This window comes from Cnephaeus nilssonii (genome assembly GCF_951640355.1).
Source record: "Cnephaeus nilssonii genome assembly, chromosome: 21".
Taxonomy (NCBI): Eukaryota; Metazoa; Chordata; class Mammalia; order Chiroptera; family Vespertilionidae; genus Cnephaeus; species Cnephaeus nilssonii.
Window position 1 is genome coordinate 8,759,672 of NC_137092.1, and position 288,358 is coordinate 9,048,029.

A 288,358-nucleotide genomic window follows, 5' to 3' on the forward strand; every position below is an offset into this window, starting at 1 on the left:
TGCAGTGCGGTGCTAATTTGAAACGTAGTTGCAAGTAACGCTCCGAACACCGGAGGCTTGAAATCCCAGAGCAGGGAAGCCTTTGATACGCCCAGAGCCCGAGGTCGGCCCCACGCCCGGTGGTGACACATGCAGAAGCACTACGCCTGCAACACGCTCCCGCTCAGGTATGTGCAGGGCGCTGCGCCTACCGCGGGCAGCACCCAGTTTCACTAAAGCTGCGGGGCGAGGATGCGTTGAGCCTGTTTCCCAGGCGCTCGCTAACAGCCCCACCCGCCGCGCCCCTCCCCATCCCGCCCACTCCACCGGAGCCTCTTGGGTCTGGTGCCCAAACTCTTCCCACATCTGTTCACAGAGAGGTACCAAAATAGAAGCCTGCCAGAAAGAGAGGTGTTTGGTTACACGTCGCCGATGACTGTCACAAGCCAATTTAGCCACAGCAGTAAAAGCTGAATGTCCCAAACCATCCTGAAACCCTGAGTTGTGGACAAGTGATACAGGAGTTGCCTTCTATGATGGGGAAAAAAAGTCTTGACAAGACATTGTAAAAATCTGACTCAATGAGGAAATAAATGTATTGTTTGTAGTAAATTTTGAACAGTGATCTTTATGGGCAACTCTTCTCCCCTCCCCCCCCCCCCAAGTTCTTACATATTTAGAAAACTTCCCAAAAGTCGTCTAAGATGAAATGTTGGTCTAGAAGAGTGTGGATTTGAATTTTATTTCAACATTCAGATTTATTTCAGAGTTCAGACTTTGCACTCAAGAAGATTATTTGGCAAAAATGAGGCAGATTGATTACACATATCAATTATGAAGCCAAATCTGAGTGGGTTTCTATGGGTTTAATAAATGAATTACCATGTATGTATTCTACTGCCCTCTCATGGGTAAGACGGAGATATACCTAGTGGTAGTGTCTTTTTAAGTCTGAGAATAGAATGTTAAATGTAGCGGTTTGTATTATTTTGATAAGGTAAAATAAAATCAGGTTCTCTAAGGGACTCACACAAACTCCGCTAACAGAACTTCAACTTCAGAAAACAGGGAGGAGACTTAACACTAGGGCTAGTACAAACATGCTGTTGGGATCACGCCTATGCTTACGGCAACCTGTACAGAATGTGGAAACAGACAGGAATTTGCTATTTTTAATTTTTTTCCATTTGAAACGAACGTCATTTCTTTCTGAAATGTTTCACCAAATTCTCTTTTTCACGTTTGTATCCACTGATCCTATAACTTTGCATTGTGAACTACTTGAGAGTAGGGATGAAGCCTTATTTATACCTTTGCTTTTCTAGAATACTACCTGATACTTGGGGTATTTGATCAGTAATTGTTTACTAAATAATATGAATGAGGTATCAGCCCAACCACTAGATGGCAACACAGTTGTATGTGCATAAGTAGAGTCTGGCTAATTGGAATATGACTTCAGCCTGAGTAATAGGCAATTTCTAGTAAGTTATATCTTATTTTGGTAAGTGAAATCATTTAAAATGTATCACTACAAGTGACTATAACTTTATTGTCAGTGAAATCCTTAAAGCTAAGAATCCTTTTGTAAGATAAATTCTCACTAGATAGAATAACTCATAAGTACAGATTTTCTATATTTACACCCGTTGGACTTTTGTCTAAGAAAGCCACTCTTCAGTTATATCTGGTCAGAAGGACCTTTCAGTGATCAAAGTGCCTAAGCAAGTTTTATTCTATAAACCAAAAGTTCTCCCAATATCAAGTCATTGCTTGTATCCCCCCCACCCCCACCCCACCTTAACAACTGTTTTGCCTGAAGGTCATAGAAATTCTGGGATCAGACAAACCTAGGTCCCCACTGCTACTGCTCACTTAGGTGTATCCTTGTGCATGTTATTAACTTCACTAACTTCAGTTTATTCATCTTCCCCGCTATAGAGATAATAACACCTGCTTTATAAAGTTGTGAAAAGAGTTAAACGAAATGATGTCAATGGAATAATATCTAATATAATCCTTGGCTTATAGTAAGGATTCAAGAACTGGCAACTATTATTATTCACATGAAAATCTCACCCATACATTATTTGGTTTATTTATTTTAGTCTCCTGACTTAAGGCCTTCAGCAATTAAATTAAGTTCATAACACCAGGTTTCATAGCGATAGGCCATGCGGATCTGGGCGACATTTGTCCTCCGGATATCATTTCCCATAGGGCCTTCCTCTAGGTAATTGTTGCCCAGGAACTTTGCTTTCTCCTGTCAGAGGAAAGGAAGCAGAATGGTTGTTATCTCTTTGTACCCTGATATGGACAATCATTACACCCTCCACAAGGATTCCTTCCTTATGTTAGCCATTGGCAAAAGGAAAAAAAGAAAACCATTCAAAGCACTCACCCAGTGCCTCAGTGTGCACGGTCAGCTGAGACACAAGTGCATTTTGTTTCCCTTGCCCAAAAGGCCAAAAGGCATGGTCAGAGAAATAGAAGAATTCTTTCTAGTCCCTGTCCATAGCAACCGCATGTGATTTGGGGGATAATTTTTTTTCCACGTGTATTTCCAACTCAGTTTTCAAAATTCAGGTGGCCAGATCTGAAACCAGAAGGGCAGCCAGGGAAAGACAGGTCTACCTCGTGAGAAATTCCACATTGCAGAACACTGTTCCTTGCCACCTCACACATGTCACAGGTACTCAGCTTGAAGACTTGTGCGGCAATGGCGTACTCTTCCATTAGGGGCTCCTTCGGTGATGTATTTAAATGAGGCAAAAAGAAAGCAGGGAAGAAAGGAAAAGAATGCATTAAAAGAACGGCACCTTGCACAAGAAGAATGGTGAAATAAATCCACTTAACTTTAAAATTCTGGGTGGGAAACAACAGCCCAACAAAAGATGCTTGTATTGCTCAAGATTCCATAGGAGTACCTTGGTGAAGTGGAATTGCATTGGGTCATCTGTAGACAGTGAGATCATTAGCCCTTTCTGGAGGAAATCTAAGAAGGGATTTTTGGCATATTCTAGAAATAAGCTGTTGTTACTTAACGGCGACATAGCGATGGGAATCTGAGCTAAGAAAAACAGATACTGTAATACAGGAGTCTGAAAAGGAAAAGGAAAATAAAATTATTTAAGGATGTTGACAAAGGGATGCAAATGAGAAATGTTAAAACCCCATGGTCTACCTCAAGTTTTAGCTTTCAATTAATTATCAGCTGTTCTTTAAATCCCCTAGTGAAGAAGAGGAATAGTTTTTAAATATGAATACTATGGAGAATAAAGTGATTTGGGGTCATCCGTTCTCAGAAGCATTGAGCTGGATGGCTGTCTCTGGCAAAAGACCTCACCTAGAAACCTTTCTTTCTTTTTTTTTTTTTTCTCTACAAGGAAGTTCTGACTCTCACGAGAGACATTTTAAGACGTGCTATAACAAGGAATCTGGCAAACAGTAGCTTAAGGTGAGCCAAGCTGCCTCTGAATTATCCTTTGTCAGAGTTCTAAAATGGAAGCCAGGCGATCTGTTAACCCATCTCGGCCATCCATGGCTGGGTAAACTTGAGCACGTTCCCTCACCTCTCTGGGCCTCTGTAAAATGAACGGCACTCCATAACCTCAAAACCGTTTTTGTTCTACTTTAACTTGATGTCAGTCTTGATAATGACTTGTGACTAGCTCCAATAAGAAGTTATTATTCTTTTCAATTTTATTTTTCAGTAACAGTTGACTACATTCAATATTATTTTGCATTAGCTTCAGGTATAATTGGACATTGTGATTTGACCTTCATATACCTTACAAAGTATTCTGCCCAGTATTTCCTGAACCTACCTGGCACCATCCATAGTTATTACAATATTATTGACTGTATTCCCTATATTGTACTTTACAAATAGGTAGTCACAGAATAGTCCTAATCCCTTCACCTTTTCACCCATTCAGCCAACCCATCTCCCCTCTGGCAATCACCAATCTGTTCTCTGTGTCTATGAGTCTTACAATTTTGGTTGTTTAAAAAGCGTACTATTATTCAGAGAGCCTCCTCCTCACCTTTTTTAAATTCAGGCCGTGAGAAATGTTGTCTGCTGTCATGAATGCTGTCAGGAGATGGGTGAGCGCTCCAGCTTCCCCACAGTGAGGTCGGAACAGAAACGTGTTCATGCCTCGTTCCCTAGGGAAATGGAACGGCTATAGGAGTCACAGGTGACTGACTAGGACCTGGCAACAATTCTGGGCATAGAGCAATTTATGAGAAAATTTGATAGAAAAATGAACTTTCTGGAAGGGTATTCAAAGGACTTGGCAAAACCAGCAATTCCAAATCACAATTGTAAGTCTTCCTAAACACAGACTTTTGAAAAACGGGCAGCAGAGGACATGAGGGTACAGAGGAAAGTCAGGATTTGATTACCTGAACAGAAACATCTTCAGTTTCCACAGGAAACTCACCAGCATCCCCATATCATCATTTCTCCTACTCACCCTTCAAGGGGAAACTGTTTCCAAAAAGCCCCAGAATAATATTCCTCTATTTATTCTTACTTAGATCTATCAAGAGGGGGAAAGTGTATGGAGTTTTATAATAAACTAGAGGCCGGGTGCACGGATTCGTGCACTGGTGGGGTCCCTCAGCCTGGCCTGAGCCCTCTTGCAATCCGGGATCCCTTGGGGGATGTAGCAGTGCGTGAAACAGCAGGCTTCCGGGGAGGAGCCTGAGCAGGGGCCGGGCACCGCTCACGCTCATTCCCGCCCCGCTGAGCCTGCCACTCAGTAGCGCTGCTGTGGAGGTGGGAGAGGCTCGTGGTGCCAGCAGCTGCGATCACCAGCTGTGAGCCGGCTTCTGGCTGAACAGCGCTCCCACTGTGGGAGCGCACTGACCACCAGGGGGCAGCTCCTGCGTTGAGCGTCTGCCCCCCTGGCGGTCAGTATGCATCATAGCGACCGGTCACCCGGTCCTTCAGTCGTAATGGTCATTTAGGCTTTTATATATATAGATTGCATAGTTACTACTGTAAGTTACTGTAAACATCCAAAGAAAACTAACTGTGAATGTTACTGGAGGCTCCAAAATATCCATTCCTGACCCTAAATAAATATAAGTAAAGAAACTGGAGAAAAAGTCAAGGGAAAGAAATTTCTGATTTGAGCCAGCTGGAAGCATCCCACTGGTGCAGTTCAGGCCCTTGACCGGCAAGGGTGCCCATGCACGAGGGAGGAGAGAAGTGTACGAAATCGATTCTCCTAGCTCCAGTTCTCATCTACTTACTTTCTCAGGCTGTTGAGCACCATGATGTTCGCATACATGTAGTAGGCATAGTAAGTGTAAGATGGATTACTTCCCATTGTCCACTCCTGGGGCTTGGGGCTCTTGGAGGAAAACATGTGGCCACTGTGTTTGGACTCATCATCCACACTGTCAAAGCCAGTAATCTGTCAGGAAAAGCAAACCGTGCAATGGGTTCAGTCTGACTTCAGGGTCCCAGCCCTCAGACAAACTTTCAGCTCCCAAAGGCAAGGACCAGACATCAGAGATAAGCACCCAGGATTAGTCACGGCCAGGTAGGTGGGCTTGTTTGTGTGCAGCAAGATGAAGGCCGACAGGTCACGCTTACATGCTTAAGGAAGACACTGAGCTCTGGGTGAGCCTGGGGGTTGATGGTGGCCTCAAATATCGGCATGAAAATATTCTCCAGCATCTTCCCAAAGTGCGGAAGGAAATTCTTAGATCGAAACACATCACTAAGAGGCAAAAATGAAGAGAATTTAGGAGGACAGGAAGATTTTTAGGACTGATAGCCCCAATTCGAGGGAACCAGAGGACCAAATGCCCTGTTCAGGAAAAGACCTAGTATGTGCATCCTAGGTCCACTCTGGTCCACTCTTCTTGGTTACCCATAAAGAGGGATTCAGTTGTGGTTGGGCATAGAAAGCATCAATTTCTTGCCTGATGGCCCCATCTCTTCTACAAATCCTCAGGTGGTAAGAAAAGTGAACCTTCACAGCTAAATCTAGGTAGAGAATGAGGAGTATAGGGACTATAACATAAAAGGTTCAATTATTTATGTGTGTGGCGTACAAGATGGTGCACATGGAACAGTTATCAAGAACAATCCTGATGTGTTGCAGCCAGGGGCAGTCTAACAAATTCTTATTATAGCACTCAGCATATGCCAGCCACTCTAGTAACTGGCCAGAAATATTAGCTAATTTAATCCTCATAACAACTCAATAAAAAGTTAAGTACTGGTATTACCCCATTTTAAAGATGATAAAACCAAGGCACACAGCTTAGTAAGTGGTAGGGTCAGGATTCAAGCACAGCCAGTCTGGGTCCATGCTCCTAACCACCACACCTACTGCCTCTCTGGCGTAATGATACTAGATGGAAAGTACTAATTCCAGTCAAAAAGTTACTTTTTTTTTTTGGCTAAAGAGATAGGATAAAATTCTTGTATTGCTCCAGGGCACACAGGACATGAAGTTGGTGGTCAGAAAATATATAAACACTTAAGTTAGATAAATACTCAATGACACTGAACATCTCTGGGGGCAATGAGTAATTAACAGGTGGTAACACCATTGATAAAGACTCATTGATAATGGAGAACTTGAGCACTTGCTGATGAGACGATCAGCAGACAGTAGACGTGGTTCTGATACAAGGAAGCTACATCCCAGTAGAGATGAGAATGGGAAAGAATGAACTGGACACAGAGAGGAAGAGCAGGAGAAAGAAAGTGTGTAGTAAAATGCATATAGTTCTTAGCTAAGTTTTAATCATTCTCAATAAGTTACTTTGCGATCTATATGAAGTCCTGTGTTTAAAAAACAACAAAAACAAAAAGCCTTCTGGTTAGAAAGTGAACTGATATGATCTTCCTAACTTCTGTCTGTGGCCAGGCATGCTGAACCCAGAGTAAACAAAGTCAGGCACCCAGGACGCAGGACCCAGTACTGAGAGCGTATTCCTGTCTTGATACGCTGCACATTTCTTGTTTGTGTAGAGGAGGTGAGGCTGTAGGGATTCCAATGGGCAAGTACATACTAGATCCTGGGGACCTGGATCATCCATGTCATGTTGGGGCAGTGGATGCGGTTGCGGACGAACCAGATGGAGAGTTTGTTCCACTCCTCAGGACTTCGGCCGTAGATTGACAGGCGGGGCTCGGCGTGCTGGTACTTGGCCTCCACTAGGTCTGCACCTACCTCCTGCAAAGCCAAGAGAGGGGTCCAAAGCCAGGAATTCCCACAAGTAAATCAGGGGTCTAAGCCATGGGGTTCAGGAACAAGAGATGGGTACGAAGAAGAATGGAGGAAACATGAGAAGTCAATGGGGAAACTGTCAAGGTTAAGATCTAAGGGAACAGAGTTGAGGGGAATCCCATGGGGAGGAAAAGACAGATAGGACATTATGGAGTCTAGAGAGTGAAAAAGTCAGACTAGGCATGATGAGATATCCCAGGCTCCTGCAAAAGAAATCCAGCTTCTCATAGGCCCCTACCTCCCAAAACACACGTCTCCCAACTCCACATGTCATTCCTGCTCCCTCATGCTCAGGCATGATAACGAGGGCGGTTCCAATCCCAACTCTTCCTGAATTTACAACTCTCAAAGCCAGAGAGAGCCAGGCCCTTAATCCAAAATCTAATCCTAGGAATAGAGGTCTTTAAAAATCATCACAGTGGACATTTCAGTAGTAATTTTTACATTCATTTATGTAGTGCTTGATTCCAAGGATAGCCCGCTTTTTCCCTTCCTCCTGCCCTCCCTCCCTCCCTCCCTCCCTCCCTTCCTTCCTTCCTTCCTTCCTTCCTTCCTTCCTTCCTTCCTTCCTTCCTTCCTTCTTTCCCTACTTCCTTCTTTCCTTCCTCTCTCCTCTCTCCTTTCTTTCCTCCCTCTCTTTCTCCCCCTCCTCAAGAGCTAGGCCAGGTACCAGAGATCTGGTGGTTCCTCCTCACCTTGATGATAGTGGCAAAATATTCCCCATCAATGTAATTGTCTGTCTTAAGGTAGAGGTCCCGCAGCTCACTGGCTCCTACAGGATTGTATTTGTCATTGAATTTATCAAAACGCTGGAAAGTCTGGCGTCCCTGAATCAGGAAACAGGAGCACACGTGTATCGTTACCAGAGTTGCCTGCACACAGAGAGCTGGGGAATGGCCATGAGGAACAGGGGCCTGGCGGCAAGGGCAGGGGCTGGGCTCCAAGAATGGAACCTGGGATAGCTGATGAACGAATGAACCTTAAACTTGTCTGTGGTGCTTTCGGTCAGTATGGTAAGCCAGCATGGCTCTGAGAGGGAGAGTCTGTAGGAGAAAGGCGTGTGGGGTTCTTGATCGTTGGAGTGGAACTGACATTATCTTTTCAACCTACAGCATGAACATCCAGAGAATCAACAGTCAGGTCGTAGGGATGCATTTTTAATTTAGCAAAAAGCTCCTTTAGGGTCAGCTTTTTCTCCTTGGTGCTATAGACCACTCTGTCAGCGTCAGTGTGGTAAGATTTCTTGATAAAGCGCAGAAGGTGTTTCTGGTTCATGCAAGCAGCTGCATGGATATGGGTGTCCACCTGTGTGTGCATTCAGAGAAAGAAAACCAACAGTCAGCTTTAGTTATGCTGCTCTGTTAGAGGCTGTGGTGCCTGCAAATCCCACTGTGGTGGGAGGAAGGAATTAACAACAAGGCTGTGACTTGACAGCTGGTGGAAAAGGCCCAGCAAAAAAAAAAACACAACCAACCAAACAAACAACCAACCAAACTAACTAAAAACCCAACCAAACAAAACACCCATGGCTCCTTTCTGTGTCCTTGCAAGGAAGTGAAAGTTTAGGCTGGATGCAATAACAATGCCTGCTTCTGTTGTATAACTTTACATCCAATTTACTTCCAATTTACATCTGATCCACACAAAATTCTTGGGGACCATTCTCTACCCCTGAGACACATCCGGAAGTGAAGTAGATACCATAGTTTTCAGCCCCAAAGAGAGAAAGGATTGAAAATATGAAGCCATGGCACAACGACAGCATGTATGAGCTATTTGGATAATTACAGTTTTATAAGCTGAAGTATTGATAGGTTATACCGTTGGCTGAGCCAGAATTTGGTCCCGAATCTCTGCCCATGTATTTCCTATTCCCACTTCCTTGCACCCACTTAAATGGTCAGAACACATCTTGGAGGTGTTTCCAGTTGATGACTTTTCACAATCATTAGTTCATTGAGTGTCCATAATCCTTTTGTGAGCTAGACTGAGCAGATATACTTCTCAATGAGGAATATGAAACTCAAAAATATTTAATTCCTTCCCCAATGTCTTCAATCAGGAAGTAAAAGAAAAAGGACTAGAATGAAGATCTTTTAGATCCTGAATAGTGGGTTTTGAGGTTTTATTTGCTTTTGTTATTTCTGTGATTTAGGATTATAACTTTTTATGACAAGAATGTGGTAAACCTTTCTATGTGGAACCCATGCAAATGGCTTTTAACATTTTGGACATAATCTGTCTGCTTTTAGTAAATTCCACTTACTCTACAGAAATCTTACATTAATCAGAAAGACAGTGTCTTTCTTGTCCTGCTCAAGAAATACTAATTGGGTTAATGTTTTTGCCTAGGGATGACCACCGAGCAGCGAAATGCTTACCTTCCTGCAGTTGTAGAAATCCCGGTGGGGGTTGTTCTTCAGCTCCTTTAACTCATCCATCTCGTTGAGCATCTCATGGACCTGGAACTTGGAGGAGAGGAACTTCAGGCGCCGGTGGGTGTAGGTCTTTCTGTGAAAAATTAAATCCCATGATTCTAAAAAATTCCAGACATTTAAGGAAGTCACAATTTCAAAACCATCAGGACCCTCAACAACTACAGGAAACAATTATTAGAACAAACATTTCAGTTTACTCTGGGCCCCAAGGGCTTAATCTTTTCATCAGAATTGGACATAATAATGAGGGAGGACTTAGGAAGGCATTGCAAGGCAGGGGAGACCGTGTGGCTCAAGGTGAAGACCCTGGCTTTGGAGTTGGCTCGAATCCTTTCTCAGTCAGCTGTGTGACTGGGCAAATGACTTAACTCATCGAAATCTCAGCCTGTAGAAGTGAAATTATAAATAAGTACCTCATAGAACAATTGTGAGGAGTATAAGAAATCATGTACATGGAGGGTTTAACAGCTTTTAAACATATAAGCACTTAGTAAATACTTATGTTTACTACCGATAGTTGGAGTAGTAGGTTAGATCTCACTAAACGCTTACACAGGTCCTTGGGCAATCAAAGCAAGTAAAAAATTCATATCGTCTACGAAGGAGTCCAGGTTGGGGTAAGGAAGGGGCTTGGGCTCATCCTTGCTGGCTGCCTCTTCACTGGGGTAGACGTAGACCACGCCGTCCTTCATTGTGAGGTGATAACCCAGGTTTTCCGGGAGGTTGTCTGTTCGGAAAGGGTCTTCTCCCTTCTTCACAGGAGGGGTGAAGACTTTTTCAATGAAACACAGAGGGATGTATCAGCACACGGGATGAATGACCACATAAAAATAACCAAAATATGAAATACTGTAAAATCTCATTCGTTTGGAATCCTGTACATTGTAGATTGTCGTTATCCAGAGCTGATAAAGTTTATTTTTTACATTGTTGCTCAAAGGTGACTAAATTAGTAGTATAAAGTAACTATCATAGTTTATCTGGTGTAAGAATAATTTTCAAGTTCTTTAGAAGTACTGTTTACATAAATGATATGTTATTTACAAATAATTTTAATTATTTACTAAAGTTGATTATCAAAGGCTTCCTGTTTAGAGCGTTTTATTAGCTTATGAGATAATTGCATAGAAATAAAAATAAAATGACAGAAAGTAGAGTTTGGACCTTTTCCTTATTTAAACCAACCTCCTCTATCAGCCTTAATATAGAGACGATATTTTTAAATAGGCTTAATTATCAGAGCAGTTTTAGGTTCACAGCAAAATTGAGCAACCGGTGCAGCATTCCCATGTACTCCTAACTTCCCCACCTCACACACACACAGAGCCTCACTATCAATCCCCCACCACAGAGGTACATTCGTTACAATCAATGAGCCTACACCACTACCTTGTTATCACCCAAAGTCTATAATTTACATCAGGGTTCACTCTTGGTGCTGTACATTCTGTGGGTTTTAACAAATGTATAATGACATGTATCCAACCTTACAGTATCACAGAATAGTCTCACTGCCCTAAGAATCCTTTGTGCTCCATCTTGAGTAGTTTTAATGTACATGGAAATATAAAATAAATTTTTGTTGTAAGAATGACAATTCTTATTGTAATTACATTTCCCACATTTTAGAGCACATACGATTTCTGCTCAAGGAGTTAAGAAGGGCTTATATGGATGAATGACCCCTTCTTTCCACTGCTCCAGTTTCAACCTAGGAAAGCCAAGAACAAAGTCCACACTGTCGCAGCCTTGAAAGCAAGGGGCCCGACAGGGGCTGGGCTGGAACCTGCAACCCAGGTACGTGCCCTTGACCGGGGATCGAACCGAGGACCCTTTGGTGTGTGGGCTGACGCTCCCATCACTGAGCCACACCAGCCAGGGCATGACTTTGATATTTTTAGACTGGCTTATTTTTAATCTAGGGCATATTTAATAGTTAGTAGTTGAACCTAAAGATATATTCCATCCATTGAAGAAGAGAATTACTTACCTGGATAGAAGTTCTCATTTGCTACCCAAGGCTCCCCATCAATGTTCCGCAAGTACTTGGAGGGGGTTTTAGGGAACCTCTGAAAGGACTTCTGCATGTATTTCTCCCGAATACAAAGTGCCCGATACAGACCCTTACAGACTATTTCAAAATCTTCAACTGTAACCTGCCAAAAACATTTCAGGGCATCAGAATCGTTCCTGTGAAAATCCGAGACGTGGGAAAGCTTGTCGTTGGCACCTCCCAACTGACCTGAGTACTGCTGAGCCCCACCTGCCCACGTGGTTGCCTCCTAACTGACTTGGGCCCTGGGTCTCCCTCCAGGGGCAGGTCCTGAAGTTTTTCCTCACTCTTCCATTTCTACCAAAACTTATCTGTCGGATGAGTCTTTCCTTACTGTCCTGTGTTTGTTTTTGTTATTTGTTAGATAGCAGTGATTATCTAGAAAATGTGATGAAAAGAACCCATTCTAACATGAAAAATCCTCCTTCTCACCCTTCCTTTCTTCCTTCCTTCTTCCCTCCCTTCCTTCCTTCCTTCCCTTCCTGGTAACATAAAAATTTTAAATTTGGGCATATGGAGAAAATATCTCAACTGAAAGACAGTGTGACTCTCATTGGAGAATTCCAACCACTTGCTGGTCAGTGAGGGCAATATTTTGGGATGAGTAGAGTGTCATGCATCCCTCAAATCCTAACATGCCTTCTGTAGCTTTAAATGGATCAGAACATTATCCTGTGAGAGCTCATTCTTTTGGATGATTTTAAAGAGAACTTTATCTGTGGCTAAAAGTGGAGAGATTCTGGAGTAAAATTGTCTTGGAATTGCTGGAAATTTCCTAGACCAGTCTATGTACAGTAAGCTTGTTCCCAGTGGTTCCCAGATATTGATTCTAATCAGTTGAACTCTTTTTAAAGACCTGCTGACCTTGGCCAAGAGAGTCTGGTGTCGGTGCCAGGTCTGAGAGTCTGCTTTCACTGGCGTGCTTGTCTTACCACCTAATGGGTCACCAGTTTATCAGCTCCTCAAGGATAAGATGGAGATCTTATTCACCTTCATGTCCTCAGCACTTAGCATGCCATACCTACCACCGAGTAGGTGCTCAGTAAGGACTGATGGAACTGAATCAGTTGTTACCAGGGACCAGTGACCTTGAGAACTTAGCCCTGGTTTCCCTTTACCTCTCCGTTCAGTTAACAGGGTGAAGACTGATCTGGGTACAGAAAATGAATAAACAACAATAGTGGTCATTGAACTGCTCTGTGACCTTTCCGAACCTCAGGACTATCCCTAAGTGGGTCATTTGCAGAGAAAGGGGCTGAGGACTGGTCATGAAAACTATATTTGGAGCATAGACTGATGCCTAAACAGCAGTTTCATCAATAGGATGCTGATTCTGCATGTCCATGTGGCAGAGATTTATTAACTGACCAACTGTTCTGGGTAGAACAGGCAGGTCAAGTTGTTTGTGATACGAACTTAACTGTCCCTGTGGCATCCTAGAGTCTGTTCCAAGCAACCCTCTATTATGTAAGCGTCTGCAGTGAAACCAGAGAGGACAGTTGGTCAAAGGGTAACAGCCCCATTAGAATTTTCTCACCTGTCTCTCATCTTCCTGCTTCTTTCTAGTCTCTCCACTCCTCTCGCTTTTCCTTTCTTTTTCTTGGATTGATTCATGCTGCCTGTAGCCCTTCTCTCTATTCTACATCTGCCCTGGCTCCATCTTTTCCCAGGAGCCCCCTGTGCCTCCTGGAGGCTCCCTTTCCTGCTTTGTGATGCCCTCGGTGAGAACAGTCCACCAGCTGGTTCCTTTGGTTCTTTTGCTCAAATCTGCCCACCATATTGTGTCACACACACATTGCATTGTACTGCATATTCCCCATGTGCAGAAATGAGATAAAGGAGAAGTTACGGGGGAAAAGCTTAACAAAAATATGAAAGCAAGACAGAAATATAAGTCCTGGCATATTGTTTTTGAAATGCAGTCATGTATAACACAGGGCAGGTGAGCTAACATCTTTCTCAAAAGGAAGGGGAGGAAAGTAAGAAGCTGAAACAATCAAGCTGAGTGTCTTCCCAGCAGTTAGGGACCAGGAGCAACTCACCCCAGAGGCGTAATCGCCGGTGATCTGCACTCTCTGGAAATCGGGCACCTCCTGGTAGGTTGGAGATGAAGAGATGTATTCGTCAATTTGGGACATTTTGGTGGATGATATTTCACTTTGTGGAATAGACAGATTAATAGTCTTCCGTCCGAAGAAACGCTTTTTTCTGAGTTTAAAAAGAAGAAAAAAAAGGATTTATCTTTGTCTTCACTGGAAGTTTCATTGTGATAAATTGATGTTTCACTATACAATTTCATTTTGAGAACAAAAAGTGAAAACTAAAATGTGGGTTGGGTGTCAGAAACAGGATCCGACCATATGGAAGGAGATATCACATGACTGTGGACTTGAGGGAACATACTAGAAGGCTTTCAGCATGAGGTTGTTCCCAGGTGCCCACCCCTAGAAACAGGTAATCTGGGGACTGCAATAAACACAGGCTGTATCAGGTACTACCTGTGCATATTCTTTAAATCTGTGAGCTTCTGTCTCCCCATCTGCAAAAAACTGTAATAATGTCAACCTGATATAATTTCTGTAAGATTTCATGTACCTAAAATGCCTAGCACAATACTTGGAACTTACATGTTGCATAATCAATATTACTTCTTCAAATCAACAAGTACTTATTGATCCAATCCTGATGTTGGGTCCTATGGGGGATGGCAAAGAAGAGTGGATTGTTGTTCTCTTCTTATAGTCATAAAGCCAAGAGGAAGACAGCAGAATGATCTTTCCCCCGTGAAGAAGGGAGTGAAAGGTTGGGGAAGTGCTATGAGGAGGAGGTTCCGGTAAGTGGTTGATATAGGTCTGAGGACTAAATCATGGTAGATACTGAGTAGTAGAGTAGCTCTAGTAAGGGAAAATAAACACATATGAAGGTTGTTGGGAGGCAGTAATTCTGCATTGTATGCATAGGATGGGTAGGCAGGGGGGCAGAAATGGAAGGCTGTGCTCCTGGGCCTGGAGGAGGTCCGACTGGCTGGAGGGCAGGAATCATATCAGGTAGCAGAACACTAAGGCTGGCTAAGGTCGGAGTCTCAAGATGAGGCTCCCGAGTTCCAGTTCCTGAACCCATCAGGCGTAAGTTGAGTGTGTGCACAGCGGCCATCAGCCCACTTTGGTTTGGAACAAATGCATAGTAGCTCATGTCTTCTTGCTCAGGTGGCTATGGCGTCTTCAACTAACGGGAGTTGTGACTGAGGGTAGGAGGGTCACTGTTTTCTTCCGTTTTAGTTACTGTTACCCTGCCCTGGCGTATATAAAGGGGGCTGGAGGAGAAATTTTAATTTTCTGGCAGAATTCTTCCTTTGAGTTGGACCATCATTCCGACACACTGAACCACCTGTCCTGACATTTCCTCTAATTTGTGTCCCAATGTACTAAGCACCCCCCTTACACCACTCACCTCTTGCCTGCTGTGGAGGTGGCCAGAGACTCCATGTGGAATATGTGTGCTTGCATCTCGAGATGGGAAATTGGACAGATATCATCCACATCAAAGGGGGAAAGCTCTTGACGGCCTCCCTCATCTTTGACTTCAGAGGCAAACACTTTTTCAGCAAAGCTACGCATTGCATCATCCATTTCTGAAAGAGATGTCTGCGTGTTAGTATTCACGCACTTTCACAGAAGTCATCGAGGGTTTCTGCTATGTGTGAGGCACAGTGCTAAGGACTGCCCTGGGTGCAGGCTCCCCTGCTCTCTGACCAGTGTCCCCGAAATGTGGTGGGAGTTGATGCTGCTCTCTCTTGAGTGGCTTAGTGTGGGTAGCTTGGAAGTCCATGATCAGAAACACAGGTCAGATTCTTACAACACATTTCAGGAGGGCCTAAAGATGGGTTTGGGCTCTTGTAGGACTAGCATTTCACGTAAGATCGCCCTAACTGGCAGGGCTCAGTTTGATACCATAGTTAACCATGCAGCAGAGTCCTTCAATTAGGTTGGTGGAGTGCTTTTTTTTTTTTTTTTTTTTGAGGGTGGTGGTTTTAAAGATGTACATAGGGTTGTTGGTCCTTGGAGTTTTTCTTCCTAAAGAGAACCAAGATCTAAGTACTTCTGAAAAAAAAAAAAAAGACTTAGGGTCTTTCTTCCTCATAGGATAGATATTGTGTTTTTCTCATATATCACAACCTCGCTTGTTTTCCCCCCAAATCCTGACAACTTAGGAATATGCTGGTATAGGGGGGAAGGCGACCACTAAAATTTACTACCTAGTGTTGGGAGTCCCATTTCTGAGTGAGCCTTGGAAAGCCACTATAACATGCTTTAATTTTTCCATTCTTAAAATGGGTGGAAGGGTGACCTTTAGCTCGGCAATGAACAACCCCGAGACTCTCAGGATATAAGGGGTGGTGATGGGCGATCAGCATTCCACCGTATTTTCCAGATACCCAGTTGTTTCCACCTAAAGAGCCATTACCTCTAATACTTCTCAATGTCTCTTGTTTTTTTTTTTTTTTCCAGCAAAGCGTAGGTAGCAAATAATGAAAATAGCAACCAGCTATTTGGAGCGACAGTAGGAGACAGAAACATTCTTCACAGGATGACAAAGCAAAGTGCATGCAAAGAGAAAGATCCCCCCACTCCTGCCCCATCAACGTCTATACAGGTCTCCAAAATGCCCCACTTTCAATTCTATCTTAAGTAAGTGTACGTAACGTGTTCAAGTCTCTGTTCTGCACGTACCAACTCCTTCACCTTCCTCTGTTTCCGTTTCCTTCTCTGTACCGTGCGAATACTAATGCCTACCAAACCTCGCTCACCAGGCTGTCGTGACACAAGGTGCGATAATGTACATGGAAATGCTTTAAGGGAAATAAAACACCACAATAGCTGAATGGTATAATTTGTAGCCTTGGTCAGACAGATATTTGGCGTTCTGGGTGAGCTTTGGGCTATTAAGGGAATGATGAATGACATGACTTAGTACAGGCTGAAGCACACATTAGAAATGACAGTAATTGATTCATAACTTCACCAACACTGACAGTCAGCCACTGTTCAAAGCCTGGCCTGTCGCAGCTGAGTAACAACAGAGAAGACCACTCTGTTGGCTGAACTTCACACATCAATTTGTTCCATTAAACTCAAGCACTTTCTCAAACGGAAAAGCATCTTAAAGTGCTCTGAGTAGTTCTTTGGCAAGCACCACAACCCATGAAGGGACAAATAAAACATTAAATAGGTACACTTGATGGTTTGAGAATGCCCCTCCCCCCCACCCCACTGCCAACTGATCCCTAGAAGGTGTATCGTTTCTCCCTGAGCATCACAAACAGGCACATGCACCTCAGGGGTGAATGGCAAGCAGACGTTAGAAGAAGCTCCATGCATCATGAAGGGCCAATGGTAGCAGGCCAGTTGGTTATGATGATGAAGAAGAAGATGAGGATGAGGATGCTGGGTCTGTGGCAGTGCTGCCGGAGGCCTCAGCAAGGACAGGATGAAATAGAGGCCCAGGAGCCAAATCCTAGGTGCTGGAGATCTGGCTCTTCCAGATAAGCATTCATTATCTGGGACTGCACACATCTATCTGTTTCATATTTTAAAATATTATTGTTTTTACTAAGGTTGTCTCTTCCTAAGCCACTATAGACAGTTGAAAAGCAGAAAATTCTACTCTCAAGAAGTAGTTTATGCATAACCCCCGGACACAGACAATAGAGGTCAATGGGGGAGAAGAAGGAGGCATCTGTAATACCTTTCAACCATAAAGATAACATTTTTAAAAACCAACAGCAAAACTTTAGTATCTAAGTGAAATATGAATAAGTTATTTCATAAAATCAATAAAATTGAATCAACTAAAAAAAAAAGTAGTTTACAAAAATTATATGGTTGATATTTCCTTCCCCTGAATCAACCAGTTGTTTTGATTTCATGTAACCACAGCTGAAATTTGACTCGCAATTCAAGAGCTCTGCCTTTCAAAAATACTTCAGGGAGTGGTGGTTATGGAAACGAAAGGGTGAGCCTGGTATTTCAGAAGGGGAGCAGATAAGATTTGGTGACAACCTGGATTCATGGCCTGAAGGGCAGATGATGCCCACGGATTTGTACAGCTCATCGCTGAGCTCTTTTCTGAGCATGATGTGTGGGAGAGGATGGAGCGTCTGAGTTGAACTGCCTTGAGGTCAGGACATCTATGTTCAGAGAGAGAATAGACAAGAGAACAGAAACAAGTAGTAGAGGGCGAAGCGGAAAGAACAGTGGCCTCAGGAGTGAGAAAAAGTGTCTGTGACCATGGTTGGCCCGGGGCAAACCACACCATCAGTAGGAGTCTCAGTGTTCATCATCATAAAAGGCAAGCATTAATAATAATAATGTCAACTTCAGAGAATTGTCATAAAGAGTAAACAAGAACAGAGTAATATTGAATGTAAACTGTAATTGAAAAAAAGATTTAAAAAAAGGAATAGTTTAAAAACGACACAGTCCTAGCCAGAAGTTGGGGATTATTATTATTAACATCGGAAGTGCAAGACTCAAGAAAAGGAATACCATGCTTGCTCTTCACCCAGCAGACCCAGAAAAGCGTGCTTATTTCTCAGCAGTGCTTTATCAATGTGTAGGAAGGACAGCTTGTAGGCCTTTCGTCGCCCACATCTCATCTCATAGAGGAACTCAGAGGCAGACCTACCAACAGTAAGCTAAAGGACAAGTCTCATTTGAGCTGGAGGGGAACATACATGTAAAGTTTTATCTAAAACGGGCTTTTATTTTACCAGGCCACAGAAATCCACCATGTTATTTTTTGCTTTGGAGTTGAGAGTTTACTAAAGCAAGACTCAATAGATCCCCTTGGCTAATCTGTGTCTAAAGGAGAAAATTATTTTATTTCAAATTTTCAAATGAATGTCCCCTGAGATTCACTTTTTTTAAAAAAGGAAATTTTTTTTTGGGGGGGGGGGGGTCCGGAAAACCCGTGAGCTCACTTGCTATGCTATGGGTTATCTCTGGTCATTATTTAGCTTTGCTGGGCCTCAGTGGTGTCATTTAATAAACACTGCTGAAAAACACCCACGTTTCTGGGATAGTATCTTTTAAAAATTGATACTTTGGCAAATGCTGGGGAAAATAGTCCCATATACTCACGTTTTTCTTCAGCTGTATGAAGTAAAGTAAAACAAGACAATATATATATATGAACAACTTTCAGAAATCATAGTGGCTATTCATTAGAGCTTTGGAATAGGAATATGTAGATTGGTACAAAAAGGGGTGTGGTGGAATGTGTTGCTACAGCTCACTCTTCCATTGACCTACAATTTGCTGCCATCAAAAAAAACCTGGAAATACAGTCGTTATACAACTCTACATTTTATTTTCTAATGTCTCTTTAAATTTTTGTTTATAATCATAAAGAGGTACTCTTTATAAAAATGTTACTTTGAAGAAAACCTGTTCAAAAGGAATGGAAACTCTTATGTGATGCTGGTAGCAGGTAAACTGAAACAGCTCATTTGGTAAACAATTGAGTAACACCTACCAACCATTTCTGAGAGTCTATCCTACTAAAATCATTCTTAAACATGAAAAAGATTTAGTGCAAATAGCATTCTCAGAGCATATTTATCCTTACAAAAAAGTGTAAAGAACCTAAGAGATTATACAGCTTAGAATTATACAGCTATTTAAAATTATATTTAGGCCCTGCCGGGTAGCTCAGTTGGTTGAAGCGTCGTCCCTATATACCAGGGTTTCAAGTTTGATCCCCGGTCAGGGCACATACAAGGAACCAGTGAACAATAAATCGTGTGTGTGTGTGTGTGTGTGTGTGTGTGTGTGTGTGAGTGTGTGTAATCAATTTTTAAAAATGATGTTTAGAAAGGATCTGGAGGACTATGGCAAATGATTAAGTTACAATGTTAAGCAAAAAAGAAAATAGTCACCATATAAAATGACATGCAATATAATCACAATTGTGTGTGTATGTGTGTGTGTTTAATCTTTACATTTACAAAGAAAATAGATTGAGAAGAAAAACACTAATGTGTTAAAAGTGATATCTTTGGATGATGGGACTGTGGTTGTTGCTTTTTTCTTGTTACTACTTTCCCAAACTTCCCAATTTCTCTAAATGAGTGTTTATTACCTTTATTTTTTTTTGGTATAATCCTCTCTTTTTATTTCATGTGAAACATGTATTACCTTAGTAATGACGAAGACATAGCTTATTTTAAAAATTACTCTGTGTACAAACCTGGATTGAACCATCAGAATACAGAGATTGGGTTAATATTTCCACGATGGTCCTGATTCCCAGCTAATACGGTAGCTGGAGACATGGTGTGGCAGCACTGGCTTTGCCTAGTAGCAGAGTAGATATTAAATATCTTACACAGTTTTCTATGGGGATCATCAAAGTTGCTACCACATGATAGTTTTAGAAAATTACCTCCCTCCCAAAACTAAGGAGAAAAAAAAAAAATCCCAAACTTGAAAACCTTGTCTTGCCTCTTCCTGAAATGTATTATTAAGGCTACTATAAATCCTAAATAAAGGATCACCAGAGCTGATGTGATAGTTAAAGGAATGGTTGCCTATTAAAAGAATTGTGCTCTCCAAACACTGCTGCACACCTACCTGTAAGTTTCAACAGAGGCATTGTTGCTGGGATCCTTGATTCTAGGATAGCACAGTAGGAAGGAAGAGAGAGGAGAATGTGGGGAGGACTGCCCTACAGTAAAAAGTGCCCTGACTTTTATTTTATTTTTTTGCTTTGCTCCTGTAATCTGACCCTTCTCGCTAAAAGGAGCGAGATGAGCTTCAGACCTATTTATAGCTTTAGGCAATCGACAGTGAAAACCACGTGAAGCTTCCGATCTTTACTGTGGGATTTTAGAAGAGGTCTCGGTGGTAGGCCAGGAATTGCATTCCAGTACTCTCCAAATCTTCCTGCGGATTCAATTCTCTTCAAGTGTCATTTTCTTGTATGAGTTGACCCTGAAGATTATTTCCCACCCTAGTGAAATACAGGGAAGTCTTCCAGGCATCTGGAAACTCGAGGTCCTCAAAATTTCAGGGATGAAAACAGCTTTCTGAGGTTGGTGAATACACTGGTATATTCATCAAGCCCTCAAGACACACACACACTCTCTCTCCCTCTCCCTCTCCCTCTCCCTCTCCCTCTCCCTCTCCCTCTCCCTCTCCCTCTCCCTCTCCCTCTCCCTCTCCCTCTCCCTCTCCCTCTCCCTCTCCCTCTCCCTCTCCCTCTCTCTCTCTCTCTCTCAAATATCCCTGACTTAGCAGACATTCACCTGGTATAATTTATTTAATTAATTAGCTAGTAATTTACTTCAAATCTTATTGAAACTCAACTGCCATCTACAGTGCTCAATTACCCCTAATGTATATATTGTTATGAAAGGAATATACCTTTCTTTTGTATAACATTTAATAGAATGCTAGAGGCCCAGTGCACAAAATTCATGCACAGGCAGGGTCCCTAGCGGCTGCCAGCTGCTGACTACCAGCCAGGGTCTCCCTTCATTCTGTGTAGCCCCCTGGTGGTCAGCACACATCATAGCAAGTGATCGAACTCCCAGTGGGTAGAACTCCCTCAGGGGACACTTTGCATATTAGGCTTTTATATATATAGATAAATTTGCAAACATTATTTTGATCCTAAGTATGATCTTATAAGGGAAATAGTACCTTAGTCCTGCTTCCCAAATAAGAAAACCAGAGCTCTGAGTAGTGAAGTGTCTTGCCCAAAGTCATTCTGCTCATAAATGGCAAAGCCAATGGTCTCTGGAGTGAAATATCATGTATTTCCCACAATAACACAGAGTCTTAGTTATGGCTAAATAGATGATAGTTACTGTTAGGTAAAGAAAGACTCAGCAGAAATTATGAATTATTAATATCTTATGTTCAAGACAGTAGCAATAGGTGGGAACTTCAGATTTGGAAGAGAATTATGGGCATAGGCTGACTGATCTTTTTTTTTTATTAACTATTTTCTATTGGAAATTGGGGCAAGCCTTTTTGTTGGCAACCACTGAATATTTTACTGCTTAGCTTTTTGATCATCATATTTCAGTCAGCAATATTGTAACACATTATAAAGTGTTACTAAACCAAAATAAATGTATCATTCCTTTCCAATTCCTTTTTGTGACATTTCCACCTGGATTGCCCAATGGTATCTACAAATTGATATATCCAAACCAAACGTTTTCCTCTCCAAACCTGCTCCTCTCTCATTGTGCCTTATCTTTATATGTTACCCTTAAATTTTCCCATTCCATCTGTGGCAAGTACCCTAGTTATCTACTCAAAACTTGTTTTTCCAACATTATAGAGGTTCCTCAGAAAATTAAGATTAAGACTACCATATGATCCAGCAATATCTCTTTCTGGGTGTTTACCTGTAAATATGAAAACATTTATTTGTAAAGATAAAAATGCAAATATCTAAGGAGACTGTTGTTTTCTTGGGAATTCCAGCTGATATAGGTTAGAAAAATGATTTATTATCCTATGAAGAGTTCCTAAGACTGCATATAGTCTATTATTTTGTTTTTAAAAAATAGTTCAGTTTGTTTTCCCATAAAATTTGAAGTGTATTTGATTCTAAAAAAAAAAAAAGAAGAAGAAGCAGTTTCTTGATAATACTCAATGTTTAGTATATGGGGAAATAGACACTCATATGTGGTTGGTAGAAGTTTAAAATTTTAGCTTTTCTGGAAGGAAATTTGGCAATACATTTATCAAAAACCTTTAAAATATGCATATCTGTTGATACAACTTCATTTTCATGACTTTATCTTAAGGAAATTATTATACAGGTACTCAAAGATGTATTTCAAGAATTTTAATTGTAGCCTGGCTGGCATGGCTCAGTGGTTGAGCATTGACCTATGAACCAGGAGGTCACGGTTAGATTCCTGGTCAGGGCACATACCCAGGTTGCAAGCTCGATCTCCAGTGGGGTGTCGGGGGGGGACATGCAGGAGGCAGCTGATCAATGATTCTCTCTCATCACTGGTGTTTCTCTCTCTTTCCCTTTCCCTTCCTCTTTGAAATAAATTAAAATCTATAATAATAAAAGCATAATATGCTAATTAGACTGGACAGCCTTCCAGACTACCTTCCTGATGAAGCCTGGGCTGCAAGGGCCGAGGCAAGCCGCTGTGACTGCGAGGGCTGAGCCCCTTGCACACATTTTGTGCATCAGGCCTCTAGTATATAGATATTAAAAAATTGTAGCCCAACCATTATAACAGCCAAAAGATAGGAAGAACTGACATGTCTATAATAGAAGATTGATTAAAGTATAATGCAACCATAATAGGATGTAGGCAAAAGTTTATTAATATGGAAAGGGTTGAAAAATTTTATATTGCAAAGCTGTATACACAATATAATCTTGTTTTTGTAAAAAAAACCCAAACATTTAATTTATACATCATGATAGACAATGAAACAGCCTAGGCAATTTATACCAGTGTTCTGTCTGGGTATGGGATGATGGCGATTTTTTTCTTTTGGTTTATTTGATCTTCTACCCCGAATAAGTATGTCTATCGTAAGAAAAAAAAAAAAATCAAACCTGAATTTAAAGCATAACAAAATAAATTCTAGTCCGGCCAGCATCTGCAGCCCTTAAGGGAAAACACCCTGAAATTTCCTTCAATGGGACAAGTCTCTATCTACTTATCCTTTAATTAAGCTTGCTTTTCTTCAAGCATCAGTATATAATACAAACTACTATCACTTAATTCTATTTTTTTTTTTTGCTTTAGTGTTTAGCAAAAGAAAAGTATTATTTTCTGTGTCTTTAAAACATTGTTAATGTGACTATTTCAGCTGTATGACAGACGACATTGGTTGGAGCTAACTTGGAGGCCTACCCACTATTTAGAACATGATGCCAATGGGACACATTCAGAGTCCCGAGTAACAAATTTACAAATATGTTTTTAAAAAATGTTATTGACTTTATTGGGGAGACATTAGTTAATAAGATGACAAAGTTTTCAAGTGACAAACATGGTTTTTAAAGGGGAGATTTCTTGTATTTCATCCAGTTAGAGGTTCCTGTAACCTGAAGCTCCCTGGGAAGAGGACACTTCACAGCACTGAGCTGCACGCGGGGCAGGGGCACTGCTGCCCGCCTGCCTTTGTTCAGAAAGCCCTTCGGTGGGGCTGCTGGCTAGCGGAGGCCTCCCTCCCACTGTGAAACCTGGCTCCCGCCTCTCCAAGCTGCTCTTCTCCACCCCCTCCGCGCCCTGCCCCTCACGGTTTTATGTGGCTCCTGGTTGCCCTTCATATAAACTTCCAGGATCAGCTTACTCCTTTGTTACATTGCTTCCGTGGGTGGTAGTCCAAGTTCACGACAGCTTCTGGTTTGGGAATACAACCCTTTTGTCACTCTGTTAGAGGTGTGCGAATGGTTATCTTATCACCAAGGAACGCGTTTGAGTTTGGAGTATAACTACACCTGTGGAATTTTATGGTATTTTTTCTGGATTCAGCTTCATTTTCCTGTCAGTAATAATTTCCCATGCATGCCTAAAAATAAAGAAGTCAAATTTGTAAGACTCATCCTTTTCCATGAGACACACTGACTTTATTTCCTGTCTCTTGAATGGAACTGAAATTCAGCAATTTGCTTTGAACAAAACAATCTGAACTTCAAGTTGTGTGCGAAGAGAGAGAGGGAGGTATGCTATGGGGTCCATGCAGTAATAACTGTGCTGGGCACTGTTCCAAGTTTTAAAAACACACACATTATTTCATCTAATTTTCACAATAGTAGTCTTTTGAGGTACTATTATTATAGAAATTGAGGCACTGTTATCTTCATGTTACAGTTGAAGAAATTCAGGAACAAGAAATTAATTTGTGCCCAGCCTGTATGGCTCAGTGGTTGAGCGTTGACCTAGGAACCAAGAGGTCACGTTTTCCCAGTCAGGCACATGCGGGGTTGCAGGCTTGATTCCCAGTGGGGGGCGTGCAGGAGCAGCAGATCATTGATGTTCCTCTCTCATTGATGTTTCTATCTTTCTATCCCTTTCTCTTCCTCTCTCTCTAAAAAAAATCAATTAAAAAACCCAGACATATTAAAAAAGAAGAAATTGATTTGCCCGCGGTCTTACAGCTAGGAAGTGGCAGCGGTGGGATTCCAGCCCCGCTGTGTCATATGCTGCCTCACTTTGGTTAGTTGTGCACTAACCATCATTGTGCCCAGAGGACAGAGGATTCTGGATGACATGAGGAGGTGGTATAGTGATTCCCAGCTTGATAGATGGTTGTAGGAGTAGATGGGTGAAATCAAGGGGGTACTTCAACTTCAACTTATGAAATCTTCAAACTAAATCTTGAATGGAAGCCTCAGTGATGAAAGTGGAACTGCTTCCGTTGAAGAGGGAGGTGTGTGTGGGGGGGAGCTGGGGAGGAAGAGCAGAGCCCCCCCGCCCTCCCCCGCCAAGACTTCCTCAAACATCTCCCTTATGACACTCCAGGGGCTTTGAGCAGCATGGTTTGAAAACTAGGGAAGCAAAAAGAACATGAGAGCTGAAATCAGAAGACCTGGGTTCAAATCTGAGATAAATACATCTATTTACAGTGGATTCAGTTTCTCATCAGTAAAACGGAGACCATTCCTGTTTTATATGGCTGTTGTGGAGGATTAAATGAGGTGAGGTATTTGAGCACTTTGAAATTGCAAAGCAATAGATAATTTCTGTTTCCACAGAGACTTGACTTGAAAAGCAGAGGCCCAAATGGCAATGAGGCATGAATCAGGTTCTGGTGCATTGCCGGGAGCCTCGAGTATTCTCAGAAAAATTGGGAAGGAGGTGACCCCTTGGGCAGTGTCAAGAGGGTGGCAGTTGAAACACTAGGGTTAAATAAGTTATGTCTCAGAGTAAACAGTGTCCTTTTCCCTTGAAACAATCACCAAATTGCAACTAAGAAATTTTGTTTTAGAGATATCTTCATGGAATATAAAAGGTGAACGAGGAACCACTGGCTATCTGGTTCACTGCTGTATGCCCAGAGCAGCGCGTGCCTAGGCGTGTAGTAGGTGCTCAGTAAAACCTGCTAAATGAATTGGGAAGAACGGTCATAAGGAAAATTCACTGAGCCAATGAAACAAACATATTTTGTTAGGGCATGCGGCTATGCCTCACAGCGAGATCTGAATGTCATAGCGGCTCCAGAATGATGGGGCGACGGGCACAGGCCTTTGTAATAACAGTTCATGTGCCATGTTAGAGTTTCATTTTGGACTTTAATATTGTCAAACCCCTCAAATTTATAAAACGAGCATAAACTGAGATTTCTTCATCTAACTTTCAAAATGTATTTCAACTTCATTCCACTCATTAAAAAACCCCACCATTCACTTCAGGGATGTTTGGTCTCAGTTGTAAATGTGAACCGATTTATTTTAAGATGTTTTAAAATAACATGTAGGTTCTCTTTCAGACCTAAATATCGATGTAATTCATTTATGTCAAGCTCCTACAGAATGTGTCATCAGTGCCAATTTTATTGCTTCCACAGCAGCCATTCTAGAAGATTGCTTTTCCTAACCTGGGTAATATTTCAGGCTCCGCCATCTGAAAGACCTAATAGGCAACTGCTCAGTTCCAATCATGTCCTCCCCTTGGGCATGTAGCTGCCTCTATCTTTAGAAACATTTGATATGAACCCCCAGGATAGCAGGTGCTCGCTCTCTTTATAAGCCTCCTGTAAATTCATGGTAATCTGTATTTATACAGGTTTTAAGCCCCCTCCGGTAGGTTAACAGATAAACTATTTTGGTGCAAGCGTGAAGCCATGAGGACAGCCTCCAGATAAGAATGATCAGTTCCCTAGGTCTACTTCCAGCTCATGAAGCTGAAACTTTTGTTCCTGTTGGCACTGCAAAGGGGATCTGGTATCTGCATTCTGCATGTTCCTAGAGACCCCGTCTGCTTTTATTGGGGTTCAGGACCACATTTCATTGCCCAGGGTTATTGTTAAAGCACCACAGCATCCCCTCCCCATTTGGGTTCTGGATCTTCTCTCTGTGCTCTCAAGTCATGGAACTGGATCATTCAGCAGCTCTGCAAAATGATCCCCAGCACAGCCTCTTGGCCCCCTTCCATGTATTTATGGATATCAAATAACGATGCAACTATGTTGGCCTTTTAAGGACCTTCAGTATTGCTTGTGATGAGAACAGAAACCATTATTAATAGCACAGACACATAGGAGGTCCCCTCACATTCCAAATAAACAAGCTTCTTCGCTACTCTTTCATGTCTCTCTGCAGCTTCATTTTTTGGTAATCCTCACCCGGAGATATTTTCCCATTGACTTTTAGAGAAAGTGGAAGAGAGACGGAAAGACAGAGAAACATTGATGTGAGAGAAAATCGATTGGTTGCCTCCTGCACGAGCCCCAACCAGGGAGCAGACTGCGACCGAGGTACAGGCCCTTGACCAGAATCGAACTGGGGACCCTTCAGCCCCCAGGCCGACGCTCTAGCCACTGAGCCAAACCAGCCAGGGCTGCAGCTTCATTTTGCTGAGCACAATAGCAGCTCTTATCAGAAGAAAACAACCTTTTCTTTCTCAGATATTGGGGGTCAAATATTGGCAGAAAATATCTGCTATGTAGCATCCAGGGCTTGATTTAAGGGGGAAATCTGTTCTACATACACAAAGTCCATGATTGCTTCTTTTTCACATGCATTTTATACTCTTCATGGCAGCCTCCTGTAGAAACAGTATTTGTCACTTAAATTTGGTTTCCTTAAGTTCAATTCAGCCAAATAGTAACTATCACCTCCCTATTCCCCTTTTAAGGAAAAAATAAATAAAATAAAATTGAAGCCTTTGGTAGAATAAACCAAGGTCCTGATAATCAGTGTTCCAGGATTAGGTGGAGAAGCTTAAGTCTGACAGCATTCTTTTATAAACATGTCTCATTAATTAGGGTTGGGAAATCTGAGATACCCGCATTCAACTTCCCTGTTTGTAAATGAGGACACTATAGGCTGGAATAGAAAATTAATAGTTGGAACCCATGTTTTCTGGCTCCTAAACCAATGCTCTTCCAACAGTACCAAGATTGGTAGACTATGCAGTAATGCAGATGGGACAAAAGATTTCCAGTGGTGGTTTTTTGTTGTTGTTTTTTTTAAACATATTTCATTGATTTTTTTACAGAGAGGAAGGGAGAGGGATAGAGAGCCAGAAACATCGATGAGAGAGAAACATCGACTAGCTGCCTCCTGCACACCCCCTACCGGGGATGTGCCCGCAACCAATGCACATGCCCCTGACCGGAACCAAACCTGGGACCCCCCAGTCCGCAGACCGACGCTCTATCCACCGAGCCAAACCGGCTTCGGCTCCAGTGGTGGTTTTAAGCACTTCATATTAATGTGGGAGAATGGGACATTATAGCTATGAATCATTTGGCTATGAATCACCTCAAAGCAATAACTTAAAAGCAGGCTTTGACATTTTATACTGAGATAAAATGAGGAACTCAGGTCTTCCAACACCATCACATTCAAAAGTTTGAAATGAATATTAACTTTCAATAAAGGCACTTCAGTGGGGGAAAAAGTGATAACTGAGCAAAGAACTTCCAGTTTTTATTTTTTAAACATTTGAAAAGAAAAACATTCAACCAAAATTTTAAAAATTAGATGGATTAATTTACAATAAAATAGGCAACTTAAAATATCAGCCCTTTCATTTAGGGCCAAGGCGGCCAATAGTTGCCGTTTAAACAGCAGAATTGCACAATCAATCACTTGACCTATATTTGATGGCACAGAAATATAAAAGTCACACAACATCCATTGAGATCCCTTCCCTCCAGAGTAGAAGTCATACAATTGCTTCTCAGGTCAGTACTCAGGCTTTTAAAAATCACCAGTTGTATTTGAACTATATCTACAACTACTTTGAGACCAAGAACATGTTTCAAACAATTCTCGTAGGGAACACCTTCAGATAATTGTGGCACACTGGACTGCTTAAAGAAACAGCAAAGATGTAAAACAATGTACAAAGTTACAGTCCCTTGTTTATGAAAACAACCCAAATAAAATATTTCCCCTAATTAATAACCCTGCTTCTTGTAACCTGTTAGCAGAGATGAATTACAAGAAGCAGAGCGCACCACTGTTTGGTTCTTAGTTGCAGCTGCCAGTTTAAGAGTTCACGACTGTAAATGTAAAACAGCATATCATTATGCTCAACAATTCTGGAATGGGAAAAAACAAAATAGCTCTTTAAAGTGTTTCTCTATTCTTGATTTCAAGTCAAGACAAAAAATTCACAGCAGTTTAAAGGACGATGAACAGACTAAACACGGGGCCCACTAAAATACATACTCAGAACAATTTTACCCATTGCACTCCTAAAGTGAAAACTGTAACAAGCATGATACTGTTTTACCAAGTAACATTCTATAGTAAGCTGTTGGAGCGAATACAGCACTTAACAGGTTAGGCGTGGTAGCCTTTAGACAGAACATCATATTTTCACACTCTTGAACGTGCAACCTTTAAAAAACAAAGTAATGTGTAATTTACAACAGCTGGCCAGGCACTTAACTTGGGGAGAGAGACTTTCAGATGTTGAGGTAAATTAGAATTGTTTTCAGCAATTACAAACATACTCTAAACACCACACTTTATACCACACTAACTGAAGCTTTTCAGCATGAACTGTAACTTTGTCACTCTACTGTGCCAAAATTCATACCTAAATGTAACTTCTTAAGAAGCTATTAAAAGAACATGTTCAAGTCTGAATTTTGGCCCCATTTAGATACTTCTGTGCTTACAACATACTTGAGAGAATGGTAAGTTACATACAAGGGCTATGGGTGCAAGAGCCCCCAATCAGATATCCTTCCCCCTAATTTGACATTAGAAAAAGAATCATACTGTCAGTAACATACACAAGAGGAGGAAGAGGGAGACAAGGACAAATGAGAGCAACTGAGGTGACAAGCCTCAATCCAGCCTCAAGAAAAATGACAAAGTGCCTGTCTGGCCAGTGTGGCACAGTGGTTGAGCCTTGACCTATGAACCAAGAAGTCACAGTTCAATTCCCAGTCAGGGCACATGCCCGGGGTTGTGGGCTCGGTCCCAAGTAAGGGGCTTGCAGGAGGCAGCCAATTGATGATTCTCTCATCATTGATGTTTCTTATCTCTCTCCCTCTCTCGCTTCCTCTCTAAAATCAATAAACATATATTAGAAAAAGAAAAATGACAGAGCAACGCTCCAAAAGCAGCAGCAAGTTCCTGCTACCAGGTGTCAACAGCACTGTGAAAACTCAGAACGAACGCCGAGGAGCACGGCGCGCTGAGTTCATTCAACTCTGGACACAGAATAGAGTTCTTCCTCTCTTCTGACTTCAGTTCAAGGCAATGTGGAGTTTGCTTACTAAGTGAAAATTCATATTAGAAGACAGAGGACCTCAGTAAGTATTTACATATTGAAAGACCAGAGCAGAAAGGGACCATTTTGGAACTAGGCTTTTATCAAAAGTTACCTAAGTCTATTTTTCATTAGAATGACCAGGATCTTATTTGCAAATGGAAAAGCCAAGTTTCCCAAATCCTCAAAACGAACAATTCATTATGGTTTCCATTCCTTTCTTAACAGCAATTCCAATTCAACGGCTTCTTGCTCTGAGCACACTCAGCTTCTGTTAGCTCGTATGCAGACTAACTCATCAACACCTCGTCTTAAACTCTTCAAAGAACATTATGAGTAAAGGAAATTTCAAAACATTTTGATCGGAGGTACCCTCATGCTAAAAAACATAATGACAAAAATATGGGCTTCATTTAGTTTCCAGGTGGCTAAAAAAGAGTCTAGATACTTTGTTTATGAAGACTGCTCAGCTGACCCTCCTTGGGGTACCCAGCTTTCCCCGTCGTGATAAAGGACTTGTGTGAACTGACCTTTGCGTGCCTTGCAGGGTAACAGCATGCACTCGGCAAACTACCAGCTGGGGTTACTGGTGCAAGGAGCAGACGGGGGAGAGCTGCTCCCTCTGTGATGCTAACGGGTTTGCTCAGGTTTTGGAGCGGGAACCGTGGTCCATGTAGCACCATGCTTTACTCAACTGAAATCATGAATCAAACTGCAGTCGCTGTGGGTGAGGGATGGAGGGTGGGGTGAAAAGGTGACTGAGGGCCATTATATACATCACTAAGATACCAAGATATGTACTGAAAATGTGTCTGTTAATATATTATGTCTGAGGCTTGAAAATCATTGATCACAATTATTAAATAAAACAGCATCATATGTTTACAATTTTGCACACCTGTAAATGTAGAGCTTTCTGATAGAACCCAAATTTAAATACAAACGGAAGTTCATTGAACATTAGATTACCAGTAAGCTAGAAGAAACAAATTGCATACATTTCATAGTTAGTAACCTACAAAAAAAAGTGGAGCACAGGTAAAAAATAAGTGAAATATAATTGTTTCCAGTTTCATCTTTCTCTTGGGAGAACCTAAAAACAGGTCAAAGCCAACTTCGTGTAGGTAAAAAGTGGCATCTGCTACTGTATCGGCACATCTTTTCCTCAAAGGCAGACAGTTCACAGACATAACTCAGACATTCATTTGCACGTGTAATGGTCTTTGAAACATCCACTCCACTGAAGTATACAAACCACTTCTAGGAAAAAGGCACTTCACTGTGAAAGTTAAATTTAATTGCATGAAAGTCGAGAAGAGTAGGAGAGACTCCAAAGTCTGTATTCAACCTTTGTATTTACGAATACAGAGCAGATGCCAGTTTATGGAGTATAACCGATAACATTAAAAAACAAACCAAACACCAACATTAACTATATTCTCAGCAAAACAGTAATTTCTGACATTTTCCCACAAAAGCAATAGAGTTCCAAGTTCAACAGTAAAAAGAAAAAAAAGATAATCACCAGCAGTTGCTACATTAGAGCTCAAGACATTGTTTTCTAGAGAATTTCATGTCTCCAGTTTGGTTCTCTGTTTCAGAGCATGAATTGCTTTTCAGATGTAAAACCTGGGGTGGCAGAGTGTTTGGGCAGAACCCAGAGTGGAAAAATATTGGGGAGTAACAAGAGGTTCATTTCTCTGGCCAGACAACCAAGTGAGGAGGTAGTTATTCTGAGATTTCTCAGATGGAGAACATTGTACTGATCTACGGAGTCGGGAAGTAGCAGGAGCTTCTCTGTGAGACTGAGACAGCAACAGGAATACTGGTTTCTCCTCCAGGGAAGTCAGGACCAGGGCGTCAGTGCAGCTGAAACGAGATGGAACGTGCGTGTAAATGTCACCAGAGAGTGTAAGAAACACAAGGTGAAGAAATCAGTACGAATGATAACTCATTCACTTCCAAACGAGTCCTACCTGGACAGTGGCTCTTTTCTGATGCCAGAACTTTAAAAGTATCTATAAAAAAAGAAGACATACAGTATCATTATCATCTAGTTTTAATGTAGTGATTCCTCAAACTCCTGGTCAGAATGTGGTATTCATACATTTTATAAATAATGTCTTCTAATTTCTAACATTATTGACAATGTAACCATGTCTGTAAAATAATGTTTAAAAAATAGGTTAAACCTCAATACTCTCAGGAAGGGCATCGTAAGGAAAACATTTTCTAGTTGTGAGAAATTATCAGGTAAATGACAACATAAAAAATAATAGCAACACTCCTCCCAACTGCCCGATTTGTAATTATGCCCAGAGACCACATGCTCACCTTGTTACATCACCACACAAGGCAGCCCCATGCAACCTTGAGTCCCATCATCACTGCTGTTGAGTTTTTTCATTCGGTACTGACGTATTTCTCTTACCAGTGTGTAAAAGGCATCTTCAACACCCTTTAAAAGAAAATGAAAAGACAGCCTAAAAGACACAATCCAAGGTGTAAGCTCTCTCTCACTTCTTTATGTGGATTCAGAATTCCAATTATTAAATCATTAGCTGATAAAATAGGGTGGCGTAGAAAGAGGACACTGAATTTAGCATTTCTATTGAATCACATTAAGAGGCTGATATACAAATGGCACATTTTGCAAAAATAACATTCCAGCAAAGGAAAACTGGTAATGTGGGACATACAGAAGAACTACCTGATGTAAAGATTCCATTCAGAAGAATTTAAACCCTAAACAGTGGCTGGTGTTGATGGAGAAAAGACTAATGCTTATAAGTATCTTTAATCAAAGGTCTTCATTTTAGTACTATTTATGCATGTTAATGCAGGAGTATAAATGTCACACCAGGATATTAACAAGTTTATTTTGGGTTTAAAGCAAAGATGAAAATAGAACACGATTAAAAATCTGTGACAACAAAGAATGTGCATCACATCTCTAGGAAAGAGTCAATCAATCAAACTTTTCTGCCTTCAACAAACCCTTGCCAGGTGCTGGAAGCTGTACTCTACCTGTCTGGTCTTGGCTGAGGTTTCAATGAATGGAATCCCATAACTCTTGGCCAGTTCATGGGCTTGTTTTGTGTCAACTGTCCTTGTTGGTAAATCACACTTGTTTCCTACTAGCACCATCGGTACATCATCTGAGTCCTTCACTCGCTTAATCTGTTCCCTAAAAAAGAGGAATATGTTGTAAGAATAAGCCTTTTGGAAGGAATGAACAGCTAGAGCAAAAGAAACCTAGCAAGTTTTATCTAGCCTACTAGCTTCTCGTAGTGAAGTTTCACTTTTATCTAGTCTACTAGCTTCTAGCAGTGAGTTTCACGCCCCGGACTCCCTACTATTTATAAAAGACTTTACATAATGAGACTGGTTTAGGCTTGATTCAGCAGCCATAGGAAAGCCAAGTACCAGTTCAACTTCTAGTGGAAATGGATGGTTAGTCTCACGACATGTCCTTATTAGGCTCCTTGATTCTCCAGAGCTTGGCTCTGGATTTAATTGGCAACTCCGAATCGCACTCTAGATTAAGGTCCGAAGTGCGCAAAGTAAAGTTCACTGCCTCTAAATAACTTCTTAAGGTTCCCTTGAGAGTGATGGTATTTAATGGAAGACAGTCTATCCACTTCTCTAAATGGGTGGTGTCCAAATATTTCCTTCAAACAAAATTATAGCTGGGAGTCAAGATATAAAATAGAAAACACCAGAACTGCTCTTATGAAAGGTCTGGAACTCCCAACTGCCAGTACTTCCTTCAGTGACATTGAAGACACTGAGCTGTTTGGAAATGAATGCTCTAGATTCTCTTGACCAACACTGTCCAGTAGGACTTCTTACTATGATGGAAATGTGCTACATCTGTCATGTCCAACTATATCCACTAGTCCCATGTAGCTACTGAACACTGAGTCGGTGGGTACTATGGCCAAGGAACTGATTTTTCAATTTTATTTAATTTTAGTTAACTGAAATAACCACACACTGCACAGCACTGCTTTAGACTCTATGCTTGGATTACATACAAAGCCATGCACCTGAAATGCATGACAGTGGGGGTAATGGCAGGAGCCCATGCTAAGGGATAATATAAGACAGCCTAAAAAGAAAAATAACTTCTAGAAATTCAGCAAATATTAGAAGCTTGCTAAGTGCTGGGCATTTTATTAAGTACCGCTATTATTTCCAGAGAGGAAGTGGAAGGCAGTAGAGCAGGGTTAGGAGAAAAAAGCCCCGAATTCAGTTTGGGACTAGTTTGTTTCTGTGAGCAGACTTCTTCATGTGGACAGGGCAGAAGCCAGGACTCAAGGTTGTAGGCACAACACTTGCACAGACTTTACTATGTGTGCAACACTGTTCTGAATGATTTAATGTTTAACAATTCATTTAATTTTCACAACTCTTGGCAGATTATTATAATCTCCATATTATAGATAAGGAAACTGAGGCACAGAGATTTAGTAGTTTGCCCCAAAGTCTCATGGCTAATAGATGATGGAGCCAAGTTTCAACCCAGGCATCTATATGCTTAACCATTACATTATTCTGCTTGAAGAATATGGAGTGCCCAGCTGGTGTGGCTCAGTGGTTGAGCATCCACCCATGAACCAAGAGGTCCCGGTTTGATTCCAGGTCAGGGCACATGCCTGGGTTGTGGGCTCGATCCCAGTGGGGGGTGTGCAGGACGTAGCCAATCAATGTGTCTCTCTCATCAATGTTTCTATCTCTCTCTCTCCCTGTCTCTGAAATCAATAAAAAACAAAATACAAAAAAATATATATTTTAAAAAATAACTAATAACATGGAGCTAAGAAAAGGAGTCTTGGCCCTGACCGGTTTGGCTCGGTGGATAGAGTGTTGGCCTGCGGACTGAAGGGTCCCACGTTCGATTCCGGTCAAGGGCATGTACCTTGGTTGCGGGCACATCCCCAGTAGGGGGTGTGCAGGAGGCAGCTGGTCTATGTTTCTCTCTCATCGATGTTTCTAGCTCTCTGTCCCTCTCCCTTCCTCTCTGTAAAAAAATCAATAAAATATATTAAAAAAAGAAAAAAAGAAGAAAAGGAACCTTGGAGTTTTTTGTTCCTGGCTCTGCTACTAGTAACAGTCAAGACTCCAAAAACCTAATAAACTACCTTCTGAACCCTATTTCTGATTCTGTAAAATCAGAATGTTGTTTTCATTTTTATGGTCCAATTGAGCTTTGAAACTTTATGGTTTTACAGAGAAAGACAATCTTTACATACTTTTGCCCAGCTTTCCTCTTTAGCTACTCCCCATCTTGTTTCTTCCTATCATGATCTCTGTTACTTACTGAACAATGTTTCTCAGGCATCTTCCTCTCTGAAATTCCTTTGTGATCTAGTAACACCTCTAGTTTGGAATCACTCCCACTAGCAAGCTTCCCTGATATACTATCACACATTCTAGCCACGGCATATTACATAAAATAAATTCCAGCATTAACTTGCAGCAATAACCCCAGATTCTCAATGTCAAACAGACGAAAACCAACTCTTCTTGTAATGAAAAAAGCTGTATCTTTCCCAGTGTGGCATCCTCACACACACAACCCCCGCCCCCCACAACAAAGCTTCAGAACAAAGCTTAAAGAGCTTCCTTTCAGAAAAAAAGTAACGCTCCTAGTACCTGTAGAGGTTAATATCTGCAAATGACTTGCTATTATTGATGGCGAACACACAGAGGAAGCCTTCCCCTGTCCTCATGTATTGGTCCCGCATGGCACTGTACTCCTCCTGTCCAGCCGTATCCAGTATATCCAACAGACAGGTCTCACCATCTATAACCACCTGTTTTCGGTAAGAATCCTGGAGGGAAGGGGAAGAGGGAGATTCTACTTTCACTAAAAATCACAGGAAATGCAATGCTACTGGCCAAGGTTAAACAAGCTCCTACCCAAGTCCATTTCTCTCTCTCTGGTTTGTCCCTCAAACTGCTAATATACAATCACAAACAAAATACTTAATGTCTTCCAAATCCTATAAGCCTGCAGAAAGGAAAATGTGAACACTCAGTTCCTGGAAAAGGTGAACAAATGTGGTCATTCAAAAGGCAGGTCTACTGCAGTTAGACTAGGGCCGTGGTCGGCAAATTGCGGCTCTTTGGCCCCTTGAGTGTGGCTCTTCCACAAAATACCACGGCCTGGGCGAGTCTATTTTGAAGAAGTGGCGTTAGAAGAAGTTTAAGTTTAAAAAATTTGGTTCTCAAAAGCAATTTCCATCGTTGTACTGTTGATATTTGGCTCTGTTGACTAATGAGTTTGCCGATTGGACTAGGGTTAATCACAGTGCATTTCACTAAGGTGTGCATTGAATGTTTCTTATTTGAGTTGTTTATTGTGCATTTAAAATTCTGAACATACCTCCACCAATTTATAACTTGGCCCTGGTTACAGTGCCGCTTGTGTTTATGACTAAACACAAATACTTTTTATTTCAAACAAGGTCATAAATACCAAATTATTTATTATTTTTTTTAATATATATTTTATTGATTTTTTACAGAGAGGAAGGGAGAGGGACAGAGAGTTAGAAACATCGATCAGCTGCCTCCTGCACACTCCCCACTGGGAATGTGCCCGCAACCAAGGTACATGCCCCTGACTGGAATCGAACCTGGGACCCTTGAGTCCGCAGGCCGACGCTCTATCCACTGAGCCAAACCGGTCAGGGCTACCAAATTATTTTTTTCTCATCATGACAGATTGTACCTTTGGGAAATAATCCTCAATCAATTTCCTAAAGATTACAAACAAGATAGAGATATAATTCATTCCTTAAGTAGATCATATAAAAACATACTTTCAATTGGGCTCGAAGGCAGACATTTTACTTGTATTTTAATACTTAAGTCCTGGGAATTCAAGTCAAATAAAATAATCTCACCATACTTGGTAAAAAATCTGGCTTCAAAAACAGAATTCAACCTAATTTCCCAGCCCATTAATCAGTTCCTCTGTAACTCACTTTATTGCAGGACTGTACTTTCAAATTAAATAAAATTTACATCACCAAAATTTCTTAGAGCATGAAACATAGTTAAGTGTCTGTTCTAAGATGAGCAAGATAAAAATTATGAAGATAGGTTTTAGTCAAACTACTTTATGATAATAGAAGTCAGAGAAGTGGTTATCTCCTGGCAGGTTAAGAGAGTTTACTGACTGAAAAGGGCATTTGAGAACTTCCTGGGGCAAAGGAAATAGTATATATTTTTAATCTGAGTGGTGGTTATTATTTATATATATATTTAAAAAGTCACTGATCTGTCGATATAACATTTACGTATTTTACAGTATGTAAATTACCCAGCAATAACTAAAACTCTGAAAAATATTAAAATGTTCTAACTATTAACACTGAATCTGTTAAGCGTAAAATAAAGTTTTGCAAAGAACTCATGAATAATTTTTAATAAGGCTATTTAGAGTTAGCTTGCATTAAACACCCAGTGACTGAGTGGTAGGAAGACCAGGGTGTGGATTAAAATACAAAAATCTCTAGAGTTACACATTTCTAAATTGAATAAAATTACAAGGCCCTTTACTGAAAGGATTTATTTTGCCACTCATTGAAGCCAACTTTAATATGAACTCGCACAAAAACAATAGGATCTTTAAATAAGTACTATTTATCCAGTGCTTTACCATTCACAAAAAATTTAAACACATTTGACTTTTCACTTCATCTCTGTGTGGTAGGCAGGACAAGCTTATCGTAATTTAATAGATGAAGAAAATGAGGCTGAGAGAGAGTAAGTGATTTGCTCAATATCACGTAACTAAACAAAATGCAAACAGGGACTGAAATCCTAAGCACAGTGACTCAAAATGTTCTTTCTACTCCAACCCCCAGTCTTGGCTGCTTCAACGAGCTAAGAAATTAAAATTGCAGAACCACCAGATCTCTGAATCCTTGATCTCCATCCTGCTATATTATTCAGATTATTCAGACAGTCGCTCTTCCTATGGCCTGTGCTTCTTTTAAAATAGAGTTGTCATATATGAAGAAACTAAATGAGTTCAACACTCGCAAATGAGTTTGCAAGTTTACAGAAATGTTAAAACTGTAACTTTTTAGAAAATCTTCAGCAGCTCATAAAAACGAACTCTTCTCCACAAACATGGAAAGCTTTACTTATTGTATTACTGAACGCAGTACCCAAAATAACTTTCCACTTTCTTTCCTCATTATTCCCTTAGCTAAAGGGTAAGGGCGAGGGTAAACGGAAGGAAAAGAGATCGGGGCAGCGGACTACCGCTGGGCCTCACCTCTATGGTGGGATCATATTCATCTACAAAGTGGTTCTGGATTAGCTGGATTGTCAGCGCGCTTTTCCCAACACCACCTGCTCCAACCACCACCAGTTTGTACTCAGTCATTTCACACCAGCAAGAACCTGTGGAAAAGCAGCAATTAGGGCTAATTGGAGAGCCACCTCTACGGTACTTAAAAGCTTTCTACAATCAATAGCGGCTAAAACCGGAGTTTGAAATGCATCGGTCCCACTTGGATCTCAGTGATTCAGGAATGCAAAAACACAAGTGACTGCGGGTCCCAGATGCTGAATTGTAGTCTTCTCGCTACCCCCCCCCCCCCCCATCTATATTTCAACAGTCCGTGGGCCCCGCCCTCGGCCCAAGGTAAAGGACCCCCTTCCTGCTCCTCTCGCAAGGCTTCTCAGCGGTGGCAGGCTGCCGTCTGGCCGTCCTTCCCTTCAAGTTCCCCACCTGTCTCCAAAGATCTCCCCCGTAGGGCTCAAAACGAAGGCCCCCCGCCCAAGGCCTTTGTCTCCTGCTCGCAGATTCCGCTCGATTCCGCCAATAACCAGACGCCTGCAAGCTCTAAGCCCAACGCTACACACGCCGGAGCCTCACCTCAAGCTCCGGTGCCTCCGCTGCGGACGGGTTTAGAATCACCACCAGGAAAAATGTTGGAGACCCCGGAACCGCCATGAACAGCCCCCACCAGGGAGCGGCACTTCCGGCCCCGCCCGCTACGTAATCAGTCGGCGCCCCGGGCGCCCGAGTCCCCGCCCCGGCCACGTGGGCCTCCGACCCGGGAGTCAAGCTGCTGGCCGCACCCAAACCCGCCCCTCCCACTCAGGACATTTCAATAATGAAAGCGCTAGGTGCTGGTGTCTCAAAAATCAGTAAAACTTTATTCGCTTCCATTCTTTCGCCATTAACAGAAAACTGGAGAAAGCAAAAATGTTTTGTGTTTACAAAGATAAATGGCCTCTTTACCCAGAGAAGATCAAAACCTCAAATGACAACGGGGAAGATAAAAGCGCCCTCCCCCACATCCCCTGAGCTGACCCTTGTCATCTTAGACAAAGCTTTCAGTCCACTGGCCAGGGACCCTGCATGTGGCCAATTCAAGATGAGGGCCAAGAAATCAGACCAATCCGTTCCCGTGATAAAAAGTTGAACAGAAGCTACACCAAGGGTCAAGTGCCTGCATGTTACAGGACACAGGAACCAGGCGGCTACTTATAAAAAAAACAAGATTCATTTCAGGCACAATTTTTTTATTTTTTTGTTTGTTTTGTTTTAAATCAGTAAAAGAAACTGGGTCCTAGAAGCTGCAGTGATCTAAGCAGCAGCAAGTTTGTGCATTCGTCGTTTAAATACGTTTAAATTATCACACTGCTGGCACACCTCATTTGCATGAAATTCTGCACCATACATACTAATTGTGGTAAATTTACCCCCCACCCCATCCCAGGGGAAAAAAAAAAACTACTTTGGAAGATAATTTTCATTGAAATCTACCCAAAATTCGTTTCAGTGGACTGTGACAAGATTATAAATGATATGAAAAATAACATTTGAACATTTGGCCATCAACTTAAGAAAATCGTTTGCCTATACAAATTTTTAAATTTTTTTAATATAGTCTACCCTCATATGGTCCTCAGAATTAAAGCATAATGAACAGGAAAGAAAAGGAAAAGAATGCAACTGAGTGCTAAGGCAGGACATCTTGCCAGAAGTAATGAAGGTAGAATATATGCTACATATCAAGTGCAGAATTTCATACAGCCAACAAGGTAACAGTCTATATTTTTCACTTACACGGGCAAAGTGGATTTTGCAATTACCAGTTGCGTTAAATGCACCAAATAAAGCTCCTAAAATTGATACTACAAGGCGCCACCTTAAGTTTTCCAGGCTGCAACTGTGCATAATTTTAAAATGGTTTTCTTAAATTTATTTATTTTTTTTAAACATAACATGAGGAAGGTGTTAAAACTGGTGTAATAGCTCAATAGAATAAGTATTCCAGATTTTGGGGAGGGATGAAGAGGGAGATATTCAGAACCCTTCACCAGAATCCCCCCAACTTGATCATCGTGGATTAATGATGTGCTTTGTGGATGTGGTTAGTCAATGACACCAGCCTGACGGATCTTTCTTTCTACACCAAATCCCTGTGAAAAAATAAAATTGCAGTTAATGACCTGAGGGTATGACAATCACAGCACATTCACAATTCCAAAGTGAACTTCAAAAGCATTACTTTTAATCATCTTAACCACTACCAGTTTTTTCCCAGAGGAAATCTTCCATAGTAAGCCCTCCTGATCTATTACCTACAACTATGTTCGAAGTATCAGGAAAACAAAGAAATGTGCTTCTTACTGGTAAGCAACCATTATGTTGGGGACTGAACCAACATGTAGGGAACGAGTCCTAACTAGTTATAAGCAATACTAATGCTCCATAAGCGCTCTGATACGCTAAAATAGGACCTCAAATATTATACTGCTCTGTCACATCACAACCTTCCCTCCCCCAAAACCTTGTATACCCTCCTCATACCATTGAGTTATCTGGTCCCCTTGGCTGACGAAGAACCATTAGGCGAGGAGCACTGGCATCATCCAGAGTGATGTTCTTCAAGCGATTGACCAACCTATCAGGTCGTGGAGCTGCAACAGCCTTGGGGCCCTCGCTGTAACCAAGTCAAGAAGTGAGAAGCAGCAACACATGGTGGGAAGAAACAAGTACTTACAGAGGAGTGTATTTTCCACCTAACTACCCAAGTGACTCAGTTTTAATGAGGGGGACTCTTGCCTCATTTAACTAGCTAGCTAGCAAGACAGGACAGACAAGTTTGTTTATGTTTTTATTCCCAACTCAAGGTTTATTCCTGCATAGGAGCTGGAAGAATCATTTGGGTGACGGTCATCCCTAGACTGGTCTGCATCCAGAAAGACCAGTTTCACAGACACATAAAACAAGGTAGTGGATGTGAAAAACCTTAGAAGAGTTATATATAAAGAAATATTTCCAGAGACTCCCAGCTTCTAGCATGGTAACAATGTTATTAAAAAAAAAACACACAAAAAAACTCACACACAAAAACAAAAAAAAGAGCCAGAACTGCTAATCTATAAAATTAGACTTTTAAGCACCATAAACCCAGAAATGGCTTAATGGAAAAACAAACAAACAAAAAAACCCATACAAAAAAAAGCTAACCAGAATCCTTTAAGAACAAGGACTACATCATCATTTTATTTTTATTTCCTATATATTTTATTGATTTTTTACAGAGAGGAAGGGAGAGGGATAGAGCGTTAGAAACATCAATCAATTGCCTCCTGCACACCCCCTATTGGGGATGTGCCCGCAACCAAGGTACATGCCCTCGACTGGAATCGAACCTGGGACCCTTCAGTCTGCAGGCCGACGCTCTATCCACTGAGCCAAACCGGTTAGGGCATACATCATCATTTTATATTAAGATCTATTATATAGCAAGTGCCTAATTAATATTCCACTGGGCCAGATTTCTGAAACTAAAAGTTTACACAATGAAGACTAGAGGTAAAAGATACAAAGTACCAAGAAATAACAAAGTGAAAGTAGAGAATTAAGAAAAGCAGAGATAGAAAAGTGAAGAAATGTGATAATGCAGAGATTGCAAATTGTCCAGGGAGATTGTTAATCCAACAACAAAAACTCACCAGACTCGCCAAACATTACAAGCGCTGCACTTGCCAGTGCGCTGATTAAGAATCACTGAGAATTCCACCTCATCTCCAGCCTGTAGCTCAATGCCATCCTGAACTTCTTTCACATGGAAAAAGAGCTTCTTGCTATCCCCTACTTCATAGTTAATGAAACCAAACTGAAATTGAAAAACAAAAATACGTATCACAGGGGTAGAGCGCCTCACTTTGAATGAAGCACAATGTGTGACCCTAACAAGAAGGGGTTTACAAAACATGGTATCAATACTGATGCTCCAGTTCAGCTGCCTATGCTAGAACATAACAGCATTATAAGTCAGCAAAACTTGCCAGGGCAGAAATACATACTTGAAATCACCGCCATGACTGTTATAGCCTGGCTAAAACAAGTAGAAAGGCTGCCCTGTGCCTTCATATATTATATGAGCTAAATTTTTGAATAATGTAAGATCTTTAGTAAGCTGTTACATAAACATATGCATTGTTTTGATCTCTTCCAAAATTAAGCATGGTTATGGTATTATAAAAAACAGCCATACAAAATACCTTATTTACAATACTGATATTTAAAAATGTCCTGGACTCGGAGGGATTTTCTTGAGATCTCAGTGCCAGGAATAAATTTGTTTGCCCTAAAGCTTATTTTATGAACACTTCTACACATGGTTTCTTTCCTTGTATGGCTTACAAAAGAATCTTTGACCTTTAAATCTTTCTATTCTGAAAATCTCACTCTAAGTTTATTTTCCCCATCATGTAATGTTAGTTATCAATACTTATTTTTTCTAATATCACCAATTTCCCCCTATTCATGTAGTTTTCTTCATGTTTATATAGGTTAGCTCAAATTATTGAAAAAAGGGTAAAGTAGAATTAAAAACCAGATGAATGTTGATGGAATCTCCCTTGGCTGAAAAAATTTCAAGGTTTGGTTACTATTTGGTTACCAACTCATAACGGGATCAATTTCAGATCCAGAAATACCGCCACTTACCTGATCTTTCACACACTCCACAGTGGCCCTACGCAGAGGTGTGATGTTGTAAGCCATAGTCTGTGCATTTTGGCCCAGGACACACAATTGGAATTTGACACTCTCCCCTTTCTGCAGGCAATCCCCTTTGTTGGCCATTCCAACTATGCCAAATGGATAGACCTCACCTTTCATATCCCCTGTAGGGAGAAAAAGGTATAAAGACTAAAAGCTAATATTTCACAACAGCCCTCTGCTGATGATCCTAATAAATTTATAAAGGTTATGAAAAATATTTTTTTGCCCCTGAGATATTCTACTTTAAAAGCTTCAATGAAATCATAAATACTACAATGAAAACAAGGACCTGTAGCTCATTACCTTAATAGCTAGTGAACAGTTTTAAATGACATTTATGAAATTAAAAATAATACCATCACTTAGAATCTCATCACCTAAATATCTGAGCTTTTTAAGCACTATGGGTTGCTGATATGATCCCCTGGATTATCTTCTTCTCAAGGTCATGTATGAGCCAACCGAAGTATTTCTGACCCATACTCAACTAGGTATTAAACAATAAGCCAGGTACATGCAAAGACAATGTCAATAAATTTCTTTGCCATTCTACCTCCTTTCTTTGTTCTGATTTTGACACCCTCAAATCAACAGGCACCTTTTTCCTAAATCAGGGGTCAGCACACTTTTTCTAGAGTGCCATCCTGTACACCAAAAGGTTTCGGGTTCAATTCCCAGTCAGGGCAGCACAGACATAGGTTGCAGGTTCAACCCCAGTCTGGGCACAATAGATGTTTCTGACATTGATGTTTCTCTCTCACTCCTCCCTGCCTTCCTCTCTCTAAAATCAATAAAGAGTATAACCTCGGGTAACAATTAAAGAATAAAAGAGCTAGATGGTGAATATTTTAGGCTTATAGATCATTCTATAAGCCACAACTACTCAACTTTGCTGTTGTAGTCAGAAAGCTACCAAAGACAGACAATACAAGGATGGGCAGATGTAGTTTTACAATTGTTTGTAGAGAAAATAATACAATAAACTGTGTCTCACATATTCATGACTGTAAACCTACTTTTGTCCACCTTGTATGTAAATGAGTGGTCAGCTGTGTTTCAAAAAAAAACTTCAAAGAAACAAACAAACCACAGCCCCAGGTGGTTTGGCTCAGAGGATAGAGCGTTGGCCTGAGGACTGGAGGGTCCCGGGTTCGATCCCCAGTAGGGGGCGTGCAGGAGGCAGCTGATCAATGATTCACTCTCATCAATGTTTCTATCTCTCCTTCTCCCTTCCTCTCTGAAATCAGTAAAAAATATTTTTAAACAAACCAACAAACCACTATATTTGCTGAGGTCTACCCTAGAGTAAAAAGTTGGCTGAAGGTCATGGATAAAAACCAGGCCAAAGAGTTCAGCTGCTTATCAATTCACCTCAATGGTGAATCTACTGAACCAAGAAAGGTGGAGAAAAGAAGAAAAAAATGCAGGTGGAAGTGGAAGCTTCAGAACTGCAATTCCAGTTAACCATTCTCTTGATTTTACAGTCTAAAACCTTGAGGAGATACTTCCAATATCAAGTCATGCAGAAGGTTTAGAGACAGTTGGTCGGATATAGTGGTATTAACAGTAACTACCAAATATTAAAAACTTATATGGACTCATATTTAATCTTATTCTATTGTGAAGTTGAAGATATTATCCTCATCTAAAGATGAAGAAACTGAGCTAGGGAAGATTTAAGTAATTTGTCCAAAGATATACAGCTAGAAGTGGAAGAGATGGTGTTCAGATCTAGGTCTCCCTGACTCCAAAGCTCATGGTCTTATCTTACATCGAGTTACAGATGTATTCCTAAATAAAAAAAGAAATGTTCTCACCATCAAGTGGGAAAATGTGACCTGTCTAGTTTCAGAAAATTCTAGCTTAGAGATTTCAGAAAAGTTTTCTTTTCCACAAAACCCTTGCTTTGGACTATATCCTATAGCCATTGTTGAAGAATAAGTGTATTGAGGGGTTGGGATTGCAAAAGGAAGTAAAAGGGGCATTTAGAGAGAAAGAAGGGTGATTTGATATTATCTCACGAGTTAGTTGCCTATGTCCCTAAGGCCCATTTCGGGGTATGATGTCATCGTGGCATTAGTTTAAAAGATTGGTTTGCTATAAAATGAACTCATATTTGGAGGTGTGTGCAGTGGGGCACTGGTTCTATGTAAAACACAAATTCCTAAGAACCTCATGAGGTAAAGGAACATGTTATGAAGCTTCATTTCTCTCTCTCAGATGACCTACTCTTCCCCAGTTTATGTTCTCTCTGACTCATAGACAACATAAGATTTCCTGTTTGTGAGCCAGGCTATCATCTTTGGTTGGAATTTCAAACCCTCTCATCAACCCAATTATTTTGGTAATTTTGCTAAACTAATTATCCACTGTTCCCTACTATCATTTCTATTGCAAACTTATTTTACACACAAAGTGGATCTTCTTGGGTGGTAACTGTTAGTGGTGAGGTGTGGCATCAGAATTCAGGGAGCTACTAAAGATGGGGAGAAAAAAGCAGAAAGTGGAAAATATAGGGAGCCTTGGGGTTTAGAGACAAGTAGTTGGTAAAATTCCCATGGAACCCTAAATATTAAGGAATAGATATCGTGAACTTTCACAGGAAGCAAACATTTTTATGTAATTGAATGGTTAATTAGAAAAATGTGTTAATACTGATATAAATAACCAGTGAATAATAGAGAAAAACTATGAAGTTGTACTAAATCAAGTCAATTGTGAATATTTGCTTATCACAGACAATAAATGCATTTTTTTTAAGTGTGAGATTCTGTTCTTAGTCTATTTCAATATAGCTCAGTTAGTTGCATATGCATCAGTGATATGTTCACACAGTAGTCATTTGTTCACTACGTAAACCCAGGCTGATCTCATTTCCAGGGATATGAAAATAAAAGCCAAGCATGAGTAGGAAAGTCACTTTTCTTAGTTCAGTTTTTAAGGAATTTGGAAACAACTGCAACCCAAACCATCATATTTTTAAATCTTCCAAGGTAAGGCAAACTGCAATCTGATAGAGATGCTCTTACCTTCCTCCATGATCTCAATCATTCCTTGGTACTCAGTCTGTGTTGGATCAACACTTCTCAAGGGACGAATGACTTTACCAGAGTAGATGGTAGGATCTGCTTCTTCAGTAATACCATTCACTACAAAACAGAAGCGTGTATACCTCATTCTACAATTTTATTTATACTCTAGCTCACAGGAAAGAGAGCAAAAGTCATCAGAACAAATGTTAACAGAAGACTGGTTGCCCTAGCCAGGTGGTTCAGCTGGTTGGAGCATCTCACCAAAAGGTTGCGAGCTGGATCCCAGTCAGGGCACATAACCAGGTTTCTCGTTTGATCCCTGGTTGGGGTGCAGGTGGGAGGCAACCAATTGATTTTTCTTTTTCACATTGACTTTTCTCTCTCTCCCCCTACCCTTTCTCTAAGATTAAAAAAAAAAAAAAAAAAGATTGGTTGCCAGCTATTTATTTCTAAACTACCATTAAAATAAAGTTAATTTGTTTAAGGAACTAACAAACATACATATTTAAAACATGTCTTGCTCTCTCACCTTTTCCAGATGACCAAATGTCACTTTTTTTGTGAAGCCTTCCCTGGTCTCTAAATGGCAACCCCAATACTCACATACATTCCTGATTTATTTTATATTAACAATATGTATTACTATCTTTCTAAACATACTACATACAGTATTTTACTCATCTCCGTTTGCTTGTAATAGGGAATATAAATATAAATCACAAAGATCAGGAATTGCTGATTTATTCACTTGTACTCTCCCCCTCCCCCGGTACCCAAAACATAGCATGCACTTAATATTTATCGAACGGAAATGAACATCCTTGGCTGTCATTTCTCTAGGTCTAAACAAGAGAAAGTATTATTTGGGGAGTTTAGATAAAAGTCAAAAGTTAACTGCAGGCCTTTAAAAAATTAGAGATGCTAAATAGCAATGATTTTCTTAAGTTTCCATTATTTTTCACGTTGACTCATCCTTCTCCAAAACAGTCTTCTAGAGGAAAGCCCCTCTCCTCAACTCTGGGAAGATTTATATCTTGGGGTTATTTTTAAAAGAGATATTGAATTGCAAATAAAGAAAATAATCTAAAATATCTAGAACGGTAATTCTCAAACTTTAGTGTACATCAGAATCACCCTGAAGGAATTATTAAAACAGACTGCCCATCTCCAGGGTTTCAGAAGGTTGGGGTGGGGTCAGAGAACCTGTATTTCTAAAAAGTGGCCAGGGGATACTGCTGGATCTGGGGATCACAGCTGGAGAACCACTGATCTAGAAAAATTGAAATTTTTGCTCCCTCTCCCACCCGATTATCCCTCCTCTCTCGACCAAAACAGACTGAATAAATTACCCGAGTGTGTTTTGTTGACTTTTTCTGCACTGACTTTGTTGCCTTTGCCTTTGGACAAGCTGTACTCGACCATGTCCCCCAGTTCCAGGCTATCGACATCACCAGAGAACTCACTGAGGGGGGAAAAAGAAATGATATTTGAATAAGCAATAATCACAAGCAACAGTAACAAGCAGCCTTTCTTTCTTGTATAACAACATTCATGGTGTGCCTACCTATACTGCTTTAAGCACATTATATGAACGGACTCATTTAATCCTCATAAACAACCTGTGAGAAGGTACCATTACCCCCAGCTTCAAGATAATGAAACTAAGATACCAGGAGGTAAATTTCATAGATAGTAAGTGGTTCTAAGAGCCCATGCTCTTACCCACTATTCAATCTTATAACATCAAAATCATACGTACAACTCTCTGGTAGCAACATATAGAAGAGTATTCTTTCACTGAACCAGAAAGTCTCCTATCCAATGTTCAAAACATGTACAAACCTTTCTACATCTTTTGGCCACATGTTCTCTCCACAAAAGGAGATGATTAACTTTTCACTAATATAAAAATTGCAATTAAAAATATGTAACTGCACAATAGTAAATGTTTTTGACTCTAAAATCAAAGAATGAATAGTAAGCTGTAAATTCCTAAAAAAGCATTTCTTACCTGTAATGGAAAAAGATTTCCTTATCATGATTGGCTGTTTCAATAAATCCAAAATTATCCTTCAGAGTTGCCACATAACCCAAGAGCCTCTTGGAGTTAGAATTTCGACCTAAAAGTCGCACACAGGTTGCAATCTGCTGTCCAGGCCTCTGTTTGTCACTAATACTAAACTCAACCTGTGAAAAATAAGGATGCTCATTAATACCACGTCATTTCCACACCAAGCTCTTAACTTAGACTATGCTTTCCACTCCAAATATCCTTTGTAAATAAATTCTTAATTTCTCTGAAAGAGGACTATCAGAAAACCAGACATACTAAGTAAGAGAAAAATGAAAGCAATATAAAATCATTGGTCTGAATTCACTTTGATGTTTCAGTGGCTGTCTTAACTTTATTACCAATATTAATTTTATCTAAGCTAACTGATTTAGTCATATCTTATCTAATGTTTACATATTGGCTCCGTAAAGAATTTACGGAGCTTGCTAGACCCTGTTCTAACTGAATAAACTGCTCTTAAATAGGAAGAGGTTCATATAGTAAACTTGTAAGCACATAAAATTTTATTAATACACCATCTATTTGTGAAATTCCTACTATAACAACTATTTTACAGAATTAATAATTAAGATGACAGCCCTCAATGTTCCCTCTCTAAAATAAGCAGGATTATCTTACCTTATCCCCTATTTGAGGAGAAGTAGATCCGTCCACATCCTTGGCTTGAAAAGCAATAGTCAATTTCACCCCACAATCATCATAAGCAATAATACCATCCTCAGCCTCCTAAAGAAGATAGAATACAATGAAAAGAATGAAGAACAAAAAAGCAATATAAAAAGTTATAGTTCTTATAGACCCTTGAGCCAATGAACTGGCAAAGCTGTAAAAATGTCCTAATCCAGGATTCTAACAATAATAGATTTTTCAGATGAATAAAAGGCAGTCTTGCCTTAATCCAGAATTGATTCAATTTGCTGTAATTGGGTCCTTTAGTCTTAAGAAGCTAATTTTTGCTGTTGAGGGAAACCTTATTGAAAATTTATTACATGCCCATTCCATACTATTCGTAGCTAATCAGAAATCAAACTGGGCATGTATTTTTCAACCAGTTGGAAATTCTGTAGGACAAGAAGACTTTTTTATCACCTATTTTGAATATCCCAAAGTACTCACAGTGTTTTGTATATAACGTTAATCAATATATTTGCCATCGCATGAGAATTTGCAGTTCAGAGTATTTGATATTCAAACAAGTGATTAAGCTATGACATGCCAATGTTTTCAAAGTAACACTTAAATCACTGTCAAATACCAGAAGTGATGCTAAGGATCTGACTCTGATTAAGTGAAGAGTGATGGCATGTCGTTCAGGGGATTCAGGTCTGACTGCAATGGCATGGACTCTTTTGCCAGTTATCCAATGTCACAATCTCAGCATTCATTTTTTTTTCTCTCTCTCTACCCATTAACCTCAATATCCAGTCAGTATCTGACAAGACAGTATATACCAAGTCTATTAACTAGAGATAAGATGATCCCTGCTCTAATGTACCTTCTTTTGTCTGCAACCATGCTGTCTCTAGTTCCAAGAACTACCTAAACTATTAAAAATAATTTCCTATTCAGCCTCTTATATCTTTTGTCTTTCTCCACCCCCATCTAGGGTTCATACTAATGCCAGTATCTTCCTGAACTGCACACCCGATGTCACTTTCCAACAGAAAACTTTTTCTGAGTACAGAACAAGGTCTAAATTCCTTAGAGTAGCAATCAACACATTCTTAATCTATCTGTATCCTGATCTTTTCATCCTTATTTCTCCGACTCACCCCGAAAAAGAAAAAGTACCCATCTTCCTGTCAAACTATTTGGTGCTTTCTAAAGAAATCCTGAATATTTCTCCCCTGTATCTCTATTGTAATGCATGTCCTTTCCTCATTTATTTTCACCTATTAAATGTCAATGCTATAGTGAAAACACCCGATTCTGCTAGTTTAGAATTTCACCAGAGTGAAATTGACCTTTTACAGAAACATTTTATATTCTATATGAATTGTTTCCATAAAAGCCTCAATTGTATTTACTTGACAGCAGATTCAGTGGACTTTTCAATAAATGAAGCTCAAATGTGTGAAGTGCATCTACCTAAATTTGAAAGTTTTAAACTGCTTGGAAGAATGTACTGTCATTCTAGCAGGGGTCATTTTAGGACATTTGGCAGTATCTAGGACCACTTTTGACTGTCACACTGGGGGGGGGGGGGGGGGGGGGGAGAGGAAGAGATACTGGCCTCTAGTGAGTAGAGGTTAGAGATGCTACTAAACATCCCACAATGCACAGAACAGCCCCACACCCACAAAGAATTATCCAGCCCCAAATGTCCATAATGCTGAGATTAAAAAACATTGCTCTAATTTAGTTAATAAAACAGGGAATTCTAAAAGATAATAACCCATTATTGTGTGGATAGTGTTTGCCTTTAAGCAGAAAAGGAATAAAGAGCTACAAAAATTATCGATGAATGTAAGACTTACCTTTTCCTTGCCTTTATTTGGGCTAGTGGTTTTAGGATTGGAAAAAGTGGCTTCTTTTTCTACAGTGCCCAGAAAACGATGATCTGAATGGGAATGGAATGAAACCGTGCCCTTGGGAAGTTTTTTAATCCTAATAGCATGATTTCTTTGGGCAGAGAGCATATCCTACAAGCAATAAATAAAAAATAACTTAAACTGGAAAAGGAAGCATAAAAAACAAAACCACTCGTACTTTTCTTAAAAACTACTCACAGGAACCACAGTAAACTCTACTTCATCTGCAATATGGAGCTGGTTCCCATCCAGAATTTCACTATAGTGGAAGAACATACGAGCATCACGATCCACACACTTGATGAAACCAAAACCATCTCTCATGGCCGCAATTACACCCTGAAACACAAATAATAGTTTCACTGGCTGTGAAGCTTTCAAAACAACATTTAAGCATGCAAACATAATCAAGTTAAATTAGGAATTCTTTGACCCAAATTCTATATCCACATTGTAATTTTTCCTTTCATCTTTTTTCATTTTAAGAGTATGTTTATTAAAGCTGGGACAGTGAAGCAAGGAAGGGCAAAGTATAGAGGCAGCAACAGGAGAGAGCCTAAGCAGGGCTGCTTGGCTGAGAAGTCAGAGAAAAGGGGGCCTTGGAGACAGCTTCAGGGGGTTAGCTCGGGACGAGCTGCCGCCGTCCATTGCTCCCCTGATTGAAAGTCTCGTGGGGTCCCTTAGAGTTTAGGAGATGTACACCTGTGAGGGGAGGTGAGGGGAAAGAAAAAGGTGTGGGTGTCCTGGGAAGGAGAGCATGCAGTAATTTTTCCATTTAAATACAAACTCACTGCTTTCAGTGAAGTAAACCAATTTCTAAGCAACTGAGACCCACCAGATGCTACACTGCTTGGCCAACATGCACTAGAAAAAGTTGGATTTCAATGTAAATATATGCAACACAATGTACTCCATTTAATTCTCAATTCTGTGAACTCAGTAGTATTATTATGTTTTTGCAAGATACGATAGTCAAGGCTGAGAGAGGTTAAGCAATTTGTCCAAAGCACACAGCTAATAAGTGGCAGACAAGATTACAAACAAGGTCCAAACTTAATGACAATATGATTTCCAGAGATGTAAAAAAATCTATAGGCCGATACTTCAAATACTTCAACAGTCAACTAAAGGTAACGCTCTGATCTATACCTCAACATTTTTATGTGAGTTTAGGCACAGGAAGGACTTAAGGTTTAGGTCTGAAGACTAAGATAAAGAAAATCCTTTCCTCACTAAATTATCAGCTCTATGAGGGCATTATATCCAGAGTAGAGGGCACATGGCAGGTCCTCAAATGTTCAATGAAGCACAATTATTGACATTTAATCCTTGCTAAATCCTAACGGTAGCCAAGTTACTCAACAATGAACTCATGCCATAAAGCAAAAACAGATCCTGCCTGAGAAATGGTTTTTTTAAATCATGCATTTAAATCTCCAGATTTTTTTTATTGTTTAAAGTATTACATATAGTAGTACATATATCTCCTTTTTTTCCCCCCATTGACCTTCCCCCAGCCTCCCCTACCCCGTCGCATGCCCTCATCCCCCTCATCCCCCGCCCCCAGTGTCTTGTGTCCATTGGTGTGCTTATACGCATGCATACAAGTCCTTTGATCTCTTTCCCCCCCTCCCCCAACACTTCCCAGCCATCCCGCTGTAATTTGACAGTCTGTTTGATGCTTTACTGCCTCTGTATCTATCTATTTGTTCATCAGGTTATAATGTTCTTTATTTTCCATAAATGAGTGAGATCATGTGGTATTTTTCTTTCACTGCCTAGCTTATTTCACTTAACATAATGCTCTCCAGATCCATCCTAAATCTCCAGATTTTTAGTTAGAGATATACTGTAGATGTTATGACCCGAAACAGAACTAAATGTAAATTACATTAGGGAAAGTTAATTCATGAAAACTGAGCTTGTAAAAAATAATTCTGGTTATATGTCACTCCTAAACATATACCCACTAAAAGAATTCACAAAGTCCAGATGTAAAAACAAAAGAAACAAAACTTCTCTATTTTTAATCTAGTGTTTACTAAACATCTTACAAAAACAGTTTGGGGAAATCTGCTTTCTCAAATCTTCTCAGTCTTCATATTTAAGGGCCAGATAATCACTGACTCTCAAAAGACCTTGAAAATCATCCTGTCCAAATTTCCATTCTAAAACTTTCCCACATCTTTACAAGGTTAAGTAGCAGAGCTAGATGTCAAACCTAGACTGACTTGCACTGTGTTATTAATTACCTTAACAAGGCAACAGCCCAATATCGTCATTCACTTAAATAATTTTTAATACAGTATTACAAACTTGAATATACCACCACTCCACCTTTATACCGGATACTTATAACAGCCAACACTTACCATTTCTCTGGCTTCATTAGTGAACTGAAATGTATTTGATAGAACTTCTATGTTGGTTGCTCGTTCTAATTTGTCACGTCGATCTGTTGAAATATTAAACCTAACATGGTCGCCTTCCAACAGGGTCACCTTGGATTTTGTATCTTTGTCTCCAAAGGGAAGTTCTTTAGGAATCACAAAGTTAACTTTAATGCGTCCTGGCAATGGGTCATTCTGATGAGAAGGAAAAACTATTTTTAGCTGGAGATTTCCCATCCTTCCTAGTTCTAAGTCAAACAAGAAGAACACAGCAAACCCATGTTATTTATAATAGCTCCCTAAAGGGAAAAAAGGGGTCGACAATGTAAGTCCACTTTGAAAGTTTTGTGTTCTAAGGTAACATAATAAAACCATGAAATCACAACACTACACAGAAGTTTTAAGGAAAACTGTTTTAGTTTTTTGTTTTACATTTTCTTAGCACTATCGCCGCGCCCCCCCCCCCCCCCCCCCCGCAACTCACTCTCGGGTCTCATCTCTTTGCCCCACGAAAGAAACAAAACAAACTGGCAGTGGGTGACATAGTTGTGGAAACAACTGTGCACCCAAATTGTCGTTTTCCATTTTAACAAGCATTGCTTTTGTTCCTTTTTCCTTATGGCTCAGTATAACAACAAAACAAAATTAAAAAACTGCACTCATGGCTAAATCAATCAATAGCCTCTCATTTAGCTTAATTATATATATCAAGAAATATTTCATTGCTCTAATGCCACATAATTACATTAATCAAATGGAATAAAAATTCTGTTACTGATGAGGCAAAGAAGACTCTCCAGAAAAAGACCATTTACCTGGTTTTTACTGGTAACTTTTGGGATAACTTTGGTTACAGTTCCTTCAAAATGTTCAAAACTGATATCTTCAAAAATGACTGTTCCTTGAGGCAATAGTCTGACATCTGTTGCAACTTCTTTACCCTAAATCAAAAGGGGGTGGGAGGGGCATGTCATTTTAAATGTTTCCTAAAAATGTAATTCATTACTGATCTTACAAAGCCAAATAAAATTAGTTAACTATCTTACATTTCTGTCCTTGATTGTGAATTCCACGTCATCTCCAGGCTGTAAGGCTTCTAAGTCACCCTTAAATTCACTATAGTGAAAGAATATCTCTTTTACAACATCACCTCTTTCAATAAAGCCAAACGCCTCCTGAAGCCAAACAAAAAATAACAAACATTATATACTGTTAAGTGTGTATTTATGATTACAATTAACAATCAATAAACCTTTTCATAAAATTATACTGCTATGAAACAATATATTTGGTAAAGTCCAATACTATCAATTAAATGGCCCATTTTAAAGAACATAATGAATTAGTAACCAAAGAATTTTAAGAGATTATTAAGGTTAACAGTAAAATATTTTCAACGAGAAGACAAAGAGGAAAAACAAAAGCCTTATTAAGTTTGAAGTATAAGACTTAAAATAGTCAAAGAAAAACTCAAGTTTCTCAAATTGATGATATTTACCTTCATGGCACAAACTACTCCCTGACAGCGGGCTTGTTTCTTTTTCAACAGCATAATGTTTCGAGCACTTACAGCACCAGTACTAGAAGGGAATAATTGGGTGGGGATGGGGGTATCACAAAGAGGGGTGAAAAATGCAATGGTTTGGTTAGATACGATGAGTCTAAAGGAACAAACAATAAACTAGTTTTCTGAGGCCTCAAGAATTCTACCACTAAGAGCAAATGTAAGGTTTATGACACCTGATTCTTTTCACACGGCTTCATATGCAAAAAAACTTTTGCTCAAAATCCCTAGCCTTCTAAATGAGGAACATATATATATATAATCATTTTTCTCTTGGATTGTTAAAATAACACCATTGGTACATGATGTTCTGCTTTTCCATTATAACAAAAGAAATAAAGCCACAAACTACATGCAACCAAAGACAGGGAATGCTCGTTTTAGGAAGGTCATTCATTAAATGCACATTTGAATAGGCATTATGTGCTACAAGCAAAGGTATTGGAGATAGAGAGATGAATAAGAGATGGCCCGTTTGCAATGAGACTTTAGTAACTATTTCATCAATTTTTTCCCCCTGATTAAACAGCCATAAAAAGAAAGATGAGTAAATGCAGTTATTATAGGAGAAATTTTCTATGCTTTAAAAAATGATTCACTTTCATTGAAACCAGTTAGATAACATCACATGCTGCTATATTGTCCCCATCTTTGAGCAGTAGCAATGTACATTTGATTTCATTTTAAAGATGGCCGACTGTGTAAGATGCAATAGTATTTGTTGATGTAGTTGCTTTTTAAGAGCTGCAGACCAAGCAATTACTTCTCTTAAATCTTCATGAAGAAATTGTAACCCAATTGTGCTTTTTACTTCAAAAATCAGACTAACAAAGACACAGAAAAAAACTCCTACTTGCCTTTGCAACTTACTGAAGTGAAAAGGCTTTAGACTTAGATTGGGATTTAAATATCTGCTATTGAAAACTTTAGGAAAGTTACTGTATGAGAACAAACCTTGGTTTACAGGTTTGCTATCAGGCGAAGCTGTTCTGAGGATTAACAGCTATTTCATGCAATGCTTGGCACATGTAAGAACTTGATAAGGGTTAAGTAAAGCCCTTTCATTGGCTCCCCCCTCAAATTCAAGCTCTATCCTCTGGTTTCCTTCTTGAGATTAAATTGAGGTATTCAGACTAAACTTTATAATATCCAAACCTACAACTCAATCTAATTCCTTCTAGTCTTACAAAAGGTAAGGCTCAAGGCTAATGATTCTGCACAAGCTCTTGGGACTTGTGCTGTTGGAAAGTGCATTCCTAGCATTTTTCCAACTTCCCATTTTTAACTTCCTTCTGTACTTGTATTTCCCATCTCCCCCATCCCCAAATAAAAATCATCATCCCTGGGCTTTCCTAACTACCCTTTCCTTAACTGCTTATGCCTTGGAAATCAACAGCTATATTTCCTGCCCGCTACTAGCTCCTCTCACTTCTAGGTGTAACTGCATATTCAATCTTCACCCAGAAATACCGACAGATACCTCAAATTCCAAATGCCAAACTAAGTATAATTCTTTTCCCACCCTCATTTCTCCACCTAACCACCCCTGGCCTTTTTGTATCGGGCCCTCATCTTTCCTATTAAATCTCGTATAACTGCCTCTAGTTTAGAGCATCCCCACTCTCCACCACTTCCAATAATCTAATGCTATCATACTTAAACTCCTTATGGGATAGAGCTCAAGCTTCATCTTCCCATGATCCAGTCAATTCAAACAATGCAAAGTATTCCCCCAAATACTTCCTCTACCCAAGACACTGTCTCCCCTCATCTCCCTAGTGACTTTACAACCTTACCTCAAAACTTACAACACTGCTGTGCTTTTGCAACATCTTCACCAACCTCTGGAACAGCTAGCTCCTTAAAAACTGTTTTCTAATTATCTTCCTATTTTTGACATCCTGTACAATACCCATCATAGAATGCACCCCCTCAAATGCTTAGTGATTAATGAAAAATTTACAGGATCATAAAAATTATCCAGAGTTATAAGCTAGTTTTATAACTCCCTTCAAATTTCTTATTGCAAAAAAGGAAAATCATTTAGGTAGGGGGAAAAAAAGAACTTACTGTTTATTGTTATCAATTACAAAATTTATTTTATCTCCTGTTTCCAGCTGAACGTTCCCTTCCACGTCTTCAGGGGTGTAAGTCAGATAAAACACTTCCTGTGAATTAATAAGTTATTATTACTATATTGGCAGGATGCATGTTTATGGTATACTGTGACTTACTTTGTTAAATAGCTCTTAAACTGGCATTTTAAGCCAAATTCCTTAAAATTAAATGCTTTATGACAAGCACATTGTTTATTCATATAAACACACACTTCCCCTCCATGATGCTGATGACTTCTGCGAGTCCACAGCTGAGCAGCAATCCAACTTCAAAAAGCTTACACACGGGAAGCATTTGCCCAGAGACTGTAGTTACATTTCAAAAGACCAATTTTTATATAAGGCATTCCAAACAAAAAAGCTGGAGTTAGTGCTTAAAAGAAACCAGAAAAAAGATCCCCTCCCTCAACCCCCCAAAAAGTGAGTAAAAGGAGCATTTTACCTTAAGGTTCTAACTAAGGTCACACGTGGGCAAGCTAAAACACTTGGAAGTCCTATAAATTTTTTTGCTTTTAATTTTTTTATTATGCTGCACTCAAAGCCTTAGAAACCAAATTTAAAATTGATTTTATCTACTGCAGCTTACGTTTTCTATTTTGAATTAAAGGACGCTTATAGATCACATGGTGGATCAGGCAAAGGTTTAAGAAAAATACACAAGTTTACCCCATTACGTTCGTAGCATACACTCCCTGTTGGACTCTGACCCGGGGCAGCTGGAGATTTACTCTCTAAGTTGTGAGGAACAGCGCACACAACCTACCAGTCAAAAAAAAAAAAATTTCCATTGCTAATCATTTCAGGAGCAGCACTGTGCAATATAAACTGAATTTTAATATCCTCTATACTATACATAGGGATGCATTTTAATATGATCCACAAGAGGATGCCATGCTGCCAAGTTTCAAACTTACAGACATAAATTGACTGTAAGTATAAACTCTGGGTTATTTGTAAAAACCCAAATTGAGTCTTGACCATTTTTAAATTTCAGGTCAAGAAATGCCAGTGCTTCTGATATAATTTTAAAATAATGATCTTTATATACTATAGCTCTCTTGCGTGCAAACTGAGGAGATGGGGAATCTTCCTTTCCTAATGGGAAAGATATGCAAATGCAGGGCCCGAAGAAAACACAGAGCATCCAAGTCACTCACTTGTCCATTCATTCGGTCTTCAGGGAGGATTTCTTGTTTTATCTTCACCAGTTTAACAGCAATGGGTTTCCCAGTCCGCCGGTCAGATGATACTTCAAATTCAACATCATCTGAAATATAGAAAGTGCTGTGTTTGTTGTACTAATTTTGATAAAAAATAGTATCTCATGTTCAACCTAAACTTAATGTAGCATTTGAGCTGCCTTACACTAGTGATTCCCAAAGTGGGGTCCCTGCACCAACAGCAGCCATTACCTGGAAGCTTAGCAGAAACACAAATTCCCGGGTCCCACTCGTCCTATTAAAAAGCAATCTTTGGGCAAGCAGTACAGCAATCTACGTTTTTAACAAGACTTCCAGGTAATTCTGATATACATTAATGTTTCAAAACCATTGCTTTAGACTAAGCCATATCTTAGTTTTCATGGCATTTACACATGCTGCAAATAAGGCAATGTAACAATCATGAACTTTGGCAAGTTTTTTTAACCTCTGTACCTCAAGTGTATAACGAGAATTAACCGAAATAATATTCTCATAGGGTTTAGAGTACTTGGTACATAAAATATTCATGTTAACTATTGTTCGTACTTTTTTTCCTCAAAGATATTTTTTAAAATACACACTGAGACTTGGTAACTTCAGTCCTTTAATAAATAAACCACACATTTTCATATGTAAAAATGGCTTCCCTGGTGTTAGCCAAGATGATTTTTCATATAGTGCAAGTGTGAAACTGTAAGAGTTATTTTTTCAGGTACTACCAAACTAGTACCTGGTAAAATAATCAAAACTAACATTAGAAAAGTTGAATCTTTCTATGGGCCTAAAAGCAAATACAGTATAAAGAGTCACTATTAGGGGAGTAACTTAAATCTTCTAAGTATCTATTTAAAAAATATTCAAAGATATCTTTTAATCAGCCTGTCATCACTCAAAAAGACAACACTACAATAGAAATCAGAATTCTGCTAGTTTATACAGACATACTTCAGTAATTGGTAGAATTAAAAGACCCAAACTAACACTCTCATTAGCAAGTTGATATGGAAAAGAAATTTATGATTGGTTTTTTAAAAAAGGAGAATCAACAGATTACCTCCTACTTTTAAGTCCTGCAGGTTGCCATTATACTGTGAACAGTGGAAGAAAAGTCTAGCTTGACGTTCTGAACACTGAATAAATCCATAAGAGGTTAGCAGTTTTTCAATAACCCCAGTTTCGCGCAGTGCTGCTGAAGTACCATTGGGGTACCCATTGTGTCCATTGTTGTGGAGAAGGTTTGGATCAAAGCTCATCTGTTTTGAAAAGAAAAAGAACTCAATATATACAGATCTGTACATTATCTCCACAGCATAGGCCTAATGAACAAATCATTAAAATTTTTAATATAAAAAGGCAAACAAAATAAAGATAAAATAGATAAAAGGGAGATTATGGGCTTTTATTGTTGAAATGCAAATTTAGCTATTAAAACATTTCAGAGTAAATATTTAAATTATTTTGGGAAATTGTCCCAATTTATGGTAGAATTTTTGCTTACTAGAAAAACAGAATTTCCAGATGCTAGTATTAAGGTAAATCAACAACATAAGTAAAAGCTGCCTTTATGTTAACTTTACCAACAATCTTAAAACAATTTGGTAATTAATATTTAAGAGAGGGCAACCTAAACTATGAGCACACTTCCTTAAGAAATTTATTAACACTTACTTGGAAACTTAAATAGAAACCTTAATACTATTTCGTAAGCCATGCACCTTGAAGACAATTACTTAAGTTAGTAGAGATTAAAATAAACTTTATATGCAATACTTATTTCAAACCAGAAAATATCAGAATGCATGCATGCTTAGTTCCTTTAATGGAAAAGAACCCAAAATAGTGAGTTAGAAAACAAGTGTTTTCTAACATAAAACTCCAAGAAAAAAATTCTTCAATTCTGAAAATGTTCAATCATTTCACAGGTACTTTTAAGAAGTCTTCACCTGTTTTAGACACTGATAAAATCTCTAAATGCTGTTATTTTTATGATCAGATAAAGCAAAACATTCCTTATAGAAAAGGGGAGCTATTTAGATGTAATGCAACGCAACCTCTTTAGTTCATCAAATACTGTCCTCACATTGGATATTTCACTAACCCATAAAAACAAATTATTTTTGGTTTATAAGCATTTCGTTTAAGTTGAACATTAATAAAAATGTTTTTCGCCGAAACCGGTTTGGCTCAGTGGATAGAGCGTCGGCCTGCGGACTGAGAGGTCCCAGGTTCGATTCCGGTCAAGGGCATGTACATGGGTTGCGGGCACACCCCCGGCCCGGTAGGGGGTGTGCAGGAGGCAGCTGATCGATGTTTCTCTCTCATCGATGTTTCTAGCTCTCTATCCCTCTCCCTTCCTCTCTGTAAAAAGTCAATAAAATACATTTAAAAAATGTTTTTCATTAGAAAAAAGTACTAAAGTTGTAGAAAGATAAAGCCAAACACAAATACTTAAACAATGTGTGGGATGGCCAAATCATGCAAATCAAAGCACTCATATCTGTAGGTGATTAAGTTCTAGTTCTTTCATGCTTAATATTATTCTGTCTGACATGTATTAACTCATTTAATTTTTACAAAAACCCATGAGAAATATTATCCCCATTTTAACAATGAGGAAAAAGAGAGAGGCTAAATGACTTGCCAAAGTCAAATGGTAGTGATGTCAAACCAAGAAGGCCTAATGTCTACAATCTGGGCTCTAAACTAGGGCTTCTCAAGTTTGTTACACCTGGCAATCTAGTGATCTGGTTAAAATACAAAATCTGATTCAGTGGGACAGGGGTTTGAGATTCTCCACTTCTAACAAGCTCCCAAAGTGATACTTTTGAATCTTGGACACACTTTGAGCAGCAAAGCCCCACACTACTGAACTTATCTTTCAAGATTCAAGGTGAAGGATATGCTTAGGGAAGTTAGAAAGTGAGTTTGCAAGGTATTTTAACCAAACTGAGTAGCCCTCCAAAGTCATGCTCTAAACACAAAGCAAACAAGCTGGGGTAACTGCTTCCCTGACTTACAGATCTCTGATACATGGGGGTCCTCTTTTGTTTTTTTGTCCCAGATGAGGTAGAAGATGAAGATAAAGGTAAAGAAAGTGAAGGAGGGGATGCAGGAGGGGGATGAGGATCTGATGACACAGTAAAAACGTTCTCCATCTTAAACAGCTGTGATAACATAGCACAATGTTTATAACTGACTTACATAGCAAACTAATATTCAGAATACAAAGATTAGGTTAAAGAAAAAGCACTTCTACTTGAAATCCTTTTCAATAGAATGAAATGGAAACCTTGACATCTAGTCTTTTACCCTTCTGAATAAAGGTAAAGCAATATTCAATTTTTATTATCTTATCCAACCCAGCACAATCAATCACTAAGCGTCTAAACTTATTTTTTTTAAAAAACAGATGAAGAGGTATGAAGAAACAACTAGGAAAAGCAAATGACACAAATGAACATTCTCTTCTTTGGCACACTATCTTTTTTCACTATAAAGTGAGGAATCCTTTCTGAATTTCAAGCCTTTATTTCTATCCACTTTAGAAAACTTAAGAAAATTAAAAAGGAAAATTGATCTTCATAAACCTAACTTCCCCAAATTACCATTGTTTAGCATTCCATATTAGCATACTTCCTCAACTTTGAATTAGTAGCAGATAAATTTTCACAATGTATGTTTTAATTCCAGCAAGTCCCGACTTAAACTGATGGGGACTAGTCCACATTCCTGAAGTCACTGCCCTTTCCTTAATTATCTGGTTTCACAAGAGCTGTTTATCTAAATACTTCCAATTTACAAGGGGCCATAAACCAAGGATGTAACAGCTTAACTAGAGGGAGGTCAGTGGCCCATCCAGGACATTAGATACAATCTATACAATCGATGTAACAGCTTAACTAGAGGGAGGTCAGTGGCCCATCCAGGACATTAGATACAATCTATACAATCGATGTAACAGCTTAACTAGAGGGAGGTCATTGGCGCCATCCAGGATGGACATTAGATACAATCTATATAACCTAAATTAACCATTCTAACTGATTCTCGAGCGAGGGGGGGGGGCTGTGAGAGTCCACTACAGAAGCTTGGTAGTTAGGAAACAAAGAAACTCAGAAATATATAAAGAGAAAATCTCACTGTCTAAGTTGTTCAGGATCTGGATCTTATAGAGTCCCCTGAACCAGAGCGCTGTTTTGAATAAAGGCTTTTCCTGAAACCTCCGAGTGTCCAGCTGTCTTCTTCCACACCAATTCTATAACAAAACGTCCCCATTTTTACAAACAGTTTCTAGCTTGGACAACTGGATAGACAGCATTCCTACCTGAAATCCTAGCTTCTAAATAGTACAGATGGAGTTTTTCTGAGAGACCAAAAAACCAAGAGATCTGCATATATATGAATAAATATAATCTTATGGGAAAAATCTCAATTTTGGCCATAAAAGTGGCCCCATCTAGCAAGACAATAATTTAATCTAGTGACATTTCAACTCAATAGTTGAAAATATGGTTTTCAGAATACTTTTAGAAGAGAATTGATTAAAAAGATTTTGTATCTGATCAAATAATTAGGAAATCGGAATTATAAACTGACTAGAGGCCTGGTGCACAAAATCGTGCACGAAATCCTGCACAGTAGGGTCCCTAAGCCTGGCCGGTGATCAGGGCCGATCTGTGGAGTGACCTGCGGGGGGGCGATCACTGGGGCCCCCGCTGGCACCCACCCTGGCCAGCCTGGGGCCTGCTCCTGCATTGAGCGTCTGCTCCCTGGTGGTCAGTGTGAATTGTTCTGCTGTTTGGTCAATTTGCATATTAGGCTTTTATTATATAGGATTATTGTCCATCGGGAAACTACAAACCTACCTCGCAGTGATAATCAAATATTGCACTTTCAGTAGTATTTGCTGATTCTTCTTTTTCAGCACACGTTTCAAAGGATGAAAGTTGCTAGTATTTAAAAAAAAAAAAAAAAAGAGAGCGAGAGAAAATGATCTATCAAGCTAATAAAGAATACAACTGCTGCTGCACCGGGCAATCTCACAGTACAGCACTGAAGAAAACAAAGACTACTAGCAGCGTTGGGAAGTGCTCTTTCAAAGCTGTTGAGTAGGCACAAACTTCTTGTTTCAGATCAAGTGTTGTGTCTTCAACTTAAGTGTACTCTTCTTTGGTCTTGTTGGTTGTTTCAAGTTTGTTCTTTGCCTGATCTGAACTTGAAGCAGCAGTTTCAGGTGGTAAAGTCTGTTCTGTTACACTTCATACTAGAGATTAAAAAAAAAAAATAAAGACATTAAATATAACTTCCATAAAAGAACCCAGGACAGAGGATAGGTACAGGGATCAGCTCATCTCATTAACTTAGAATCATTGGTCAAGCAAGCAATACAGACAACTTAGAAGCACATTCATTTGATGTTATTTGAGCAATCTCTCATGTGCTAATGGATACACCTCCTTTAACATCATATACTCAAAACCAGAAATTATTTCAGTCATTGTTGATACCCACTCAAGCTCTAAGTTACATAACATAATATTTAGTACAAATGTTTTATAAACATTTAGCACTATGTTAGGTACTGTAGAAAATATAAAAGAAGTTCCTGCCATTAGAGGGGGTTGACACTCTGCCGAAAAGAGTTATACATGGAGAAAAAGCAGAATATAGGACAAAAATATCAAAAATTAATTTACTCAACGAATATCTGGGTGCCCACTACATCATATACTAGAAATACTAGGTATTGTTTAATCACCACTGTATGTGTATCAAAGCAACATGGTAAGCAAAGTCAAAGAGGGCTTTTAATAAAAGGTGGAATTTGAGCTTAATTTGGAGAAATGGGCAGATTTTTTAAAGAAAACAGCTGAGGTGTGAAATATCATATAAGCCAAGTCAGTCAGAGTATGCCACTAAATTCTAAATCCCCTGAGAGCAGGGTCCATGTATATGATGCTCTATGCCCAACGTATCAAGGGAGGTTTATTGCATGAATGACTGTGGTAACAAGTGTGGCTTGTTATTTTCAAAGGAATCAATAGGCTAGTCTGGCTAGGACAGAGGTCAGGATTAAAGTGAAATGGGATATGTGGTGTGACAGGTATAGTGGAGCCAGGCTATGAAGCATTTCAACTTGATATAACAAGAAACCGTCTTAGTTCTTTTTTTTTCTTTTTTTAAAAATTGATTTCAGAGAGGGAGGAGAGAGAGAGAAACATCAATGATGAGAATCACCGATTGGCTGCCTCCTTCGTGTCTCCTAATAAGGATCTCGATCCACTGAGCCAAACCAGCTAGGGCAGTCTTGATAAAAGAGTATTAAGTCTTGAAATGCTTTGGGAGATAGATGACTTAGTGAAGAAAACAGAGAAACATTAATGAACTGTTGCCATAAATAGATGAGAAATGTCTACAGAAGAGAAACAATTAAGATGAGATAAAATGGAAAGAGAAAAATGTATAAATAAAAGAATTGTGCTTTATATTAGCTATAAAATTATTTTGCACTGATTCAAATGTTAACTAAAATGCTTTATCTGGGAAGAAAAAGGTAGATTTGGTCTTAGATAAGCTGAAAAATGAATATATATTTGAAAAACATCACAAATAAGAACCATAAGAAAAAACAAACAAACATAATTCAGACAGAGGCCAGCCAGAGTTGGTGAAATAGCTTAGACTAGCACAGCTCAATTCTAATCACTGTTACTAGTAAAATGCCAGTATCAAGTAATTTAATCTCACTAAATTTCAGTTTCTCATATGCAAAATGAAAACTTAGTAATAACTGATCTGTGGCCATTTCTTTTGTAGTTATATCTAACATCCTATGACATTACATTGCTACTTCAAATATCAGGTGTTACATTTGTCCAAACACAATTTTATTTGGATCATTCTCCTATTACCCAGACTAGATACTTATTCTTAGAGCTATGGTTCTCAAATCACTTGGGAAGATTTAAAATATACCTATGCCCAGTACCCAAGAGTAATTTAACTGGCCTAACGAAGGGCCACTTCCGTAATGACTGATTCATCCCTCTCCACCTCCACACCCAATGTTGCAAGTCTTAACAATATTTCCTTAAAGGTATCTTTTGTATTCATCTTATGTACTAAATGACATCATATGTTAATCCAGGTGTCTAACATCTGCCAGCTTCCAGTGTCAATCCCCTCCATTTTGTCAAATAATGCTGCCAAGACTGATCTAAAACTTCAATTTTATCCCATCTCCTTGTCCAAAATCCTGTGACTTTTCCAGCACTCTTTATGGTAAGTGGTAAGTTCTCAATCCTGGCTGCATATCCAACCCAACCATCACCTGGGCAACTTAAAAAAAAAAAAAAAATCAAAGCCTGAACCCCACCATGACATTCTAATTTTTCACTAGGTTTAGTTCTCAGAACTTGGTATATTTTGTTTATTCCCTTTCCCCAAGATGTTTCTGACTTGCAACCAGGGTTTAAGATCCACCACCCAAGATGTCTCTGTTCTACCTTGCCATCTTTACCTTCTATTGCTCTCCACTTCTCCTAGACAAGTGCACAGCCTCTCTTCCCTAATCTTTAAACACAACGCTTGGAAAAATTCTTGAATTCATCACTTCTTTGTGCATATGGCTCTTCCCACATAGAATATAACTTCGCCATCTTCAAGGTGACAAAAAAAGCCACACCCACAAACAAACACCCTTTCTTGACCATACAGGCATTGACTTATTACCTTAATTCCCACTATGTGAACAGTAACTCCTACTGCCCGTATCATTCTTTTTGGTATCAAATCAATTCTGTACTTTGCTTACATCATGTTTATGCATCTTGTTCCTCCAATTTTATTTCCAAATTCTGAGGCAAAAATCAAGTTTATTTCTCTATTACAGTCCCCAAAGTGCCTAACCCAGTACTTCTAAACTTAACCATGGCAGAAAATAATATAGCAAAAAGTAGTTGATCCATAAATTTTTGTTTTGGCTAACTATATAAAGTCTTAATTATCTAATCAAGAAGTAATCTTTTGCCAGGCCAGTGTGGCTCACTGGTTGAGTGTTCACTAGCTCAGGCACAAGCCTGGGTTGCCGGCATGGTCCCTCGTGGAGGTTGGGAGGGGGTGCAGGAAGCAGCCAATGGATGTTTCTTTCTATCCCTCTCCCTTCCTCACTAAAAATCAATAAAAACAGTTAAAAAAATAAAGAATTAATCTCTTAAAAATAGACTTGGTACAATGGTTTAACCTTAATAACTTAGGTCTATTTATGAACCCAAACACCTTAGAACTGCTATCTGATGATATCGATGAGAATTTCATCAAACTACTAACAAGGTTGTGCATATTATGTGACAAAGAATCAAGGAAAAAAACTTATCTTGAAAAATTTGAACTGATTTGACAGCAAGTTTCAAAACTTCGTATGTCAAATTTGCTGAAGGAGTTAACATCATAGATATCTTGACGCTTAAAAATGTCGAATTTCATGCCCAAAAAAGAGCATTTGCAGGAAGTTTTAATTCATTATTTTGAAGAAAAAATTATTGCATACTTTGGGAAGCTTATGGTGAACATGCTCCATCTCGAGATACTTGTGAATGCTGATTTAAACACTTTAAAAGTGATGATTTTGATGCGAAAGACAAAGAACATCTAGGTCAACCAAAAGAGTTTGAAGACCGACAATTACAAGCATTATTGGATGAAGATGCGTGTCAAACTCAAAAACAACTTGCAGAAAGATTAAACGTTGCTCAGCAAACAATTTCCGATAGTTTACAAGCAATGGGAAAGATTTTAAAGGAAAGAAAGTGGGTGCCACATCAACTGAACAAAAGACAAATGGAAAACTGCAAAGTCATCACTAAAATGTTGCTTCAACGGCACAAAAGAAAGTCTTTTTTGTATAAAATTGTGACTGGCGATGAAAAGTGGATTTATTTTGAGAATTCCAAACGCACAAAATCATGGGTTGATCCAGGTCAACCATTAACATCGACTGCAAGGCCAAATCGCTTCGGAAAGAAGACAATGCTCTGTGTTTGGTGGGATCAGGAAGGTGTGGTGTATCGTGAGCTTCTAAATGCAGGTGAAACCGTTAATACAGATTGATACTGACAACAAATAATCAATTTGAACCACGCTTTGATCGTAAAATGACCGGAATGGGCCAGAAGACACAGCAAAGTAATTTTGCTTCATGGTAACACACCTTCACACACTTCAAAACCAGTTGAAGACACATTAAAAGATCTTGCCTGGGAAGTATTAACCCACCCGCTGTATCCACCAGACCTTGCTCCTTCAGATTATCACTTGTTCCAATCAATGGCACAAGCACTTTCTGAGCAGCACTTCAAAATGTATGAAGACGTGGAAAATTGGGTCTCTGAATGGTGTGCCTCAAAACAAGAAAAGTTCTATTGGGACGGTATCCACAAATTACATGAAAGATGGGGGAAATTTGTAGCTATCGATGGTCATTACTTTGAATAAAGCACTTTTGATGATGATGAGCCCTAACCGGTTTGGCTCGGTGGACAGAGCTTCGGCCTGCGGACTCAAGGGTCCCAGGTTCGATTCTGGTCAAGGGCATGTACCTTGGTTGCAGGCACATACCCAGTGGGGAGTGTGCAGGAGGCAGCTAATCGATGTTTCTCTCTCATCGATGTTTCTAACTCTCTATCCCTCTCTCTTCCTCTCTGTAAAAAAATCAATAAAATATATATTTTTTAAATTATTTTTTTAAAAAAGCACTTTTGATGTTTCTCTTGAAATTATCGTGTTTTGATTACAAAATCTGCCATTATTAACTGGTAAACCTAGTATTATGTTAAGAACTGCCAGGTTTGCCACTTAGTAACACAGAAATAAAACACTTCCAGAATCTAAAATCTGAAGCATTAGAGGGTCAGTCTTAGGCATTAATAAAGCCTATTAGGATATATTAAAGCTCAAACAAACCCACCCAAAATCATGAATATACAATTCAGAGTGGCTAAATTTCATTTCATTAGTTAACTTCAGTTTTGACATTTCCATGATTAACTAAATACTTTTCAATCAAATTAACACTTAATAAAACACAAGATATCCATTAAGGAACAATTTAAATGTGGACCCCAGTCTCCCTGGTTGCTAAGTAATCAACTCCCTTTTCCTTTGCTCTGTATGAAACATTATCACCAATTATCACGTTGTTTTAGGAGTTAAAGCCAATTCCTTGACTTGAATTGATAAAACAAATAGTTAATCCCTATTTCACCTGTCTCAAATTTATCAACACCTATTTTGCTATTTACTAGCTCCCCCAGTTGCCAAGCCAAGCACATAGTAGGAATCAAATTATTTTGTGATATCAGTAGTCCATCTAAAATATATCACATAACCCAGTTTACCATTTGACAAATTATTCTCAAAGTTTGTACAGCACTCACTTGGGGAAAATGTTAATGAAAGGCTACACCATTTTACAAAAGTCTCCCCACTCCGCTGGCCAGTGTGGCTCAGTTGGTTGGAGGATCATCTTGTACACTGAAGGGTTGCAGGTTCAATTCCCAGTCAGGGCATATACCCAGGTTATGCCCTGATTGGAAATTGAACCTGAAACCCTTCAGTGTACAGGAAGGGTGCGTAAACGAGGCAACTGTTTGCTACTTCTCTAAAGTCAATTAAAAAATAAAACCATATCCTCGGGTGAGGATTAAGAAAAAAAAGTCTCCCCACCATCTAACCTACTTTTTTCAGAGTACCTTCTTCCTTTGAGAAGAGCGAAGACCCATAGAGGCAGCATGGGAATGAAAACTCTCTATTGTTGATTTACACGAATAATACTCTTGCCTTTAACTTTCCCGTTCATATTTCTTGGTGCATTAACTCAAGTTAAAGTATATCGCATTTTGCTAATAATATGTACAAACTGAAGTGCTTAACAGGTTTTAATTCACTTTTATTTTATTATCTGAGGAAAGTAATTAACCAAGTTCAAACAATTTATGTCATCAACATGTTGAATGGAAATGAAATAAAAGTCAAATTGTTTCAACTATCTTTCTGTGCATGCTTAGTAATAATTATAATTATGCTGGGTTGTTAGCTACCTTACCAGCTACTAAGTTTTTTGAAATTAAATATACATCTATCACTTAACTGCTTCTACATACGCTAATACTTGAAATGGGACAAATGCCAATGTGGGAAGAAGTGTTTCAGACACACACTCAGGTAACAGTGTAGACCAGCACTGTTCAACAGAAATATAGTGCAAGCCATATATGCAATTTAAAATTTTCTAGCAAACATATTAAAGTTGAAATAGGCAAAAGTGTTCAGGTGAAATTACGTCTTATTTAAGCGAATATATCCAAAATGTTATTTTCCACTTGTAATCAAACTATATAAATGCGTTTTACATTCCTTGAAATCTGATGTTTTGCTTTGTTTTTTACAATTACAGCACATTGCAATTCAGAACTGTGCACAGTTCAAGTGCACAATAGCCAGACATGGCAAGTGGCCACATTGTCAGAGCAGGTGTAGACTGATGAGGGGGAAAGGCGTTAGCATGCCCAATAAAGCAACAGTAAAAAGGCCTTTGGGCAAAGACTTTCATTTTTAAAAAATATATATTTTATTGATTTTCCACAGAGAGGAAGGGAGAGGGATAGAGAGAAAGGGAGAGGGATAGAGAGCTAGAAACATCAATCAGCTGCCTCCTGCACACCCCCTACTGGGGATGTGCCCGCAACCAAGGTACATGCCCTTGACCGGAATCGAACCCGGGACCCTTCAGTCCGCAGACCGACGCTCTATCCACTGAGCCAAACCGGTTTCGGCAAAGACTTTCATTTTTAAAAAAATATTATTTTTATTGATTTCAGAGAGGAAGGGAGAAGCATCAATGATGAGAATCATTGATAGGCTGCCTCCTGCACGCCCCCTACTGGGGATGGAGTCTGCAACCCAGGCATGTGCCCTTGAGCCTCCAGTCCCCAGGCTGACACTCTACCCACTAAGCCAATCGGGCTGGAAAACATGTTAATTTCAAGACAAAGGGATTAATTAAAAGCCTGATTTGGCAGAAAGGATTTAAAAACAAGAAACAATGGGATTAAAAAACAAAACACGTGTCATTCCTACCATAGCATCTTCACCATTTAAGACACAGGGATTAAGTCTTTAAAAATAGTTATATGTCTGGTGGGTGTGGTCTACCCATAAACCAGCAGGTCACAAGTTTGATTGAGTCAGGGCACATGCCTGGGTTGAGGGCTTGATCCCCAATAAGGGGCGTGCAGGAGGCAGATCAATGATTCTCTCTCATCACTGATGTTTCTAATTCTCCCTCTCTGAAATCAATAAAAACATGTTTTAAAACTTTGTTAAAAATAATTATAAATCTTCTAGCTGTAATCCTTCATTATGAAAGAAATCCTACAATTTTTACAGCACTGCATAAGACAATTTGGGTCAAAGGTCTCAAAGTAATTTCCCTGATCTTGAAAAGGCAAAGCTAAAAAGGCACATCAATTCTTCATGTTTCTTTAACTAACAAGAGGTCAAGATTTTTATTTTGGGGGGATTACGGTTCTAAAATTCAACTCCTTAAAAATGGATCCAAACAGCGTTTCTATGTTTCAACTACCTGGTCAAAAGTATCCTTCTCACAATGTGAATAAACTTAATGCCACTGAAGTGTACACTTAAAAATAAAAAAGGTTAAAATGGTTACTGTATGTACATTTTGTCATAATTTAAAAGAAACTATTTTTTAAAAATGTTGCATGGCCCTGCAGAGTGTCTTTAGGTAGAGTGAAAAAAAAAAAACAGGAATAGGATAAAGCATGTCAGTTTTCACACTCATTTTTTTATTTACTAGGAATTTACCAGAATTTTCAACCACTCTAAAGGTCATAGTTAAGTCAGAACTTATTTACAAAAAAAGGAAACCTATCTTCTGTGCTTCAAATACTTTACTTTTCAACTCAGCTGCTATAAATACTCATCTCGATGGTAAACATCCAGAGCAGCTGCAAAACCATTCAAACCACTACCATCTCTTTTATTTCGGGCCTACGGCTAAAAGGAAACAAAAAGAAACAAGATAGAGTATCTAGGTTTTATGACTGAGGCATATGCCTTTTTAAGTATATAAATCCCCTCTTTACCTACACCAAGAATACCCATTATTGGTTAGTATCAAAAGGACACCAAGCTGTATTGCCCCTCAATGTAGTGTTGAGAATGCCTGCGTTCTAGAAACCCCAAATGAAAATTACTCAGCCTTTGATCTAGAATGACTTATATTAGATGAGCTATAACTTGGTACCCACATTTTATAGACCAGTAGCTCTGCCAGTTCATAGCGTCCTTGATAAAAAACTAAGTCTCTCAAAGGAAATAGATTTAACTACCGGTGCCTTTGAGCGTCCTCTCTCCCCCTTCACCCTGTTTCCCAGCAGTTTAAAGAGGACCATTCTTCCCCTCCTTTTAGGTGCAAAAAAGGAAACTGTCTAGCACACTTCAGATTTGTGTGCTTGCAGAATGGGAGGCTGCTTTAGAGAGCGTTCCCTGCCTCACTTCTGAGTCAAACAAGAGAGGAACCATCTGGATGTTTGTAAAGGAAAATCTTAAAGCGAAAGAACCGTGTCACTAAATAATCGTACCGATAAAAACTCGGATGGTAAAAACCTAGAAAGTCTCTCCGACCAGGGCTCTAAAAAAAATAACTCTATATAGAATGAAGAGGCCCAGACGATCATTGCACAATGTGGGGCTGGCTCTTGCATATAGTGAGAGAAGGTGGTAAGGAGGATGTATTCCACTGAGCTCTCACAGAGCACGCCCTAACTTCAGGAGAGGGATGAGAGCCACATGCCTAAGATTAGGCTCTACCTTTCTCGAACAGTCGAAAGGGAGGCGAAGAAAGGAAGGTTAGATACAGAGACCGAAGAGACAGATCGAGGTGAGCGGAGGTAAGGATGATAATCAGGCCGCGCTACAATGCCAGATGTGGCCGGGGAAAGGTGTCTCTAAGCATTTCGATGCAGCAAGACATCAGCCCATACACAAAGGAGGCGCCAGTGCCGCACTGCGCTCTGGTACTCGTAGTCAGACCCCCAAGCCGATGACAGCCGTGAAACTATAGGGTCCAGAATAAGAATAGGCCCTTCTCCGCAGCCTCCGGCTCTCCCAGCCTCACACAAAGGACCGCGCCACCACCCCTCTGCCCCGCCCGCCGGGACTTGTAGTTCCCGTTCCCCCGCCAAGCCGCAGAGGAGAAAGCGGCCAGACTACAACTCCCAGCAGCCTCCGCGGCCGAGCCCCGCACCCCTGCCTCCATCTTGGCTGCGGTCGGAGCCTCCATTTTCGCTCCCTCCCCCCCTTAAGTCACCACCACCGCCACCAAGCGCGGACGCCTGGTCTCGACTCTTCGTTTCGGCTCTGCGGCCTGACGTGAGGCCTAGACAGTCGAACACAGGCCGGGTGGAAAAGCCCTAGGCGGAGACTCAGGGTGAGATTTTCCCTACCCGGAGCTCTAGGAGTGCCCACCTTGACTCTGAAGTCTCTCCCGTTAGTCTTGGTCTTTTCATCCGCCCTTAGTCTGGCTTCTTGCTACCCACAATTGGACCCTAGGGTCGTACTCACCCCAACAGCTCAGCGCCCCCTCTCCAGCGCCGCCATAAGCAGCACGGCCCGGTACGTAGGAATAAATCTCGCTTCTCTCGCGAGAGCTGCGGGCTCCGAGCGCGTGCACAGGAAGGGGAGGGTAGCGTATTCCTCATACGCTTGCGCACGAGGGCCGAGTGACGCCCACTGGTGCGCTGCGCTTAACCACAACCAAAATGGTGGTTACGTTCCACTACATTCCCTCCCCCACAATCTGCGGGAAGCAATCTCTGAGTTTACTGACTCCGCTGGGACTCTGGGGGCGGGGTGACAGGTGATTTCGGCGCTCTGATCTTTGCTAACCTGAATATGCTTTAAGCAACTAGACCTGGGTAAATCTAGAAGGCGAACAATTTGGAGGGCATATCCAGGACTATCATATGAAGGATTTCTCTTTTCCCAGCAATGATCCAAAAGCTCCCCAAACCCCAGTTTCTTCTCACAGTGTAAGCCTTCTTTCGTCTGTTATATTAGACTGGAATGTTCATTAGTATAGGAGCCAGGTAATTTGGAGGTCTTAAGTGAGACCTTTGTCTCCCAGAAACGACCTTGCTTGCAACAGACGGACAAGAGTGGGCAAGAAAGCCTAATCATTAAAAAATAAAATAAAAAATCCTTTTGACCTTTTTGTTACCAGAGGATATTTGTAGTGTATCAGGTAATCAAAGAGGCTGAATCAGTAACCAAAAGGTTGAAATCAGAGCAAATCACCTTGAGTTCTAAGAGGAGGCAGTATCCTACTTCTGATGTTCCAAGATTTTTCTCTCCATCTCAGTTGCTATTCCAATCCCATACCACCTCCAAGGTGCCTTTGTTCTCTTTTATGTCTTCCCACGCTTTCCTGGGCACAGATATTTGCCTCACTTTCAATGCTTTCATAGCTCACTCTATTGTGATTGTTAGTCTATAATAGCTAATGATACTTTAGGACAGGGTCTGTGACTTTCATCTTTGCAGTCCCGGTTCCTGACAGTGCCTGGACAACTCTCAAAAGCTTGTTGAATGAATTATCACTGAACATCAGTGTAAGAAGTTGTTAGAAATTGAAATGTTCTGTTGGGGAAGTACAGAATGTAAACATGCCAAACCAGCTGTTTCAATTTCCTTTGACCAATTCTTAAAATGAGATCTCTCTCCCCCAGCAATAGATCTGGATATTCTAATCTAACGTTACAGAGAAACTGCCCTGGGCTCTTGCTCTAGAAACAAGGTCATGTGGAGCTGGGCTAAAAGTAGAATTAGGTCTAAGAGCACACATTCTCAAATATCACAGCAATGGTAAATGTAAAAAGTAATAATCTTACTAAATTCTATAAATACAATTCCTATTAATAAGAAAGAATAAAGTCTGGATTTCTACCATTACACAAGCTCCTAAAGACCTTCTTAAATCATATAACCATTACATCTCCTCATTTTGAATGTCTCAATGTCCTTTAAATTCCTCTTTGACCCATAGTTTGTATCAATGTACATTTAACAAAATGAAAATATGTATAAACCCAGAAGGATACATTTTAACTTCCAATGCATTAAAGAAAGTAAAAGATGGAGTGATTTAACCTAAATTACTAGTTTAAATGATTTATTCTTTCTACAAGTACTACACATAATTAGTGGTAGGTTTCATTTTTATTATATTATTTTTAGGAACTTGTGAAGTTTTTATTAAATCCACACAAATGAAAACCATATTTGAGGAGCTGGGGAATGCGGCTACCAAGGACTGGGAGCCAGGCCACCAGAGGGGAAGGGCAGGGGGTGATAGGACAAACCCAGCTGAGCTTCAGGGACCATCACCAGGGCCACTGGACAGCTCTTGGGCACTCAGGTGGGCACCAGGCAAGTTTACTGGTGGGGGCTCCACCAGCATAGCAGAGAACTTGGTGTCACCAAAAGCCTCTTTCATGCGAGTCTCGAAGAACGCTGCAGGTCTATGAGGGACTGCACATCCGCCGTGCCCTCAGTTAGCTTGGTGAACTGCTTGAACATACTGCCCACATCCAGGGCAAGCTCTTGGGGGCACTGAAGGAGGGTGGCAACTTCTGGAGGCGAGTGTGGATCTGAGTCAGGTCCAAGGTGCTGCCAGGTCGATCCACAGAAAAGCTGGAGTCGGTGCCCAGCTGGTGCAGGGGCCGGCAGGGCTCCTGGCAGAACAGGGCCAGCAGGACATGCTCTCACTTCTGCTGGTTGGCTGGTGAGGACTTGGCCACCACACCACTGCTGTCACCACCATCCAGATTCAGGCTGCCTCCCCTTCAGGTCAGGTAGCACATGGCCAAGTGCAGCTCCACTCCTCTCCCGGGCACATCCTGCAGGTGGCAGTCCAGGTGGAAGAGGAACTTGCACTGGCTGCACATGACCAGGTTGCCTGGCTTCTGGCAGACACAGCAGATGGTGGCACTGTCATCCAGGGGTTCCCTCTGGAGCCACCACCTCCAGGCTGGAGCTGCTGCTGCCACTGGGTGAGACCACTTGGGGGCTCTCAGCACCAGGCCCTAGGTTTCATTTGTAGACGATCACTATAATTTAAGGCGACAATTTTTTCTAGATTAATTTTGAAGTCAAATAAAAAAACAAAAAATACAGTTAAAATTTTTTTTGGAACTGAAGTAAATTAAAGCAGAAACTTGTGAAGTCACTGGGAAACCATCTGCAATACAATAAGATAGTGGATTTGGAGAAGTTATTTAGTCTATTAAGGAATGGCCATCAGAACAAAAAAGTTGCAAATAATATTTTTGGTTATTTATTATAATTTTTCTTCTCTGAGAAACTACAATCAACAATGAAATTGATTGCTTTTTTCCCCTATATAATGTTAATGAACACATTTCTCTGGCATCTATTTGAAAATCAAAAGTAAGTTTCCTTTACACATTTATAAGGTTTTCTTGAGCAGTGATGGATGAGATTTTTGTCAGTTCTCTGTGAAATGAGAAAAACTAGGACAATGTAGAGATTTTTAAAAAATAAGGCTACATTTGTTCAAGATTTTAAGGACTGTTGTTTTTCTGACGTAATGTCCTTCCTATTTAGGGAAGTTAAAGGGAGTTTCTTTTATAAAATTATAGTAATAGTGGATGGTAAAGGGACCCACATTCAAGACTTCAGGACAGGAAACAATTCAAAGCAAAAACTTTAAAAAAGAATAATTATTCCCAACAGAATGTAAATAATTAAGATTTAGTCCTAGAACCTTACAGCTCAAAAGTTTTTATTCATCAGCAAACCTCAAAATAGTTAAAATGTAATATACAAATAAATATAAGAATAACAATTATGTAATAAAATATTCGAATTTAAGTAAGAACAATGAAAAGTTTTATATAATACTTCCCTATAAAATGTCAACATTGCACTTAATGGAAGAATCAGGTGGACATGCCAAGCTGCTGCACTAAAAGAAACCACCATAACATTTTAGCTCTGGGAATCAGCCAGAGGGAAGGGCAAAGCAAAAGAATATGTTTAATTAACCTTAAATGAGATCTTGATGGAAACCAATTGCACTTGGAATAAAACCCAAACTCTTTTGCCCTGTCTTACAAGGCCCTAAACGACCCAGTCCTCATTAAGTCTCTGACCCCTGCTTCGCTGTGATTCAGTTCCACTGCCATTTTGGTTCCTAGAACATTTCAAGTTTGTTCCTAAGTCAGAAATCTTGCATTTACTGTTGCCTCTGCCTGGAATGCTCTTTCCCCAAATCATCACATATTTGGCCCTTTCTCAGAATTTGGGTTTCAGTTCATCTGTTATGAACTGAAATCTTTTAAAAATAAAAAACATTTTCTAAAATAAAAGTACCTATTATTATTACCACCACTTCTTAAAAATATTAGTTTGTTTTATTGTCTTCATAACATATCGCCATCCAAAATTAATACATTTATGAGTTTAATTATTACCCTGCTGAACATTAGTATAAGCCTCAGTTATGTTTGGTTCATCATTATACCCCGTACACCTAGGTCAGTTCCTTACATAATAATAGTACTTAATATTCGTCGAATGAATGAATTACACTTACTTAAAGCTAAGACAGTATTGATTGTACAATATATTATTTATACATTATTCATGCACTGCAAGAATAAAATATGTTGCCATTTTACTGACATTTTTATTACTTAGAATTTTTATATTTATTAAGAACTCTTTTAAACTTATTTAGACCTAGATTTGTTTTCAAGTGTCACGCTCATGTGTATATAAAGTAAAGAAAAAATAAGTAAAGTTGATTAAGGTATTCCTAACACTTCTTTGCAAAGCCTAACTCTTCTGAATTTTTCTTTTTATTAATAAATTTGACCATATTTTAAAAATTCCACTCAAGAGGCAGCCCCCAAAATAAAGTCAACAGACTAGAATATATTTGCAACATATAAAACTGACAATGTATTAGTATCATGAATACATATTAAGTTAGTACATATCAATAAGAAAAAGTAAAAGAAAAAAGGGGGAATGACTTAAATGTCTATATTTAAACAAAACCTGTACAAATAAATATTTGAAATTATGCTCAGCCTCATTATTAGAAATGCATATTTGAGATGTTAGACTTACAAAAGAATTGGAAAAACAGTACAAAGTTTCCAGAAACCCTTCACCTAGGTTCCCATTATGCTAGTCTTATCTAACCAATAAAACAATTTTCAAAACTAGAAAATTAACCTTGACACAATATTAACTAAACTACAAAATTGATTTGGGTCTGATTAGTTTTCTAGAGTCAAATCTAGGATCCTACCCTGCACTTACGTCTCTTTAGTCTCCTCCCTTCTATGACAGTTCCTCAAGTCTTTCCTTGTCTTTCATGACCTGGATGCTTTGGAACAATATTGGTGACTTGTTTTGTAATCGTCCTTGGTTTTGTCTGATGTTTCTCTTGATTAGATTGAGGTTACATATTTGGAGGAATGTTACAGAGGTGGTATACCCTTCACATTGCATCCTCAAGGGGTATATGACACTGAGAAATATACTATTAATGATGTTTACTGTCGAAGTAAGTACATCCAAACCAGCAGAGAATTTTTTATAAAAATTCGAGTCAAACAGGATTCACTTGGAAACAAGATCTCAACAGACGAAGTTTGCAGTTTTTTTTCATGTACTTGAAATGAGGGAGGGAACGTAAAAATTATCTGAAGGTGGAGAAAGCAAGGTGGAGATTGGATTACTAGACTGTTAAGATTATATACTCTCAGCCCTAGCCAGTGTGACTCAGTTGGTTAAGCATTGCCCTGTGCACTGAAAGGTCACAGGTTTGATTCCTGGCCAGGGCACATACTCAGGTTGGGTATTTTTGGTTTTTTTTTTTCTCTCTCTCCATTCATCTAACATCAATTAAAAAAAATATTTTTAAAAAGATTATGTGGCCCTAGCCGGTTTGCTCAGTGGATAGAGTGTTGACCTTCGGACTGAAGGGTCCTGGGTTTGATTCCGGTCCGGGGCACATGCCTGAGTTTCAGGCTCAATCCCCAGTAGGCGGCGTGAAGAGGCAGCCAATCAGTGATTCTCGCTCATCATTGATGTTTTTCTCTCTCTCCCCTCTCTGAAATCAATATATATAAGAAAAGATTATGTGCTCTCTTGAGGGTGGCCATGCTTTAGAAAAAGGGATCTGAAAGGGGGTATTCCAATAGTGTGTTAACCTAGATGCACAGAAACAATGGACAAGGCTTGCTTAAGCCTTTTACTAAAGAAGTTTTGTGTCTAGGGCATGACTACCCACCCTGAGTATGAAATTAGAAATTTATGATCAGATTACCCTGAGGTTACTTTCCATAGAAACCATTTTACCTTAATCAGTTGGGTACAGTAGTGTCTGTCAAGATTCCTCATAGTAAAGTTACTATTTTCTCCTTTATAATTACTAAATGTTTTGGGGGTGGATACATTGGGACCATACTTGATTGAATAGTGTCTTCTCAAAATTTCCATCTACCCAGACCTTAGAATGTGACCTTATTAGGAAAAAGGGTCTTTTGCAGACATAATCAAATTAAAATGAAGTTGGATTAGGGCAAATCCTTGTTGGATTAGGGCAAATCCTAATCCAATGACTAGTGTCCTTAGAAAAAGGAGATTTAGAAAGAGACCTACAGAGGGAACACCATGTGAAGACTGAGGCAGAGACTGTAGTGATGCATCTACAAGTCAAGGAACGCCAAGAATTGCCAGAAGCTAAGAGGAGCCTGGAATACATTCTCCCCTAGAGCCTCTAGAAGGAACCATTCTTGCCAACACCTTGATTTCAGATTTCTAGCCTCCAGAACTTTGGAGAATACATTTCTGTTGTTTTCAGTTTGTGGTAATTTTTTTATTTCAGAGAGGAAGAGAGAAACATCAATAATGAGAGAGAATCATTGATTGGCTGCCTCCTGCACAGGGTCTCCTGGGGATTGAGCCTGCAACGTTGGCATGTGCCCTTTACTGGAATCAAACCCGGGACCCTTCAGTCTGCAGGCTGAATCTCTATCCACTGAGCCAAACTGGCTAGGGGCAGTTTGTGGTAATTTGTTATTGCAAATCTAGGAAACTAATACAGAGACTAAGCAAACATCCTTTTCTGCTTAAACTTTAGTCCATTAATTTTAGCATATATTGGTGGACATCTTTTTGGCTCACAGATGTGCACATTATTTTCCACACAGAATTATTCTTGGCCCACCAATACTTGTAATGCAGCATTTCCTAAGAGTGCTTCATTGTTGTTTTTAGGATTTTATTCCAAATTGCTAAGAGCCACCGTGGTAGGTAGAATTCTGAGATGGCTGCCAAGATTCCCACCACCTGGTGTACATGCTTCTTTTAAGAAAATATATATTTTGCTGAAACCGGTTTGGCTCAGTGGATAGAGCGTCGGCCTGCAGACTGAAAGGTCCCAGGTTCGATTCCGGTCAAGGGCACGTACCTTGGTTGCGTTGCGGGCACATCCCCAGTAGGGGGTGTGCAGGAGGCAGCTAATTGATGTTTCTCTCTCATCGATGCTTCTAAATCTCTCTCTTCCTTCCTCTCTGTAAGAACTCAATTAAAAAATATATTTTAAAAAATATATATTTTTATTGATTTCAGAGAGGGAATGATAGAAACATCAAAGATGACAGAGAATCATTGATTAGCTGCCTCCTGCACCCCCCCCCCCCCCCAATCCGGGCATGTGCCCTGACGGGGAATCAACCCTGACCTCCTGGTTCATAGGTCACCGCAATCCCTGAGCCACACCTGACTATACATGCTTCTTGAGCCTGGGCTGGACCTGTGGGTATTAGAGGATATCACTCCTTTATGGCGAAAGGAGTTACTGCAAATGTATTTAAGATCTCTAATCGAAGGGAAGATGGGAGTGGGTGGGTGGGAAGAGATCAACCAAAGAACTTGTATGTAAATATGCATAACCCAAGGACAGACAAAAGTGTGGTGAAGGCCTAGGGTGAGGGCTAGGAGGCGGGGCCAGGCTAGAAGGGGTGGATGGGGAATAAAAGGGGAAGTATGTAATACTTTCAACAATAAATATTTTTTTAAAAAGATCTCTAATCAGATTAATCAGAGGGAGATTATTGTGGTTGGGCCTCACCTAGTCAGGTGAGCTCTTAAAAGGGAATCTGGAGGTGGGAGATAAGGGAAGTCAGAGAGATGACCTCCTATTGGCCTTGAAGGCCTATAAATTCTACTCCTGCAAGGAAATTAATTTTGTCAACCACCTGAGATCCAGAGGGTCCAGAGCCTTGTAGACTACATTGTGCTAGTTACAAAATATTTATGAAAACCTTGTGTACTTAACAGGTTGCTATACATGTGAAAAATAAATGTTTGCATTTCCTAATAATTAGACTCATTACTGAGTAAAATTAGCTGATGTTATCTAAATTAGTTGGTTGTTTTTTTTTTAGAAAAGATAAGTTTGTACTTAGGGTTTGCAAACCAGTCAAATCCCTCCATCCACTGCAAAAGAAACATTAATAGTCACTCAAATCAAAGTGAAAAAACATTCTTTCACTTTGTTTTTTAAGTACAGATTATCTTCAAAGCATTAACACCAGCCAGAATTTTATCATGTGAAGTAATGAGAGCTATTTAGACTCATACTTCAAGCTTTTGCTTTGCCAGGGAGAAAAGTTAACATGTCGATTTATCCTGACATCTGAGATGTAAAGAACTGTAAAATAAAAGCACGTAAGACAAATAAAGGGACACCATGTTATACCTTAATGGGCCATTTGATTACCATGTTCACTGAAAACTGACCATGGCAGCTGATAGATAGTATGGGGTACCTCCCTCTTGAATTGGAATTGTAGGACATATGGTGGCACTTAGGGCTGATAATTCAAGGCAAATGGCCGGGTTAAAAGATTACTTACTCTTGGGAAGCGGGATAAAAATGCCTACACTTGGGGTAGAACACTTTTCAAATTCTATGCAGGACTTTGAATAGAAACTTGATGAATTCTAAAAGGATATATACCTATTCATCAAAGCCTACCATTGTAAGCAAAGTCCATTAGCATTACTGGGGTCAGATGCTTTTAGGATATCTTAGATTTTATTTTAACAGGATTTCATTTTTTATGGCAATACAAAAGAAATTTTATATCACACAAAACACTAACATAAAACTTTCTTTAATACTGTGCCTCTCCCATGCACTATGATGCTTAATGTTATTAGAAAATATTGACAGGTTTAGCATTTATTACTTATTTGGGGATAAACCTAAATTGATAGTATAACATGAAGTAATGTGAGTAAACTGAAATGGGGGAATGAATTGATGAATGAGCCTAGTTGACTACTCAGCATTTGAATCTCAACATTGCTTGGTTGCCTAAAAGACATATGAATGTAATAACTCTTGTTAGGTGATAAAACTGTTTCCTTGTGGAAAATGGATCTAAAAAGAAGCCAACTATTGGTACTAATAATGAAAGATATCCAACTAAGTTATGGTTCTTAAAAGATAGGGTATATACAAATAGTAGAATGTAGTACCTAAGAACTATGATGTGAATAAATCTATTATATGCTCTTCACACTGGGTAAAAAATGAAAAATTGATTACTAATATCTAATGGAATAACTGAAAGCTGCTTTTAGCATTTGAGCTAAGTGTGCATGTGTGTGTCCACATACACCGGACAAATTTCTCAGCATTCTTTGCACACACAATGACTATATTACTACTGGAAAAAAAACAACAGTTGACTTATTTTCAAGTATGTTTCCTGGAGACTAGCAATAGGTTCTCTCAAATTAAGAGTGAAGACACAAGGCTATGAAGTGCCAACTCTTAGCACCAGAGAGACGTAAACTTCATAGAATGTGAGTGACAATACAAATCAGAGAATCTGCCAATCTAATTCTGTGAAATTGTTGTATTTTTCTCAAATGGGAAATAATCCAGATTTATGCCAAATAGATTTAAAAAGCTCATCTTTTTTCATAATTGCAATTTATAATCCTATATAAAATAAAATCTCTGCCTTTTGATACAATGCTCAGAGTTTCAAAGATGTGAAAAAAACAAAAATGAACCAAAAACAGTTTATATAAATCAAGGTCCCAGATATGAAAATTAAAAGTAGTCTCTTAGAGAAAGGAATGGTGAAATTCAGTGTGTATTTTCACTAACACACCCCAAAACTGTTTTGTGGACAGCCAGTTTTGACTGCCAATTCTAAACTGCCTTCTGATTCCTTTAATCAACATTATTAAATCAAGTCTGAGGCAAGACACTGAAAGGACAATACTCAAATAGAAAGATAATAACTTCCTTGATAAACAATCTCCAGCTGTCATTCAGAAGCTGAAGTTATTTGATGGCTTGGGAAGCAGTGTCCATTGAGTTTTCCTTTCTGACCTGAAGCGACTCACTGCTGATGGACAGTAATTCCCGAAGTTCCTTATTTTCAAGCTGGAAAAAAAAAAAGGTATATGTTTATTTCAGGTATTTTGACTGTTTAACTGCATTGGAACACATTGTTTCGGGTCAGGAACAGAAAGCATATTATTTTAATTTTTAAAGTTTTAAGGAAAGAACTGAGAGTTTCCTAAAATACTACTTATTCATTGAACAAACATTTACTGAGCAATTTTTATATGCTACTTTGTTAGGACTACCAAAAAAAAAAAAAAAGATTCCTCTCCACTAGAAGAATTCACTGCTTATAATACTCTTCTTGGTTCCCCAAGTTTTGCTACTGTTTCTTCTATCTTTCAAATTCCTAATAATACTTTCACTCCACTCAATCTTCTCTCCTATATGTCCTAAAGGAAAGGGGGAGAAGAAACTAATTAGCCACATAACCAGGAACCACCTGGGTGTCTTACATGTATTATCTCGCAACCATCTGTAGGGTAGGTACCATTGCCTATATCCATACTCTCTTTAAAATGAGGACAACGTGGCTCACAAAAGTCCAAAAACTTGTCCAAACACAGATACTTGGATGTGGTATTGCTGAAATCTCCATCCAATGTCCATGCTTTTCCACTTAAAGTATTAAGTAAAATTTGTCTCAGGTTTCCTGAGGGCTCTTTCCATAACTAAGGAGAATGTAGACAAGGTTGTTCTATCATTTGAACTAACTCCTAATTCCTACTTGGAACCTTGTCACTCCCTTAGATTTCCCGATAGGGCCATTAGCACTCTTTATCCTTATTCTCTCTGCAGGAAATTCTGGTTTTCAGGCAAGAATCAGAGCCTATGGTCATTAAGTCTTCTACCATATAAAGTGCTTCCCTTGTACTTTGTATCTCTCTCCTAGCATTTATATACCATTTCATATCTTACTAGAGGCCCAGTGCCATGCACCGGTGGGGTCCCTCGGCCTGGCCTGCGCCCTCTCGCAATGTGGCCTGGGAGGGACCGTGGGAGGTTGGCTGGCCAGGGAGGGACCTCAGGGAGGGCTCCAGGGCGGGTCCGGCCCATCTGGCCCAGTCCCGATAGGCTGGACCCCAGCAGCAGGCTAACCTACCTGTCGGAGCATCTGGTTGACCCAATGATCGGACACTTAACACATTAGGCTTTTGTATATATACTAGTAGCCCTGCACACGAATTCATGCGACAGTAGCTCTCTGCCCCCCTCCTGTAGCTCTCCCCCCTCCCCCATAGCTTGCTGCCCTGTCCCCTCCAGTAGCTTTTCGCCGCCTGCAGTAGTTTGCTGTCCCACCCTCCTGCAGATCCGTGATCTGGTTGTTACTTGGTTGGTCATTATGCCTCAAGGTGTAAGGGATAATTAGCATATTCCTCTCTTATTATATAGGATTATATAGGATCTTATAAGTACAATAAGTCTTCATTTAAAGTCATCAGCCGAAACCAGTTTGGCTCAATGGATAGAGCGTCGGTCTTCGGACTGAAGGGTCCCAGGTTTGATTCCGGTCAAGGGCATGTACATTGGTTGCGGGCACATTCCCAGTAGGGGGTGTGCAGGAGGCAGCTGGTCGATGTTTCTCTCTCATTGATGTTTCTAGCTCTCTCCCTTCCTCTCTGTAAAAAATCAATAAAATATATTTAAAAAAAATTAAAGTCATCAATAAGTACTGTGACTTTAAGCAAAACAATATATAAAGAAACCAATTTTACCATAGGCTAAATGATATAAACAAGAGTTAAGTTCCTATGGTATCTCATCAATGTTGTAATGAAATGACATTGAACAAAGTAAAGTTATTCAAGGACCTGCTGTGCCAGTTTCGTTCCTTTTACTAGACTCTGAGCAGGGATCCTAGCTTTCTTTTTCTGTTATTTCTCAAAGGGCTCACGATAGCACCTAGTAATAAGCAGCATTCAAACCATCTGTTATGTTTTTCCTTAACAATTTTATGGGCATACTAACACCCCAGGCCTTTCTTTGTAGAGTATTTCAATTTTAATCAAAATAATATATGAAAATAGCTTTAAAAAAATCAAAATTACAAGGCTTATAAAGTAAACAGTTATCCCTTGGCTTTGTTCCCCAAAGGCAACCACTTTTAATACTTTTATCTATTTCTTTAGTATTTACTTCTATAATTTTAAATAATATGCCTGTACTGCTATTTCCTTATCATCAACTTTAGACATTAACTATTTGACTTCGTTTAATGGCAGATGAGGGATTATAATTCACATGTAATCTATCCTTTCCACACTTTCTGCCCTCTGGATATAACATCTCAATTTCTAGCCAGTACATAGTTGGCATTTTCATTGCTTGCTGCTGACTACATTTCCTTTTTTGAAAAGGGTATGGAGGAGTTTTAATTTTAAATCATCAGCAGCACACAGAAAACATTAATACATTGCAGTGACAGGATGGCGATGGCATTCTCCAGACTCTATGAAAACTTCCTGAAATACTGTGACCCTAAAATAGCAACAATCTTACCTCTAATTGGGCTAGTTTTTCCTGAATCTTACAAAATTGGTCATCATCCACCTGAACTGCTTTCCTCATCACTTCTCCCATTTCACAGATTCTGTCGATCTGACTCTCGATTTCCTGTGAAGATAACACAAAAAAGGTGAAAAAGTCATCTTTTTTACAGATAGGAAGCTCATGAGAACATGTCCATTATGATGTTAAAAAGTTAATTTAATCTATGCTACAGAGGTTGCACAGCCAATTCACCATATCTGAGTCCTAAGAGGTAAAACCATAATAAAGTTATCCTGTGGTATTCACAAATAATTTGTTTTCAAAAGATCGATTCTAGTTTAACCACCCACTGAATGTTGGACAGCATCTCTAGGGAGCTTCTTAACTTAAACTTGAATACTTTTATTGGCAAGAAGGTCAACACATTCAAAGGCACCTTATTCCCTCTTTGGACTTAGCTTTTTTAAATTTTTACTGATTTTTGGAGAGAGAGGAAGGGAGAGGGAGAGAGAAACATTAATGTGAGAGCAAAACATTGATCGGTTGCCTCCTGCATACTCCCCCACTGGGGATGAAGCCTGAAATCCTGGCACGTACTCTGGGAATCAAACCAGCAACCTTTTGGTGCATGTGACCTCACCCAACCAACTGAGCCACACCAGCCAGCGCTGGACTTATCTTTCAACAAGTTTTTCACATGAACTAAAATCTGTTTCCTTCACGGTTCAAATTTTCTCCTCTAGTCTAAAGAAAATAAAATTTATCTTTCTCTTCCATATGAAAGCCATTCACATATTTAAAACATCGCTGTTCCCTAAGACTTTTCTTAAATCAGTAAAATGCTTTCAGGGGAATCTAGGATGAAACTTTTCCTAAATTTCACTGCAGCAAATAGTGAGGCACTGATCTATTAATCCATGATTAAATGATACAGTACATGTGAATGTACAAGGACAACCATAAAGCACTCTACAGACATAAGAACAATTCCTGGTTCTCCCAAGTTCAATCATAATCAACCCAAGTGTAGAAACGATGCCTTGTATATGTATTTTTAAACCATACTTTTCTCTCCTAATGAGCACGATGTTATGTGGTTCAGTTTAATAAAAGTTTCCTGACTGCCTGCTATGTGCCAGGTACTATGTTAGGGATAAAAGATGAATTTATGCTCCTTACAACCAAGGAGCTTACAAGTTAGTAAAATGTACAATCATAACCAATCAGGTATTTACTGAGCCCCTTTGACACTAGCTAGCATTATGTTTGGTGGAAGAACTAAGCATTCATTAGCATCTTGGAAAGATCTTGGTGAGGGAGAAAGGATCCTTAATCCTATTCAAGTGAAAGAACATGAGAGTCCCTTACCCTTCTTTTTATTCAAATCTTTACAAAGCTACAGCAAAACCAACAGTGAATGTGATAAACACGAAAGGAAAAAAAGCTTACTTTTCTTCAAAAACAGGCACACAAGGTAACACAATTTCAAGATTTCAACTCAGTTCATTTAGAATTTATCAAGCTTTCTTACTGCAGAGTGAGTTTGGTGAGCTTTCAGGACTGGTTCAGCATCCACTGCTTTTTTAACAACCATTAATTGTAACATCTGTTTCCGGTATTTGCTCATGATGAGCTCCAAAGCATCCTGGTGTTCCTCCAAGGACACCCACAGTTCTGTCAAAAAATAAAATAACTTGGCAGTGATGTCCGAGAGAGAGCTTTCAAAGCCAAACTCTCAACAGTTGGAATTTTATGGCACTCCATGAGATATTGTGATTCCAAGTCATTGCCTAAGTCCACAAACTACAACAGTTAAGGTCAATGTGAAACATAACTCCAGGCAGAGGCAGCAGAGTTTGGTAGAAACATGGGCTTTGGAATCAGAAGGCATGGGTTTGAGTTCAGTTCTGTGAGTTATTAGCTTAATACTCTTAAGCAAATCATTTAACCTCTCTGAGCCTATTTCTTATCTGGCTCATATACTCAATATGAAAATATAAGAATACAATGGGATGATATTTGTGGAAGCCCTCTGTCAACTGACATACAAATAACTATTCATACTTCTATCATCAATAACGCACTTGTCAAACCTAAGAATATACATCCTGAGTATAAGATTCAGCTCTTCCACTTTGTACATGAACATAAAAAAACTCTTCAATCTTTTTTAAAACTCTTCAATCTTAACTTTAGTATATTTGAATATTTAAACTTTACAGTTGAATCCCTTGAGGATATTAACTCTAATTCACCTCTACTAAGCACTCTTTGATAAGCTGCCTATAAATACAGACAACCTTGAAAAGGGTAATGTAACAAACTTTATTTTACTGGACCAGCACAGGATAATACTGTTACTAAAAGTACTGATTTGGAAATACATACAACATATGCACTTTAGTAAACGATTGGGCAGTTTTGCAAGAACTTTCGCAATATTATTACTGGGGATGAGAAAATCACAATAACTACACAAAAAGGCCTGACTAACCTCTGTTTTCCTGCTGCAAGTCTCTAATCTGTGTATTCTCTTGGGACAGCAGAATGTGAGGTTTGTATTTGGACATGTCCTTTATATCGGATGCATCCTCTTGATACTGGACAAACAGAGACAGACTAAGCACAGGTGCAACCGAAGAGGCAGGTGTCAGGGCTCCAGGGCGGCGTTCTCAGCCCCGATCCCGCAGAAAGCTTCTCACCGCCGCCCCCCAACCCCCTCCGAGACCAGGAATACCTTCCAGGCCGAGGTCCCACTTGACCTCGCCCTCCACCCGTCAAGAGCCCAGAACCTGAGGGCACGGAGCCCTCCTCTCTGCCCGACCTGGTCCGGAAGCGCCGTCCCCGCCTCCCGCATAGCGGCCACCCGCCGGTGCAGCGCCGCCGACTGATCCACCAGCGACTCCGCGGCCGCATCGTGCTCCCGCAGCCTCTCCAGCAGCGTCTTGGCGTCGGTCAGGATCTTCTCGATGGTGCAGCTCATAGCGACTGCAGGACCACAGCCCCGGCGCTGCTCACCTAAGCCGGTCGCTCAGGTCCTCCTGAACCTGTCCCAGCGCCACAGACGTCACTTCCGGTACGCTTAAAAGGCAGCGGGCCGCCGCCACATGCGCCTGCGCAGTGGCAGCCAAGCCCGTGGGTGACCTGCACCCCGCCCGGCACAGAGCCGGAGGCCTGCCCTTGCCACGCCCTTGGTTTCCTGTTCCCACAGCCCGGTGGGCAAGTTTGGGTTTGCGGGGCAGGTGGAGTTTCGTTACTGTTTTGTTTTTTTTTTTTTTTTTAGGGTATGTTTATTACAGCTGGGGACAGTGAAACAAGGAAGGGTTCAGGATAGAAGAAGCAACAGGACAGAGCCTAGGCTGGCGGTTTGGGCTCTAGAAATGTTGTAGGAAAGAAATGGGCGTAGGTGGGGCTGCTTTGGCCCACTGAGAAGTCAGAGGAAAGGGGGCCTTGGAGACGGGTTCAGGGGGTGAGCCCCAGCAGAGCTGCCGCTGCCCACTGCTCCCCTGGTTGTAGGTCTCTGGGCACCATTAGAGTTTAGATGCTCCCCTGAGAGGGAAGAAAGGCCTGGGCGTGCTCCTGGGAGGCAGGGCCCTCTGCCCTACTGGTTTTGATTGATGTGGGTTGTTCTTTTTTAAAAATTTAGATTTTTTTAAGTTGTGGTAAAATACACCACCTTAACCATTTTTAAATGTACAGTTCAGTAGTCTGACGTACATTTATAGTGTATGCAAGCATCACCACCACCCATCTCCAGAACTCATCTTGCAAAATTGAAACTGTACCCATGAAACATTAGCTCCCTAGTCTGCCCTCCTCCCAGCCCCTGGCAACCACTATTCTTTCTGTCTCTGAATTTGACTTCTTTAGGTACCTCATATATAAGTGGAGTCATACAAATTGTATTTGCTATTTTGTGACTGGCTTATTTCACTTGGCATAATGTTCTCCAGGTCCATCCATGCACATCACAATTTCTTTTTAAAGCTGAAAATATTTCATTACATATATATATATGTATGGTGGGGCAAAAGTAGGTTTATAGTTGTTCGTTTGAAAACACAGTAATAATACAAGAATAAACTGTTTTGTGAGCCCACAACTGTAAACCTACTTTTGCCCCTCCCTGTATATCACATTTTATTTGTCCATTGATGGACACGTGGGTTGTCCACCTTCTGGCTGTTTGAATAACGCTGTTATGAATACAGGTCTGCAAAAATCTGTTTGAGTCCCTGCTTTTGAATCTTTTGGATTTATACCCAGAAGTAGAATTATTGGGTCACTTGGTAATTCTTTTTTTTTTAATATATATTTTTATTGATTTTTTACAGAAAGGAAGGGAGAAGGATAGAGAGCTAGAAACATCGATGAGAAACATCGACCAGCTGCCTCCTGCACACCCCCCACCGGGGATGTGCCCGCAACCAATGTACATGCCCTTGACCGGAATCGAACCTGGGACCTTTCAGTCCGCAGACCGACGCTCTATCCACTGAGCCAAACCGGTTTCGGCACATGGTAATTCTATTTAAAAATTTTTGAGGAATGACCATAATGTTCTCAACAGTGGATGCACCATTTTACATTTTCACCAACAGTGAATAAGGCTTCCGATTTCTCCACATCTTTGATATTTTCTGTACACTTGCTATGTTCTGTTTTTTTTTTAGTAGCCATCTTAATGGGTGTGAGATTGAGTTATTTTCTGCTTGCCTATTTTTTTCCATTTTAACTCAATAAATTGAGGATATATTTAATCAAAATAGCAATGGCTTTTTCACTGTTATAATGGTTTATGAATTTACTTTGTCTAGCTTATACGTCAAACTTTGTTCTTTTTCATTTATTACTTTAGTAAATATTTTTGGAAAGCCGCCTTTGTTTCAGGAACTGTTCAGTGACTGGGAATTCAGCATTATCTTTGCTTCCAAACCTGCTCCTCCTGTTTTAGTAAAGAGCACATTCATACTCCCACTTGCTCAAAACAGAATCCTGAAAGTCAACCTTTATTCTTACTGCTAAGTCTTTACACTTAGTTACCAAAGCAACCCATCTCTTTTATATCTTTAGAAGATATTTCCTTTTTTGTAGTTTCACTGCTAGGGCCATCATTTTTTCTCACCCAGATAAAGCAAGTTTCCAGCTGGTCTTTTTCCTACTTCAAGTCATCTCCTCCTCTAGTAGCTCTCCCTCAAGGTTACCACAACCCCTTGCCCTTTCAATGGCAAGTAATTATTTCTATGTCCCACCCCATTAGGACTGAGAATTAGACTTGTTCATACCAATGAACTGACAATTACTTTTACTTGCTTGTGTAAAACCTCCATTTTATTTGAAGTTGGTTTTATCTAGCTGAAGACTCTTCTCTCCCTTCCAATTACTTACCTCCTATTTTGGGTATTCTCCTTTATTCACAGAAGACTTGAGTTGGCTTACAATCTTTTTGATTAATCCATATGTAGCTCTCATCTTGGGTGATATTCATGGCCATGTGAATTCTTCATGTAATGTTCTATTCTTCTTTGGCCTCCTCAGTTCTAGAAACATTTATTTCGGCTATCCATGGCCAAGCCCTTTATCATTCACCCAAAATTGTTCCTCATCAGAAATGTTAAGCTTTAATATCTAATTATTTTATTGCAACCTTTGCTTCAATCTCTCTAGATCTCGTAACTCTTTCTCCCACTACTTTCTCTTTGACCTCACCCAGCTCTAAGATTTCTGAAAATACTCATATTCCCCCTACTTATCAGGCTCTTTTCTTATAGTTTTATTTTCTTTCCTTTATCAGACTGGGCTCTTATGATTGGCCATCTGAACCATTGTCTTTCTAGCATCCCTAATTTATTTTCACCTCTCTTTTAAAGCCAGATTCAAGCAGTGAACTCCAACCTCTGACCAACCCCATGATTTTAATAGTGGTTAAAAAGGGATACAGAAACAATGGAAGGCTTTTGTTTTAATGAACAAATCTTGAATATATTTAAAAGGCTTTATAAAGGAAGGATCCAAATGAGAAAGAGATACAAGAAAGTAGGGAGATTTTTAAAAATTATATTTTTATTTATTTCAGAAAGGGAGAGGGAGAGAGGGAGAGAGGGAGAGAGAGGGAGAGAGAGAGAGAGAGAGAGAGAGAGAGAGAGAGGGAGAGAGAGAAACATTAATGATGAGAATCATTGATTGACTGCCTCCAGCATGCTCCCTACTGGGGGCAGAGCCCACAACCAGGGCATATACCCTGACAGAAAATTGAATGACCACCTGGTTCATAGGTTGATGCTCAATCACAAAGCCATGCTGCCCAGGTAGTAGGGGGATTTTTGAAGGAGGAAGAACCAGGAGGAGAAGGGGCATAATAGCTCCTTAATCTTTGCTGAATATTGATTGGGATGATGGGCAAAGGGTTAGTACATAGGTGAATATGCTGGACTTGAATAAGAGACATTCCATTCTCCTTAATTAGAAGGAAAGTAAAAAGGATAGGCACAGATATAGATTCTAAGTGGGAAAACATGAAGTTGAAGGGAGTTGTAACCTTGAAGCCATCCCAGTGCTTCTGCAGCCCTTCAGTAAACCGGTAAGATAAGCTCAGGCAACTTTAGTGTATGGGATTACAAAATTACCCAACATCTCTTTTGCTTGTTCGGACTTATTTCTATTCTGACCTAATTTCTTTCTGGCTCCTGTTTCTTGGCTCCCTTTCCTCATACACTTTGGGCCAGGAAGCAATTTTGGGTCTCCCTCCCTTCATTTTCAGATGGCCCTATCAGAAATTCTACTCCTGCCTCTCTCAGAGTATATACCTTATCCCAGTGGTCCTCTAATGATCCAAATGCCAAATCTGACCTACAGGGCAGTGTTCCCGCCCCACTTACATGAGCTCTAGAGAGGGAGGGACTTGGACATGTTATTGAAAATCTCTCTCTGGTACCACGCCCATTGCTGTAGCCATACCACACAGGCAGGATAACAGGCTCACTCCTGAACCTGAGATGCCCTGCTCAGAGGTGTCGGAGGACAGGGGGCAGATGGTGGTCCCAATGGTCCACAACAGAGACGGGTGGAGAGACTCAACTTTACCTGCCCCTAGTACCCCCACAGCTTTCTTCAGTCATTGTCCACACACCTATACTGCACCTTGCTGATGTCAAGCTTTTGATACCACTGGAAAATTTTGTAGCAATCCAAAATGCACATCTTTATAGTAGTAGACACTTAGAATCTATGTTTAGGAAGCATAGATGTACAACATTACATGCTCCATATTACATTTATTATATAGCCCAGTTGCTCCTTTTTCCTTCTCCAAATCATAAATTTTGAGCTTTCAGACGTATTTTTTCCTGTTGTTGCTAACTAATGGCTTTCTAGCACTCGGCCTTGAAAAACCACAGACCCTCATAATTATGGTGAAAGAAATCTCAGCAAGATAAGGAAAAATGTTCAGTCTTCTAGAAAGTAAGAAAAGCAGAGATTAGTTTGTATTATGAAACTCTCCTTGTAACTGTTAATTCTAATTAAGGGACACCCTGACTTTAGAAACCGTTGCTGCAACCTATGATTAGAAGGCTGTATTCTGATCTGAAAATTCTTCAAATCTAGAGTTCTCATGTAATGTGTAATAAATCAAATATATATATATATATATATGTATATATATATATATGTATATATATCAACTTAATATATCAATTCCATGATATTGAAATTCCAAAAATTAAATAATTGTAGTGAATTTTTCTAAAGCACTTCCCTCTTTGACGCTTCAGTTTCCCCAGCCACAAGTGATTAGATTTATGCTAATTAATACGAAAACAACTATTTACCTCTTTCTCCTAATGCCTTTACTTTCACATTTATTTTTTAGGCTGAAGAGGATAGATCACTCTAATTTCCAGTGTTTAACTACAGTTTGATAAAAATCCTTAAATGTGGGTACCACGTGAAAAATGAGGTTGCTAAAGGTTAATGTTTTCATGTTTTTAATAAGTATTAGTGCCACTTCTGCATCTTGTCAAAATGATACAAGTTCATTCTGACAGGACTCAGCAGAGCAGCTAACAAAGAATGACTTGATTTAAAAACAAGAAAGTTTAAACACAAGAAAAACCAACTATCCTCTTCCATAGATAATTTAAAAAATATTCATTCTAACTTTGACATTAATAGAGAAGTGCCAAGTAGTCATAAACACTACGTTAAAAATGTGAATAATTTCTTACCCTTACAACTAGAGCTTGAACTGATCTGTCAGTGCCCCATTACACAAAACAGTCTAATAATGACAAAAAAGAGTCTGCACGAATAATGTGTATTTCTATAATATTATGCCAAACATAATATTAAAGACAAGGGGAGGTATAATGAAAAAAGTCTTAAGAGTACTTAATTCTATATTTTAAAGTGCATTTATACAAAATATCTGACAGTCTTAAACCAACAGGAAAATTTCCACGTGAGGAGTGTCAGTATCATAAATGGTGACTCCCAAATTCTCCCTGATATTATTCAGTTTTTAATTCACACAAAGAAGATTTACCTGGCTATTTAAGCCAGGTGATTCCCCCCCCAATACACCAGTCCCCAAATAAGGACCCTTAACAGGTGCTCCTGTATTTTTCTCACTTTGGAAAAAAAGTATATTTTTCTCTGCAGATTTTCACTGGTATTATAGGAAATTATTGGGCGTAGTAATATTTTCCAAATTCTGTCTATAAAAAAAACTTTAAGTAGACTACTTTAGAAAATTTTCCTGTCCTTGAAATTGAGATTATTATAAGATTTAAATTTCCTCATTGGTTATTTTATTAATGTGCTTTTGAAAATGTATAATTTCTGCAAAAGCTGACTAAAGAAATTTTATAAAATCTCTCTCTCTCTGGAGCACGTGGGCGCCTTTCCCCCGTCCTTCCTCCAGGCGTGTTCTCTCTGCCTTTCTTTTCCCTAAGCTCCCAGGACCCTTCTTTTGTTGTAACTTGTTTCCTGAACCCATTTTTTCCACAGCTCACTTCTCCTAACTCTGTGATATTCTAAGTAAATTTTTCCTTGTATTTGAAAAAAAAAAAAAAAAGGAACCATAAATATTTGGAGCTTTTTCTTCATAAACCAGTGCTAATCAAGAAGATCAAAATATATTAAGTATTTATCTATTATAAAAGCCTGATATGCAAAGTGTCCCCTCGGGAGTTCGACCAATCGGGAGTTCTATCTCTCACTATGACGTGTGCTGACCACCAGGGGGTGTCACAGAATGAAGGAAGGTCCTGGCCAGCAGCTGGCAGCCACTAGGGACCCTACACGTGCACGAATTTTGTGCACTGGGCCTCTAGTAAATTATAAATAGGAAGAACTATTCCGGTCATAATCTACAGATATCTGTATTATGAAAGGTCTGTGCTACATTAATGTACTAGAAACAACATAAAAATGAAGAGGAAAATATTTTAGAAACATATCAATTTTGGGTTCAACAAGGCTTTATTGAGTACCTCTTATATGCAAGTCACTTGATTAAGCACCAGCGAGATAACAATGAACATGATCTCTGCTTAAAGGTATACATGATTAATTTGTTAGATAAATCTGAATGAAAACAATTATAGTCCAGGGAGATAAAGCATAATAGATGTATACACAAATGCTACTAACGTTCAGTTTTCCTCCTAGACAATGAGTATAAATCTTGAATTTAAAAAATTTAAATTCAGCTTGTATTTCAAAAAACAAAATTAAATTTAAAATTCATGTTCTTAAAGATTTAAGAACATGAAGTCCTTTAGTAAGTATTCTGATTTCCCAGAAGCATTCCTTTATTACAGCTTTACTTTTAATATCTGGATAGTTAGTTTTGTTGGTTAGGATAGCAGTCATTCATTCTTCATTCATTTATTTTTACTTATTAACCTTTTGCACTCGGATGTCGAGTGTGACTCGACACGGTTAGCATTAGAATAAAGGAATCAAGAAAAAAGCAAGCGAGTACAAAGGGTTAATCATCTGTTATGAGGCAGGCCCTGGAATGGGCACTAGGAACACAAATATGAAGAAGATGGCTGCAGACCAAGAGTCTAATGGAATAGTAATGAATAAAATATCATAGATTGAATCACCCTATGAGCCTTTTTCTGCTCCAAACCTACAGACCAACCCCTTTAGCTAGCAAAGTGCAATGATGAACTAGAAAAAAGCTTCAAGAACATGATCAATTGATGATCAGCCTCTAGCATCATTTATTTTTAATTTTTATTGATTTCAGAGAGGAAGGGAGAGGAAGAGAGAGATGGAAGCATCAATAATGAGAATCATTGATCAGCTGCCTCCTGCACACCCCCTACTGGGGATTGAGCCTGTAGCCCGGGGAATGTGCCCTTGACCGGAATCAATCCGGGACCCTTCTGTCTGCAGGCTGATGCTCTATCCACTGAGCCAAACCAGCTAGGGCAAGAGTGGAGCATTTTTATTTTTTTAATATATTTTATTGATGCCCTAACCGGTTTGGCTTAGTGGATAGAGCGTCGGCCTGCAGACTGCAGGGTCCCAGGTTCAATTCTGGTCAAGGGCATGTACCTTGGTTGTGGGCAAGTCCCCAGTGGGGGGTGTGCAGGAGGCAGCTTATCAATGTTTCTGCCTCTCTATCCCTCTCCCTTCCTCTCTGTAAAAAAACAATAAATTTAAAAAATATTTTATTGATTTTTTACAGAGAGGAAGGGAGAAGGATAGACAGTTAGAAACATCGATGAGAGAGAAACATCGATCAGCTGCCTCCTCCACACCCCCTAACTGGGGATGTGCCCGCAACCAAGGTACATGCCCTTGACCGGAATTGAACCTGGGACCCTTCAGTCCACAGGCTGACGCTCTATCCACTGAGCCAAACCAGTCAGGGCAAGAGTGGAGCATTTAAAAATAAATAAATCACATAACACTTTGTAGTATTCTCATTAAATTCCAGTAGAACAATCTTTTAGAATTTAATTTTAAATCTAATTTTGTTTTTCAAAACTAGCTGAAAATTTTGCTTGTGCAATTTTTAAAGTATATCTTAAACTAAGAAATATATTGTGCACTATCTCCCATGCTCCTTTTCTTTTTAAAATATATTTTATTGATTTTTTTTTTTTACAGAGAGGAAGGGAGAGGGATAGAGAGTTAGAAACATCGATCAGCTGCCTCCTGCATAGCCCCTGCTGAGGATGTGCCCACAGCCAAGGTACATGCCCTTGACCGGAATCGAACCTGGGACCCTTCAGTCCGCAGGCCAACGCTCTATCCACCAAACCAAACTGGCTAAGGCCCATGCTCCTTTTCATTTAACTAAAAAATAAGTATGATAGACAATAATGCCTCTATAAGTGGTTTGATTAAATAGGAATATGATTTTTATAAGTTGTAGACCTATAAACATGCAGCTGCAAACTCGGCTTTTCACATCTCTGGATAAAAAATCTTGTTAAAATAACCACCCTTGTATAAAAGAATTCAGATAACTATGTCAAGAGAAGTGCTTGCTGTAGGTCTTCAGGATTCTTTCATAATAAATGGAAAACAATAACAAAATAACTAGAATACTCCTATAATTAGTTGCAGCAGTTTTTAAAGAGCTGTTACTTTGCCCAGATCCTATTCTTTGTTTAAATTTTGTTTGACAAGCGTTTTATAAATGATTAGAGGAGGTGGTTTCTGTTTCATTAAGTTGATAATGGTTAATTACTCAAATGGAATTTACAGTTCAAAACTAGATTAAGAATGAAAAGCCAATTATGTAGAAATGGTCCAGTTGTATTAAATGTGATTTCCTTTTACTGTTAAAAACCTCAAAAATTTAAAACACTTGAGAAAAAGCATACAGCCATCTATCTTGTAACTTTATTTCTTACAGTTTTGTTTAGAATGAAAAGCCATGCCTAGTTTAGTTTTAAAATTCAATGAAACAGCTCCAAACCCCAAAATGGAATAGACATTCTTTTTGGTTGCTTAATATGAACTCTAACTGTAGATTTCAGAGTTCTTCATATATTCTGAATACTAGACCATTTATTAGTAACTAGACCTCAATACTAGATATATGATGTGCAAATATTTTCTCCTATTCTGTAGATTTGCTTTTCATCTTCTTGGTAATGGTCTCTCATGCACAAAAGTGTTTAGTTTTGATGATGCCCAACTTTTCTACATTTTCTTTTGTTACTCATACTTTTGGTGTTATATCTAAGAAACCATTCCCAAATCCAAGATCATGACAGTTTACCCCTATGTTTTTTTCCAATAGTTGTATGATTTTAGCTCCTAATTTAGGTCATTGAGCCATTTTGAGTTCATTTTTTTTATATGATGTGAGGTAGGGATCCAACTTCATGCTTTGCAGGTGGATATCTAGTTGTCCCAGCACTATTTGTTGAAGACACTATTCTTTTCACCAACTGAATGGTATTGGCACACTTGTCAAAAATCAATCAGCCATAGGGTTAGAGACTGTATTTTAAATTACTGAAAAACAAAATGGACATTTCCATCTTACCACAAAGATCCTCAAAAATGTGATTCCAGACCAACATGGGTGTGTAAGGATTTTCCAGGTGTTACATGTTCTGGTCTCCTGGATTGGAAGCTACTAGAGTTTGAATCATATCTTTGCATTTATTTGTCATTGACCTCGGACAAATAACAATCTGTTTCTATAGGACTATGTCCAGAAGTTGTTGGTATGTTGCCCAAAACTGTAGTCATGCTTCTGAGCTGTGTTCTTTTACTGCAGTAACAACTGGGTGGGGAAGGGGATTCACTGGATGTTTTCTTTATGATAAAGTGTGTTGTAGAAGAAAGGAGTTTGGTATTTACTTTCCCATTATATGTGCTGTTCCCCTTACATCTTCTACTTAGTGATGTGGACTCATATCAACTTATGTAGTCAATTGTATGCCTCTCTTTCTAACTTTGTGTTCTGCGAAATCACATTGGTAGCTGGACATTGGCCTTGATGGGAATATATACATAGGGATATTATCAAATGTTATAAATCGAGTTTATTTTTTCCAGCGAGTTGGTTCACTAACTTACCACTGCTTCCTATCTTGCCTTTTTAATCTTTTAAATATTTTTTTATTGATTTCAGAGAGGCAGGGAGAGGGAGAGTTAGAAACATCAATGATAATTATTGATTGGCTGCCTCCTGCACGCCCCCTACTGGGGATGGAGTGGCAACCCGGGCATGTGCCCTTGACTGGAATTGAAGCCAGGACCCTTCAGTTCGCAGGCAGACACTATATCTACTGAGTCAAACTGGCTAGGGCTGCCTTACTAATTTTTAAAGAGTCCGTTTAAGTGAAATCTTATTCCAGAAATCTTCACTCACCTCCCCAGGTTAAGTGTACTTCCTCTCTGCTTTCATGGAAGCTGGTGTGTAACTTTATTGCCTTTCAAGGATTTTTTGATGGTCAACTTCTGTATCAGTCAGGATTCAGAGAAGCAAAAGTAGGAATTTTAAGAAATTTATTATGAGGAATTCATTGATGTAATTGTGGAGGCTGGCAAGACCAAGGTCCATCAGCAGGTGGTTAGGAAGAGCAGTTTCCCAGCAGGCTAAACCCATGGGCATGAGTTGTTTCGAGTCTTCTTTCCCACTCCCTTTCCTCTCTGTATCATTAGTCTCCCCCCACTTCTCTGCTCCCCATTCACAGCTAAGTCAGAAACTGGATGTGTCAGGAAAGGTAGAGATGCATATTGAAGCTGTGCTATGTTATGTGAAAGAGGACTGAGACCAGAACCTAGAGTCAGGTAAAATAAGAGTCATAAGGGCAGAGGAAGTGGGACTAGGAGAATAGGAGTTTAGTGGTGGGACATGTTTTTTTACCTTACCTCCTTAGAAATGCCTTACAGGGATGAAACTATAAACCTAGTGTTCAACAGACTTTGTTTATTTGACATTTAAAAAAATCATAATGAAGTTATTTATAACGTTTCTGACTTTGCTGTGAAGGGAAGCAGAGAAGTGGGATGGTATCTAGATTGAGTTGTTAGGTTGTAGATTTTCCTGTTTTATTTTGTTGTTGTCTTAACTTGAAGTTGTAGACTATGTAAGATGATGGGAATGATCTCAGAGAAGAGGGGCGAGACTAATGATCGCAGCCCTCTCCCTTGGCCTTCACAATACTATTGTTCATGGCCGTGGGCTTTTAAAGGAACCTGGTTCCTATTAGATGCCAAAGGAGACAAATTTCAGAAATACTACTATTTGAGTCATCTTCATGGATATAGAAACCTTAGCCATGAACCTAACACATGAGTAATAAAGATTTTTCAATACAATCTCAGAAGTTTGTCATGTATATCTTTGGGTATGATTTAAAACCCATTTGCTTCTCTTTTGGTCCTTTTCAAAGGTGAAAACTGTTATCTTCTAAACAGAGAGGATACAGCTATAAAATATGCTGGACTCTCTAGTGACCTTTATTTTCTTCTGATAACTTACAATTTCTTAAACTGTGATTTCCTGTTTAAGACTATTCAAAGATGCATTATTTTTGGAGTTCCTTCCTAGGAAATAACAAAAATAGTTTTTCCCATTGGGATAGTCTTAGATTTTGAATAATTTTTCCTCATAATAGCTTATGATTTTTAGACCTTATTATTAAAATTAAAACACTTTCTGAGTAATCAATAAACTATTTTCATTAGTCAAATATACTCCAAATTAATATTTTAATGTTTAGCATGTCACAGTGCTATGAAAGAAATATTTATAAAAACTTAAAAGGAAAAAAAAGTGCTATGAAAGCTATTCTTTTCCTACTCTTTAATTTCCTACATTAAAAAGTTAATTTTTCTTCTTATTTTATCTAAATTTAGAACACTTGACGTCTTGAAACCATTAGAATAAAGGTTCTGGGAATCAGTTACTAAGTCAAGAACTGTGTTGGATTTTACATACATTAATTAAACTCTCCCAACAACTTTGCTAGGAGAGTTTTTATTCTCTTCTACAAAGCAAGAAACCAAGGTTCAGGGAGATTCAATCAATGACCCATAAATAAGTATGAGAGCGGTGTATAAAGCCTCACTCCAAAGTTTGGTACACTTCCAAGAGCCACTGTGAGTTTACTAAGATTTATTAAGTTGTTTGCAAAAAGCTGAGCAATAAGAAATGGGCAGAATTAAATAATTTGGTGTGTAGAAATATGAAAACAATCAGTATTTTCCAGTTAAAATCTAAATATAAACTCATATATAAATTCTGCTAAATTCTTTATTTTCCCAAACAGTATTTTACTTAGGCTCTACAGCAGCGGTTCTCAACCTGTGGGTCGCGTCCCACAGGTTGAGAACCGCTAGCAGGGTTGCCTAAGACCATCGGAAAACACAGATATTTACATTATGATTCATAATAGTAGCAAAATTACAGTTATGAAGTAGCAACGAAAATAATTTTATGGTTGGGGGGGGGTCACCACAACATGAGGAACTGTATTAAAGAGTCGCGGCATTAGAAAGGTTGAGAACCACTGCTTTAGAGGAAACATAGAAATTTGTTTGTGGTTCATTACTGGCAAGAAATAATTTATAATTAATTGTGTTAGAAAATAAGAGCATAAATATAAAAGTTTAAAATTTAAATAGTTGTTTGAAAGGAAATAAAATTATTAGTTTTATTTCTTTTTGTTGGTTAGCTGCAGGAAAATGCAAATGCTGAACTGTGTTTTTTGCGACTCTCAGAGACAGTAGTCCTACCCATACAGGGGTTAATGGATTTTACCAAGGGACTCCCAGGTAATCACTTTATCTTTGGAAAAAAAATAAATTTAACACAATTTTTTTTAAAGTTCCTTGTTTTAAAGGAAAGGGACAGTTTAGGAAAATAAAAACCTCTATGTTCTCATTAAAACTGCTTCTAAATGCAAAAACATGTTTATTTTTCCTGCTTTAATTGATCAAGTGGGTAAAAGTATAAATATTTAAAAATATTATTCAAACTAGAGGCCCGGTGCACAAATTTGTGCATGGGTGGGGGCCGGCTGGCCTGCCCTGATTGGCCCCAATCAGACTGGGGGAGGGGCCATGGGAGTTTGGTGGGCTGGCCCCACCCCCAATCAGGGTGGGGGGCCAATCGGGGTAAGGACTGGCTGGGGGGGGGAGGGGCCACAGGTAGTTGGCTGGCCAGCCCTGCCCCCTGGTTAAACTCACAGTCGAGGGAACAATTTGCATATTAGCCTTTTATTATATAGGATTATTTCAAAAACTGCCCTAGCCGATTTGGCTCAGTGGATAAAGCCTCAGCCTTCAGACTGAAGGGTCCTGGATTTGATTCCAGTCAAGGGCACATGCCCAGTTTGTAGGCTCAATCCCTAATGGGGGGCATATGGGAAGCAGCAGTTGGTGGTTCTCTATCATCATTGATGTTTCTATCTCTCTCTCCCTCTTCCATACTCTCTGAAAATAATAAAAATGTATTAAAAATTATTTCAAAAACTTAGACGAAAAATGTGATTGGTTGTATGTTTTTTCTTTTTGGAAATAAATTGTTTTTGTTTTTTATATAAAATATGGGATATAAAATTTGCTATGCAATATAAATAAATCAAGACACTGTTGCCTAAAACTTATCTATTTAAAAAATATTTTTATTGATTTCAGAGAGGAAGGGAGAGGAAGAGAGAGAGAAACATCAATGATGAGAATCATTGATCAGCTGCCTCCTACACAATAGGGAGTGACTTCCTGGTTCATAGGCTACTGCTCAACCATTGAGCCACTCCAGCCAGGCAATCTATTTACATATACAGATAAATCACTGTAAAAATAAATTCTTCAAGGCTAAAGTATGTTTAATTTGCTCTTGCTATAGGAAAGTGTTACTTAATTCTGATAAAAGTGCCCCAAAATATTGCCATGTGGAATCAAGAATTTGATTCAGTCCAGCTGGTGTAGCTCAATGGTTGAGTGTTGACCTATGAACCTGAAGGTCATGGTTCAATTCCCGGTCAGGGCACATGCCCAGGTTGCAGGCTCCATTCTCAATAGAGGGTGTGCAGGAGGCAGCCGATCCATGATTATCATCATTGATGTTTCTCTCTCCCTCTCCCCTTCTCTCTGAAATCAATAAAAATATATGTTAAAAAAAGAATTTGATTCAGATTTAAAGTCATATCATGATTATTCTAAGGAAACATTTAAGATTTATATAATTAACTAAACAAATAATATAAAATGTTAAATCCTATACCTGAAAAGTTATCTTTTCATTATCTATTTAAGACAATTATGTGATCTTTTCTTAAAGGATTTAAAAATTTGACCAATGAGGATCAGATTGCATTACAGAAGGGATCAAAAACTGAAGTGATGTTCCTTCATGCAGCCCCACTTTACAAAGACTGCCTTTCATCAGCTGCTGAAGGTAAAAAAGGCCAACTCAATCTTAATGTTAATAGTTACTATTAAATTTAGACAGAAATTTATAACATTGAGCTTTTTTTATTATATTTTAATTTTACTAGTTAGTGTAGGAAGTACTTCATAATAGTTGTTTATAGTTTTCTAATTTATTGGTCTGACTTTTGCTTTTCTTTTAAAGAAAGCCATTCTTTATTATATGCCATCATGGAAAAAATATTTTTGGAGGGTCTTCTATATAATATTTCTACAAAATATGAACTATCTAGCTTTATGTTTCAGTAATAAAAATGATAGAGCTACCTTTCATTGAGAATGTTTCCTTATGTAACAGAGTTTAGAGATTGAATTTACTATCTGTATATTTTTTAAAATCAGAATTTATATTTTTCTCTTTTACTAGGTACTGTGAGATTATCAAATCATTCAGATCATTCACTGAATTGTCACAATCATACCTGTGTTGGAAGTGTTATTTATTCTATGGAAACATTTTGCAACAAAGACTGTTCTTCCACTATGCTGACTGGTAAAATATAACATACAATACAGAATATTAGATGGAAAAGGATTGGCCAGGTAGAATGTTTCATTTTCTTATACTTATTTTTTTTCTTAGAGAAAAAATTATAATGGTCATATCTGCGAGTCTGCACTAAGTTCTGATGAAACTACATTTGATATTATTTTTAGGTATTGCTGAAGAATTTATTGGCACACTGTTTTACTTCTACAGAAGAATGAGTGAGCTTAATATTACTAACTAGAGGCCCGGTGCACAAAATTCGTGCACGGAGGGGGGGTGTCCCTCATCCCAGCCTGCACCCTCTTCAATCTGGGACCCCTCGAGGGATGTCCGACTGCCCGTTTAGGCCCACCAGGATCAGGCCTAAACGGGCAGTCGGACATCCCTCTCACAATCCAGGACTGCTGGCTCCCAACTGCTCGCCTGCCTGCCTTCCTGATTGCCCCTAACTGCTTCTGCCTGCCAGCCTGATCACCCCTTAACCACTCCGCTGCCAGCCTGATTGATACCTAACTGCTCCCCTGCCAGCCTGTTTGCTCCTAACTGCCCTCCCTGCCGGCCTGGTCACCCCTAAATGCCCTCCCCTGCAGGCCTGGTCACCTCTAACTGCCCTCCCTGCAGGCCTGGGTCCCACCCAACTGCCCTTCCCTGCAGGCCAGGTCACCCCCAACTTCCCTCCTTTGCTGGCCTGGTCCCTCCCAACTGCCCTCCCCTGCTGGCCATCTTGTGGTGGCCATCTTGTGTCCACATGGGGGCAGGATCTTTGACCACATGGGGGCAGCCATCTTGTGTGTTGGAATGATGGTCAATCTGCATATTACTCTTTTATTAGATAGGATACTGAATATGCTCTGCTCGCAGCAACAACTGTGTTTTTTTCAGGTAAAAACTATCCAGCAGTAGAAATGTGGGTTAAGATTGGCAATGAAATCATGGATTGTGGTTTTCATATTATTCACTGATGCCAAAAGTACCCATTTTGATTCAAAATTGCCTTCTCCATAAGAGCATTCCCTTAAACATGCTGTAATTTCTTGCCTCTTAAAAAATACCTTCTTGACCTCACATCTCCCTTTCAGCTAGTCTCTCATTTCTCTGTTCTACATTATAGGAAAAAAAGTGTTTTTAGAGTTGTCTACACTCCCACTTCCATTTTTCTCTTCTCATTTACTCCCGAACCCAATACAGTCAGATTTTTTTTTTCTTTGTTTCTTTTTTTTGTTAGTTTAGATTTTATCCTCTCCTGTGCATTCCCCCATAACTTATGAAGATCTTCTGTGATTTGGCATTGCTAATGCTACTGGTCAATTCTTAATCTTCATCTTACTTGACTAATCAGTTAGATTTGACAGAGCAGGTAACTCCCTCTTGCTTTTTTTTTTTAAAATATATTTTTATTGATTTTAGAGGAAGGGAGAGGGAGAGAGAGAAGCATCAATGATGAAAGAGGATCATTGATTTGCTGCCTCCTGCACACCTCACATAGGACCGAGTCTACAACTGAGCATGTGCCCTGACTGGGAACTGAACTGTGTCCTCCAGGTTCATACGTTGAAACCCAATCACTGAGCCATGCTGGCTGGGCCTATCTTTTTCTTAAACCTATATTAAATATGCAACAAATCCTGTTGGCTCTAGCCTCAAAATATATCCAGAACTCTTACTCTGTCCCTGCTACCCTAATCAAAATACTGTCCTATCTCGCTTTCCTGCGTCTGCCCTTGCCTCCCTAGCTTCTAATGCTCTATACAGTAGCCAGAGTGATTCTTTGCAAACAAGCCAAGTCATGCCATTCCTCTGCTCATAACCCTTTAATGGCTTTCTATTTTACACAAATTAAAGCCAATGTTCTTTCTATCATTGCTTATCACTATTCCTTTTGCTTTTCAAAAAAATTTTTAACTAGAGGCCTGGTGCACGGATTTGTGCACTGGTGGGGTCCCTCAGCCTGGTCTTCACCCTCTTGCAATCCGGGACCCCTCAGGGGATGTAGTAGTGCGTGAAGTGGCAGGTGGCTGGGGAGGAGGCTGAGCTGGGCGCTGCGCTGCTCCTGCTCATCCTGGCCCCGCTGCACCTGCCGCTGCAGCCGCCACCACTGCTGCTGCCCGCTAGCACATCATGCAGCTGAGGAGGCACTCCCACTGTGGGAGCTCACTGACCACCAGGGAGCAGCTCCTGCATTGAGCATCTGCCCCCCTGGTGGTCAGTGCGTGTCGTCATAGTGACTGGTCAAATGGTTGTTTGGTTGGCCGGTTGCTTAGGCTTTTATATATATAGATTCTCACCTGAGGATATGTTTTTCACTGATGAGAGAGAGAAACATCGATTTGAGAAACAGTGATTGGTTGCCTCTCATAAGCGCCCCAACCCAGGATCAAACCCGAAACCTGGGTATGTGCTCTGACCAGGAATGGAATGTGCCACCTTTCGGTGTACAGGACAACATTCCAACCAACTGAGCCACACTGGCCAGGGCTATCCCATTAGTTTTTGATGGATATGCTCCTTGAAATTTTCAAGTAGGTTTCTGTCATGGGTTCTATACTTGATAAATCTTGGAAAGCTCTTTTCCTAGATAGTTACATGGCTCCCTCCTTTTCCTATCTTGCATCTTCGCTAAATGTCTTTTACTTATGGTTACCCATTTAAAAATAGCTACTTTCCCTCCACTCTATATTCTTATCCTCTTTACTTTTATTTTTTCTATAACACCTATTACTGTAACTTGTTTATTTTAAAAAATGTGTACATGTCTCTTTCCTCTCCTACTCCTCCCAGACCCAGAATATAAGCTCAATGAGGGGCAGAACATTTTGTCTTGTTTGCGGCTGTATCTCTAACACAATGACTGGATGAATGAGTGCTGCTGCCTAACCATTAACAATACTCTTCATAGAGTATTATGAAGATCAAGTAAGACATTGCATAGATGCAATTTACTTAGCATAATATTTGGCATATGTTAAGGATTCTGCAAATATTTTCAATTTAAAAAATAATTTGTGCCCTGGCCGATTTGGCTCAGTGGATAGAGCGTCGGCCTGCGGACTGAAGAGTCCCAGGTTTGATTCTGACCAAGGGCACATGCCTGGGTTGTGGGCTCAGTCCCCAGTGGGGGGCATGCGGGAGGCAGCCAATCAATGATTCTCTCTCATCATTGATGTTTCTATCTCTCTGTCTTCCCTTCCTCTCTGAAATCAATAAAAATATATTTTAAAAAATTTGTTTTAAATTCATTATCTGCTACCATTTTCTAGTATTCATTAAGATAAATGACAATTTTTGCAGATCGCCCATGCCTTAAAAATAAGCTACATGTGGAAAATTTACAAGAACCAATTTTACAAATTTTTACAAATATTCAAAAGTTTATCATCTAGAAGACCTACAGCATTTTGCTCGGCTCATAGGGAGGCTCAGGGAACTGAGGACACTCAATCACAGCCATTCAGAAATACTTAGCATTTGGATAACAAAGGACCCCAAATTGGCTAGTTTACTCTCTGAGAAATGGAATCTGAATTCACATTGCTGAAACTTTAAAATGTGGTGTACCTTAAAATTCCTAAATCTAGGTTACCGTATCATTATAGGATGACTGATTTGAAAAACATGAGTGGCATTACTATATTACCAATATATCACCATAAAATGGACATCACCAGGACTCATTATACATATATATATTTTTATTTTTATTTATTTTTTTAAGATTTTAATTTCTTTATTGATTAAGGTGTCACATATTTGTCCTCATCCCCCCATTCCCATCCCCACCCCTCCCCACGGATGCCCCCACCCCCCTGTTGTCCTTAACCATTGGTTAGGCTCATATGCAGGACTCATTATATTTTGTTGAATATAGGGCACCACTAGAGGGACACCTGGTATTCTTTTCAATATTGGATTCAAAAGAAGCAACCGTTATTGTTACTGTATGTTTCCTTCAAGAGGGAATAATGCTAAGTATAGTTATTACCTGAAGAAACTACTTTTTCATTTAGTTTAAAATTGAATGAAAAACATGTAGATTTCTTATAGACATGAAAAAGGCTATCTAGGAGAAACTATGTAATCAGAATAAAGGCAGTTTGTGAACCACATTAATTAATATGTGATTGATGGATAAGGAACTAACATTTAAACCTATTCCTGTTACAGTATTTTATAATTAAAGAGGAAAAGAGCTTTATTCAACTTTCTCCTTTTCTTAATGTCTTTAAAAAAGAGATTTTTTATAAGCCCAAATTTAAAAATTTGTGATGGCAAGATACTGAAAAAAAAAAATAGTGACAAATCACTAAAACATTTTAACATATATTGGGAAGTTTAGCACAATTTACTGCTCATTCTGGTAGACAATATTTTTACATTTGTTTTGTCAATACCTTTTGTAGAAAAAATGAAGCTCTTAAAATCTTTCCACAAATATTTTCATTCTTGTGAGGATGGTTATACATTAAAAATAAATTTCAGCCCTAGCCGGTTTGGCTCAGTGGATAGAGCGTCGGCCTATGGCCTGAAGGGTCCCGGATTTGATTCCGGTCAAGGGCACATGCCTGGGTTTCGGGTTTGATCCCCAGTGTGGGGCGTGCAGGAGGCTGCCGATCAATGATTCTCATCATTTGTTTCTCTCTCTCTCCCTCTCCCTTCCTCTCTGAAATCAATAAAAATATATTAAAAAAATAAATTTCATGTGAAAGTGAAATTCTATGGTGGCACAATTCTTTTGAAAGACTGGATGCAAATAAATACCGTGAATTAAGTTAATTTAATACTAGAAGTAGCATTTTGGTTTTCTATAGAGAAAAAAAAAAAAAGACCATAGTTGAATTTTTCATTGTTCTAAAACTTGGAATAATGAATTTATACCCTCAACTTAAAAATATCTTACTCAATGTATCAATTATCAGCGGGTACCTTATGCATATTCTTGGTTTCATTTCTTCGAGGGAATATTTCATCCTTTTTAGGAAAATAGTTCAAAGACTCAATTTTCTTTGAACATCCTTTCTTGAACATCCTTTCCAGCTCCAAAATTTTGTAATTTTAGCAGAAAATAGTATGTCTGATAAATTTATACAAATTTAAACAAAGTGGGTTATTTAAAAATATTACAGAAATCCTTTGGAAAGGCATCACTTATATACATGGAGAAGGTTAGAAAAACTCATTGCTCACACCTGGTTCTTAGCACCACACTATTTATTGCATCTAGTCTCCCAAGCCTGAAACCAGGCGGTCCTCACCCTTAGACTTTTCTCTCTTTCGTTGCTCACGATTAAAAAAACCATCACATCCTCTCCACATCAGTTCCTTTTATATTTGAAACCTCTTTATATGTGACTACCACTGTCTTAGCCCAGACCCTGTTCTCAGGCTACTGAAACTGTATCTACAACTCCAGTCTCCTAAGCCTAAACCATTTTCATCCTACACATTTTCCTCTGAACTTGAGCATGCCTCCCTTTCTGCTCAAAAGTCTTCCAGATTCCCGTTCACGAAGGCTAATTTCCAAGTCTCTGCAAGGCCTTCATATCCGCTAAGTCTCCAGCCTCATTTCTTGCCATTTTCCCACTTGGTCCTCACAACCTACACCCTTCTTGGACTCACTGACTTGTACGCCTCTCTCTCAGTGCCAGTGCCTTTACCAACCTTCCTTCTGCCACGAATACTTATTTTGAGTCAGTACACATGGTTTATTATTATTATTATTATTATTATTATTATTTTGAGGAAAATAGTTTACAGAGGGTTAAAGAATTTCAGGTGCAACCGTACCACTTGTTCATTTAACTGGCTCAATTAGGCTATGAAATTATATCCATAGGGAAAATGTTGGTTCACATATCCACATAGTTCACCTCATTTACAAATATTCTTTCACTACTCGATCAGGAATACTCTTTATCCCGTCCCCTATCTAGCCAACTCTGTGTCCACCCTTTTATTCTCCAATGAAGCCATCACAGAAGCACAGGACCAAGCCTCTCCGGACCCCCCCAGCCACTCTGAGCGCCGCTTTCCCTGAGTCCTAACCACTCCTTAAACATGACCGCCTTTACATGAGGACACGTGGTTATTAACTGTTTGTTTGTACATCAGTTTCCTTCCTAAGACTGAGCTCTTGAGGACAGAAGTGGGTTTTTCACGCTCAGCTCCCATCCATCACAGCACCAGGGAGCTGAAAGCACGCGGCCGGTACAGAAAATACTGGAAGGAACGGTTACCGACCCAAGGGGAAGTCTCGCGAGATGGAAGGGGAAGTCTCGCGAGATGCCAGTCGTGCGTGCTCACGTGCTCACGCAGTTGACGGTTATTGACGGTTATTTAGCCGTTAAACCGCCCCCAGCCTCATCACTTCTGCTCCGTCCTGCTGGCCGCGCAGGTGGAGAGCGGTTTCCCCGCCTTTTCTGAAGTTCGGAGGCCGAAGTTCTCGTAGGTTCTTTTAGCGGCCTTCCTAGGTGGCAGGTGGGGGGCTCTCGCGGACTTTAGTACCGGGCAGGTGTACCGACTTCCATTTTGGAGGCCAGGACTGGAGCTGGGACATGTCTCCCGTGCCTTCTGGGTGGTGGGCGAGAACCCAAGGCGGTTAGGTTCCCGCCGCGAGGCGAGGCGGTGTAACAGGCCTGGGGAACGCGGGAACCCGCTTTCTTTTCAGGTCACAGAGTGATGCCGTGTTCGAGTTTCTGGCTAATTTTGGGGGAAGAGGGAGGGAGAGAGGGGGGAGGGAACAAACAGGGGCGCGTTTGCTCCGACCCCCGCAGGGACAAGCGACAGGTCCCATCCATTCCTTTAGATGGTCCCTGAGTATACCAACATCACCTTTTATTTATTTTTAATTTATCTGTATTGTTGAAAGTATTACAGATGTTCCCCCCCCCCTCCCGCCCGTCCCTTTCTATTTCCCGTTGACCCCTTCCACCCTGCACCCACCCCTCCCAGGCCTTCACACTATTGTCTGTGCCAGTGGGCTGTGCATATAAGTCTCCGGTTAATCTCTCCTTTTAAAATATTAATGAAACAGAGTAAAACATTTACCCCTTCCACTCCCCTCCCCGCTTTGGGGCAATAGGTCCTCCCGACTGCAAGAGAGAAAATGGAGAAACAGAAGCCGTTTACCTTGTTTGTACCGCCAAGATTAAGTAGCAGCCAGGTATCTGCCGTGAAACCTCAGACCGTGGGAGGAGAGTCTCATTTCTTCAAGGTAAATTTGCATCTGAGTCTTGAATTTGACTATTGAGGCAAATGAGGCCAGGTGTAGTTTCTTAGTGGTGATATTTTTTATAAGCCTTTCTTTTCAGTAAATGTAGTCTGATTTACCCAAGAATTTTGTTTTTTTTTTTAAAATATGTTTTTATTGATTTCAGGGAGGAAGGGAGAGGGAGAGAGAGAGAGAGAGAGAAACATCAATGATGAGAGAATCACTGATCGGCTGCCTCCTGCACATCTTCCAGTGGGGATCAAGCCCACAACCTGGCATGTGCCCTTGACCTAATCGAACTGGGACCCTTCAGCCCGCAGGCCAATGCTCTATCCACTGAGCCAAACCGGCTAGGGCTGCCCAAGAATTTTGAAAAGCATTGCTTCGGATGAACAGTGAGCATATTTAATATGTGTAGGAAATATTCATTTCAAGAAGTGATCACGGTGGCTCTAGAACTCTGCAGACATAATGGAACCTGATTATTTTAATTCTTTCTCTTTCTTTAAATGATTAGAGGCCACTTATAAGACATATACAATGATATAGTAAAATATAAATTAGAAGAATATTAGGATCAAAGAAAATTAAGAACACAGAGATAAGTATGTCAACATACTAGTAAAATTTACTAAAAACAACTAAAAAGAATAAAGAAAAAGAAAAAAAATTACTGTGTGACTGACCTTAAAATTTGCCTCTGAGCTTCCTGGTTGGCAGGATAAAAAGGGAAATTTATTTATATAGTAGAGTTCTTTTTAAAAAAATATATATTTTATTGATTTTTTACAGAGAGGAAGGGAGAGGGATAGAGAGTTAGAAACGCAAATGAGAGAGAAACATCGATCAGCTGCCTCCTGCCCACCCCCTCCTGGGGATGTGCCCGCAACCAAGGTACACGCCTCCGACTGGAATTGAACCCGGGACCCTTCAGTCCTCAGGCCGAAGCTCTATCCACTGAGCCAAACCAGTCAGGGCTATATAGTAAAGTTCTTATCTAAAGGAAGAATTATATCAAAACAAAGCTTTTTCTACTAAATTATTTAAAAAGTTTTTCATGTTGAACTTCATATTGGAGATGGAATGAAACAATGAATAAATTTTTATATGCCATAGAAAACATATCTCTTTAGCCAAGAATGTAACATTAAAATATTATATAATAAAAATAATCCTTAATTATGATGAAATTGAAAGATCATAATGAAAGTGAAGAAAACTAATATCCTATGCTACTAATTAAAATTCCTAATGTTATTCTTGAATACTTACAAAGCATGTATTGCATAATAGATAATTTAGGTTCACCTAAAAAGTGAGAATACCTAATTAAAGTTTTTGCTTCATTTACATGGCAAAAGCATTTGATATTTTTAACTATATATGTTAAAGGATTTATAATTATAGTCACTTAAGCAGATGTATATTATAGGTGTAACTACATATTATACTGCTTTATACTGCTTGTTATCTGAGTTGTTTGGGACAGTTTATTTAAGAACTTCTTTGTGTTTCTAGAGTTTCAACAAAGATACTGAAGATGACACTTGTTTTCCATTTGAGATGACTAATCGGAAGAACATTGATTCAGGTAGGAGACTGAAAAAGCAATATATCACCTCACATAGAAGCATTTTTAAAATCTACGTTGCTAGATATTGAAAATATAACAGTATTATGTTAATAGTCTTGACATTAAGGTTAGATATAATACTTAATGTAAAAAATAGATGTTCACATACTTAATATCTGTTGTCTTTTATCTTGCAGATGCTACTTTACAAAAAGTTAACTTTTTGCCCATGCTTGAACAGGTCAGTTAAGTATAGTGCCTGTAGATATAATCTGTTTAGGCATTAAATTGCTTGCTTGAAAAAGAAAAAAATTCTTTAGTTGTTGGATTACTACTCTTCAGTATTTAATTGCTACAGTGTAGAAACTCTCATCAGAAATATTTTCTTACAGGAAACATTTATTCATTTTTTAGGTTGATAATTCTGACAGTTGTCATTACCAGGAAGGATTAAAGGACTCTGATTTTGAGGTCGGAAGTTTTCCCATTCATATGAAATTTCTTGAATTAGAATCTCATGTGTTATTATTTATATATTTTTCTTTTGAGTCTTCAAAAGAAAGATTGGTTAATATTTTAAAGTATACTCTTTGATTTCCCCCCCTTTTTTTCTTCATTTAAAATTGCCAAAACTCTAGGCCAGGCGTCCTCAAACTACGGCCCGTGGGCCACATGCGGGTGTTTTTGCCGTTTTGTTTTTTTTACTTCAAAATAAGATATGTGCAGTGTGCATAGGAATTTGTTCATAGGTTTTTTTTTTAAACTGGTCTGAGGGACAGTGAACTGGCCCCCTGTTTAAAAAGTTTGAGGACCCCTGCTCTAGGCTTCTGTATTTTCCTGGGTTATAATGGCATCTGCTTTTTAGGGGCAATTTAAGCCATAGAAATCAAGAATAGAAGAGGGAAAATGGATGCAATATGTGAAAAGGCTGAGAATCAAACCCAGTATTTTATTAATTTTTTTTATTAATAGGTATGATTGTGTGGCTGGTTTACTGTCTAAGGAATTTGTAGGACTTGCTATCCTTTTGATTTTAGTTGTAAAAATGTTCTTACTAATGGCACATACATGTCTTTAAAATGAGAAATTCCATGACCTAATAAAATAATGAAGTACTATATGTTTGTTGCTGGATTATAGTATCACAGAATTTTAAAATAAAGAACTTATTTTATATATTTTGATAATAAAGAGCATCAATGAGCAGAAATCAGTGTGATTTAAAACAAAACAAAACAAAACAAAAAACTCTGGCTTTTACCTTGTAATGTAGAAATCAATAATGCAGGAAATCCAAGTAAAATCTCAGGCTAAATGAAAGATCTTGTGTTCACTATTATTTTTCTTGTCGTATTTTAAGCTTCATGTTCTTTATTTAACCCTCAAATGTTTATATTTCCAAAATGTTTCAAGACCATTGTTAAAGTTTATAGATTTCATGTACAGTGATTTATTTTAGATTTTCACCAGCTAGATTTTCTCCTTGACTAAAATATTTCTAACTTCTGGCTTAGGTTCATTTTGAAGTTACTTGATTTTATTCAGCAAGGTATAACTTAGTCAAATGACCAGTAACTTTGTGAAGTAAAGTAACTAGGGACTGCCTTAAGAGTACAAAAAAGTTAATATAGCTTTCACTATGCTATTAGGGCATATATTTTGAGGAGAGATTTGGTCTCAAATATTCAGATACTATTACTCATGGATATTTTCAATAGGTTTGGTTATACTAACATTTTGAACAATTAACAATCTTTAAAAACCTATTTTTAACAGAATTCAGAGCCAATGAGCAGACTATATTCAAAATTGTATAAGGAGGCTGAAAAGATTAAGAAGTGGAAAGTGAATGTAGACTCTGAACTGAAGCAGAAAGAAAATAAGTTGCAAGAAAATAGAAAGATAATTGAAGCACAGCGGAAAGCCATTCAAGAACTACAGGTATGCCCTAGCCGGTTTGGCTCAGTGGATAGAGCGTTGGCCTGCGGACTGAAGGGTCCCAGGTTCAATTCCGGCCAAGGGCACATTCCTGGGTTGCAGGCTGGATCCCCAGTAGGGGACGTGCAGGAGGCAGCTGATCAATGAGATTCTTACTCATCAGTGATGTTTCTATCTCTCCCTCTCCCTTCCTTCTCTGAAATCAATAAAAATATGTATTTTAAAAAAAGAACTACAGGTGTATGTGATTTGGAATTAAAAATGTAGTATAATCTTATAATACAGTTTAAAATAGAATATTGAAAGACAAATATCACATGATCTCACTTATTCGTGGAATCTAATGAACAAAATAAATTGACCAACAAAGTAAGACCCGAAGCAGGGAGGCATGGAACAGACTAAAATACCTCAATGTGGGGTTGGGGGAACAAGAAGAGATAAACCAAAGAACTTACATATGTATATGCATAGCCCATGGACACAGGCCATAGGGTGGTGAAGACCTGGGGGTGAGGGGTGGGAAGGGACTGGGAGGAGGAGAGAATGGTGGGGAAAAGGAGATACCTGTAATACTATCAACAATAAAAAATATATTAAAACAGTATTGTTTCAGGGTAAGTTGCATTTATCTTGTTTCTGTGATGTAGATTTTAAGGACTGGTTTTTTGAAGTTTCATTAATATTAATTGCATTTCAACTTTAGGATGGACACAGAGGATGAGTTGCACAAGATAATGCAAATGATTAGGGAAATGATTGATTTAATGATACTGAGTTTTATTCCTATTACTGATGATGTTTTACTTAATACAAATGTCTTTTATTACATTGTAATATAACATCTATAGATAAAACTTTAAATTTGAAACTGTTTAGCTTTAATTTTCATGGCATAGTGATAGAAAAATGTTGAGAAACTGCAACATTGGGCTAGGATGAAGATAAAACATTTCAAAATGTTTAGGTAAGGTAACTTGATTTTAGATTGATGAAAGTGAGACCCATTGTCTTATGGGAAATCCATAAGCTGTGACAAATACTTTTTGGTGTTCAAAGAAAATAATTTTTATGGACCATCATAGCATGTTAACAAAGAAATACTGTTTGCTTTGTTTACATAGCAAAAGTACTTGATATTTTAAACACTATATATATGTTAAAAGATTTACAGTTATAGTCACTTCTTTAAGCAGATGTATACTACATGTGTAATTACATATTACACTGATTGTTATGCTCATTTATTTTGCTAAGCAATATTTGATGAACTATTCTGTTTTGTAAATTAGTTTGAAAATGAAAAAGTAAGTTTGAAATTAGAAGAAAGAATTCAAGAAAATAAAGATTTAATAAAAGAGTAAGTAATAATTTAATGAATTTGTTCTTTCGAAATTTATTATTAAAATAATTTTCAAAAATTTATTGAGCACTTTCTGTTATAAGCTCCACATCATTTCCAAATACTTGGCCCAATGTATCTTTTCCGTCTGGCTGTTCCTGAATTATATACTTGTATAATAAACTGGTAATCTGGTAAGTAAATTATTTCTCTGAGTTCTGGGAGCCATTCTAGGAAATTAATCGAACCTAAGGAAAAGGGTTTGGGAACCTCTGATGTATATAGCCAGTGGGTCAGAGATACAGGTAACAACCTGGGCTTGTGACTGGTGTCTGAAGTCTTGTTTATTGAAGAGGCTGTCCTTTTTCCATTGTGTGTTCTTGACTCTTTTGTCATGAGTTGACTGTATATTCTTGGGTTTATTACTGGTTTCTCTATTCCATTAATCTATATATCTGTTTTTATGCCAATACCATACTGCTTTGATTACTATAACTTTGTAATATAGTTTGAAATCGAAGTGTGATGCCTCCAACTTTGTTCCTCTTTATCAAGATTACTTTGGCTATTCAGGGTCTTTGTGGTTCCATACAAACTTTGATAGTTCTATTTCTGTGAAAAATGCCATTGGAATTTTCATAGGGATTGCACTGAATCTCTAGATTGTTTTGGGTAGTAGGGACATTTATACATATTATTTCTCCTAATCCATGAGTGCAGAATATCTTTACATTTATTTGTGTCTTCTTCAGTTTCTTTAATTAATGTCTTAGAGTTTCTAGTGCATAGTTCTTTTACCTCCTGGGTTAAGTTTATTCCTAGGTATCTTATTCTTGTTGATGCATTCGTAAATGGGATTATTTTCTTAATTAATGTATAGAAATGCAACTGATTTTTGTATATTTTGTATCTTGCAACTTTACTGAGTTTATTCTATTTGTTGTTTGGTGGAATCTTTAGGGTTTTCTATCTATATAATAAAAGCCTAAGCCAGTGTTATGGTGGAACAACCAGAACGACCAGTCGCTATGATGTGTGCTGACCACCAGGGGCAGACACTCAATGCAGGAGCTGCCCCCTGGTGGTCAGTGCACTCCCAAAGGGACAGCACTGCTCAGCCAGAAGCCGGGCTCAGCTGGTGAGTGCAGTGGTGGTGGTGGTGGGAGTCTCTCCCGCCTCCGCGGAAGTGCTAAGGAGCAGCGAGCCGAGCGGTAAGGATCCTGCCATTAAGGAGCAGTGAGCCGAGCAGTAGGGAGCAAGCAGGTGGGCGGTAAGGAGCGAGGGGTCCCGGACTGCGAGAGGGCACAGGCAGGGCTGAGGGGATCCCCCTTCCCAGTGCACGAATTTCATGCACTGGGCCTCTAGAGTGCATGTGCGTGTGCATATATATATATATATATATATATATATATATATATATATATACATATGCCTAAGTGACCGAACTACTGGTCGACTGGTCGCTATGACGCACATTGACAACCAGGGGGCAGATGCTCAACGAAGGAGTTGCCCCCTGGTGGTAAGTGTGCTCCCACAGTGGTATCACCGCTCAGCTGACCAACAGGTGCCAGACACAGGGCTCACAGCTGGCGAGTGCCACTGCAGTGGCGTGAGCTTCTCCCAGTCGGGACTGACTGGGGTGAAGTGGCAGGCACTGTGGGGCTGGGATGAGTGGGAGCGGCAGGTGGCATTGGACTGCCGGTTTCCGCCCGATCCCTGCAGGCCATGCTGAGGGACCCCACTAGTGCTCAAATCTGTGCACCGGGCCTCTAGTATATAATAACATGCCATCTGTAAATAGTGGCAGTTTTACCTGCTCTTTTCCTATTTGGATTCCTTTTATTTCCTTTTCTTGCCTAATTGCTCTGACTAGGACTTCTAATACTATGTTGAATAAAAGTGGCAAGAGTGGGCATCCCTGTCTTGTTTCTGATCTAAAGGAAAAGCTTCAGCTTTTCACCTTGAGTATGATGTTAGATGTAGGTTGTAATATATGGCCTTTATTATGTTGACGTACCATTCCCTCTGTACTCACTTTCCTTGAGAAGTTTTTATCATAAATGAGTATTGAATAATTTCTCAACATCTGTTGAGGTGATCAGAGGTATTGTTATTCACATAATGAATAGTCAGAATATTATCTATTTTGTGTTTTTGAAGGTAAGGTAGCTGGAATATTTATGAAAAGTCCAACCCTCTCTTCTGACCTTTAGTCCCTTAGGCAAATCTAGAACTGTTTACTAAAAGGTTATTGGTAGCTACTTGGGTAGAAACTTGTTAAGGAGTTATTCCTTTTAGTTTTAAAGGGAGGCAGTTTCACTAACAGTACAGTCAGCCCATTTTTTCTTCATATAGTCATTTATGAACAATATGATATATACAAAATATAATGTTTAAGAATTCCTTTAAAAATTGTAAAAATAATGTTTCAAACTCTTTTATATATGGTTTTGCTTGCAATCGGATTAAACTTAGGCTGTTTCATTTGTTCCAGGAATAATGCTACAAGGCATTTATGCAATTTACTGAAAGAAACCTGTACCAGATCTGCAGAAAAGACAAAAAAGTGTAAATATCTTTCTTGTTCTATGTGATTTTATCAATTTAATATTATTTTAATGTGGGGATTCAGAGTGGAAGAAATAGTCCTTTCACCATTTAGTTTTAGGCTCTCTTAAGTCAGAGATCAGATGGTGGTTTGAAAAATCTTTTAAACATTTTTTAGATGATCTTTTAAACAAACTAAAGATTATATCTTAGTGTGACAGGAGGGATGGTTTTTTCTTCTTAAAAAATTCTTAATACTTGCCTTATTATATGTGTGGCCTGTTCTTTCTTTATGACTGTATCTTCCTCTCCCATTGAGGCCATACTATCTTGGTTCTGTTTAGAACATTGAGTAATTTTCTGAAATTTTCATCTGGATTCTGTAGAGTTCATTTTCAGTCATAGGCATGTTTCCTTTGTTTGATAGTATTTTTTCATAGGTATCATATAGATTTTCGTCCCTTATACATCATAGATAAAGGCAAGAACTATCTATACTAAATAAACTACATATAAAATGAGTTTGATCCTAATTTACCTCCCTTGGTTTAGTGGTTGAATCCTCTTTTCATATTTATAATTGTATGGCAGGTCACTTAGCAGTTTTTAAAGTTTTCGCCTTGCACAGTTGTGTCTTCTTTCTGCCCCTTCTGCTGGTTTTTTGGTATTCTGGTAAATTTTGTAGAGTATATGATTCTTAGTAATTTTAGTCAACAAACTCAAGCATGCACAAAATTTTTATATCTTAATATGTTTTAAAAATCTTAATTTATAAAAATCATAATGCTTTGATTCTGCTGGCATGAAAAAACTTAATCTTAGTGAATTTGTGAAATTTTCTCCTTTCCCTGGGGTTATATCTAAATTTGGGAATGCGCATGTAATACTATGTGGTAGAGAGGGACATTTGTTTTTCAGTCATCTAGCCATTGAGTCTTTTATCAGTTCCATTAGTATTCAGTTAATGGTCCACATGGGTTGCTGCTGAGTTGTTCCTTGTACCTGTTGTCATGACCCAACCAGGTCCCCTGGTTTTCTGTGCTCTATCCCACCATGCTCCTTTGCACAGGTTGTTGAAACCAGGGAAACTCTGAGTCTAAGGCCCAGTCTGTGAAAGTGGGAAGATTGAAGGTGTTGGTGATAGAATGCAATTCTTTAGTACAGATAGTTTCTGAGGAATAAAGAAGGGTTGTTGCTGTATATTAGGTAGTTGAAAATGAGACAGTGAATAGGTGGAGTTAGAAGTTTGAACTATCTGTTGAAACACTGATGTGTTCTGCCTCTGTTTTCTTAAGATTTCCAGGCTTTTAATATTCAAATAAAAATAGTTCAGCTCTTGTTCCATGTGCTATGATTAGTTTAGAGATCTCTCCAGTATTTTTTGTTTGAATATATTTTTTATTGATTTCAGAGAGGAAGGAAGAGGGAGAGACAGATAGAAATATCAATGATGAGAGAAAATCATTGATCAGCTGCCTCCTGCACACCCCACATTGTGAGCCTGCAACCTGGGCATGTGCCCTGACTGGGAATTGAACCCCGGCCTCCTGGTACACAGGTCAATGCGCAACCACTGAGCCATGCCAGCAGGGCTCTCCAGTATTTTTGAAGGGTTTAGAGTACTTCTTCTAAAGTCAGTTCATGTACCTTCTAAAGTCAGTTCATGTACCTTCTTTTTGGTTGTTTGGCTCCTTGTTGACATTTGAGTCTGCAATAGCTGCTCTTTTGTTTTGCAGCTGTTATTGAGAACCTGGAACTACTACTGGCCAATTCAATGTGGTTTCTGTGCTGCTGACCTCATTTAGGGGAAAAACCACATTTTCTTATACTGCCTTCTACCTTAATCCCCCACATCACTACCTACCAACTCTGACTTTACTGAAGGCTTGAGTAGAGTTAGAGGGAATCATTGCTCACCTAAAATAAAACACAAAAAGGTCATAAGGGATTCATAGGGGGTTTCTCTTTGGGGCCATTCTTAAACTTACTCTTCCTATTTTAAGATTTTCTTCCTTTCTGCTTCCTCAGAGATAGAACCACAGACAAGCGCAAGCTCTACCTTTCATGTACCTCATGAATCTTAAATATACAAAGGGAAAAAACACTTTATAGAATAGTTGTTAAACCTCTATTCGTTGTAAAGGCTAAAATTATAAATATATTTTACAAAACTTGAATAAATTCATAGTAATTTTATGAAAGGAAATTAGAGATAATTGAACAGCACCAAGTTTTTGAGGTTGATATGAAGTATAACCATGCCTCACTATGAAACTGCTTTTGGTGCTACTTTAAAGGGCTCATAAGATATAACACAAAATTTTAATGTTTTCTGAGGCATTTTACTATTATCTTGTTGGCATCGTGTTTTAAAATTTAATTTTAAATATTTTATATTAATAATAGATGAATATGAACGAGAAGAAACTAGGCAAGTTTATGTGGACCTAAATAATAACATTGAGGTAAGTGGTAGTGAAAATTTAATATTTTAAACAAAGTTATTTCTAAGCAGAGTGATAGCTACAAAGATATAGAAAACTGTTCTTGCCAAAGGGATTATTATTTATTTGTTGACATATGATAATACCACCAATAAAATCCCCCAGGTTCTATATGATGAGTGTTAATATTTGTCACTGGGTAGCTTTTGAATTTACATGTAAGTGACATTATTTAACTTAATTTATCAAATATTTATTCTGTGTCAGACACTAGCACATTGTGACACAAAATCATTAATTTGAAAAACATAGTAGTTTAATGTAGTATCTGGTTCCTGCTTAACCTGTCTTATTTCATCTCCTGTCATTCTCTTTGCTTCTCTGCTGAAGTCACTCTTATGTTTCTCAAACTTGCTAAGCTCTTTCTGATCTTGGTTCTTTCAATTTATTCCCTTTGTCTAGAACTTTTGTGTCCAGAATCTTATGCAGACTCATAAGCTTTATTCTTTTTAATTACCTCCTTACTACTTTATCTAAAATATCTTTCTATTAAATTATAATCTCTTCACCTCGTTCAACTTTTCTGAAGAGCACTTAAAAATACATGACAATTACCTGATGTACATATACATGTGTGTATTCTTTTTTATTCTGGAATATGTTAGTTTCAGTAGGATAAGAACTTTTTCTTATATTTTAAGTGCCTAACACAGTACCTGGTATATAATAGATACTCAGTATCTGTTTATTAATTGAATAAATAAATTCATCCAATTTTATAAATCAAGATTTGTTGAATGTTGAATGAATTGAACTCATGCTGCCAGATAATGAACTTGTAATTTGGACTCCTATGGGAAGGAACCTCACAGAGATTATGCTTTAGTGGGGAAGACAGATATTAAATAACTAAGTAAAAGTAAAGATAAAATTATAGATTTTGATACTAAGGCTATTAAGTAAGTGGTAATCATTTTTATTGCTGTTTGATATTCTATAACTTGTCTGTAGTACCTAGCATCTGAGAAGCTAATACAATAGACAATACATTTTTACAAATTATTGGATTATTGAAAGTTATAGGGGTTTCATTGTGCAAAGTTGTATGGTTTTAAATCTAATGACCATATAATAGAAATTTATTAATATTTTTATAGTTTGAAGAGAGCTACTTAAAAAAGTCTTAAGTATGATTCTTAAAAGTTAAAACTTTGTATTTCAGAAAATGGTAATAGCTTTTGAGGAACTTCGTGTGCAAGCTGAGAATTCCAGACTAGAAATGCATTTTAAATGTAGGGATCCTATTTAATTTTTATATTTTTATAGATATAAAAATATTTTCATTAGATTCTGTTTATATTTTTATTACATTCTGTTAATTTGTTAATGTTTTTATACCTTCAACTTGATGCCTAACTCTTTTAATTTTTGTATTGTATGCGATTTTGTAAGCCTCTCAGGATCTTGTGGAATGTGACAGTGAATTGACATATGTTAAAAAATATGTTTTTGATTTCAAAGCTACATTTTTTCTTAAATAAAACTTACTATGGTTTGTATTTAATTTTTAGAAGTGTGATTTGGTCTTATTTTTACATTTCTTGGTGAAGTTGCATGTAAAAATAACAATATGTATTTAAAATCTGTTATAAGGAACTTTTATATATGTGCTATATAAAAGTAGAATTTTCTTGAGTTATTGTTACTTTGCTATTAAATTCACTATTTTACTAAAATTACAAAGAAAACAGTTTTTGCTTGTTAGAAACATTTGGGATTTTATATCTAGCTAAGTAGATTTAAAAATTTTAAGTTTTGTTTGTTACACAATTATATTAATACTAGAGGCCCGGTGCATGAAATTTGTGCCTGGGTGGGGGGTGGCCGCCCCTCAGCCTGGCCTGTACCCTCTTGAAATCCAGGACTGCTGGCCCCTAACCATTCTGCCTGCCTGCCTGATCACCCCTAAGCACTCTGCCTGCCTGCCTGATTGCCCCTAACCACTCTTCCTGCCGGCCTGATCGCCCCTAACCACTCTGCCTGCCTGCCTGATTGCCCCTAACCACTCTCTTGGGGGCTGCCGGCTGGGGTGAGGGGCCGTGGTTGTTCTGGTCTCTGATCATTCTGCCGTTTCGGTTGCTGGGCTTTTATTATATAGGATGTTAAAATATATTTGTTTTACTTTTAAAGTAAAGGAAGATTATGAAAAAATCCAACACCTTGAAGAAGAATACAAAAATGAAGTAAATGACAAGGAAAAGCAGGTATGTTTTTAAAATTAACTTTCTGTATACTTTGTATTTGCTAATTTATAAAATATTTAAAATTCCAAAAGAAACGTATATTTGCTGACTGCATGGTAGATTTCTATTAGATAATTTTAATATTATATATATTTAAATAATCAGCCTTTTCCATAGCAGAATTAGTTCCATTGACTCAAATATGCACATGTGATGAATGCTAGTCCTTTTAAAATATTAATCTTCTACATTATTTATATTAATGAGTAATAGGACATTGCTGCAGAAATAGTTTATTTTGTGAGAACTTCTGTTCAAATAACCTCATAAAATGTAAAAATCACTCTCCCACATTGACCACTCAGCCCACATTTTATAGTTTATTGTGAAATATACTGTTCATAACACCAATGAAGGTGAACTAAAAATTTTTTTCTTTCTATTAATGTTACATAGTGTTAGACTTAAAAATGGCAAGTCTTTGTTCTTTGACATCACAAGAATGTTGGTCTCAGATAATTATTAGGCCAACTTTATCAGTTTCAAGCCTTCTGCTTTACAGTGGAAAGCAATATATAGAAAGGAATCCTCTTTGTTTCCTATTTTTTTCAATTTTTCTTCTCTGATTTGCCACATGACACCTTGTAATGATAGATAATAGCAATATCTACTTAAATAATAGTAGCAAAAGTTAATTGAAAGTACAGAGAGAAGATATTAGAGTTTTATTTTAGTTCTGGTTTAATGTTAGAATAATTTGTGTCATGCTTAGATACTTTGAAAGAGTTAGCAATTTTCTATATTTTAACTGAATTTTTAAACCAGATTTTTAAAAGGAGGTCTTTTTAAAAGTTAAAAGTGTGCTTATTATAAAGAACATAAAAATAGAATGCAGTTTTAAAAAGCTTGTTGGCGTTTTGAGTGTATGGGCAGAGCTTATAGATTGTTGGGGTTCCCTGTAAAATGATGGTATGGCCAGCTAGTGTTTGTGCTGGTGACTACTACATGTTGTCATCGTTACTACTACTACTACTACTACTACTACTACTACTACTAGAGGCCTGGTGCACGAAATTCGTGCACGGGTGCGGTCCCTAGGCCTGGCCGGCAATCGAAGTGTGAGCGTATGGCATGGAAGGACAGGTCCCAGTTGATCTCTGGGCCCTGGGCAGCACCTTGACCCCCTGGGCCCCTACGGCGCCCCCTTCCACCTCAGTCACGGTGTCTGAGTCCCCACACGGAGATGTGGTGAGCGTGGCTGGACACTGTGGGCCAGGGCGAGTGTGGGCCTCTGAGCTGCCCAGTGGCGCTGCACAGAAGCTGGACATGTAGCGCGCTCTCTCCCGGCTGGCCTCGCAGACCGGCTCCTGCGTGAACCCACAGGGAGCCTGACCAGCACCTGCAGTCCCAGTGGCTGCAGCCCAGCTCACCTGAAAGAGGCTGCACAGGTGCGGGGCGGGCTCCTCGTGGGCGCCTGGCACCTGCGCTCGAGGGCTTCCCTGGTTCGCAAGCCCTGGCATCCCAGGGGAGGGTAGCAGGGAGAGTGACAGTGAGCTCAGCCGTCACCCTGCATTCTCACTGCACCTCCTCCTCATCACCCCCGCCCCCAGGTAGCTGGAGAGAGGTCGCAGCGCGTTGCTGACACCTGCCATGTTCCATGCCACCCCCTGGTGGTCAGCGCACGTCATAGAAAGCGGTTGAACTCTCGGTCTCCCAGTCGAACTCCTGGTCGAACGATCACCCAAGGGGACAATTTGCATATTAGGCTTTTATTATATAGGATTTTTTTTTTTCCTCATCAGGGCCAGAAGACCTGTTTTATTGCCTGCCAATATCCATAAGCCCCTTGGCAACTCCACCTTCCTGCCTGCCCCTCTCAGAATTTTAGCCATCTGAATATTTTCAGTTCTGTGTATGAAGCATGATCTTTTGATCCTTTATGTCCTTGTATGAGTCTAGAACAGTGGTTGCCAACCTTTTGGACCTCATGGATCACCAGTGGTCTGCAAACCACCAGTTGGCGACCGCTGCTCCAAAGATTTCCTTAAACCAGTGGTCGCCAACCTTTCGAACCTCTCAGACCACCAGTGGTCCTCGGACCACAGGTTGGCAACTGCTGGTCTAGAATGCTTATTTCCCCATGTTTGCCTAATTAATTTCTATTTGTCTGTAATACTCAATTCAGTCCTCTTTGAGAAGGATTACTTTATTACATCCCCCAAGATTGATAAAGGTGTTCCTTTCCCAATTCCTATAATCTTTTTGCCCTATCTTCTTACCTAACAATAGACAAATATGTAAATTGACCATACCCCAGCTATGCCACCAGCCAATCAGGAGTGGTATGCAAATTAACCCAATAAAGATGGCAGTTAATTTGCATACGTAGCCGCTGAGTGACAGCAGCAGGATGCTTGTGTCATTGCCATGGCGACGACCAGGCATTCTGCCCCACCCCCGGTCTCTCAGGGCCTCTGGGCAGTGTGGGAAGGCGGGGCCAGAGCTGAAAGAGGCGACTCTGGGGCCTGAGCGGAAAGGCAGTGCTGGCAGCCAGGGAAAGGAAAGCTCATTCTAGCATGAATCTTTGTGCATCGGGCTTCTAGTTACTAATATATTCAAGTAGAGTTGTTTGTTTACTAGTCTAGGCTATGAGTTTTTTGAAGGTTAGTTCCTTTATGTCTCAGTATTCAATGCTTATGTTTTCTGGAATGGTGAATATCTGTCTTTTTATATATATAAAAGGCTAGGCGACCGGCTGACCGGTAAGTATGACGTGGACTGATCACCAGGGGGCAGCTGCTCAATGCAGGAGTTGCCGAGCGATAGCAACTTTGCATAGTGCCCTCTCACACGCCAGGACTCCTCAGGGGATGTTGGACTGCCGGTTTCAGCCCGATCCCCGCAGGCCAGGCCAAGGGACCCCACCTGCCAGAGGGGCCCTGCTCACTCTGCAGATGCCCTTTGAGCCCCAGTGCCACCTCAGATGCCGCCGGCCAGGAGGGACCCCGGGAGGTTGGCTCCAGGGCGTGTCCAGCCTTTCTTGCCCAGTCCTGCCTCGAGGCCACCTTCTAATTAATTTCCTTTTGATATTCACGAACCCATGCACCAGGTTTCTAGTTTATGGAATAAATGAACCAAGTAGATTTTATTATATAATCTCCTCAGTAATAAGTTAAAATGCATACTATAATATTGGGTGTGTCATATTATAGTAAGCCTCACCTAATGTCATCAATAGGTTCTTGGAATAAAGTATAATGAAACCAATTTACCATAGGCTAATTGATATAAACAAAAGTTATGTTCCTACGTCATCTCATCAAAATTATAACGAAACAACATTGAATGAACCATTTTTGAGGACCTGCCATAGTTTCTTAATTTAATAAAGGATTTTTTGGGCAAGCATGTACTAAATACTAGGCACAGCCATATAAAAATATATAAATAAGTACATAAAATAATCATAGGTAATGATAAATGCTAAGGTGTTATATTTTATTTTTCTTACCTATAATATGTTATTTAAATATTTAATTTTAGGTATCACTGCTATTGATCCAAAACAATGAGAAAGAAAATAAAATAAGAGAGTTAACATTGCTGCTAGAGGAATCCAGAGATAAAGTGAATCAATTAGAAGAAAAAATAAGTAAGAATTTATATAATAAAATATAACAACGTGTCTTATGTATTCCTCTTTGTTATGCTTTAATTTTTGGCTTTCATTACAGTTTTGTTGTAATGCTTTCTAGAACTGTAATTCTAAACCTGGGTGAACCTGTACAAGGAGAGCATAATAGAGTTACTTAAGGAGCTTTTTCAAAGTACATACACTCCTCTTTTCCTTTCATACTCTTATTTAGTTTCAAAAAAGTGCTCTATGAAAACAGGGATCTGTGTCTTTTTGTTCACTGATGCATTCCAATAACAATTGATTATTTTAATGTTCTTTATATTTCATCCTGAATTTTTATCCCTTTTTAGGGGAATGGTTTGTTGGATGATATACCTCCCGCATTACACCAGTTTTAATTTTATATAGGTCATTTATAGAAGTTTTATTTAGTTTATGGACATCTTCCTTACCTCTTTTCATTTTTAAAGATTGATTGATATAATATTTATTTAAAAAAAACCCATAGTCAGTAATTAGAACATCTGAAATCTTTGCAGGTCCAAGTCTGGCTTTTGTTTATTCTGCTGAATTTGTTTGTGGTGTTTTATTTTCCCTTGTGTTTTTTGATTGTAGGTCCTATAACTTCATCTGTGGAAATTCTTTAAGACCTGGGTTGGAAGTATATTTTTACAGAGAAAATTTGCATTTGTAGCTCTGGGATCCTGGGAGAACTTAGGAGCACTTCAAATTAAGTTTTGACTTGCAGTTTTTTTTAGGGCATTCAAACAGCATACATTCAGTTCCCACACACACCTAAGGACTAGTTTGTGGTTATAATTTCTCAGAGAAGACATTTGGTTATCAGACAATAATAGATAGTATCACAATGGACACCATAGCTTGGCCAGCATGGCTTAGTGGTGTGTTTTTTTTTTTTTTTTTGGGGGGGGTATTCCTCACCTGAGGATATTTTTCCATTGATTTTTAGAGAGAGTGGAAGGGAGAGGGAGAGAGCTAGATAGAGAAAAACATCAGTGTGAGAGAGAGACATCAGTAGGTTGCCTCCTGCATGACCTTGACCAGTACTAGAAATTGAGCCTGCAACCAAGGTATGTGCCCTTTGACTGGAATCAAACCCAGGACCCTTCAGTCCTCAGGCTAATGCTCTACCCACTGAGCAAACCGGCTAGGGCAATTCTATAATTTTTAATAAATACCTGTCCAAATTAATAATCAAAGTGTCTATATGGTCATTTATAGTGGCTACATGTTATACAATTGTATGTATGTACCACTATAATCTATCTCCTTTTGGATATTTAGATTGTTTTCAATGTTCAGCTATTATTAAAAATGTAGCATCGAAAATCTTTATATATTCACCATTGAGTGCTTGGAAAATAACGATCTTGAAAAGTCAATAAAAATTGATGATGACCAATACCAGCGGTATCTATATTTGCATATTTCTCCCTCATTTTGGGGTATCTAATAGAGAAAAAAACGTAATTGTTACAAGTTATTTGTTTTCTATTAAGTACTACTTATCTACAATTTTCTTTTTTAGAATTACAGAATGAAAACTTAAAAGAATCAAATGAGAAGCATGATCATTTAACATCAGAACTAGAAGATTGTAAAATGTCTTTGCAAAGAAGTGTGGTATGATTTAAAAACTGATTAGTGTGTGATAAGTCTCACACTATTCATCAGTCAACAAATATTTATGGAATGATAATACTATGTACAAAGACCCAGATCTTCAAATAGAGAAGATACAATCCCTGTCACAAAATGCTTATGGTTTAATTAGAGACATTAGTTGAAAGCACATTAAAATATAACTAAAATACAATATCATTCATGCTAGGTACCAATAGTGTAATTAAGGCAAAAATTGCTTCGATAGCAGTAAGAATTATAAGAATGCTGCAGGCTGGATGAGCTAGGAAGTCTCCATGGAGAGGTTGAGACTTTAGGTGGGCTTTGGAGGAATGGTGAACTGAAATAAGATTAGTAGGTGGGGTAGAAGAGGGGGGTAACAGGATAAGGAGTGACAGCAAATTATAGAAGCCGAGGAGTTCAGCATTTTTTTCTTAAGGGCCTTGGATCATTGCTTTTGTTTTCTGCTTTATTTCATTCAGAGTACTCAAAAGGCTTTGGAGGAAGATTTACAGATAGCAACAGAAAAAATACATCAGCTCACTGAAGCAAAAGAAACTCAAATGGAAGAATTTAATAAAACTAAAGCTGCTAATTCATTTGTGGTTACTGAACTTAAAACTACCATCTGCAACTTGAAAGAGTTATTGGCAACAGAACATCAGAGGTAAAAATATTTCTTATTTAGATGAATAAAAAAGGCTTAATATTCAGTGCCATTTTCTATTCATTGTCAACTGACATGTAATTCCTATAACAATTGTAACCAGTCTTTTTTTTAAAGTATAAACTGGGAAAACATTTTAAAAGTTTGTATTGGGTAGGCAGATATACTAGGAAAAGATAGCAGGTGTTTTCTAGGATCGTTCCCATGCATACTTTGCCATAGAGTCAAGCTAAATAGATAAGCTGATAAGTGCTGATGCAGTTACATGACATATTTAAACTGGGTTATTATTGATTTCATAGAAATAACTTCTTTTGGGGAAGTGAGGTTTATTTTACTGAGGTCTGTAACATTCTTTCTGATTTATAAAATTAGAATTTAACCTGGTACAAAGAACATACTAAAATATTTTTATTAAATTAATGGATTAATGAGTTAATGAATATGATTAATTATAAAATAAGCTATTCATTTGCATTTCATCTGAAATAGTTTGTCTAAAATGTGAGTTAAAAACTTGCTGTTTTTCATTACTTTATATTAAGGAAAAATTCATATAAAGCAGTGTTATGAGGCCTCGGTAGTTATTTTTGTCTTATTAGAATTAGGGTTAATTAGGATGAAAGAAACAAGTTTTTCTCTGAAGTCATGGACTGGGCCTAACAGTATTTCTTCTCTACTGCTTGTGTCTTGTAAAGGAAGAAAAGCTAGCTTTTCTAGCTCAGCTAATCTTATATTCTTGATTGACCTATCTAGTTGATTTTCAAATTTTTGAACTGTAAGCGATTTTAGATGTCATCTGTTCTAATTACCTCAGTTTTATAGATCAGGAAACAGAAAGGCAGAGGAGTTGAGCAAATTGCATGTGTTTTCATAATTATATTGTTCTTGAGGCAGAATTCAGTATTAGTAGTAGTTACATACTCAATCTCAAAGTTCTAGGATATATATGATTACCATAAATAATTAAGAAAGAGAATAATTGTGATCACAAGCTTTTATGTAGATTAATTAATATACAACTATATATTTATACTAGCAATATTTTATTTTGAAGTGTTACACTATCCATCACAGAGTAGGTACTCAAAAAATGCTGTATAATTGAATGAATGAATCTCTGCTAAGATATATTGCACCAATTTTAGATATTAGATGAATTCTCACTAAAAGAATCTTTTATATTGCAAATTAATAATATATTTTACAAGATTGGAAAAAAGTGAAGACCAATTGAAAATACTTACCATGGAGCTTCAGAAGACATCAAATGAACTGGGTAAGATTTAGAGAATTATATGTGTACATGATAATATTAGACAATTCTAAAAACATAAACACTATTTCAGAATAAAATGTAGTTTCTTTGTCATTTACCAATATTCATTATTTGATAATTTTTTGATTTTTCAGAGATAGAAAAAAATATAAACCTTAAGGAAGACTATTCAGTTCATTATGCAGTTCAAATCTGACTATTTTGTGTTACATATTTAAGAGCCATCTCATTGCCTAAGTTCAAACTCTTTAAATATGAGCTGTCTTTTCATTGCCCATTTAAACGGGTGTATACCAAGTTAGTTAAAGTTAACTGTAAATATAAAAACTTTGTCAAATAATTTTTTTTTCAGTTTCTTTACTTGGTATAGTTTTCAGTCTGATGTTGCTGTAAATAGTTTTTAGCTCCAGTGACCAGTTTTGTGTGTATATACCCATGTTTGCTTTCACTCTAAATATATAAAAGATTCTCCCTCTTGTGTTTTCTATTGCTTCTACTGCTTATTATTAGACTAGTGGCCCAGTGCACAAAATTCATGCACATTAAAAGGGAATTAGAGGAAATATTTTAGTATTGCTATTTGCCCTTTCTCTATAATAGAAGTGTCAGAGATGAAAGAAAATTAGTAAAATGTATATGAAAATTTCCCTCCTGTCAGAGTCTGGGGCATGCCACAGGACCCAGAGTCAAGTCCCTGCCCACCCGCACTTGCCTCAAAATCACGCAAGACTCAGACCCGGCCAGCCAAACCCCCGTCAAGCCCCGCAGGGCGGGGGGTGCAGCCTCAGGTCCCCCGTTAAGCCCCACCGGGTCAGTGGCACAGCCTCAGGTCCCTCGGCCCAGCACCGGGTGGGGGGTGCGGCATCAGGTCCCCCGGCCCAGCCTCAGGTCCCCCATCACGGTGCCAGAGCAGGGGGGCATGGCCTCAGGTCCCCCAACCCCGGTGCCAGGCAGGAGGTGCGGCCTCAGGTTCCCTAGCCCAGTCTCAGGTCCCCCAGCCCCAGTCCGAGGGCACGAGGGTGTGAGGTTGTGACGACCATTTGCATATTAGCTCTTTATTATATAGGAAGGATACTAGAGGCCTGGTGCACGATTGGGGCCTATTAGGGCCGTCTCGCCCAGTCCTGATCAGTCCCGATTGAGACTGATGGGGGTCGGAGCGTCTGCCCCCGGGTGGCCAGTGCACATCATAGCGACTAGAGGAACAGTCAAATGTATGGTCGAATGAATGGTCAGACACTTAGCATATTACGCTTTTATTATATAGGATTATTTTGATGTGAGATAATATAACTATGGAATTCAGACTTAGATGTTATTCTTCAGTTAACTTTGGATATATAATTAGGAACATAATAGACATGGTATTTGTTCTAATGAGATTTAATTAGGGAGACATATAAAACAAATAATCACAAAAAAACCATTTAATTACAAGTTGGGATAAGTGCTGTGAAAGAAAAGAAAATGATTCTATAGAAGAAAATGATAGGGCCTAATGTAGATTTGGCAATCAGGGATGGTTTTTAGCTGAAACCTAAAAAATAAGTGAGATTTAGTTAGGTAAGACATGTGAGTTAGAGCTTTTCTTTCTTTTTTTGTTAATTCTCAATGGAGGATATTTTTTTCATTGATTTTTGGAGAGAGTGGAAGGGAGAGGAGAGACAGAGAGAAACATCAATGTGAGAGAGACACATGTGAGAGAGACATATCAATTATTTGCCTCCTGCAGGTACCCTGACCAGGGTAACCTGCAACTAAGGTATATACCCTTGACCAGAATCAAACCTGGGACCCTTCAGTCCACAGGCCAATGCTTTATCCACTGAGCCAAACTGATTAGGGCTGGAGAGAGCATTTCAGTCAGAAGGAAAAGCATGTAGAAATGCTCTTAGGTATGAAGGATTTTTTTTAATTCAAATGACTTCGTGAAAGCCTTTGTGATTGAGCATAACAAGTGACATGGAACAGGGAATGAAATTTTTGGGGTAATAAGGATCAAATCAGATAGGGCCAAGGAAAGGAAATTTGATTTTATTCTAACAGTGAAGGAAAATCATTGTAAAATTTAAGTAGAGGAATGACATGATATGGTTCAAAATCACTAACTCCTCTGTATAGCAGATAAATTTGGTGGTGGATGGGAAGTGCTGGTAGTGAAGAAAGAGTAAAATTGGAGAAATTGGATTGGAGACTATTTGAGTGGTACAAATAGTCTGAGAGGGTATCTTTTAAAAATGGAATCATATCACAATTATGCTAGCAGTTGGTGAGTCCATTAAGGACATTTTGTTTGGTTTCAGCTCTGAAAAATTTTCTTCTTTTATATCTTCTCTTCTAGTGTCATTGTTCTCTTATTCCCTGTAAGTGGATTTTGGAAGTTCTGGATCTATCCTTCATGCTTAAAATTTTTTTCTTATACTTTCTATTTTTTAGTTCTTCTCTGTGGAATTTGGGGAAAAAAGGTTTTGGGTTTCCCCTGCTAATTCAATCTTTGTTTATTTTGCTAGTTTTGAAAAATTAGTTGTCAAATTTTAAATTCCCAAGAACTCTTAAGTAATTTATTTCATGGATATAATATGCTATTGGAACATACTAATGTTAACATACTTAGCAAAATATCTGCTTCTACTTGCTCTATTAATTCTTTCTCCTTGGATTTTATCTAATTCTCTTAATTGAATTTGGTTCTTCTCTTTCATGGTTTTGCTTTTCTTCATTAATTGTTGATTCTTAATTGTTTGCTCATTCAAGTATTTGAGAATTCATCTTCACCCACATGTATGTTATAATCTGCTTCATTTGATTATGGGAATGAGATGGGAGATGCTATAAGGAAGGATGGGCTTGGTAGCTTGTCTTATTGGGCATAGGAGTTTTCTTGCTTAAAGATCAAGACCTATGTGGGCCACTGCCATGTCCCTTTGGCCCCAATTCCCCAAATCCTTGATTTAACATGAGGCTGTGTGGTGGAAGATGTGGTCAGCTGGTCTAGTTGTTTAACAGAGACTTCATTGAATGAGTATGGGTTTTACCCCCCACAATCCTTAACTTTTTGGGTTAATGGTAATGAGTCTGGTTTTATATATAATCTTTCTAAAACAATTATGTGATTGGGGGTAAGAGTGTGGAGACATGCTAGTTTTTTTTAATATATATTTTTAAAATTGATTTCAGAGAGGAAGGGAGAGAGATAGAAACATCAATGATGAGAATCATTGATTGACTGCCTCCTGCACGCCCCCTACTAGGGGGGATCAAGCCCACAACCTGGGCATATGCCCTTGGCCAGAATTGAACCTGGGACCCTTTAGTCCGCAAGCCGATGCTCTATCCACTGAGCCAAACCAGCTAGGGCAAGACATGTTAGTTTTAAAAAATTAACTGTTTTTATTTAAAATTAAACTTAATGGTTAAATAAGCTTTGCATGTGACAGGTTTTTCTTTTAGGGTCTACATTGGCATTTCATACTTTGTTGATTTTTTTCTTTAAAGACTGTGGTCAATGATTATAAGTATTTTGTTTGTTTTGAATAATATATAGTTATATTTACAACAATTAAAAACTCTCAACAGTGAGGAAAGACAGTGTTTCAGATATAATAAAATTTAGGTGACAGTTAGACATCGTTTGGGAACTTTGTAGATAGTTAAAAAATGTAAGGAGGAAAAAAACCCAGGGGGTGTGGGCTGGAAAGATTTTATAATTCATTAGTCTGATGTTGAATTCATGTAGGTATAGAAAGAAAAGCATTGTAAAGCATTATTTAATGTGACAAGAAGGAAGGGTGTCGGAAAGAAAATAGGAGCAGGAGTTAGGAAACAAATCTGAATAATGCAAGGTCTGGAAAATCAAATCGAGAAAAGTAGAGTGGTTAATAGTATCAAATGCCAGAAAGCACCATAATGATGACAAAGAATTACACCACAAAATGGTTATTTGTGATCTTTGAGATATTAGTTCTGCATGGGGTTAAAAAAGAAGTTTGTAGGTAACCAAAAAGGAATAGAGGCAGAAAGGTCAATCAGCTCCTTTTGTTTTGTATTCAAATAAATATTTACCTGTGATAAGGGAAATTAAAGATTCCTCAGCAGAGAGTCAATTTATATTGTTAGTAAAGAAACTGAAGTCTCAGAGGAGGTTGGAATGTTGAGGTACAGAGTATAATGGTTAGAGTTAGCTGGAATTAAGTGGGTTACTTAAGTTTGGAGTGAAGATTAAGAGGCCAGATATTTAGAGAGGGATGATGAGTTGAAAGTAAAAGCATACATGTTGAATGACCACATTCCAAATACAGATATTGCTTATTTTGTTTAATGAACTCTGGGCTCATTGGTTGTGGAATTAACTTTATAGAAACATCCTATATAATAAAAAACTAATATGCAAATTTTCCCCTTGACTGGGAGTTCGACCAGGGGGCGGGGACAGCCTGCCAACTGCCCACAGCCCCTCCCCTCAGCCAGTCCCACCCCAATCAACCCCCCCACCCCGATCAGGGGCGGGGCTGCTGGCCAGTCGCCCCCAGCCCCTTGCCTCTGGCCATCCCAGCCCGATCGCCCTGATTGGGTTGGGTCGGCTGGACCCCACCCATGCATGAATTTGTTCACCGGGCCTCTAGTTATTAATATTTATCTATGATTTTTGTGTAGTTCCATTTGGACTTCTGGGCAGTGATTTTCAACCATTTTCATCTCATGGCACACATAAACTAAAATTCTGCAGCACACCAAAAAAAAAAAAATTTGCCAATATGACGAAAAATAGGTATAATTTTGATTCATTCACAGTGGATGGCTATTGTTGTATTGGTTGTTGTCATTTTTTATTTGACAATATAAGGAAAGAGGTCAGTGCCCCTGACCAAATAGTCAGGTATTGCATGTTTAAAAACTTTTTGCAGCACACTGCTGAAAAATTGGTGATTTAGGGTACTCTAGTTACATGAATTCATTTCTTAGTTTTCCCCTTTCAAATGGTATTATTCTTGTTTCTCCTTTCCTAGTCTTTTAATCCAGCTTTTAACACATTTATATTCTTTTGCTTGCTTTAGAAGAGATGACTAAGCTTAACAATAACAAAGAAGTAGAACTTGAAGAATTGAAAAGAACCTTGGTAAGTATTTAGTTTCTCTTAATATAGAGTAATTACTACTGACTTAGATTCTCACACTATAGATGTTTTATGCTAGTTATTTTTTCAGATAAACTATTAAAAATGACATTTGGTTTTTAGTAAAGCCACATTCTTACCTATACTAATATTTATACATCTTGATAACTGTCTACATGTCTTTAGAGGGCTTTAAACAATTTTTTAATTTATTGGTTGTTAAGAGAGAGAGAGAGAGAGAGAGAGAGAGAGAGAGAGAGAGAGAGACAGACACTTGTTGTTCCACTTGTTTATGTATTCCTTGGTTGATTCTTATATGTGCCCTAACCCAGAATGGAACCATGATCTCCTGGTCAATGGGTCGATGCTTAACCACTGAGCGACATTGGACAGACTGTTGAACATTTTTGTTTTTGTGTTAACGAGAGTTATTTGCCTGTAGTTTTCTCTCCTTTGATTGTCTTTGTCAGCTTTTGGAATCAGGCTAATGCTGGCCTCATGAAATGAGTTGGGAAGCTTTTCTTTCATTTCTGTTTTCTAAAGAGATTGTGTAGAATTAGTGTTATTTTTTCTTTATACATTTGGTAGAATCCTCCAATGAAATCATCTGGACGTAGAAATTCTTTCATTGTTATAGAACTACTCTGGTTACTTGCTTTATCTTGGGTGGTTTTTGTAGTTTGTGGTTTTTGAGAAATTAATACATTTCACTGAAGTTGTCAGATTTCTGTGCATAGAGTTATTTATAATATTCCCTGTTATCCTTCTAGTAAATTTTTATGCTTTGTGAGCCATGTGGTCTCTGTTGAAGCTATTCAACTTTGCCGTTAATAGGGCAAAATAGGCATAGATAATACATAAATAGATTGGCTATATTACAGTAATGCTTTATTAAAAATAGGCAGTGGTGGATTTGGTCTCTAGAATGATGAATTCATTTCTTGGCACATTAACACATTGCACACCAGTAGTTTTATTGCTAGCTTTCCCAGTGGCCAGATAAGTTTCTATTGAACGAGTACAAAAAACATTTTATAAAGTATTGTACTTTAAAAAGATATTAGCTTGTAAGAACATGTAATAACTTCAAAATGCAATGGGTATTTAATTTTAAGGCATGCCTTTAACATTTATGTAAAACACTGTGTAATATGAAAACACGAGAATGCTCGTGATCTGCCTGTAATGTGTTAAGATGGTATATTAACAAAGTGAGCCCATCCTGATGGAATGATGTAATTTAAAACTGTTTCATAGGAAGAATGCAAATATTCTTAAAGATTTTAGAATAGTTAAGAGAAAAGTTAGGGAGTAATGGTAACTCTCTTCAAATATTTACCAGTTGTCATGTGAAAGAGGAATTGAACTTTTATGTGATCAAGGAAGGCAGAATAATGACTATTGCATGAAAATTATAGTAAAGCACATTTTTGTGCAATTATAAGGACAAACAGGATTGATAGAATAATGAATGACTAGTAAATGCTAATAAATTGAAGGGATTTATACATAAATTAAGGTTTGACTTCATATGGTCTGTATGATTTTTTTTTAAATAAGAAAATTCCAGGGCTCTGTCCATTAAATCCTGTCATCATACTTTGTTTTGGAATTTACTTAATAATGACAAACATTTTCTTTTAAGAAAAATTTTAGCCAAAGGGCAACTCATTATTTCTCCCCAACTTTATTTAGGAAGTTGGATTATTTTGAATATGTGTGTGCTTTGATTGTCATGATTTGTTAATATTTTTAAATAGGCAGAAAACCAAAAGATTTTAGATGAAAAGAAACAATTTGAGAAGATTGTTGAAGAATTAAAAGGAACAGAACAAGAACTAACCGGTCTTCTCCAAACCAGAGAGGTTTGTTTATAAAGGATACATTTTTCTTTCACATATTTTGTTAGTAGAGTATAGATTATAGAATACATTATGCTGTAGCCATTATCTTTGTGAAAGGCTTCTTCACAAGATTTATTTTTATTTTTATTTTATTTTATTATTTTTTAAAAATATATTTTATTGATTTTTTACAGAGAGGAAGGGAGAGGGATAGAGAGTTAGAAACATCTATGAGAGAGGAAACATCGATCAGCTGCCTCCTGCACACCCCCCACTGGGGATGTGCCCATAATCATGGTACATGCCCTTGGCCAGAATCAAACCTGGGACCCTTCAGTCCGCAGGCTGATGCTCTATCCACTGAGCCAAACCAGTCAGGGCAAGATTTCTTTTTAAAGTATGTGTTCCTGCTACATTTAATATGCTAATGATTGATTTAAAACATATCTAGAAAACTTCCATCTACACTAATAAAAGAGAAATATGCAAATTGACCATACCGCTGCAACACCCACCAGCCAATCAGGAGTGACTATGCAAATTAACACAACAAACATGGCACGTTAATTTGCATATGTAGGTGTGGAGTGGCTGGGGGTGGGGGAGCTGCTTGCGCGCATGCCAGCGCCAAGCGGCCTGCATCCCAGGGATAGGCGTCCTTGGGAGCCAGGCCGCTCTGAACCTGTAGGCCTGTGTATAGGCCTGGAGTGGCTGGGGTCCTGGAATGACCCCCCTCCACCCTCCGGCCACTCCAGGCCTATGTGCGCAGGTGTGGAGCAGCCAGGAGCAGGGTGGGAAAATCCCCGGGACCCAGACGCTCTGAGCCGGCACCCGTGCAAGCAGCTGGGGGCAGGGCGGGAACATTCCCTGCAGGGAGTGAGCAGACAGCAGGGCCCTGCTTGTCCCTGGCCATGGCAGCAAGGGGCAAGCAGTCCTCCACAGGGTCCCCACAGAGAGCAGACACCAGGGCCTGCGGTGGCGTCAAGTAGGCAGGTCCGCAGAGAGCAGAGAACCACGGGGAGCAGGCCTAAGCCATCAGTAGGACACCCCTTGAGGGCTCCCAGATTGGAGAGGGTGCAGGTCATGCTGAGTGACCCCTTCCCCCCCCCCCCCCCCGTGCACAAATTTCGTGCACTGGGCCCCTAGTGCTATATATAATGTGGGAGAGAAAGGTCAATATTTAAGGTATCAAGAGTATGTACACAATGCCATAGCTTGTAATTATATTTATTGATACAGTGAGTATTTCTTAATCAATACATTTAAAAGTTAGCCTTTATTAAGTTATTAGTTTACAGTAGTTTTTATAGTGCTCATGTTATAATTTTAGAATGTCATTTATTTGAAAAAGTATGTTTTCTGTCCATAACAGCATTATAACTACCTTTTTATAATAATAACAGCTTAGTATTTAAGATGCTGATTTTATTAATATGTTTCTTCTTAATATTATAGCATTTAATTTAATTTAATTAATTTATTTTTTAAAATATTTTTTATTGATATCGGAGAGGAAGGGAGAGGGGGAGAGAGATAGGAACATCAATGATGAGAGGGAACCATTGATTGGCTGCCTCCTGCATGTCCCCCACTGGTGACCGAGCCAACAACCCTGACATGTGCCCTTGACCGGAATTGAACCCTGACCTCCTAGTTTATAGGTTGATGCTAAACCACTGAGCCATGCCGGCTAGGCTATGTAGCATTTTAATTGAAATTACTTGGTAGAGTAAAAGTGACAAAAATATTTTAAAATGTGTAAATATAATTTTACTGGTTGAGCTTCAGAATATCAAGATGAAATTTACTTATATTACATTTGTCATTGCTCATTGTTTTAAATTATAATGGTTATGGCACTGAATCTACTTAAATTTTAAAAAATTGATACATTCTTACCACATTTTTGCCAAATAAATGACTTACTTGCATAGAGTGACCACATTTTTTTAAATGAGAATATTGTAAAAACATTTGCTATGGTTATACACATTTATTTTTCAGAAAAAAGTACATGATTTGGAAATTCAATTGACCACCATTGCCACAAGTGAACAACAGTATTCAAAACAGGTTAAAGAACTGAAAACTGAGCTTGAAAATGAGAAGTATGTTTTCTATCTGTCTATGAAATAGCTTATGTATTCAATTATTAAGTTTTCTAGTATTTAATAATAAATTAGTGAATTATGTTCAATATTTATTTGAATGAGCTTAAAGTTGTATTTTATTCCTAAAGATCAAAATAATTTATCAATTTTATTGCTAAGAGAAGTACATATTATTTACATAAAAAGAGTTCATCACAAAGTTAAGAACTGCTTAAGATTAAATATTCCTTTTCTTAGAGATAGTTGGTTTCTTAGGAAAAAAAATTTTTATTTGCAGTTCTAACTAGTTATTTTGATTGATTTGCTAAATTATCTCATTGGTTTGAATTGATGAAATGCCAGTGAGAAAATACAAATTCATTTCTTATATTGTCCAAATAAAATATAAAATTGAATGATTTACCTACTCAATAAGTTTAATTTTGAGAAAAAGTGAGAAGAAAAAATTATTATGTTATTATTTATAGAGAGGTAAACTCAAGTAGCCAATCTAGTGGTGAGCATGATTTTTTTCTTTTTCTTTTTTTTTTTTTTAAATATATTTTATTGATTTCTTAACAGAGAGGAAGGGAGAGGGATAGAGAGTTAGAAACAGCGATGAGAGAGATATCGATCAGCTGCCTCCTGCACGCCCCCTACTGGGGATGTGCCCACCACCAAGGTACATGCCCTTGACCGGGAATCGAACCCGGGACCCTTCAGTCCACAGGCCGACGCTCTATCCACTGAGCCACCCCGGCCAGGGCAATGATTTTTTTCTTTTTGGTTGCTTCTCAGCTCTACATAAAAATGAGAAGTAAGAAGTTTATTCAGGATCTTGTTTCTTTCCTTTCAGCTCCCATTCCCTCCTTCGGATATGTTTTCAACAGTGCTTTTTTAGGGGTTCTGGATAAAGTTTATCTATTAACCAAAATCCCTTTTGATAAATAGGCTGATTAGTTATTTATACTTTGGTATAAATTTGTTATCTTCAGTTTGCCTTTTCAACCTTTCATTTTTTTAAATGAAAACTTTTATTTATTTTTTGATGAATTTCCATTAAAATAGTAGGAGATAATAGGTGCTCCTGAAATCATTCCTAGAGCCACACATTCCCCTTCATTTAAAATTGATCCTTGCTGCAACCAATAACAGCAGTAATCTCTCTTCCAATGTAGAGCATGAGGCCTCCTAGTATAAGAGCAGTTTAAGTATTTGCACAAAGGTTAAACCTAGTTTTTGTTATTTTAATTTAAAATAGGTCATGCCTCATATATTACTTTAATCAAATCATCAGAAGCTTGAAACAGTTTCTAAGAGACAGTCTATTAGAAAGAAAAAATATATGAAAAATATATACCCTTCAAAATTTGTGGAAAAGTAATGGGGGGTAATGATGTGGGGAGTATGCAAAGAAATATATGACATCATGAAAAACTTATAGAAAAATTTCAAACATGTACAAAGTAGAGATGTAATAAACAAGCATGTACTTGTCACCCAGCTTCAGAAATTAAGTAGTGGCCAAACTTACTTAATTTATAACCCTAGGTTATAATCCCTGCTTTCCTATAAAGTTATTATGAAGTAAATTTCACATCGTATAATTTCATACTTAAATATTTTGATATGACATATTTTTTAAAAATAGGCTTAAGAATACTGAACTGACTGCAAGCTGCAACAGGCTTTCACTGGAGAATGAAGAACTAGCACAAGAAACAAGTAAAATGGCCTTAGAACTTAATAAACAGCAAGAAGATATTAATGTGAGTTGAAAAAGAAAGTACCAATGACTTATTTTTCTTACCTGTAAAATTAGGGAGTTAGAATAGATGACCTCTAAAGATTCTTTTAGCTTTCAAAGTCTAATTATCTTGGAGCTGATACTTTATTTTAGAAGAAAAATATACATACTGATTTTACATGGTGATAATGAGCAACAGAATATAGAGGCTACCCAATGATAAAGTTAATTAATTTTAAGCACCAAGATTTATATAAAGTATTCAACAAGTATTTATTAAGTAATTTATATGAGACACTGTGGAGGATATGGTGATGAATAAAAGGTCAGCCTCTTTAGGAGCTTATAACTCAAGAGAAAAAAAATGCTCAAATAGCTTAAATAAAATAGTATATGTCTTGTTTTTGGGACAAAGTGTTATCTGCATCCACAGGATCACTTCTGCTTTGGTGGAAGAGAAGGCTTCAGAGAAAACGTAGCATTGATTTTAGCCTAAAAGATAAGTAATTATGAGTTCAGTAGGTAACAGTGAGTGGAAACACATTCCTAGAAGCCACAGCAATATAAACAAAGGATATGTCTCAAACTATCATTGGGAAACAGCAAATAAGACTTGTTTTGTTAGCTGCTGAATAGAGATTGTTAAGGAAATGAAGTTTGGAAAAGTAGTGTGGAACTATGCAAGTTAGCCCATTCTCTTGCATTATATATAACTAAATGAATTTTATGCTGACAGATAAAGGTCTTAAATATTAGTTTCAATTTTATTTTTGTTGCAACAGGATAAATAATATGAACAATATTGATTATTTCTTTAGAATAGCAAAAAGCAAGAAGAAAGGACATTGAAACATATAGAAAATCTGGAAGAAACAGAAACACAATTAAGGCAAGACTAATGAGTTGGTGGCCTCTTTTGTCTGGCAAAGATTTTAGTATTCTTTTCTATTAATTTATTATAGTTAATTTAGATTAAACTTATGTTGAATATAATATAAAGTAAAAATGAGACTTAAATTACTGCTTTGGAATTCTGCTTAAAAATAATGTTGTAATGTCTATTTTATACTCAGCATTGAAATAGTGAGATTAGACACATTAATTTTAAAGCATCATAACTTTCTAATATTTATTATTTATTAACTAAGAAGATACACTAATCATATGTCAGAAAATTTAGAAGAGAAATAAAAAATATTATTTTAAGCATTAGCCATGTTTCTAGGCATTTTCACAATCATCTCTTGTAATGTCTATATACCAGTTAATCAAGTGGATATGACATTTTTTACTTTGAGTCTTTCATATTTTTGGATATTTATATTTTACCGTTTTTCACTATCATAAATAATCATACCTAATAAAATGGTAGTCATCATCATCATCATACCTAATAAAATGGTAGTATGCTAATTACCATCACTCCGCTACGCCCACGATTGGGCCGGCTGGAGGCGCGGGGGCGGGACTCAGGGTGGCCAATTGGCTGGCGGTAGGAGCGGGGGGGGGGGAGGGGGCAGGGACTTGCGAGTCCCCGACCCCCGCTCCTCCCGCCGGCTTAAACGGCCGGTGCTGCGGAAGACGCTGGTGGCGGAACTCGGGGTGGCCGATTGCGTGGCTGCTGGCACCAGTTTTCCGCCAGCAGCAGTTTTCCTCTGTCCACCCACCCGATCGGAGCGCCTCCCGCTCTGAGTTCCTCTCGGGGTGGCCGATCGTGCTGGCGGGAGGCGCTCTGATCAGCGGGTGTCCAGAGGAAAACTGCTGCTGGCGGATAACTGGTGCCGGCAGCCAGGCGAAGGAAAAGTCTATTGCACGAAACTTCGTGCAACGGGCTCCTAGTACTGTAGTAAACATCTTAGCACATACAGATCTTTTTCTTATTTTGAATTTGGTAGGATAAATTTCAAGTAAGTAGAATTTATTGAGTCAGAGGAATAATTATTTTAATGAAGAATAAAATTGAGCAAAACTATCTTTCTTGCCTTTGTCTCTGCTATACAGTTTCCCTCCCCAGAGGTATCACTCTTACCTGTGTATGTTTCTAGAGATACTCTGCTACACGTATAAGGGTATACATGAATACAGATTTCTCAGTCATGTAGTTTTTCATTAAAATCACTTGTATTTATGTATCTAATTTATTTTAATAAAATTATACTATGTCTTAGAATAATGACTAATTTATGACTAAGAGAACAGTAAAGTGAGATCTTGACTTAAATTAGGACAAGCATTTCTTTCTAGGAGTTTTTTAAATAGAAAAGCAACTATAAGAGTCCAGATAATTAATTTCAAAATAAATGTGTAATTTAAATATGAGAGTGAATTGTGCCAATTTAGTGTTAAGGCATGAAAAACTACCAAGCAAAATGAAAATATAAACCAATGAAGTTTAATAGTTAATCATTTTAGAAATTCAGAAAGGGAATAAAATGAAAATATAAGTTTTATCTCAGTGCCACTCTTCCATTTCCTTTAAGGAATGAACTGGAATCTGTGAGAGAAGAACTAAAGCAGAAAGGAGATGAAGATAAATGTAAATTGGACAAGAGTGAGGAAAATGTATGTTATATTTTATAATAAATCATATCACAAAATTTCCAATCATAAAAGCAATACCACATATCTAAAAAAATGATGACATATACTGTTGAATACATAACTAGTTAACTAGGGACTTTTATAGGCTTTTGAATTTTAAAATATAGGGCAAAATTTGGTTATTTTGCATAGTTTATATCTAGAAGAAAGAGTAGTATATGTCTAAATTTCTTTTATAAATGCTCAATATTTAATGTTGATTTACATTTTTAGGCTAAATAAATGGCTTATGCTTTAGTAATATAGAATATACTGACATATTGAGTAATAAGTTCGTTTTGTGCTTTGGTGGATATGATTTAATAAGTTGAGATAGGAATAAGGTTTTTAGAAAAGAATGCCATGAAAGTGGAATAGTACTAAGTATGTGACAAGATAATAGTGTATAACATATACAGTGGGAGAAAATTGTACAAAAATAGATCAAAGTAGATTGTGAAGGCCTTAACTGTTTTTTTCATTCATTCAACAAATATTATTGACTACTTACTATGGGCTAGGTAGGAACTGTTCTGGGTGCTGACTTTAGATTTTATTTGTTTTGGTAGACAGTGGTGATCCAATTATTATTTTTTTATTTAGGGAAATGATATTTTAATTTCTAAGAATGGAATAGGGAGAGGTGAAAAACACTGGAATTAGTTGGAAGACTATAAAAAATAGTATTGTAAGCTCTGAAGAAAAGCCTTGGAGAAGACTGGTCTTGTGGTTACGGGATAGAATAATCTGGCCAGGCCTGAGCTGCATGTCCATTTGTGGAGATTGATCAGCTTCCCTCAAACTACATGGACTGAGCAGAATCATAGTGGAATTTACACTAAAGGAGTCTTTTCAGGAAATGATGGTGGCCAGACCAAAACATAGGTCCTCTATATAAATGCTCTTAGAGATCATTCTAGAAACATCTGATCCAAACTTGAGTTAGGACAAGCCAGCTTCCTGGAAAAAAACATTTAGTTTGAGACTTAGACTTATAGGAATTTGTGGAATGCAGAGGGGTGGACACAAGTATATTAGACCTATATATTAGGTCTTAAGAGCTTTACTAAGGAATGTCATAATTATATTTACACTTTAGAAAGTTGTAAGACTATTGGTAAAGTCCAAGGGTGAGATGACATAATATTTTTAAGGCTTACAAAGGACAAGAAACATTCTAAGCTCTTTATATATGTTATTTAATTGGAAGTAATTTTTATCTTCATTTTATGAATTAAGAAATCGCAATTCCAGAGCGTAAAAATTCTTCAAAAGGCTACTTGACTAAGAAGTAGTAGAGCTGACCATCTAACATTCTTTAGCCTATACCACATTTTTTCCCCTCAGCTATTTTTTCTTTCAGTTTCATATTTATTAATGAAATTCAACCAGAAAAAATGAATTTAATCTCAAGAATTGCTGTGTAATTCATTACTTTAAAATTTTTATCACAAGCTGCTTCAAAAACTAATCTTGTTTGTGATGAGGTAAAGTGTGAATTTGATGTTTAATTTAAAGTAGAAATCCTCCACTAAGAATATAAATTTATTTTACCAAAGTAAAAAATATTAGTGATTAATTAAGGAAAAAAACAACAATGTATGGCAGGTTGTTAGCATATTGACTCTTTCTATGGTTGAATTTCAATTTACCTATTGAAACAGTTTCTAAGAAAGAATCCAAGTTGCACATATTTCTCACATATTTGGCCTGACATTAAAATTCAATACTCTCTTTTTTCCCAATCCACTACCTTAGTTCAGACATTTATTTCTTTGTACATACTTTATCTGAGCCTCAGATTCCTCATCTCAAAATGGAAATAATATCTATTCTTTCTATATCATTAGATTGTTAGATGGTTTAGATTAACAAATGTTTGTGAAAGATCTAGTTAAGAGATTTATAAATATACTATAGGCCCAGTGCATGAAATTTGTGCATGGGTAGAGTCCCTAGTGCCCACCAGCTGGGGCCCTCCCTTCATTCCATGCTGTCTCCTGGTGGTTAGTGAACATTATAGCAAGCGATCAAACTCCCGGTCGGTCGAACTTCCGAGGGGACACTTGGCATATTAAGCTTTTATATATATAGATGCAAGACAATTTTTAAAAATTCAAGATAAATTTGGAAAGCTAATAAAATATTGCAAAGTGATACTGAGCTAAGATAAGAATGATGAATATCCTATCTAAAAAAAGAGTAATATGCAAATTCACCACCACTCCACTACATCCACAAGCCATGCCCAGCAGCCAATCAGGAGCAAGTATGCAAATTAACCCAACCAAGATGGCTGTAGCCACGGAGCAAGCAGGAGGTTTGGGTTTCCCCGGTAATGGAGGAAGCCAAGCTTTCAGCACACCCTGGCCAGCCTAGGCCTCCACTCAAGGCTACAAAGTATCAATTATAGAAGATAAATAAATCCCAACAAAAATGGCGGCAGCCGCGGAGTTGGAGAGAGCAGGAGGCTTGAATTGCCCCCGGTGATGGAGGAAGCCAAGCTTTCAGCACACCCTGGCCAGCCTAGGCCTCCACTCAAGGCTACAAAGTTTCAATTATAGAAGATAAATAAATCCCAACAAAAATGGCTGCAGCCACGGAGCAAGCAGGAGGCTTGGCTCTGCTCAAGGCTACAAAGTTTCAATTATAGAAGATAAATAAATCCCAGATACCAGGGCCTCTGCTTGGGTTGCCAGGGGGCGTGGCCAGCCTGCAAACCACCACAGGCCTCTCGCCCATGCCCCCCCATGCCCCAAGGGAACCCCCACCCTGATCCAGGACAGCCTTCAGGGCAAACCAGCCGGTCCCCACCCGTACACCAGGCCTCTATCCTATCTAATAAGAGTAATATGCAAATTGACCATCACTCCAACACACAAGAGGCTGCCCCCATGTGGTCAAAGATGGCTGTCCCCATGTGGACACAAGATGGCTGCCACAAGATGGCCAGCAGGGGAGGGCAGTTGGGAGGGACCAGGCCTGCAAGCGAGGGCAGTTGGGGGCGATCAAGCCTGCAGGGGAGGGCAGTTAGGGGTGACCAGGCCTGCAGGGGAGGGCAGTTAGGGGTGACCAGGCCTGCAGGGGAGGGCAGTTGGGGGTGACCAGGCCTGCAGGGGAAGGCAGGCATCAATCAGGCTGGCAGGGGAGTGGTTAGGGGGTGATGAGGCTGGCAGGCAGAAGCGGTTAGGGGCAATCAGGAAGGCAGGCAGGCGAGCAGTTGGGAGCCAGCAGTCCTGGATTGTGAGAGGGATGTCCGACTGCCCGTTTAGGCCCGATCCCAGTAGGCGTGCAAAATTTCATATTCTGTGCAGCTGTATTTGTTGTGGATATCTTTAGTGTGACAGGATTTTTTTTCAAAAATCATTCTTAGACATCTTTCCCATCTCTCAAGAGAACTGCAGAAAAATTTCTGCTCCATTTACAAATAAACAAAGGAAATGTAAACGGGCAGTCGGACATCCCTCGAGGGGTCCCAGATTGGAGAGGGTGCAGGCTGGGCTGAGGGACCCCCCCGTGCACGAATTTCATGCACCGGGCCTCTAGTTAATATATAAACGTGAACACAAAGACAGTTTTTAAAAGAAAGGATACTGAAATAATCTGGGAGTACTGATAAATTTTTTGTTTGTTGTTAATCCTCACCCAAGGATATTTTTCCATTGATTTTTTTAGAGAGAGTGGAAGGGAGGGGGAGAGACAGAGAGAGAGAAACATTGATATGAGAGAGATACATCAATTTATTGCCTCCCACATGTACCCACCCCCACCAGGGCCAGGGATCCAGCCTGCAACCAAGGTATGTGCCTTTGACTGGAATCCAGCCCAGGACCCTTCAGCCTGCCAGTCTGAGTGAGGGCTGATGCTCTGTGCATTGAGCAAAACCAGCACGGCCTGATATTTTTGTAAAAGCAAAAGTTTGAGTTTTATAATTCCATTTCTAAAAGATACTTGTAGAAGAAAATAGTAATTCTGTTAACATTTTAAATCTGATGTCAAATATTATTTTTTAGGTTCGAAGCCTTGAATGTGAAGTTTTAAAAAAAGATAAACAAATGAAGATATTAGAAAACAAGGTAGTATCAAATTGCATACAGGTTTGGAAGTAGAGACTTTGTAACAACATATGTATGAATAGATTCTTTAGGGCCAACCTTTACACTTTTTTTTTGTTTTGTTAATTCTCACTTGAGGATATATTTTTAGGGAGAGTGTAAGAGAGAGAAACATGGATGGGGAGAAACACATTGATTGGTTGCCTCCTGCGTGCACCCCAACCAGGGCCCAGGCTGGGAGGTATGTGCCCTCGACTGGAATCAAACTCAGGTCCTTTTGGTTCACAGGCTGATGCTCTACCCACTGAGCCAAACTGGCTAGGACCAGCCTTTACACTTTTAACAGCCTTTATATAAATCTCAATTCTCCTTTGAAGGATTTGAGGAGTAATGTAGAATTTTTATTGTAGGTCTTTGAAGAGGCTCTGTGTTCAGGATTTTTTTTGCACAATGCTTTAAAGAGCAAAGTTTCATTAAATTCCTCATAGATATCTCTTCCCTTTCGCAAAATTTCGTACTCTGTGCAGCTGCATTTGTTGTGGATATCTTTAGTGTGATAGGATTTTTTAAAAAAATCATTCTTAGACATCTTTCCCATCTCTCAAGAGAACTGCAGAAAAATTTCTGCTCCATTTATGTGAAGTGTTCTTGCTGGCTGCCCATCCCAATTCACTTTTCCCTTCTCTGTACGTCACTACACATGGGTCCTAAACCTAACTTTTCTATATAGAGAGTAGTCCTCTGGAAAGTATAGTTCACTTTCTCTAGTTTTGGCCTCTAATAACACCAATTTTTTTTTCCTACCTAGAATTCTGATTATTAAAATTCTTTATTACTCTGCATAAGAGTTATTTTACTTAAAAATTAACTGTGATAGTTTAATACCTTTTCAAGATTTCTGGGCATTCCACCAAATGTATTTATTTTAATTAGTCCTACATTTTGAGATTATTTAAATTTAAAAGGATTGAAAATTCAAGTTACTTTAATTTTCATTAGCTTATTCAGAAAGAAGGGAGAGTGAGATAGGGCAGTGAGTGTTGTAAGAAAAATATTTAACAGAAAATTTTGTGCTAATGTGGGAGATGAAAATTTTTTTCATTAGAATTTCTTTCTACTTCAATGGAAATTAGAATGATTTACGTATATGTAATGTAGGAACCTTTAGAAATTTATGCTGCTTTTATGGTACTCCACAAATTTTGGGGGCTAATACCTCTTATTCCAGTTCTGCATGTGTACCCAGGTGAAGTAGTCCCTCAAAGTGAGATATAAAAAAAGTGTTCAGCTGATATTTTTTAAACAGGAATTAAAATGTAGTTAGGAGGAGACAGACTATTATATTATTTCTCTCCCCTATAGATAATAAGTACAAGAGGTCTCAGAAATGAAAATGGAATTGTTTTTAAAGTAGTTGAATTCAAATGTTCTTTAAGTATATTAAGAATTGTTAAAAATTTCAAATTTGTATTGAGATAATTGTTAGTAAAATTTGTACCCATTCACATGATTTTAGACATTAATGGAATTATTTAACAATATGATTTTTGAAGTGACTTCTATATTAATTTATGTAATATTTTTATTAGTTTCAAATTACTTATGTTAACTAGAATATTGAGTAAAATAATTATAATTTCTCATTTTTTTAGTGTAACAATTTAAGGAAACAAGTTGAAATTAAAAGCAAGAATATTGAAGAATTCCAACAGGAGGTATGTATTGATTCTCAATATCAAAATTATTTTAAAAGATTTTTTTTCACTTCAGTTTTAGAGAATAATGCTTTCCTTTCCTGTAGTAATTTCAGTCTAGGTAAGGTGGCAGTGCAAATTTGAATCACTTTGATACTAAATGTAATTGTTTATTTTTAACTTTTAACAGAATAAGGCCTTGAAAAAAAGGGGTACAGCAGAGAGCAAGCAACTGAATGTTTATGAGATAAAGGTATTTGGAATCATTATTTTCGTTTTTTAAAAAATAGTAGTAAATAGATGAGAACATAAGAATTTTATTCCTTGTGGTACTTATCTTTCTCTGACTGGCTTATTTTGCTTAGCATAATACTCTCCAGAACTACATGATCTCACTCATATGTGGAATCTAATAACCAAAATAACCTGATGAGTAAAATAGAACCAGAGACATAGAAGCAAGGAACAGACTGAGAAATTTCAGAGGGAAGGTGAGGGTGGGAGAGTGGGAGGGGAGTGATTAACCGGGGAGCTTATATGCATACTAGAGGCCTGATGCATGAAGTTCATGCATGGGTAGGGTCCCTAGGACTGGCTGGCGATCAGGGCTGATGGGGGCAGGGTGGGGGGCGCTCGCTGGCACTGCCTTGGCTTGCCTGGTGCTGTCCGCTTGCCAGCCCCACCCCCTGCCACTGCTGGTTGTCTCCCTCTGCGGGGCGATCAGGGGCTCCTGCTGGCACCCACCTTGCCTGGCCTGGGGCCTGGGGCCTGTGGGCTGGGGGCATCTCCTGCGTTGAGCGTCTGCCTCCTGGTGGTCAGTGTGTGTCATAGTGACCAGTCATTCCACTGGCCATTCTGCCATTTGGTCAATTTGCATACTAGGCTTTTATTATATGCATATATGCATAACCCATGGACACAGACAATAGAATGGTGAAGGCCTGGGATGGGTGGGTACGGGGTGGAGGGGGTCAATGGGAAAAAAACCCCACACAAATAAACAAAGGGACATCTATAATACTTTCAACAATAAAGCTAAATTAAAAAAAAATTATTCCCTTGTAGCAGTTTTCAAACATCATCTGAGATTGTGGGAATCAGTCCTTTTAATTATAAGAGTGCTCATCTGTGACTTATATGTGTTAAAATCATTTAAGCAACTTAAAAATATATGTGTGGGTATGTATATGCATGTAGTCATACTCCTTACCCATACATTAAAAATTAAGGTTGAGCAGGTTTGGGGTGGAGTCTTGGAATCTACATTTTTAAAAGCTCCATATATGGTTATCTTGCTGCATAAAGGTTTTGATAACCACTGAGTTTGTAGGAAACAAATTAAAATCCTGGAATATAAACTCATGATGTCAGGGTCATATTTTGTTTATTTTCTTAGTCCCAATTCCTTGAGATATAATTTACATGTTAATTACATGCATGATTTTAAGTATACAGTTTGATGAACTTTGACAAATGTTTTTACAAACGTAACAACAATCAAGATCCAGGATTATTTCCATTATCCCAGAAAGTTCCTTGATATTCTTTTATAGTTTAAACCCTACTCCCCAGCGGCAACCAGTATTCTGCTTTTTCTCTCTATAAATTAGCTTGTCTATCTTAAAACTTCGTTTAAATGGAAACATGCCAAATATATTCTCTTGTTATAAGGGTTTATTTTGCTCAGCCTGTTCTGAGATTCACCCAGGTTCCTGTTATCAATAGGTCTTTTATTATTTCCAAGTCATATTCCACTGTATGAATATAACAGATTTGTTTACCTAGTTTCCTGTTAATGGACATTTGAATTGTTTCCAATTTTTAATCATTATGAGTAAAGCTTCTATTAGCATTCTTTCACTGGACATTATTTTTTTATTCTCACCTGAGGATATATTTTCCATTGATTTTTAGAGAGAGTGGAAGGGAGGGAGGTGGGAGGTGGGGGAGAGAGAAACATCGCTGTGAGAGAGATTGGTTGACACATCCCCCTTGCCCTGCCCTCCCCCCACCAAGATCAAATCTACAACCCAGGTACGTGCCCTTGACTGGGAATTGACCTCAAGACCCTTTGGTCAGCGGGCTGACACTCCAACCAATAAACAGTATGGACATTTTATTTTATTTTATTATTATTTTTTAATTTTTATTTATTTATTTTAATTTTTAATTTTTTAAAATTTATTGATTAAGGTGTTACATATATGTCCTTATTTTCCTCCAATACCCTTCCCATCCCCCCCACTCATACCCTCACCCCCCTGTTGTCTGTGTTCATTGGTTAGGCTTATATGCATGCATACAAGTCTTTTGGTTGATCTTTCCCCCTTACCCCCACCCTCCCCCACCTTCCCTCTGAAGTTTAATGGTCTGATCGATGTTTCTCTGTCTCTGGATCTATTTTTGTTCATCAGTTTATGTTGTTCATTATATTCCATAAAAGAGTGAGATCATGTGATATTTATCTTTCTCTGACTGGCTTATTTCACTTAGCATAATGCTCTCCAGTTCCATCCATGCTGTTGCAAATGGTAAGAACTTATTTTTTACTGCAGTGTAGTATTCTGTTGTGTAGATGTACCACAGTTTTTTAATCCACTCATCTGCTGATGGGCACTTAGGCTGTTTCTAAATCTTAGCTATTATAAATTGTGTTGCTATGAACATTGGGGTGCATATATCCTTTCTGATTGGTGTTTCTAGTTTCTTGGGATATATTCCTAGAAGTGGGATCACTGGATCAAATGGGAGTTCCATTTTTAGTTTTTTGAGGAAACTCCATACTGTTCTCCACCAGTCTGCATTCCCACCAGCAGTGCATGAGAGGGCTGGACATTTTAAAGTAAACGTCTTAGAATAGAGTTGCTGGGTCATAGAGTAGATGTATATATAGTTTTTAAAGAAACAACCAAATCATTTTCCAAAGCGATTTTACACTCCTTATAGCAATGTATGAGAGGTCTAGTTAGTCCATATCCTACTCACATTTGGTGTTGATAGTCTTTTCAGTTTCAGCCATTCTTGAGGGCAGAACCTAGTTTCTTGTTTAGTCATACAATGTCCTACACTTAGTTTCCTGCTCTATTATTGTAATTTTGAAATTTTAAATAACTTATGAAGGTATATGCTCCTCCTTTTTATTTTGCATCAAGCTCTGCAAATTATATAGCTGGTCCTGCTTATAGGTATAGTAGTATCCATTGTGGTTTTATTTTTCATTTGTTATAATAGTGTTGACCATTTTTTCATGAACTATTTAGTTATTTGTAGATTTCCTTTATGAAGTACTTAAGTATTTTGTCCTCTTTATTTTTATTGTGATAAAATACCCATAACATAATATTTACCATTTTAACCTTTAAAAAAACTATACAGTTCATTTACATTATTGTGCAACCAATCCCCAAGACTCTTTTTATCTTGTAAAAATGGAAATGCTATACCCATTAAATAGCTCCCCATTCTCTCCTCCTCACAGTCCCTGGCAACCACCATTCTCTGACTTAACGACTACTCTATTTACTTCATATAAGTAGAAAAATATAGTATTTGTCTTTTTGTGACAGCTTGTTCATTTCTGATAAAAAGGCAGAATTTTGATAGAGATTGCATTGAAATCAGGACACTGTCGAGAGAGTGAAAAGACAACCCATAGAATGGAAGAAGATATTTGCAAATCATCCTATATAATAAAAGGCTAATATGCAAGTTGACCAAATAGTGGAATGACTGGTTGCTGTGATGTGCACTGACCACTAGGGGCAGATGCTCAACATAGGAGCTGCCCCCCTGGTGGTCAGTGTGGTCCCACAGGAGGAGCGCTGCTCAGCCAGAAGCCAGGCTCACGGCTGGCAAGTGCAGCGGTGGTGGCAAGAGCTTCTCCTGCCTCCATGGCAGTACTAAGGACCCCCTCAGGGGATGTCAGCCTGCCTAAGCTGGCAAGTGGACATCTCCCAAAGGGTCCTGGACTGCAAGAGGGTGCAGGCCGGGCTGAGGGGCCTCCTGACCCCCAGTGCACGAATGTCATGTACCGGGCCTCTAGTATATTTGATGATGATACAACATCTAGCACATAAAAAGACCACTTCCAATTCAGCAGCAAAAGCCAGTCACAGAAGGACAAATACTGCATGTTTCCTCTTATATGAGGTACCTAAAACAGTCAAACTCAGAAACACGGTTAAAATGGTGATTACCAGGAGTTGGGGGAAGGGAAAAGGGAAGTTATTCCTCAATTTGTATGAGGTTTCAGTTATGCAAGATAAATTAGTTCTAGAGATCTGCTGTACAGCATAGTGCCTATAGTCAACAATAATGCATTGTGCACTTACAAATTTATTAAGCCCTGACCAGGTTGCTCAATTGGTTGGAACATGTCCTGTATATCAAAAGATTTTCGGTTTGATTCCCAGTCAGGGCACATATCTAAGATTCGGGTTTGATCCCCATTTAGGGTATGCATGGGAAGCAACTTATCGATGTTTCTCTCTCACTATATTCCTTCCTCTCTCTCTAAAAAATCAATGAAAATATCTTCGAGTGAGGATTAAAAATAAAAAAATACATTTTACCAAATGAAAAAAGGAAAATGATCCAACTATAATCTCCATGAATAAGTAATCTTTTAAAAAAATTAATTTCTCTATTGATTAAGGTATCACATATTTGCATCCCCCCATGCCCATCCCACACCCCTCCCCACGCATGCCCCCACCCATGAATAAGTAATCTTTAAAAGATTCGCAGAACCTCAAAATGAACAATATTGTCAAGAAATCCACAGTATTTACTAATGTTCATGCTACTTTTTTATTTTTTACACAAAGGTCAAGAAATTAGAGTCAGAACTAGAAGGTGCCAAACAAAAATTTAAAGAAATGTCTGACAGCTATAAAAAAGAAATTGAGGACAAAAAGATATCAGAAGAAAATCTTTTGGGAGAGGTAGGAAAATTAAATATGTGTGAGAATTGGTATATTAAAAACTCTGTTTACTAAGTAGCATTTTAAGAGAAAAGTAATACTTAATTTTTAATATGACTTTTAAAAGGTATAATCAATTTATATTAGGGACAGTTTCTTATAGAAGCTAAAAGTATCCTTATTATTCTGTTTGAGTATTGAGTAGTATGTAATTATTATGAAAAGATTAAATGATCATTACAGTGTTATACTGTCATTTCACTTGATAGAGCACCCTATAATAAACCAAAACAGTAATGCATTTTTTTACTTGGCTTTCCTAAATTTCTGGTGTTTGATTTCTGCATTTTATATACTAGCACATGGTCTCTGCATTTTGTATAAGAATATATGGTCTCTAAATTTAAGTTAAATTTGTTTTTTTGTGTTTAATTTTAATAAACACTTAATTGATTTGATAGGTTGAGAAAGCCAAAGTAACAGCTGATGAAGCGGTACGATTACAGAAAGAAATTGATATACGATGTCAACATAAAATAGCTGAAATGGTTGCGCTTATGGAAAAACATAAGGTAATATTTTTCTTTTTGTGTAATGAAAATTATATACTGGAGCCATATTTATGCATAAAATGGTGAAATTAATATAGCATTCTGACTTATCAGAAAAATTAGTGGTAATTTTCTCTGATAATTATAGATATTTATAGTTATAGATATAATTGTGGATAATTATAACTGGAATGCCCTTGATCTCCCATTTTTCTGGGTTTAAATCTTAACCACACAAAGCTTAGCTTGAGTGTTACTTTGAGAAAATCTCTTATGATGGATGGAAGTGGTCATTCTTTATCTGAATTTTCCTAGTATTCTCTTATAGCACTTTCCATTCAGGATATGTGTTTTGTTAATATTTGTATCCTCTATGTGTGTCTAACATACATGAGGCTAAATGAATTTTTATCAGTGGAATAAATAGATGAAAAGCTTAATGTTTGTTGTATTTGTGAGTGTGCTCTGTTTTTTACTGTTGTTTAAAGTAATCATTCTGTTAGCAAATTAAGCCTTATTCTCTTCAGGTGAGCTATATCTACCTATTCATCTTTAAAAATTGTTGCTGCGATAGAACATTACTATGAGGTAACCAGTGAGGATTAAAAAAAACTTTTTAAGTAAGTTTGTGAACTCATAGATTTAAACATATTTGGTGTATTTCAGTCCAATGCAGTTTTTATATTTGTCTCATCTTTGGCTAGTGGGAGCCTCTTCACACTGGTGGCAAGTCCTTTTGACTTGACTTTAATAGTCCTTGATAGCTTGCTTGCTTTCTCTTATAACAACATTTAAGACTCATCATGTATTTCCTACTTCAGATCTGGAATCAGCCACTTTTCTAAGAGGTCCTGTTTTTAAAATTAAGAAATTCAGTGTTTCCAATTAAAAAGAATAATTTCTTGCTCATGTGTTGTTATTTCCAAGACAGTTATCTAGGTTTCATTGTTTATATAATTAAAAAATTTCAAAAATATGCTTAAATATATACATCACTTAACTCATAGTCATTGTTTTCTTTAAATTTTAAATGCACAAGGATACCAGTCATATTAAAGCATATTAAAGCATAATCTATTTTGGTTCTAAAATGTTTTTTCTGTTTCATATAGCACCAATATGATAAAATCGTTGAAGAAAGAGACTCAGAATTAGGACTTTATAAGAGCAGAGAACAAGAACAATCATCGGTGAAAGCATCTTTGGTGAGATACAGAATAAATAGTCATAAAAGCCAATTTTCATGTTAACGTGACTGCTGGTAAAGAATAATATTAAATAAAGCCATAATTTTTTGTTGTTGTTGCCTCCTGCAAGCTCCCCGACAAGGGCCAGAGCCTGCAACTGAGGTACCTTCCCTTGACCAGAATTGAACCTGGGATCCTTCAGTCCAAGGGCCAACACTCTTATCTACAGAGCCAAATCGGCTACGGCTTGACATAATGTTTGAGTTGTAAAATAAAAATAAAAATCTTAGATCTAGAAGGAATCTTATAGTTAAATAGGCTTCCAATTTATTTTTTGAAATGGTGGAATGAACTCTTTTTCCCCCAAAATGAATGCTTATAAACTACAGTTACAAATAAGTTTGGAGCTCTGATTGAGATTGGAAGAACTGGGAAGGGGTAGATTGGGAGAGGATGAGGAGGAGAGATATATAGTATTAACATTTCTTTAGAATCCTATATCATAAAAGCCTAATATGCAAATCGACTGAACAGCAGAACAACTGGTCGGTGGGGGGGCTAGGCCAGCCGCTTGCCAGTCTGCGCTGGCCCCATCCCCCCATCGGTCCGCTGGTAGCCTCCCGCAGCAGAGGGAGTCCTGACTGTGACTTAGGCCCGCTCCCCAAGAGTGGGCCTAAACCATCAGTTGGACATCCCCTGAGGGCTCCTGGACTCTGAGAGGGCACAGGCTGGGCTGAGGGATTCACCCCCCCCCCCCCCACCGACTGTGTGAATTTTCATGCACTGGGCATCTACTAAACAATAAAACACTTGTAAAAATGAAATCTTTAGTTACGTTCAGGTAGCAGTTTTCATATTAGTAGGCTTAACGTATATATATAAGTAATTTATTTCTCTATAAAATTAAACTTATTTGAAACACTAGTTTGCATTTATATGTATGTAAAAACTTTGTGTTTTTTTTTTCTTTAGGAGGTTGAACTAGCCAATCTCAAAAATGAACTTTCGTCTCTTAGGGAACAACTTGAAATAGAAAGAGAAGAAAAAGTAGGTGTTGTGGCATTATAAAGTAACTAATTGTAAGGTTTAGGTGCAGCCTTATATTTTTGTAAATATGTAATATTGGAAAATAATATGATACATTTGAATAACTGGATTAAAAAATAGAGCTTTTCCCCCATTAGCTTTTTTTTTTTTTCCAAAAGTATTTATAATTTAGCTTAAAACCAGAAAGTGATGCCTCCTACTTTGTTCTTTCTCAGGATTGCTTTGGCTATTTAGGATCTTTTGTAGCTTCATATACATTTTAGGATTGTTTTTCTACTTCTGTCAGAAGTGCCATTGGTATCTTTTTTTTTAAGGGGCAGCTCTTTCTTTTAAAAAAATATTTTTATTGATTTCAGAGAAGAAGAGGCAGAAAGAGAGAGAAACATCAATAATGAGAGAATCATTAATTAGCTGCCTCCTGCATGCCCCCCACTGGGGACTGAGCCTGCAACCCGGGCATGTGTCCTTGACCATAACCGAATACCCAGGACCCCTCAGTCCGCAGGCTGATGCTCTATCCACTGAGCCAAACTGGCTAGAGCAGCCATTGGTATCTTGATAGGGATTGCATTGAATCTGTAGAAGGCTTTGGGTAATATGAACATTTTAACATTATTAATTCTCCAATCCATGAACACTATAACTTTCTTTTGTGTGTGTGCGCACGTGTGCGTGTACGCACACGCGTTTTGATTAATTCCATCAATGTCTTGTAGATATTTTTCACTTCCTTGGTTAAATTTATTCCCAAATATTTTATGTCTTTTGATGCTATTGTAAATGGGAGTGTTTTATTTATTTCTTTTCAGACAATACTGTTAATAGAAGTACTGTTAATATAGAAGTACTACAGATTTTTGTATGTTAATTTTGTATTCTGCAAGTTCACTGAATTCGTTCATTAGTTTTAACAGATTTTTGGTAGCATCTATACGTTTTCTCTATATAAAATTATGTCATCTGCAAATAGAAACAATTTTATATCTTCATTTCCAATCCGATGCCTTTTATATCTTTTTCTTACCTGATTTCTCAGCAGGCCAGTGGGGAGGGAAAGTGGGGGTGAGCAGGCCAGCAGGGGTGGCAGTTGGGGGTGAGCAGGCCAGCAGGGGGAGCAGTTGGGGGCGAGCACACTGGCATGGGGGGCAGTTGGGGGCGAGCACACTGGCATGGGGGGCAGTTGGGGGTGATCAGGCTGCCGGGGGGCATTTGGGGGCTAGCAGGCTGGCGGGGGGGCATTTGGGGGCTAGCAGGCTGGTGGTGGGGGGCAGTTGAGAGCGAGCAGGCCAGCAGGCAGAGTGGTTAGGGGCAATCAGGCAGGCAGGCAGGTGAGCGGTTAGGAGCCAGCAGTCCCGGATTACGAGAGGGATGTCCAACTGCCAGTTTAGGCCCGATCTCTGTAAACCGGCAGTAGGACATCCTTTAAGGGGTTCCAGATTGGAGAGGGTGCAGGCCGGGCTGAGGGACCACCCCCCTCCCCCCCCATGAACGAATTTCATGCACTGGGCCCCACTAGTGTGTGTGTGTGTGTGTGTGTGTGTGTGTGTGTGTGTGTGTATTTTACTTGGAGAATTTAGTCCATTTACATTTAAAATAATTATTGTTAGGTAAGGAATTAACTAATGCCATCTATGGTTTTCTGGCTGTTTTGTAGTTCTAAAAGTCAATCAACCTATCCAGTGATTGATAGGATATATAATAATGGCAACTACTGGTATATCAGTTTACAGCCAGCTTCTTTCATGGTGAAGTGGGTTCTCTGGTTAGGAGTAGCACTATGGGAGAGGTACCATATTGTACACAGACATTCAATGAGGATAGATATTGACATAGACATTATGGATAGGTAAGGCAAGTTTTCCTAAAGTTCTGTGCATTGGAACTTTCCATTCTCTGATATCTTTAAGGCTCCCAAGGCTGTAACAATTCTTTTTTCTAGATGATTGTCATATTAAAGACCTATTACATATTCTTTTGAATAGGACAGGTTTCTTTTCTTTTTTTTTAAACTACTGAATAGATATACCCTAATCTCCAGTAAAAGTGATGTATTATTTCCCAAGCATTTTTTGCTTTTCTATACTTTATCTTTCATCTCTTAATCTCATGTTGAAAGTTCATTATTTAAGAACAACACACAGAGAAAAAGTGAATTATACCCCTAAAGGCACATAATATTTCGGATCTCTTAGCAGCTCTTTATAGTTAGTTACCTGTGTGTATTTCCTTACTTTATAAATCTGGTCCATCCACTTCATTTTATGAATGAGAAAGTTGTGATTAAAGTTTTTAAGAGACTTACTCTTAAGATATTTGAAACTAAATAACATTCCTGTAGAGAAGAACTAGTTCATTTTTCTATTTACTTTTTATTATTTTTATAAAATTTGTAGGTCAGTATTTTTTTCTTGTTCATACTTTGATAATAGAAACATTCATTGTGGTAATAGTAATGATTACATTGTATGTACTTGATATTCATTTTTAATAGGAAAAACTCAAAAGAGAGGCAAAAGAAAACACAGTTACTCTCAAAGAAAAAACTGACAAGGTAAGAGTTTTATATAATTTTCAGTTTTCTTTATAACCAATTCATTTTCTAACATTTACTTAGAAAATTTTTTTTGTTCATAAATAGGAAAAAAACATTTAAAATATATCACACAATTTCATTTCCTAAATTGTTTCTTGCTATTTATTAAAAAGCATTTGCTAAAAACTTTAAAGCAGTTGTCACTTGGAGATTTAGAGAAGTTTTCAACCTTCTATAATTTTAATTACAGTATTATTTTAAATTAGGTACATTTGTGTTTCTTGAGCATTTTCTAATGTTTAGAGGCAAAAAATTTTCCTTAAAAACTCCAAAGCTTATATTTAGATTATGTCTAGTTTTGGGTTTGAGAGGCCTAAATAAAGGATATCCTGCTTTTCTTACTTAAGTCTGAACCAATCGAGAAAGACAATGAAAACCAATATAATATCTTTGTTATTGATAAGTAATATTGGAGAATGTAGCTTTTATTTGAAGGTAAGGGGATTTCTTAATCCTCAAATCCCAAATTAGACATATTTGTCTACTTTGTCACAGTAGATCTGAACTGGGACAAGTTATCCACTTAAAAATGGCTGCTCTTGTAAAATATACGGCATAAAGGGGAGGAGAGCAGAATGTGTATCTTCCTCTGGTATCAAGAGTAAGAGTAAGGAAGGGTTTAAACTATATTTGTCCAGTTTCTCCTTTCAAATTCACTAGTCCAATTAAGTTATTATTCTTCCCCTAAGGAAACAGAGGTTAGGAATGTTACCCTCGTGTTGCTTCCTACACATGGAAGGAAGCACCACGTATGTGGAAGAGGGATACCCCTCCCTCAGCTTCTAACACATTACAGAAGAATTCTAAATGCAAGTTTTAATGATTAAACATTCTTTCTACACAGTGATGTAGTTAGTCCTAAGTCCCCACAGAGGTTGCTTTTGACTATAAACTGAAAGTGACAGTAGTTGAGAACAGTTGAGTTTTAGGTATCCAGCGGTCGCCAACCAGTGGTTCGCGGACCACTGGGTGGTACGTGAGGTCCAAAGGTTGGCGACCTCTGGATACAACAATTTTGTTGTATTTGAGTTCAAAGAAAGAGAAGGAAAGAAATAATATACCATTGGATGAACATTGAGTGCTTCATATGTTCCAAATACTGGGTAGGCACTTTAAAAAATATTTGGAGAAATTATTGTCATATTAAAATTAGCCAGCAGAATTAGGTAATAGTCTAAGGGAAGTGTCGGATAAAGATAAATAAATTGGTTAAACTCTAATATTTATTTCCAAATATAGAATGTATTCATACTATGCAGGTATATATCCCAATTTGTTATAAAGTTGTTTTGATTCATGTATAATTCCACTAATATATGCCTATTATTTATATCTATAATCAAGTAGATTAGTAAATGCCTTATATTGTGTCTGGGGTCTGGATATATATGGAAAATATTGAGAAAATGAAAAAAGAAATAATGTTAATATGCTTTTATTTGCTATTCTTTATTCCAAAATTATGGAAATATCACAAGTCTATATAATAATCATTAGGTTTATCAAACATTTCTGAGTTTGGGCAAGTTACTTAACTTTCTCATGCCTCAGTACCCTCATTTATAAAGGGGTAATAATAGTACCTATTTCCTAAAGTTGTTATGAGGATTAAATGAAATAGTATTTGTAAAGCATTTAAAATAGTGCTTATTAGCGCATAGGAAATACCATATAAGTGCTTAAAAAGTACAACAGAGAAAATCATGAATGTTCTGAATATATGCATCACTGGAAGTGTAACCTTTAGAAAAGAAGGTAACTTGTAGGAAAGTGCATACATTTCCATGATGTATTATGAAGAGGGTTATTTCAGTATTCTAGAATGAGGAGGGGCGGTTGCATTTTCTTTTAGGCTACCAGGCTACCCAGGAAATGTTAATTCTCCGACATGGCCACATGGTGGTGTAGTTGCCATTATCAGTCCTTTTTGGGGAGAAACATTTGTCCATGAAAGCAGTTACATTTTGGAGACTACTAATGAAGCCAGAGAGCAGAATAACTTGGTTTTCATTAAAATTGTGCTATCAACTATGATGTATAAATGTTTAGGAAAAATAATACAGAAGTGCAACTGTGAAAAAATGTTACTAAGATTCATACCTACTGGAAAAAGGACTATAAAGTGAGATCACTAAGGCTAGTCAAGAAACCTACAAATTACCTTATTTAGCTCCTTGATTATATAAACTGATAAATTTAAGCCTGGAGATACTTAATGACTTGGTTAAAATCACCTTGCAAAGTAGTAAAAGTTCCTGGAGAAAAGAGCATACTTGACTCCTATTTCAGTGTTTTTTATAGTACTTGTGGTCATGTCATAGTCCTGCACCCTGTACCCTGTACCCTCCTAATTTGAATAATGATGTATTCTCACTGCAGATTCAACCACCAACCTTTTGAAAGTGTAGCCTCCCCCACCTTTTTGTTGTTGTGTGTGCCACTTCATTCTTTCTTGTGAGTGGTTGCCTTGATTGTATTCATGGATATGATGGTAACCAACAAAAGTGGTAAAATAATAAGTAATAGGCATGAGTTTCACATAGGGTTTCACTAAAGCAGCTATTGTTACTAGCTTTTACTGGAAAGCTAGGTCAGGTGCTGAGGGAAAGATATATAAAGGTAGAGAGAAGGAAACCAAATAAATTGAGTTGAAATAATATCTAAGTATTTAGAGTAAATTTGCAATTTATTTTCAGAGTTGAAGCAAATAGCTACTTTATCATTTTTTCCTGATAATTTCTCTAGTTCTTTGCTATCATAATTTTTGTTCCTCCATTTTTTTTGAGGGGGGTGAGATTGGTGGATAGGAAAAAGCTGACATTTATTAATAGATAAGAGAAGATAAGAAAGCATAAAAGAGAATGAATGGAAATGAGAATAAATTGCCCTCTACTATTAGAATAAACCACGGATTAAGGCATTTTGCCACCAGGAATAGAGATTTTTCTTTATAGAATCCTCAGTTTTTGATCAGATAGAGTTGAGATATCTTCTTTGGTTTCATAGCAGCTCCCTGAAGATAGGAACGGGCAGATACCATTTTCATCTTAAATAGGAAAATAAAGTGACAAAAAATGAGTTAATGATTTAATTTAATCAGTATGTAATTTATTCAAAGTTATCTAATCAATAATAAATTTGGGGGTAAATTTTAGTTTATTCCTGTGTTATTTCTACTAGTTGCTACACTGTAATTTAAATGACATTTAACGATGATTTTATTCATTTCTGTTGTCAAATACAGAAAATACAGACATCTTTATCGGAAACACTTACAACCAATTATCGGAAATTTGATCCTAAAGCAACTCCTTCACAAAATATACCTCGAAACTTCACATCAGCTGATTATGGCAAACTCAAAGAAAAAAAAGACCATCTGAGGACACCTGCCAAAAGTACTTTATCTGAATCATTACCAAAGGTTGGTTGGTAAAATTTCAAAAGTAGTAATTTTTTAAATTAAAAAAGACAATTTGATGTTACATATCACATATCTAGTATCAGACATACTAGTAGATATAAAACCAATTTCTTAAAAGTTTCAATTTTTTGTGATACCAACTTGAAATGTGTGTGTTTGTGTGTTTTTTCTGTCACTGTCCACAACTTAATGGCATCTTGGCAGCTTTCATAACTTTCTAGCATTCACCAATGTATAGGTCCCTGATGTGGGAAACTGGTTCTGAGTTGACATTTTCCAGTGTTACCCCAAGTTACCTCCACATCTTGCTGCTGGATTCTTTACTGAGCAGTCAGCGCTCATGGAGCAGGTGCTGCTAGCAAAGTAGCTCAATTCTAGCTGCCTTCCACATGTTCAACTAATTCAAGGGGAATTCATTCATCCTTTCCATGATAAATGGCAGTGTAGAATGCTCTACTTCTGATCTCTCCTTCTCTTCTCTGCCACCCATCTCTCTGATTTCTTTTTACTCTGCTCAGCCAGACATAGAGACAGATAAACTAATTTTTTACCTAGGTTTATGTCCAACTCGGGAGTGAGATGCCAACCTCACCTTGAAGGCACACCTAGTCTTTCTAAGGTTGCTGTTAAGAGTTATTTCCTCACCTGTCTTGGGAGTTGAGGGGAAAAGTATCTCCACCCCTCTAAGCTAAAATATTATGTGGTTCTCTCCCAATTTCCTTAATATAACTGGGAATAAGGAAGTTGTTTGGTGATTGTAAGGCTTGCTTTTACGTAAAACACTTTTTAGTAAGCCCCAGAGAAGGATCTGGCCTTAATTATAGGTCACTTCTTTTAGAATATCTGTTACTAGCACTTTCCCCCCTCAGCTGTGTACCCCTGTTGACAATTCCAGAGCAAAAGGAAGAGTTCCACTCATATCCTGTTATATCTATCTATCTATCTATCTATCTATCTATCTATCTATGAGGCCCGATGCACAAAATTTGTTGAATTTGTCTTCCATTCTTTTCAGCCACCTTATGACCATTTCTCTGAATTCTTTCTCTGACAGGTTGCTTGCCTCCATTTTGTTTACTTCCTTTTCTGGTGATGTCTGCTTTTCTTTCTTATGCGGGCTATTTCTTTGTCTCCCCATGGTCTTTCTTCTCTGGATGTCTGGTTATGTAGTTCTCTTTCTCCTTTCCGTGGTGGGGTGTAGAGCTCCTCTGAATCCGCGTGTTTGCGCCAATTGGGGACCAGTGTTCTGGGGTTCGCAGCTGTTTGGTGGGTGCTGCAGTTGTAAATTTTCAGGCTTCCGATAAGATCCACTTTCCCCTTCAAGATGGCGCCGTCTCCGCATCCGAGTGGGTTGCTCTGGGAGGGAACCTAGCAGCAGCTGGGGCTGCCCGGTCAGGGGAACCCTGTCCAGCAGTCCCCCACCTTCTCCTGGAGTATAGCTGTCCCTTAACTCGCCAACAAACACTCCCCGTGCGACCCTCCGCTGTTCATTCTTTCTGCTCCAGGACAAGGCTCCGGACAAGTCTGTCTATTCTGCTGCCATTTTTTGTCCACCCCCCCCCCCAATGCACAAAATTTGTGCAAGGGGCTCAGCCCTTGCAGCTGTGACAGCTTGCCTTGGCCCTTGCAACCCTGGCTTCATCCAGAAGGTCATACGGCTGTCTGGTCTAATTAGCATATTATGCTTTAATTATTATAGATTATCCAACTCATAGAAGTTATGAAAATTAATTTACATAGCTTAGAGAGGCTTTTATATAAAGCTATTTTCTTGTATTTACTACTATATTATTCAGAATATGAAATGATTTCTATTAAAGAATGACCTTACTTTAAAAAACTTTTAATTGAAATATATGAAAGGAGAATGCAACTTGATGAATTTTTATAAAACCAAACATAACCTTGTAACCATCACTCAGATTAAAACATGAAATGTTATCACCTCGGAAGAGCTTCTTATTCCCTCTTCCAGTTACTAGCTCTCCCCCAAGCCAACTTTTTTTTCAGTAATACTTTTAATTACATGATTAATTATACAATTTCTACTGTTCAATATCTATACTAGTAAAAGGGTAATATGCTAATTAGACCAGACACCTTCCGGACATCTTCCAGACATCCTTCCAAACAAAGCCACAGTGGCAGGAGCCGAGGTTAGGGGAGATCAGGCCGGCACTGGGAGCAATTAGGGGGCGATCAGGCTGACAGGGGAGGGCAGTTAGGGGTGATCAGGCTGGCAGGGGAGAGCAGTTGGGGGTGATCAGGCTGGCAGGAGAGCAGTTAGGGGGCGATCAGACCAGCAGGCAGAGGTGGTTAGGGGCGATTAGGCCGGCAGGGGATCATTTAGGGGCATCAGGCCTGTAGGCAGAGGTGGTTAGGGGTGATCAGGCAGGCAGGCAGGCAGGCAGGCAAGCAGTTAGGAGCCAGCGATCCTGGATTGTGAGAGGGATGTCTGACTGCCAGTCCAGTTGGACATCCCCCGAGGGGTCCTGGATTGGAGAGGTTGCAGGCAGTTTAAGGGACCTCCATCCATACATGAATTTCATGCACTGGGCCTCTAGTTTTATATAAAACCAGTTACAATATACATGATTTTCAAATGTGACAATACTTACCAGACTACATAAATGTGCAGTTTACTTGCCATTATGAAACTTTATCTTAAAAATACCTTCAGAAAAGTAAATATGCAACCAATTCTCTCAGCTTTATAAAGTATGATTAGAAATATACATTTTAATTAAAAAAGACAATGATTTATCACATACTGAGTAATCAGTTATATTTTAAAACTTTTAATAATCTATACATGAGTATAGGTTAGATAAAAGTATTAATATAAAACTTCAGTACTATAATGAGATGGGCATATCTTCTGACATTTAATTCTAGGCAATTGAGGTAATTTCCTACACAGTTCCAACTTATAATATTAGGTTTATTATCTGTTTTTGCATTTTCTATAAATAGAACTATATATTTTTTGCTTTGGCTTTTTTTTCACTTAATATGTTTGTGTGTTCATCGATATTGTTGCTTGAAGTTGTAGATTAGTTTTATTTCTATATAGTATTTCATTGTGTGTCTGCACCACAGTTTTTATATTGTATTGCCAATAGACATTTGGGTAGTTTCCAGATTGGGTTTTATGTATAGTGTTGCTATAAAAATTCTAGTACTTAACATGTATGATTCTAGTACTTAACATGTAGGTTGGATATGTCTCTAGGAGTGAAATTGTTGGGTTATAGGCTTATGCATAATGCACTCCATCTTAATAGATACTGTCTGAGTTGTTTTTACTCTGATACAAAATGTATGTGTGTGTTTCCTTACACTTCAGTTCTCTAACTCTCCAGACACTAACTGGGTGTCCTACAATTTGATTCTGTTCTGACACTATCTATCTGGACTTAATGTAAACACCCCAGATTAAGGGCTCAATCCCACAAGGCTCCCACTTCAGATGCCAGTCACAGTGTTGGCTTGCTACCATTTGTACTACTGACCAGCTGGCTATTAATTGGGGGTTCCTATAACCCCCTCCTCAATTTGCTAGTATGACTCTCAGTACTAAGGAAATTACTCACTATTTCCAGTTCATTATAAAGGACACAATTCAGGAATAGCCAAATGGAAAACATGCATAGTAAAAAAATGAAACTAAGGAAGAAATCAGAAATTATCTTGAGACAAATGAAAATGAATACACAACAGTCCAAAACCCATGGAACACAATGCAAGCAGTCCTAAGAGGGAACTGGATGAAAGAAGGTGAAGGGATTAGCCAAAAAAAATATATGCATAACCCATAGACACAGACAACAACAGTATGGTGATGGCCCAAGGGAAAGGGTAGCTGGGTGGAGGCAGTCAAATAGGGAGAATAGGAAGACATCTGTAATAGTGTCAACAGTAAAAATAAAGAAAAAAAATTAAAAATAACATATTTACAAAGTCCAATGACTAGGCTTCCTTAGAGATAGATTCTGTTGATCCCTCATTTTCCCATGTAAGGGCCATAATTTCTGGGTTTTTTTTTGCATGTCTCATTTTTTTCTTGAAATCTGAACATCCTACCTAATAAAAGGGAAGTATGCAAATAACCATCACTCTGCTACGCCCACGATTGGGCCGGTGGCAGGCTGGGGGAGGGACTTGGGGTGGCCAATTGGGCTGACAGGATGAGCGGGGGGCGCCCCCTGTTCCTCCCGCTGGCCCCAACGGCCGGTACTGCGGGAAGACAGATGGAGCTGGCAGAAGGCACTGATGGCGGAACTCGGGGTGGCCAATTGCATGGCTGCCAGCACCAGTTTTCCGCCAGCAGCAGTTTTCCTCTGGCCACCCGCTGACCGGAGCACCTCCCGATCGGAGTTCCTCTCGGGGTGGCCGATCGTGCTGGCGGGAGGCGCTCTGATCGGCGGGTGGCCAGAGGAAAACTGCTGCTGGCAGAAAACTGGTGCCGGCAGCCAGGTGAAGGAAGGTCTATTGCACGAAACTTCGTGCAACGGGCTTCTAGTCAAAAATAATATAATGTGAGCTCTGGGAATCAGATTCTACCCTCTCCTCTGGGTTTGTTGTTGCTTCTCCTTGTCATAGTTGTTATTGTTTGTTTAGTTACCTTTCTAAACTAATCCTGTAAAGTTTATATTCTTTTAGTTCCATTGAAGTCTCTACTTGGTTAGCTTTATGTTCAGCTAATGTTTGAACAGATATCTCCTTAAAAGCTTGGACCAACAAATCTCCCAAACTTTGCCATGGACTATTTGTTAGGGCATCCACTCAGCTAGATAGTTGACAACTCAGCCTTAGCCTTCAATTCCTGCTTGTGCAGACCCTCAAGATCTGACAGAGGTAAGAGCTTAGGGCCTTTTCAGGTCTTTACTGCGCTACTCATAGCCCTGTGCATGTGCATGGCTTTCTATATTTTCAGGCGTATGTCAGAGCTTTCCAAAAACCCTTTGGACATCTCATTTACAAGCTGTACTCCTAAATTTTTGTGTAACCTATCATTTACCCCAACTGATAGTCCTTGTCTCAGTGAGCTACTAAGTTAAAACACTTGCCTGTAATTGTTTTTAAGAAATGCTACTCCCTAACCCACACACACCAAGTTGAAAGTTTTTTTTTATTGAGTGAGCTCTGAATCAGGTCAAAAACAAAACTGCCTTGTAAGGTCTTCCAGAGAACCGCTGTACAAGTCAAATAAGGCCAGCCCTTTGGGAATACAGCTTTGAAAGAACCCCTATATGGCTGCCAGGCTGGACCAAGAATATGGGCTGTCATTTTTTAAGGGTAACATAGAGCTGGAGGGCAGAGGATGGGACAAGGAAAAGTTAATGGAAAATAGCTCCAGGTTTTGGCAAGCTTTGGTTAATTCAAAGAGATCTGAAAAAGCTGACACCATTTTTATCAGTATTTTCTTTGCTTTATGAGAGAGCGAATTTTTGGAGCTTCTTACTCTGTCATTTTTGCTGATTTTGCTGACCTTACTTTATAAAGATACTTTTTAAAAATTATAAAACTTACAGGGCAATACGGAATAACAAACATTGACTAATGTGAATTACTTTACCAACAAAAAATTGGCAAACTTGTTTTCTTATAAATAAGGATTTTTGTTGAGAGAGCAATGCTCCCTCAGTTCTTTGGTTTTAATAATTGCTAGAAAAATTAAAGTCCCTCTTAAGATTGGTGATTGTTAAAACTGTAGTGTTTTTTTCTCTTCCTTTCATTCTCTCCCTCTCCACTCTCTAATATCTTCTTCAGTAAGTTCAAGGGAAAGAGAAAGTTCACTATTGTATATTATTTTTAAAGAAAGTTATAAAAGTTTTATTACTGAGAACATATAAATTAAATTCTTATTCAAAATTTATACTTCATAAACATGCTAACAATAATGGAGAGTTATTGATTACTAAAGACTCAACTTGACTTTGTTAACAACATATGTTTTATTTGATGGGATAATGTGTTGTTTTTCTTTTTGGGTAGGCATATACTGTGAAGACACCAACGAAACTAAAAATCGATAATGTGTTGTTTTTCTTTTTGGGTAGGCATATACTGTGAAGACACCAACGAAACTAAAAATCCAGCCAAGAGAAAACAAGAATGCACCCATTGAAGAAAATACTAAAAAGAGAAAAATGGTCTTTGAGTTTGATATTAATTCAGATAGTTCAGAATCTGCTGATCTTCTGGTAAACACATTGCAGATAATTAGTATTTATTATTTGTTTACATTATTGTCTAATTTATTTCTTGATAAAGAAATATCTATCATAATATTTATTAATACTAAATACAGTAGAACTTTATTATAACAGAATCCTAGGCTTTTATAGCATTTTGAAGATATTAGGGTTCAAATAATTTCTCTAAAATTTAGAAAACATAGCATTTTGAAATACTTGATATAACATAGTTGCATTTGAAATAATTAACCATATTGTTTTCCAACAGTGTTATAAAGGAGCTTTTACTGCATTTTCTTTTTCTTTTTTAAAAAGAAAGGTTAGCCCTAGCCAGTTTGGCTCAGTGGATAGAGCATCGGCTTATGGACCAAAGGGTCCCAGGTTTGATTGTGGTCAAAGGCATGTACCTTGGTTGCAGGCTCTTCCCCGGCCCAGGCCTTGGTCAGAGCTTGTGCAGGAGGCAACCAATTGATGTGTTTTTCCTCAAATCGATGTTTCTCTCTTATCTTTTCCTCTCTCTTCCACTCTCTCTAAAAATCAATGGAAAAAGATCCTCAGGTGGAATTAACAAAAAGAAGGAAGGTTAGGCCCTGGCAGGTGTGGCTCAGTTGGTTGGAACATTGTCCCATACACTGAAAGGTTGCAGGTTCAATTCCTGGTTAGGTCACATACCTGTCTGTGGGTTCCATCTTCAGTTGGGGTGCATATGGGAGGCAACCATCAGTGAGTGGTTCCCCTCCCCTCCCCTCCGTTACACTTTCTATCTTTCTAAAATCAATAAGCAGGCCCTCGGGTGAGGATTTAAAAAAAAAAAGTGAGTAAATATTTTTAATGTTGCTGCAGCCAAATTTGTTATTCAGGGACCCTCTTGATTTTGCATATTATACGTGTTCCTTACATGCTCCTTTATTTGACTTCACTTATTGGTTGAAATCTATATCAAGGTATTGGTTGACAACTGTAACATTATCGATTTTAAAGAGTTAATGTATTAAAGATGGCCTGTATAAGGAGGATATTTCTCTTAGCAGTTTTTTTTTTATTGTTTAAAGTATTACATATGTGTCCTTTTTCCTCAATTGACCCCCCTGACCCCTGTCATCCCCGAGGGCAAGCCCCCACTGCCCCAGTGTCTGTGACCATTGGTTATGCCAACATGCATGCATACAAGTCCTTTGGTTGATCTCTAACTGCCCCCCTTCCCTGCCCCTTGTCTCTGCATCTATTTTTGTTCATCAGTTTATGTTGATCATTATATCCGACATATGAGTGAGATCATGTGATATTTATCTTTCTCTGACTGGCTTATTTTGCTTAACATAATGCTCTCTAGTTCCATCCATGCTGTTACAAGTGATAAAAGTTTTTTATAGCAGCATAGTATTCCATTGTATAGATGTACTACAGTTGTTTAATCCACTCATCTGCTGATGGGCACCTAGGCTGTTTGCATATCTTAGCTATTGTAAATTGTGCTGCTGTGAACATAGGGGTGCATATATCCTTTGGTGTTTCTGGTTTCTTGGGATATAGTCCTAGAAGTGGGATTACTGGGTCAAATGGGAGTTCCATTTTTAACTTTTTGAGGAAACTCCGTACTGTTTTCCACAGTGGCTGCACCAGTCTGCATTCCCATCAGTAGTGCATGAAGGTTCCTTTTTCTCCGCATCCTCGCCAGCACTTGTCGTTTGTTAATATTTATTCTGACAGGTGTGAGATGGTACCTCATTGTTGTTTTGATTTGTATCTCTCGGATGATTAGTGACTTTGAGCATGTTTTCATATGTCTCTTGGCCTTCTGTATGTCCTCTTTGGAAAAGTGTCTATTTAGGTCCTTTGCCCATTTTTTTGATTGGATTGTTTATCTTCCTTTTGTTAAGTTGTATGAGTTCCCTGTAAATTTTGGAGATTAAACCCTTATCTGAGATAGCATTGGCAAATATGTTCTCCCATGCAGTGGGCTTTCTTGTTTTGTTGATGGCTTCTTTTGCTGTGCAGAAGCTTCTGATTTTGATGTAGTCCCATTTGTTTATTTTTTTCCTTAGTTTCCATTGTCCTAGGAGCTGTGTTGGTAAAGATATTGCTACGACATATGTCTGATATTTTGCTGCCTATGGAGTCTTCTAAGATTTTTATGGTTTTCCATATTACATTTAAGTCCTTTAACCATTTTTGAGTTTGTTTTAGTGTATGGTGTAAGTTGGTGATTTAGTTTCATTTTTTTTGCATGTATCTGACCAAATTTCCCAGCACCATTTATTGAAGAGACTGTCATGACTCCATGACTACACATGAAAATCAGTTATGTTTCTATACACTAGCAATGGATAAAAAAAAACCACAATTCCATTTATAATAGCATCTAAAATACAAAAAGAGACTTAGGAACAAATGTACCTAAGAAAGTGAAAGACTTATGATACACTGAAAATTAGAAAACATTGCTGAGAGAAATTAAAGAAGACCTAAAGGAATGGAAAAAAATTGTGTTCATGGATAGGAAGACTTATAATTGTTAAGATATTGATACTACCAAAGCAGTCCACAAATTCAATATAACTGCTATAAAAATTCCATTGGTCTTTTTGGCAGAAATGGAAAAGCTAATACTGAAATTCATATTACACAATCTTAGAAAAGAAAGGTAACATTGGAGGACTCAACAGTTCTTGACTTTGAAACTGACTACAAAAGCCAGTAATTATAAGTTACATAGTACTGTCATAAGGACAGATATAGACCAGTGTGATAAAATAGAGAGCCCAGTAATAAATCCTCACATATATAGTCAATTGATTTTTGACATTCAATGGGGGAAAGGACAGTTTTTTCAACAAATGGTGCTAGGAAATCTGTACGCAAAAGAATGAAGTTGGACTCTTACCTTACACAAAAATTGACTCAAAATGAACCTAACACCCAAACGTAAGGGCTAGAATTCTGAAACTCTTAGATGAAAGCATTGGGAGAAATCTGAATGACATTGAATTTGGCATTGACTTTATGGATATGGTACCAAAAAGCACAGGCAAGAAAAGAATAAATAAATTGGACTTCATCAAAATTAACTTATGTGCATCCAAGGTCACTAATATTAAAAAACTGAAAAGACAAGCTAAAGAATCAGAGAAAATATTTGCAAATCTGACAAGGGGTTAATATCCAGAGTACATAAGGAACTGCCATGCGATACTCAATGACAAAAACCACCCAATTAAAAAATGGGCAAAGGACTTGATTAGACATTTGTCCAAGACATACAAATATAAAAATGGTTGATAAGAGCATGAAAAGATGACTGCTATAGAATTACAAGGACAGACAAGGTTTTGTTGTTCTAAGTTTGGTTAAATTATTTTCATATGGTTAGTAATGAATGATCAGTTACTGTGCACTAAGTAGAGTTTTAATGATAGTTCACAATATACTTTCAAAATAATTTCTCTTTTTCAAGCTGGTCAGTTGGTGCATACTGGTTCTGAACATATCCAAATAGATAATTCTTTATGACTTTGAATTCTGCTAAAATCTTAGAATTCATGAAGATATTAATATTTTTCTTCTATGAAGCCTCTGAAGTTTTTGTTAAATGTGACTTTAATGAGCAGGAAGAGATAATGTGAACTGATTGCTTACCTGACCAAATTTGTGTAGCTTATTCATTAAGAAAATGGATTCTGCCTGGCTGGTATGGCTCAGTGGTTGAGCATTGATTTATGAACCAGGAAGTCATGGTTTGATTCCCAGTCAGGACACATGTCTAGGTTGCAGGCTCAAGCCCCAGTAGGGGGCATGTGGGAGGCAGCCAATCAATGATTCTCATCATTTATGTTTCTGTCTCTTTCTCCCTCTCCCTTCTGCTCTGAAGTCAATATCTATATCTCTCTATCTCTATCTCTATCTCTATCTCTATCTCTATCTCTATCTCTATCTCTATCTCTCTATATCTATCTATCTATCTATCTATCTATCTATCTATCTATCTATCTATCTATCTATCTTTGATTTTGGAGCTAGCCTACCTAGATTTGAATCCTGGTTCCACCTCTAACTAGCTGTATAATCTTGTGCAAGTTACTTAATGTTTGTGTCTCAGTTCCTCCCCTATTTAAAATGAGGATAATAATATACCTACTTCACAAAATTGTATTAAAACTAATTAAAATATGCAAAGTGCTTAAAACAGTGCCTGACATAAAGAAAGTACTAAATAAGTGTTAGTTAGTATTATTCGGGAGGATTACAATATTCATAAATTGATTAACTGATATTTTAATTTTTACGTGATTATAAATGCTTCTTATATAGTACTTAAGTGTGAGTTGTGTAAGTAGGCTGGGGAGTAAGGGGAGGAGAAGGTGGTAATAAAAAGACTCTGAAACTGAAACAGAAGTTAGAAAAATACTATTCACACTCAGCTTGTATTTTATATAACCTTTCAGGAATATAGTTAATAGGATCAAAATCTAGGTTTTTGGCAGAATGAGGCTATTTTGTCATAGTCTTCTTTCTTTAGTCTTCTTTTTTGTCTCTTTTTTCTTTTTTCTCTCTCTCCCCTCTTTTCTTTCTTCCCCCCTCCTCCTTCACTTTTCCCTCCTCCTCCTCTTCATACGTGGTATGTAGAAAAAAATGTAATAATGTAATATTTATGATGGCAAAACCCAATTTATATTTTTGTATTTTTCTTTAAGACCATGGTTTCAGAGGAAGAGAAATTGAAAAATCTATGCAAGAATAATTATTCAACAACTTCTCATTTTTGTGTCAGAACACCAAAAAAGGTAACTTACAAATTTATTTCAGAAAGCAAATTTCAAAAGCTGGACTTTAATTTTTTAATTAAACATATTATGATTTTATTTTGAATTCAGACCCCTTCATCTCTAACAGCCCTTGGATCTGCGCCGAAGTTTGGAGCTATGAGGAAAATGCGGGATGACCGTTGGGCTGTAATTGCTAAAGTGGATAGGAGAAAAAAACTAAAGGAAGCAGGGAAGCTATTTGTTTAATTTCAGAAAATCGGTGTGATTAAGGAGGCTAATAACAAAATTTATAGTTAACTTTTTCTCACTTTATAAAGAGCCAAACTTTTTCTGTAATTGAGGCTTTTTAATGTTTGCATACATTATTTCTTTATATTTTGGTATAAATGTGAAATAACTACATGTTATCTGAAAAATTGTATTCAGGTAATTAGATGATTTTTTTTTTTGTTTTTACCTTTATTTGTTATTCATGAAAAGTGTTTTGGCTAAGTTTCCAAATTATAAAGTTAGCCATTGAATGCTAGGAATAGACTATTGAGATTTACTTTTAATTCTTTACTATTAAAATATTTTGAATGCAAATAAATGCTTCTCCTTGATTCTGTATATAGCAACACTACTTACTATCAATTATCTGTATCGTTTAAGAAAAAATTGAAAGGAGTTTAATAAACAGATTTTGTTGCAAATGGCAGATTATTCTAATGTGACTCTGACAGATAATTCAGACTTCAGATGGATAAACTGATTTTTAAAAAAGTATCTGTTGCACAAGATTTTAGAATTTCATGGAAGTAGAACATCTTGCAAGCTATCACACTCACTCTTTGAGGAGGGTAAAATAATAAGTCTCATTCATAGACAGCTAATCATTAAAATTTTGATAATACTGCCGAAACCGGTTTGGCTCGGTGGATAGAGCGTCGGTCTGCAGACTGAAGGGTCCCAGGTTCGATTCCGGTCAAGGGCATGTACATTGGTTGCAGTCACATCCCTGGTGGGGGGTGTGCAGGAGGCAGCTGGTTGATGTTTCTCTCTCATCGATGTTTCTAGCTCTCTATCCCTCTCCCTCTTTGTAAAAAATCAATAAAAATAAAAAAAATTTGGTAATACTATTCATTTTTTAAAATCTAGAGTTCATTTTATCCAAAGTTTACAGTTCTGAAGTAGCTTTACCTAGTTTATAAAATAGACAATTTTTTTAGTTGCTGAAAAAAGGCTATACCAGTATGACTTCCTAAATTACTTCACTTGTCCAACATTCATTGTTGAATATTTATGGTGTGTCTACCTAAGGATGAAGCATAATTCTAGATACTGGGATACAACCATGAGCAAAACAAAATAAACCCTCTGCTCTTCTAGAGCTTACATTTTAGTGAGGGAAATAGACAATAAACAGAATAAATAAATGAAACATACAGTATATTAGTTAATGGTAATTGCTAAGGAGGAATAAGACAGGGCAGAGTAAGTATTAGGGAGCATGAAAGGGGTTGAAATTTTATGTAGGGTGGCCCTCACTAAAATGACAATTGAATAACATGTCTGTGGCTATCTGGGGAAAAATATTTTTGGCAAAAGGAACAGGAAATACAAAGGCCCAGAGGAGGGGGTGTGCCTAAAATATCTGGGAAGCAGCAAGGAGGCCACTGTGGCTGGAGGATAGTGTGCAAAAGGGAGAGTAGAAGGAGAAAAGGCTTGATAATTAACAGGATGGGCATGCAGATTATGTAGTGCTTGTAAGCTGCTTTAAGAGCTTTGGCTTTACTCTGAATAAGATGAGAAATCAGTAGATTTTTTTGAGCAAAGAAGAGCCATTCTTACTCATGTTTTAGCATATGGATCTTTCTTTCTGACCACTATATTGTAAACATTATGAAAAGGGGACAAAAGACTATAACAGAAAACAGGTTTAATGCATATGAGAGATGGTAAGTGACTGGAGCAAGGGTGACAGCAGGAGGGGAGTAAAGTGGTCAACTTCTAGATTTATTTTGAAAATTAGATGTGGGATGTGATAAGAAAGAGAAGGGACCAAGGATAGCTTCAATTAGTTTTGGACATGTTAAGTTTGGAATGCCTCTTGGACATCCAAATAGAGATGGTAAGTTGGTTTAGAGACAATTCCCGGGTAATGGTATAAATTTGGGAGCCAACAGCATGTTTAAAGTTATTGAAGTAGTTCAGATGAGAGATGGGAAAATTTCTTAGACAAAGTTTAAGTTCCAAACTTTTAGATTAGAAAAACATCCTAAGAAAAACATCCATAACTTTATCATTCTACTCCTAAAATGTCTCCTTCATGTAAATGTAAAAATTAATGATGTCAAAGAGCAAGTTGCTTTGGTTGATATAAAGGTTAGAAATAAATTATTCATAATTCAGGCAACCTGAATTGAGTATAATTAATAGTCCACAGGCTTTAGTAGTACATCAAGAACTTTAATCAGGGCAGGTCAACTGTGGGTTAGAAATAGGAAATGACAAACAGGAGACAGATAAGACTTAACATTATTTAAGTTATGAAATCAGAGTTTAGAGTTGAAGGTAACTAAAAAGTTCATTTCATTTAAACATCAGTAATTTGAGGCCTATAAAAAAGAAAGGGAGAAGTTAGTTTTAAAAAATGACTTAAATTGTGTATGCATATACATAATTTACATCAATACATAAATGTAATCATCTAAAATCTTAGTGTGCCCTTTTTTTTTCCCCTTTTGCTTTCTCCCTTACCTACTCTCTTCTCTCCATACACATCAGGGTCCCCCTCCACCAAATTCCCCTCTCCTAGTAACCTTAGAGAAGAACAGAGAGGGTATTCTTTTTTCCCTTCCATGGTAGATTGCTAGTAGATACAATGTATTTAATTAGTTGTATTTTTACATATGCAAGCATGAGTTTATTATAATAGGTATATAGTGGGATCTTATTGTTTTAATTTTTATTTCTCTGCTGACATATGATGTGGAATATCTTTTCATATGCTTATTTGCCATCTGTATGTTTTCTTTAGTGAGGTATCTCTTCAGCCTTTGGTCCATTCTTATTTTTTTAATATTCTTTTATTGATTTCAGAGAGGAAGAGAGAGGGAGAGAGAGATAGAAACATCAATGATGAGAATCAGATTGTCTGCCTCCTGCATGCCCCCTACTAGGGATTGAGCCCGCAACCCCGGGCATGTGCCCTTGACTGGAATTGAACCTGGGACCCTCTGGTCTGCAGGCCAACGCTCTACCCACTGAGCCAAACCAGCTAGGGCCTTTTGTCCATTCTTAAATCAGGTTGTTAAGTTTTAAGAGTTCTTTGTATATTTTGGATAACAATCCTTATCTGATATGTCTTTTACAAATATTTTCTCCAGTCTGTGTCTTCTCATTCTTTTGACATGATGGACTTTTTAGCTATACTTTCATTTTTAGTGGTTGTTCTAGGATTTGCCATATACATCTTTAACATCATAGTTTACCTCAAATACTATTATGGCACTTTACATATAGTATAAGAACCATACAGAAATATATTTCTACTAGAGGCCCGGTGCACGAAATTCGTGCACGGAATGGGGTTGTCCCTCAGCCCAGCCTGTACCCTCTCCAATCTGGGACCCCTCGAGGGATGTCCGACTGCCCGTTTAGGCCCGATTTGGGATCGAGCCTAAACAGGCAGTCGGACATCCCTCTCACAATCCAGGACTGCTGGCTCCCAACTGCTTGCCTGCCTGCCTTCCTGATTGCCCCTAACCGCTTCTGCCTGCCAGCCTGATCACCCCCTAACCACTCCACTGCCAGCCTGTTTGCCCCCAACTTCCCTCCTCTGCCGGCCTGGTCACTCCTAACTGCCCTCTCCTGCAGGGTTGATCACCTCCAACTGCCCTCCCTTGCAGGCCTGGTCCCTCTCAACTGCCCTCCCTTGCAGGCCGGGTGCCTCCCAACTGCCCTCTCCTGCTGGCCATCTTGTGTCCACATGGGGGCAGGATCTTTGACCACATGGGGGCAGCTATATTGTGTGTTGCAGTGATGATCAATCTGCATATTACTCTTTTATTAGATAGGATAGAGGCCTGGTACAGGGGTGGGGGCCAGCTGGTTTACCCTGAAGGGTGTCCCTGATCAGGGTGGGGTTCCCTTGGGGCATGGGGCGGCCTGAGCGTGGGGCCTCTGGTGGTTTGCAGGCCGGCCACGCCCCCTGGCAACCCAAGCGGAGGCCCTGGTATCTGGAATTTATTTTCCTTCTACAATTGAAACTTTGTAGCCTGGAGTGGAGCCAAGCCTGGGGCTCCCTCCGTGGCCGGCAGCCATTTCTGTTGGGGTTATAATCGAAACTTTGTAGCCTTAAGCGGGTGGGCCCGGCCAGGGTGTGCGGAAAGCTTTGCTTCCCCTGTTGCCGGGCCCACCCGCTTAAGGCTACCCTGGCCTGCTCTCTCAAGCTCCGTTCTGCTGCCATTTGTGTTTGAATTTGTTTACCTTCTATAATTGAAACTTTGTAGCTTGAGTGAAGGCTTAGGCCTGGCAAGGGCAGGAGGAAAGCTTGGCTTCCTCTCTTACCTAGGAAACCTTGCTCTCTGTGGCTGTAGCTATCTTGGTTGGGTTAATTTGCATACTCGCTCTGATTGGATGGTGGGCATGGCTTGTGGGTGTGTAGGAGGTATGGTCAATTTGCATATTTGTCTATTATTAGGTAGGATTATTAGGTAGGATTTCCCATTTCTGTTCTTTCTTGACATACAGTTTACTTGTTAACATACAGTTTACTTCTACATATATTATAAATCCCACAATGCATTGTTATTTTTGCTTTAAGCTGTCAATTGTCATTGTTTCAAAGTTAGGTGAAATTCATATAATTATGCACTTTAAAGCAAATATATTTTTGGTATTTAATATGTTCACAATGTTGTGCAAACATTACCTTTATTTAGTTTCAATTTTCCTTATCCCCAAGGGAAACCATGTACTCATTAAATTGTTTTCCCTTATTTCCTACTTCCCCCAGTCCCTGATAAACTACTAGTCTGCTTTCAAACTCCATGGCCTTACCTATTCTGTATATTTCAAATTAGTGGAATCAGACTATACATGATCTTTTGGTTTTTTAATCCTCACCCAAGGATATTTTTCCATTGATTTTTTTAGAGAAAGTGTGAGAGATAGGGAAAGACAGAAATATCCATGTGAGAGAAACACATCAATTGCTTGCCTCCTGCATGAACCCCAACCAGGGCTTGGGCCGGGGAGGGGTCTGCAACCGAAGTACATACCCTTGACTGGGAATTGAACTCGGGACCCTTCAGTCCACAGGCCAGCCCTCTACCCACTGAGCAAACCAACTAGGACTATTCATGATCTTTTGAGTCTAGCTTCTTTCACTTCATTTGTTTTTTTAACACACATAGCGAAGGAAGTTAACTGCATTACTAGTATTAGTTTATTATTTCTTGGCTTCCACAGATTAATTTACTAACAGAATTCTTTATTGATTTTTACATATAACAATACGGTGATTCTTTTAAAGTAAAAGGTGTACTAAACAAAGATGAGAAAAGTTAAAATAATTTTTGGTGAGATTAATAACATTGTTGATTAGTTGCTGAGAAGTGGTTACACGTGTTATTGTGAGTACAGTTAATACTGCTCATATTATTCAGCCAGAGAAATAATATCTAATTACCAAGAGGTTATATAAAGTAACAAAAATAGAGTGAATGATATACTAAGGGATAGAGAAGTAAGTTTTGATATACAGGAAAGAATACTTGATACTGATCTTTTATAACACCATGAGTTTTATTACAGAATATGTTAGCAATTCCTATTAACATTTATATATGATCCTAACTTAAAAATGTTTTGAAATGGAGAAAGCTTTTGTAAATTCATATGAATGTGGCGTATTGGGGGTTTTAACATATTATCAAAAGAGAGAAGTAAATTGACATAATTTTTATACATACTAAATTAGTTTTGTCTCTCCACTTGAGAGCTTCAGATAATACAATGATTAATATGCACATTAGGTCCAACTCTACTTACTATCAATTATCTGTATTGTTTAAGAAAAAAATTAAAAGGAATTTAATAAATAGAATTTGTTTCAAATGGCAGATTATTCTAATGTGACTCCTACAGATAATTCAGACTTCAAATGGATAAACTGATTTTTTTAAAAGTATCTGTTGCACAAGATTTTAGAATTTCACGGAAGTAGAGCATCTTGCAAGCTACCACACTCTTTGAAGGAGGCTAAATATTAATAAGTCTCATTCATAGCCAGTGCCATTCCTCTGTTTAATTGAATATTGAGGCTTTATTTTCCTTTTAAAAATGAGTTACAATTTTAATGTAATAAAAAGGTCATCAGGAAACTTTGATTTTAGTATGGCTTTGTTGTAACTATTTATAGAACATTAGAGCAGTTAATAATGTCTCTTTTTATCTAATTATAAACTCTGGAAATAGCACCTGCATTTCCACTTATTTATGCATTTAATAAGTATTGATTGAACATCTAGTATGTGAAAGAGTCTGGTTTTACCATGACAGGTAAGCCTCTCCATTTATGGTGCCTACATTCTAGTTGGAAGGGAAGAAACAGAATAAAAATGTAAACGAATAATATAATATTAGAAAGTTATAAGTGCTATGAAAAAAGAATGAGATAGTGGGATAAAAAGTGACAGGGGCAGATTTAATGGTCAAGGAAGGTTGTTCTGAGGAAGTAATTTTTATCCTGAGATGATGAAGCCATTTGAAGATCTGGTGAAAGAGCTCTTCATCATGAACAAATAGCACATGCAAAAGCCCTGTTGCAAGAACAGGTTTAAAATATTCAAAAGAACATAGTAAATAAAAGGTGGAATGAGACAGTGGTATGACATGAAGTCAGAGTAATAGGCACAGGTCATTTCTAGCTACTGGATTTTTAAGAACAGCTTTGTTGTGGTTTGACATACAATAAACGGCATATATTATTTTCCTAGGGCTGCTATAATAAAGGAGATGGTTTCTTCATTTCTGTTTCTGATAGTTCAGGGTTGGAGTATAGAAACACCATAGATTTTTGTATATTAATTTTATATCCTGCAACTTTAACTGAATTCATTTATTCTAATGATATTTTGGTTGAAAAAAGGTAGGTTTACAGTTGTGAGTACATAAAACACAGTTTATTCTTATATTATTACTACCTATCATTACCATTTGAACAACTGTAAAACTACTTCTGCCAACCCCTGTATATATAGTATCATGTAATCTGCAAACTGATAATTTTACTTCTTCCTTTTTGATTTGGATGCCTTTTAATTCTATTCCTGTTCTTTGGCTAGGTCTTTTAATTCTATGTTGAATAAAAGTAGCCATATTGGGGATCCTTATCTTATCCCTAATCTTAGAGGAAAGTTTCCATCTTTTCATCATTGAGTATGATGTTAGCTGTGGATTGTCATATATGGCCATTATTGTGTTGTGGTACATTTCCTGTACATATGCTTTGTTGCGAATTTTAGGAAAACAATGCATAAACAATATAGCAATATTGTTGTATTCCTATAAATATTCTTCAGCTTTGTTCTCTGAGTCCGTTCTGTTGTTTGCAAATAGTTAATCCTTTTGGGTCTTGCTTTAAAGATTTGTTAGACAGGGTCAGAGCAGCATTTAGTCTAGGGCTAATTTTTCCCTACAATTGAGGCAAAATCCTTCTAAGTATTCTACCTAATTTCCCATGAATTAGGACATTTTCCACTGTTGTTAGTTGGACCAAGCACTATGCCTATTTCTGTGTGAGTCCCAAGACTGCTGAGATTAATCTTTCAGGTATTTCTTTTCCCAGCCTCATCTAGTTTCTTTACATGCATGAGTTTACCAGTTTTCAGCTGAATATTCCAAGAGATTATCTGCAGATCTCCAGAAATCACTCTCTCTCTCTCTGCATTTCTCTCCTCTGTAATAGGTTTCCCTGTGAACCCCAAGTGCCTTGGACTCCATGGACTCCCAAGTCCATCTCCTCAGTTTGGGGGACACTTCTTGCCTCTGCCTTTGATACCCATCCCTGCACGAGAAACTTTCTTCCAGCAGGAAGCTGTAGTTCCTTTGTTTTCTGTCTCTTTGGGGTTACTTTCCTATATTGCCTAACCTTTCATGTGTGTAGAACCATTGTTTCATGTATTTTGTCCTGTTTATAGTTATTTGAGATGGGAGAGTAAATCCAGTCTGGAAATGAAAGTTCAATCAGCCTGGATTCTCTTAACAATATGAGATCTTATGTATTAGAGCCCCTTTGAAAATAAAATTATTACCCAAATGCATGATATTTTTTTATAATTCTTCTAGTAGTAGGCCAAGAGTATGTCAGTTACCTATTATGTGTATACTAGAGGCCTGGTGCATGAAATTCATGCATGGGGGGGGGAGGGGGGTGTCCCTCAGCCCAGCCTGCACCCTCTCCAATCTGGGACATCCCTCTCACAATCCAGGACTGCTGGCTCCCAACTGCTTGCCTGCCTGCCTTCCTGATTGCCCCTAACCACTTCTGCCTGCCAGCCTGATTACCCCCTAACCACTCCCTAGCCAGCCGGATTGATGCCTAACTGCTCCCTGCCAGCCTGATTGCCCCTAACTGCCCTCTCCTGCAGACCTGGTCACCCCCAACTTCCCTCCTCTGCCAGCCTGGTCCCTCCCAACTGCCCTCCCTTGCTGGCCTGATCGCCCACAACTGCCCTCCCTTGCAGGCCTGGTCCCTCCCAACTACCCTCCCCTGCTGACCATCTTGTGGTGGCCATTTTATGTCCACATGGGGGCAAGATCTTTGACCACATAGGGCAGCCATCTTGTGTGTTGGAGTGATGGTCAATTTGCATATTATTCTTTTATTAGATAGGATAGAGGCCTGGTGCACGGGTGGGGGCCAGCTGGTTTGCCCTGAAGGATGTCCCAGATCAGGGTGGGGGTTCCCTTGGGGCGTGGGGTGGCCTGGGCGATGGGCCTGTGTTGGTTTGCAGGCTGGCCATGCCCCTCAGCGACCCAAGCAGAGGCCCTGGTATCTGGGATTTATTTATCTTCTACAATTGAAACTTTGTAGCCTTGAGCGGAGCCAAGCCTCCTGCTGGCTCCGTGGCCGCAGCCATTTTTGTTGGGATTTATTTATCTTCTATAATTGAAACTTTGTAGCCTTGAGTGGAGGCCTAGGCTGGCCAGGGTGTGCTGAAAGCTTGGCACAGTCCCACAGTTTCTGTACTTTCATCATCTTGCGTGAAATCACATGAAACAGGTTAAGTTTGGCATCCTCATTTTCACTTTACTCTTTTTAGATTTCTTCTCACTACATGTTAGCTCACATTCCCAAGATTTGGGGTCCCTTGAAATGGCTATTGCTGGTATATCTTCCAGATTCTGTCCTAACCTCTCCATTCCCCCTCCAGGTAGACTTGCCTATACCAGGCCTAATTTTTTTCATAACTTTCATTAATTATAAAGATGAGGACAAGTGAGGACTTACAGGGTTATCAATAATCTGTAATAACATCTATGATTTATTGATCATCTGCTATGTACTAGATGTTCTATATATTTTCTCTAATTCTATTAAACAACTAACCACAAGTGAGGTGTGCGGGACTCAGAGAAGGTTTTGCAGAAAGGGTGCTTTCTCAGTTAGGTCATGAAGAATGAGTAGGAGTTAGGGGAGATGAGGCATGGAGTGGGGGGTCAGGCAGATGTTACAGAGGGAACGGCATATGAAAAGACTTAGAGGGAAGAGAGTGACTAAATTGAGGAACTCAGTTCAGTTAGGCTGAAGAACATAGAAAGTGGAGAAAGGATGGAGAAGATAAGGGGAGGGGTGGGAGCTGGGGAAAGATGAAATTAGAGATATGAAGGACTTTATAAATGATACTAAGAAGTTTGGACCTTTTTTCTCAGTATAATGGGAAATTCTCATTGAACTTTAGGCTTATTACAGTGAGGCAAATGGATTGAGGGGGTAAACGAGTTATAGCTATGGAGATGGAAAAATGTGGTTTTAAAAATTCAATAATTATTCATGCACTCCCTTAGCCATTTATACATTCAACAAATACAGTGACTGCCCACTGTGTACGAGGCACTGTGACTAAATATTTGCTAAGTAAATAAATGTTGAATTATTATAAATTAGCTATCAGTTATTGAAGACGTATTATATGCCAGACATGGTGTTAAGTATTCTACATAAACAATAAATAAATGAAGAAACTGAAGTAAAGAGAGATCAAGCATGCCAATGTCATATAGTAAAGGATTTGATCTCAGATCAGTTTAATATCCTGTCAGATTTGATCTTTACTTAAATGATTGTTATCTCACATGTAAATTTTATGAATTTCCTACTTAGGACTGCTTTCGCTGTGTCCCATAGATTTTGGGTTGTGTTTTCATTGTTATTTGTCTCAAAGTATCTTTTGATTTATTCCTTGATAACATTGTTAACCTATTCTTGTTTAGTATCATGTTATTTAATACACACACACATGTTTAGTATCGTGTGTGTGTATTTTTCAGTTTTCCTTGTAATTGATTACTTCTGTGGTCAGAGAATATGCTTGATGTGATTTCTTTTAAAAAATATTTTTATTGATTTTAAGGAGGAAGGGAGAGGGAGAGAGAGAGAGAGAAACACAGATGAGAGAAAATCATCGATGGGCTACCTCCTGTATGCCCCTGGATCAAGCCCACAGCCTGGACTGGGAATCAAATCATGACCTCCTAGTTCATAGGTGAATGCTCAACCACTGAGCCACACCAGCCAGGCATGCTTGATCTGATTTCAATCTTCTTAAATTTTTTGAGACTTGTTTTGTGTCCTAACATGTGGTCGATCCTGGAAAATGTTCCATGTATACTTGGGAAGAATGTATATTTACTCTGAAGACATCAATTAAATTAATCAGATCTAGTGTGTCATTTAAGGCTGCTGTTTCCTTGTAGATTTTCTGTTTGGAAGAGCTATCCATTGATGTCAATGGGATGTTAAAATTCCCTACTCTGACTGTGTTACTTTCAATCTCTCCCTTTATGTCAATCAAGATTTGCTTTATATATTTAGGTGCTTTTATGCAGAGTGCAGAAATATTTACAAGGGTTATATCTTCTTGGATTGATCCCCTTATCATTATACTAGAGGCCTGGTGCATGAAATTTTGTGCACTGGGTGGGTGGGGGGTGGTCTCTCAACCCAGCATACGCCCTCTTGCAGTTTGGGACCCCTGGCTCCTTACCACCTGCCTGCAGCTGAGGCAGGAGAGGCTCCCACCACCGCCGCTGCACTCGCCAGCCATCAGCCTGGCTTCTGGCTGAGCGGCACTCCCCCTGTGTTGGGCGTCTGTCCTCTGGTGGTCAGTGCACACCATAGCAACTGGTCATTCCACCGTTCAGTCTATTTGCATATTAGGGTTTTATTGTATCGGATATGTCCTTCTTTGTTTCTTGTCTTTGTTTTAAAGTCTATTTTGTCTAAGTATTGCCACCCCACCTCTTTTTTCTTAACATTTGCATGAAATATCTTTTTCCATCTTTTTACTTTCAGTTCGTGTCACACGTAAAATTATTATTTTTGTTTTACTCAAAAACATGTGTGCCAATTGTCCTGGATTTCTATAAAAAGTTGTCTTGGCTTTGTAGATAAGCAGTAATTTTATTTACATCTAAATGAGTACTTACGTAAAATTTGGGGCACTCAAGCCCTAAATAAATTTTCATTCCCATATCTTAGATGATGTTAAGGTTTTTTTCCTCCTTCTGTGTGCATCCTTTGTAATATTAGTAAATATTAATAAAGAATGTATTTTAAAGGGTAATTTTATTTTGAAATAGGAGAAAGGAAAATTTATGCTGCAATAATGTCAGTTTCCAGAGGAAGCCCTGTTTATCTAAACACATTTTATTTGGGGTTCAGTATGAATTTTCAATAGATGTTTTTCAGATAACGAAGCAGTAATTCATACGCAATTATATAAACAAGAAGATCAGAGAGGAATTATCCCAAAGGGTATAAAATGAGCCAAGAGGTTTTGGTCTGAGTCACTTCAGCATCAGCTCACCAATGCAAAGTAAGGTAGGTGTCTACACTGAGAAGGCTTTGCAAAATGAAATGTTCTTTTTCCACTTTCACCATTTTAGCACTTATTAAAAAATGGCAAATGTTGAGTGATACTTTGGATTGGCTCTAAGAATTTTAATTATTGCTCCAAAATAGTTCAATGTTGAGTGAAGTTGAGTGAATGAACTACATATATAAAGATGAGGAAAAAGTTCTATTAACTAGAAGGGGTTAATTCCCTGATTGATGTTCATGGCTTTCTCTTCCTATTTAGATTTCAATTGAAATAATTTTATCAATTGAATAATATGTTATTAAATTATGTCAATTACTAATGGTTATCTTTGATGATATACTTCTGGGAAAACTTAAGAGTTAATTCAATTTTGAGTATCTGTAGGTGTAATTTACTATGTCTTATTTCAGTTATTTAATAGCTACACCATTTTTAGATAGTGTCCTGTGCACACACCTGCCTTATAGTACATTTTACTCTCTAGAATAATATGTTGCTTTAGTAAAGTTCCTGGATTGTTTATAGGGTGGGCAGTTGATTCTTTTCATAATGTAGTAAGGGATTTGGAGAGAAAAAAATTGGTGGAGGAAATTGGCAGAGCAGAGAGAAATGTGCTTATTGAGAATGAAGGTAGTGAGAGGGGAAAAAAAGGAAAGAAAAAGTGGAATAAGGGGCAAAAGAAAGAAGATAGCTTAGAATAAGAAAAACATTGGAAGTGTAGACATATATGGGTATGCCACTGAAAAAAGCATCTCTTATTAGGGCCTAAAATCATGCCTTATGTTTAGCTGTCCAATAAATAATTTGTGATAATGTTAAAAGAGGCAATTAAGTTGCCAAGATAAGAATCTGGTGATAAAAGAGAAATTGTGGCAGATCATAGTGATATATATGTATATTTATGTATATATTTATATAATCTGTAGCATTCTAAGTTCATCATATGTATTGTTCTATTTTTTTTAATGAATCTAGGATAGAGCATATGGAAAAATGAGGGGCACAAAGTTATTAAATTGCTCAGTGACACACATTCCAATGAAATTTGGAAGCAGAATTCTAGGTCACTAACTCTTAGACCAGGAGTCTGACACTAATTTATCACATAGAATCACAGACTTTGTACTGAAAAGAACTTCCTGATAATCTTCTGGTTCTAAGCTTTGCTTTTCTAGATAAAGAAATTGAGGCTTAGAAAAGATTTTTTTAGGTAGAGTTTTATTATTTGCAGTTAAGGAGAAAGGATAATTTTTACTTTCTTTACATCCACAAAGTTATACAGCTATTTTGCTGATAATTCAGTGCTTTTAAAATTTCCTTTTGTTAGTTTAGAGTTTTATATTTATAAGAGGAACTTTGAAAAAATGTTTAGTGTCCATAATGAATATGAAATGGGTAAAAGTTCCAAAATAGTTTTTGTATATTCTACAATTTTAAAAAAGGTCAGGTGTATTCACCCCCCCCCCCCCCCCGCCCGCCCCCGTTTTGCAGTTGGGGAAATAAGACCCAGACCGATTAAATATTTTAGTCAATTTCTCATAGATTCCCGGGAGTTCTTAAAATACAATTGTGTTCCTTAATCCAGGACCAATATTCTCACCACTAGGTTGCCACATATCTATTTTACATACATAGCATCATAGAGCTAAAAGTTAAAACGTGAAGTTAATGATTTCCTACGGCAAAAGTCCAGTAGCTGGCTGGCTGGCTAGTCAGGCAAGAACCATATGATCAGGACTGGTGAGTATTTTATGTAATGTACTCAGTTGATATTTTTAAGATTCTGCAGAGGATCCTCCAAGTCTGTGGCTCTAAAATAAGGGAACCAATTCTACCATCGAGGGAGCTCACATTTGTGAAGCATTTGAGAAAACCAGGTTCCATGAGCAATGAGTTCTTATATTTTCTGTCCCAAATTGAAATACCAACAGACCTCCAAGGAAAGCTTGAATATGTAGCATTTTATTTAAAAGAGTTCACTAGAAAACCCTTCTTAATGGGTTAGTTTACTTCCTTGTCTATATCAGTTGGGGGGTTCAGAGTCATAATTTGGACTCTTTCAGAGCACTTAGAACAATATGTATTTTTATTATTAGTGTTTGTTCATACTTCTCTCATCCATTATTAGACTGTCAGCCCTGAGGTCAAGGACCATAGATAGCTTAAGCATTTTGTATCTCTCAGTGCCTGGTTCACATGCTCAATATATGCTTATCTAATTTATCTGCAATTCTCATTCTGGGCATAGGAGTGCAGAAATGTTAATCCCTGGTAGTTTGTTGAATGGGGTTTTAGTTTTCTCTTAAAAAGTTAATTAAAGATGAATTCTGGTTAACTGTGGCTGAGTCTCTGAAATTTCAGTTGATGGATATTCTAGTATATGCAGCTGATAGATAGTATTGGGATATAATGGACAGATATGAGAAAATCTTGATACATTTTATAGAATAAAAATGTTTAGTGAATTATACCATATTTAATAGAAAAAGCAAACAAGTTTGTGTTCAAAGGTAACTACTTCATTAAGATGAATATTTTCTTTTCTCACAGTGATACTTAAGAAGGAAAAAATGCAAATATACTTAGCTAACTGTACCATATTTGTAAGGTAAAACAATCTTCTTAATCTTTGAAGTGACCAATTTACATTCAAAAGTCTGGATCACCTGCTCTCAGTAGCAGAGCTAAAATAATTATGTAAACATTATCAGCTCATTATGATGCCAATTGATATAGAACAAATTCTTTCAGTGGACAGGCTCTCTTGAGATCCTTGTTCTTCTTCTGACTGAGGCACATGGACCCTCTGGTATCTTCTGTGCAGCCAAACATATTTTACTCCGAGCCTAGCCCACAATGTACCTGCCATCCTTGATTGTATTATTCTCACTGTGTCAACCTATAATTTTTGCATCTGAAAAAATGTTTTTTCTTCAAAATATACTTTTCTTGATTTTTAGAGAAAGAGGAAGGGAGAGGGAGAGAGAGAAACACCAGTGTGAGAATGAAACATCGATCGGCTGCCTCATGCATGTCTCCTACTAAGGACTGAGCCCACAACCTGGGCATGAGGCCTGACTGGCAATCAAACCAGAAACCTTTTGGTGTATAGGATGATGCTCCAACCAACTGAGCCATCTGGCCAGGGCTGCGTCTGAAATCTTTTTAAGATAATGAATTTCATACATCTTCTGAGTAACATAATTTTTTATATGTCCAAGTCTACTTCTTTCAACATTAGAGGAATATCCTAAGGATCGAGAAAGAGAGTATCTAGATTTCTGGGTTAGCTCCTAATTTTATGTTAATGTTTTCTGGACTTTCCGTAGCTTCATCTTGTCTTCCTTGACAGGCAATGGGTAAAATTATATGCAAGATTATTTGTATTGAGATGGTACTAATGTTTGATTATGCATTTTTTTGGTTTCTTTGCCCTTTCTGATTATGACCCATTTGTTGGCCTTTTAACCAAAGTTTTTTTGAAAACTAGAGTTCTGGGAAAGCCCTTACTGAAGCCTAACTGTTCATTCACTTCTTCTAGTCATAGAGGCAGGTATTTGGATTGTTTTCATTGAATGAATTGTTGTACACTTAGTTGGCACATGTGTCTCTGCCACTTTCCTGCTGTGGTGCTTCAGGCTTGCCATTCCACTGTGGGGTATGTGGATCAGAGCCACATTTCAGTGTATAAAGAAAAATTACTGAGAGTATTAACTTTGTAAAAACACCTAATATAGATCCTAGGACAATATAGGCATAGTATTACATATACGTATTTTTGGCTTTTTCCAAATGTTTCTTCTGAATATCCTAAAGGATACATCTAATAGATTCTTTAATTTTATCTTCGATTTAGCATGACTGCTATCTTCCTGATATCCATGCTTTTTGGCCTTGTATGTGGGCAAGCAACGTCTTTTTGTATTCCAACTGAGTATATGATGCATGTTGAAAGGAAAGAGTGTGATTATTGCCTAACCATCAACACCACCATCTGTGCCGGATATTGTATGACACGGGTATGTAGTTCATCTTACTTCTTTTATCTGTACATTAGGTAAACCTAGACTTTGTCCATATCTATGCAGAAAGGGAATGAGATAAATCACAACCTCATTTTCCAAATCTAATGGTAATTGGCTCCTTAGAAGTAGAGGGCACAGGTTACTATAGTATATGTTTCTACTCAGCACAGTGGGTATAGATAATTTTATAACAGTTTACTTCCAAACTTTGTTTAAGCCTTATCTTGTTCCCGTGATCAAGGATAAAAGGGTGTGTGTGCCACATTTGTCTCTGTGGGATTCAGTAAGGATGTGTTGAGTGGGTATTGGGGAATGGGACTGAGGAATCTTCCCCCAGTCTAATTAGTGACAAAAAAATATAAGTGAGTTAATTTTTATTTGTTGCCGTTGACTATATGCATCTTAAAGTACTATTACACTATGCTCCTTTTTCTGTTCTCTCCTCAGGATATCAATGGCAAGCAGTTTCTTCCCAAATATGCTCTGTCCCAGGATGTTTGTACATATAGAGACTTCGTATACAAGACTGTAGAGATACCAGGATGCCCACGCCATGTTAGTCCTTATTTCTCCTTCCCTATAGCTGTAAGCTGTAAGTGTGGCAAGTGCAATACTGACTATAGTGACTGTGTACATGAGATCAGCAAGACCAACTACTGTACCAAACCTCAGCAGTCCTATATGGTGGGAGTTTCTATCTAACTTCAATAGACTGTAACTTGAAATGCAGTTAAATGTGTTTGCCTGGAATAAAGCTAATAATATATCAATATATTTCACAATACATTGTGTATATGTTGAGTGCTGGTTCGTCCATACCTGTACCTATGCATGCATGAGAGACCTGAGGGGCGTTAGAAGAAAAGGTGACTGAAGGATGATTGCCACATGGAATGGTGGCGTGCAGGATAAATGGAGAGCAGGGACATGAAACACTAATGAAAGCCAATCTTGAGCAGCTCTTTTAGCAGAGGGCCATGAATTTTGTCTTGACACAGAAAATGAATGTGGGAAGGCTACAGTTATAAGAAATGGGTAATATGATCGGAAGCTGAAGGAACACATGGATATTAGGGTGCCAGGTAGGTTTGAACATTAGATTCTTTACCCATTAATCAAATATCTGTATTTGATATACAGTTATCAGAGGGGATGTTATAATCCTGCAGCTTTAAATGTCCACGTTATCAAGTGACATGAGAACCCAAAGCCCCAGATTAATATTTGGAGACCATGCTACTATCAACTTCCAAAGGACTGGAATGGAGGTGGAATATGTGAAATCTGCAATATGGTACTTTATCCTACTCATTCAAATGCACAGGATAAAACGTCACCAAAATGCATTAACAGTGCATTCTATTTGAAGAACTATTCTCTTTAATTTAATTTAATTTCTCTGTGGGCTAACTGACATATGAAAGTTATACCCCGAAAGCCTGGAAAAGAGGTCACGATCATTTTACATGTGAACTTCTAAATCCTTTGTAGTCTTTCAAGTAATAAGAGACAGTTTCTAACATTTATACCAAAAGCAACTTGTACTGTTTTGGCTTTTGATGTCACGAAAACCTAATATGATTATGAAAGATTTTAGGGACTGGGAGAAAGTGCTAAGGGATTTTTAATAGAGTAGAATCATCCTAAATTCTAACCTAAATATTGATCAATATTGAAACACTGTTTTCTGGCAAATGTGCTTGGTAAGGGGCTGTTTATTTTTCTCTTCCTTCCGTAGGTACTATTTCGTGAGGGTTTGGTTTTAATTAGGTGCGTGAAGTGAGGCAGATCTAGTGCCCTGCAGACTTGACCTCAAAAAGATGATTTATCCCGTACCTGCCCATTTCTCTCCATCCAAACTGCTACTACCATCAGGGTGAAAATTAGCTCTTAGCAGGGGCAGTTGGCTTTGCTATATTCTACAGTCTCTAGCTGCATTCAGCTGGGTATCTTGTAAATACCTACATGCTGACAGTACCCATGGGATGATGTGGTGGTGTAGGTGGATTAGTGTCAAGCCCATGCTCTTCCAATGGAGGAGGGAATGGTTGTATACTTATATACAAAGTCAGGAATTTATGAATTATTTTTACCTTAATATCTGAAGTTGATATTAGCATGGTCTCCAAATACAAATTCAGAGCTTTGGGTTCGTGTGTCACTTGATCACATAGACACTTAAAGCTGCAGGATTATATAACATTCCCTCTGGAAACTGTCTATCAAATACAGATATTTGATTAACGAGTAAAAAAACCTAATGTTCAAACCCAACTGGCACTAATCACATATGATTTTCATGGAATCTGAAAAATATTTTCCAAGAATTTAACTGTAGAAAGACTGGGACGTTTAGGAAGGCCACTTGTAAATAGTCCAGCTCAGAAGATTCTACTTAAATGGGCTTCCTCAATCCAAAGGGAGGAGGCTAGACATCATAGCGGGTGCGCTGGGCCTGTGCCATTATGGGCCACAGAACTCGAGACACATCAGAAACACCTTATTCCCTTCCATGGAAGGCACAATCCATTTATAATAGATGCACATACAAATTATATTAAACTATTCTTGAAAGCGGAGTTGTCCAAGATAAAGAATTCTTAGGAGAGAGCTTAGGGATTGGAATGACCAACAATTTGCTTCAACTAGATCCAGAATCTTGGACATAAGGAAATGCTGTTTTGGAGGGTATTCTTTGGATTTAAGAGACAGAATGAAGAGAGAGCTTAGAAATGGGAAAGTGAAGGACCATTGCTTGTGTAATGAGAGAAAGATAGAAATTTTGGAATATCTTCGGAAGTGGTCTTTAAATTCAACCTAAAGTTTAAAGGAGTCAATTCTTGGCAGAGGAAGTTTGAGATCAGTGCTTTAAAAAAATCCCTCTTGTTCCTCATTGGACTATGACATATAAAAATTTCTTTCACAACTAAATGGATTTGGGATGAGTGCAGCAATCTGCTTTTCTAATGGCCAACCTCTTCAGGAATAAGAGAATGTACCTGGATGGATATATTGACAGGTAACAGCATATGCTTCTTGATAACGGGAAATTCAAGTAATAAAAGTTATCTTTTACATAGAAATTGCCTCTCTTTTTTTGAGCAGCAAGTCTAAGTGCAATAACATTTCTTTTATTGAAGTAGCTTCTTCTCTAGCCCTATTGTTCAATGTTGGTTCTTACCTACTCTTTTATCCAGTTAATTAGTATTGATCTTTGAAAACAACCCTGTGTCACTTCTTCTGTTACTTTCCTCCCTCCTGACATGTTTGCCTTCCTAACATCCCTGTCTCTTCTTTGAGTTCTTCAGGACTCAGTTTAGAGATCTCAAAATTTAGGAAACCTCTCTCCCATGACCATCCTTCCCAAGGTTGAGTGGGTTGACTTTGGGTTAATGATCATCATAGCACTTAACTTATGAGAAGGAAACTTCCAGCTCTTTCCCACACTAAGCTTCTTGAGGGTAGAGGTTGTCTTGTTCATCTTAGCATATCAGTGTTGTTATAGTTTTTTCCAACTGTACAAAATAGTAGCCCAAAAACAAAGTAAAGGAAAAGAATTCTAACATTAGAGTGGGTTGCATCTTAGAAGGCAGAGCAGGCCCAGGAACTTGGGCTTTGGCTATTAATACCAAGCCTTTGAATTAAAATAGAATTGAGAAATATATTGAAAGCTATTCATTAATTAAGCAAATGAATGTGTTCAAATAGGTATTTGTAGAAATATCTTCAGTTACACATGATTATGTATGTTTGATTTATATGTAACAAAACTTTCCCTGACAACATAATTAAACCAATAAGTAATATTCGTTAATTGCCAGGTATATGAAGCACTTTGTTGGCGACTTCTTTCAATTTAAATCTTTTATTTAATATAAGTAAAGCCAACAGAAATTATATAGGAAAAAATTACGAAAGCTTTGGAAGGATTTCTGGCACATTAGCTAAAAACATTATGAAATCAGCACTGATTTTGCTTTGTCACATTTTGTTTGATTTAAAAAAATGTTTTTTATTGATTTCAGAGCAAGGAAGGGAAAGGGAGAGAAACATCTAAGATGAGAGAGAATCATTGATCAGCTGCCTCCTGCACAACCCCTACTGGGGATCAAGCCCATAACCTGTGCATATACTCTGACCAGGAATCAAACCATGACCTCCTTGTTCATAGGTCAATGCTCAACCACTGAGCAACACTGACTGGGCATGCTTTGCAACATTCTGGGTATATGACTTCTAATCTTCATGCTTCCATGTCCCAAGGACATAGTCATCTGAATAGTGGATTCTTGGAATGCATTTAGACTTCCTTGTTAGAATAAGGACATCAACAAAATGATGCATTTTGCATTGGTGTAGTCTTTACCTCTGAAAGGATACCTACATATGATACCTTACAGCTATATTTTATAGGAAAAGATAATGAGTCATGTTGAAATAAAATAGAAAACCTTTGTCTTTCTTAAAATATACCTTAACACAAATTCGCTTTTGATGAGTCTAAACTAAGATGATGTCAGTAATTGGCTAGCTTCAAGGACCCATGAGTGCTTCCTCCTAGGGATGGGGAAAATGGGGTTGCTGAAAATGAGGGGCTGGTGATCAAAACAGATGTCAAGGGAGCAGTGAATCAGGAAAGTTGGGGTGTACCTCCTGAATTTCCGATTGCTGTCCTCGGAGCCATGGAAACCACGTTTTACCCATGATACAGAGGGTGCCTCTTTTAATCGTTGATAAACCTACTTCAGAAGGGAAAATATGCTGTCTCCTTCACTGCCATCTTCCCACAAGCCTCACTCTCACCAAGCAAACCTATTAGTGTTCTTTGTAGGGGAAAGGAGAGCAACTACCATTGATGAGTGCATGGGGGACCACGTTGGACCCTGTATCAAGTGTGCAATTTTACAGATTAAACCATGGACAACAAAGGAGCTATTCTGGGGAAAAGGTATAAATTGGGTGAAACAATATTAATTTAAATATAACTATATGCAACGAAAGGTTGCATATAGTTATGCAACCTTAGGGTGTTGCTTTTAAATCCAGCTCCCAACAATTACCAGTCTTGAGGGTTACCCCTATTTCCTTTGTTCATCATATTGTTTGGGTGGATTGGTAGTTGGACCTTCAGATAAGTTGTGTGAAGGTGTGCATAGAGATTTAATAGGATTTTAAGATAAACCAAACAAGCAATTCTAGTATATAGAAAATTTAATTTGAAATAACTTAAAATATTTCAAGAAGTTTTAATTCAGTGATTTGGCACCAGATGCTTAAGAATATGTTTGGGCCTGACCTCAAATTAGTTCAGGTAAACAGACATAACCAAACTTTTATATATATGTGTGTGTGTGTGTCCATATATGTACACATATGTGTATATGCATGCACACACATACACATGTATACATATATTCAAGTTATATACGTATATATATTCAAGAGATACATATTAATCACATATGGCACATTAATCACATATGGCACATATCTCTACTCTTAACCAGTGTGGTCTTTTTGAGGGTTGGTTGTTCAGATATACAATGGAACTCCCTTTTGTTGAATCCAAGCTGGGTCTGAGCTGGAAGAAACCTGAGTGTGCACTTGGGCCCGTTTCCTGTCTTCAAGCGGACAGATGAACTGAAGCCACCAAGAGAGAGGGACTGTTTGTTCTCCGCTTAAAAGGTTGTATTTCTCAATGAATGGGGTATAAACTGTTATTTCATGAATTGATTTTCTTAAATAATATTTTGTTGGCGATAGAAACAGTAAAGTAGCTATGCGCAATTCAATTTTTAGCTCGTTTCCAATCTGACTTTTTTTCTAGAAAAGCCTAGTAGCAGTAGTAAGTATGGCAGAGAGGAAATGTGGTTCTCTATGGGAGTGAGACAATTTCAGATGGTTAAGCCTTCTCATTAAAATGGTTTGTAGAAGTTTCCTGGAAGAGCACACCCAAAGACTTGTTTTCTCACACGTGCACAACCTTACTTGGGCATTTCCAAAGTCCCCAGTACTTTCACTTTTGGGTGGCTTTAACAAATGCAATAATTAAAAAAACCTCTAGGATTTATTTACTAAATGTACCGAGTTGTTAAAAATGAACAAATATATCAATTTAGATCCTAAATTTGGGTTTATGTTCTTAAAATGAAGCATCAAGACCATAGAAGAACATGAAGATTTTATTTTTATGGGGGATGTGCATTGGACTAACCAGATTGCTGCTGTGTGTGGAAATGTTTCTGTTTCCTTAGGTTGTCTCTGTTGTGTGCACACAACTGGGAGACGATGTTTTCCTTTGTTTATGTTGGGTTGGCCAAGGACACTCATGATATAATATTTGACTTAGGATTTTGTTTTATTCATTTTAAATGGTGAAAACTATAGTTCTTAATCTATGAAGAATTCTCTAGATGAATAAATAAGAAAAATAGGAAAATATGTAAACTCAAGTTATGAGGTATTTTAAAGGTACAGTGCCAGTAAAAATTCTCTTTCCCACAATGTCCAACTGCCACGTCTCTTACTTTAGTCTTCCTAGCCTTGCATATGGAGAAATACAAGCTGGAGATACAAACCTTTTTGTGGATGTGAGGGTTGCAGTAGTTCAAAGCAGCGTCAGAAAAAAAGTAATAAAGCGATATTTAAACATCTTTATAGGAGGACAAAAATATTTTCTTAAAAAGTAGTTAAAAGTTTTTTTGTTTTAGTCCTTAAAACACTTGCTTTTATAGGACACATGATTGTCTGTGTGACCACTCTTTCCAGAGGGAGGTTTTTAAATACTAGGAAAGTATGACTTATTCAAATTAGATTTTCCATGCTATATTTAGTTTTACAGATGTATTTAGTTCTAAAACTGTGGTTTACTGTATTCAGGGGAGAGTATGTATATAAAAAAATCCCAGGAACCCTTACACTCTCCTCAGACATAGTCAATTTTAGCACTACACTGTGATCTCTCCATTCCCATAGCTTATTGCTTCTGTTAACTAGAAATCCCTGGATTCTCTGTACCTAACTTTCTGTGGCTAGACTCTGAGAAACCGATCCATTATTACTTTTTTATGCATAGCCAAGTTTTTTAAGTTTTTCAAAGCTTTTGACCTTTTTCTGAGAGTTAAACAGGTTGTTCCTTTCACCATATAACAAGAATCAAGAATTCCCAGCAAACCGATTTCATTCTGTATAATGCATATACCGGAAGCACATAGGTCACACACGAACATGCTCTCAATCAACATACATAGGCATTCACTCGAGGGGTAAATCAGTACAAGCCAAGCATACATACATGTGCAAATGTACAATTGACAGAAAATTATTTTAGATCCTAATGTCCTTTGATTATTAAAAACGAGCCAGGAGACAGCTCCTGTGACATTTATATGAAAGCTCTCGATTGAAATTTTCACGTAGAAGTAGCTTCATATCACATCTCGTGAGTTTCGTATCGCGCAGCAAAGGACCATGCTGAATATCATGCCAAAGATCTGAAACAGAAGAAAGCACTTATTAATGACTTTCAAATGATAAAAATTGATGCAAAGGTCAGCAAACTGTGCGTCCAACTCAAGTTAACATAATATAACCAATAATTACTGGTTATAAATGGTATTTACTTAATTATGACTACTGGTTAAAGACGTCCATATTAACTATGCTTAAAATGCATTCATATTTTATTATTGTTAAAAATATAGCAAGACTCTGCTTTAAGAAAAGGTCTCTATTTCTAGCCTCTAGGACAGTTTTTAATTGTAAAAGACTAATAATACACTACTGGTTTGGGAATTTTATATTTTCAGGTTAATCTCTTACATATTTACTTTGAAAAGTATTTATAATCACTAGTTGTTTAAATATGCTTGTGGTCTAAATAGTTTTCTATTGTTGAAAACGCTTCAAATATTTGCACCAGTGACAGCATATTAAAAAGTGGACCATCTCTTCATTTCCAGTTCCTTTTTAAGTATAAATGATGCTTCACTATTTAACCCAATAGTTTTGCCAAAGCACAAACTAAGGTGTTTGAGCTATGGTATTACTGATGTCTTCTACATCTTGGATACTTCTCGGAGAAGCCAAGACCAGTAGCCACGTATACAGTTTGAATAGAAGGATGCCAAAAGATCCCCTTGTTCTCAATCATTTTCCCTACAATTCTGCAGAGCCTGAGGAATGCGCTCCGTGGGTACAATGTTTATAAACTACTGTCAGTGTTTGTTTAAAGAAACCAGTTCCACAACTCTCTGGTTCTCTCCTCAATCCTGACCTACATCAGACTAGGATCTGTAAATGCTAAGTTAAAGAAGACGTGTTTATCAGTTATTTCAGAAGGGCAGGAGTAGACTTAAGTAAGGGAATGGCCTCCAAGCTCAGGCAGGGCTCCAAGCTTCTGGCTGACAGAACTTGGTTCCAGTGTGTGGCAGGGGAGACACCTAATGGACATTTGGTTAACTGACTACACTGTGCAACTCTTAACCTAGGAAGAAAAAATTAAAGGAGACTCTCAGTGTATTGATTCAAGATGGCCAACAGAGGGCATTCCCCCTGGACTATGGTTGAAAGGTTGGACACAACCCCTACCTCACGTGGGCTGTACTCTAAAGAGATACCCCCAGAAAGAAACTTTACCAGCCTCGTCCTGCCACTGGCATGAGTCAGGGGTGACTCATAGATGCTGATTCATCGAGATTGTAGAATTGTGAGGAGGGTCTATCTGATACTTCTATTATACAGAATGTTTTCAAATATCCCGCCTCAGAATGGTAATCAGGCTAGCCCCAGAGCAGGTGGGGGAGGCCGAAGAGGTGCTGCTGGACTGATAGATCCTCAGCATAGGATATTCACCCACTGCCCCACTCTAACTGCACAAAAGAGGAAAGATGCTTGTGTGTCCCCTGAGAACTGTCAATTCATTGATTTCTTTGCAATAGAGGGTTAGAGGGTGAGTACTACCTTAGCATTAGCTATTAGCACTTGACCCCTGGACAATGGAAATCACTTCTTTACTGGCCCCACCTGACTCCAGTCTTGCTTCCCTTCAACTTTATCATCACAGGTCCTTCTAACCCTGGTGGCTCCCCTCTTTCTACCCAACCTCTGAAAAGGACACACAAAGACTTCAATTATGTAGACCCTCAGACCCTCTCCTTATCATCTCTTGCTTGCTACTCCTACCATACCCTTCTGTCCCTATCAATCCTTGCACACTCTTCTTTTGTACATTAGAAGTACTGAGCCACCTGCAGGTGCCTGGAGGCACTACGCCCCACACTTGCACATAACGCTGTTCCCTTCGCCTGGATTCTGGATTTGGTATCACACAGATTGTATAAAGAGCCAGCATGTATTGAGTGCTATGTTCCAGACACTATACAAATTAATTTCTAATAATACTCCGTAAGTATTATCCCACTTAATCTTCACAACAATCTTATGAGATCAGAAAATTAAAATCCTTCTTTTCAGGTTAGGGAATTGAGGCCTAGAGAAATTAAGAAACTTTTCCGTGATTCCCAAGGGCTTATACGTAGTGAATCCAGGAGCTGAAGCCAGACAGTGCGATGCCAAAGCTCACACTGTGCTGACTCTGTGAATCACAGATGAGAGGGGTTGACCTGATGTTGTTGTAAATTTCTAATAGTAGGAAAAGACCAGGAATTAAAAATCACTTGTCTAATTTAGGCATGGTGGCTTTAAAATGGGAAGTTATTACAATGATAAACTCAAGGTCAACATTAGGTTATGGTATTTGTATCATATTTTAGAGAACTTAGTGTTAATGTATTTAATTAGCTTTGTTCATAGATGTCCTATCAACAAATGTCTTTGTCTTTTAGAAGACATCTCTCCTAAGATACTGCCATCACACTTGAAGAGAAATAAGATGCAAAGGTACAAGGCTTCTGAGAGGGCAAGGAGGTATGTTCTGGCACTTTCTCACCGTGAGACCTGCAATTCCAATACCGACAATTCCGATGAGCTGGAGCTTGACACTGATTATGGTCTCGATTTCATCAATGCAGTTCTGTTGTGGAAAAAAAGAGTCAGGAATAACAACTGATGGTACAGTAGTCCCCCCTTATCCATGGGGGATACATCCCAAGACCCCCAGGGGAAGCCCGAAACCGCAGATAGTACCAAACCCTGTATAGACTATGTTTTCCCTACACACACATTCCTTTGCACTTAGAGGAAGCACTTTACAGTTTCTCTTTGACACATCGGAATTGCCAGCATCACTCCTCTTGCCATTTGGCGCCCTTATTGAGTAAAATAAGGGTGACTTGAACACAAGTACTGTGACACTGTGATGGTCAATCTGATAACTGAGAGGGCTACTAAGTGACTGAAGGGCAGGTAGCGTACAGCGTGAAAGGGACCATGTGTTTTTCAGAGTTTTCAGAACCGGGCATAGTTCTGGCAGACGCCACTTAACAGCGAAGCAGGTATCAGCGCTGTGCCTCCCGTGGAGAGGCGAGGGCAGCGCCTTGGCTGTGCACCTCTGGCCCTGGGGAGCTTAAATTTTTGTTGTTGTTGTTAATCCTCCCCCGAGGATATTTTCCCATTGATTTTTAGAGAGAGTGGGAGCGAGGGAGAGAGAGACATCGATGTGAGACATAGCAATTTGGTTGCCTCCTGCACAAACTCAGGGCTGGGGACCGAGCCTGCAACCGAGGTATGTGCCCTTGACGGGAATCAAACCCGGGACCCTTCAGTCCACGGGCCAACACTCTATCGACTGAGCCAAACTGGCTAGGGCCCTGGTGAGCTTAATTAATGCCAGAGCATCTGCATCTTTCCCCAGGGTTGCGGGAGCCCGGGACTCAGCACTGCTCCGCTTATGTTACAAAGAAGAAAGCCAGGGCCCGCAAGGCACAGGGAGAGGGCCTCCTGGAATGACAGTCTCCACCCCGAGGCAGAGACCATCTTCCGCTCCAGGCAGGAGAGGACCCCGCTGGACACGCTTACCTTGTGTCCTAGAAGCTCCTTTGGGCATGTGGGTTGGACCGGTTCCGAACTTTCTTTTCCGCAGCACTGAAACTACAGTCAGAAAAGAGCGTTTAGGACCGGGAGCGGGGCAGCAGCTGCACCGTGGGCACCATTGCTAAGGCCCGGGGTGCGGCAGCCGCACAGCAGCTACAGGCCCAGCCACCGCACCCTGGAAAGAGCCGAGTCACATAATTGTGCAGGCAGAACAAGAGAGCGACTTCTCTAAAGTTGGCCGAGTTTTATGATGGGAAGTGACTCAAGACAACCCAAACAGGGCAAGAAGTTAATTTCAGTGTCTGTGTGAACTGCTGTTTTTTAGGCAGGAGGTGGGCCTTGAGATTTTTTTTCTCTCAGCCTGGGGGTAATTTAACCTGCGGAGGAGCTGAAGTTTTATGAGCTTTGGGAAGGGCTCATTAACTGGGGACAGTCTGGGACGGAGCAGAAGAGTGGCCACAGTAAACTCCAGGGGCTAAAAGATCAGGGCTTGAAGACTGGCCAGCAAACAGGTGTCCTGCCCTGGGGCTGGCCCTTCAAAGACAAAGGGACCTGTGTGCCGGCAGGTCCTTGGGGAGGAGAGGCTGAACAGGATACATGCTTGGCACCTTCCAGGACATCCCCGTGACAGACAAGAACTGGGCTCCCTGAAAACACCCGGCCCAGAGGCATCGCTCCGTCTCTGTGTCACAGTGGTTAGCAGGTCAACAGGACTCTGTAAGCCTCCCCTCATGGCTGCATGCAGCCCCGAGCTGGGCAGGAGGCAGGTCTTCCCAGAAGAAAAGGAACCTGCTGTGTCAGGGGCCCCTTTAGTTTACAAACGAGGGAGCCGAGTATCAGGGAGGCAAGGAACTTACTCAAGGTCACAAAGCTGTCCGGAGGCTGAGCTGCAGCTAAGAATGACCTTTTCTGACTTGAAGGTCACGGTTGTCTCTGTTACACCACAATGCCACCCGTGGAGAGAAGCTGATGTGTATTTGGGCTGCTTTCTGGGCATTCTTATTTGTGCTCTTTTGTCTCTTTGGGGCACATGTCCTGACTTCCTCTCATGAACTCTGTGTTGGGCCTCTTCCTCTACCGGATTCTCTGCATGTGAACTTGGCTCCCATGAGGGCAGAAATACAGTATTGCTGCTGCACTTGGCCTCATTGGATTTACTTTTATTTATTTATTTGTTTATTGAAATTTACCAAAAAGACAGTTTTATTTCTAAGTGTTTTAAAAATTAGGCTTATACAACCTAATTATATAGTAGAACCCACTATATAAAAGCCAAATAAAATTTACAATAACTTGGGAAAACATAAAAAATATAGTTTTTTGCTATTATATTAAAGCTGCTTGCTTAAATATCATGGCAAATAATGAATAAATATGCAAATAATGTATATACTATGATATGAATTCCTGAACATCTCTTTAGATTGGGAAAACAGCACAAGGAAATATTTAGTAAGAAACTCTAAATACAGGAAAATTCTTTATGGATGCTTTCCAACAGTAAACTTACACTATTAGTATATGTATATATTTGTAAATATATATGCACATAGAAATACATGTACACATATGTATATATACACATATATTATAACATGTAATTTATAAAACATATGCAATATCACATGCATCTTATTTTTAATCCAGGTGATCAGAGAGAACCTGGCTCACACACCATCTTTAGAAGATGCGATTTTAAGGAAGAAGTAAAGTTACTTACTGCTGAGTGGAAGGTAATGAGAGTCCCATTTCCCCTTCCCCTGTCTTTAAGGTAATCGTTATAAGCCTCTTCATACATGGTCTGAACATGTCGGATAGCCTGAAAAATGCCAGGAAAACCGAGGGGATGGTGAGTGGGAAGTTTCAAACATTCTCCTTTCATCAAGGAACACCCCCTCTTCCTTGCCCTTCAAAAATATGACCTTTCCATATGTTTATCTGTATTTTTAAAGATAATTCTGCATATAAGGAACAGATGATAGGTTCTGGAGTTTCTAAGCAACTTTTGAAGGTGGAAGGATGGACTATCCAAGAATCATTTTCATAGACTAGAAAGATTTCTTACAGTGGAGGGTCTCGAAGCTGAATGGACATCAGCATCAACTGATGCCAGTCTTCCAGGCCGCCCAGTGATGGTGATGCATGGCCAGGTCAGGACCTATGCTGCTTGGTACCCCAGTGGCTAAAAGTACTCAGATCTTTTCATGACATGGTTTCAAAGGTTTACAACCAGGGTAAACTGTTTCAGCATTCAAATATCACATAAAATGCAGAGAACAATTTTTCTAGTATAAAAGCCTGGGATCTCAAATCCACAGAAATCTCAAAAAATCGTAAGACCAATTCCTTTACCTACTAATATAACCAGCTACCTTAGGAAAATTCCAAACAATTTACTTATTATATACATGTTTACCATTTTTTAAAATCTAAAATAATTTCATAAACACCATAGTGACAGCGTGTGAGTTTATGTGAAATATAGTAAACTTAAGATTCCATTCTTGCTCCTGTCCCTTTTCACTCCTCTCTTAACCACAGTGTGTTTTAATCGCCGAAAAGGCCACTTCCTCTGTGGGTTCTCCCGATGGCCTGTTCTGGACACTTACAGTCTGAGCACAAATCTAAATAGACTGGCTTCACTGGCTCAGAGGTCAGCGTTAGTTTTTGAGGGTGTCCTGGCCCCTGTCCAGGCCAAGCCCCAAGGACAAATGATGGTCACAAGGGATGAGAATGCACGTTCTCCCGAACCCTCTTCCTCATGTCTGCAATCTGACCTCTATTCCATTTCCAACAGGATAATCTTATACTAGCGATCCTTTAAAAAAAATCATCGACTCCTTTATGAATCTAATGAAAGCTATGAACTATCTCCCCAGAAAAATGTGTGCACGCGTGTGCCGCACACTCATATGCTCAGTTCCAAACAATATTTCCAGGTTAAACAGTTCTGCGTAAATGGTATTTGTGGGGATTATTTGGTTTTGTAATATCACTGTGGGTATCACTGTCCTCATTTCCTTTGCCATAACGAGAACACTTTAACCATCATGAAAAAAAAACCAGTAAGTCCGTTTTACTTACTACATCCTTGCCTATGAAAGCAAACACTCCAGTGGTTACTTCAGCAGCAAATATCACCAGCAGGCAGGTGAAAAACTGCAAAGAGAAGACACTAACTTCACTAATTCAGTAACTTTTCAATGTATCTAGCTTCTTTGATTCTAGTTCCACTTGAAAACCATTAGGTAAGGTTATTCCTTTGAATTGATCTAGCAGGAAGCAGTTGCTCCTTAGTGTCCTTGTAGTTCATTCATTCGTTCGTTCATTCATTCATTCATTCATTCATGGAGCAATTGTTTATTGAGCATTTATTCTGTGCCAGGCACTGTCCTTGGTGCTGGGTGTGCCGTGGTGCATCATGGCTCTGCTATCATGGGCCTCACATTAGAAAGGAGAAGATATGATAAATGAGTAAGGCAATAAAAGTTGAGTAAGATAATTTCAGATAGCAATATAGAAATCCCACCACCTGTGTGCAGTGAGCACTTGGTGGACAAAAGAGGTTCTATAAAAACATAAGAGAGGCGGTAGAGAGGGACTGGTGGGGCCCGGCTTTGGGGAAGGTGTGACCTGAGACTGTGCAGTCTGGAAGCTTCTTTGAGGAGGTGGCCGTGGAGGTGGGGGTGCCCTGGACAGATTTCTGTTCCCGCCTATTGGGTCTGCTCTGATCTAACTAAGCTCAGTGATGAACAAGACAGAGAGATGCTCGGCAGGGGAAAGAGAATGGAGGGCAAGGAAGTGACTTAGACATTTTACATCGCAAAACTCAGCGGCTGCAATGAGCAAGGACAAGCGGCCTGATACACCTGCTGTGTCTGACGCCTTGTGGAGAAATAGAAACACTTCTCTTCCTGCCTGACTTCTCCCTTCTCCTTGCTTCTCTTAGGACAGTGGTCGGCAAACTCATTAGTCCACAGAGCCAAATGTCAACAGGACAACGATTGAAATTTCTTTTGAGAGCCCAATTTTTGAAACTTAAACTTCTTCTAATGCCACTTCTTCAAAATAGACTCGCCCAGGCCCTGGTATTTTGTGGAAGAGCCACACTCAAGGGGCCAAAGAGCCGCATGTGGCTCGCGAGCTGCGGTTTGCTGACCACTGTCTTAGGTCACGCTGGTGTTGGCTGCATAGCAGTTAACAGCAATTATTCCATTTTTAAAAAGACACAGGCTGCTTGTTAAAATGAGCCACAAGAGGGGTGTCTGGTGAAGGTATTGCTCTCAATGGCAATGCTTTTCCTGTAGATAACAGCCTTTCCCTGGCTATCGGAACCTGTTAGCTGCCTCACTCGCTATGAAACAGTATTTTTTTTTTTTTAAGAACAATCATAATTGCCCCTTTTAATTACCAGACACTTTTCCTCCCCAAACATCTATACACTAATGACCTCATTTCCCCCCTCCCCCAGACTTTCCATTTGAGTCCAGGACAAAGATAATATTGTTCTTATGCAAGCGATGGAGGAACGAGACTCAGGGAGAGGGGTGGCTGCCAAGGTCTCAGCGGGTCAGGGAAAGAGCTGGCTTGGAGACCAGACGTGGGGCCCCCTTCAGATCAGTTCCCTCCCCGCTCCCCTCCGGCGCCCACTTACAGATCCGAGCACACACTGTGACTCCCGCATGGCTCCGCAGCACCCGAAGAAGCCCACGGCCATCATCAGGGCCCCAGCTCCCACCAGCACGTAGAGCCCTGTGGGAAGAGGGGGGCGCTGATTCCAGCCCGTGCTCCCTGCACGGCCCTGCCGCCACTGCTCCAGTGGCCGCAGGGAGGACACTGCTGTTAATGATGCCATGGCTGACCCTTGCGGAAAGCTTGCCGAGTCCTCACTCACCTGATTTAAGCGGCACAAGGATCTTGAGAGGTGGGGTGCCTATTGTCCCCCAGGAGCAAAGAAAGCCGAGCTTGCCGAGGTGAGGGGACCTGCTCGACAAGGAGTGGGAGCTGGGTCTGTCCCATCTCCACCGCCCCTGCTCTCAAGCATCCCACAGGCCTCCTGTATGCCAGCCACCTCATCTTTCAGATTCCCATCAGCCCTGGAGAGTGGGTGTTGCTACCATTGGTGTGAAATTGATGACATCGAGTCAGAAGCAGTCAGGAGTCAGTACCAGAGCGGGGACCCCACCCACACCACCCTAGGAGCCCCTTGCTGCTCATGGGACTCGGGAATTAGTGGCTGTCTCCATCTCCTGAGAGGCCATGAGGACACGGTGTCTGGGAGGGAAAGGGGGCTGAGACCTGCCCAGGCACAGATGGGGAAGCAGGGAGAGGATGGGACACAAGAGGGGGCTTTGGTTAAGGAGAGGAGGGAGGACACAGCGATAAGGCAATAGGTTTTGTGTGAATTTTAAACTTTGGAGGGCAACACCATACACACTGGCCCTATGGGAGGTTGTATTACAAGAACAGCCACTGAGGAGGTGAGAAGGTAAGATACAGCAAATAATGCTGCTATTAATACTGTATAACATTAGCTACCTTTATGAAGGGCCATTTTCTCCAGCACTGTTCTGTGCACCTAGCACAGATTTATTCATTTAATCTTCACGAAGCAGATACCATTATTATCTCCATTTTTTTTTTTTAGACAGAGGAACTGGGCTCCAAAAGGTTAAGCAATTTGCCTGAGATCATCGAGCTGGGATAAAAATATCCATCTCGTGGCCCTTTTCCTACCCTGCTCTGCAGCATAACAGCAGCCTTAATTCAGCGGGAATTCCACTGACTACCGGAGTCGGGCCGCAGGAACGGTTGTTCTCACAGGGAAAGAAAAGGGCAGAGATGTTCTTGTCCTGAGAGAAACGAAGCCAAGTCTTTTCTTATTTCCTCCTCTGATCCCGAGATAAGTGAGAACACAATACAAGGCCTGGCACTTGACTCGCTTAGAAAAATGCCGATCGCCGCTCTGTTATTTTTTTGCATTTTATTCATATGAGTCACCTGGAAACCACTCCCATTCACAGCAAGGGTGGGGAGCTGGGTGCCACACCCATGGGGAAACCCTGAGCCTGGCCTGCAGGGTCCCTCCGGGGCCCTCTGGGTGCTGACAGCGGTTTGTGGGCACTGACTGTCTGTCCCCGACACGGAGGGAGCAGCAGCTGGGCTGCTCTGCTTCCCGCCAGGCACGGACTGTTCGCGGACCCTTTTCCCGGAAAAGGTGGGAAGCCTGGCCCTGCAGTCCTAGGAGCTTTGCCACTTCCTCCTTCCCTCCAAAGGAGTGACTGCACGGGGAATGGATGTGCTCATGAGAGAAATGATTCCACATCTAAATACTAGTAATACTATTGTTGGTCCCACTGCCTAAGCACCTTATTGTTTTTAAACATTTAAGTCTCAAAGCTCTTTCGTTTCTATCATTTCATTGACTCCTCACAACACCCCCCTAGGTAGGGCAAGTGTTACATTTCTCTTTTACTCATGGGGGTCAGGGGAGCAAGAGGGCTCCAGGCAGGACACCCAGGCCTGGAGGAGGTCCCCACCCCACCCAAACAGGCTTCAGGGCAGCCGCCACACCGCCTAGTCAGTTTCCTCCCAGAATGTCTCCTGGGCGGACCACCTCATTGTATCCGTTTCCTGCTTACAAGCGCTCATTGCCTCCCCACTGCAGGACACCGTCCACAGGTTCTGCTGGGGGCCACAGCCGAGGCCCCCTCCCCGCATCCTTATCCATCTTGCACTCCAGCCACATGGGAATTCGCTGGGCTCTAACCCCACCTGCTCTTTTCCATTTTCTGCATTTGCAGGTTCTCACATGTGTCTTTCTCTGTAGATGTTAAGTCCACAGACAAACCTTATTCATCTGACCTAGAATATGCCTAGCACACGGCAGAAATCTCCGTCAGTGTTGTTGGGTGTGAAGATTAAGAGAGAGCAAACCAGATCTGAAGTCCTGTACTGGCTGCCTGCCATCGCTCATCGTGACTTAAGAGACACACAGCTGGAAATCATCTCAGCAGATGTCCAAGGAGCCACACAGGGCTGGGCTCTCCCAAGGTCAAGTAGCTGAGGACATGGCTGCGTACCCTGAGAAAAGGCCCCAGTGCAGGAGGCGGAGCCCCAGGGCCTGAGGAGGACAGAGCTGCCCCCACTGGAAACAAGCTCGCTCGGTCCCCTGGGCAGAGTCCTTGCCCTTCTGAAATCATGAGCTCCCTGAGAAAATGTGCTTATTTGTACAATATCCCATTCTTAGGCTGTCAGAGTCCCAGAACTCACAGCAGAACACCCTGATGCGGCCCCAGCGGCTCCAGTCCCTGAGGCCTCTCCTGAGCAAACCTCTGTGTGGACTGGGCCCATGACTCAGCCCAGCGCCAATGAGCCCTGCTTGCGGGAACTGAAGGGAAGAGCAGAAGAAAACTCAACAGGTGGCAAGGCCGCTCGGGCCTGCTGAATGCAGCTCCAGATCTAGTTGTTAATACTCAGCACGCCCCTGTGGCTTCCCGGGCTACCTTATCCTCCTCTGATCTGGCTCCAAAAATAGCTGTTGAATGAATACATTAATTGTCACATGTTAATTCCAAGATGGTTTCTGCAGAGCCCCCTCCCTCCCACAGCAGCCTGTGTGACAAGTGTCTGACCTATTTCCCAATTCCCCAGCCTCCCCGAGGCCTATTTCCCTGGACTTGGAAGGAAGAGAAACCACTTTGAAATGGCATTTTCAGCACAGCTGGGCCTCCAGATGCCGTGATCCCCAGGTGACATGCTGCCAGAAATGCCCTGACCACACCCTCACTTGTTTCTTAGGTTTCAGGGTCTTCTCTTCAGCTAACACGGAGAGGAGACACAGCGCCCTCCTCAGAGCCCTGTCTGCGTCCGTCCACTGACTTTACAATGGCCCCCCCCTTTAGGGACTGGATGGTGCGTGGCACGGTCATCAATTACAGTGGCCTTGTGGCAGCAGATGGTTTTCATACCCGGCTAATGACTATTTTTCATCTAAAAATATTTTCCTATGCCTCTGCAACTCTCCCTCCCTCTCTCCCCGCTTGCCCTGGACACACATAATTATAGGTGTGTCTGGAATATTGGGACTCAGTTCATGGGGAAGGTGAGGTCTTGGGTTCTCTCTAAGGAACAGCAGCCATCAGTTATTGAGCACTGTTCTAACGTGTCAGTCACACAGTCATTCAACCCACTTCCCAGAGCCTGGGCCTGGGCAGTGCAGTCAACAGGAACCTGCCGCCTGAGAAGACAAGCAGTGACATCAGCCGCTCTCCCGTTCTGACTACCTGGCGTCTAACCCCTCCTTCATCCTTCATCTCGAGTTCTCTTATGCGTCCGCAGGCTGGCTCTCTCCTCAGCCTGCCCTCATTCCGGTAATAACCACAGCAAATATTTATTCAGGGCTTATGACACGTCAGGTATTAAATCTGTTAAATCATCTACTCACACGGCCCTATGAAGTATTTACATTGCACAGCTGAGGAATCTGAGACTCAGAGAAGGTACGTGAGTGCACAGCTAGCGAGGGGCAAACCTGGCCCGAGCCAGGGCTCAGCTCCAAAGTGCACGCCCGAACTCCTGTCAATAGGAACTCAGAACGGGGACTCTCTGGCTCTAAATCCGTTAATTTTGCAATTTGTAAGTGCAGGAGGGTTCTTTTTCTTCTTTCTCGAGAAAAGTACTGGGGGTGGGGGGCTGCTGTAGATTACTTGTGGGTTTTCCTGAAAAAGTACAGAGCTGGGAGCCAGCGATCCAGGGCTGCCGACCGGCTTTCGGAAAAGCCTCTTGTTCCTCAGCTTTGTTACCTGCAATGTGGCCGCAGGGACCCACTCTCTCTTGTAAAGATGCTTTGGAGAAAGTGTCTCAACCACGTCAGCTACAGCCCATCTCTGTTATGTGGCTTCCACGACTCTTGGGTACAACTGAGAACCCAGAAGTGAAAAAAACCGACCAGAGTGAGTCAGAGTGTTTAAAAGGCAAGCCAGCCCCTCAGCAGGCAGCCTGGAACGCTGTCCGTACCCAGCCAGCCGCAATCCCAGCCAGGCTCCACGGCGGAATTCGACAGGGAGGGCAGCCCCAGCCGCCGGGATCCTGGAGAGCCCCCGGCTGCTGTTGGTGTGGGCAACCCCTCCGTGCAGCCCACCTGCGAGCGTCCTCCACTCAGACAGGACTTCATGTGCTCGAGCACACAGTCTGGTCGCAGGGCCTGCTCCCCAGGAGAATCCTGGGCCCTGAGGGGTCTGTCCCTCCGAGAGGCAGCCCCAGACACGGACTAACAGCAAGCCACAGGGGCAGGAGTGGGATCTGGAAGGCAGAGGGGCTCCTCCCGAGTTCACGGAAAGACGAAATGGAGAGGGTCTAGGAAACACCAGGTCACTCCAGCCGTTCCTGCCGCCAACTCCACTTTTGCCAGATCCTTTCTCCACGTTGGCACCGGTGGACCCAGGCACTGGGATTGGCTGCCAGGCCTGGGCCTGGACTCACAGGTCCTTGAGAAGAGGCAGCAGGCGGCAGGCAGTCTACTCACTCCCTGTCCTCATTCCCTCACCACCCTGCTGCGCTCCCCTCAGGCTGGGTCCTGGCAGCCACGTCTTGTCCAGATCTTTATCCCAAGAAAGGAGCTTCTCTCCGTCACCAGGGAGGAAGGACCAAGGATCCCAGGAAGAAAAGCACCCCCCAAAGATGGAAGGATTTCCCCTACAATGAGTGGCAGTCCCCCGCCCGGAAGCAGGGAGCTAGACCACGTGTCCTCCCGAGGTCTCTCTAGTCTAGAGGGACTGGAGGCTGTGAGGCCCTGTTTCTTTAAGAGCCACTTGGCTGTGCCAAGCCTGTCCCAAACACTCTTCAGCAAAGGGGTGATAAGAGCTTAGTGGGCTGGCTGTTCTGGAACCCGTTCTGAAAAGAAAACACACAGATCAGTACCCTGTGACATGAGGTGGTTTTCCAAAAACCGGGCCTGCTTCTTTTAAAAGTCCTGTCACCTCACACTCTTTGCAAGTCCATAAATGGTGTCCTGGCATGTTTTCCTTCCCCTCTTATTGCTGGAGAGCAGGGATCTTTCCTATTGGAAATTATTTATTGAGGGAAGACATCATGATTTCTATGAACATGTATGTTGCTCAGTGGATTTACATTATAAGGAGTATTTGAAGGGGGGAAAGGTCCCTGGTTTCACAGGAACGAGGGCAGGCCTGGGTGTCAGCAGACCGGGCTGTGGGCTGCGCCCCCATGAAGAGCTGGAGAACCATGGCTACTGCCAGCCCCTGCTGCCTCCCCGTCTGGCCCTTCGTTTGCTTGTTCAGCTGGTGCTAGGATTCCGTGATAACCCAGCTCCCTGAGCCCCGAGCACTGACCACAGGTGTCTTCACCACCACCAGCCGCTCAGGGGCTGGCTTGCAGAGGGGAGGTGCGGCCGACGAGGGAGAACCGGGGGTGGGCAAACCCACATCCTGCCCCAGGCCACCAAGAATAAGCAAGAGGGATTCCGGCCCTGCAGTGTGGACAGCTGTTTCCCACCCAGAATTCACTTCCTCATCTTCTCCATCCGAGAAACCAACCTTCTTGACTCTGAGGTCGGATGCCTCAGCTCCCAGGCAGGTGAGAAGCCCGGGCTTCCCCCAACAGCCCATCCCGACCAGCTGACCACCACGTCTGGCTTGGGAAGGGGCTCAGGGCCCAAGACTGCCAAGGAGAGGGGGGCTCAGGACTTTGGTTGGCCTTCTGCTGCCAGAGTCACTCGGGAGATGCAGCCACTTTGTTGCCTGTGGGAGGAAACCTGCACAGGCAGAGCCGAAGGAAAGCAGAGCTAAGAGCTGGCTACAGACTGGATTCAGTTACATCACTTGTGGCCCCGAGATCAGTGCTAACCCCGGACTTCTGTTATGTGAGTCAAGAAATTTCTGCTTTGCTCAAGACGGTTTGAGTCGTTTCTGGGATTTGCAATGAAAAGGAGTCCTTAAAGATATGTCCGTAAGGATATGCCGTGTCTTGCATCTCGAACAGTCGCATTGCTTTAGGTTAGAAAACACGATGAGAATGTTTGCGTAGAGCTCCTTGACCTTCCTACTCAGCACAGGGCTCTCCTGAATGGATACACACCCCATTCCGATTTAGCCACGGGAGTGGTTATTACACACCGCTGTGGAGGTGAGCTCACTTTCATCTGTGGAAGTCTGCTCAGCTGCTTTGATTTATCACATCATGAGAAAGGTTTTCTTGGGTTGGCCCCACACCTACGCCTGTGGTATTGCGACCAGCTCTTTGTTTCTGGAGCAAAGAGAGCGAGGCTGCTCCCTGGACTGACATAGATGCTCCCCTCCCCCCCATTCACACACCCACCCTCTCTGACTAAGCAGGACCCCTTAGTTCTGTAATCCAGGTTCCCATCTAAAAATCATGACTGTTTCTCCTGGCCTTATCTCTATTACTGGTATCATTTGTTGTTTTGATTCCTTCTGTCCCTGAATTTAATGATGCTTGACAATATCCTATGTAATAAAAGGCTAATATGCAAATCGACCAAACGGCGGAAAGACCCGTCACTATGATGCTCACTGACCACCACGGGGCAGACGCTCAACACAGGAGCTGCCGCCCTGGTGGTCAGTGCACTCCCACAGGGGGAGTGCCGCTCAGCCAGAAGCCAGGCTCATGGCTGGTGAGTGCAGCAGCGGTGGCGGGAGCCTCTCCCACCTCCGCAGCAGCGCTAAGGACCCCTCAGGTCCTGGACTGCGAGAGGGCACAGGCCGGGCTGAGGCCCCCTCCCCGACCCAGGGCATGAATGTCGTGCACCGGGCCTCTAGTTTAATAATGCTTAGTAATGTTTGATAATGTTTCTTGTTTTCTGTTCCTTTCTTCACAATTCCTACTGCAACCATCATGGGTTATGCCCTTATGTCTGACTGTATCAACAATCTAGCATGTTCTTTTTTCTTTCCTTTTATTGAGTTTATTGGGGTGACACTGGTTAATAAACTTTATAGGTTTCAGGTGTACAATTCTATAACACATCATCTGTATATTGTATTGTGTGTTCACCACCTCAAGTCTCCTTCCATCACCATTTTATACCTCCTTACACTATCTCTACTCAATCTAGCTTATTCTTTTCTGTCCTGTGACTCTCCTCATTCCATTGCTGCCCAAAGAATTTCTTTAAAATTGCAGTGAGATCAGACCTCCCCCGAGCCCTAAATTAGTCTTCTACTCCCTACCAGATTAACTAACCCGAACACTCACAGCCCTCTATACTTGCCCTCCGTCCCTCCCCAACATCTGTAATCTTACCTCCCACCACATCCCAGCCCCCTACACTCCACTGAGACTCTGCCCAGCAGGGCTGGCTAATCACTGTCCCGCAGACATGCCTTGTCATCCGCCCTATAGCCTCTGCAGTCCTCATTCTTCGTCCTCTCCATTGATGACCGTCTGGTTTTTTAAACCTAACTCAGCTCCTCCCTGCCTTGCCAGCCTGGTGTGACCCTGGTGCACCCACTGCAAACACCACTTCGCTGGCATTCAGTCACACGGCCGTTTCTATTATAGTTAAATTGTCACACCTGAGAGTCTTTTCAAGTAGATGGCAAGTTACACGGGGCAAGTCCAGTGTCCTCACCCTTTTCTGTGTGACCACAGAGCCCAGGATTCTAGATGCTGGCTGATGTCCCCATGGATAGGTTCTGTTTTTTCCAAACAGAGGTGCCTATAGAAAACGGAAAGAATAGAGGCACCCCTACTTGGATGCATAACCAGGTTTGCCTAAAACCAAATGCTCTACGAGATCCCAAATTTAAAATAGCCACGGAGACATTTTTAATAGCCAGATTTTATCATCGTTGAAAGGGAGACGAACTCTCTTACATTCCTCACATCACCTAGGTCTTTGTGGCCTTTTAAAAAGGCGTTTCTTGCCCTAGTCAGTGACTCAATGGTTAGAGCATCAGCCCTCACACTGAGGGGTCGAGGGTTCTGTTCCCAGTCAAGGGCACATACCTGGGTTGTAGGCTCGATCCCCGGCCCTGGTCCGGGCAGGTGTGGGAGGCAACCATTCGATGTGTGTCTCTCCACATTGATGTGTGTGTTATTTTTTTCTTTCTCTCCCCTCTCTCCCACTCTCTCTAAAAATCAATGGATATTTTTTTTTTCATTGGGTGAGGATTAACAAAAAATAATAACCAAAATAGAAAGGGTTTTCTTTACTGTGGCTGAAATTTCCAGGTCAAGCTCAGAAATCACATTACAGAGATGAAGTCTTTCAGCCTCCAACGTGGTGGTGTGGTGGCTGGTGTCAGGCAGTTAGTTATTCAAACAACCCGAAGGAGAATGTATGACTGCAACGGAACTGGTAGATGCTGCCCAGGTGTGGGTTCTGACTGAGGTGGACTCCCCCCACCTCCCTGAGGGCTTTGGATGGAAAGTCCTGGCAGTCACACCTGAGGACTCTGAGATAAACAGGGCTGCGGTGCAAACCCAATAGCACGTGAAGCGCAGGCAGGCCGAATGCTAATCCCCGGAATGCCAACATGCCTGGATTTTAGGAGCAAAGGACTCGCGCTGTTTTATTGGGACTGACCTCCTGTTAGAACATCAAGTAACTGAATTCAGAGCAGGGAGAGAAAAGGATTCCCCCCTAAGCAACCATTGTAAATGGTTGGGAGGAGCTAGGTGAAGAAGACTCCCTATAAGTGTATCCTAAACCAGTGGTCGGCAAACTGCAGCTCGCGAGCCACATGAGGCTCTTTGGCCCCTTGAGTGTGGCTCTTCCACAAAATACCACGGCCTGGGTGAGTCTATTTTGAAGAAGTGGCGTTAGAAGAAGTTTAAGTTTAAAAAATTTGGCTCTCAAAAGAAATTTCAATCGTTGTACTGTTGATATTTGGCTCTGTTGACTAATGAGTTTGCCGACCACTGTCCTAAACAATTAGCCAGAACCGCCACAGAGGAGGGGAAGGATGGCGGCCGCCTGCCATTTATTTGCGAGGCTGACTCAGCGTCCTGAATCAGGCTCCCTGGAGCCTATCCGTCCTCCAGGGCCCCGTTCAAGCGCCCCTCTACCCCGAGGCTCATCCCGCCAGCGGCAGCGTTCTCTGTCAGGCTTAATTCAGTGGTAGCATCTGTATCACTCACCGGCACTTCACACATGCTAGAGAGTCTTGTCTGGTTATTGTATGTATCACATCGTCTGAGAAGTGGATTGCACCTCGCTGTGGTCAATCCAGCGGGCACTGGGCTGTGTTTATGCTAAAACGGAGTTAGAAGTCGCAGGACAAGTTATGAAATAAGCGGGTCCTGGAATATCAGGAAAACGAGGGAAATGCATTCCTTCTACCCTCCCCGGACTGCCCGTGTGTCCCTGGAGGTGGTGCAGGCGGAGTTTCATCTGGGGACTTGGGGTCTGCTCTGGGCGAGGGGAAGGCTTCTGAGGTCTTCAGAGCCAGGACTTCCTCAAGGAAGAGCGGACATGCTAAATGTGCAGGCTAGCTTTCGGATGCCAGCGTGGGTACCACCTGGAAACCGTGTGGGTGGGAAAGAGGAGCGTTTCCGTGTTAAGCCAGATGGCCGATTCCTCCGCTTCTTCCTTGTAACAGGACTCGGATTTAGTCTAAGTGTCAGAGGCCCTCTGGGGAGCCGGGCCCCTTCCCAGACCCAGGGTGACTCCGATTACTCATTCATTCTCTTCTGGGCCGTGGCGGTTGAGGCATGAACACACGGTGCCGTTCTGGCCAAAGCTGCAGGCAGAAGTCTGCTGGGACTCCTGACAAAGGTGTGATTCATTCCTGAGAAGGGCCACGTGGGGTGAAGCTTCCTTTTCCCTCCTTCGGATGCTGCTGCATGAGGAGCCGCTGCTTGGAGCCACAGCAGCTGTCCCACAATCCGAGGGGACGCGTGAGGTCCCGAGGGTGGCGAGCAGAGAGACGAGAAGCACCCGTGTCCTTGACGACTGTGTCGAACCCTGAGCTAAATCTGGAGAGTCCCCACCCCCACGTTTCTTTCCCCACATCCCATCCATTTTGCATTTTAACCTTTCTGCAACCAGGATGCGTCTTTCACGGCCTGTCAGTTACAATGGCAGCGTTTCTTCCTTTCTTAGCGGAACGGAAAATAATTGGGTGTTTACAAAAGACTGCACCTAAGACTTGATGAGGCGTGGGACTCCTTAGCGCTGTCCCTCTTTGAGGAGGGTTGCTGTTACTTTCCTCTAAAAGTGCCCTCAGGAGCCTGGCTGCTGTCCTCACAGGAGGGGTGGGGTGGGAAGGGCAACTGGAGGAGGAGGGAACACGGTTGGGAGCGGCCCTTCGGGAGGACGGCCCTGGCTCTGCGAGGGGCCTGGACAGGGTCCCTCCCCGGAGCAGCCCTGCTCTGCTTGGGGTTTGGGGCGCACGATCCCTGCAGGAACCTGCCTCACCCAGCACAGGGGCACCGCGTGCCGCCCAAGTGCACTCTGCGCTGGCGTGGAGCCTAAAGCGGCGGCGGCATAGGGCCATCACCTGCACCCACATGGTCTCGGGTGTGTGAAACCTAGAGTCCAGGAAGGAGAGAGAGAGAGAGAGAGAGAGAGAGAGAGAGAGAGAGAGAGAAACTCTAAACCCAGGGGGAGGCTCAGCTCAGCCCACTTAGCATGTGGTCTCTGAATGGGAGGCTACACCTTACCCCACACCCCTCACCCTGTTCCTACCCCACACCCCTCACCCTGTTCCTACCCCACACCCCTCACCCTGTTCCTACCCCACACCCCTCACCCTGTTCCTACCCCACACCCCTCACCCTGTTCCTACCCCACACCCCTCACCCTGTTCCTACCCCACACCCCTCACCCTGTTCCTACCCCATACCCCTCACCCTGTTCCTACAGCTGCAGGGAGCTGAGCGGTTGCTCTTCTCCCACTGAGGCCTCCTTCCCAGGACAGCCCTGCCCTCACTCCCCTACCACCCCGCCCTCCGCCCCGTATTCTGCAGTCCCTAGACACAGAGGGACTGACATTAGCGCCTCCAAACCCTGTCCAAAGCTGTCTCTTCATTTTGAATTCTGTTTTTCTCATAGACAATTTCGAACACAAGACCACAAAGCAGAACCCTGGCCCTGCAGGCCCGTCCCTGCAGATGGCTGAGTGAGTGACGGGTGGTGGGTGCCCCCTTCACCTGGGCAGCAGGGAGTTTCGAATTCTTTGGAAACGAACTGTAGTTACATTCTGGGCTTCTTTTCCGGAAGCGGCTGAGAGAAGTGGCCTGGGCCAGTCCTCCCCTGGGTCTTCCCGGGTTTTGGGAAGCAGAGGGGTGAACCATGCGAGGAAGGACCCCCTCCCTCCTGGGCCGCACGGCCCACCGCCGGCCCCGGTGCAGGGTGCAGGGCGTGGCTTCTCCTTCCTCTTTCCCTCTGTCCCTTCCCCGCCCCAGGAGCCCAGGGCGGGCTGCCGAGGCCTGGGGGGCAGCCCTGGCCAAAGCTCAGGGAAGCCTCGTCACTCACCCACGTAGAAGTACTCCGGGGACTTGTCCCCCGATGACAGATCCTTCATGGTGCCGCCGAACCGAAACCACAGTCCGAAGGCGATGACGGCCGACCCCGCCAGCTGGAAAGCAAGCAGGAGAGCTTTAGTTTTTAATTTTTATTATTATTTTTAAAAATATATTTTATTGATTTTTTACAGAGAGGAAGGGAGAGGGACAGAGAGCTAGAAACATCGACCAGCTGCCTCCTGCACACCCCCTACCGGGGATGTGCCCGCAACCGAGGTACATGCCCTTGACCGGAATCGAACCTGGGACCCTTCAGTCCGCAGGCTGACCCTCTATCCACTGAGCCAAACCGGTTTCGGCTATTTTTTTAAATTTAAAAAACTTTTTTATTGTCTAAAGTTTTACATAAGTCTCCTTTGCCCCCAATTGACCCCTCCCCCCAGCTTTATAAAGAAGGTGAGGGACGCGCGTGCACCAGGAGCGGCGATGGCCCAGGGGCTGGGGGCTGGAGGGCCTCTCCTTCACGTTTCACACAGGAGGGGCCGTGAAGTGCTTAGAGCCCAGGTCCCCGAGGTGGCGCTGGAACTGGAGTGTCCCCCATTCTGCAGGCTGCCCTGGGGTCATGGGCATTCCCAGCCCTGGGCAGCCTGGAGGCGGCTCAGCGAGAACTTTCCAGGACCGGCCCCCTGGAAGGCACCGGCGCCCTGCCCCCTGTCCTCTAAGGGCACTCTGGGCCTCCTGACCAGCGCCACACGGAGAGGGGACGGCGTTTCAGACGCTGGGTCACCGAGAGCAGGATGAACTCGAAGCCCCGGGGGAAACCCGCTTCTCTCATTCGGAAGCAAACACACCACTCAGACCTGCCCACTCCCCATGGGTGCCCAGCGCCCAGTGCCCAGTGAGAGGGCTGATTCAGAGGCCTCCGGACACCCCCCCCCTCCCCTGGGGCCTCCTCGGTCACTGCCCTGCAGGCAGGGAGGGAGCTTGACCGTTTTTTTTTTTTTTTTTGGTTGCTATTTTGAGTTTCCATGGAAAGTGAGAAAGGAAAAAATAATTTTCTGAAAAAGCATGGTCTGTGTGCCGTGCGGCTCATGGAGAGGCTGAGTGGCTGGCGCGGGCAGCGGCGGGCAGGCTGGCAGCTGGCAGGGTCATCGCTGGCTCCCTGAGGCCACTCCCAGGGCCTCCTGAGGCTCCCCACCGAAGCTGGGGGTCCTGTCCCGCCTCCATGGGACAGTCCCCAATGCCCAGCCCCGGCAGGCTCCAGCCCCGCACCCCCTCTGTCCACACACACCCATCTGGAATTTCATCGGATCGATCTATCCACAGAGGTTCGCTGGGCACCTTCGGGACTCAAGGCACCGGGGGGCAAGGGTGCCGAGGTGTACAAGTAGCCCCCGGTTCTGCCAACCCCTCCGGTTAGCACTGGGCTGCCTGGCCTCTCACCTAGGAACAGGGTAGAAGCTGTCCCACCCGCACAGGGAGACAGGAGGACTTGGCCAGCGAGGTAGAGGTTTAATAAGGAAAAATAATATCCAAGTCAGGGGCCGGCAGGCCCTTTGTCCACCGGACCCTTCAGTCTGGGGGGCTATTTGTCAGACTGGCACCACCCCTTGGGGCCAGCTGGCCGGGTTCAATCTGAGGATCGTTCCTTCCCACTCTGCCCCCTCCAGGCCAGCCCCCTCGGTGGCCGGGTCCTCAGGAGTGTGGCGTGACTGCAGTGAGGAGGAGTCAGAGGGCGGCCGGACCAGCTGGAGCCTCTAAGAGTTTCCAGGGCTGAGGAAAGCACTAATTGGATAATGGGAGGGACAGACCCAGGCGCTGGGCTCCACCAGCTTGAAGGGATTTTATTTTTATTTTTCAAAAGGGTAACGTCGAATGGGAAAATATTGAAAAAAAATCATGCTAAAACATTAGTAATATTTATCTTTGAAGGGTGGGATTGCAGGTGACTTTTTCTTTTCGCTGTATTTCCTAAGCCTCCTGCAGTAAGCACCTAGAACTCTCCCAAGTTTTTAAAACGTTGCGGTTTTTAAAAGTATAATATGGTAGTTTGTTCAGTCAAGACAAAGTGGGGGGAGTTTCCCTAGGTCGCGCTTTAGTTGTAGGAAACCGGCTTCAAGGTCATTGCTGTTTCAGGTGCAGGAGAGAGAGAGAGAGTGATGCCCTGGGGGAAGCCTCGTCCTGGGAGCACCCAACCCCGCGGGGTGGCTGTGCCCAGCAGAGCCTCGGAGGCACCCCTGCCCGCCCGCCTCCCTGGCGACTTGATGGAAAGAGTTTCCAAACACAAAGTGAAATCTATTGACAGAGGCGTCAGGCCAAGGCCGGCAGCCACCCGGCAGACGGCGGAGGAGGGGACTGGTCCCAGGGACACCCTAGCCCGCGGCCACATTTTTGGCATCTCTGCACACAGACTCTAATTTACGGCTGTCTGGATCGCCCCCCCAGATGGAAGACATTTGTCCGCGACTGGCACAGATGTGTTCGGTGCATAATGGAAAATTAAAAGAGAGGTTGCAATTTAAAGCCACGGGACAATGAGAAAATATCTGCACTTTGCTCCTCCACGCCCCCCCAACCCCAAACCACACGGGTTTCCTCCTGAGTCAAGGAAACTGTGGCTTAGCTGAATGTCATCACTGTGTGGAGGGAATCCTCCCGCCCGCAGCTGCTCGCCGCCGGCAGGGACACTGGGGAGGACCGGCCAGGCCCCAGGCTGCTCGTGACAGTGATCACTGCTCTGGAAAGCGGCATCGACAGAGACCAAAAGGGTCCTTTTAAGCTCCCCGTTCCTGGGAGGCTCCTGAATGACTGTGTTCGCTGGGCTTGGGAAGCTCTACTAGAAATTGCCTGAAAAAAAAAAAACAAACAAATCACACCAAGTCTAACCCAGCTAGGAACACAGTGAGCAAATCCACTGTCATGGAGTCCCTTCGCTCTGTGGGTCCCCCATCCTGGAAGAGAAGGTTTATTGAGTGACGTGCCGGAAGCCTGCAGCCCCCTGGAATCCTACGTTTTAACCTTCCTGGATCAAAGCCCCAGCCCCACCCATTCTTCCTTTCCTTCCAGTCTCAGCCACAACACTGCACCCCAGCCAATGTCAGAACAAATAAGGAGCGAGAGGCCACCTCCTTGGGTCCCTTTCCTTCTCTTGTCCCCAGCAGCATCTCCTCTCACTTCCTCCCCGTCTTTTAGGGGATCAGCTGTGGTCCTGGTCAGGGGCGGTGCTAGGCATTAGGGAAGCTGATGAGAAGGACAGAACTCACTCTAACAGGGAAGGTCACCGCAGAAACTAACCAATGCAGCACAAGGCAGGCAGTGCGCTACACTGTCCAGGGCAACCAGCGCTCCGCACAAGCCATTCCTTTTTGATTTACATCTTGAAGAATGACTTAGAAGTCCCCGAGCAGGGAAGGGCTGGAGGGAGGAGTGGATAGTGTGAGTAAGGACTTCGCTTCCTTACCTGGAACACTGTGTTGGGGAGGGAGGAGTCTGGGGGAGGTTAGAGCCTGGGACTTCAAGGGCGAGTTGGAGCAGCCGTGGCTCACGGCTTCTCCTTAGCTTGCTACCATCTCGGAGAGCCCATGGCTGAGCCTGGAGGGCAGATGGGAGCCACTCACTTTGTGGAAACCATTAGGAGGGTCGCCTGAGGCCAGACACAGCGAGGAGCCAAAGGGAAAGCTTCTACAGGCCCGACAGGACCTCCCTCACAGCCCTTCGAGGGAATACCTTGCCACGGACTGTTTTCAAATTCATTTGCACCAACACCGTGCAGACACCTCGGGAGGCGGTGTGAACGCACCGTGGAATATACGCAGCAAAACACTTTCCCACAGAAAAACAAAACAAAGCTGGAGCACGTGGGGTCTGTTCCGTGTTTCCCAAACCTGCGGGGATGTGTGCTTCGCCTCATACATGGACACAATAACTCCGTACATGCCTTTTACAGGCAGGAGCATATGAGCATTTACTACCATTATAGCAACACGCATACGCCACTCAGATGGAAGAATGGACAAAGGCAATACTGGCTTCTGGCTTCTGCAGGGTGAACACCATGTGTACGCATGACCCACCTCCTCTGCATTTCTCTTCTTTGGGATGAAGTCACACAGAGTTGGGAATGACTCTTCAACCCTACAGCTGCCATTAAAAGCTTTTAAGCTGATAGGTGCTCTTGGCAATTCTCACCCCAGATGGAGTCACGTGACGAGCACCCGGGATTCCTGCCGGGACTGCACACCAGCTTGAGGCCACGGGGCAGCGGCGTCTCAGAGGCGCGTGCGCTCTGGAAGATGACGCTAATTGTCTCCAAGAGGAAAGCCAGCTCCCAACACTTTCATCCCGGTGAAAGCCAAGGCAAGGATTCAGATGGCATGTTCTCAGAATTGAGGATTTTGTCAAGAAACACAGGAGCCCAATGCCACAGGACATCCGTGCACACGCCACCCCAAGGGACCTGGCTGCCCTTGTCTCAGCGTCAGGACCAGGGGAGGTGGAATTGGGGGCAGGACCCCGGCAGCGGGTGAGGAGATGGCTAATTGTAAGACACCTGCGGTTCTGATTTCCCCTAGGACTTCCCTCCTCATAATTTCCCAAGAACAGCGCATGCTAAGAAATTCCTGAAAGACCTCCTTCGGGTAAGGATCTATTTTTAAATCCATCAGTGCTTAATTCTGTGCACCGATGGAAGGGTTCCGCACTCCAAACCACGACCAAATGGGGAGTTTTATGCATCTTGGAAAGAACTTCGGGTCATATATTTGTGCTAAACATACCTTCTTCTGTTTAGGTTGTTACGAAGTTAACCTGCGTGGATCAAGTGGCATTGCCAGGAGACCGTAGAGAGGTGCTGGGGGGATACCACGCTCAGGGGAGGAAAGTAACCTGATGAAAAGCTTGCTGTGATTGGTGAAGCTGATAAGTAGAAATAGTGGGAAGCGTTGTATTTATTCCATGGTTATACATACTAGTAATGCGTTTTCTCTAGAGAAATATAGGGAAAGGAGGAGGGATCAGCAAGAATTGGGAGAAAGACGACAGCTGCATAGTTTCCTTTAAACAGCAAAATAAATGTCACAGACCACTGGCCAGTGGTTCCAGGGAGCAGATGGCTTCATCAAACACACAGAGAACTAAAACCTAATCCGCCAGGTCACCCAAGCGGCTGACACGTGACGTCTGCCTTCCCTCACCTAGGAGATGAGCTCTCGGAGGACAATAATGGTCTTCTCTGTGTTCTCTGGACTTCCTCCTTGCAGCATCCAGCTGGCTCTTGTCCCAGGCTCACCCACTGAGTAAACAGTTACCTGAGGGCTACACTGACTACTGTGACATCTCATCTCTATCGAGCTTTATGTCAACAAAGACAGGACATTAAACAATATTTACTTAATAGCCTAATATCTTTCAAGATAGCTTGAGAGCCCTGGCCAGGTGGCTCAGTTGTTTGGAGCATCAACCAAGAGGTTGCTGGTTTGATTCCCAGTAAGGGCACATACCTAGGTTGCGGGTTCGATCCCCAGTTGGGGAGTGTAAGGGAGGCAGCTGATAGATGTTTCTCTTTGACACAGATGTTTCTCTCTCTCCCTCTCCCTAACTCTCTCTCTCTCTCTCTCTCCCTCTCTCTCAAAACAGTAAAACATATCCTTGGGTAAGGATTAAAGAAAAAGTGTGCAAGAACTACTCTTGAGCAGATAAACAGGATTCTTAAATATCAGTCAATGACAATGATCATCACCCAATTTTAGTTGTTACAGAGAGACAATGGGAGAATCCAATGTTTCAGTAGAATTCAGGTTAGACTCGGACAAGCCACAACACTTGATTTATTAAAATGTTAGCTTGGATGGAATCCAGTAGAAATCATGAAAGTCTAGTTTGGTATTCCAAAGAGATTTTTCTTAACAGCAGTTTTCCCAGAAACCACTGTGGGCATGAAGGCAGGGAGGGCCGGGCCATTCACAGGGGCCTGGATAGATCGGAGGGTGCCCAGGGAGAGCAAGGGGCCTCCTGGTGAGTGGCAGCACCTTCCAGGGCCCCTGTCCCTGCCCACAGCGGGGCTGCCAGCCCCGCCTGACTCTCCGGTTTATCAGCTGCCTCTGTCCCCATCATGAGGGGAGGGCTCGGCACACTCTTTGGAACATTTGCCAACTGCTCTTCTAGAAATTTTACCTCTTCTGAGTGTTCACACTGAACGCGATGCCCTTACACAGGATCTTAACAAACACACGCGCGTGCACCGAGCTGTGGTGTTGAGCAGCTGGAGGGATGAACACAGGGGCTCTACGTCCTCCTGCGTTCCAGTCGGGCTCTGCCGTTTACTAGTCTGTGATCTTGGGCAAGTCACTTAAGCTCTCTCACCCTCAGCTTCCTCGACTGCAAAGTGAAGGTACGAATAGGGCCTCCCCACGAGATTAAATGAGTTCACGTTACAGACGCAGAGCGGTGAGTGCCCAGCGCTTGGTGTTATGATGATGATAGGCGTGGTAATGTTACATTCAAACCGAAACGTGAGCTGACTCAAGAGACGAAACACCACTCCCAAGGTACCAACCGCCGGGCCCTCCGCTGCCTTCCTCTACTAATTCCGAGGATCGCTCTACGCTCTTTCCATGACACACGGGATTCCCTGAGTTCTCTAAACCTCCTAGCTGTGCCAGGGCCCCGTTCCAGGGGCGGTTTCCTCTCTCTCTTTGGTTTTAGTGTTTACAAGACCCAGCAAAAGGAAAACAGGGAAAGTAATTTATGAGAGAAAGAATAACTATATGTAGGCAAGAGCTATCCGATAGAACTTTCTCTAATGATATAGATGCAGATGTTCTCTCTCTGTGCTGTCCAGTGCGGGAGCCACTCGCCACCTATGGTTATTGAGCCCTTGAAATGTGGCTAGCGCGATTTAGGAGCTGAATATTAGGTTCCTTTTCATGCTAATTAAATCTGCTAGCCTCGTGGGATTCGGAGCAGAGTCACCCTATTGGACAGTGCAGGTCTGGAATGCACGTGCTCATCAAGACTTCGAGCTTCTTTCCCCTTAGTCCGCAGCCTTGGAGTGGTTACCACCACCGAGTCTGGGCCACACACAGAAGCCTGGCTCTGTACTGGCTGGTTCCGAGTCCCTGAGCAAGTCTCCCTGTTTTGTCACATGTAACCTGGGGGTGACAACTGAGGGTCCCTGGGAGGATTAAATATACAAAATGTAAAGCCACCAGCCCACAACTTGTATTAATATAATAGCAACTGTTCTTCTTCAAATGTGTTACTGACATTGTCTCAACTGCCATCTTGCTTTTCCTTGGCCTTACACTGACCTGGCGTGTTTTGTGCATCACTTAGCACCTGCGTTTCTGGAATGAATCTTCAGAAGGGACGTTGGAGATGACACAGTTTTTAAAAGCACACCCCGTTTCCTGAGAGAGAATGTGTGGTATCAGGAGAATTACATAATCTTTGTAGGTCCAACGTCCTTATCTGTGAGGAGGAAATAATAGTAATACCTACCTCAGACCACTGCTGTGATGGGTCATTGAGGTCAGTAATAGATCTAGATCTCAGGATCCAATTTCTGACCCCTAGCAGAACCCATGAGCCACCTGACCACAATGCCCACTGGGAGATAATGTCCATCCAACCTGAGCCCACTCTCGGTTCCCCAGCCCGGGGATGGAGCCGTGACCCCGGCAGCCTGGACACCAGCTGTTCCAATGTGGGTCTGTGTCCTCTTAGACTTACTTTCCTCATTCTGTTACCACAGCGGGGAGGAGCCAGCTGTGAGTGCCTTCAGTGTGTTGAGCAATTTTCTAGGTGATTTTCTGCATAAGTGATTTTCTTGATTCTTTACCACAGTCTCATGAGGGGTGTTATCAAACCAAAGGATTGTACTTTCCCACTTGTGCTTCTAGTGTTTAAATGTGACAAGCACTAATATCTCATATTATTGAGTCTTTACTATGCATAGGTACCATACTTGCTACTTTACATACATTTACTCATTTTATCTGCACAAAGACCATAGATTGATGTTGGTACTTGATCATGTCCATTTTATGGATGAGAAAACTGAGGCCCCAAGAGGCTAAACAACTTACTAACCAAGCTCCCCTGGTTAGTCAACAGTATAGCCAGGAACAACCCCAGGCAATGTGCTGCCAGTGACCACCTTCCAGGCTCTGAAGTCCTGGATAGGAATTGCCAGGCTGCCTAGACCTTCCCCGGGTCTACCAGATGGCTGGAACTAGAGCTCTGGGCTCTGCAGACTGGCCCCTATCAGTGAGTCCCTGCCCCTCCCAACACGGGGTCTTCTCGTCCACATTAGGGGAGGCTTGGCCATGGCCACTCTCTTCCCACCTTGACAGAAACCAGAAATAAAGACTATCCTGCAACCAGGCCCAGGAGATTCCTATCTGCCTCCTGGGGTGGTCTAGCTTTTAGGGGGACCCCAAAGAATACTTTCTTCAGGTATTTCTTTAAAAACAGTCTTTCTCAACAGGCCGGAGCACTGAAGTTACAGTTTGAAAGAAGTCTGGGGAAGAGGAGGAGGCAACCGCTGTAAGCTGCGGTCTATTCAAACATTTTCCACTCCTGCGGCCACGTGACACCGTCTCTCCAACAGCACCTGTCAGGCATCACTGAGTGAAACCCCAAAGCGGCATCAATCATGGTAAGAAGGGAAGACAGCGACTTCAAACGAGCCATATATGGCATCTGCCTTTCAACAATGAACAGCCCCGCTTCCTGTTGGTGGGTAACCCTGAGCAGCTCGAAAGCACAATGATAGGAAGACGCTAAGCGTACAACAACAAACGAAGGAATAAACAGTGCCCAGGTCTCTCTCTAAACCGACATGTGCGGCTTGCTGGACTGGGGTGTGTTACTTATATTGCTATGCAACGGAGGAAAAAAAATAAAGGCGAGTTCAGTGCAGGGCATGGAACTATGCTATGCAATTTGGTTACAGTGTCCGAATTTAGACCTGACAGGTGTTGGAAAGGGTTTCTTTAATGTTAGACGCCAACCATGATAACAGAAATTAATTTAGTGGGGTTCATGGCTAGGCTTTACTTATTATTAATATTATTATTTTTTGATCCAATGGTGATGCCAGCCAGTGGCCCCGGGCCAGGAGTGCTGGGCCAGCCCTGGCCGGCTCTAGTTGAATGCTTATAAAATCAGGAGCACTGTCCAAGGCAACTTCAACCAACCTGCCCGAGGAGGTTGCAAATGATTTGTTAAACTGCAGATCCGCAAGGCATACCCCGCCCAGGCCTCTGTGCCGCCTCCTGGAGAGTTCCTGGCAGGAAAGGAGCGCTGTCGCCGGGGACCTTATGCCTCAGAAGGGCAGGCGCACAGCATCCAAGGGTGTGTGCGCACATGACCCCGAGTCCCAGCTGAAGCCGCTCCTTCCAGGAAAACTGTCCCCCACCCTCCGCCCTTTCTCCAAACCTCCCCCAAACCCCTCCAACCAGGAAAAAACAACTTCAGAAACTGGGGTGGGGCTTCTCTGGAACCAGGTGCCCTCAGTGACAGTGGAGGGAGATATCTAGATAGTTTATCCCAAACCATCACCTTCCCTCAATCATTAGGTACCCGTTTCAGTCCGCCCCTTTCCCTTTGGTTGTGCAAGCGTAGATGTGGGAGGCTGCCTGGGACGTGGGAAGGCTGCCTGTGGCAGCTGCTGTTCCAGGACCCTCAGTCTCCTACACCCCCCCCCCCCACCTCATGGAATTCGGGGACAGGAAGGCCCCACATTCCCCTCCTGGGCTCAATCTGTGCAAGCACAGAACAAACCAATAGGTAATAAGCAGGAAGAGAGGGCCTCAGCCCTCCAGATAAAGCCGAGAATCGATTACCCGTGCAAATTGCGAAGTCTACTTGTACCAAGCTCTCTAACCTGCAATTCATTTATTCATTTATTCATGCTGCAGACATTTATTGAGTGCCTCCTGTGTGCTGGGGGCTTTTCTAGACATGGAGATACAGTGGTGAACAGAACAGGAAAAAAAAAAATCCCCGCTCTCAGGGTGCTCTCAGTTCCAGTGGGGAAAGTCCACGAGTACGGACTGAAGGTAACATGTGGTTATCCTAAAGCGAAGACGAGCTGCAAGTCACTTGGCAAACATACACTCTTCCCCCACACGGAGGGGTGAGGGAGAGAGCCAACTGTTCCTGACGCCTCAATGCGCCAGGCACTCGGCAATCACAGTGTTTGAGCACTTACTTTGTACCAGGCTCCTAGGAAGGTGAGCGCAGATACGGTGTCTGTTTCCTCTCAGTCCTCTCAGCAACTCCGTTCCCCTAATTGTACAGACGAGGGAACAGGGCTGGAAGTCAGAAGTCATTGCTCGAGCACACCCTGCTGGGGTCTCGGCACTCGAGCCTGACCCCTTCGCCAGATGGTGGTCACACCCTCCCTCGCTCTGTTCCTCCGCTGGCCGGCGGTGTCACCCCCTCATCCTTGCCCCTCTCCATCCCTCCAGCCCTTTGGTTCAGCTTAGACATCTCCCTTCTTCGGGAGAACTGTCCTGACTCCTCACTATTGCTGTGACCTTGTGCTAATCCCCTTCATTAGGGGTATCTGACCCCACCGGGCACCCAGACATCGCTGTCTTCCTACTTCCCCTCCTTATTGCCTTTCTGGTCGGGAGTGGGACATTACTCACTTGACTTGATACTGTCCGTTTTGTTCGTTGTTGTTCGATAGGCATCGGTCTCACGTCCTCAACTAGATTGGCAGCTTAGAGAACAGTGTTTTATATTTATAAATTATATATATTCACTAGAGGCCTGATGCACGAAATTCGTGCAAGAGTAGGCCTTCCTTTCCCCGGCTTCCAGCACCGGCTTCCCTCTGGCACCCAGCACTGGCTTCCCTCTGGAAAGTCGTCCGGAAGGATGTCTGGAAGGACATCTGGTCTAATTAGCATATTGCGCTTTTATTATTTTAGATAAGTTACATATCTATGTATACATGTATAAATTATCTTTATAATGCATGTTTAAGAATTATTTAACAGAGTGGCTCTCAAACTTAGGCATGAATCAGAATGATCTGGAGGGCTTGTTAAAAGAGCTCACTGAGTCCCTCCCTGAGAGTGTCTGGTTCAGCAGGCCTGGGCCGGGTTGAGAATGTGTATTTCCGACAAGTTCCCAGGAGATGCTGCTGCTGCTGGTGCAGGAACCACTCTGGGAGAACCCCAGGTTAGGAGTGGAATGTACCACAGGGCCGAGCAGCAAGCAGGCTGAGTTTGAGTCACCACTCGCTGGCTGTGTGACCTCGGGCAAGCTAACCTATCTGAACCCCTGTTTCCTCCTCTGTGAAAACGGGGACAATAATAGTATGCACGTTAGGACTGTTGTGAGGATTAAGGGTAATAATGATGCCACGTGCATAGAAGTGCCCCTGACACACTGAAAAAGTTCAGGAATGCTTCCTCTTATCCCTGGGAAGGCTGGCACACATCAAGCACTAAACAGGCACCGAACCCAGCCTAGGAATTCTTTCTCAGGCTCACACACAACTCCTCTCGAATTTGTAAGCAGTGAGAGCAAAGGACGTCACCAAAGCATGACATTTATCACGAACAGCTTTGGAAATTAAGCCAGACTACTCAAAAGCACAGCAAAAAGGCCTTTAGAAATACTACCCCTCCCCGTAGCATGCTGGGTGCAGACGCCCAGGTGTACAAAAGCCATGTGTCTTTTTAAAACTCAGGGGCTGTCTTCGGGCTACCTCCTTCACACCTTCCCCTGACGAAGGGTGCTGACATGGCCTCTGAGAGCTTGAGCAGCCGGAGCCACCCAGGCTTCTGGGCTAATGGGCTGGCAGACGCGAGCAGAGCCCATCATTCAATAATTGATTAGCTGCAGGCATGGGAAGACAACCTCCCAGAGCAGTTAGAACCACCACCTCCTCCCCCAGCCCCGTTGTTTCCAAGCACCCAGGCCCCGCCGCTCCCTCCTGGCTCTAAGAACTTCTTCACCCAAAGCAAGATCTGTGTTTTCCGTCTGGGTCCATCTGAGCCGTTATCCTGGCTGACATTCTCTTCAGGAAGCCCAGGAGGGAATGTGCGGAGCAGACAATGTTCAGACCTTGTCCCACAGCCCCTTAGGCGCCTGAGATAGGGTAGCCAGGGATCGAGGGATGGTCTAGCCCTAGTCTTGCCCCAGTAATATAGGAGACAGGGGTCATGGCCCTGTGTCTCTGTGGACCACGAATCGCGGGCATGTTGCTCATTCCATGCAAAGTTGAATGAGATCATCCCTGGGAGCATTAGTATGTAGCAGAGGCTGCGGGTGGGGGGTTGGGGGAGACGCTGCGGCCCCTCCCTCCCGCTGGTCCCCTTCACAGAAGAGCGTCACCACCTCCTCTCATCCAGCCGGACCCCTCCCTAATGCTCAGGGAAAGGACCACCCTCTCCCCCTTTCCCAAACCCTTTTCTCTCCTACCCCCAATTTCCTGCACAAAACCATCACGGCCAGGTGGTGAGTCCACACACTCAGATGGGGGACCACCCCCGGCAGCCCCCCATGCAGGGACCCCCCCCTCCCAACGCTCTGGCCAGGCCCAGGCTCCAGGGGGAAGGAGCGCGACCAGGGGGTGTGCGCACGGCTGGAGGGAGCCCCCAGGAGGTGAGGGGAGCGAGCGAGCGTCCCCGCACCCGGAGTCCTCAGCGGCGAGAGGGACACCCAGGCGGAGAGGTTCCTCAAAGGGAAGAGCCGACGGTGTCTCCCCTTCTCACCATTTCTCGTTGCCCAATCTCTCTTTCCGTTCTGTCCTTCTCCATCCCGCCCCTCCCTCTTTGCCTGCCTTTTCCCACCTCTGCCGTTTGGAACACCCCGCTTTCCCCACCCCGGAGCCCGGCTCGGATGCCTGCAGCGATCCATCCTCCGGGGACCCCGGCCCCGCGCCCCTGCCCGGCCCGCCCCTGCCCGGCCCCTCGGCTCAGGGCCTCACCCAGAAGAGCAGGTTGAAGCCGAGCAGCAGGTACTTGATGCAGCGCAGGCCCCCGCGGAAGCGCCCCATGCTGCGGCCGGGCGGCGGGATCCCGAGTCCCCAGGCCGGCGATGGAGCGCCCGGAGCAGCAGGAGCCGGCGGGAGGAGGCGGGGCTACAGGGGCTGGAGGCGTGGCCTTCGGGGCGGGGGCGTGGCCTTCGGGGCGGAGGGGCGGGCCTACCGGGGGCGGGGCCTGCAGGGGGCGGGGTCTGGAGCCCGGCAGGGGGCGCGAGAGGGCCCGGGAGGACCCCAGCTGTGAGGCTGGCGCGGGGTGGGGGCACCGTGCGGCCAGGAAGGGCACCTCCCCCGCTCTCCCCGGAACGAGGGACCGCCTCCTACCCTCCCGGTGCTGGGCGACGTGCCCCGCGGGCGCCCCGCCACTGTGGGTATCTGAGCATCTGCCAGGAAGCAGCGCCCACTGGGGACCCGAGACCACTTCATCAGCCTCTGCGCAGAGACTCAAGAGGCTGCGGTGCTGGCTGGGGATCCGGACGCGCCCCGGTGGCTATGGAAACCTGGGGGAGGGGGGGCGCTAGGGGAGAGAGATCAGTGGGACCTGTCCCGGGCACCCGGGCTGCGGGCTGCGGTTCTCCGGCGCCGGACGCGCACACTGGCCGCGGGGGCCGTTCCCTAGGGACTCTCCCACGGCCCCTCCCGCGTTCCCGCGGGCTCTTACCTTAATAGGCAAGAGGTCGGGGAAGGCGCGGGAGGCGGCGGTCCGGCCCGGATGGCTGCTCCCCTCCCTGCTCAGCCTGGCCTGCGGAGGGGGCGTCAGACTCCCCGGGTCCTGCCGGATTCAACCGGTGGGAGGATCCAAACCCTCGGGGATTAACTGTGGTGTGGAGATGGGAGTCAAAGGGGGGAGGGTTTGTTTTATTAAGTTAGGCTGCTGGTTGACTAAGTGTCTACGATATGTGGTGCCAGACAGTGTGGGGGCGCCGAGAACGTGTAAACTTCAGGGAGCCTATGCATTAATTCAGCAAAAACTTGAAGTGCCTCTGATAAGCCAGGCAGCCTAGCAGCAAGCCCGGGGACTCAACGCTGCGGAGACAGCGGGGCCCGGGAGCACCGTGTCCGGTGGTGGAGGCAGATCTGTAAGCAAATAATTACCGCAAGGTGAGGAGGTCGAGCCTAGCGCTGGCCTCAGTGCCCGGGGCAGGGAAGGTTTAGCTGAGAACGGGCCTGCTCTGGTCTGAAGAGTGAGTCTGAGCAGAGGGGAGGAGCAGGCCAGGCAGACGGGGTAGAACGTGCAAATGGCACCAGGCCGAGAAAACAAGGCCTCCTGGGGAACCACGAGCTGTAGACAGCCCAAGTGGAGCGGAGAAGGAGGTGAGCCGGGAAGATGCTAGGGCACAGCTCTCAGTCCATTGGCAAAAGCACAAAGCTATCTTCCGGCCCCAGTTTCCTCATCTGCAGCCCGGAGAGAATAGTACAAACCTGGTAGAGTTGTGGAGATTAATGAGTTAATATTGGCCGGTGCCCAGAATAGTGCCTGGCTCAGAGTGAGTGCTAGATTAAGGGTTGGCCATTGCTGTATTGTATCTGTCGACAAATCACTTTCTACCATGGTGCCATCTTTGCCTACATCTGTGTCTTTGGACATTTTGTTTGAATATCCAAAGTGAATTTTATTTATGAAAAATGAGTACAAGACAAAAAAATGAAAGTGCCGATTCTGGTAATAAGCATACGTTTCAAATAGTGAAATAGAGACAGAGATGAAAGTCATTGGATATGCAGAAAGAGGCAAATCTTTAGCTTTAATCAAACACGTATTGTTCTACATCTATCATCTGTTCTATTATAAAGGAAAAAACGAAATGTAAGAGTAGTGTCTAGTTCATAGTAGGCATTCAATAAATCTCTAAGCTGAATGAGCAACAATGATACTATATTTCAAAGATATTGTTGAATTTTAGGTACCTATGACAAAATACATTTACAGATTCTATACTCTCTGGGAACAGAACACCTATTATAACATATAAATCTATTGTTCTTTCATACTACAGTTTTAGCACACATGTATTAGAGATAGATGGTTGCCTGCCCAGCATAACAGATTTAGATTTTGAGTATAGCTTCCCCAGCTTCTACCCCACCCCACCCCCATGCACAAAGTTGTGTCTTAGGGGAGCTGACCCTTGACAGGACTAGTTATCCTAACAGTGGTTGGCAAACTCATTAGCCAACAGAGCCAAATATCAACAGTACAACGACTGAAATTTCTTTTGAGGCCAAATTTTTTAAACTTAAACTTCTTCTAACGCCACTTCTTCAAAATAGACTCGCCCAGGCCGTGGTATTTTGTGGAAGAACCTGAACATTCAAGGGGCCAAAGAGCCGCATGTGGCTCGCGAGCCGCAGTTTGCCGACCACTGTCCTAACGGATAACACATTTTCAAGAGCACATTATTATGAAAGCAGGGACTTATATTAAGTGACATAATAAGGAAGTTAGCCTTTGAACTAGATGTTATACAAAGCCACAGACAAGCTCTAAGCAGGGGATAAGATGGTTAGATTTCTATTTTTAGAATGGTCAAGCTGGGGCCTCAGGATGTTTCAAAGTTAAGACTTGAGACGATTTACAGCAGTTTAGGTAGAAATGAGAACCTGAACCAAGATAGTGGCAGTGGGTATGGGCAGCAGGCTGAGATTTAAAAGCTATTCAAAGACTGATAAAAGATCAAGATAGAGTGGATATGAGGAATAGACGGGGAAAGAGAGGAAGGGATGACTCCTGGGTTCCTTACGTGGATAATGAGGCAGATCATGGAACCATTAACGGAGATATGGAATACAGAAGATGGAGCAGGTTTGGGGGAGACTGTTCCAAATACTGCGGATGGGCTCACCGGTCCCCCAATCCTACCTCCAATGGAGAGGATAGGAAAGCTAAGTGTTTTCTGATCTCCTTTGCGCCTAGGGGTCACCATACGACACAACATTGCTCAATGGGATTTGTGTGGAGATCTGCTGGGAGGCTTCTGGAAAATCTGAACTTGCCTTAGTAAAAGGTTCAATTGTTACTGGCTTTGCTCCCTTCCATTTTCCCATCTTGAAGTCAGACATGATGCCTGGAACTATAGAACATTTTGTGACTATGAGAAAAGGCCAAGGGAATTGCAGACCTGCTTGCCAGGAGATTGTTGAACTGCTGAACTAGTAACAACATCCACCTACCTCCAGGTTTCTTATTCTGTAAGAAAAAGAGCCCTTGTTTAGTTTGACTCTGGTATTCTTCCTTGTAGCTGATGATATTTCTAACTGACACAGGAAGACACTTAATTTATATTTAGATCTGTTGAGTTTTAGATCTGATGGGAAATCCAGATGACAGATGGGAATATAATTGGGATTCTGGAGAGAGGTTTGGACTATAAGTTTAGGTTAAAGATTCATTAGCAAATGGAGATAATAGAAACCAATGGCCTTCAAACTTTTGCCCACACATTCCTTACAAGAGTTATGAAAAAAGTATATTATCCTTATGAAAAAATAGGTCCCCATTGCACATTTCCCCCAATATTTTATTGTGAATATTTTTAAATATACAGAAAAGTTGAAATAATTAAGCAATGAACACCATATACTCATCACCCAAATTCTACTGTAAGCTTTAGTTACATTACTTATCTCTACATTTGCCCATTTGTTAATCTATTTTTAATGCACTTCCAAATAAATTTTAGACATTAATATGTCTTACCCCTAAACTCTTCAGCATGCATAACATTAAGTAGAGTTCAAATATTTGTTTACAGGTTTTCTTTTTTTTTTTTTAGATAAAATTTACTTCAATAAAATGTACATATTTTAAGTATGCTGTTTGATGATTTTTAATAAATGCTTTGATTTTCTAATCCCAAACCCTATTAAGGTTTAAAACATTATTATCACCTAAAAAGTTTCCTTGTACCCTTTCCCAGTCAATCCAGGCCCCTACTCCTCCTAAAGGCAACCACTGTTTGGATTTTTTTTCACTATTGATTAATTTTGCCTGTTCTAAAAAGTCATATAAATGGAATGTACAGTTTTTATCTTCACATATTTTAACTTGACATACCAATTTATTTATTATAAGTTTGAGTATTTGCAAAAGATGCCATTTCTGATGTCTTTTCAATATTGACATTTTAAAAGAAGATCGTCACATCACTCATTTTAATGTATCAAATAGAAACAAAGCGCCAGCGTGATCTGCTACCTATCATCACACATTTGAAAAAATACCTGGACAAGATTCGTTTTAACAGGGTGAAATTTTCGCATCTTCCCTTTTCTTCTTGAACTTGAATTTCCACTACACTTTTTCCATGAAATGTAATCCTAAAGTAATGCATCTTTACACTTGAGATTTTTCTTGAATGTCCTTTTATACTTGTCTGAACAAATATTATTGTTTATTAAAACAAATTAAAATTCTCCTCCTGAGACCATAAGGCTCTGTGTTAATTAATTTCTTCTAGATGGTTATAATTAAAATTATTCTTAGTACACACTTGATTAAAATAACAAATATAATTTGAATAAATACTCATTAAACATAAAAGTAAAATATTACTGGAAATGCATCTCTTAGTGAGGTTGGTGAGGTTGGGGTTTTTTCCTTCTAGTTCAGGGGTCCTCAAACTTTTTAAACAGGGGGCCAGTTCACTGTCCCTCAGACCGTTGGAGGGCCGGACTATAGTTTAAAAAAAAACTATGAACAAATTCCTATGCACACTGCACATATCTTATTTTGAAGTAAAAAAACAAAACGGCAAAAACACCTGCATGTGGCCTGCAGGCTGTAGTTTGAGGACGCCTGTTCTAGTTTGTGTATCCATGAATGAATATATAAATTCCCTTAATATTAATTGTGAGAAACTTCACACACACACACACCCCTCTCCCTCCCCCTCTCCCTCTCCTCCTCTCTCTCTCCCTCCCCCCTCTCTCTCGCATTGTATTTCCACCAATGAACTGAGACCTGCCCCACCCAATTGGAACTGTGCAGTTATATCCTAATTTGCATACTTACTGACCAATCAGAGCACTCCATAATGACCAGTCCGATTACACAAAGGCAACCAATCAGGACACTGCTTTTTGGACCAATCAGAATGTGTAAATTTGGATTTCTTATTTGCATAAAAATGGACCAACCAGGAGCCAGGGCGGGAACTTTATAAAAGAGCGGCAGGTGTTTTGTGTCCCGTGAGCGCCGCACGCACGTTGGGTTTCCTCCCACGTTTCTCAGGTTTGCACATTGTTCACCCCAATAAGGTTTCTCCTTTCTCCGCACCTGAGATTGGGGACACCTGTCCACATGCGATTGGTGGCAGCAAACTTTTGTGGACATCAGCGAGAAGGTGAGAAGTGCCGAGCACAGAAACTTTAGAACCACAACAATTTAAGAAATGGCCTGACGAGATAGAACACTCCCGGGAGCCTGGGAAGGAAGGACCGGGAGGTCAGAGAAAAAGTCAGAAACTGGTGTCACAGTGGCCAACGGAGGAATCAGTTCCTAAAAGGAGGGAATGGCCACAGTGCGAGTCCCTCAGGGAGAACAGGTGAGATGGTAGTTCAGTGAGTTTGAGCCGATGGTAATTTACCACCCTGACCACCTGGGAAAGGCGGTGTGGGAAGCTGGAGGGCAGTTTAGGGGTCACGGGCGGTGCCTAAGGGTGGAGACATAGAAGCTTTAAAGAAGCGCATGTGAAGCCCAGCCCGCCTGGCTCAGTGGCTGAGCATCAACCGGTGAACCAGGAGGTCACGGTTCGTATTCCCAGTCAGGGCACATGCCCGCCCATCAATGATTCTCTCTCACCATTGATGCTTCTATCTCTTTCTTCCTCTCCTTGTCTAAACTTAGTAAAAAAAAAACCAACATATTTTTTTAAAGAAGCTTAGCTAAAATAAATCTACATGTTTATTGGGAAAAAAGTTAAAGAAGCTTAGCGACACGAGTGGTGAAGCAAGACGAGGCGGAAGCAAGTTTTCCTTTTCTTCTGTCTTTTCTTCCTTTCATGGGAAAGGTTTGGGCGTGTTCATAGTCCTTGGGGAAGGTGCCTATGGAGAAAAAGAGGTTGAAAAAGAGGAAAAGCAAGAGCAGAGCTTCCGAGGAAATAGAAAGGGGCCCAGAGTCAGAACACGGATGGGGGTTTATGTTTGGAGACAGGAGAAAATAGACAGAAGTGGTAGAAAAAAAAATTTTTCCCCCCTATGTCTCCTAATGCCAGTATTTGTTTGGATCTGTTTGGTTGCCTGTGGGATTTTCTGCCTGTGGATTTCAGTGTCTTGTTTACTTGTGTGTTGTGTGATCTCTCTCTCTAAAAACTGAGCTCCTTTTTTCCCCTTGGAAAATTGTGGCACTTCTTTGAGTCCTCAGTTGAGGTTTTATTCCTTCAGAGAGAATTTACTTGGATTTTTGTAAATCATCTTGAGGCACTACCGCAGAGTATTAATTCAGACCCATCCAAAGGCTGGCTTGTGGGTACACGTTTCCAGGGAAGAGTTCCCGCTACCCCAACACCAAGATCAAAACATGTCCATTTCCTTGTTGTCCTCTTTCGCATGAGGGTTTATTTCCTGTCGACTCTTACCTTGAGGGTGTGGCCCTTGCAAGGGGCGCCAGGCTTGGCTGGAGTCTCCTAAGACTACCTTCGTGGGATTTCAGGCTTTACCTAATGGACCCAAGTCCTTGCAGCTGTTGAAACCATACCTCAAGGCACCTGTTTACTCCCCATAGTTGCTGATTTCACTTCATGTTGGCCTCTGTGGAATTTCTTCCTTTGTGTTAGCTGAGCAGTGTATTTTTTTTTTTAAGAAGATGCTTATAAATTTTATCCAGTGTTTCAGTTGCAGTGGAGAAAGTAGTTCAGGATATCGAGACTGCCCGTGGCTGGAAAAGAAGCCTCCTGTCCCGCTATCATAACTCTGGTTTTGATAAGCAGGACATGAGCCCTTGTTGACTGCTAAGTTTACAGCACATTAATCCTGTTGCTATGCAGTTGTTGCTGGAAAATAGTCTGTGGGCTCAGGGTTTCTAAACCAACCATTTCTTGGATGCCCAGAGAAGGAAGGAAGGCGAGGACCTTGGTTTGCTGATTACAAACCATCTCCATGGTCACAGGTTGTTGGGCTCGCTCTCTTCAGTCAGTGTTTTCCCAGCAGCATTTAGGCAGCAATAGCTTCCTTTCTCAACATTTTTCAACTTCTGGTGTTTGCTGGTGAGAGGAAGGAGTGTATACCTGCTTGTGCAGACACGTATGAAGCAAGAGAAGGCACTATGAAGCAGGGGAGGAGAGCAAATTCAAAGGCTAATTGATTTGTTTCCATAGGACCCTATGGGAATAACCTACTCATTTTTGGTTTCACTTTTCCAGGGGTTTGGGGGAAGGAGAGGAACATAACCCCTTCAGGTGGAAGTTCTAAGTCTGAAAACTAATTGTGTCTCACAGATGATTTCCATTTGAGTCATCGGAATTAGGAAAGACTTCTAAAAATTACAGAATAGTCCGGCCGGCCGGCATGGCTCAGTGGTCTACTTCGACCTATGAACCAGGAGATCACGGTTCGATTACCCATCAAGACACATGCCTGGGTTGTGAGCTCAATCCCCAGTGGGGGGCATGCAGGAGGCAGCAGATCAATGATTCTCTCTCATCATTGATGTTTGTGTCTGTCTCTTTCTCCCTTCCTCTCTGAAATCAATAAAAATATATATTAAAAAAAAATAGAAGAAAACCCTTGGAGGGCTTGACATGTTACCTGGAGTTTGAGTAATAGAGGAACTAGTATGGACTCAAGTGTATTGTCCCTGTGTACAGCAGGGTACAGAGAGGGCTACCATGGTAATGGCAGGACAACGATTCAAATGTTTCCTATGGACCAGACGTGGGTCCTTTGGAGGGACCTGGACTTGGGGGATCCTAAAAGGTACCCTGTCCAGGAGGTGTCCCTAACAGAGGGGTGGACTGTTGTAAGCCAGGAGCTTGAGGGATTGCCTGGCTGGAAGGGCCCAAATCAAGAGAACAAAGATGGGGAGGGGTTTAGCGTGGACATGTGCTACATTGAGAGGTCAAGTATGAGCATAGAATAAAGAAATGGAAGGAGCTTGCCATGATCCCTCCCCCCTCAGGCTTCTACGCCTCAGATAGGCCCACGTAAGGTACCGGGAGTAGTCTCACCTGGAATGAGAATCTGGAGCTTTGAATTAACCTGGGCTGGGGTTCTTATTCACTGAAAGGGACCAGAAAAGCTGAGGGAACTGCCTGGATTTCATCCAGGAATGGTGGTAATGAGGGCTGCAAAGCAAATTTCCTGGGTAGGTGGTAAGAACGAACAGCCCAATGCCTCGAGCTCTCTTCCAATGAAACAGAATAGCACGGAGGCAAGCGGGGGCTTCCCGTTTCACCCCAATGTCCAACGCTTGTGCAATTTTTATCTTCAGTCCTTTTGCAATGTCTACTGACTTTGACGCGTTGTGGGTTTCTTAAGATACGGCGACCCACATTTGAAACGTTCTTCCTGTGAGAAATTACGCATTGAATTAGCATATTTTGAGCAAAGCTGGCCCGTCCAGGAAGGAAACCAAGATGTTATTCCAACACTAGATCTTTGAGAGCAGAGGTGCCCTGACCCATCTCAGGTGCTTCCTGCCCTCAGGTCTGTCAGCAGATCTCAGGACTTATTTCCCTGGCTTTAAAAATATATATATATACATTTTTATTGATTTCAGAGAGGAAGGGAGAGGGAGAGCGAGGTAGAAACATCAGTGATCAGAGAGAAGCATCAATCGGCTGCCTCCTGCATGCCCCCTACTGGGGATTGAGCCTGCAACCCAAGCATGTGAACTGTGACCTCCTGGCTCATAGATTGACGCTCAACCACTGAGCAACACCGGCTTGTCTTCCCTGGCTTTTTGTTCTGCAAACAAAGCTCATCTATAGGTAACACTGATCCCTTCCTTCACCCTCCCAAAGCAGGGAACACTTCAGAGACCGCCTTCATCCTCAGATGAGTGCTGCTACATAATTAATTATTGGAGGGATGAACGGATTCCTTCTCAGTTTCCTCTGCCATTTCTCTCTGAGCTTGGTGGCTTATTTATTTAGTGGTTACCTTATCTCTCCGAATACTACCGATGAGTCAGAGGATGAGGCCTGCAGGAGGGTTATGTGATGTGTGATCTGATATGAGGTGCCATCTGGTCGCCCTTTTCTCTACTTCCCATCTCCCAAACCTCCTGTGTGCTCCCCCCCACCCCCCCGGCCCCAACATGATGCTGCCTGAGTTTGTTTCCTAGGCAAGACCACAGGTAAATCCACTCTGTCCTTACGATCCTCCAGCCTTTCTTCAGAATCTGTAGTAGACATCTGATTTTTTGGGTCCGGTATCTCTTCCCACTTCTTTGGAAATGTACCCCAGTTTCTTTGTGGTTTTCCTTTGGGGAACAACCCTACCCTGAGAAGCTGTCTTGTTGAGAGACCGTTGGTCTAGGGGTGTTGTCCTCTGGTCAGGAAGTGAGCATGTGACCCAAGCTGAGCCCATCAGTCTGTGTCTGGGGAACTGGAGTCTTGAGAGGAGTAAGACCAGGTCTGGAAGGGGCTGGGGCAGAAGACGAATTCTTATTCCGGTTCTGCACCCGAGAAGCTAGGTGGGCAGTAGCTAATTCATTTAATCTCCTTAAGTCAGTTTCCTCATCTTTAAAGTGGGATAATATCTGTTCCACTATATACCACCTGTGTTGCTGAGAATGTGAAGAGACCATGAATGTCCAAGCATTTGGGGAAATCACTGAGTGGATATAAAGTGTTAGAAATATTTATCATTACTTTATACCTTTCTCATATCCATTATAATATTTGTTTTTTTATAGGCACTCTCCAAATACTAGAATGCCTTAATTTACCTGCTCTAGTAAACGAAATAAGATGTACTACTACTAGTAGTTACCACTGAGTACCTACCAAGAGCCCGGCCCAGAGAAGGGCTTCATGTATGGTATTTCATTTGATATCTGTAAGACAGATATTCATTTTCCTCATTTGACTGAACACTGTGGTTAGCAGAGGTTAAACCATTTATTCAAGGTCACACAGTTACAAATCCAGGAGCTGAGATTCAAATGTGAGCCCACTGACTCCGTGGCCAGTGCTTTCACCAGGATCCACAGACCCCCACCCCCCTCATCCCGCCTGCAGATCCCTTAGGTGGCTGTGTGCAGTGCCTGCCAGGCTCTGGGCACCTGTTGGCTGATGGACAAACTCCCTCTCTTTTACTGTTTACAGTGTCGTCAGCATTTCCCACACGAGGAAGCAGGAGATGAGAGAGGTGACCTGGGGAGGCTGGAGGAAGTTGCCACAGGCCACCACCACTATTGTAATAACACAGTCACTAGGAGAAAACTAGATACCTTGTAATCGAACAAAATCGAATCTTGAAAGAATTGAGAGCAGTGGAGACAACGAGTAGGAGGGGAACTGAACTAGAGAAAGAAGATCCTTGCCTAGGCCAGCCTCTCCCTATTCATTTTTCCCCTGGGGGCATTTGCCTTTCTGAGCAAGGATGGGTACTTGACCTGGGGGAATACAAACCACAGAAGTTGTGGCCTTCTCGAAGGGCCGGCCGGACAGATGAGAAACGGGAAGAGCCCCCGAAGGCCAGGCTGATTTTCCCTATGTGACGTTTGCTGAGCTCTGGAGAAGCTGAGAAGAAGGCTCACCCAGGAAACAGCACTCACACATCTGGGCCTGCGCTGTTGGCATCACCGGCCAGTTTTGTTGAGTTTCTTTTCTGGGACACGTGGGGCCCTAGGGATCGATTCCATTTCTTCCCCTTGGCATCTGTAGTCCCTATGCAGGGATGGTGTCTGGAGTCTGCAAGTAGCTTTTTGCAGACATTGGCGCCCTCTGCTGTTGAAGAGCAGCTTTGCGCACACTGGACCTGCCTTTACTTTGTCTTGATACTGTTCTCTGAAGACTCAGGGATTTAACCCCAAGGATCAATTCCAAAGTCGGAGATTTTTTCTTTCTGGTCCTTTCTATCCCTGAGTGTTAACTGTCCGATTGGTAGATGCCTGTCGCTCTCAGGTCCTCATCTGTGAAACGGGGTCAAGGGTATTGTTTGAGCATTAAGCGAGGCAGTGTATAAAGAGCTAAACACTGCCTGGTAAGCAGTTAGTGCTTGGTAAGTAGTAATAATAAGTGTGAGGATCATTGTTGAGGCTGCCCCAGATCCTCTTCAAAGCCCCTCAAAGCAGGCAGCACAGGGTGTCTCTCAGTGGTGGTGAGAGCTGCTCTGACTCAGATGTTCTGGGACGTTCAGAAGGTCTCGGCCCTCCTCCCAGTAGGACACCAGGGCCCAGGAGCCTGGTGCCCGAAGCTGAGGAAGAGCAGAGGAAGAGTCAGGCTTGGGCTGACTGGTCAGTGCTGGCAGTTCTCAAGCGTCAGGCCTGTGGGAGCTGAGGTTGCTCAAACTGTCCCCGAAAGCCTGCCTTTCTGAAGGTTGCGGCCTGGTCCCTTCTTAGGGGATGGAAGCTCTGGCCTCCCCGAGAGGGAGGCGCTCTGAGTTAAAGGATCTACGGATCTCATGGAGGCCGGTGGTTAGATATTTCAAAATAGTTCCTGACCTGGTGAACTGCTTTCCTGCCTCACTATGTGGGCCCGGTGTGGTGGGTGCTGGGGAGTCCTGGGTGTGGGGGTAACCTGCCTGGGAGCTTCCTGGTGCCAGCTCCAAGGGAGAGGCAGCCACGCTCCGGGCCTCAGTGGCCCAGCGTGGCAGGAGCCGAGACCTTCGGTCTGTGGCTGCAGCTCTGGGTGGCCGTATCCTGTTTTCAGTTCCCCCAGCTCTCAGGTTCCGCTGTTACTGCACCCCCAGCAGCAGCGGCCTCTTTCCTGACCACAGAGAAGCGTCGCCTCGGACTTCATTCTGAAAGCACACCCTGTCCCTTGGGCACCCATCTGCCTTCCCCCAGATCTTGGCCCCGCGGTGGGCCCGCCCATGGTCCTCTCTGCAGTGGGCTTTGCCTCAGCTCTGGCTTGAGTGGACACAACTGGCTGCCGACCCCTGGGCTTCTTCCTCTGGGTCCCAAACTGCCTACCACACAGGACGCCCCGGGCAAAGGCCCGCGCTGACGGGTCAGAGGCTGAGGCTTTCCAGACGACCGGCCACTCCCGGGCAGTCCGCGGGGTCCTGCTCCGGCTGAGCCACCCTTCATTTTCTGTCTCCGCAGCATTATGGCTCGGGGACGTTGACATTTCTACCCGCTTACACGTTGCCACATACATGGATTTAGGTTGGGCCTTGTGATTTTATTCTGTTCTAGGGCTGCCAGATAAAATGCAAGATGTCCAGTTAAATAAATTTCAGAGACAAGGAATCGTTTTTACAGTTTTAAGTATGCTCCCAATATTACACGGGACTAAAGAAAGATTCCTTGTCTGTCTGAAATTGACATTGAACTGGATGTTCTATGTTTTTACTCGTTAATTCGGGTAACCCTACTCTGGCCTGCCCGTCGGGGCCCCCACTGACCTGAGGAACTTTCTGGAGGAGGCTTCTTACCTGACCACAGAGACTGCCCCACCCTTTAGATGAGGAGACTTGTCACCAGTGGTTTCTTCTTAAGACTAGGAGCTCCTTGAAGGCAGGCCTCGCACCCGCTCCTCCCACTCCCTTGCTTCAGATGCCCTGGGGAAGCCCGGCCAGGGCCTGGGGGCGCAGCACATTGTGGACAATGGGGTGGGGGGCGGGGAGTGTGAGGGTCCCTTTCCTGAAGAGTTACCGATAGGGCCAAAAGCACACGTGTGCTGGTGCTGTCTGCCCGCTCGTTGCTGGAAATGGTGGTGGGCTGGGGAGCTGCAGGGGGACTCTAAGGGAAACCCCGTGATCGCAGGCCTGGATGTCTGCGGCTGGGCTTTGCCCGAGCCACGGGGGCTTCCCCTGGGTGCCTCACACCGCTTTGCAGGACGTGAGGCTCATTTGATGCTTTCCTTGGGCATGGGACAGGAGTAAGGGCAGGCTGGGACTGCGCTCACGCTCCGTCTCAGAACAAGGGCAACTACTTTGTCATGTGGATGAGGGGAAGCAATTTGGCCAGAATCCACTCTTGCTCAGCATGATGCTCTCTCTTGGGGTGCTGGGGGAGGGGGACACAGAGGAGGTTTACCCACGCCCCGAGCTCTGGCAGCAATTCTGGTTATTGCTTCTCTTCTTAGCAGAGATGACAGAAAGTGTCAAAGCTAAATACTTCCTGGAGGCGAAGTCTGAACACTTCAAATAAGATTTAGTGGCTCATCCGGTCGGTGGAGGGAAACTCAGGCCCTGAGAATCCCTGGAGGTTGTACTCCGATAGCCCAGCTAATCTTCGGGAGACGGGCAGGGGCATCTTCTGGTGTTTACATTTTGAAACTTCCCCTCTCCTCCTCTTGCAGGAAAAATCAGTTTTATCCTTGGGGCTGTGGAGCCTGTGACAGGTGAGTGACAGCATCCAGGTCTGCACACGAGCGACAGAAAGCCTTGTGACAGTGGATCATCTCCCGGAACCAGCGCCACTGTGCACATCACACCCACCTGCTTCTCTTAGAGGCACAGAGGCCACCCCAGCTGTCCACCTGCAAGGGGCCTCTTTCTTTAAAAGAGCAGCCACTCCTGCTTTAGCCTGAGCTCCCTGAGTACCTGCCCCCGCCCCCAATAGGATCATCCTTTTGCTGCATTTCAAACCCCTAAGTGCCCCCTAGAACCTTCTGTTGGGACTTGCCCAGTTCTGCTGGCGGGGGGGAGGGGGAGGGCTACTGCTGCCGGTTGTATTTCCACTGGAGCCCCTTCCCTTGGGCTCTTTCCCACCCCCCACCCCTGGCCCACCTGGCAGCTCTTAGGGAGTGATTGATGGCGTCTCCCATTACACTGCTGGAGGGGAGAAGGGGGAGAGGCTGAGTGAAAGAGAGGGGCCTGGGCCTGGCGTGGGTGGGCTAGTCTCTCTGGAGGGGCCCGGAGGTCCTTTGTAATATCCTGAGTTTCATGCACAGGTCCCTCTGTGGTCAATAAAGTAAGTTTTTAGTTAAAAGGGATGTTTTAGAAAGAACTGGCCCCCAGCATTGATGCTCTGGCGTGAGAAGGACAGTTTATTCTTAAACAAGACATAAAACGAATGTCCTATAACAGCGATTATACTAAAACAAAGAGCTCTGTTTATTAGACATCTTAAAGACAAGTTGCACAATGGGAGAAGATATTTGGGATGCATATAACTTGCAAAGGGTCAGATTATCCATACAGAACTCCTATTTATAATTCAATAAAAAGAGCAACTCAATAGAAATATGGATAAATGACACAAACAGGTGTTTCACAGAAAAGGATATATACATATATGTATATGTATATATTTGTAGCTAATAAACACATAAAGAGGTATTGAACCTCTTAAATTATCAAGGAAAAATAAATTCAGACAAGTTAACATTTATGTTTAATTGACAAAAATTACAGAGTCTGTTTAATATAGGGAATTGGAAAGATATACTCATTCATTCATTTATTTAATAAAAATTCATCTGGCCCTACTTTGTACTAAGTACTCTTTAGGTGCTCAGGATATAGTAGTGAATAAAAAGACCAAAAAAAGAAAAAAAAAAAAAAGAAAAGCCTGCTGGCTGGTGTGATTCAATGGTTGAGCATCAACCTATGAATCAGGAGGTCACAGTTCAATTCCTGATGGGGATACATGCCTGAGTTGCAGGCTCGATCCCTGGTTGGGGGGGGGGGGGGGGCGTGTAGGAGGCAGCCTATCGATGATTATCTCTCATCATTGATATGTCTCTCTCCTCCTCCCTCTCTGAAATCAATAAAAATATTTTTTAAAAAGCCACTTCTTGTGGTGGCTTCCATTTTCTGTGAGGAGATGGACAATAAGCAGTAAATATAAAACTACTTCTATAGTATGCTGGAAAGGGAGATAGAGAGGAGGGTAAGGACAATTGAGCATGATGGCAGGGATGGGGGATAATTTTCAGTTAAAATGGAGCAAATCAGGGTAGACCTCATTGAGAAAGTGACATTTGAGGAAGATTTGAAGGGCATGAATTGTGCAGATGTCTGGGGGAAGAACATTCCATCAGAGGGAACAGCCAGTATAAGAGCCCTGAGGGCAACAGGACTTCTTATACCTTGTCAATAGAAGGTAACGTAGTACAGCTTCTTTAAAAAACCATTTGGCATTATCTTATAAACGTGCACAGCAATTCTACTCCTAAGTATATACCCAAAAGACACTCTTTTAGATGAGCACTAGTGGAAATGTATAAGAATGTTCATAGCAGTCATGTTCACAATAGCAAAAATTTTAAATAACTCAAATGTCCAAGTATGGGGTTCTAAACCATGTTGTCTAGACATACGTTCCAGTGATCTGTTGTGGTATAACAAATCATCCCAAACTTAGTGGCTTCAAACAGTAAGACTCCTCTTATTATCTTTCATGGTTTCTGTGGATCCGAAATTTGGAGAGGTCATGGAAGGGAAGGCTTGTCTCTCCTCCACAACATCTGGGGACTCCGCTGGGAGGACTTGACGAGCGGGAGGTGACTCAGCAGCTGGGGTCTAGAAGTATCGGGAGATGTCAGAAGTCACATGGTTTGTGGTTGAAGCTGGCTATTGGCGAGGATCTCAACTGAGCTGTTGGCCAGAAAACCTACACATCACCTTTCTGTGTGGCCTTTCTCATAGCATGGTGGCTGGGTTCAAGCATGTGCCCTTGAAGAGCAAGGCAACAGTGCATGGTATTTTTATGATTTAACTTTGAAAATTATAGTGTCACTTCTGTCTTACTGTATTGGAGGGAGCAGACACAAATTCAAGGGGAAGGGACATAGGCACCACCTCTCCATGGGAAGAATATAAAGATAACATTGTAAGAAAAGCAGATGGGATGTGAGCTATTGTTGTGACCATCTTTGAAAAATACAGTCTGCTACAGTCCATCGTCTAGCTGTAACAATTTATATCCCTCTTATATGCAAACCACTCATTCTGTTCTCCAGGATTGCCAGTCTGATTCCATGATGGCATCAGCTTAAAGGTCAGGATCCCCGTTTAAATCAGGTTCAAATGTGAATGAGACTAATCAGGTGTGGTCCTCAGGGACCCACTGGAGTATATTCCTCTTGATCTGAAGAACTGTGAACTACAGCGATAAGTTTCATGTTTCCCACATGGCCAACATACAATGGTAGGTTCATAAAGAGGAAGAAATGAGGCATATAGCGGTCACTGGCCTAGAGTGATTCTAAAATCCATCTGGATTCATATTGCAAGGGTGTTCCATAATTGGGGCTCAGTTCTTCTCTCTGGGAGTTGTTTTGTGTGTCTCTTGGTTCTCCCCTCTGGGCTCTTGGAATTTTGGTCTTACCTTCTGGCGGAAAAGGGTAAGATATTAGGAGTCCGAGAGAATAACAGGATGGGCAGAGTTGAGGGTAGATGATCAATAAGGCCTCTCTGAGGAAGGGACACGCAAACAAGACCAAGATAAGGAAGAAGGCAGGCCAGTGAAGAATGAATGAAGTGCATTCTAGGTGGAGGGAACAGCATGAGCAAAGCTACGATGGAGAAAGTGATTATAATGAAAATACACTATATGCCAAGTACGATTAAAGTCAGTCTTCACAACAGTCCCGTGAGGCAGTACAGTTAGTACAGGGCTGCAGTTCCCACCCAGGAGGAGGCCGTCGAGGCTGCTGCTGTGCGTAAAGGCAAGAATGGCAGTAGGTCGGGCTGGAGCCCGGTGAGGGCCTGGGTCACATTTGCCTTGGAGATCACGGAAAATGAGTTGGAATTTTATTCTATGTACCGTGAGAAACTACTGAAAATATTTTAGCAGGAGAGTGAATGATATAATGTACATGTAAAAAAAAAAAAAAAAAAAAAAAAGAAACCACAGTGATAAACTTTGTTTTTCTAAAAAAGTTATATTTTATGATTAGGTTTTATTTTATTTATAATTTGGTTTTATTTTATAAAATCCACATATTGTTCATTTGGAAAACACAGAAGTAGACAATAAAAATAACCTCCAATCCCATCCCCTGCAGACAATAGATAATCATTGCGAACCTTGGAATAGAGTAACCTTGACATACATGGATAAACCATTGATAAATATTATAGTGTAATTGAGAAATATTTGTGTCGTAGTGTAACTGGAATGATCACACTGGGCACATTACTTTGTCCACTAGCACCTGAGGAAAATATAGTGTTAGGTGGTAGTCTTGTGCCAAGGTTTTGTTGGGGGAAATGGACATCGGTGGGAGAAAAGAACCAGCGGTGTGGGGTGGGGGCTGGAAGAAGTCCTCCGTGCTCCCGGGCAGTTAGCCGGCAGAAGGGTCCGGTGGGGCATGGGTTTGGGGTGTCACGTTGGAAGGCTGCCTTTGAGCCACACGTGGGCCTGCTGAGGATCCCAGTTTCTCTGGGTGCTTCGAGGGTCCAGCATCTCTTCTTCCCCTGCAGGCCTCCGCCCGAGAAACCAGCTCTCCTGTGCAGCTCACAACGTGGAGCGCTTGTCCTGCGCAGCTCCTCGGGCCTCTCGGGTCCTCGTCTCTCCACTTCCCTGGACCAGGATCCGGGCGTGCGGGGAAGGGCCAGTCGTGCGCCTCAGCCTACCTGCCCTGCTCACAGGCTCCAGCACAGCAGCGGCATCACAGTGAGTACTCTGTTGACACAGCACCTTCACTCATCCTGCCTGCCGTCCTCTGAGGTGAGTCCTGTTACCCTTCTCACTGCCGAGGAAACTGGAGCTCAGAGAAGAAACAGTGGCTAGAAAGCAGCAGAGCCAGTTGAATGTCAATGTCAGGCCTCGAATTCCATGTGCTTAACCACCTCTTCGTACAGCCCGTGTCCCCCAAAACCCTCTGTCGTCATTCTGGTCTGTTGACGGCAGAAGTTTACCTGCTCTTCCTTGGACTCAAGGACTGGGCTGGGCTGGATATGAGCGCCGGGCAGTGGGGAGGCCAACCAGCCCTGAAGCTGGGGGTGTTGAAGACGTGCAAATAAGGGGCGAGTGCTTGGAGGGCAGATCCATCAGGGGGAGAAGGCTGGTTTGGGGGAAGCAGGGCCACCTCTGCTTTAGGATCAGGGCTGCACGTCTGAATCCTCACACCCATTGGGGCCCCCGCCACAGCAGGAGCAGGATGGAGTGACTTCTCCAAAGCCTGCTGGGAAAATCCCCAGGCTGCCGGGCGACCAGCTGCTGCCGCCCCCTCCCTTCCATTGTGGAAAAGTACAGGCAGCGCTGGTGCCCCGAAAGCCTCCGGGCAAATGCCTGGCTGCCCTCAGGATCACACTGGCCAGCCCCGACTCACTGTCCTCGGTCCAGGAGGAAAATAGTTTCCCAAAAAAGCAGTTTAAAAAAAGTGTGGAAAATATCCACAACCCAAGTGTCTGCACAGACAGAATGGGGGCAGGAAGTCGGGCGGGCGCCCAGCTGAGGATTCGAGTGCCTCTGCGAAGAGGCAGGGAAGGAATGAGACCCTCTCACCCCAGGGAAGTGCATGCACGCCTGTCACTTTCTGTCCCGATGATGCTGGGAGTCCCAGCTTCCTGACAGGCAGTGGTTTCACACGTGGGCAAGTCCTGGTGCTGCACCTGGAACACGCGTGTTTCCTCATGGATGCGGGGGCTGCCCCACCCTCCCAGGGCTCACCTGCCCTCTGGCAGCTGCCCCTCACTTCCTACCTTATGTCACCACTCACCGTTTCACATACGCTCTCATTTGACACCTGCAGCAGAGGAGGACGGGAGGTGGAGGAGTAGAGCTCACGGGGCCTGTTGTACAGCAGAGGAGACTCGGGTTCAGGGAGGGAAGTTGTCTGCCCAGAGCCACTTGGACCTCAGTCTTCTGTGAAGCCAGTGTCCTCACAGCCTCCCCACAACCGCGGGCCTGCTGTGCTTATCTGAGAAGCAGGAAGCGCGGGGGAGTGAGTGCTCCGGAGCCTGCCATTCTGTGGCCCTGTGCCTCGGCCATAGCTGGCCTACTGGGTGTACAAGAATGAACGCATGACCTTGGGCAAGTCGCTTCCCCTCCTCTGTGCCTCCGTTTCCCCACCTGCACAATGCAAGTGTGGAGTTGGATGACCTCTGAAGTCTAAGCCTTCCCCCATTCCAAAGTTTTGAGGGGCTAGACTTTCTGAGCAAACCCAAACTTCCTCACCCCTGCCCGGTCACCTTCCTCCCAGTCCATTCGGCGCGTCTCTCTGCACAGACTCTTTGCCGTGACCTCTCCTGCACCCACCGTGCCCGGTGAAGTGGGCTGAGCACAGGCTGGAAGGCGAAGGCCTGCTCTTGCCTCTGCGTCTCTGCACAGAACCTAGGCCAGGTGCCCACACTGTGCAAGCCTCGATCCCCTGCCGGCCCAGCCCTGGGAGGGCGGAGCGAGGCTGGGCTTTGGGTCAGAGAGTGAAAGGTGTGGGAGAGTCATGGTCTCAAGTGCTGGGGTGGGGGTGTGAGGCTTTCGGCTGAGGGTCAGGGTAAGGGGGTGAGGTTTTTGACCAGGACAAGGGAAATGCCATGACTCACCCACCCTGGGCCAAGTGTCTTTTGGATCTAGATGGAATGTTTGGGGGGAGGGTGTGGTAGTGCATGTCTTTTTTATGGTCTTAGATGGCTGGGTGTCCCTTGACTGGAGTAACGCTGTGGGGTGTAAAAGAGGCTCATTGATTGTGTGGAAGAGCCAGGGGTTCTGACAAATGTCAAGGAGCCGATCCCTGCAGCACCTGGGTGTGCTCAAGGGGCTCGAGGGCTTGTTGGTCACACCCTGTGAGAGCCCAGCATCTTCGGAAGGTTCTGTGGACAGCTGGCCTGGCTATGCTGGTGCTGGGGGTGGGGGGGGGGAGGGGGGGCATGTAGCGCTGCCTTGGCAATAGGAGAACTGGCACTGGGTACGGGTGGGGCTGCGTTTGTGCTGAACGGCCTGCTTCTGGGTGTGCGGAGATGGCGGGGAGGGGAGGGGAGGGCGGGGGTGGTGTGTCTCCAGGCCTCCCCAGCCCGGCCACCATGTTTGAAATGCAGTTTACTGGGTTTACAGTAAAGGCTTATGGGGCTTTCCTGGAAGCTTCTCACTGTGGAAACTCTTGTGCTGGCAGTTCGGTGGTGGCGTCTGGTTTGCCCGGGAGAGGTTGAGTCAGATGGAAAGTTCCTCTGCCTGGGTCACTCGAGGGGAGCAGGCGGGGGGCCCACTGGGCCTGCCAGGTTCTTGGAGGGGATGGCTTGCCCTGTAGCCTGGGCCCCAGTGGACCCCCACTTGTGTCCTACCTGTCCGTCCTCAGTGGGTCCCACTCGTCTTCGCAGGGGAAGCTGTGGTAAAGACTCACCCTGGTTATTTAAACCTTTTCATGATTTCCCACAAAGTTGGAAAGCATGAGGGTCTGGTCTACTGAACCCAAACAAGCCAACTCCACAGAAATGGACTTGCTGATTACAGACAGTGGAACACACAACGCTCGGGCCACGTCTGGCTCAAGGCCTTCCCCGGCATGAGGTGCCACTCAGCAGTTCCTCTCTCCGGTTTTCCCATCGCCTCCTGGACTCCCACTTTGCAGCTTCCTCCCCACCAGGCTTACGTGCCGACCTCAGGACACCTGGCTTCCTGGGGAGGAGGGGGGCGCTGTGGCTCTGGGATCTTTGAAAAGGCCCACACACCCACTTTGTGAATGAGGGTGGCTCTGTCCCCCCGAGGCTCTGAAATGGAGCTGACTCCCGTCACCAACCGCCCGTGGCTGTTCGGGAGGCGTTAGGGCCTGGAGTGCTGGGCCACGTCTATCCCGTGGGCCTTCGGGGTAAGCATTTATGTCGCTGCTGTTTTCCTTCTTTAAAGTGCAGGGGTATTTGTAAAGCAGAACACACTACTTAGCAGGTGAAGGGACATTGTGACAATCGGTTGGGTTGTTAAGGTTTCTGCGGGCACTGAGGTGTGTCCCTCTCTATGAGAGTGTCCTTCCCGAGGAGGGAATGTGGTCCCTCCGCATGCTGGTGGACAGCCACCTTTCCCGTGGCCCCGGGTGTCCAGGCGTGGCCTGCGCTGCCCGTCACCAGAGAAGCCAGCTGTGCTTTCATGGGCGCTCTGAAGGGAGGTTGCCTGGATGACCACTGAGCTTCCTGACCTGAGGAGCCCGGGGAAGCCAGTTGGAGTGGTCAGGTATCAGCTTTTGAGTCCAAGTCCCAATTCTCCCACACACTTGGTTTTCTTCTCTGCTAAAAAGAAGCCAGTACCATCAAGGCTCTGAGGAATGAGTGAGGCGATGCCCAGAGAGCACCTGGGACTCTTCGCGTCAGGTCACCTGCGTGCTCAGGGTGTGGGCTCCACACTGCAAACAACCTTGTATTTTAAAATAAACAACCACGTTGCTCCATTTCATACATGATATATACACGCATGACTGTCGTATCTTGTTTCGATTTCTCTCCACTGTCTGTTTCCGGCAAGTATGCCTGGATGGGTGTTTCTGTCCTGGATGGCAGAGCCCGGGGCAGGGGTGGGGGTGGGAGGGGGACCGAGTCACACCAGGCACGGTGATCTGCCTCGCAATGATGAGGCGGACGCTGAGGACACCCACCTTAGAGTCATGATTACATTGGACTTTCGCAGTAACCCTGGGGGGTGGGAAGGACTAATGAGTGAATGGCCACTGTTGGGAGACTGCCCAAGGACACACAGCTGGAGCAGCAACAGGACCAGGCCCAGAACACGGGCGCGCTTATGGACTGAGCTCAGGACTTCCGTGGATGGCCGCTCTTTGCCTCCCTCCAGCTCTCCCAGACGTTCTTCTCTTAACGCGCTCCTGAGCCCTTTTCTGAACTTGGCCTGAGTTCCAGTAACCAAATTAGATGGCTCGCTTTCCATGTGGGTTCTAAGGAACATAATCTAAAAGACAAGGAAACCTTTGTCCCAGACCCTCCAGACCGGGGGTAGCTGAGGGCTCAGGAACCTGCAGCCCCAGGGCCTGGGGAAGCAGAGCTGTGGGCCCGAGGCCAGAGCAGGGCAGAGGCGCACAGCCATTTGTCCAGGGTCTGCAGGCTAACTGGCTTTAGACAGGGATGGTCAGCCGGTCAGTCCTTTTCCTCCCGAAGCTAATGAAATTGTTGGTTCATGCCTCTGGCCCACATGGCACATTATCCTCAGTGCTTTGTCATACGTAGACAGGAAAGGGGAGATCCTCCCTGGCCGTGAGGGTTTGGCAGTCTGGTTGATGAGTCAACTAGTAGTGGAAATAGGCGAATGGCAGCCCCAGAGAAGGATCTAAAGGCTGAGAGAAAGAAAAATACCTGGCAAAACCAGGTTTAAATTCTGACTCAGTGCAGGAAGCAGGGATTCAGCCAAGAGCCTGCTGCGGAGTCCCAGGTGTGAGTAAGAGCAGCCTGGCCTCGGGTCACCGTGGAGGGGAAGGTGAGACAAGTCTGAGCACACCCACGGCTTCCACTTGTGCACAGGCTGGCCCTGACCGGACAGGGCACCTGCCCCAAGTGCATCTAACCCTCAGCCCCTCCGTGACTTGGCCTTTGTTTTGTTTGTTTTTGTTAATCCTCACCTGAGGATATACTTTCATTGACTTTTAGAGAGAGTGGAAGGGAGGGGGAAAGACAGAGAGAGAAACATTGATGTGAGAGAGACGCGTTGATTGGTTGCCTCCTGCACTCGCCCCTACCAGGGCTGGGGATCCGTGCCCTTGACCTGAATCAAACACAGGACCTTTCAGTCCACAGGCCAAGCTGATGCTCTATCCACTAAGCCCGTGGTCGGCAAACTGCGGCTCGCGAGCCACATGCGGCTCTTTGGCCCCTTGAGTGTGGCTCTTCCACAAAATATCACGGCCTGAGCAAGTCTATTTTGAAGAAGTGGCGTTAGAAGAAGTTTAAGTTTAAAAAATTTGGCTCTCAAAAGAAATTTCAATTGTTGTACTGTTGATATTTGGCTCTGTTGACTAATGCGTTTGCCAACCACTGTACTAAGCCAAATCGACCAGGGCGTGACTTGGCCTTTTTGAAAAGATGAGCCGGGCCAGATGAGATTTCCCTCTAACTGCTCTGAACCAGAAAACCCTAAGAGAATGCGGCAGCTGGACATAGGCCAGCCAGCATTTACTAGTAAGAGGGGCTGGAGCTCTGATAAGCAGGAGCTGTGAGGTGGGGACAAGCTGCAAAGAGTATCGGTAGTCAGAGCTGCTCAGCGGTGAGGACGGGGAGGAAGGCATGAAAGGAAGTCATGTGGATGGTGGAAATCTACGTGGAAGATGCACAAACTCCGCTGTTGAGGGCCTAGGGCTGCTGTGGATCCAGAACCAAATTCGGGTGCTGCTCCTGCCCCCAGTGCCAGGCTGCCTGGCTTCCCTGGGTTCCTGTGTTCATGGACCAGATCTGTCAAGACACCCCCATGGCCCAGCTGGCGTAGCTCAGTGGCTGAGCATCGACCTATGAACCAGGAGGTCACGGTTCAGTACCTGGTTAGGGCACATGCCCAGGTTGCAGGCTTGATCCTCATTATAGGGTGTGCAGGAGGTAGCTGATCAGTGATTCTCATCATTGATGTTTCTATCTCTCTCTCTTTCCCTTTATCTGAAATCAATTAAAAAAAAAATAAAGAAACTCTCATGGTGAGAGGAAACATGGGCCAGTCTCAGTCTCATGCAAACAAAGGACATATTAGCTGAATGAACTCTTAGAGGCCTGGAGAAGGAAGATCAGTGGAATTTTCACATGTACGTGCACACACTTGTATCTCAATTTAAACATATTTGCAGACCCAGTTGCAATGTGGAAGTTCTGTGAGTGTGGAGCAGCTGGGTTGTGGGGTGCCGAGCGATGGACCATGGACGGAGCAGCAAGGAAAGCAAACCTTCCCTCCCGGCCAGGGCAGCAGAAACGGCTCATTTTAGTTTCTCTCAGGATGGAGATGTCATTTAAAGTCAAACTATTAACGTAGTTCTTTGAATACAGTTAACACGTGTCATCTGTACATATCTTTTTGGCATTTTATCACCTACAGTTTTGTTTATTGCCCTTAGAGGTTTGTGTTTATGTTGGGGTATATTCCTTCCTTTGCCTCCCTGAACCTGGGACCTGGGTCAGGAGTCCCTGCTCTGGCATTTGGTGCTGTGTGATCTTTGCCACCAACCTCTCTGACCCTCTATTTCTTCGTCTGCACAGTGGGAACAATGACATCTGACCAGCCTATCTGAAAGGGCTAGGGGTCAATGGCAATGTTTGAGTGAGCTTTCTAAACTCTGAATTCTGTTAAGTGAGGACTTGATATTATTTTCTTGTTAGGACTCTGCTTTATAGTTTTTATTGGCTCTCCTCAGAACCCAACCCCAATCAAATCAGCACACTGATGAGCCAATAGGAGGAGCTCACTAAATAACTATTGAATGTGATCATCGTTTTCATCGCCACACATTCCTTCTTAATGCCTATCAGGTGCTGCACAGAGAACGTACTCTCCCTGCAACGCTGAGAGATAAGCTTGGACACACGGGCTCGGAAGGCATCAGAAAGTTATGTAACCTGCCGGTAGAGACTAAACATCAGGAACACATAAAGGTTAAGTGCATTTTGGAGGATAGAAAAAGCGACGAGTGAATAATTGAGTTAAGAACATAGCTTGTGGAAACAGCAGTAAGATGTCAGATCCAGACTGAGGCAGGGCGAGGCAGGGGACATTGCTTTTGTGTGATTAATCTTCAGAAGACCTTCCAGAGGAAGCTGGTTTTCAGGAGCAGGTGGACTGAGGAAGGGATGGGCTCGGGGAAGAGGTAGTCAGAAAGCATTCCAGACCCATGAGTTAGCTTCTGCAGCGGGACATGCTGAGATGCCTTCAAGGTGGTTTACTCCTTTTGACACCTGGGGATGGCTAGCGGGTGTGCACATGTGAACATGTGTGTGTGTAGATGGCAGAGTCTGGGGAGGGCAAGGGGCAGACAGGACGGGAGGGAGAAAGGAAGAAGGGAGTTGGTGGGAGTGATGAAGAAAATATGAGATTAATACACTTGAGGTCTGAGGTGTTTCAGAGGAACCCCACAGAGAGATTGTTTACACTGTGTCCCCTAAAGATGCTTCCAGATTCTTTGTTTGGATTCCAGCTACCTCAGACCACTGCTGTGATGGGCCATTGAGGTCAGTAATGGATAGAACTTGGACTTGGGGATATTTTCAGAATCCAATTGAAGAGACCATAAAACTGAGTGTCTGTAAAGTCAGAGGTTAGGGGTGAGGACAGAGTAAAGAACCCATGTTCCAACGTCCACATGAAATTTACAGACCTCACTGGAATTTAATTGAAATTTGCCACCACCTTTCCTTTTGAAGGTTTCTCATGGAAATTGAGTTTTTATTTACTTGTTGCTCATTGTGGGGAACCATCATCGAAACCCCAAGATTCACAATTTTTTCTAGGCCTCAGAGTGAATAATATGCCCAGTAAGTGCCCTGTTGGTCTGGACTTCTGAATGTGCACATCTCTTGAAGTGAGGAAGAGGATCAGGCCTTGCCTCCGTCCAAGCCAATAATCCAGACAGGATGTTATCAGGACCACTCCCTAGGGAGGTGGGAAGCACAGGACTGTTTCATTCCATTTCCAGAGGGAGGAACTGAGGTGCTGAGCAGTAAGTTTTAAGGACAAGATAATGGCTAGCAGCAGACTGAGAACAAACTGGCTGTTTGAGAGTGGCTGACATCCAGTACAGTGTGTGTGTGTTCCTCTCTGGTCCACCTAAATCTTCAAAAGGGACTTTGTAGGTCCAACATTCTTATCTGTGAGTAGGGAATAACAGTAATACCTACCTTAGACCATTGTTGTGATGGGTCACTGAGGTCAGTAATGGATCTAGATCTCAGGATCCAATTTATGACCCCTAGCAGAACCCATGAGCCACCTGACCACAATGCCCACTGGGAGATAATGTCCATCCAACCTGAGCCCAGTCTCAGTTCCCCAGCCCGGGGATGGAGCCGTGACCCCGGCAGCCTGGACACCAGCTGTTCCAATGTGGGTCTGTGTCCTCTTAGACTTACTTTCCTCATTCTGTTACCACAGGGGGGAGGAGCCAGCTTTGAGTGCCTTCAGTGTGTTGAGCAATTTTCTAGGTGATTTTCTGCATAAGTGATTTTCTTGGTTCTTTACCACAGTCTCATGAGGGGTGTTACCAAACCAAGGGATTGCATCCTCTAAGAAATTTGGTACCTGGGATATTCCTGGATGCTGAGTGATAGAAGGACACAAGGTGGATATTTTCAGAATCCGACTGAAAAGACCATAAGGCTGAGTGTCTGAGGCCACACTCCTCTCAGCTCCATTCACCCTTCAGTTCATTCCAAGGCTTGTAGCCTTGGTCGCCCTTGGGCAAGACAGATCACACCCTCCTTGAAGCTCCGTCTTCTGACCTCAGTGTTTCCTTGTAGTTTCTCTGGAGGGCAGCTCTTTCTCTTTCCCTTTGAAATGAGCTTTCCCTAAGGGTCTGCCCTCAGTTCTTTTCTCTTTTTGTGTTGACTGTTCACCTTAAGAGACATCGTCCCTTCCAATGTCATAGAGTATTTCCAAACCTCAAGTCCGTTCCCAGAGCTGCAGACTAAATAGCCAGTTACCAGTTACCTCCCAGAATTTCCCCTGGGTTGTCCCTCAGGCACGTCCAACTCTGCGTGTTCAGCATTGAACTCACCCTCTTTCCTCCTCATCTGTTCCTTCCCTTTATTTCTGGCTTGATGAATGATATCACTATCAAGCTCGCCTCCCAAGCCTGGAGCTGGGAATTAGTCTAGACGCCTCTGTTTTCTTTACCTTCCACGCCCAATCTGTCAGAGCCTCCCTTCACTCTCTTCCTCCTTGCCATTTCCCCATCTCGATCCTCAGTTCAGACCCTTGTGTTTTACTCACAGTTCAGCTTCTGCTGCCATAACCAGAGCAGTCCTTTTAAATCTGTAAAATTGATTTATGGCTCTCTGGTGTCTATCACCTTTAGGACGAGAGCTAACCCCTCCAGGATCAGACCTAATTTACCCCTATTCAGCTTCCTCTCTGGCAATGACCCCCACCTTCCCTGTCCCCCGCAGGTGGGACTAGAACACCTCAGGTTTGTACTATTCTGTCTGGAAGACCTGGATCCCCCTTATCTGTTTGGTGAACATCTCAGTGTGAGGGTCACCTCTCTCGGGAAGACCTCCCTGGTCCACCACTTCTGCCTCTGCATGGCCACCATCCTTGATGCATGCACATCTACCGTGGCTTGTCTGACTTTCTAAGCCAGCCTGAGACCCTCCTGAGAGATGACCATGTCTTATTTACCTGTCTCCCCAGTGCCTATCATTGTGTTTAGCATGTCGTGGGAATTGAATCAACATTTGTTGAATGAGTGATGGAGGAAGGTAATGGAACATTTAAATCCACGCTGATAAACACAGGCCCCACAGGCGGGAGCGCGTGTTCCTCCCACTAGAGGGCACTCTCGCCGTGTGCTTCGCTGGAGGCCGGGTGAAGAAGGGTTCTCATTGTCAGCTGCATACACCCTACACCCTTGTCCAGCAGAGCCTGAGTATGCCTGTGAGCTGTGCTGCCCCGAGGCCTGTAGGCTTGGGCCAGTCCTCTGACCGGGCTCCTGTCATGCCCTTCAGTTGTGTCCTGTATTTCTCCCATGACCCTCCCTTCCTCTCCTCGGGTCACCTTGCCACAACCTTCACCTGTAGCAGACTCCATCTTTCCCTACTTCCTTTAGCAGGCCAATAAAATAATTTTTTAAAGCCAACCAGCATTTTTTTCTTTTTCCTGTAATTGATTTTTTTTTTTTCGGTGACATTGGTTAATAAAATTATATAGGTTTCAGGTATTCAATTCTTAAATAACTTGAGCTCAGACACTAATTAATAACAAGTTCTGAGGGTATCATTGTCCTGTCGATATAATTGCATGTTAACCATGGCTTTGAATGCCGTTTGAGTAACCTGTTTTGTGTCCTGGTGGTGGGCACATGTTGGTGGCATGGACGGGGCTGCCCTCAGAGGCCCCAGATCACACACATGGTGGCCTGTGAGTGCCCAGCTCAGCCCGACGTGCTGAGGCAGCTGCCGCCACCGTGCCCCTCACAGACACAGTGGACACACACCTCTGGAAGCTGGTGTCCAGATCTGAACTGCGCTGTACCTTCTTTTTAAGGAAAATGTTGTAAAGGTAATGCATTCCTCAGCTTCATTAATGACGTTTCTTCTTTACGGCCAGTTCCGCAGTGCTCTGGGTCGTGAAAACACGCCTGAACGATTGCGTGCAGTTAGAGCACCTCCTTCTAAAGACAACGAGCATTATCCCAGGGCCGTGGTCGGCAAACCGCGGCTCGCGAGCCACATGTGGCTCTTTGGCCCCTTGAGTGTGGCTCTTCCACAAAATACCATGGCCTGGGCGAGTCTATTTTGAAGAAGTGGCGTTAGAAGAAGTTTAAGTTTCAAAAATTTGGCTCTCAAAAGAAATGTCAGTCGTTGTCCTGTTGATATTTGGCTCTGTGGACGAATGAGTTTGCCGACCACTGTCCCAGGGTAACATCAAAAGTGGGTGACCAGAATGGGGGGGGGGCCTCCATTAAGAAACGGGGGCTGTGAAGACTGGGGCAGGAAAGATATAGGGGAAGTGTGATGGCTTCTTGTCATGTGGTGCTTCTGTTTACGCCAACATAGGCCAGAAGAGTAAAAACCGAAGTGTTTTCGATACCACGGAAGCTCGGGGGCCGCCTTTTGTAGTGCAGAATCTGGGGAGTGGGGTCCGAGAGGAAACAATGAAAACAAAGCCCGTGCCTCTCTTTAAAGCTCCCAGTTCTCTTCTTCCTACAGAACCCCTGCTACTTCTTTAAGGTCCAGGGAAAATGGTCACCTCCTGCCTGCAGCCGTCTGTTACCTGAATGGCCCCTCGGGCAGAACCAATGGTGTTTTCTCTCTGTTTGCAGAGCACCTAATTAATGGGCAGGTTTACACTCCCCCCCGCCCCACCAGTCTTCAAGCTCCTGGAAGGAGGACGGCGATTCTGCCTGGATCTTGGTTGTAGCTCCAGTGCCTAGCGTGGTACCTGGCTCAGGGCAGCTGTCCATGGAATGTTTGTTGAGTGACTACATGAGTGCAATCAGGAGCCTGACCCTGCACCCCTCTGTGTGGCTCCTCTGGGAGGTCCCGGGGGCTCTAACAGAAGCACAGGGTTTTCTTATTTACGGTGGCTGATGCTGGGGTTCCAAGCAGTTATGCATCCGGGCTGGGAAGCTTGCTGTGTGTTTCTCTTTTTCTCAGGCAAAGGGAAGTTGGTGGCGCTGGGTGCATTGCGTCTTTGTAAGGCCTCTGTATTACGCCGGCCCCAGGGCATTCATTTCCCTCAGACACCTTCAGCCTGGCAGATCTTATTTTTTGAATTACTAAGAGGTAACACTTTGGGAAGAAAAATTCCCTTGCTTGAAAGAAATGTTTTCCTCTCCCTCTTAAATTCCATGCTTGTTTAATCTTGCTTAAACAATTAAATTCACCTTAAGGAAGCTAAAAATGGAATCACTTTGGGGAGGGGGCCGGGGCCGGGGCCAGCACGCCCGCCCAGCCAGCTTTTCTTCTCTCTTCGAGAAAAGCCTTTCCCATCCCTGCTCTCCTGCCAACTGATTAACACCTTGTGAGGAAGCCAAGCACCGGGCCGGGCCGGGCCGTGCTTCTCAGAAGGTGAGCTCTTCCCCACGGAGAGCACTTGTTCTTTGTTTCAGGCAGAACTTTTTACCTTTTTTATTCTTTATTTTTGCATTTGATTAAAACTCTTGGATCCGATCCAGGCAAAGCTGTAAGAGGGTGGCGGGCCTGGGTGAACCGCGTGTGCGAGAGCTCTGGGCTCTCTGAGGAAAGCAACAGCAGGGTTTGGTCTGGGCGGGAAGGACCCTCTTTGGTGCCGGTGTGCAGACACCTCTTCGCTCTGGCCTCGCTGTTGCTGAGCCTCAGCTCCCGGGGCTGTTTGCGCTGTTGTCAGTTGGCGGCTCTGGTCGGGAGCTTGTGCGCTGCCCTGAAGCCCAGGGCGTTCAGCAGGGACAGAGCATCCTCCTGCAGCTCAGCCAGGTCTGAGGCCGAGAAGCTGTGCGGTGCAGCCCTCTGGGAAGCTGAAACAGAGAGTGATTGCAGGGGAAGGGAGAGGAGGGCATTCGTGGATCATCTTGCCACTGTAGCAACCTGGCTGGCATATTTAACACGGATGTTCCATTTTCCAACAAAATAAGACCCGAAGCAGGGAGGCATGGAACAGACTGACCTACCTCGATGTGGGGGTCGGGGGTGGGGGACGCGGGAGGACAAGAAGAGTAAACCAAAGAACTTAGGTACTTACGCAGGCAATAGGGTAGCAAAGACCTGGGGGTGGGGTGGGTAGGGGCTGGGAGGATGGGGGAAAAGGAGGGGGAAATGGGAGATATCTGTAATACTATCAGCAATAAAAATATATTAAAAAAATAAAATGGGCCCTGACCAGTTTGGCTCAGTGGATAGAGCATCGGCCTGCGGACTGAAGGGTCCCAGGTTCGATTCCGGTCAAGGGCATGTACCTTGGTTGTGGGCATATCCCCAGTAGGGGGTGTGCAGGAGGCAGCTGATCGATGTTTCTCTCTCATCTGTGTTTCTAACTCTCTATCCCTCTCCCTTCCTCTCTGTTAAAAATCAATAAAATATATAAATAAAATACAAATAAAATGGATGTTCATTTAGTCCTGGATATAACAACCACTGCATGTACCAAGTGACTACCTCATGCCAAGCATATTACATACATGATCATGTGTAGTCCTCAGAATGTTCCCTCAAGGGGTGTTTCCTATTCTTCCCATTTTTCTGGTGTGGAAACTGAAGCTTGGAGAGGTCAGGTCAGTTAACAAGAACTTGCCAAGGGTGAGAACCAGGCTTGGCTCAAAAGCCCTTGTCATGGAGTCTACCCAGGTGCGGGGGCTGGGCCTTGAGAGTTGTGAGGGTTTTTCCAGAATGCCATAAAATATGATCTATTGAATTCCCTCAAATGAGCAAGCAACAACTTCCCCAGCAAACAAACGGTCAGATGAAACCTCACGCACAAGCACCCGGGCCATGAGGAAGGGAGCTGCTGAAGGCAGCACGGGCGTTCGTTTCAGACTGCTCTCATTAACAGTTCCTGCTCATTCATTGGTTTTGTCTTCTGCTAGCTCTGGCTGACAGACAAGTGGTAACAGGCACCAGAGACAGAACAAAAATGTATGGGTGACATGCCTACAGTTGGGAAAAGCCTATATGTTCCCAGGTTTTAGTGCATCGGGAAACCAGCTCATTCTTTATTTAAGCGGTACAACACCCCCAGGCACGCTTCCCGAGCAGCAGCCTTCACTGAAGCATCCGTTCTGAGCCACACTGAGCGTAGATGACGGGCACAGGTGTGTGGGGGGTAAGGCTCTTCCCAAAGTATGATCTGTTCCTTTGAGCTCTGAAAGATGCCTCCCACCATTTGACAGGCAGACAATTCACCTTCCACGTCCTTCTGGCCTACATTACTTCAAAACGATTTGAAATGCTCAAGTAAACTGATGGGCCTGTGAAGTTGGCCTGAGTGTGCTAGAGTGAGGGTGCGGGGGCCGGTGGGGAAGGTGCCATGCGCTTGGAATTTTAGAAACCGCTCGGGATAACGCTGTAAGTGGACCACTGCCCTCCAGAAACCACCTCGTTAATGATCCCCTTTTCGGAAAGTCCTCCGACAGGCACGGACTCACAGACCATCATTTTCCCCAACCTGCACATTTTCTTCCTGAGAGAGCACTCTGGTGCATCTTCCCGTTAGCCTTCCTCGCGGAGCCTGAAGGTGTGAACACTACAATTCCCAGAGTTCAGCGGGTCCAGCTCTCTCTGCACCGAGTAACTGCTACTGTTATGCACGAGGTCAGCTCTGTTAAAATCTCACCAGGACCTCTGGATGGGAAGGGTGGGGGAATGGGTGGGGCAGGGGAATGATGCCAAGGCCACAGCAATGCCAATATATTTTTCCAACTCACCTCTATTTCTGGCCTCCGCAGTGAGCAGGGACTGGGCCCCGGATGATAAGATGCTAATGTGATGATTGTGCTGCGCTTTGCACTTGTGAAAAAGAGCCAGTATTAAACAGCAACAACAACAGCAATGGTAGAATATGATTATGGTTTGGGGTGGAGGCCACAGGATCTCAGGATGGAGAGCATGTGGAATCCATCCATAGCTCTGTACAATGCCCTCTGAACTGATTGGGTTCAGATGAGAAACATTTTTTTTTGCCAGAATTCCCATTACTGGGCGTGGTGGGGTCTGGTAGAGGCTCTTACTAGAGGAGCTGCCTTCGGAGACAAGAGGCGATGGTTAGCTGCCGTGGTGGGAAATCTCCATGCAGCTCTAAGCCAAGGAGTGGCTGAGGCGGTTTAAATGGTTTATTTTAGGCTGTTACACAGAAGGTGTGATAGATCAAATAGGAAATGCTCAGCAGTACGCAGGGGACCGGCTCACGTCATAGGCCATAAGAATTTCAGATTCAAGTTCACATCCACACGGCCTTCACTATTCTGGTATCCGTAATGGGATGCTTTTGGTGAACTTACTGTGGGTTTGGATAATTTGGAAGACGAGGCACGATGAGCTCCAGAGTACTGATGGTTGTTTGTGGTGAACTGCGTTGCTGGGGGCGGGGGGGACCAAGGGGAAGCCTGCAAAGCCCCTGCGCTTCCAGGATTGGGGCTGGGCACCCCTTTCGTGATCGGATAAACCACCGTATGACTGCACTTGTGTTCTGGAAAAGAGGGAGCCCGAGGTTTTCCCAGCGGCTCTGTCTCTGGGTTTTCCTGCTCCTCTGTGGTTTGGCTTGCCCACGTGGGTGGCCTTAGTGGTCTGCTGTTTCTATCCAGTTTCCTTGTTTCTATTTCGATCATCATCGCCACCAGTCATTGTTGCATGTTCTGGTGGAAATGTTACAAATATTTAAAAGGAGATTGAGTTAGAGGTTTATCAAATGGAGAGCCGTGCCGCATTTCGGGAGCTGTTCTAACATATGCAGCACATTTACAAAGCCAGAGACGATTTTAAGGAGGTCTCCCCTTTGTGACATGAATCTTTTTTTAAGTTTTGTTTTATAAAACGCAGTTTTCCAGGAGACTGGAGGGCAAGGGCGTTGGGACTTGGGTCTGAGGAAGGAGGCAACAATGAGAAAATGGGCAACTGATGGGGGAAGGTGTTCAGATGGATGAGGTAGCAACTGTCAGTATGGTCAGAAAATAAATATCAGGTGCACATGTATGCCACTAAGAGAAACATGGGGATGACTGATATGCCCAGTGTTTCTCATCTTATAAAACACTAGAGGCCTGGTGCACAGATTTGTGCACCGGTGGGGTCCCTTGGCGTGGCCTGTGGGGATTGGGCCGAAACCGGCTCTCAGACATCCCCTGAGGGGTCCCGATTCCAAGAGAGTGCAGGCCAGGCCAAGGGACCCCACCGGTGCACAATTTGGGCTGGGGAGGGACTGTGGGAAGGCTCCAGGGAGGTCCGGCCCGTCTCACCCAGTCCCGATCGGCTGGATCCCAGCAGCAAGCTAACCTACTAGTCGGAGCGTCTGTGCTCTGGTGGTCAGTGTGCGTCATAGCGACTGGTCGAATAGTCGCTTAGGCTTTTATATATAAAGATGGGGCATTTGGAACAAAGGGTGGGAAGAAAGCTGGCTGAGCAAAGGGGCAAAGGCTGGGTCGTCTGTGTGGGCTGCTGGTCTTGTCCTATTCATTTTTCTATCTTTTTCTGCCTTTGCTGGTCATTGATCTAGTTCAGTGGTTGGCAAACCACGGCTCGCGAGCCACATGCGGCTCCTTGGCCCCTTGAGTGTGGCTCTTCCACAAAATACCACGTGTGGGCGCACACGTACAGTGCGACTGAAACTTCGTGGCCCATGTGCAGAAGTCGGTTTTCAGCTCTCAAAAGAAATTTCAATTGTTGTACTGTTGATATTTGGCTCTGTTGACTAATGAGTTTGCCGACCACTGATCTAGTTCAAATAATCCAGAGCCACAGGAGAATTGTAGCAGAGACATGTGCTCATTCTAGAAAGACAGGCTCTACCTCCACAGCTTAACCCAGCCCCTCTCTGCAGACTCTGACCTTGACTCCCACCTGAGTCCCACTAATGCATTTCACCCTTTTTGTTCTACTCCCAATGTGCGTCCGACTGGTACCTCACATTTGATATGTGTAAAATATAATTTTCTATCATTCCATTCTTTTTCCCCCTCTCCTGACATCCAATTTTACTCTCTAATGCATTCCACATTTTTTCCTATGCTTTTCATTCCTATCACCACCACCATAATCCTCTCTCAGGACTAAATTACGTCATGACTAGTGTAATAGCACAGCCATTTCCCCCGTCACCCTGACCCACATTCTCTCTTCTCCCGAGTCCTGATGCTAGAATGGCCTCCCATATGTAGCCAAACTTAATAAATATTGCCTGAGTGCTTAATACGTGCACAAGGCCCGTCACTTATCGGCCCCAATAAATGTGTCTTGAATTACACCAAATTGAAATACTTTTAAGATGCATGCAGTCCCTTTCAGGAAGACAAATGCGAAGTCATAAAACAGAACAAGAGGTTGGAGAGGAACTTTCCAGGCAGTATGAGTAGTGGACTCTGTATTGATGGAAGATCCAGGAGCCGTTGCTAGTTCGTGAAAGACAAGTCCAGGGCAATCCTATTCTTACTAGTTAAGGACTCTGGGAAAGTCAGTAACTATCTCTGGGCCAGCGTTTTCTCATTTTCAGGGTGATAATTAAAAAAGTAGATCATTACCAAGGTCCCTCCTAGGGGATAATTCTTTGATCATTTCTTTGACTTTTCATAATTTTTCCTTTCTGTCCAAGACGATGACTTAAGGTGATGATTGATGACTTAGTTCTAAAATAAGTAACTCAGTAACTTCCTTGTAAATATGGGTCCTTGAGACGATAAACACCACACAGGCCTGCCGGTTTATGCCGAGCCAACAGACAGGACGTGAGCGGGCATTGCCACTGTTCCTGGTTCGCAGTGATGGTGCTGTCCACCAAGGTGGTGTGTCTGCAAGTTCCCCAACCTGGCCTGAGACCTAGTCACCACCCTCCTGTTCCACTAAGAGTTCGTCTTACTCCACGTCCTGGCGTACAGTGGTCTGAGCAGTGCTTCCAAAGGCCCAGGCACGACACCGTTCTGGGCATCAGACAGGGGCCGGGACCTTGGATAGTCAAGGGCACCACACCGTGTGGGATGCAGGGAAGCTGCTCTCACCGTGAACACGGCTTCTGGAAATCTGGTTCCAGAGTATGATTAACTCAGTTAACTCAAATGCCAGGAGAGGAATTATGAGATCAAAACAACTCCAACTTTAAATATTACTTAGCGTTTTTGTTTTGTTTTAAATTGGCTAATGTCAAGTACATGGTCTAATTTCCCCGAGTTATTAAATGCCAAAAGATTAGTTTTGAGGAGCAGCACAATGGGCCTGGGAATGATCTCAGGAAAAGTATATCATATGCCTTTTAATTCTTCCCAAACCTGAAAAGACTTATTGTCTTGGTTAACCTAAGAAGTCTAGGAAAAGATTAATCTGGGTCCAAGGATAAGATGAATAAAAGGAAATAATTTGTCATATACCTTCTTTGCTCTTCCAGCCGAGCTAATTTGCTGTCAGCATCCTCTCTCTCCGTGCATCTTTTGATTCTTCGCTTCTATCAGGGTTTGACTCTTGCTTGTAATGACCTTTACCCTCTCTCCACAGAACTGTGTCCTTCCAAACGCATTCCTTATGGAGCTTTACCATGATCAAGACATCCAATTGGAGGGTCACATGGTTAATAGTGGGCAGGACTCTTCACCCCTGTGCCTCATTATGTTTTTAATCTTTGAAATGAGAGAATGGAATATGAAGGGCCTGTCTAGTCCTAAGATTTATGGCCCAAGATGTGAAATCCTGTGTGCATTTATACCTTCCCTGTAAGGACTAGCCTGCAGATTCAGATAGAAGACGAACAGAAAGAGACCTGTGGTTCTGTTTAAATGGAAATAAAACATAGAAAACACATTTCATCACCCTTGGCAAAGCTGATTTTCCTCCTCTTCAGGCTAATGTTATCTCCACTCTTCCTGACATCCGCCCTGTACAGACAGGGTCATTTTTCATTCTTTCTGCTCCTGTGGACCCCCTCCCCCATTGAAGGTCATCATAGCCTGAATCCTGTTAAGTTGAAACATATGAAATTTCCTTTTTTTTTCTTGATATGACAAAAATGGTCCAATATTGGCAATTTCATATGGTTAACCTAATACAAAAGCTTTGTTGAAGCCCTAGCTGGTTTGGCTCAGTGGATAGAGCGGTGGCCTGCAGGCCAAAGGGTCCTGGATTTGATTCTGGTCAAGGGCACGTACCTCCGTTGCAGGCTCTTCCCCAGCCTAGGCCCTGGTGGAGGCACATGCAGGAGGCAACCAATCGATGTGTTTCTCTCACATTGATGTTTCTCTCTGTCTTTCCCTCTCTCTTCCACTCTCATTAAAAAAATCAATGAAAAAATATCCGTGGGTGAGGATAAAAAAAAAAAAAAAAGCTTTGTTGAAGCTGTTTCCTCAGTCTTGCCTCTCCTGTCAACCCCAGCCTTTATCCATCCCTTTGTCCAGCTGACCAACTTGTGTTCCTCTTTCGAAGCTTTGCTGCCATCTGAGCTCTATCTCTGCAGCTTCTGATCGCCTGGACTCCCAGTATCCATGTGCTCCACACACTTCCCTCGTGCGCCGTGAGGTCAGGGTACCGGAAGGAAGTGGATGGCACATCCACATGGGGACAGTAAGGAGAGTTTAATGAGCAGTAGGGAGAGTTTCATAAAAATGTGGGTGGGATGAAGGGAAATCAGAAGGGATGTTGAAGCACCTGGGGCTGGACAGCAGGGAGCCATTACCCACCCTAGGCCTGAAGAGCAAAGGCAAGGAGGGATTGCTACAACCCTGAGAGCCAGGGGGGACCCCAGGGGAAGCCTGCATTTAGGGACTGTGGCTTTCAGGGGAGAAATGCAGCCGCTTCCAACCTTTAGGCCAGCAGGGAGGAAGCCAGGGGATAAGTGTTCTGCTCTTTCTCTCTTCCTGTCCAGCCATCTCTGCTTCTGCCTTCTATTTGCCAACCCAGCCTGACGCCAGAAGGCAAGGCGCTTGTTCTCACGGGTCAGCCTCCTGGGCGTAGAGCAGGGTGGAGGGGCATCTTCCCAGGTCAGAGACGCTTCTGGGTCAGGAATGGCCCGGAGAAATGTGGGTGTACCCTGCTGCCGACTGCTGATTACCGTAAATCCATTTGCGTCTCGAAGAAGGAGGAAAATCTGGTAGAATTAGATAGTTTATTCTTTGTGAGGGAGGTAAGGGTCTAGAGAATATCTCAAGGGAGATAATTCACATCCATTATTGCTTTTTTTGTTAGACAATATTCCTAACATAAAACGCACAACAGTAATGTAATAGATACCTGATATACCTACCACTAGATTTAAACGATTGTTAATATTTTATTATATTTGTTTCAGATACTTATTTAAAAAAACCACCAGAGATTCAGCAATGGCCATCTCCCCCAAATCCCATTATCCTCCCTGCCGTGTGCCGCTTCTCCATGATTTCGTTACATTCCTAAGCCACATGCATTGTGTGCTTAAATATATATAAACGGCATCCTACTGCACATATTATTTGCAACTTGTTTCTACTCGGCTGTCTGTTTTTGAGATTTATCCATGTTAATAAATTAGATCTAGTTCACTCATTGTAGCAACTGCTCATTACCAGTGCCTATGGTGATGGGTATTTAGTTTTTTTTTTTCTTTTTCCTCTTTGGCGATTACAAATAATGCTACATTAAACACCTGTGTACCTGTGTACCGTGCAGGAGCACCTCTGAGATAGGTGCCTGGACGTGGAGCTGCTCGTCACAGGGCATTTGCATCTTGGACTTTACCAGCAGTGCTAAGTGATCCTCCAAACTGGGGCCATCACTTGACCAAGTTGGAGCAGCAGGTGGCACGTGAGGATGATCGCGAGTCCTCCCTTAGGCTGGGCCTGGGGAGCAATGCAAGACTCTCCTTCGGGTCCCTTCCTGTTATCTGTAACCGCGGTCCCAAAGGGGAGGGAGGGAAAGGTCGCTGTTTGCCTGGGACGGCTTGTGATTTCCCTTGGAGAGCCGTTTGGGAGGAGAAAGTCTGCTTTACGTGCGCAGGGCTGAGAGGTGCTGAGAGTGACAGTGGGAACTAGTTTAGAGTCCTTACTACATGACAGGCGCTTTTTAAAAATTAATTTAACTTTTTAATTAAGACATATGCACATGCAGAAATCTTATTATATAAAAATTATATACATAAGCAATATATAAAATTATTTATATAAATTATATATATATGTGTATATATGTGTGTATATATATATGTGTATATATATATATATATATATATATATATATATATATATATATGCTCAGTAAGTTATAACAAAGAAAATACCTGTGTAACCCCCACCCTAGGCCAAGAAAGAGAATACTGCTACCACCTCTTTCATGCCCACTCCTCAAAGTTACCATTTTTGATTTCTAATGCTATAGTTTAGTTTTGCCTGTTTTTGAAGGTTATCTAACTAGGACTATTTAGTAACTTTTCTTTTGCATCTGGTTTCTGTGGTTCATTCATATTGTACCTAGAGTTTATCAAGTTCATTGCTGTATAGTGTTACATGGTATACATAACCATAATTTATTTATACATGGTGGCCATTTGGGTGTTTTCAGTTTTGGCTACCACAAAGAAGGTTACTATGAACCTAGCTAGGAACATTCTTGACCAAGTCTCTTGGTACCCATATGCATGCATTTTTGTTGGGTATGTGCCTGGATTTACAAGATATGAGTTCACTTACATGTGGAATCTAAAAAACAAAATAAATGAGCAAACAAAAACACTAACTCACAGACAGAGTACAAATCGATGTTTGCCAGAAGGGGAGGGGAGAAGGTGGGGGGATGGGTGAAAAAGGTGAAAGGGATTAAGATGTACATCTTGCCAGTTATAAAAAACAGTCATGGGGAAGTCCAGCATAGGGGACAGTCAATAATCTATCCTATATAATAAAGACCTAATGTGCAAATTGACTGTCACGCCCTCGAACAAGATTGCCGCCCCCTTGTGGTCACAAGATGGCAGCCCCGTGTGGTCACAAAATGGCCGCCACAAGATGGCTGGCAGGGGAAGGAAGTTGTGGGCAATCAGGCCAGCAGGGGAGAGCAGTTAGGGGCGACTGGGCTGGCAGGGGAGGGCAGTTGGGGGCAATCGGGTTGGCAGGGGAGGGAAGTTGGCAGTGATCGGGCTGGCAGGGGAGCAGTTAGGGGGTGATCAGGTTGGCAGGAGAGTGGTTAGGGAAAATCAGGCAGGCAGGCAGGCAGGAGAGCGTTTGGGAACCAGCACTCCTGGATTGTGAGAGGGATGTCCGACTGCCGGTTTAGGCCCGACCCCACAGGGATTGGGCCTAAACCAGCAGTCGGACATCCCTTGAGGGGTCCCAGATTGGAGAGGGTGCAGGCTGGGCTGAGGGATACCCCCCAGTGCACGAATTTCATGCACCAGGCCTCTAGTATATATATAAAAGCCTAAGCAACCGTTAAGATCAGACGATGTGCCAGTAGCTATGACGTGCACTGACCACCAGGGGGCATATGTTCAATGCAGGAGCTGCCCCCCTGATGGTCAGTGCAATCCCACAGCCAACCTCCAGTGGCCGGCCAACCTCCCGCAGTCCCTCCCTCTGACTAGCCCGCCCCAATTGGCCCCAATGGCCCCAATTGCCAGCCAGGCCAAGGGACCCCACCCATGCATGAATTTGTGCACCGGGCCTCTAGTATTATAATAACTATGTACGGTGCCAGATGGATACTAGGTTACTGGAGGGATCACTGCATAAGTTATATAAATGTCTAATCACTATGTTGCACACTTGAAACTAGTATAATATTGTATGTCAATGGTAACTGAAAAATAAATTAAAAAAAATACTTAACGTCAAACTATTTTACAGACTGTCTGTACCAATTTACACAACTGCCAGCAGTGTATGAGCAATTCTGTTGTTCCAAATCCTTATCAACATTCATTACTTTTAGTTTTAAAAATTTCAGCCATGCGGGTGGAAATGTGGAGCTAGCTATCACTGTGGTTTTATTTGGCCCACTTCTCTGCAGTGCTTCCTGAGTCTCAAACCAAGGATGCCTCTGTGTGGTGGATTTCTGAAATTGCTCTTTTATTCCATTGGCCTGTTTGTTTATCTTTGCACAAAACCCACTCCCTTACTTTTTGTGGTTTTTAGAATGGGTTTGGTGTCTGGACAAACACTTCTCCCCTGTTGTCGGAGGGTCTTGGCGGTCCTTGGCTTTGAGCTTCCATACATATTTTAGAATTAGCACACTAGTTTCCACCAGAAAAAAGAAAAAAAAAAGCCTATTGGAATTTTTATTGAAACTGTGTGGAATTTATAGGTCAGTTCCAGAGAACTGAAAACTTTACAATGTTGTTTCTTCCAAACTATGGACACGACTGTCCTTCCATGTGGTCTCACGTTTTTGTGTCTTTTCTCTCCCTGTTCCTTTGCCTTGAATGCCCTTCAAATCCCATTCATCTCCTGGCTCGCTCTTACTCATCTGCAAACTCTTACTCATCCTTTAAGGCTCACCTTGCTCAACTTCCTTGCCCTGAGGCAGAGTTAATTACATCCTCCTTTTATACCACTATTACATAGTTTATTTCATTGCCTTCTAGATACTGACTGCCCTCCCAGCACCTAGCACAGTGCTTAATACATATTTATTAAACAATGAATAAAAGTATAAAATAGTTAAAATATACAGTGTAGCCTCTTGTGACTTTTCAGAAAATACCCGTAAAGGATATTTTTATTTTTTACTGGTAATCTATTGTGAAAAAGTAAACAGAGTCCTGGCCAGGGTAATCAAATTTCCTGCATTTGGAAATCAAAAGAAGTTTCCGTGTCTGTTTTTCATCCCCTTTCTTTCACGTAAAGTTTGGGGCTGTGAGTTAGGACATCTATTAGGTTATCCCGATTTTCCAAAATGTAAGATGGAACTAAATGACCTCAGGGGTTTCCATCAGAGAAGTAAGTGGTGGTGAGAGAGAGTGATCCCCAGGGAGGCCAGAGGGCAGGAGAAAGTCCCGCTTTCACTTCATTGATGTGACTGAAGTTCTTTCACAATCTGTGGATGTGTGTGTGGCAACACTTGGAGTAGCTTAAAACCATAGCATGAAATGACCTAGACATGATTCACGGTGGCTGTCAGTGCATCTTCCCTAACAACTCTATGAGTAAGACAAATGGGCTTAAGTGCTTTGTCCTGCCTTGAGAATGCAAACAGGATGCTCCGGAAAAGCATCTACTTTACGTCCAATTGGATAACGATTTCTCATACATTCGGGAAGAAACACGGAGAAAATTTTCAGCCCTTATTGCACATTAATCCCCAGAATTTCATTTCATGGAATGTCCACTATTTCAAAACATTCCCCACAGGGAATCCTATCAATGGCTGGGAAGTCTCCAGAGGTTAACTGATAAGAGCTGGAGTTCTTTCCTTCTTTTTTAAAAGCGGAATTCCAGGAACTAAACTACTTGATTCCTAGACCTGGTTTATGGTTTCATGTGTTCAGGCTCTTAGAATGTTGGAACTGGAAGGACTTGAAGGAACATCTGGTTCAGCCCCCTCCCTTTGCAAATGGTGACAGGGAGGTCAATGGCTTTTTAAGGTCACATAGCTTGTGGGGGGTGGAGCTGGGACAAGGACCCAGGTCTCCTAGCTCTTAGCCTAGGGGTATTTTCTCTACGCAAAAATTAGCAATAGGCAAATTCCTATAGGAGAGGAGTGGAGAAGTTTTAAAGGATATATATGGGACTTTGAAACACTCTGAGTATGGACATGACCCACTGCTTTCCCGAGACAGGAACCTCACTCCAGGCCAGCTCTCAGAGGCAGCCCTGCAAGAGGCTGACATGTCAGCCCTCATCTCGGACCTGCTTGTAGAGGAGCTGCAGATTTGGTGCTGATGATCGATCAGTATTCCATTGAGCTTAACTGGTACCTGCTCTGTCCTCCATTATTATCAGGAATCTCTAGCCCATCTTCAACCTCCAGCCTCCTCGGGCACTGCCTCCTGCCCTCCTGTGATCCAGCCCTGCCCTCCTCTCTTTCTCTCCAGTTCAGCCCCACTCCACCCAGAACACTTTGCTTCCTTGTGTGGGACTCCTACTGGGCCCAGCAGAGTGCTGGTTCTACTGAGAAGACTCCTCTCCACCTTTCCCTGAACACTTCTTTCTGGCTCCTTCTCACAGCAGAAACATGTCTTCTCCCTGGATACTGTCCCTGGAACTTTCTCCACCAGAGACTTTCCTTCACCCACTCCCAGTGGCTATGGGGTGAGGAGTGTGAAGAGAGTGTGCTCCTTCATTTCCCTCCAAATTATGCTTATTAGTCATCTTGTGGCCCTCTCCACCCTTTTACTGTTATTTAAAAAATTCTTACTGACTCACCACAGCTTCCTTATGGAGTCTATTTCTTCTTGAAATCCTTTCTTCTCTCTTTAAACCTTGACCAATAGTTCCACTTTCATAGGCCTTGTAGATGGCTCCATCTCCTTCCTTCAGAGATGATGGAGGGTTTTCCTTCTTTCTATCTCAAACTTTCTCCATACCTTTGTTCTTCCTTGATATTTCAGAGAAAGTCAAACCTTCAAGGCCAGTATCCCATGGTTTTTGGATTCTTGCCCATCTATCTACCTGCTCTAGCACATCAAGACCCACATCTTTGAGTTGTATCTCTTGGTAGTTCCTTCTGACTGGAACCTTTCCTCCCCCATCTGCACCAGAATCATCTAAGGTATTTAAAATGCAATTTCTTGGGCCCTTTCCCAAAGAGTGCTGTCCAGTTAGTTCTGTATTCCCAGGGTCTAGATAAAATTCTTAGGGTCTGTGCCTACAATCTGCATTTTGACAGACTCCAAGGTAATGCTTAAGAACAATACATTTAAAACTAGAATCATATGCAGCCTCACTTATCAAAACTAACCACCCTGTGTTAGCTACTCATTGCTGTGAAGCAAATTATCCCAAAATTTAGTGGCTAAAACAGCATTTCTTTCTCACAGATGTCTCTAGGTCAGGAATCAGGACATGGCTTAGCTGAGCCCTCTGCTTTGGGGTCTCTCACAGGCTCAAGGTGTTGGCCAGGCTGCCATCCACATCAAGGCTCAGCCAGGGAAGGATCTGCTCCTCATGGGCTGTTGCTCTGAGGGCCTTAGTTCCTTGTTGGCTGTTGGCCGGAGGGCACCCCCGGTTCCTTACCATGTGGGCCTCTCCATGAGGCAGCTCAACATGGCAACTTTCTTCATCAGGGAGAGCAAATGGAGAAAAGCCAGAGAAAGAGTGTGAGACAAAAACCAGTCTTTTATAACCTAATCTCAGACAGGACATCCCCTCACTTTTGCTGTATTCTGTCAGATAGAAGTGAATCACAATCCAGCCCATATGCAAGGGAAGGGGATTAAACAAGGCTGTGAATATAAGAAGGGGACTTATTGGGAACCTATTAGAAGCTGACTGCCATCTACCCCAACTTCAAAGCCTTTCCCTTTAACCTGCTGCTACCCATTTAAGGTGCCAACCTATTTTTCTCCTAATATTTACCACTCAGCTTCTTAGGGGAGGAGTCCACATTGGTGGCCTTCATTTTCTGGCCACATATTCACCTCTTATTCCTTTGTGGCTTCCTTTCTTGACACTCGATGTAACTGTTTTCTCAAAGGTTATAAATGAACTGCTGATGGGCAAGAACTTTTCTCCTCCTCTACCAGGACCTCTCTCTGTATCTGATGCCCCTTTCTTAAGACTCTCCTTAGCCTCCACAATACTCTACTTTCCTGGGTCTTCACTTCTCTGCGCACTTCGTTTATTCCTCTACGGATTCCTGCCCCTAAATTTTGAGCAATTATTACACTATCCAGAACATAATAATTTTGTATTTGAATAGGATATACTAGTATTATCTGAGAGAAACTGAAAATGTTTTGGGACCAGCTCAACATTATACCTACAGACACAGAAATAACTAATCCACTAAGCCTGTTTGGAGAGACAGTATAAGAAAAAAGTTGCTTTAAAAAATGTATGCTATCACCTGTCACAGTCAAGAGGAGCTTAAGAAGATGTAATGATTAAATGCAATGTGATATCCAAGATGGGATCCTGGGACGGAAGAAAGACATTATGTAAAAACAAGAAAATCTGGATAAAGTATGGACTTCAATTAAGAGTACTTAATCAATATTGGTTCATTCATTGTGACATATGTACCATACTAATGTAAGATGTTAAAAATGGGGAACTTGGGTGTGAGGTGTATGGGAACTCTGTGCTCTAATCACAGTTTTTCTGTAAATCTAAATATATTATAAAAGAAAGTTTATTTTTTACAATGCACACCATACCAAGCTCTACTCTTCCCACACCAATAACTCTCACATTGACATTTGCGTCTCAGGTCTCCACAAGCCTCTACCCTCAGGCTTGTGCTCACCTTTCTACCTCCTTGGAACTAAGCCCAGGGCCCCGAATATTCCACAAGTAATTGTTGAATGAATGAGTGAGCGAATGAGCAAATGAGTGATTGTGAAATAACAGAGTGAACTCTTGGACAGGCTGGTCTGTAAGGACATAATGAACCCAGTTGAAGGGTAATGGGAACGTTTTACTGACCTTTGTCTTCAGTTCATTCAGTTCAACCAAACCTCTAAAGTGGCCTGTTCCCACTTTCTTCTTCAAATTACATGTTCCTGCGCTGTTTTTATCTCTGTCACTTCCTTTCTCTCTTTTCTCTTCTCCTCTCTATTATTATTTCTTCTACTGTGGTGCACTTTCCACTCATTTGGACCCAAACGATGGTTGTTCTTCCTAATGTGTTGTGGTCTAGTGGGAAGTTTCTTGAGTGTCCGTTTTGAGCTGGGACTGAAGGAATAGCAAAACACGGATATTTGGTTCTGGAAGTGTGCCTCCCAGGTAACCACAGATCCTGGACAGGAAGGCTTTATGCCATCTCCCATGGAATTAGTCAAAACTGACTTGTTTTTACTAGCATTAAACAATTAGACTTACTTCCCAAATTTCATCATTTTGGAACAATTGTTTTGGTTTCCATTAGTTTTAGTAGCGTTTGCTCATGGATATGGTTATCAAATAAAGCGCAAAGTCTCCTTTCATGGTCACTCAGAGCTCCCATCTTACATCATAACTGACGTTTGCATATTTAGAAATATTTGGCGTTATCTCTTCCTTCTCCCCTTCTCCTTCTCCCCTCCCTCCCCCCTCCTCTTTCTTCTCTTCCTTCTTTTTTCACTTCTCCCTCTCCCTTTTCCTCCTCTTCCTTCTCCATCACTCGCGGATAGATGGCTTGCTTATTCATGGACTTGGATTTGCCTGGAACTTGTGAACTGTCCTCTTTCTGTATGTTTCGAAAATAACATGCCATCCTCTGTAAAGGAAGCTAGTGCTATTGGCTGATTCTCAAAAAGGATAGATGGGAGTCAGCTGATTTCTAGTCATCTTAATTAGCTGTTTGGGGTTTAAGTCCAGGATGTGACATGAGAATAAATGCAATTAATGAGACTAATGAGGTTTGACCTCAGCAGCACAATTTTCTGATCCTCTGACCTAACTGGTTATAGATGACAATTATAAATGCCTTGTGTTTTCCCCAGTGTTTCATGCTCTTCAAATTCTATTTTATCTGCCCTGGCCGGGTGGTTCAGGTGGTTTATTTTATCTGATTTTTATATTCTTAAGACATGGTTCTTTCAAGAATTGAGTTCTCAGGTTTTTAGACCAGCATGGCACTGGGTGGGAAGTGTGACTTTAGAGTCCTGGATGTTGGGAGGAACTAAGCTTGGGGTGGACTTCCTTGGACTGTGTTTCAGAGTGGTCAAGGCTTAGTAGGGCCCAGGAAGGAGTTTGTGGTCCTTCATGGAGGCAGGTACTGTGTTTGTCCTGTTAATGCTCTTTCCCCAGTGCCTAGAAGAGTACATGGCATAAGGTAGGCACCCAGGAAAAGTTGGCTCGGTGTCTCTTTTGCTTGGTGGAAATGAGAGAAGGAAGCTGAAAGGGGCAGAAGGTCTGATTCACTCTCATCATTCATGTCCCCAAATAGAGGTTTTAATCAACAGTCTTGGGGAGGTTGTGGTTCCCAAGTTATTTCTACTTATAGGAGAGGGATAACCTAGCTCTTTCCCCACTCCCCTTCTTGTGTCCAGTGAGGACGGTGAGGTGTTAATTAGATTAGTCACAGTCCAGGACACAGAGCCACATTTACTAGTGAGTAGGATTTGAAGGACAATGGCTGGTGTGTGGGAGCTCATCTCTTTGGTTTTCTACAACTGCAGTAGAGTCTCAGGCCCAAATCCAGTTAGGAGGTTAGATAGAGGGACATTGGTTTTACATTTGATGTTTTCCTTGTGCTCCCATCTCTCTTAGAAACTCACAGGGAGGAGGGCTGGCTGAGCCAAAGCAGGTCTTGAGTGCTCCTGGACCGATTGGCAGGACCCCAACAAAGAGCTAACCTCACCCAGATTCCTGATGCTGTTAGAAGCATTATTCTCCTCTGCTCTGCAGTGGTTCTTGAATCTGAAGGGGCCCCGGACAGACGTAAACATCGGTCACCAATGAGCCCTCCCGTGTGTGGAACATCTTAGTCCTGCTTCTTCCTTCTCTAACCCCCACCTCCAGGCCTGTCTTCAGTGGCTCTTAGAAATAAGCATTGAGTTCGTTTCCTGAGATTGCTGTAACAAATCACCACAAACTTGGGTTAAAGCAACAGAAATTTATTCTCTCTCAGTTCTGGAAGCTAGAAGTTCAAAATCAAGCTGCCAGCAGGGCCACAAATCTCTCCAGAGGCTCCCTCCTTGCTTCTTCCAACTTCTGGTGGCTTCCAACATTTCCTACTTTGTGTCTGCATCACTCCAGTATCTGCCTTCCTCTTCCCATGGCCCTGGCTTCTTTTGTGTGTATCAGATCTCCCTCTGTGTCCCTTCTAGAAGGATACCTGTGATGGCACTTGCAGCCCACCTGGATAATCCAGGATTACATCTCCATCTCAAGACCCTTAACTTAATCACATCTGCAGAGACACTTCTCAAACGAGGTAACATGATAGATGCCAGAGATTAGGACCTGGTCTCTCTGGGGCCACACCATTCAGCTCCCTAGAAGCAGACTGGAGAAATCTTGCTTTTACATCTTTTTTCTATAGAAGTGCCTTTTTAAAAAAGAGAGGGGCATGCCCATAGTACATTTCTTTGAGCAGATTGGGGTCTCATTCTTGGGCACGGTGCTGGAAAGTGCCTTGCTCATCAAAGACAAACAGCATCTCACTTTTTCTAGTTGTTGTGACTTATTCTGAATCATAATAGAAAACACATCTTCCAGTCAGGGCCTACAGGACACCAACATCTGGGAGCACAGCAAAAAACAAACAAACTCCCAAACCACCAGCCAATTAACCAGATGCGTATTTCCAAGCGTCTAGAAGATGTCTGGTCCCTGTATTTGGGGTCCAGGGAACGCCGCGGAGGCAGTCTTGAGAAAAGGAGCAAGTTTGCCTTCACCCCTGCATGACTGAGGAAGGTCATAGGTGGTGAGGCAGCATGTTAAGGGTCCGGAGTCGAGAAGAGGGGAGGAGGGAGGAGGAGGAACTTCTAAACGGAGTTACAGAATTGTGTCCAAGAACTTGGGGAGAGGCAGGATTGGTGGAGAATGAGGACAGAACTAGCTGCAATTACTGGAACTCTGGCCCCTCCGAGCAGCCATAGGAAAGATCAAAGGGACAAAGTCCATGCATTCCAGACGGAATCGGGCAGCAAAGCGCAGCTATGAAAGCATTCTTGGCTGCCATACTCTCCAGTGGAGAGAGCGGGCTCTACAGAGTGGAGAGCGCACCAGGTCTGGGCTGTGGCGGGGGATGTTTTCAGGGCAATCAAAACAAGATGCGTTAGTGCAGTGGCTCCTTGTTGCAACTTACCAGCTGTACTAGCGAGCTTCCGTCTTCCTCACGTGAGGTAGATGGACGCAGGACTAACCAAAATGTTAGTTAGTACCTGATTGCTCGGCAGGATTTAGAGGTGTGAAAGAAGGTCCCCCCAAGCTAAGGCACAGAACCCTCCCCCTTCACCTGCCAGGTAAAGTAGAAGCCTTCAGAACACCCTGACTTCCCAAACTAGCGCTATTGTGTCCTGTGTGGTCTTACTTGTACTTGTCCCCGGGGATCTTGACCAGCCTGTCTGTAGAATAAAGATGATAATAGTATCCCTCGAATGGAGCTTGTCAAGTTGAAGGGAGATAAAGTAATGTGTATGCCCGAATATAAGTGAGGATTTATCCAAATTATTCCATGGGAGCAACCTTGTATTGGAGGCCATACAACAGCTCTCGTATTACAGGGAGCTCTCTTGATGACTTTGTTTTGAAGATCAGGGTAGTGGTTAGTTAAGTCCGAGCCTGAAACAAGCTTAATCAACGCCCTTTTGAAATGTTTTAGAGTTCTTTAGATAGAAACCACGAGGGGAAAAAAAAGCAGATAAATTTAGTATAGGGTAAACGATTCTTCCTGGAAGTAGGGCTTCCCACTTGTAAGTGATGAATGTAATTGCAAACAAGCCCTTTGAAGATCATTTTTAGATCATGAATAATCACCTATAAGAAGAATGAAAAACATAACATTTCTGATGCTATAATTGCTTTTTCTTTTCTTTTCTTTTCTTTTCTTTTCTTTTCTTTTCCCTATTCTTCCCTTCCTGCTTTCCCAATCCCTCCCACCACCCTTCCTTTTTTCTATGAATGTGAAAACCATTTTGTAAAATATTATTTTGTATATGATACAATTTAAAATACATTTTAATTACATTTTCTACTGTAAATGGATATTGAACTATTTTACCTACCACCCTGTTTATATATTAAAGCTGCAGAAAGAACTTTTTGGGTAGCACTGGACCCTGGGAACTGGGACTTTAAGGGGCCTGGGCACTATATTTTCCTGCCGTCTCAGCTTCTCTGCGCATGTCAGCTTCATTGTGGACCTACTTTTTGAGCTTTCCTGATCACATTGTGGGAAAATGCCCCCCTCTACTGCCTCTACCTCCTGATTATTATTTTCTTAAATCCTCACCTGAGGATATGTTTAGTGAGAGGGAGAGAGGGAAGAGTCTGGAAGTGAGGGAGGGAGGAAGGGAGAGAGAAACATCGATGTGAGAGAGAAACATGGATCATCTGCCTCTCGTACGAGCCCTGACCGGGGATTAAACCCTCAACCTTTTTGATGCATGGAACGATGCTCCAACCAACTGAGCTATCCGGCCAGGGCTGATTCTCTACATCTTGTTGAAGTCTTTAGCCCAGATTGAGACTGGCATTTCTGAGCCTCTACGCCAAGTTTCCCAGGGAGAGATTCAGACTGGCCAGGTTAGGTCAGGGGCTCACCCTGGACCCTCATCTGTGCTGGGGCCACATGGTATGGTCATGACTACCAGAGCTCCTCCCTCTCACCCTACATGTGGCTGGCAGTGAACTGTACAGGGTCAGGGAAGACACGTTTTTACTGAATTTGGTATGGGATGGGAGTTTTTGAGCAATGAGCTAGCTGCATCTGAGGACGGTTCATCTGGTAATAATGTCAGGAATGATTTCAATGGCAAGAATGATTTACTAGACATTCTTTTGGCAGGGTGAGGGAGGGGAATTGGGAAGGCTTTGGGGCCTTCAAAAGTTTTCTAATAATAGATTGCAATAGTCAGGGAGTGAGCTGCCTTTTCTGTAGTAACCCCTTAAGACCCTCCACAGAAGCAGGTGGCAGTGAGGAGAAAACGGGGGGAGTTGAGGGAGGGCACTTGGAGGAGGGGAGCGAGTTCCTAGTAGGGGTAAGTCACCATGCTGAGCCTCTGGCCTGGGCCTCATCTCACCAGGCACTCAGACACAGCCTCGAAACACGTGGCTCCTGAAGACAGGCAGAATCCGGCAGAATAAGTGAGTCACGTGGCCCCTGGCACACAGAGGCGTGCCGAGCCTCACCTGGGTTGGAAGGCACTTCCCTTGGGGGAGGGCAGGTAAGCAGTGAGTCACTAACTGGGCAGCCCAGTGACATAGCTTCCATAAAACGTGAGACTCTTGACTCATCTTGGCTGGTGGTGTCTGCGAGTGTGTGGGTGTAGATATAAACACATGGCCACACACACCCCCCCACGCCCCCTCACAGAGGGCGGGCCCACAGCTCAGGCGTGACTCAGAAGGTAGCAGCAGAGATAACCCGCTGACTCACGGTTTTACATTCCTTGGCTCCCTCTTCAGACAGGTCCTGGTTTGAAGGACAGGTGACTCACAGACTGGCCCTTTCTCTGGTCTGGTTTGTCCAAGTGCTATCCTTAGTTCTCCAGGTTACCGCAATGTCTGGGCCATCCCTGGTCTGGAGGCCAATCCAGCCATATTAGGTCCTTACTTTCTACTTAGTGTGTTCACTGGGTTTTCTGTTTCATCAGCCTCTCTATTTCTAATCATTCAGTTTACATATATATATATATATGTATATGTATATGTATATATGTATATGTATATGTATATATGTATATATATGTATGTATATGTATATGTATATGTATATGTATATGTATATATATTCACTGAGTGGCCAGATTATTATGATCTCTGAACGCTTAATAATCTGGCCACTCAGTGTATATCCTATATAATAAAAGGCTAATGTGCAAATTGTCCACTTGACCAGGAGTTCAACCAGCAGGCAGGCCGGCCAACCGTCCATGTCTCCTCCCCCTGGCCAGGCTGGCCGGACCCCACCCATGCACAAATTCATGCACCGGGCCTCTAATATATATATATCTATATAGATACACACACACACACACACACACACACACACACACACACACACACACTGAGTGGCCAGATTATTATGCGTTCAGAGATCATAATAATCTGGCCACTCAGTGTATATTTCAGAGAGGAAAGAAGAGGGAGAGAAAGGTATAAACATCAATGATGAGAGAATCATTGATGGGATGCCTCCTGCATGCCCCCTACTGGGAATTGAGTCTGCAACCCGAGCATGTGCCCTGACCAGGAATAGAACCATGATGTCCTGGTTTGTAGGTTGACACTCAACCACGGAGCCATGCCAGCCAGGATCAGTCAACAAATACTTAATGTGTCCACAATGTTCCGGCTCCGTGCTGGGTGCTGGCATTGAGCTGTGCACAGGAGGGACCCTGTCCCAAGGGTGCTACAGCCTGTGCTGAGGACTGTCCTGACTCACTTTCTGGGGAAGTTGGTTCTGTTGGAAAGAGACAACTGTTCAAACTTCCCTCCCCCCATGGCCCCAGGGGGCCCATGCTTCTGAGTGATGACTGGTGGGTTCCTCGTCTGGCCCAAATGGTTGGATCCTCTTCCCTATACCTACTTCACACTCCTGCTCCCTGAAGAGAGTGAGTCCCCTTCCTTCCAACAAGTGTGTTGCAATTTGGGACTATTTTGATAGGTAAAGGGCTGGCTGAGTATGTTCTGAGCTTCACACATACAGTGGCCCTTAGCCCTGCTCCTAGACTCCTGGTCATTACCCATGGACTTGCCCTGGGGGCAGCAATTGCTTTATTTGTCAAGCCTTATCGTGAATGTGTAATTTGATCATCACAACAACTCTATGAGATAGGACTTTTGTCAACAGGTATATTATCATCACCTTTATTTACATGTCAGAACAATTAGGCTCAAAGAGGTGAAATCCCTTAGATCACACAACTTATCAGAGATAATCCTGTTTTACCCAGAACTCCCTGCTCTGGATAATTATATATGTTATCTCAACCCCAGGGCCAGTTCTCTGCCTTCTTGAGGGCATCTTTATCTTGAGTTTGGGGGCTACTCATCTTCTGGCTTCTGCAAGTGCCTGACCCTCACTGGCCCATCAGGCACGGTCTGGCAGCTGTAGGAAGGAACAGGGTGTAGGTGACAGCATATGGGTCTGCTCAAGGAGAGTGAAGTGAGTTCAGTGTTGTCCGAGTTTGGTGACTGCATTGCAGGGGTTCTTGGGCAAGGCTATAGTGTGGACAGAATTTATCTTTAGGCTCCAACCCCTTTAGTCATACCTTCTCATAGTCCTGGTTTTGTGAGCTACTCTCTTGGGGGAGTGGGGCCTGCCTCTTCGGCCCCATCAAGAATGTGAAAAGAGAGGCACTAGAGTTATAATCACATGCTTTTGGGCTGAAAGAGGCCTCAAGGAATCATCTAGTCCAATTTCTTTATGTCAAAGACAAAGAAAATAAGAGATTGAGGAATGGTGACTCCCTGAATGGTGGCGAGGCCGGGACTTGAACCCTGGTCTCCTTTCTGTCTAGTGCTCTTTCTCTGACATCACCTTTCAGCGCTCTGAACAAGATTACAGGCAGCTTGAGAGTCTATACATTTGAGCATGAAATACAATGGAGCTTTCATCTCTACGAGTCTACACAGATGGGCTCTTCCTTCTGTGGGCCTCCCCTCCCCAAGCAACCTGTCTTGCTCTTCTATCCCAGGTCCCTTGGGTCCTTCCTCCCCCGTACTTTATTGATGTCATCTTATATCACACAGGATCCGCGGTGTCAGAGTTACTTTCCAACAAAGGCATCTGAGAGTGGAAAGTTTAACCATAAGCTTGGCCGGGAGAGCTAGCACTGTGTTCCTCTGCAGATGTTCCCTTTCTCTTTCACTGGCCCTGATAACTTTCTTTGTTTCTCCTTTTGTGGAGGAACCTGTGTTTGGCAGTAGAGACATGTCAGCGTCCTTGTGAAGTACAGTTTCTCATGGTGAAAGGCCTTGCATAGCAGGTCCTTAGCTTCCTTCACTGGCTGCGAGGCGTCCCCTCCTGGGAACATCCATGGTCCCCTCCACCGTGCCATGACGCGGTGGGTGTGATGGAAAGGCCTAGTTCCTGAGATCAAATAGAACCTGGTGTGAGTCCTGGCTCAAGCACTTCAATAGCAGCCAGACTTTGGAAGAGATACTTAACAGCTCTGAACCTTGAGTTCCCCACCTGTACAATGGGCATGTTGGGGATCACACAAGAAATGGTGCGTGAAGGGGTCTTGCATGCAAGACCATCCAGATGCCTCACGGAAGCGGCAGCGTTATCTTGAGTAAGTCGAGGAGGGTTGGCAGTTGTCACGGCTTGAGAAAGTGAAAAGGTTTTCACTTTAGGAAAACCCCACAGTCATCTCTCTGGTTCATACGCGTTAGTGAAATCATCTTCCCCTTGCTGGTCTCCACGTCACTCTCTCCGGTGGTGTTGTGGGGAGCCGGTTCGGTGATGCTCTTACCTGTCTGTGGGTGCAGCCGGCCAGCGTGGTGGGAGACGTGGCCTGGCGGGTCTTAGTCCTTCCTCCAGCCGCCGTTTGCCAACCGCCCAGGTCATAGGGCAGGATATCTCCCTTCAGTTTTCTCATCTTTAAAGTAATAGGAACACTCACTCTCCATTGGGCTGATTAGAGAATTAAATGAGATGACGCTTGTGGAGCTTTCAGCACAGTCTGGCCCCCCCTGAAGTTTTCTCAGCTGGCGGGGCTGGGTTGCTGATTTGGGAAATGCAGGCTGCCCTCGGCGGGAAGGTGCCTGTACAAAAGGACCCCGGCCTACAGAGCAAGATTACTATTGCCAGTTCCCTCCACCTGCTCTGGAGCCTGAGGCTTCCCAGTCTTGGCCTTGATCTGACCCTGCCAAACAGAATTTGGTACACTGGACCCACCTGGCACTGGAGGAGAGAATAGGGTTAATTTTCAAAGTGCCAGAGCGCTCTTGTACACACTTTTTCCCCTGCCTAGAACGTGTTTCCCATGTCTTCTGGTAAATGCCTCGTCATCCTTTAAAAGGCTTTTTTTCTTTTTTCTTTCTGGCAAGTCTTCTCCAGCCCTCAGCAAATTCCATGGCCCCTTCTCTGTGCACCCAAAGCACCAGAGCTTGTGCCATTATTAAGCTCCAGTTGTGTGCTATACACAGAGGCCCTGTCTGCTGCCCAGCTTCACCTTTCATCCCTCCCCCCTCATTTTATACTCAAGTCTGTGTTCCTCTTAGCTTCACAAATGCTCCATGCCTCCTGTCACCTCTCAGTGTCCTAGTCTCTCTGCGACAGCACTGGGTTCCCCTCCTCTGTGCCTGTCCTTGCCCCACCCCCATGCAGTGAGGTGCTGCTCATCCCTGGGTCTAGCTGAACGCCCTCTCTTCTGGGAAGGTGTCCCTGAGTGTCATGTCTGGGTGGCCCTGCCATAGGCTCCATGGCACTTTCTCAAAGCCCCTGTCACACTGTCTTCCCCGCTCGACGGGGGAGCATCTTGCTCCATCTCTGAACCTAGCACAGGCCCATCGTAGTTGTTCACGTTCAACCATCAAGTCTGTTTTCATGTTTGCCTCCCACTACCGCAGGCTGGCTCCTTCAGGAGGGAGCTCTCTTCGTTATCTGCTCGTCCGCAGTGGTTAGCCCAGTGCCCTATGCACAGGAGCTCAAGGCCGCCTTCTTTTTTTTTTTTTTTTTAATATATTTTATTGATTTTTTACAGAGAGGAAGAGAGAGGGATAGAGAGTTAGAAACATCGATGAGAGAGAAACATCAATCAGCTACCTCCTGCACACCTCCTACTGGGGATGTGCCTGCAACCAAGGTACATGCCCTTGACCGGAATCGAACCTGGGACCCTTGAGTCCGCAGGCCGATGCTCTATCCACTGAGCCAAACCGGTTTCGGCAAGGCCGCCTTCTAGCGTCATCCCCTAGCCCTGTCCCAGTGAGCCCCACAGCTACCTTTCCCTGAGCATCTACATTTCTCTCTTTAGCATCAGAGAACCGAGAAGCTGGAAGGAGTCCCGAGGACCAGCCCCTTACAGAAATCCTTGGCTCGCTCTCCTCTCCCTGGCAGGTGGTCCTGTACGCCTTCCCTCATCCTCTCTCCTCTGCCATGTCCCCCACCCCACTCCTACCCAGACGAGCTGTTATTGGCAATTAGCGTAATGTTTCTGGGCTTTCATTCAGGCTGAGACTCACTCTGGTGGGGGGTGGCTGACTTCCATGTACCTCGGTGTTTAATGACAGTCTTGGTTCTCTTTGTCTTTTTTTTTTTTGCAATGGAACAAATATGCAATGGAACATTCTGCCAGCATCCAGGAACACGGCTCAGGTGGAGGCCCTGAGTGTGGCAGTGTAGGGAGGGGCCCTGGGACTGAGACTCCCTCATTCAATGGGTTTTGGTCTTCCCGTCATCCCAGCCCCAATAACAGTGACTCAGCAGCAGAGAAAGTGGAGTCATTTCTGAATCCCAGACATGCAGTCGCGGGGGCTCCTGGTTAGCGCTCCGTCCAGGAGGTGGCTGGCAGGAGCAGAGAGGGAGCTGTCTGTGTGGGAAAGTGGGAGGGCACCACTTAGAGTAAGGGGCCCTGGGACGCGGTGGCGACAATAGAAGAAAAGCTCATGGTGACAAGGGTTTTCAGCCACGTAATGCTGGATAATGAGTACGTTCAGATCCTGGGTTTCAGGGTTGGGCTCTGCTCCCTGTTCAGACCAAGGCAGACGTGCAATAGAAGCTTGCTCCCGGGCTGGGCAGCCCTCATTCTGGGTGTTTGCAGATAAAATGTCTGCTAGAATCTGGAGCCCTGAGCCAGAGATGCCAACCTCTCTTGGCTGGACAAGCGTTTTTCTCAACTTTGGAACTGCAGCCCATAAAAGGAGAATTTACGAACAAAGAATCAGGTCCCTGTTTTGAAATACTGAAAAGTATGTTTTCCACATGAAGTCTTCATTGCTATTGTTTTCTGATAAACCAGTCAAATTTAGTAACCATACTGTAGTTCCATATTCCTGTCACCTACCACCCCACCTGCTGAACTCCTGCTGTGTGTACTTCTTCTCATCTTGCAACCGTCATAGAATGCCCAGTGATTGGGATATGGCTTGATGGGAAGAGTGAGAACTTTGGGGGCCAGACAGACCCAAATTTACGTCAAAATCCAACTTTTCAGTGGCTGTGTGAATTTAAAAAAAACACCGACTTAACGTTTCCTAGCCTGGGTTTCCTTCTCTGTGAGGTTAGACAATTCCTATTGCAGGGTGTAGTGAGGATTACAGGGGATGGGGGGTTGGAGGGGGGCAATGCATTATAACCCCAATGTAGTAGGAGGCCTGGTGGAGGGCAGGCCTTATACTATGTTAGTGTCCATTTCTCTACCCAACAGATTGTGATTTCCTTAAACATTGTATCATATTTATTTCTGTCTCTCTCTCAACACTCATCCCATTGCTTTGTGTATAGTAGGTACTCTATTACAAGAGAATGTACGCATTTTAAAGTCCAAGTGGAGAGAAAAATGGGCCAAAGGGCAGATGAAAGGAGTGTCTGATTGGGCCAGACCAAGGACCACCACATCAGCATCTCGGGAGAACTAACAAAATGCGGAGTGTTAGGCCGCACAGATCTACCGAACCAGAATCTGCATTTTAATCAGACGCCCAGGCGATTGTGTGCACATTAAAGTTTGAGAAGCTCTGGGCTACAGTGCTGTGCCAATGACCATGCGCTACTAATAAGTGAAGGAGTGAGATTAGGAAGCAAGCAGAATAATTTCCTAGGACACCACTGGCTTCATCTAAAAGGAAAAGTCTATTAAAAATGAAGCATAGCACTTAAGACTTCTAAGTCCAAGGGGAGTTGGACTCCACTCCCAGCAGACCCCGGTCTGGCCCCCAGTCCCTGGCCACAGACCCCGAGATAACCCTGGACTCCTGACTCTGGTTCCCTCCCCCGATCCATCTCAGGGCAGGTGTGAGCCGGGATTCCTTTCTTCCTGGAGCCCTCGCTCTGCCCGTCCTACAGCCTGCTGCCGTCTTGCTGTCCGTCCCTGGCCTTATTTTGGAATCAAGTCTTCTTTTGCCATGTGTCTTAGTTTATACGGCTTGCCTCTCTCAGTCTCTTTCACGAGGTTTTCTATTTCCCCTTCCACTCTCACAGCTCACAGAATTCTCCATGGCTGGACCCTCCCAACCTGCAGAGCTAACTCATGCCTCCCACGGCTCCCGGCCTATGATGGGGGTCACTGGGGGCACAGGGCTTAGTTTACCTGGCTTTTCCTCCTGGAAATCCTGATGCGGCATTGAAGTATAGGAATCTGCATTTTTAACAAGTGCTCCTGGGGACTCTTTCTTCAGGGAAGTTGGGGAGTCCCTGCCCAGGGCTTTCTCACATTCCTCCTTCACCACAAAATCCGCATGGTCCTCCCCAGCCCAGGATGCACCCACACCTTGACAATGGTGACAGCCCTTGTTGTCTTGCCTCGGTTCACATCTAACCCTCAATGGTCTATAGCTTTTCTACTCAAACAGTATAAATGTGAGAATAAGCATCAAGGTTTTTTTTTTTTTTTCCCACATAGCAGGCCCTCAGTATATATTTGGTTGAAATTTTACTTATTTTCCTCTCAACATATGCTTTTGGATGAACATGGGAGTTGTTTTACCTAAGCACCACCTAAAGGCAATGAGGGACAGAGCTGGGCTGCGTTTCTTGTCTGAAGAGCTGTCCAATTCCTAGCTCTGCCGTGGGTCCCTTGTGTGACCGTATGTGGGATGTCAGCAAACCCAGCCTCAGTTTCCTCATCCTATATAATAAAGAAGTAATATGCAAATTGATCCTCACACCTCACAAGATGGCTGCCTACAACCAGGCCAGCAAGGGGAGTTAGTGAGGGATGACCAAACAACTGAACAAGCAGGCTGTGTGGGGCAACCAGGCTGGCAGGGGCGTTAGTGAGGGATGACCAAAGTACTGAACAAGCAGGCTGTGTGGGGCGACCAGGCTGGCAGGGGGGATAGTGAGGGATGACCAAATGACCGAATAAGCAGGCTGCAGGGGGGGCAGTTGGGAGCAACCAGGCTGGTGGGGGGGGGTGGCTGTTAGGGGCGACCAGGCCAGCAGGGAGGGGGCAGTTGGGGGCAACCTGGCTGGCGGGGGGTAGGGGGGCTGTTCAGGGCAACTAGACAGGCAGGCAGGTGAGTGATTAGGAGCCAGCAGTCCAGGATTGTGAAAGGGATGTCCGAGGGGTCCCGGATTGGAGAGGGTGCAGGCTGGGTGAGGGGACACCGCCCCCCCGCTGTGCACAAATTTTGTGCACTGAGCCTCTAGTTATAAACAGAAAGTTCAATCTCTATCTCACTGGGTGACTGTGAGGTTAAA

The 288,358-nt window shown here is 41.8% G+C and overlaps 7 protein-coding genes across 10 annotated transcripts; 2 read left to right on the top strand and 5 right to left on the bottom strand.

The window, feature by feature from the left end:
• Positions 1-2,083: 2,083 nt before the first annotated feature.
• AMPD1 (adenosine monophosphate deaminase 1) lies at positions 2,084-15,358 on the bottom strand (the record flags this gene model as incomplete). Its single annotated transcript, XM_079761050.1, has 14 exons — positions 2,084-2,242; positions 2,614-2,724; positions 2,907-3,080; positions 4,026-4,146; positions 5,242-5,405; positions 5,588-5,714; positions 7,021-7,184; positions 7,934-8,065; positions 8,349-8,543; positions 9,620-9,749; positions 10,229-10,448; positions 11,667-11,832; positions 13,772-13,937; positions 15,180-15,358. The coding sequence occupies 14 exons, from the start codon at positions 15,356-15,358 to the stop codon at positions 2,084-2,086; spliced, it is 2,208 nt and encodes a 735-aa protein (XP_079617176.1).
• A 12,993-nt stretch (positions 15,359-28,351) lies between these two features.
• On the bottom strand, positions 28,352-39,195 carry NRAS (NRAS proto-oncogene, GTPase). The gene is made up of 7 exons (XM_079760727.1): positions 39,080-39,195; positions 38,474-38,601; positions 35,836-36,014; positions 33,205-33,364; positions 32,512-32,635; positions 32,154-32,195; positions 28,352-32,046 (listed from the first exon to the last, which is right to left on the bottom strand). Exons 2-5 carry the CDS (start codon positions 38,582-38,584, stop codon positions 32,516-32,518), a joined length of 570 nt encoding a protein of 189 aa, XP_079616853.1. The 5' UTR covers positions 38,585-38,601; positions 39,080-39,195; the 3' UTR covers positions 28,352-32,046; positions 32,154-32,195; positions 32,512-32,515.
• A 142-nt stretch (positions 39,196-39,337) lies between these two features.
• Positions 39,338-72,933, bottom strand: CSDE1 (cold shock domain containing E1). Of its 4 annotated transcripts, XM_079761741.1 has the most exons (20): positions 72,788-72,933; positions 63,010-63,407; positions 59,199-59,397; positions 58,100-58,209; positions 57,609-57,701; positions 56,896-56,993; positions 54,760-54,841; positions 54,308-54,436; positions 54,077-54,202; positions 53,244-53,456; positions 51,070-51,210; positions 50,818-50,982; positions 48,959-49,066; positions 48,278-48,453; positions 47,616-47,728; positions 46,264-46,383; positions 43,178-43,356; positions 42,178-42,341; positions 41,027-41,159; positions 39,338-40,635 (listed from the first exon to the last, which is right to left on the bottom strand). In XM_079761741.1, exons 3-20 carry the CDS (start codon positions 59,395-59,397, stop codon positions 40,588-40,590), a joined length of 2,397 nt encoding a protein of 798 aa, XP_079617867.1. In that variant the 5' UTR covers positions 63,010-63,407; positions 72,788-72,933; the 3' UTR covers positions 39,338-40,587. The 4 variants fall into 4 exon arrangements, with proteins under 4 accessions (XP_079617867.1, XP_079617868.1, XP_079617869.1 ...); XM_079761742.1 differs by lacking the exon at positions 57,609-57,701; XM_079761743.1 differs by lacking the exons at positions 63,010-63,407; positions 72,788-72,933 and adding an exon at positions 61,162-61,415.
• Positions 72,934-78,116: 5,183 nt separating this feature from the next.
• Positions 78,117-88,232, bottom strand: SIKE1 (suppressor of IKBKE 1). The gene is made up of 5 exons (XM_079761325.1): positions 88,006-88,232; positions 87,676-87,781; positions 86,713-86,855; positions 85,191-85,304; positions 78,117-82,730 (listed from the first exon to the last, which is right to left on the bottom strand). The coding sequence occupies exons 1-5, from the start codon at positions 88,162-88,164 to the stop codon at positions 82,629-82,631; spliced, it is 624 nt and encodes a 207-aa protein (XP_079617451.1). The 5' UTR covers positions 88,165-88,232; the 3' UTR covers positions 78,117-82,628.
• Positions 88,233-102,488: 14,256 nt separating this feature from the next.
• SYCP1 (synaptonemal complex protein 1) lies at positions 102,489-173,672 on the top strand (the record flags this gene model as incomplete). Its single annotated transcript, XM_079761740.1, has 32 exons — positions 102,489-102,573; positions 110,171-110,302; positions 111,818-111,890; positions 112,070-112,113; positions 112,287-112,343; positions 113,649-113,813; positions 115,103-115,170; positions 117,650-117,723; positions 120,109-120,167; positions 121,369-121,438; positions 122,337-122,410; positions 125,933-126,041; positions 127,576-127,670; positions 128,153-128,337; positions 129,549-129,616; positions 134,671-134,732; positions 136,490-136,594; positions 138,578-138,681; positions 140,315-140,432; positions 141,229-141,299; positions 142,891-142,972; positions 148,698-148,760; positions 148,930-148,992; positions 153,566-153,682; positions 154,123-154,233; positions 155,325-155,417; positions 156,372-156,446; positions 158,938-158,997; positions 162,284-162,463; positions 168,526-168,669; positions 173,355-173,444; positions 173,535-173,672. The coding sequence occupies exons 1-32, from the start codon at positions 102,529-102,531 to the stop codon at positions 173,670-173,672; spliced, it is 2,994 nt and encodes a 997-aa protein (XP_079617866.1). The 5' UTR covers positions 102,489-102,528.
• Positions 173,673-185,458: 11,786 nt separating this feature from the next.
• On the top strand, positions 185,459-190,245 carry TSHB (thyroid stimulating hormone subunit beta; the record flags this gene model as incomplete). Its single annotated transcript, XM_079761641.1, has 3 exons — positions 185,459-185,517; positions 189,375-189,537; positions 189,991-190,245. Exons 2-3 carry the CDS (start codon positions 189,376-189,378, stop codon positions 190,243-190,245), a joined length of 417 nt encoding a protein of 138 aa, XP_079617767.1. The 5' UTR covers positions 185,459-185,517; position 189,375.
• Positions 190,246-196,834: 6,589 nt separating this feature from the next.
• On the bottom strand, positions 196,835-230,080 carry TSPAN2 (tetraspanin 2). The gene is made up of 8 exons (XM_079760443.1): positions 229,937-230,080; positions 216,998-217,100; positions 205,190-205,287; positions 203,620-203,694; positions 202,256-202,354; positions 200,521-200,592; positions 199,493-199,576; positions 196,835-197,036 (listed from the first exon to the last, which is right to left on the bottom strand). The coding sequence occupies exons 1-8, from the start codon at positions 230,003-230,005 to the stop codon at positions 196,971-196,973; spliced, it is 666 nt and encodes a 221-aa protein (XP_079616569.1). The 5' UTR covers positions 230,006-230,080; the 3' UTR covers positions 196,835-196,970.
• Positions 230,081-288,358: the final 58,278 nt, after the last annotated feature.

Coding starts and splice junctions, on each gene's coding strand:
- NRAS (XM_079760727.1), bottom strand. CDS start 38,584: ATGACTGAGTACAAACTGGTGGTGGTTGGAGCAGGTGGTGTTGGGAAA. Junction 36,015..38,473: donor AATATGATCCCACCATAGAG/GTGAGGCCCAGC, acceptor CCTTCCCTCCAG/GATTCTTACCGAAAACAGGT. Junction 32,636..33,204: donor CCTCAGCCAAGACCAGACAG/GTAGAGTACAGC, acceptor TTTCTTTTAAAG/GGTGTTGAAGATGCCTTTTA.
- CSDE1 (XM_079761743.1), bottom strand. CDS start 61,320: ATGTTATCACAGCTGTTTAAGATGGAGAACGTTTTTACTGTGTCATCA. Junction 53,457..54,076: donor AAGTTACCAGTAAAAACCAG/GTAAATGGTCTT, acceptor CCTTCTCATCAG/AATGACCCATTGCCAGGACG. Junction 46,384..47,615: donor AGTCAACAAAACACACTCGG/GTAATTTATTCA, acceptor TCTGTTTTGTAG/TGAATGGTATTACTGAAGAA.
- SIKE1 (XM_079761325.1), bottom strand. CDS start 88,164: ATGAGCTGCACCATCGAGAAGATCCTGACCGACGCCAAGACGCTGCTG. Junction 87,782..88,005: donor GGACGGCGCTTCCGGACCAG/GTCGGGCAGAGA, acceptor CTGTTTGTCCAG/TATCAAGAGGATGCATCCGA. Junction 86,856..87,675: donor CTTGCAGCAGGAAAACAGAG/GTTAGTCAGGCC, acceptor ATTTTTTGACAG/AACTGTGGGTGTCCTTGGAG.
- TSPAN2 (XM_079760443.1), bottom strand. CDS start 230,005: ATGGGGCGCTTCCGCGGGGGCCTGCGCTGCATCAAGTACCTGCTGCTC. Junction 203,695..205,189: donor CACAGTGTGTGCTCGGATCT/GTAAGTGGGCGC, acceptor TTCTCTTTGCAG/TTTTTCACCTGCCTGCTGGT. Junction 197,037..199,492: donor TTGGAATTGCAGGTCTCACG/GTGAGAAAGTGC, acceptor CTTCTGTTTCAG/ATCTTTGGCATGATATTCAG.